Genomic DNA, 202,927 nt, shown 5'->3' on the forward strand with positions numbered 1-202,927 from the left:
TTAACAATATCTAGCATAATTAAAATAATTCTTAAAATAATAATAAAAATAAAAAAAATAATAATAATATAAAAAAAAATAAATAAATAAAAGTTAAAAAAAAAACAATAATAAAAAAAAGAAAAAAAAAGAAAATAAGAAGAGATAAAGTATATAAAAAGAAAAAGGACGGTAATAAAAGAAGTTGCAAGAAAAGTTAATAAAAAGAATAAGAAATAATAAAAAGAAAAGAGAAAGGGAAGAGCCAAAAATAGAGTATAAGAATAGAATTGAGAAAGCACTAACACAACATTAGCAGCAAAAACGTATGCCAATGCTTATGCCTGGGCATTGTGAGTGATTTCCCTAAGATAAGCTGATAGTACACTTTTTATTTTAGGAGGAGAGAGCTCTAAGGAAAAAACGTGATAATATTTATTAAAATTAACACAAAGAACATGAAACGCACTGTGCAAAGAATAATCCCTAGTGCACACAGGTAAATGAAGCGGACGATAGTGTCTAGTTGCTCGGGACGGAACCAAAAAATTTAGACGACCCAACAAAGAGGACGAATCAATATCACCACTAATCAATTTATGCAAAAAAACAATTCCTAAAATTGTTCTGCGATTGGTTAGCGATGGAAGATCAATTAGCTGGAGCCTACTATGATAAGACGGTAATCGTAAATTACTGTCCCATCTAAGGTCTCTTAAGGCAAAGAGATGAAACTGTTTTTGGACCGATTCGATACGATCCTGATACAGTTTATGTTCCGGAGACCATACGACAGAGCAATACTCTAGAATAGGACGCACAAGCGAAGTAAATAAGCGCTTGGTAATAAAAGGATCTTTAAATTCCTTAGACCAACGTTTAATAAAGCCAAGCACACTTTTGGCTTCATTAATGATGGTAGAAATATGAAGATTAAAGTTAAGTTTACAGTCAAAGAACACACCAAGATCTTTGACTGTAAAGATGCGTCGTAAGGAAATATTGCTAATTTTATAATCAACAATTAGAGGAACGGTACGACTGAAGGTCATTGTCATACACTTTGAGCAATTTAGGTCAAGCTGGTTTGCCACACACCAAAGTTGAAATGCATTTAGGTCATCTTGAAGGTGAAGATGTCCATTTGCCCTGGAGTATGGAAGGCAAAGTTTTACATCATCAGCATACATAAATATAGTGGAGTACGAGATACAACTAGGAAGGTCGTTTATAAAAAGGGAAAAGAGCAATGGGCCCAAATGGCTACCCTGAGGTACACCAGACGAAACAAAGATAAGTTTAGACATAGCTGTTCTCAGCAAGACTCTTTGGGTTCTACCCGTTAAATAGGATGAAATCCAAGAGACAAGACTGGGTGAAAATCCTAAGCGTTCAAGCTTAAGAATTAGTATGTGATGATGTACTGAGTCAAATGCTTTACTGAAGTCCGTATAAATAACATCGGTTTGCATTTTTTTGGAAAAGCTGTCATTAACAAGCGAAGTGAACTCAAGTAAATTAGAGGATGTTGATCGATTTTGAACAAAACCATGTTGAGATGGTTGAATAATCGATTTGCAAAAATGCTGCAAGGCCGATGTTATGATTTTCTCAAATAACTTCGGAATAGCAGATAATTTCGCGATGCCTCTATAATTGGAAATATCAGATCTTCCACCTTTTTTATATAAGGGAATGATAAAAGATTCTTTCCAAATTGAAGGGAACACAGAAGTATCCAAGGACAAGTTAAACAATTTTAGTAATTGTGACTGAAGAGAAACACTGCACTCTTTAATCACACAACTAGGAATATTATCAGCACCAGGAGAGAAAGATGATTTCAATGTCCTAATGGCTGCAGCCAGAGAGGATGCAGTAACTTTGGGAGTATTTATAGATCCATATTCAGGAAGAGAATAAGGATATGAGTTGCTGTAGAGATCAGCAGAAGAATAAGTGGATTGAAAAAAATCAGCAAATAGATCAGAGGAATCCTGATCATTGCATGTTTTTTCACCTCCAAGGACAAATGAGGACGGCAAACCAGAGGATTTACGCTTCGAGTTTACAAATGAGAAAAATTGTTTGGGATCTCGAGTAAACTGACGTTTGCAACGTGTAAGATAATTCTCATAACAGCTAGAATTTAAAAGATTGAAGTTTGACTTGGCAATGGAATATTTGGACCAGTCAATACTTGAACCAGACTATTTGTAATTTTTAAAACATTTAGTTTTAATGTTTCTCAAGTTCGAAAGAGTTTTGGTGAACCAAGGTGGCTTATTTGAAACTGGCGAAATACGGCGGAGAGGGACACAAACATCCAGAATAGAGTTTAAGGTAGAATAAAAAAACGATGCTGCTAAATTAATATCAACCGATTCATATAAAATAGACCAGTCTGTTGAATTAATTAGTTCGTTAAGCAAAACGAAATTGCATTTACGATAACAGCGACTAAGTTTAGAAGGCATTGGTGTAGTAGAGGGAGGATTATCGATAGTTAATAAAACCTCTAAAGTGGGGTGATATATATCCTCAGGTAAGGAGAAAGGAGTTGATCTCGCGACATTAATGAGCGAATCATGATTAACAAACACAAGATCAAGAGTGCGATTAAGATGGTTTGAAATAGAGTTCATCTGAAACATAGACAGGTTAAACAATTCATCAAAAAGATAGTGATCAATTGTCGGAATAAAGTAATTTGCATTACAAGTTGAAGACCAAGAAGTGTTCGGAATATTAAAATCACCCAACACAAGAAGACAATCTCTATCATTTACATGTTCATTAACTTGTTTAATACAATTTATGTGGTGAGCATAAACTTGTACATCAGAAGAGGGAGGGATATAAGAACATGTGATGTATAATGAGCACGATGGGAAAGTTAATTTAACCGCTATAATCTCCACATCATGAAGGGACGAAAAGGTAAACAATTCAGAGTGGATAATGGACTTAACCGCAATTAACACCCCACCACCTCTGCGCGACGAACGGTCGAGTCTATAAATAGTGAAATTACTTGAAAGAATTTCACTATTATGAATATTACTACTTAGCCATGTTTCAGTGAAAGCGATAATATCATATTGTACACTGAAACTATGCAAGAAAAGACTTTTAAGTTTTGAGTTTATGCCACGTACATTTTGATAAATCAGGGACAGCTGAGAAGAGGTTTGTAAGTAATTTAGTTTTTTGGTACAACGTTTGATGAAGATTGCACCGAAGGTAAATTTACTGAAATGGGCATCGATCTGTTACGATTTTTGGGTTTAAATTCATGAACAACTACATGAGGTGGCCAGAAATTAGGATCACAAAGGGTTTTAAAGTATTCTACAGGCACATTGATTTTGAACGAAGCAATTTCACGCGGTGTCGCAAAACTAAACTTCGATATAAAAACATTAGCCGGAATCTTATTTGAGATAAAAGCCGATACTGCCTCAATGGTAGTGTCAGATGAAAGCCTAGATAAGAAAACTTGCTTTCTAGGAGAGACAACAGATAAGGTAATGCTCTGAGAGGCTGACTTATTGTCACTCTTTGTTTGAGCAACAATAGAAGTAACATCCAAATTTGGGACAGGGGCTTGAATTTCAATAGAAGCCTCAATAGGAGAAACAGATATGGGACAAGGTGAAGGAGGATCTAGAGAATTGGGAGCCGACGACAAAACAGAAGCGCAAGGTGAGGGAGGAGCAAGGGAATTAGGTGACGGTACTATTACAGAAGGAGTTACCGACAACAAAGGAGTATCCAATTGAGAGAGAGGACTTTCAAAGCCGTACTGATTTAAGATTTCCTCAGCAGCAGCCATGTCACTGGTCAACTGCACAGAAATCTTCTTCAGTTTTAAAAATTGAGCCCTCACAGCACTATACATTTTAGAAAAGTTTATTTGTTTTTCCGAGCAAATCGGACAAGACCAGCGTATGCCTCCACTACCAGCTTTAGAAGTAGACATAATCTTGTCATATTCACGCCCAGTAAGACCTGCACACTTAGTATGCATCATGTTATCACACAGCCAGCAACTTATAAATTGCGCTTGTGCAGAATCAACTGTTTGCCTGAAAGTGCAAGCTTTTTTGCAGCAACTCATATTGGCAATTGGGATAGATCACAAAATTACTGAATGTAAACAGAAATGTAAAAACCAAGAGAGGTATAAATGTGTTGAGAGCGAGTCCGACAACAAACAGCCGTTACAGAGCGCAACGAAAATATATGTTGAGAGAGCGAGTCAACAACAAAAACAGCCGTTACAGAGCAGATCAAAAGTCCTCAGCGAGAGAGTATACTTGCACACCACAAAAATCAAAGATTCAAGAGAGGCAAATACAACAACCGTAGATAGTGAGAGCAACTTATGTACACACTCACACAAACTTAGAAAGAGTGAACTGGGGAGAGCGCCAACAAATAGAAACACTAAAGCAGAAATGCAAATAATGAAACTAATGAACCGACACTGCACACAAAGCTTCACAAATTAAAAAAGCAAATTATTAAATACACAGTGAACAACGGATCAAACCTTGCACAGGAAAATATAGATATTTGCTATATACAACCGAACCGCAATTATGTGAAATTTAATAAGAATAATTAACTAAGAAAACAAGAATAATTGAAGAGCACAATAGTAAACACGTCTGTTAACTCTCACTGAGAACTCTCTCCGGATGCAGAGGCTACATTTTGGTGGCTTGGTGCATGCTTTTGCACTGTGACCCATCTCTCCACGCTTGAAACAGGCGCCATTTAGGTCACAGTCGCTGCGACAGTTTGCTGCCATATGACCATAATCGAGGCACTTGAAACAGCGTTTAGGCTGTTCCACGGGTCGGATACGGCATACTACCCATCCTATTCTAATTTTGTACAGCTCGAGCAGAGTTTTAGCTTTCCCAATTGGAAGAGCAACCGTAGCTCTTTGCTGTCCACCAAAAGCTGGCCAAAGCGATTTGATAGCCTCAATGGGGAGTGAGATATCCTTCAACTCCACCCTAATTGCCTCCAAAATCTCCTCTTTGCTTGCTAACTCATCTAGGTCATGAATCTCAATTTGAGCCGATTCGGTAAGTGTTTTAATTACCGCTCGGTCACCCAAGGCTTTGCCTACAGCTTCATGCAGAGCCCCAGCGCTATGCTCCGGCTTCCTACTCAGTTACAACAAAAGGTCCCCCTTAGCTGTCTTCCTAATACCTTGCACGTCGCCGCTCAGATGCTTTAAATTTGTGTCGCTCTTGACTACGAGAAGCATGTCCGCATAGCTGCAACCACCTACACCTGAAACCGCGATGGCGTCACTTCTGGGAGCAGCGGCTGGCGTCCCTTAGCAAGCGTCCACCTGTTCGAACTTGTCTGTCAACCTGACTGGTTGTTTTTATCGGCTGCAGCCCGTAGAGCCATTGGCTCTATTGGATTTGCTGCGCTTTTATTGTGCCTCGGTTTTTTCGAGGGAGTTTTCCTCTGCTCAGTGGCAACTTCCCTCGACCGCTTGGGCGTATTACTACCTGCTATAGCACTAACGCTCGCTGATTTAGCCTTCTCAGCTACGTTCTTGACCAGCGTGGTCTGCACCTCGCAGTTTTTGACCGGTCGGTTGCAGAACGCTTCGGCCGTCTTGTGGAGACTGACCACCTTAGCCAGCTCCTCTCTCATTAGTGCATTTATATGCCGCTGCCCCCCAAATAGGGCAGACAAACCCTCTAGCGTAACTCCTATTTGAGCTAACGCTTCTTTTAAAGACTTGGGTGCCTGGCACTCAGCCACTGAAAACTGATCACAAGTCAACTTAAACTCAACTTAACTACAGCGAGAGCCCGAAAGTATGCACTACTTTTAATACCTGCTACCTCACACCAGCAGCTGGGTTGCTGTCTTTTCTGAGACTTAGCAACTCACCAAAGTTAGTGAGCAGCTGATTGTCCGCTGCAATTTCCAGCACTACCGACCGCTGTTAGAGTGAATGCACCTGATTTTTTATTATTTGCACAAATGTGACGCCTAATGTGACAAATCTTTTCGCGCTTAAAAAAATAAAGGGAAAGAGGAAAGCTCTGACGCCAAAAACAGTGACGCTATTGCCCCCCTCTCTTGCACCACCGGATTGTACCACTGGGGTACTCCGCGAGACCGCCGCGAAGTAAGTCTTTGATAGTTTTTGCCGTCGCTGGGTGCGTCGCGCCCACATTAACCACGTTGTCTACAGTTCTTCCCACTTTTACAGGGAAAAACACAGATCAGGCTATTGTCCACGATGGATCACGATGACGTCGACCGTACTCCACGAACACGCAACTCGAACTCTATATGCCTGTGTGTGTGTGAGCGTGTGTACGTGTGTGTGTCTTGTGTAAGCAGAAAGACGCGAAAAATTATTGAAACAGCTATTGCTCGAGGGGTTCAGGGGATCTCGTAGTCGGGCACTCTCGACTAGAGTTTTCTTACTTGTTGTTTCTACCTAATGTAAAATATTGTCAACAAACATTTTTTATTGGTCCCATTTTGTTTCTACATTAAGTCTGTTAGATATTAACCCATCTATAGAAGAGTGCGAGCAGGAAAACTAAAAGAAAAAAAAAAATCTAATTTCTAAGAAATAATTGTTAACCTAGTCATATTTCAGAAATATAATTTTAAAAAATTATTTTCAATCAAAAAGTTTACTTTTTCATAAAAAAAAAATGTGTATTTTTCGACTTAAATCACTTTTTATACCCTGAACCCATTGAAAATGGGAAATCAGGGTATAATGGTTTTGTTAAAAGTATGTAACAGGCAGAAGGAGGCGTGGCAGACCCCACAAAGTATATATATTCTTGATCAGGGCGACGAGCTGAGTCGATTTGGCCCTGTCCGTCTGTCTGTCCGTCCGTCCGTCCGTCCGTCCGTCCGTCCGTCCGTCCGTATGTATGAACGCGTCGATTTCAGAAGATATAAGAGCTAGAGACTTCAAATTTTTTTTTAAATGTTCGTAATTACAGCGCGCATATCAAGTTTATCATTAAAAATCGATAACTCATTCCGATCTTTTTTTATCGATAAAAAACCTTATCGAAAACCAGTTATAAAATTATATCTTCTACACCCTTATTGCTAGAGTCTCCAAATTTTTAATGTATGCTTATATGCAATTTATACAATTTCGGTTTTTGTTAAAATTTACCCCCCACCCTTAAATTCACCCCCTCACCCTCACTTTTGTAAAAATCGTATTTCAAATACTAGAGACTTGGGCTTTGGAATATACACACATATTCACCATATGATTACGCTCTAAAAGTTTCATTAAGATCGTATGTCTACAAAAGAAATTATTTAACAAATAAATTCTCATAATATTGCCCACACTGCAGCGCAGCCCAAGCGCAGTCGCTGCTTACTGCGCAGTTAGCAGAGCGCAGGCTTATGCGTGCGTGTGGATGCATGTGTATGTATGTGTGCATAAAAGAAGTGCAGAATGATTAGAATATCAGCTTGGAGGGTTCAGGGTATCTCCTAGTCGAGCAGTCTCGACTGGAGCTTTCTTACTTGTTTTTGTTTGAGGTAATACTGTGAAGCCACATATTCACACATCACCTTATGCTTTAGCTCAGCTCAAGCTTGCAGAATTCTCTGTCGAATGCTTTTTAAATTTTCGAAATACCTTGCTTGGTTCAAAAGTTATGATTTTTGCAGCGCAAAATGAGCAAAGATCCCACTGTGCGTCGTAGCAGCAGAGCGGCAACGGCCGCTGCCGCTGCCGAGACATGTTGGAAAGCAGAGGCGCCAAGTTGGTGGTTGGGGAGAAGAGGAAGTGCTATGCATTCACTGGTGTTAACTCCTCCCCCCTTAAGTATCTGCGTCCCGCAGATCAGACCAGCACAAGGTTCCGTGCCACCGGTGATTGCTGCAGGCGTTTGGCGGCATGTGGTTCTGGGAAATAGAACGTCAAGACTCGGAATTGCCCTGCGTTTAGTTCTCGTGCTTCATTTCTCGTAAATAATACGTGAAGAGATCGCGTTGATATTAAGCATATTAATGAAGTTAATGGGATGCCAGAATAAATGTTAGTTGATGTTCTCAATGTATTAAATACATTAATCAAATATTAAATAAATGTTGCAATTAAGAGAAAAAGAAAATAACAAATTTGTTCCTTTTTATACCCTGAACCCGTTTTCAATGGAAAATCAGGGTATAATGGTTTTGTTAATAAGTATGTAACAGGCGGAAAGAGGCGTGGCAGACCTCATAAAGTATATATATTCTTGATCAGGGTGACGAGCTGAGTTGATTTAGCCCTGTACGTCTGTCCGTCTTTCCATATGTTTGAACGCGTGGATCTCAGAAGATTTAAGAGCTAGAGACTTGAAATTTTTTTTTCTAGGTCCGTGTATAGCACGCGCATATCGAGTTTTGCTTTAAATATCGATGAATTGCCCCGTTATTTTGTTATCGATTGAAAACGTTATCGAAAAGCTTAAAGCTAGACTCTCCAAACAGTTTGTGTATACTTATATGCATTTTATACAATTTCGGTTTTTGTCAAAATTCACCCCCCCCCACCCCCCCCCCCCCCCACCACTAATGCACCCCCTCAACATCACATTTGTAAAAGGCGTATTTCAAATACTAGAGACTTGTACTTTGACAAATACATACATATTCATAATTTAATCATAATCTAAAATTTTCATGAAGAAACTACATCCACAAGAAAAGTTATTGAACAATTAAGTTCCCTTAGTAAGCCACCACTGCAGCCAATGCGTGTTTATGCGTGCGTGCGTTTTTTTTTTTATACATATATATATATATTCGGTTATTTACAATCTTATTATACTACAAGTTGCAAGTTGAGTGGTGGCTAGAATAGTGCGCGATGCTTGCGGGACGGCCGTAAAGCATTGCTTCGCAAGCACTATTCGCTTACTATGCGCTATGCGCTGGTACAGCTCGTCTTCTTATTCGCTCGACTCTGCGCAGCTCCATCATCACTGTGGCCGCGAAGGTGCTTGTTAGTTCCCAAGCTTCCTCCGATTCCAGCATGGCGTTGACTATGTTGTCCGCTCTGATGGAGCGGCCCAGTGCCTATTCTAGGCGACGCCTCTCCTCCAGGAACCGTCCACATACGAAAAGGATGTTGTTGGCGTCTTCTACATGCCCTCGCTCGCACCAGGGGCACTCGTCAGTTTCCTCGTGACCAAAGCTCTTCAAATAGCTCCGAAAGCATCCATGGCCCGAGAGGATCTGCGTAAGGTAGAAGTTTACCTCGCCGTATTTGCGGTTGACCCATGGTTCAATTTCCGGGATGAGCTTGTGCGTCCACCGCCCTTTAGCTGAGCTATTCCACTTCCTTTGCCATCGTGCAATGCTGTTCGTCCTGATAGCTTTATGTCGCACAGGCTCGAGCGAATTCCGCTCCACAACTTCGGCGACCAGGCGAACAAGCGCCGCAGATAGTCCTGAAAGCTCAGTTGACTCTGATTGCGCTCAGTCTGTAGATCGCGTAAATGTCCCGGCTGTAGCTCGGCGTTGCCATCGCTCTTGCCCATATTGGCCCAGCATAGAGGATGACGGACCTAATGACGCTCATTAGAAGGAGACGTCGTTGCTGTTTAGTGTTGAGCATAATTCTTGAGAGAGCTCTACAAGAATCAGCTGCCTTTTTATGCACATATTCTAAGTGCTCGCGGAAAGTTAATCTTGTGTCTAACATGACGCCAAGATACTTTGACGCAATGCTGACGCTGCCTATCCTTATATTGGCAGTCTCCACTTTTTTGCGACTGCTTACTAGGACGACCTCCGTCTTGTGCGCCGCTAGCTCGAGCCCAGCTCCTGTCAACCAGCTTCGTATGCGATTGATACTTTCGCTGCACATATCCTCTGTATCTTTGAGCTCCTTTCCTATGGCTACGACAGCTACATCATCAGCAAAGCCAATGGTGTGCGCGCCTGCTGGTAGTTCCAAGCGCAGTACTCCGCCGTACATGATATTCCATAGGAGAGGCCCCAGCACTGAGTCTTGGGGTACTCCAGCTGACACTGTATGAGTTTGGGGACCCTCACTCGTGTTGTATACCAGTGTTCTTCCTCTGAAGTAGCTCTTTATTATCTCTCTTAGATATTTAGGGATATTATATTGTGACAGCGCATTCAGTATCATATCCCAACTAGCTGTGTTGAAGGCATTCCTGACATCCAGGGTCGCGATGATGCAGTATTCCTTCGTCCCGTGCCTCCATCTGGTGCCTTGAATAGCGGAAGTGGCCAGACCAACAACTTTTTCTAGAGCATCTGTTGTTGACCGGGCCTTCCGGAATCCAAATTGATTTGGTGACAGGCCTCCGGCGCTAGCAATAGCAGTTTCCAGTCTAGAGCAGATCAATTTCTCAAACACCTTTCCCATGATGTCTAAGAGACAGATCGGTCTGTATGAAGATGGCTCATCTAGTGGTTTGCCAGCCTTGGATAGCAACACCAGGTTCTGGGCTTTCCATTTTGCCGGGAACGTCTCTTGAATTAGACATTCGTTGAATAATTCAGCGAACGTACTAGGGTGCAAGGCGAGGGCTAGCTTTAGCGCACGAAGCAGTGTTGGTTCTAAGGCCCCGGAGAGTTACTATGATTTCTTCCTCTGTGACTAAAACAATTTCAGTGCTCGTTGAGCCCTGATCAGCAGACTCGAACCCTGGGGCGTGAATGGAGCTTAAACTTTCTGGCGTTTCCACAATCGATTTAAGCTCCAGACGATCCGTAGGCTGCACCTGTCTACCTGCGTATAGTCCTTTAACTACTATCTTATATGCCCTGCCCCAAGGCTCATATTCGGCTGAGTCGCACAACTCTAAAAAGCATTCTCTTTTGCTTGCCCGAATGGCCTTCTTCAGCTGTCTTCTGGCTGCCTGGTAAGCAAATTGTTTTTCGAAAAACGTAGACCTACCCTGAGCCCGTTGATAGCTTCTTCTCGCTTGGATGCATTTGAGTCGAATTCCATCAATACGTAGGCTCTTGTTGTCGCGTGAACTGCTTGCGGCGTAACATGCTGCTATTGCAGGCACTCTGTATTTGGGCCACCATTTGGCATGCTCTGGCCTCACCATTGCCAATTGTGCCCAGAGACTGAACGACCTCTGAAAAAGCCGCGGAATCATAAGTATCCAGCCGATACGATTCCCTCCACAAGGTTGACGCCCTGGCAGGTGGCTCACCTATTGTGAATAGAAGTGCCGTATGATCGCTGCCCGTATAGCTATCGCAGTGGCTCCATGTTGCTCCCCGAAAGAGGGATGAAGTGACAGAAGCAATGTCGATAACAGATCCGTATCCCGCCCGACTGAAGGTGTACTCGTGGCCAGTATTGAGCAGAGCAACATCTAGTGTCGCGAAGATCTCCAGTAGGATACGACATTTGTTGTGAGGCTACCCCATTCTAACGCCCAAGAGTTAAAATCTCCAGATATAATGGCCTTCCGACCCCTAGCATCCTCGGCAAGCTCGTCGAGCACCGTCGTGAATTCACTGAGCTGCATGCTGGGGGCCAGGTAGCAACTGTAAAGCCATAAGTTACCATATCGGCCGCGTACGAACCCATTGAATGACTTAACATTCGAAAGTACGTTCGTTGAGTTGTCGCATACCCACAACGCAGCTTTGCCATTAACGTCTGTTGACCATGTCCTAGGGCAGCTGGTTATACAGTGGTGGGGCTCATTGTGAAAAGCTACGTCTATACATTTTTCCTCTAGAAGATCTTGGGCAGCAATACAATGATTTAAGCTAAGCTGCAAGAACCTTAACATTTCATTTTACGAGCAGCTTCACGGTAGGATGGGCACTTGAAGCTGCCTGCTGAATGGTCCGTCTGCTTTTCACCTTTCCGGATGCAGAGGCTACATTTTAGTGGATGGGTGCATGCTTTTGCACTGTGACCCATCTCTCCACACCTGAAACAGGCGCCCTTTAGGTCACCGTCGCTGCGACAGTTTGCTGCCATATGACCGTAATCGAGGCACTTGAAACAGCGTTTAGGCTGTTCCACGACTCGGATACGGCATACTACCCATCCTATTCTGCTCGAGCAGAGTTTAAGCTTTCCCAATTGGAAGAGCAACCGTACCTCTTTGCTGTCCACCAAAAGCTGGCCGAAGCGCTTTGATAGCCTCAATGGGGAGTGAGCTATCCTTCAACTCCACCCTAATTGCCTCCAAAATCTCCTCTTTGCTTGTTAACTTATCTAGGTCGCGAATCTCAATTTGAGCCGATTCGGTAAGTGTTTTAACTACCGCTCGGTCACCCAAGGCTTTGCCAACAGCTTCGTGCAGAGCCTCAGCGCTATGCTTTGGCTTCCTACTAAGTTGCAACAAAAGGTCCCCCTTAGCTGTCTTCCTAATACCTTGCACGTCGCCGCTCAGATGCTTTAAATTTGTGTCGCCCTTGGCTACGCGAAGCATGTCCGCATAGCTGCAACCACCTACACCTGAAACCGCGATGGCGTCACTTCTGGAACGTTTTTGCAGCGGCTTGCGTCCCTTAACAACCGTCCACCTGTTCGAACTCGTCTGTCGACCTGCCTGGTTGTTTTTATCAGCTGCAGCCCGTAGAGCCATTGGCTCTATTGGATTTGCTGCGCTTTTATTGTGCCTCGGTTTTTTCGAGGGAGTTTTCCTCTGCTCAGTGGCAACTTCCCTCGACCGCTTGGGCGTATTACTACCTGCTATAGCACTAACGCTCGCTTTTTTAGCCTTTAGCGTGGTGTGCACCTCGCAGTCTTTGACCGGTCGGTTGCAGAACGCTTCGGCCGTCTTGTGGAGACTGACCAGCCTAGCCAGCTCCTCTCTCATTAGTGCATTTATATGCCGCTGCCCCCCAAATAGGGCAGACAAACCCTCTAGCTATTTGAGCTAACGCTTCTTTTAAAGACTTGGGTGCCTGGAACTCAGCCGCTGAAGACTGATTACAAGTCGACGGCTGCGGAAACGCCCTCTGTTGTTGCTGCGGCGATCGCTGCAATGAGGAACGGCGCGCGAAAGCTTGCAGCTCCTCCTCCATCATGACCTCCATATTGCTCCGACTACCACGGCGTGAAGCCTGTAGTGGGCACTGCCTACTAATATAATTTGAGTTTAGAGACCGCAGTAACTTAAACTCAACTTAACTACAGCGAGAGCCCGAAAGTATGCACTACTTTTAATGCCTGCTACCCATAGCTCGCAAATAACTGTTAACACTTTTTCGTTCGGGCACACGCAGAGATACTGCCACAAAGCACCTAGGTGTGTGAAATGCGCAGGGGATCACGACTCCAAAAGCTGCAATAAAGAAAAGTCACAGCCACCCACATGCGTACACTGCGATGAACAACACCCTGCCAACTACAAAGGCTGCCTCGTCTACAAGCGCCTTCTCAAGATGCAATCTCCAGCAGAAAAAAGGAACCCTGCATTAGACCGTAATGGCCCAACAGGTCACCATTCAAGACCTGCTGCAGCTCTACATAGCAGCTCTTTTAGCAGAAGTGCCCTTCCTGTTGGTGGCGTATCATATGCTCAAGCCCTGCGCGGAGAGGGTAGAAATCAAATCCAGCCAACAAATGAGAATTTCTTCGCTGAACTTCTCCAAAAGCAACAGGCTCAGTTTGATGAAATCCGGTCAGATCTCAAAAGGATGAATGAGATGTATGTTCAGCAGCAAACAATTCTACAGAGCCTAATGGTTATTGTTTCGAATTTAACATCGAAATAATGGCTTTACGAGTGGGCATTTGGAATGCAAATGGCCTCAGAAGCAAAACTGAGGAGCTAGCAGTATTTCTGACAAGCAAGCAAATAGACATAATGCTAATTGCAGAAACTCATGAATGCCCTCACGTCAAATTACACGGATATGAGCACTATCAGGCCTACGGTGGAGGAGCAAACAGGTTCGGTGGATCTTCGGTCCTCGTACGCTCTTCCCTCACACATTCACCTCTACTCCCAATATCCAACCCAACGATGCAAGTTGCACCCATTCGACTATATACGTCTATCGGAGAGCTAGAGATCGCATCGCTCTATTGCCCACCGGACGCTAGACTGTGTGAAAATGATGTAAAAGAGCTCCTTGAACAGAGACAGGACAAAACTCTCATCGGAGGAGATTGGAATAGCTGGCATCCATTCTGGGGAAGCAACAGCACAAACCCACGAGGCGAAGCTACCTTCGAGGCTATACATACAATGCAGTACAAAATACTTGCTACTGGAGCCCCTACGCGGTATCCATTAAATGGACATAACCCATCAGCAATTGATTTTGCTGTTTACAAAGGCATCGCTGACCGTCAGATTGACATAGAAGAGTGCTTCGATCTATCTTCAGATCACCTTCCCCTCATAGTGACAGTGCATGCACAGCCTCAGCCTTTCCCAAGCAAAAAACGACTTCTGCCGCCAGGATCTGATCTAGGAGCCTTCAGACGCCATCTGAACTCTTCGCTACACCCGGAAATGGAGCTGAACACACCCGAAGATATAGACTATGCAGCAAACAGGCTGCAAGAAACAATAGTTGAAGCTGCACACCTGGCTATACCGCACCCCCCTCGCAGACTAGAACGCTCTCAGCACAACATCGCTCTTCCGCTGGAAATTCAAAATCTCCTCACCTACAAAAGGTGGGCAAGGCGACGTTGGATGATCTCAAGGACGTCAAGAGATAAAGGGAGATACAATGAAGCCACCAGGCAACTCAAAACTGCCCTCAGTGCGCTTCAACAGAAGCGAATAAGCGATGCCCTGGAACGACGCTGAATTTCAACTGTGGAAGTACACCAGAAGCATCAAAAGGCAGCCAATGCGTCGTCACCCTATCCGCAGCACATCTGGTGCTTGGTTAACGGGTGATGAGCAACAAGCCGAAGCTTTTGCCCTCCATCTGCAGCAGCAGTTTACGCCCCTGATCAGAGCTGAGCCAAACGAGGTAGAAGAGACAGTAAACAACTTACTCTCTCCACTCCCAGCAGATGACGGGATTAGGAATTGCACTAAGGAGGAAGTCGTAGACGGAATCAGCCGGATCAAGAAGAATAAAGCGCCCGGACATGATCTAATAGACAGCAGAGTCCTAAGATCGCTGCCCGACTCGACTCTGGACTACATCGTCATGCTGTACAACGCCATTTTTCGCATCCGGCACTTTCCAGCTTGCTGGAAACGGGCTGTGATTGTGATGATCCCCAAACCAGGCAAACCAGTAGGCGAAATTGGCTCGTACAGGCCAATTAGTCTGTTGCCTGTACTTGCTAAAATATTCGAAAGAATATTCTTAGCTAGAGTACAGCCGCATCTGGAATGCAGGGGGATTGTACCAAATCATCAATTTGGCTTCCGGAGGCAGCACGGAACACCGGAATAGGTACACAGAGTTGTACACCATATCCTTGGCGCCTTCGAGCAGAAGATGTATTGCTCTGCAGCATTTCTAGATGTCAAGCAAGCCTTCGATCGTGTATGGCACTTAGGTCTGTTGCAAAAAGCAAGGGCAGCCCTCCCGGTATCTATCTTTATGCTGCTGTCATCATACATCGCTAACAGAAGCTTCCAAGTGGCTAAGGGTCAGGCTATATCAACAGAAAGATCTATCAAGGCTGGAGTCCCTCAGGGCAGTGTACTGGGGCCAACACTGTACACACTATTCACAGCTGATATGCCACTTCCACTGGACAACGACGGAGCTGCAGTCTCGGAAGTGCTGATAGCAACGTATGCAGATGACACTGCCATCCTGTCGAGATCTCACTCTGCGCAAGGAGCTAGCGAAAGCCTCCAGAGGTACCTGGACGCATTTGGGTGCTGGGCAAAACGGTGGTGCATAACCATCAATGCACAGAAGTCAGCCCACGTAAGCTTCACAACGCGAAGAGGAGACTGCCCTGGTGTAGCTCTGGGAGTGCAAATACCGAAGGTCAACAAAGTTAAATATCTCGGTGTAACACAAGATAAAAAGCTGACCTATAGTGCGCACATTACGCAGGCAGTTAACACAGCCAAGATGAGAATCAAAAAACTGGATTGGATGCTGAGGCCCTCTAGCAAGCTGTCGCTACAGAGCAAAATAAAAATCTATAATGCCATCGTTGTTCCAACTCTAACATAAGCTATCCCCATTTGGGGTACCGCAGCGAGGACTCACATAAATAAAGTGCAAACCCTGCAAAACAAGGCGCTTCGGCGACTCACAGGCGCTAGCTGGTACGTCCGCAACTCTGTGCTGCACAGCGACCTAAGCGTACCAACAATCGCTGAACTGATTGGACGTCACTCCTCGAGGTACGCGGACAGGCTCTTAGCACACCCAAATCCTCTGGCTACTGACCTGGCAGTAAACAACAGTAGGCGAAGGCTTAAAAGATCTCATCCCTTAGACCACAGACCTTAAATGTTGTTAAAAATTGTAAATATGTAAATACTGGCTTCTAGCCCATAATCTAAGTTAAGGTTTAAGTCAATAATGCGCTAAATAGTCTCAGACAATAAGCTGCAATAAATGAATTTAAAAAAAAAAAAAAAAAAAAAAAAAAAAAAAAAAAAAACTTTTTCGTTGTCTGCAAAAAAGTGTCTTTCAGTGACACAGTCAAAAAAACTCAGACAGAAACTGTTTTTGTCGCGTCTGGCTTAGCTCTCTCGCGCTCTGAGGGAGATAGTTGTTTCTGTTTTCGTTTCCTCAAGTCAAACACTGATCGTTTGCTTGAGTTAAATGAAGTAACGGTAAGTTGCGTTTGTATGGGTAATCACGCGCAATTGCTGCGTTCTTTTTGTATGTATGTATGCGTGTATTTACATGCACACAAAGGCAAAAACATTTTCTGCTGAGTTTGTTAGTCAAAGTGTTTTTTGCTGAGAGGCGTTGTGTGAGGGAAAATCGTGTTAGTTTTACGCGACACTCATGTGAGCGAAACAGATGCTAAAGAAAACAGAGAGTGACGCTCAGAGAGAGACGTGTCTGCACAATTTTTTTTGGTTATGATGCGAGAAAGAGAATAAACGAAAAAACGCTCAACTCTCATTTGCAAGCTCTGCTGCTACCTCACACCAGCAGCTAGGTTGCTGTCTTTGCTGAGACTTAGCAACTCACCAAAGCTAGTGAGCAGCTGATTGTCCGCTGCAATTTCCAGCACTACTAACAGCTGTTAGAGTGAATGCACCTGATTTTTTATTATTTGCACAAATGTGACGCCTAATGTGACAAATCTTTTCGCGCTTAAAAAAATAAAGGGAAAGAGGAAAGCCCTGACGCCAAAAACAGTGACGCTATTGCCCCCCTCTCTTGCACCACCGGATTGTACCACTGGGGTACTGTGTGTGTGTGTTTTTTTTTTATATTCTTTTATTGACAATCTTTATAATACAAGTTGCAAGTTGCGTGGTGGCTAGGATAGCGCGATGCTTGCGGGACGGCCGTAAAGCATTGCTTCGCAAGCACTGTGCGCTACCTTAGCCTGGGACAGCTCGTCTTCTCATTCGCTCGACTCTGCTGAGCTCCATCATCACTGTGGCCGCGAAGGCGCTTGTAAGTTCACAAGCCTCCTCCGATTCCAGCATGGCGTTGACTATGTTGTCCGCTCTGATGGAGCGGCCCACTGCCTCTTCCAGACGACGCCTCTCCTCCAGGAACCGAAAAGAATGTGGTTGGCGTCTTCCACATGCCCTCGCTCGCACCAGGGACACTCGTCAGATTCCTCGTGGCCAAAGCGCTTCAAATAGCTCAGAAAGCATCCATGTCCAGAGAGGATCTGCGTAAGGTAGAAGTTTACCTCGCCGTGTTTGCGGTTGACCCATGGTTCAAGCTCCGGGATGAGCTTGTGCGTCCACCGCCCTTTAGCTGAGCTATTCCACTTTCTTTGCCATCGTGCAATGCTGTTCGCCCTGATAGCGTTGAGTCGCGCATAGTCCTGAACGCAGCTGACTCTGATTGCGCTCAGTCTGTAGATCGCGCAAATGCCCCGGCTGTAGCTCGGCGTTGCCATCGCTCTTGCCCATATTGGCCCAGCATAGAGGATGACGGACCTAATGACGCTCATTAGAAGGAGACGTCGTTGCTGTTTAGGTTGTTGAATAGCGGAAGTGGCCAGACCGACAACTTTGTTAAGCGCGTCCGTTGTTGACCGGGCCTTCCGGAATCCAAATTGGTTTGGTGACAGGCCTCCGGCGCTTGCAATCGCAGTCTCCAGCCTAGAGCAGATCAGTTTCTCAAACACCTTTCCCATGGTGTCTAAGAGACAGATCGGTCTGTACGAAGATGGCTCATCTAGTGGTTTGCCAGCCTTGGGTAGCAATACCAGATTCTGGGCTTTCCATTTTGCCGGGAACGTCTCTTGGATCAGGCATTCATTAAATAATTCGGCGAACGTACTTGGGTGCAAGGCGAGGGCTAGCTTTAGCGCACGATTTGGGATCCCGTCCGGCCCTGGAGCTGTGTTGGTTCTAAGACCTCGGAGAACTACTGATATTTCTTCCTCTGTAACTAAAACAATTTCAGTGCTCGTTGAGCCCTGATCAGCAGACTCGGACTCAGGGGCGTGAATGGAGCTTAAACTTTCTGGCGTTTCCACAATCGATTTAAGCTCCAGACGATCCGTAGGCTGCACCTGTCTACCTGCGTATAGTCTTTTAACTATTATCTTATATGCCCTGCCCCAAGGGTCATATTCGGCTGAGTCGCACAACTGTAAAAAACATTCTCTTTTGCTTGCCCGAATGGCCTTCTTCAGCTGTCTTCTAGCTGCCTGGTAAGCTAACTGTTTCTCAAAAAACGTTGACCTACCGCGAGCCCGTTGGTAGCTTCTTCTCGCCTGGATGCATTTGCGACGAATGTCACCTATTTGCGTATTCCACCAATACGTAGGCTCATGTTGTCGCGTGAACTGCTTGCGACGTAACATGCTGCTATTGCAGGCACACTGTATTTGGGCGTGTGAAATGAAAATTTAAAGCGAAGAGAAATGTGCTCGACAACAATTTTCATTATAAATGCTCCCTCAATAACTGGTTTTATTTCCATTAAAATTAAAATTAAAATTAAAATTATTATGGTACCTTTCATTGTTGTTTTAAATAATGGTGTTAAGCAATACTACAAATAATTAATGCTCTTGAACCGAGACTAAGGGCTTTATTTATTTATATATATAATATATTTTTAAACATTAACTGCATTCTGCAGTGAACTTTTATCATCGACAATAATATTAGCAGCTGCTGTGGTTGTATTAGAGCTGAGCAGCTGCTTGGTTGATGAGCTCGATGAGTAGCTGTCACTAGAGCTGCGCGTAGACGCTGAATTACCACTTACTGGGCTGTCCAACATATCTGTAAATTTATACTGTATTATAGATATATGGGTAGACATGTTTTAATAGCTTACCAGGAAGTGAGCTTATATTATTGCTCTTTAAATCAACTCCAGTACTAGCAGGAGCTGCAGATTTAGGGCCAACAATATTACCCGCGGAAGTAGATTTTTTTGTTAGATTTTTATTTATTTTCACCATTGCGTTAAAACCTATCCCAGTAGCATTAAGTACATTCATATCGCAATTACCATGATTCAAAGCAGCGCAGCTACAACACAAGGAATCACCGCTCTTTACTCGCTCTGAAGAATACAACGGACTAAGTATATTGCTTTGAATGTCATCAGGTGTATAGTAATCAGAATCCTCAGCACTCAAGTTGGTTGCCAATAGACCTGGATCTTTCAGTGGCCCATTAGTATCGGTACGATCCAACCCATGTGCATTGTGCTTCGTCGAAATATCATCATCACCATCAATATTAACGCTGACTGCGGTATCATTAACAGCGTCGTTTGCTACCATATCCTCGTTATCACTATTGTCGAGACCATCCAATACTAGCTTCACCGACTTATTTGAACTATTCTTGCTATGTGTCTCTGACGATAGTAATGGTGACAGCTTTTCGCTCTCACTATCTTCATCTTCATCCTGCTTTGCAGCGTTACTCTTCTGGTAATTTAGACCATTGCGTTCGTTGATTATATGCACATCCTGTTTTTCAGAAGATGAACGAAGTGTCTTGGGAGAAGGGCAGGTAGTCGGAGATTTTTTTAAATTACTTTCTATTTCCATCACTGAAAGAATGGAGCTATCTCCAGTAGTGTTAGTAAGCGTACCCACTTCATTGGTGGTGGTGCACGTAGAAACATTCTTTTTGCTCTTTGGCCGGCGTTGACTACCTGATTTAATGGGCGAACTGGATTTTATGTCATCACTTGTCAACGTTGAAGCGGCCATCGAAATACTGTCTATAATATCATGGTCACTTTTTCTATAGAAATATTTAAAAATAAAAATTTATTAGTCGTAGCTTAAATATGTATTTGCATATACACATATCATGCATAAAGGTCTGAATAAAACGTTGAAAATGGAAATATAAAGTGGGTTTATTAGCTCGAACACAAAAGTGGGCCACATCAACAATATGTATTTTTGAACCGGAACCGACCACTATTTTACTCCTAAATTTCGCTATAGCAAATGGCGATCGTTAAAATTAACAAAGCTCTAGTATCCAAAATTTATAAATTACAAAATCTATGTATTCGTCACACACATCCACATGTCCTCCCTATGAATTCAATTACGCCACTAAATAGACAACACATAGACCGGACACACAGAACAAATTGTTATACTCATTCACGAAAGTGAAATGAGTATATTGGTTTTGTGCAATGTCCGTCATGCTGTCCGTCCGTCTGTACGTATGAACGCAGTCTATTTCGGCGCTACTGAAGCTAGAGACTTGAAATTTGGAACACATACTCGTGAATATCTCCGATTTTTAAAGTGGTAAAATTTTCCCGATCCGCCCACTAGGGGCGTGGCAAATCGGAAAATGCAATCAGAAATCATGTTAGTTGAGCTAGGAAGCTGAAATTTGGTATATAGGTCCGCGTCGACCACCCACGAGCTATGGCGGATATATCTCCGCCCATTGTGGGCGTGGCAAATCGAATAAAACTTTATCTCCTAAAGTTGTAAACCTAGAATGCTGAAATTTTGCACGTAAGCTGATGTTTCGATTCTAAAAAAAATGGGTGGAAAAATTATATATCTACGCCCATTAGGGGCGTGGCAAATCGGACCCGAAGATATAGTGATTTTTCGAATTCTTCTATATTTTAGGCACTATTGATGCTAGAGACCTGAAATTTTGTATATATACGCGGGTTGACCACCTAAGTCCAACAAGCTATGGTAGATATACACTGCGCATCATCAGGTTAGGTTACACTCACTTTCTTTTACGTTTTTCTCTTTGCTTATTGCACGCAACTTCTCAGTTTTTGTTTTGATTTCATTATCATCATGAGATGTCTCTCATACCAAAAAAAAAGCGCGAGTGAAAACCCGTTATGTTTTATTTTCTATTCTTCTTTATTTTCGCAAAGAATGCGTGCACTTATTTTGCGTCATCAGATTAGCGCCCCCAAATGCAATTGTAATTGTCTTGCTTATTTGGGCAATTACACTCACCAAATTTTCTGTGAAGCTCAAAGTATTCAATATATTTATAGTATGAGTAAAGAAACAGTTTTATCTTTGGTTGAAAATCAAAGATTGAGGCATACTTTGAATCTGGACATGCTATTGGCTATTCTGGCATCTGACTTGAACCACTAACCATAGAACACATAAACCGGACAAGTAGTGTGAAGCATTTTGCACACTTTTTTTCGAGCGTTAGCACCCCAGACAACTTCGTATTTGCTCGACTCCTCACTTTTAGGTTTGAGCTACGAAAATATACGAAAGCACAATCATTTCGCTTCATGTGCTCGGCCGAGATGGTCCACATTTCAACAAAATGCCTCTATGCTCTATTTGTATACCCTGAACCCATTGAAAATGGGAAATCAAGGTATAATGGTTTTGTTACTAGCAACTAAATTCCTTATGGGATGTGACTGAGTATTCTGTAGTTGGTACGCCCAAGTGTAACCTTCTTATTTGTTTTGGTTTAGTTTATAGAGGAGCCAAACATGAAATGAAAATTTAAAGCGAAGAGAAATGTGATCGACAACAATTTTCATTATAAATGCTCCCTCAATAACTGGTTTTATTTCCATTAAAATAAAAAATGGCCAATATAAAATGTATTTTTATAACTACATATATTATGGTACCTTTCATTGTTGTTTTAAATAATGGTGTTAAGCAATACTACAAATAATTAATGCTCTTGAACCGAGACTAAGGGCTTTATTTATTTATATATATAATATATTTTTAAACATTAACTGCATTCTGCAGTGAACTTTTATCATCGACAATAATATTAGCAGCTGCTGTGGTTGTATTAGAGCTGAGCAGCTGCTTGGTTGATGAGCTCGATGAGTAGCTGTCACTAGAGCTGCGCGTAGACGCTGAATTACCACTTACTGGGCTGTCCAACATATCTGTAAATTTATACTGTATTATAGATATATGGGTAGACATGTTTTAATAGCTTACCAGGAAGTGAGCTTATATTATTGCTCTTTAAATCAACTCCAGTACTAGCAGGAGCTGCAGATTTAGGGCCAACAATATTACCCGCGGAAGTAGATTTTTTTGTTAGATTTTTATTTATTTTCACCATTGCGTTAAAACCTATCCCAGTAGCATTAAGTACATTCATATCGCAATTACCATGATTCAAAGCAGCGCAGCTACAACACAAGGAATCACCGCTCTTTACTCGCTCTGAAGAATACAACGGACTAAGTATATTGCTTTGAATGTCATCAGGTGTATAGTAATCAGAATCCTCAGCACTCAAGTTGGTTGCCAATAGACCTGGATCTTTCAGTGGCCCATTAGTATCGGTACGATCCAACCCATGTGCATTGTGCTTCGTCGAAATATCATCATCACCATCAATATTAACGCTGACTGCGGTATCATTAACAGCGTCGTTTGCTACCATATCCTCGTTATCACTATTGTCGAGACCATCCAATACTAGCTTCACCGACTTATTTGAACTATTCTTGCTATGTGTCTCTGACGATAGTAATGGTGACAGCTTTTCGCTCTCACTATCTTCATCTTCATCCTGCTTTGCAGCGTTACTCTTCTGGTAATTTAGACCATTGCGTTCGTTGATTATATGCACATCCTGTTTTTCAGAAGATGAACGAAGTGTCTTGGGAGAAGGGCAGGTAGTCGGAGATTTTTTTAAATTACTTTCTATTTCCATCACTGAAAGAATGGAGCTATCTCCAGTAGTGTTAGTAAGCGTACCCACTTCATTGGTGGTGGTGCACGTAGAAACATTCTTTTTGCTCTTTGGCCGGCGTTGACTACCTGATTTAATGGGCGAACTGGATTTTATGTCATCACTTGTCAACGTTGAAGCGGCCATCGAAATACTGTCTATAATATCATGGTCACTTTTTCTATAGAAATATTTAAAAATAAAAATTTATTAGTCGTAGCTTAAATATGTATTTGCATATACACATATCATGCATAAAGGTCTGAATAAAACGTTGAAAATGGAAATATAAAGTGGTTTTATTAGCTCGAACACAAAAGTGGGCCACATCAACAATATGTATTTTTGAACCGGAACCGACCACTATTTTACTCCTAAATTTCGCTATAGCAAATGGCGATCGTTAAAATTAACAAAGCTCTAGTATCCAAAATTTATAAATTACAAAATCTATGTATTCGTCACACACATCCACATGTCCTCCCTATGAATTCAATTACGCCACTAAATAGACAACACATAGACCGGACACACAGAACAAATTGTTATACTCATTCACGAAAGTGAAATGAGTATATTGGTTTTGTGCAATGTCCGTCATGCTGTCCGTCCGTCTGTACGTATGAACGCAGTCTATTTCGGCGCTACTGAAGCTAGAGACTTGAAATTTGGAACACATACTCGTGAATATCTCCGATTTTTAAAGTGGTAAAATTTTCCCGATCCGCCCACTAGGGGCGTGGCAAATCGGAAAATGCAATCAGAAATCATGTTAGTTGAGCTAGGAAGCTGAAATTTGGTATATAGGTCCGCGTCGACCACCCACGAGCTATGGCGGATATATCTCCGCCCATTGTGGGCGTGGCAAATCGAATAAAACTTTATCTCCTAAAGTTGTAAACCTAGAATGCTGAAATTTTGCACGTAAGCTGATGTTTCGATTCTAAAAAAATGGGTGGAAAAATTATATATCTACGCCCATTAGGGGCGTGGCAAATCGGACCCGAAGATATAGTGATTTTTCGAATTCTTCTATATTTTAGGCACTATTGATGCTAGAGACCTGAAATTTTGTATATATACGCGGGTTGACCACCTAAGTCCAACAAGCTATGGTAGATATACACTGCGCATCATCAGGTTAGGTTACACTCACTTTCTTTTACGTTTTTCTCTTTGCTTATTGCACGCAACTTCTCAGTTTTTGTTTTGATTTCATTATCATCATGAGATGTCTCTCATACCAAAAAAAAAGCGCGAGTGAAAACCCGTTATGTTTTATTTTCTATTCTTCTTTATTTTCGCAAAGAATGCGTGCACTTATTTTGCGTCATCAGATTAGCGCCCCCAAATGCAATTGTAATTGTCTTGCTTATTTGGGCAATTACACTCACCAAATTTTCTGTGAAGCTCAAAGTATTCAATATATTTATAGTATGAGTAAAGAAACAGTTTTATCTTTGGTTGAAAATCAAAGATTGAGGCATACTTTGAATCTGGACATGCTATTGGCTATTCTGGCATCTGACTTGAACCACTAACCATAGAACACATAAACCGGACAAGTAGTGTGAAGCATTTTGCACACTTTTTTTCGAGCGTTAGCACCCCAGACAACTTCGTATTTGCTCGACTCCTCACTTTTAGGTTTGAGCTACGAAAATATACGAAAGCACAATCATTTCGCTTCATGTGCTCGGCCGAGATGGTCCACATTTCAACAAAATGCCTCTATGCTCTATTTGTATACCCTGAACCCATTGAAAATGGGAAATCAAGGTATAATGGTTTTGTTACTAGCAACTAAATTCCTTATGGGATGTGACTGAGTATTCTGTAGTTGGTACGCCCAAGTGTAACCTTCTTATTTGTTTTGGTTTAGTTTATAGAGGAGCCAAACATGAAATGAAAATTTAAAGCGAAGAGAAATGTGATCGACAACAATTTTCATTATAAATGCTCCCTCAATAACTGGTTTTATTTCCATTAAAATAAAAAATGGCCAATATAAAATGTATTTTTATAACTACATATATTATGGTACCTTTCATTGTTGTTTTAAATAATGGTGTTAAGCAATACTACAAATAATTAATGCTCTTGAACCGAGACTAAGGGCTTTATTTATTTATATATATAATATATTTTTAAACATTAACTGCATTCTGCAGTGAACTTTTATCATCGACAATAATATTAGCAGCTGCTGTGGTTGTATTAGAGCTGAGCAGCTGCTTGGTTGATGAGCTCGATGAGTAGCTGTCACTAGAGCTGCGCGTAGACGCTGAATTACCACTTACTGGGCTGTCCAACATATCTGTAAATTTATACTGTATTATAGATATATGGGTAGACATGTTTTAATAGCTTACCAGGAAGTGAGCTTATATTATTGCTCTTTAAATCAACTCCAGTACTAGCAGGAGCTGCAGATTTAGGGCCAACAATATTACCCGCGGAAGTAGATTTTTTTTTTAGATTTTGATTTATTTTCACCATTGCGTTAAAACCTATCCCAGTAGCATTAAGTACATTCATATCGCAATTACCATGATTCAAAGCAGCGCAGCTACAACACAAGGAATCACCGCTCTTTACTCGCTCTGAAGAATACAATGGACTAAGTATATTGCTTTGAATGTCATCAGGTGTATAGTAATCAGAATCCTCAGCACTCAAGTTGGTTGCCAATAGACCTGGATCTTTCAGTGGCCCATTAGTATCGGTACGATCCAACCCATGTGCATTGTGCTTCGTCGAAATATCATCATCACCATCAATATTAACGCTGACTGCGGTATCATTAACAGCGTCGTTTGCTACCATATCCTCGTTATCACTATTGTCGAGACCATCCAATACTAGCTTCACCGACTTATTTGAACTATTCTTGCTATGTGTCTCTGACGATAGTAATGGTGACAGCTTTTCGCTCTCACTATCTTCATCTTCATCCTGCTTTGCAGCGTTACTCTTCTGGTAATTTAGACCATTGCGTTCGTTGATTATATGCACATCCTGTTTTTCAGAAGATGAACGAAGTGTCTTGGGAGAAGGGCAGGTAGTCGGAGATTTTTTTAAATTACTTTCTATTTCCATCACTGAAAGAATGGAGCTATCTCCAGTAGTGTTAGTAAGCGTACCCACTTCATTGGTGGTGGTGCACGTAGAAACATTCTTTTTGCTCTTTGGCCGGCGTTGACTACCTGATTTAATGGGCGAACTGGATTTTATGTCATCACTTGTCAACGTTGAAGCGGCCATCGAAATACTGTCTATAATATCATGGTCACTTTTTCTATAGAAATATTTAAAAATAAAAATTTATTAGTCGTAGCTTAAATATGTATTTGCATATACACATATCATGCATAAAGGTCTGAATAAAACGTTGAAAATGGAAATATAAAGTGGTTTTATTAGCTCGAACACAAAAGTGGGCCACATCAACAATATGTATTTTTGAACCGGAACCGACCACTATTTTACTCCTAAATTTCGCTATAGCAAATGGCGATCGTTAAAATTAACAAAGCTCTAGTATCCAAAATTTATAAATTACAAAATCTATGTATTCGTCACACACATCCACATGTCCTCCCTATGAATTCAATTACGCCACTAAATAGACAACACATAGACCGGACACACAGAACAAATTGTTATACTCATTCACGAAAGTGAAATGAGTATATTGGTTTTGTGCAATGTCCGTCATGCTGTCCGTCCGTCTGTACGTATGAACGCAGTCTATTTCGGCGCTACTGAAGCTAGAGACTTGAAATTTGGAACACATACTCGTGAATATCTCCGATTTTTAAAGTGGTAAAATTTTCCCGATCCGCCCACTAGGGACGTGGCAAATCGGAAAATGCAATCAGAAATCATGTTAGTTGAGCTAGGAAGCTGAAATTTGGTATATAGGTCCGCGTCGACCACCCACGAGGTATGGCGGATATATCTCCGCCCATTGTGGGCGTGGCAAATCGAATAAAACTTTATCTCCTAAAGTTGTAAACCTAGAATGCTGAAATTTTGCACGTAAGCTGATGTTTCGATTCTAAAAAAATGGGTGGAAAAATTATATATCTACGCCCATTAGGGGCGTGGCAAATCGGACCCGAAGATATAGTGATTTTTCGAATTCTTCTATATTTTAGGCACTATTGATGCTAGAGACCTGAAATTTTGTATATATACGCGGGTTGACCACCTAAGTCCAACAAGCTATGGTAGATATACACTGCGCATCATCAGGTTAGGTTACACTCACTTTCTTTTACGTTTTTCTCTTTGCTTATTGCACGCAACTTCTCAGTTTTTGTTTTGATTTCATTATCATCATGGGATGTCTCTCATACCAAAAAAAAAAAGCGCGAGTGAAAACCCGTTATGTTTTATTTTCTATTCTTCTTTATTTTCGCAAAGAATGCGTGCACTTATTTTGCGTCATCAGATTAGCGCCCCCAAATGCAATTGTAATTGTCTTGCTTATTTGGGCAATTACACTCACCAAATTTTCTGTGAAGCTCAAAGTATTCAATATATTTATAGTATGAGTAAAGAAACAGTTTTATCTTTGGTTGAAAATCAAAGATTGAGGCATACTTTGAATCTGGACATGCTACCATAAAATTGTTGAAAAAACAGGAAAAAACAGAAAACTAATTGGCAATAGCTAAGACGAGCTTATCAACGATCCAAAGAGTAATTAAGAAAGTTAATTACTTAAAGAGACAGAATTAAAAAAAATACACCAGTGACAAAAGAAATACGCATTAATTTTGCCCGGGCGAACATGACGTGGTCTACCCAATGGCTGCCAAGCCGTGGCGGCGGCGTGGTGGTGTGGCATTGGTGGTAGGTAGCTACGGCACTTACAAGCTTCAATTATTGACATCGCGCATAGGACTCATAGTCCGTGTTTAAAACTGCTGTTCCGCATTTTTATAACCTGTCTGAAAACCGGCATTAGATTTTCCAGCATGATAAAGCTCTAATTTAGATCGCCTGATCCGTGAAGTCCTGGATTCAGGGCCAAAAACTTGACCTCATGGAATGGCCACCATACTCACTCGACCTTAATATCATTGAAAACGTCTGGGGGTGGCTGGTCAGGAAAGTATATGAGTCCGGAAAGCATTATAGTACAAAGACAGAGTTAATCGAAAGTATTGAACACGCTTGGTCAACCATGTCCTTGAATTATATTGAACAGCTTTATAATTCCATTCCTAATCGATTTTTTGAAGTAATTTCAAATACAAAACGGCACTACGCACTACAAATATTACTTAAAAATAATAATAACTTCAAATACAGGTGTTATTTTTGGTCGTTAACTTAAATAAATTGAATTTATCGCAGGGGGCGATATATATATATATACATAAATTCAATTTATTTAAGTTAATATATACATATATACACTTCGCGTCATCAGGTTAGCGCCCCCGCTTACACTCATTTTCTTTTACGATTTTCTCTTTCCCTATTGCACGCAACTTCTTGGTTTTCTTTTATTTCATTATCATCATATGAGATGTCTCTCATACCAAAAAAAAAGCGCGAGTGAAAACCCGTTATGTTTTTTTTCTATTCTTCTCCATTTTCGCAAAAAAATGTGTGCACTTATTTTGCGTCATCAGATTAGCGCCCCCAAATGCAATTGTAATTATCTTGCTTATTTTGGCAATTACACTCACCAAATTTTTTGTGGAGCTCAAAGTATTCAATATATTTATAGTATGAGTAAAGAAACAGTTTTATCTTTGGTTGAAAGTCAAAGATTGAGGCATACTTTGAATCTAGACTATGCAACCATAAAATTGCTGAAAAAACAGGATAAAACAGAAAATTAAGTGGCAATTTTCTTACAAATAGGGAAAACTATGGAAAAAAAACTATATAAGCGGCAATAATCAAGCGATCTCAGAAGGAAATAGAAGAGAATTAGTTCGGGAAGCTTCCAATTCCCACGAATCGACCACCAAGATTAGGTGTAAAATCAGTGTTAAGACGAGCTTATCAACGGTCCAAAGAGCAATTAAGAAAGTTAATTACTTAAAAAAACAGAATGTAAAACAAGTAAGAAAGCTCTAGTCGAGACTGCTCGACTACGAGATCCCCTGAACCCTTGGAGCAATAGATATTTCAATAATTTTTCGCGACTTTTAGCTTACACAAGAAACACGCACACACACACACAGACAGGCACGTACGCACACACAGGCACACATACACACACACGCATACAGACACACATACACAAACACACACGCATACTCACACAAACGCATACTCACACAAACGCATACACACACACACATACACACACATACACAAACACATACACACACAAGCACCCACGCATAAACACGCATGGGCTGCAGTGTGCGCTTACTATGAGAACTTAATTGTTTAATAACTTTTTTTATGGACGTACGATCTTCATGAAACTTTCAGATTATGATTATAACATGAATATGCATGTAATTGCCAAAGCACAAGTCTCTAGTATTTGAAATACGCTTTTTACAAAAGTGAGGGTGAGGGGGTGAATTTAAGGGTGGGGGGTACATTTTAACAAAAACCGAAATTGTATAAATTGCATATAAGCATACATTAAAAATTTGGAGACTCTAGCAATAAAGGTGTAGAAGATATAATTTTATAACTGGTTTTCGATAAGGTTTTTTATCGATAAAAAAAGATCGGGATGAGTTATCGATTTTTAATGATAAACTTGATATGCGCGCTGTAATTACGGACATTTTAAAAGAAATTTGAAGTCTCTAGCTCTTATATCTTCTGAAATCGACGCGTTCATACATACGGACAGACGGACAGACGGACAGACGGACAGACGGACGGACGGACAGACGGACAGACGGACAGACGGACAGACAGACGGACAGGGCCAAATCAACTCAGCTCGTCACCCTGATCAAGAATATATATACTTTGTGGGGTCTGCCACGCCTCCTTCTCCCTGTTACATACATTTCAACAAAACCATTATACCCTGATTTCCCATTTTCAATGGGTTCAGGGTATAAAAAAAGACACCAGTCGATATGCTGAGAAAAGAAATACGCATTAATTTTGTCCGGGCGAACATGACGTGGTCTACCCAATGGCAGCATGTTGTCTTTTCTGATGAGAAAAATTGAATTTGGAAGGAACTGATGGCTATAATTATTATATCCATGATCTACTCATAGAAGAACATTATTTGGAACGGTTTCCAAGCCGTTGCGGCGGGGGGGTGGTGTGGCATTGATGTAGGGTGCAATATCTCACTACAGCGCTTGTAAGCTTCAATTTTTGACATCGCGCATGAACACATAGGACTATAACACCGTGTTTAAAACTGCTGTTCCGCATTTCTATAACCTGTCTGAAAACCGGCATTAGATTTTCCAGCATGATAAAGCTCTAATTTAGATCGCCTGATCCGTGAAGTCCTGGATTCAGGGCCAAAAACTTGACCTCATGGAATGGCCACCATACTCACTCGACCTTAATATCATTGGAAACGTCTGGGTATGGTTGGTCAGGAAAGTATATGAGTCCGGAAAGCATTATAGTACAAAGACAGAGTTAATCGAAGGTACTGAACACGCTTGGTCAACCATATCCTTGAATAATATTGAACAACTTTATAATTCCATTTCTAATCGAATTTTTGAAGTAATTTCAAACAAAAAACGGCACTACGCACTACTAATATTACTTAAAAATAATAATAGCTAAAAAACAGGTGTTATTTTTGGTCATTAACTTAAATAAATTGAACTTAGCGCAGGGGCCGCTAATCTGATGACCAAATTTTTGTTACATTTTTTTTGTACATTTTACAACAAAAATTATTTAAAAATAATCTTTATTGTTACAGTAGCCATTCTTTTTGTATTTTAAAGATAAATAAATGGAGTATAATGTAAAAAAAATTCAAAGATGGAGCTCTGATGGTTTAGATTTTATTTAGCTTTGAGGTTGAGTGTAAAGGGGGGCGCTAACCTAATGACGCGTAGTGTATATATATATATATATATATATATATATATATATATATATATATATATATATATATATATATATATATATATATATCGCAGCGATCTGCAAAGCGATAACATGACAGAGTGAAAGCTATCCGCAAAGAGAGAAACATTGCGAGTATTCAAATAAGCAACGGGATCCATCCAATGCTATCAATTCTTTTAATTATTGACAGTTCAAGTAATTGAGAGCAAATATAGTCGAGTCTCGATAATTCGTAATGGCAAAGGAATCGAATTTTTTACGAATTATAGAGGTTTTCGGTTTACCGAGGTTTTCATTTAACGGGGTGTAAGAAATCAAAATACGAATTGAAGGGGTTTTTATATTTAACTTCATTTCAACAATTTTAACTTATTAAAAACTAGCTGGCCCGGCAAACGTTGCATTGCCCTCTATATTATTTCTAGGTAAAAAATTGTTGAAAGCTATGTTGTTCAGGTTGGGATACACTCTGATTAATTTATTAATCGGATTTTCATTCAAGCACCTTGTGGTAAACGACATTCTTCGTTTTTTGGTCGGGTGCAAGAACAAATAATGCGGATAGTTTGCCAACACGTGAGCATGCCACGTACAATTGACCATGAGAAAAACACGCATTTTCTAGATTGAGGCCACGAATTAAGCCCCTTCTTTGCTGGGTACTAACGCGGCGCCTTTCTCGGGCGATTTCTCGCTCTTCGTCAGATAATTGACTCGCGATATTCCGTTGCCTAATTGCATTATGGGTCCGCCGGGAAAGATTAGATCTTCTAGGACGCGGCATTTTTATTAATAGTAATACTGCCCTCGCACAAAACCATATAAAACAAGTAAAAAAGCTCTAGTCGAGACTGCTCGACTACGAGATCCCCTGAACCCTTGGAGCAATAGATATTTCAATAATTTTTCGCGTCTTTCAGCTTACACAAGAAACACGCACACACACACACACACACGCACGTACGCACACACAGGTATACATACACACACACGCATACAGACACACATACACACACACACGCATACACACACACACATACACATACACATACACAAATACATACACACACATACACAAACACATACACACATAAGCACCCACGCATAAACACACATGGGCTGCAGTGTGCGCTTACTATGAGAACTTAATTGTTTAATAACTTTTTTTATGGACGTACGATCTTCACTTTCAGATTATGATTATAACATGAATATGCATGTAATTGCCAAAGCACAAGTCTCTAGTATTTGAAATACGCTTTTTACAAAAGTGAGGGTGAGGAGTGAATTTTGAGGTGGGGGTACATTTTAACAAAAACCGAAATTGTATAAATTGCATATAAGCATACATTAAAAATTTGGAGACTCTAGCAATAAAGGTGTAGAAGATATAATTTTATAACTGGTTTTCGAGTTATCGATTTTTAATGATAAACTTGATATGCGCGCTGTAATTACGGACATTTTAAAAAAAAATTTGAAGTCTCTAGCTCTTATATCTTCTGAAATCGACGTGTTCATACAGACGGACAGACGGACAGACGGACAGGGCCAAATCAACTCAGCTCGTCGCCCTGATCAAGAATATATATACTTTGTGGGGTCTGCCACGCCTCCTTCTGCCTGTTACATACATTTCAACAAAACCATTATACCCTGATTTCCCATTGAAAATGGGTTCAGGGTATAACAAGTAAGAAAGCTCTAGTCGAGACTGCTCGATTACGAGATCCCCTGAACCCTTGGAGTGTTAGCTATTTCAATAATTTTTTGCGTCTTTCAGCTTACACAAGAAACACGCACACACACACACACGCAGGCACACACAGGCATACATACACACACACACACACACAAAGCAAAGCTGCGTTGTGGGTATGCGGCAACTCAACGAACGTACTTTCGAATGTTAAGTCATTCAATGGGTTCGTACGTGGCCGATATGGTAGCTTATGGCTTTACAGTTGCTATCTGGCCCCCAGCATGCAGCTCAGTGAATTCACGACGGTGCTCGACGAGCTTGCCGAGGATGCTAGGGGTCGGAAGGCCATCATAGCTGGAGATTTTAACTCCTGGGCGCTAGAATGGGGTAGTCCCTCAACAAATGCCAGAGGTCGTATACTACTGGAGATCTTCGCGACACTAGATGTTGCACTGCTCAACACTGGCCATGAGTACACCTTCAGTCGGGCGGGATACGGGTCTGTTATCGACATTACTTTTGTCACTTCATCCCTCTTTCGGGGAGCAACATGGAGCCATTGCGATAGCTATACAGGCAGCGATCATACGGCACTTCTGTTCACAATAGGTGAGCCACCTGCCAGGGCGTCAACATTGTGGAGGGAGTCGTATCGGCTAGATACTTTTGATCCCGCGGTCTTTTCAGAGGCCATTCAGTCTCCGGGTACAATTGGTAATGCTGAGGCCAGAGCATGCCAAATGGTAGCCCAAATACAGAGTGCCTGCAATAGCAGCATGTTACGTCGCAAGCAGTTCACGCGACAACATGAGCCTACGTATTGGTGGAATACGCAAATGCATCCAGGCGAGAAGAAGCTACCAACGGGCTCGCGGTAGGTCAACGTTTTTTGAGAAACAGTTAGCTTACCAGGCAGCTAGAAGACAGCTGAAGAAGGCCATTCGAGAATGTTTTTTACAGTTGTGCGACTCAGCCGAATATGACCCTTGGGGCAGGGCATATAAGATAGTAGTTAAAAGACTATACGCAGGTAGACAGGTGCAGCCTACGGATCGTCTGGAGCTTAAATCGATTGTGGAAACACTCTTTCCAGAAAGTTTAAGCTCCATTCACGCCCCTGATTCCGAGTCTGCTGATCAGGGCTCAACGAGCACTGAAATTGTTTTAGTTACAGAGGAAGAAATATCAGTAGTTCTCCGAGGCCTTAGAACCAACACAGCTCCAGGGCCGGACGGGATCCCAAATCGTGCGCTAAAGCTAGCCCTCGCCTTGCACCCAAGTACGTTCGCCGAATTATTTAATGAATGCCTGATCCAAGAGACGTTCCCGGCAAAATGGAAAGCCCAGAATCTGGTATTGCTACCCAAGGCTGGCAAACCACTAGATGAGCCATCTTCGTACAGACCGATCTGTCTCTTAGACACCATGGGAAAGGTGTTTGAGAAACTGATCTGCTCTAGGCTGGAGACTGCGATTGCAAGCGCCGGAGGCCTGTCACCAAACCAATTTGGATTCCGGAAGGCCCGGTCAACAACGGACGCGCTTAACAAAGTTGTCGGTCTGGCCACTTCCGCTATTCAAGGCACCAGATGGAGGCACGGGACGAAGGAATACTGCATCATCGCGACCCTGGATGTAAGGAATGCCTTCAACACAGCTAGTTGGGATATGATACTGAATGCGCTGTCCCAATATAATATCCCTAAATATCTAAGAGAGATAATAAAGAGCTACTTCAGAGGAAGAACACTGGTATACAACACGAGTGAGGGTCCCCAAACTCATACAGTGTCAGCTGGAGTACCCCAAGGCTCAGTGCTGGGGCCTCTCCTATGGAACATCATGTACGACGGCGTACTGCGCTTGGAACTACCAGCAGGCGCGCACACCATTGGCTTTGCTGATGATGTAGCTGTCGTAGCCATAGGAAAGGAGCTCAAAGATACAGAGGATATGTGCAGCGAAAGTATCAATCGCATACGAAGCTGGTTGACAGGAGCTGGGCTCGAGCTTGCGGCACACAAGACCGAAGTTGTACTAGTCAGCAGTCGCAAAAGAGTGGAAACTGCCAATATAAAAATCGGCAGCGTCACCATTGCGTCCAAGAGGGCGATAAGATATCTTGGTGTCATGATAGACACAAGATTAACTTTCCGCGAGCACTTAGAATATGTGCATAAAAAGGCAGCTGATTCTTGTAGAGCTCTCTCGAGAATCATGCTTAACACGCGGGGACCTAAACAGCAACGACGTCTCCTCCTAATGAGCGTCATTAGGTCTGTCATCCTCTATGCTGGGCCAATATGGGCAAGAGCGATGGCAACGCCGAGCTACAGACGAGGCATTTGCGCGATCTACAGGCTGAGCGCAATCAGAGTCAGCTGCGCTTTCAGGACTATCTCCGATGACGCGGCGCTCGTCATAGCCGGTATGGTGCCACTGGAGTATTTGGTCGCCGAAGCCGTGGAGCGGAATTCGCACGGGCCTACGCGACTCAACGCTGTCAGGGCGAACAGCATCGCACGATGGCAAAGAAGGTGGAATAGCTCAGCTAAAGGGCGGTGGACGCACAAGCTCATCCCGGAGCTTGAACCATGGGTTAACCGCAAACATGGCGAGGTTAACTTCTACCTTACGCAGATCCTCTCGGGTCATGGATGCTTTCGGAGCTATTTGAAGCGCTTTGGCCACGAGGAATCTGACGAGTGCCCCTGGTGCGAGCGAGGGCATGTGGAAGACGCCAACCACATTCTTTTCGAATGTGGACGGTTCCTGGAGGAGAGGCGTCGTCTGGAAGAGGCAGTGGGCCGCTCCATCAGAGCGGACAACTTAGTCAACGCCATGCTGGAATCGGAGGAAGCTTGGAAGCACCTTCGCGGCCACGGTGATGATGGAGCTCCGCAGAGTCGAGCGATCGAGAAGACGAGCTGTCCCAGGCTAAGGTAGCGCATAGTGCTTGCGAAGCAATGCTTTACGGCCGTCCCGCAAGCACCGCGCGCTATCCTAGCCACCACGCAACTTGCAATTTGTTATAATTTTGTCAATAAATGAATATAAAAAAAAAACAAGTAAGAACGTTGCAGTCGGGCGTTACCGACTGCGGAATACTCATTCACATCCCATCAACAATTTAGTAGTTAAGTTTCGTTCTAATACTGTAGAATATACAGGTTTTTCCGATTTGCCACGCCCCAACTGGGCGTAGACACCTCATTTTTGGTCAGTTTTTAGAAAGAGATAACGTTACCCTAACTGCAAAGTTTGAATGCTTACCCTAAAAAAATGTGAAAATTACAGGGTATTTTTCGATATGCCACGCCCCTAAAGAGGCGTAAAAATTATTTTTGGGGAATCGATAGAGGAGGCTACCAGTAAGTCAACTATCCAAATTTGAAGCTTTTAGCTATTATACTTTAGGAGATATAAACTTTTGCGGTTTGCCACGCCCCCTGTGGGCGGACATACATCCGACAAAACTTTTTGGTCTTGGGTGATCAGTCCGAGTATATATACAAAATTTGAGGTCTCTGCCATCAATAGTGTCCAAAATATAGGAGAATTTAAAAAATCACTATATCTTCAGGTCCGATTTGCCACGCCCCCAACGGGCGTAGACTTATAATTTATCTTCAGACTTTATAGAATCATACCATTAGCTGACGTGCGAAATTTCAGCATTCTAGGTTTACAACTTTAGGAGATACAGTTTTATCCGATTTGCCACGCCCCCAATGGGCGTAGATATATCCGCCATAGCTCGTGATCTTGGGTGGTCAACGCGGACCTACATACCAAGTTTCAGCTTTCTAGCTCTTCAACAAACATGATTTCTGGTATATCGGAAAATGCATTTTCCGATTTGCCACGCCCCTAGAGGACGGATCGGGAAAATTTTAACACTTTATAAATCAGAGATATACACGAGTATGTGTTCCAAATTTCAAGTCTCTAGCTTCAATAGCGCCGAAATAGATTGCGTTCATACGGACAGACGGACAGACGGACGGACGGACAGACGGACAGACGGACGGACAGCAAGACGGACATTGCACAAAACCAATATACTGATTCACTTTCGTGAATGAGTATAAAAAAAAAAAAAAAACAAGTAAGAAAGCTCTAGTCGAGACTGCTCGACTACGAGATCCCCTGAACCCTTGGAGTAATAGCTACTTCAATAATTTTTCGCGTCTATCAGCTTACACAAGAAACACGCACACACACACACACACACACACACACACACACACACACACACACACACACATACACAAACAATTACATACATATACACACACAAGCATAAACACGCATGGGTGGCAGTGAGCGCTTACTATGAGAACTTAATTGATTAATAACTTTTTTTGTGGACGTACGATCTTCATGAAACTTTCAGATTATGATTATAACATGGATTTGCATGTAATTGCCAAAGCACATGTCTCTAGTATTTGAAATACGCTTTTTACAAAAGTGAGGGTGAGGGGGTGAATTAAGAGGTGGGGGGTTAATTTTAACAAAAACCGAAATTGTATAAATTGTATATAAGCATACTTTAAAAATTTGAAGACTCTAGCAATAAAGGTGTAGAAGATATAATTTTATAACTGGTTTTCGATAAGGGTTTTTATCGATAAAAAAAGATCGGGATGAGTTATCGATTTTTAATAATAAACTTGATATGCGCGCTGTAATAACGGACATTTTAAAAAAAATTTGAAGTCTCTAGCTCTTATATCTTCTGAAATCGACGCGTTCATACATACGGACAGACGGACAGACGGACAGACGGACGGACGGACAGACGGACAGACGGACAGACAGACGGACAGGGCCAAATCAACTCAGCTCGTCACCCTGATCAAGAATATATATACTTTGTGGGGTCTGCCACGCCTCCTTCTCCCTGTTACATACATTTCAACAAAACCATTATACCCTGATTTCCCATTGAAAATGGGTTCAGGGTATAAAAAACATACGCACACACACATACGCACACACACACACACACATACAAACACACACATACACACACACATACACACACACAAACACACACACACACATACACACACACACATACACACACACACATTCACACACACACACACACACACACATACACACACACACATACACACACACACATACACACACACATACACACACACATACACACACACACATACACACACACACATACACACACACACACATACACACACACACATACACACACACATACACACACACACATACACACACACACATACACACACACACACATACACACACACACACATACACACACACACACATACACACACAAGCATAAACACGCATGGGCGGCAGTGAGCACTTACTATGAGAACTTAATTGTTTAATACCTCTTTATTTGGACGTACGATCTTCATGAAACTTTCAGATTATAATTATAACATGGATATGCATGTAATTGTCACAGCACAAGTCTGTAGTATTTGAAATACGCTTTTTACAAAAGTGAGGGTGAGGGGGTGAATTTAAGGGTAGGGGGTAAATTTTAACAAAAACCGAAATTGTATAAATTGCATATAAGCATACATTAAAAATTTGGAGACTCTAGCAATAAAGATGTAGAGATATAATTTTATAACTGGTTTTCGATAAAGTTTTTATCGATAAAAAAAAGATCGGGATGAGTTATCGATTTTTAATGATAAACTCGATATCTGCGCTGTAATTACGAACATTTTACAAAAAATTTGAAGTCTCTAGCTCTTATATCTTCGGAAATCGACGCGTTCAAATATACGGACAGACGGACAGACAGACAGACGGACAGACGGACGGACGGACAGACGGACAGACGGACAGACGGACAGACAGACGGACAGGGCCAAATCAACTCAGCTCGTCGCCCTGATCGAGAATATATATACTTTGTGGGGTCTGCCACGCCTCCTTCTGCCTGTTACATACATTTCAACAAAACCAATTTACCCTGATTTCCCATTTTCAATGGGTTCAGGGTATAAAAAATTTTTCCAAATCAAAAAAAAAACAAGTAAGAAAGCTCTAGTCGAGACTGCTCGACTACGAGATCCCCTGAACCCTTGGAGCAATAGATATTTCAATAATTTTTCGCGTCTTTCAGCTTACACAAGAAACACGCACACACACACACACACACGCATACAGACACACATACCCACACACACACGCATACACACACACACGCATACACACACAAACGCATACACACACACATACACACACACATACACAAACACATACACACACAAGCACCCACGCATAAACACGCATGGGCTGCAGTGTGCGCTTACTATGAGAACTTAATTGTTTAATAACTTTTTTTATGGACGTACGATCTTCATGAAACTTTCAGAATATGATTATAACATTAATATGCATGTAATTGCCAAAGCACAAGTCTCTAGTATTTGAAATACGCTTTTTACAAAAGTGAGGGTGAGGGGGTGAATTTAAGGGTGAGGGGTAAATTTTAACAAAAACCGAAATTGTATAAATTGCATATAAGTATACATTAAAAATTTGGAGACTCTAGCAATAAAGGTGTAGAAGATATAATTTTATAACTGGTTTTCGATAATGTTTTTTATCGATAAAAAAAGATCGGGATGAGTTATCGATTTTTAATGATAAACTTGATATGCGCGCTGTAATTACGGACATTTAAAAAAAATTGAAGTCTCTAGCTCTTATATCTTCTGAAATCGACGCGTTCATACATACGGACAGACGGACAGACGGACAGACAGACGGACAGGGATAAATCAACTCAGCTCGTCACCCTGATCAAGAATATATATACTTTGTGGGGTCTGCCACGCCTCCTTCTCCCTGTTACATACATTTCAACAAAACCATTATACCCTGATTTCCCATTGAAAATGGGTTCAGGGTATAAAAAACAAGTAAGAAAGCTCTAGTCGAGACTGCTCGACTACGAGATCCCCTGAACCCTTGGAGCAATAGATATTTCAATAACTTTTCGCGTCTTTCAGCTTACACAAGAAACACGCACACACACACGCGCGTACGCACACACAGGCATACATACACACACACGCATACACACACAAACGCATACTTTATGCTTTAGCAATTACATGCATATCCATGTTATAATCATAATCTGAAAGTTTCGTGAAGATCGTACGTCCACAAAAAAAGTTATTAAACAATTAAGTTCTCATAGTAAGCGCACACTGCAGCCAATGCGTGTTTATGCGTGGGTGCTTGTGTGTGTATGTGTTTGTGTATGTGTGTGTGTATGAAAGTGTGTGTATGCGTTTGTGTCTGTATGCGTGTGTGTGTATGTATGCCTGTGTGTGCGTACGTGCGTGTGAAAGACGCGAAAAATTATTGAAATAGCTAACACTCCAAGGGTTCAGGGGATCTCGTAGTCGAGCAGTCTCGACTAGAGCTTTCTTACTTGTTTTTTTTTTGTTGAATAGTCAGGTCTGCTTGAGGCTGTGCCGTAGACTGACTGACTACATTTGTTTATTTACTTCTATACAGGACCGAAACTGTCACTGTTGTCAAGGCTACTGAGTATAAATGGAAATTTGAATCTTTAGGGAAAAAAACGCGTTTTTCAAGTATTCGTCAAATTTTTTTAGTATTTTAAAGATCTACTGACCTACTCGTGGCGGAGACAAATCCAACAAATCAAAAACCATGAAAATTGGTCCAGCACATATCAAGTTATAAGTGTTGGAGCACTTTTACACAACTCTCTTTTATATATATAGATAATTAAAATATACATTCATATCAATATTATGTAATTAAAAAGAAAATTAAACATAAACAAAATCATATAACGAAAAATTTATAAAGATTTAAAAAAGCTTGTAATTTATACGAATCATCTGCACGCTTCAAATAAAGTGAGGAAACTAATGTAAATCCAATAGAGAGATAAACGAAATTTCGCACATGAAGCAACATAAAGGCGCCATGCGTAATAGTCTGCGAGATCTACATATGCAAGGCTGCAAGCATAGTGCGCGCTGAGACGAAGACGAAGACAAAGCTGAAGACAAGACAAGTTGCATAGTGCAAAAAAAATTGGTTGTCCAAACAGCAGCGGTTGAAGCTTGCGTTTCATCTTCATCTTTGTCTCAGCGCGCACTGTTTCCAGCCTAACGGTAGCTTAACAGAAAAATCAAGAATTACGAATTACAAGAGGTTACGAAAGGAAATTATGAATTATAAGAGGTTTCGAAACGATTCATAAGAGGCAAGATCATGGCCGAGTAGACAGAAAAATTACGAATTAACGAGGGGACCAAAATATATGGGATTTTTACGAATTAACGAAGTTTTTTCAAGGGACCAACAGTTTCTTACGAATTATTGAGGTTTTCGATTTAGCGGGGTACGAATTATCGAGACTCGACTTCACATATATAAAAATATAAATAGTTTTGAATTAAACTGTTATTAAAGCTTGAATTGCGAAAAAGAGCATGCTTCACCGACTAACCAACGGTTATTTAAGCTCAGAACGCAAAAAAAAAACACGTAAAATTGAAAATGGGAAATCAGGGTATAATGGTTTTGTTAAATGTATGTGATAGGCAGAAGGAGGCGTGGTAGACCCCACAAAGTTTATATATTCTTGGTCACGGCGACAAGCTGAGTCGATTTAGCTCTGTCCGTCCAGCTGTCCATATGTTTGAAGGCGTCGATCTCAGAAGATATGAGAGTTAGAGAAATTTTTTTCTAGGTTCGTGTATAGCGTAAATATAATATATATAGAGGTTTGCTTTAAATGTCGATAACTTGCCCCGTTGTTTTGTTATCGATTAAAACATCATCGAAAACCAGTAATAAATTTATATATGTTACATTAAAGCTAGAGTCATATATGTATACTTGTATGGATTTTATACAATTTCGGATTTTGTCAAAATTTACTCCACCTCTAGTTCACCCCCTCACCATCACATTTGTAAAAGGCGTATTTCAAATACTAGGGACTTGTGCTTTGGCAAGTACATGCATATCTATGTTATATTCATAGTATGAATAGTTTCATGAAGATAGTCTATTCACAAGAAAAGTTATTAAACAATTAAATTCCCATAGTAAGCCCAAACTGCAGCCAATGCGTGTTTATGCGTGCGTACGTATGTCTGTGTGTGTGCGTGTATGTGTGCATATGCGAATAATTATTGAAATATCAGTTGCTCGAAGGGTTCAGGGGATTTCTTAGTCGAGCAGTCTCGACTAGAGATTTCTTACTTGTTATACCCTGAGCCCATTGAAAATCGGAAATCAGGGTATAATGGTTTTGTGAAAAGTATGTAACAGGCAGAAGGAATCATCGCAGACCCCATAAAATATATACATGTATATCATGATATATGTATATCATCAGGACGACGAGCTGAGTCGATATAGCCCTGTCCGTGTGTCCGTATGAGCAAACCGATCTCAGAAGATATAAGAGCTAGAGCTAGAGAGAAATTCGGCATACATACTCATGTATACCATACGCAGTACAAGTTTATCTTAATTTTTCGATGTGTTTACGCATGTGCGCATAAAAGAAGTGCAGAATGAGTAGAATATAAGCTTAGAGGGTTCAGGCTGTCTCCTAGTCGAGCAGTCTCGACTGGAGCCTTCTTACATGTTTCATGAAAACATTGCGACTGAAAGTAAAATTTGAACACTCGCAGTGTTTCTCTCTTTGCGGATAGTTATCACTCTGTCATGGCATCGCTTTGCAGACCGCTGCGATAATTATCGCATCGCATCGCTTATCGCGGCCACTCTGACATCGGCCTTATCTAGGGTGATCATCTGGGCTGGAGCTCATTCTGGGACTGTCAGCAACTACCAATCCCTCCATTTTAAATTAATCATTTGTCACCATAGCTTGCAAACAACTGCTAACACTTTTCCGTTGTTTGCAAATAAGTGTCTTTCACTGACACAATCAAAAAAAACTCAGAAACTGTTTTTGTCTCGTCTGGCTTAGCTCGCTCGCGCTCTGAGCGAGACAGTTATTTCTGTTTTCGTTTCAATCAAGTCAAACACTGATCATTTGCTTGAGTTAAATCACTAACCAGAGAACACATAGACCGGACAAGTAGTGTAAAGCGTTTTGCACACTTTTTTTCGGGAGTTATCTCCCAGACACTTCGCATTTGCTCGGCTCCTCACTTTTTGGGTTCGGGCTACGAAAAAATACGAAAGCACAATCATTTCGCTTCAGGCACTCGACCAAGATGGTCGACTGTTGAACAAAAGATCCCTCTGCGCTGAATGTTTTCCTTGCCTGACTTATACTTTTCCACACTGCCTATTTTTCCCAACATATGTATATAACATTTCTTTCATCAATATTTAATGTTTTTATGTCCACAAAATTACATTGAACTATATGGATGTTTTTAACATTCTCCACCAGTAACTTATTTCTTTCATCTGACCAGTGTTTTAGTAAGAAAAAAAACCTCTCGAAATTTGTGCATTGTGCGCTGGAATCGCATGCAGAATCTGAGCTATTTTTAATAAAATTTTTCCGAGTAACAGCACGAGTGTACGTTTGTTGCAAAAAACTGTATTACTCTGAGTTGTTTTTCTAAACAAAATTCTTGATTTGTCTCCACACAAACTTCTTCAAGTTTTCAAACCGGGACAATTTTGTATCAGGACACCGGGACATTACCTCCAAAAGCGGAACATGTCCCGGAATTTCAGGACGGATGGTCACCCTACCTTATCATTTGCAGTTTAGGAAATCTCGGAGCAAAGGCTCTCTATAGCAACTCAGGTCATCAAATTGATCAATGGGGTCCACTATGCCCCCCTCCTTGATTTCCCATATTCAATGGGCTCCATGTTTTTTTTATACCCTGAACCAATTGAAAATGGGAAATCAGGGTATAATGGTTTTGTTGAAATGTATGTAACAGGCAGAAGGAGGCGTGGCAGACCCCACAAAGTATATATATTCTTGATCAGGGCGACGAGCTGAGTCGATTTGGCCCTGTCCGTCTGTCCGTATGTTTGAACGCGTCGATTTCCGAAGATATAAGAGCTAGAGACTTGAATTTTAAATGACCGTTTATACAGCGCGGACGTCGAGTTTGCTTTTAAAATTCGATAAATCATCCCATTATGTTTTTATCGAGTAAAAACATTCAAGTTCAAATCAGATGCCACTATAGCTAATTGTGAATGATTTTTCTTTTTTTTTTAATTTCTCAAATATTCAATATAATATGTAGATCATATGCTGAAAGTTTCATTAAATTCCGTTCAGTCAAAAATTAATTTAAAAAAATCAAATATTTGGCCAATTAACAAACGCACGTGCAGCAGCTACAACAAAAACATTCGTTGAATCACATCAGCTGTTAGTTTCATTTAGTTTTGGTAGATGGCGCAGCAGCAGTGAATCTATTTGAGTTTTGCCAGCGCCACTAGCAGGAGTGGGGTGGCCTAGTGTGTTAGCTGCATGACGCTCGATCGAAAAGTCGCGGTTCGAATCCCGATCGATGCAACTGGTGTTAATTTTTTTTAATTGTTTCAAAATATTTTTATATATTATTAAATGAGTTTGGTATTTGATTTATATTTTTAAATACACCGAAATTAAAATTTTAACTTTACTTTATGTGCGATTTTAATAGTTTGGTTATTCTAGCAGATTCTTAGAATCACATCAGCAGTTAGTTTCGTTTAGTTTTGGTAGATGGCGCTGCAGCAGTGAATCTATTTGAGTTTTGCTAGCACCACTAGCAGGAGTGAGGTGGCCTAGTGTGTTAGCTGCATGACGCTCGATCGAAAAGTCGCGGTTCGAATCCCGATCGATGCAACTGATGTTAATTTTTTTTTAATTGTTTCAAAATATTTTTATATTTTATTAAATGAGTTTGGTATTTGATTTATATTTTTAAATACATCGAAATTGAAATTTCAGCCATACTAAATGAGCATTTTTATTTGTTGGGTTCAGGGTAGTATCTAGTCGAGCACTCTCGACTAGAATTTTCTTACTTGTTTTTCTTTTTTTTTTTTTTAATATGTTTCATGTTAAAACTGGAAGAACATAGACGTGCTTCGTGAAAATACTCTACTTCAATAATTCTTTGCTTATTTCCACACATGAACAACACACACATACCTGGGACGAGACACATACTGTGGAGGACCATTCAAGGCTTCTATAAGTGAGACGGGTATATATCCAGCAGGAACATCTGGAGGAGTTGGCTCGCCAGACACTGTCGCTGGGGCATTCTGGTGCAGCATCTGCGTGCTAATTCCCTTTTGAACGGCTCGTATTTGTAAGAGTGCACGAAACGGCGCTCGACAGATTGGACAGTTATTGGCTTGGTAACGCAGAGAATCGGCACAAGAGTTACAGAGACAAAGATGTCGACAAGGCAAAATAAGTGTGTCACGGGTTTCGCTCATGCAAATAACGCACTCACTGCCATGATCGTCAATTTCTTCATCCATGGACGTTTTGTTTACTGCTTTGTTTTCAATGCCGTATATCTCTTGCAGTAAGTAGCATAGACCGTCCACAAAAATTTTTTGCTTAAGTGCCCGTAGCACATAACTGCATGTTTCTGGGTGGTGGTCTATTACGCAAATTGTAGTATGCGACTGACGGCATTCTTCATTACCTTCTTCGATGACACAATGTATAGCAACTGGGTATTGCTCGCGACCAGCATTGTATATAAGATCATCTTCGGGTATTACGTGTGGGTTGAATACATGACTGGGTTGTGAAAAACATTGATTGATACCTTTTTCGTAATAGTACGTATCAGATGTCAGAGAATATCCATCGCGTGGCGTTAGTTTAATGCCATTGGAACCCACATCTTCTGTACAAAAGTAATATATAGTTATAGCACATTTTGCGTCGGAATCGAATGTAAACTCAACATTGTAGTTTGGTGGCACTATCTCTGTCCCTTTATCAACTCCACCCATATTACAAAGAACGCTGCCGTCCAGTTCCTCAATAGATGCAGTTTCCGTTAGTTTCTTATTTTTTTCATTTTGTTGCAAGGTCTCAACATCAGCACAGCTTGACCTTTTCTCATTTGGTACTCTCACAAAACGCACAGATTCTTTTCTTATGTTGACGAGGCTCTTAAGAGTTTTCGTAGGTTCGTTAGCCTGTGGTGGCGGATATGGAAATGCTGTGGGGCGACTACCCAGGAAATTAAGATCCGCATTCTCACCAAATAAATATGACTCTGGTTGGGGCGTGTCAAATCGCTCACCACCCATTATAAAGTGGGTGCCAAAGAAATTTCCAATACGTGGTGGATATTTATAGGCATGATTGGTAATATGGTCAGCTTCCTCGACAGCTGCGTTTTGTCTACTTACAAAATTACCCATTTCTGCAGATATTTATTACTTTCTAGCTTTTGCCCTGCACTGTTTTCTATTTTATCCCTAACTTACTATTTCCGTAGTGATGATAAATCGGAACATCGATGTTTTCTTTATCGATATTAGTCGCTTGCTTGCAAATATAAAAACACGATTGTGTGATAGTAGGTTAACAAAGCGAGCAGCTGATTTGACAGCGTGACGTCATTCTTTCAGAAAATGGTGTGAGCGCGTTTAACTTTGTATGAAAATCAAACAATTTTGACAATGTTTTTCTTAAAACTAATATAGTATATAAAACGAGCTGTGCGGTTAATCACAAATTCTATATATGTGGATTCATTAATCAGGCAATGTAAGGGTTCTTGCTAATTCTATAAGTCGTTTTAGGCATTTTAGGCAGTTACTGAACGTGTTATCACTTGAATACTTATACTTTTGCATAGAACGGCTTAAACCTTACTATCTAAGGCTTTAGTTTGTAAAAATGAATATTTCTTAGTAGTAAATAAGTAGTAGTAAATTTCTTAGTATAAATATTTTATGAATTCCCATCAATCCGTATTATACATTTGTACTAATTTCATATAAATATAAATATGCATAATATTACGAATCTGATGGCGATAGATTATTTAGGCAGATTACATGTTTCCGGAAATTTCTGACATGATACAGGTGTGAGCGGCACCTTTATTGATGCAGCTACAACGTATACTATATTTAAATGTGCAAGTAAATTGGCATAAATAAACATTACCGATGGCGAAAACTCAGATAACATTCAAACATTCCTGCTGACATATTGGACATTTTGCAGTAGGCCTCTGAGTTCATTCCATTATATACCAAGTTTCTTTATTGTGAGGTAATAAAATTAGTAACTGACCATTTTTATGGTATTTACTATTTAAAAGTGAGGAGCCGAGCAAATACGAATTTGTGTGGCACGCAATGCTCGAAAACGAGTTTGGCAAACGGTTTGAAGAGTTCGGAATACTCTTCACACAGAATTCTGTGGCGGAAATGCCCATTATTTTGTCCATTACTCATGGATTACTTGTCGCCTGTGTGCATGAAAAGATCGATTACAAGCTGCATTGCTTTTTTAAGGAATGGCCGCTTTTTCTCTCGGGTGCATGAAATTATTGAATTTTGTAATGCAGAAAGTAATGTGGTGACGAAGTTTCCTTCGGCTCTCCATTACCCATGCGTATACTTTTTAAATATTGTAATGTAGAAATTCCGCAACCTGAAGAAAAAGCCCTATACATTTTTAAAATCGCTTATGGGTTAGTAATGTGCGTACATTACAACACAATATACCTGCAACCCATTTTCCCACTATATAAAATGGCTTACTTCTTAATGCAATGTAATTGGAGAAATAATTGATTACTAATTGAAAGATAGAAACGCTTAAGTACTGTAGTATTTTTCGTTTTAATTTTTAAAAATTATTATTTATTATTTCTTAATATCTATAAATAAATGTATAGTCTATGTCTTATTACTATTTTATTATATCTATCTACTTCTAAATCTTAAGCTATGTCTTATTATCTAGTTTGTCCTTATTATCGAACTTCTCCTTTGCCAGTCGACCATTCTGGACCCGAAAGCAGTTTCTTATTGTACTTATATAGGTCTTCTTAGTGGACCCTTTGGTTGTTATAGCATCTGTAAATTAAACATTATTAATTTTTTTGTCATTAAAAATACATGTAAGATGATTTATACATACCAGGTACTTCCCTTTAAATTTACGTCCGCACGGCTCAACAATATCAGAAAAGTGACGCGCCGCGGCGGGTGAAACGAAAACAGAAATCATCACACATATGCATTTTTGCACTTGTATTTACACTCATTAACACTATACACACAAAAAGAATAGGCATAGACAAAGAAATCAAACGAAAGAAGGCACGCCTTCCATGCAAAAAACGGTAAAGTCCAAAACGAAATTCGGTGATTTCGTCACGACGCGTCGCGACGCAACGAAACACGAAAATCGTTTGTTGGTTAGCGGGGAAGGGGCATACAAAAACGAAGTTAAGTCATTCAGGTCGTCGCCACTGGGAATTTCAATTGCTGCTTGTGCTCACATGCATACATATGTATATGCATATACACATTTGAGCACTGCTGCCAATTTAGCTTTTTTGCCGTCAAATCTGGCTGTTTCGAAGACCAATTGCGGGAAATATTTTGGAATTGCGGGAAGCGGGAATTCTGGCTTTTTTTTTAAATGAATTAGGCTTTTTTCGCTTTTTTTAATACTGCCACCAATAAAAAAAATGTAGCAGCGCGGTTGCGACTTGTAAAAAAAGTTTGGTATTAAAATCTTCCATTTTCGATAAACCTGTGAAGAAGTTTGGTAAAAATATACCAAATGTGTGAAAGAGTGGCAGCTTTATCATACGTTTATATCGATATTCGCCAATATCACCACCACTACTTTACACAAACTGTGATCACAATAAGTGGGATTTTTTCGGCATGTAGAATCCGATATGTACAAAGGGTATGATTTTGGAAAGAAAATCAAATCTTTGAATATCGATGCAAGCCTCGAACAAGAAATTCGTGCTCGCTGCTCTTATTTTGTGATTGAACTTATCAAGCAGCTAAAGCAGAGGTAACCAATTTATCTGATTCTTCTACCGACCATTAAATAATTTTAATTTTATCTGCAGGCTAACCGACAATTTTAAAATTTTAAAAAACATTGACGCTTTTTCCGTTTTCAAAATTCTGTCAACTAAAAAAAAAAAGGAATCACAGAATTGTTAGAACACCTCCAAGTAGACAGAATAGCCGACATTGAGCGGCAATACTATGACATTAATCTAGTTAAGTGGGAGAACGTCAATGACAGCTCCAAATTTTGGAATGAAGTCTCAAAAAAAAAAAAAAAAACATAAAAATAATCAAGCCATAAAAACCGCTTTTTTTAGACTGTTTTGTTAAAATTTTCAGCTTTTTTTCCCGTTTCTTCCATCTAAAAACAGCTTTTTTTCTGGTAAAAAGTTGGCAGCACTGCATTTGTGAGAGCAGAGAGCATCCAGAGAGAGGAGAGAGCAAGGGAAACATTAAGCATAAAGAGATCTTTTGTTTAACATTTGACCATCTCGGTCGAACGCATGAAGCGAAATGATTGTGCTTTCGTATATTTTCGTAACCCGAACCTAAAAGTGAGAAGCCGAGCGAATGCGAAATTGTCTGGGGTGCTAACGCTCGAAAAAAAAGTGTGTAAAAATCTTTACTCTACTTGTCTGGCCTATGTGCTCTAGAGCTGGAGAGTAGGGCTGCAAATTAGTGCTGCAAAAATATCGGATCGGAATCGTTATAATCGATATTTTCGAATTTTGGCAAAAGATCGATATGGGTTTCTTAGTATCGATATATCGAAGAAAAAAAATGGTTATTCTTGGCGTTGGTTTTAACTGTGTAAGAAGCGTATTTATTTAATTTTGCTAAATTGTATACAAATTGATTGATTTAATTTAATTGCAATAGAAAGAAAAAAATGGATCAGTTTTTGGAAAGAAAACGTAAGTACAATTGATATATCCTATTGGAAAAGCTTGGAGTCATAGCTTGTGTGTTTTAAGCGCGGCGAGGGTGGACTCCGATGAAGAAAATAAGACCGTGGGAGCCCCAAAAAAATCCGAAGTGTGGAAATATTTTGAAAAAGGAAAGGATGGTTGTGCGGTGTGCAGAAATTGCTTTAAGGTCTGCAAAACAAGTGGAAATACCAAAAGCCTTAAAAATCACTTAACACGCATGCATCCATCGCTGCAAGAGAGTGAATTGGCACCCAAGTCCGGTAGCATTTTGCACTTCGTAAATAAAAAATATGAGGCAACGTCCTCTGAGAGCGAGAGGATGTTTAGCAAAGCGGGAATGATTGCTAATTCCAGAAGGGCGTCATTAAAACCGGAAACAGTAAACAAACTATTTTTTTTTTTTTTTAATAAAAACCAATGGGTTTTGTCTTAATTTCTTTTTTTTTTCAAACTGCCATGGAGGCAATTGTTTTTGTTATTATTATAATATAATTTTAAGGAGCATAGTGAATTTGAGCTTTAATGAATTGCTGTTTTAGGTTTAAGTTAATGAAAAATAATTTGGTTTGGTTGAATAAATTTGTTTTTGTTTGATGCTGTTGCTTTTATTTTAATCTTGAAATGGTTGCCATTTTATCCATTAAGAAGTCATAATTAATATAAATATTATAATAGCTTCTAAGCAAGAAAATTAACATTTAAAAGAAGTGTTCGATATATCGTTTTTATCGATCTTTTTCTCTGAAAATATCGTGGATATCGATATTACGGAATATCGATTCTTTTGCAGCACTACTGCAAATCCATCGATGGGGTCTATCGATAGTATCGATGGATTTGGGCTTTCATGATATATCGATGGTTTTTTTCATCCATCGATAATTTACTACTTGGTGGCGCCACTGACCAAACAACACATAGACTAGACATGTAGAGCAACGTTTTTCCACGCTTCAAAATCTGTCTAGCAGGTCCCAGCCAACTTCGTATTCGCTCGGCTTGGTATTGGCTGGCTCGGGTAATGAAAGATAGCACGACGAAATCAGTGCGCTCTAAGCACGCAAACGAAATGGTCATGTATGCGCTTTGCGTTTTTTGTCTTACTCTCCCTCTCTCTCTCTCTCTCTCTCTCTCTCTCTCTCTCTCTCTCTCTCTCTCCCTCTCTCTCTCTCTCTCTCTCTCTAACTCACTCTCTCTCTCTGTGGGCTCTCAAATCATGAGGCTCAGCAGCGCACAAAAATTGAAATTTCTTCACGACGGTCCCAGCTCTTTCCTTTTGAGTGAAGAGTATACTGAAATCTTAAAATCGTTTGGACATTCATGCAAACAAAATGTTAGTGTTTCGATATATATTTATGGGAAGGGTATGAATGCGCGAAGCGCATAAAGAATGTCATCTCGCGACGGGCATGCACACACACACTTGTAGTCCCTTGCTACATGTATGAGCATTTGTGACCTGCGTGTGTTACCCTTGCTGCTTGTAGCAATTTTAAAGCCCAGCATTTGCATTTGGTCGGTCTTACGGACTATCATAACCACTTTACACAGATGTACTATGTATGAACATACATATGTACATAAGTACATTTATATACATATTATTATTGCTAATCATGTTTATAAATGTGTTTATACACGTAAATAATTATATATAATTAAAATTATTTTATACACATTTTCAACCGAAACAAGTAAGCTCTAGTCGAGACTGCTCGACTACGAGATCCCCTGAACCCTTGGAGCAATAGATATTTCAATAATTTTTCGCGTCTTTCAGCTTACACAAGAAACACGCACACACACACACACACACACACACACACGCACGTACGCACACACAGGCATACATACACACACACGCATACAGACACAAATGCATACACACTCACATACACACCCACATACATACACATACACAAACACATACACACACAAGCACCCACGCATAAACACGCATGGGCTGCAGTGTGCGCTTACTATGAGAACTTAATTGTTTAAAAACTTTTTTTGTGGACGTACGATCGTCATGAAAGTTTCAGATTATGATTATAACATGGAAATGCATGTAATTGCCAAAGCACAAGTCTCTAGTATTTGAAATACGCTTTTTACGAAAGTGAGGGTGGGGGGGGGGGTGAATTTAAGGATGGGGGGTAAATTTTAACAAAAACCGAAATTGTATAAATTGCATATAAGCATACATTAACAAGTAAGAACGTTGCAGTCGGGCGTTACCGACTGCGGAATACTCATTCACATCCCATCAACAATTTAGTAGTTAAGTTTCGTTCTAATACTGTAGAATATACAGGTTTTTCCGATTTGCCACGCCCCAACTGGGCGTAGACACCTCATTTTTGGTCAGTTTTTAGAATGAGATAACGTTACCCTAACTGCAAAGTTTGAATGCTTACCCTAAAAAAATGTGAAAATTACAGGGTATTTTTCGATATGCCACGCCCCTAAAGAGGCGTAAAAATTATTTTTGGGGAATCGATAGAGGAGGCTACCAGTAACTCAACTATCCAAATTTGAAGCTTCTAGCTATTATACTTTAGGAGATATAAACTTTTGCGGTTTGCCACGCCCCCTGTGGGCGGACATATATCCGACAAAACTTTTTGGTCTTGGGTGATCAGTCCGAGTATATATACAAAATTTGAGGTCTCTGCCATCAATAGTGTCCAAAATATAGGAGAATTTAAAAAATCACTATATCTTCAGGTCCGATTTGCCACGCCCCCAACGGGCGTAGACTTATAATTTATCTTCAGACTTTATAGAATCATACCATTAGCTGACGTGCAAAATTTCAGCATTCTAGGTTTACAACTTTAGGAGATACAGTTTTATCCGATTTGCCACGCCCCCAATGGGCGTAGATATATCCGCCATAGCTCGTGATCTTGGGTGGTCAACGCGGACCTACATACCAAGTTTCAGCTTTCTAGCTCTTCAACAAACATGATTTCTGGTATATCGGAAAATGCATTTTCCGATTTACCACGCCCCTAGTGGGCGGATCGGGAAAATTTTAACACTTTATAAATCGGAGATATACACGAGTATGTGTTCCAAATTTCAAGTCTCTAGCTTCAATAGCGCCGAAATAGATTGCGTTCATACGGACAGACGGACGGACGGACAGACGGACAGACGGACAGACGGACGGACAGCAAGACGGACATTGCACAAAACCAATATACTGATTCACTTTCGTGAATGAGTATAAAAATTTGGAGACTCTAGCAATAAAGGTGTAGAAGATATAATTTTATAACTGGGTTTCGATAAGGTTTTTTATCATTTTTTTTTAAAAGATCGGGATGAGCTATCGATTTTTAATGATAAACTTGATATGCGCGCTGTAATTACGGACATTTAAAAAAAAATTTGAAGTCTCTAGCTCTTATATCTTCTGAAATCGACGCGTTCATACATACGGACAGACGGACAGACGGACGGACGGACAGACGTACAGACGGACAGACAGACAGACAGACAGACAGACGGACAGGGCCAAATCAACTCAGCTCGTCGCCCTGATCAAGAATATATATACTTTGTGGGGTTCTGCCACGCCTCCTTCTGCCTGTTACATACATTTCAACAAAACCATTATACCCTGATTTCCCATTGAAAATGGGTTCAGGGTATAAAAATGATTGTAAAACACTACAAACTTTATTAAATGGTTTGGAATATATGATGAAATGCACATGTTATATTATACTCAAGCTTTACTCATTATTGTCAAAAATTTCTAATTAAGTCATAATGGCCCATTTGATAGTCACCCTACGATTCAAATCATACAAAATTTACAAACTACTAAATCCAGAGACAATTAGCTTGCCATCCCATACAAGCATACACATACACAAATGTATGTATTAGAGCTGTAAAACTATCGATGGTTGCAACATTCAATAGTTTCGATGGTTTTACAACAAATATTCAATAGTATCGATAGTACTATCGAAAATATTTTCAAGTTCAAAAATAACTAAATAAATGCATATTTAACAATAAAAAAAATACAAATTTTAATAAACAATTCATTTGTTTACATATGAAATCCTTTTTGGTGTATAACAAAATGAAACAAGTTGAATAAAATTAAAATTGAATGTATGGCTTTTAGTTTTCTGCTAAGATCCAAGAGTTGTGGTGAAGAAAAAGAAGCATGTCCATATGCTTAGCTTTTAAGGCAGCTCGTCGTTCCGTTATAATCTGTCCAGCTTTGCTAAACAATCGCTCAGACTCCGTGGATGAAGCAGGAATGCACAAAAATTTCGATGATCTTCCGACTCGTGGTCTTTTAACTAGTTGCTTGTCCTCAATAGCCTCAATGCTGCTGTCTTCTCCAACTTAACAAAGCACATACATATGTACATACAAAACTTAAATTAGTTACTTGCGTTGCTAGTTGGGAAATGGTACTTACCCTGTGGATTTTTCAAAAGATATTTATCCATCCTTCCTCCGCCACCAACACCAACGAAAATTTACCTACAAATAAATACTTATTTTTATACTTAATTGCTTCTTATATATAAATAAATTTCTTACCAAAAAGAACCGCCGACTTGCGAAGTTGCGCCAAAGTAATTGATGTGCAACGCTCGATATCACCTCTATCGATAGTATACAAAAACGATCGATATGGACGCATAAATATGAAAATTCGATAGATCGATAGTTCAATCGATAGCTTTACAGCACTAGTATGTATGCATGTGCTCACTTCACATGGCAGAACAACGGCAAATTTTGGGCTTTACAATTTGCACAGGCTGATGATTGACGAAAATACTGAGAAAGAATTGAATTTCGCGACGCACGCACACAAAAGCACATACACGTAGCAAGGATGTATATGTGTGTGTGCATGCTCGTCGCGAAAATGTATTCTTTCTGTGGACAACAACAAGTTCACTTCCCATTGCTTTTATACGTATTTTTTAATTGCATGATTTTTATGACATCCAACAGATGCACCCTTTAAAATGTGTCCATTTGGCCACTATATGTATGTATGTACATATGTACATATGCTTCTTATTAAAAAGATAAATTTCACTTGATTAATTCCAATTTGACCACTGGGATTAATCAAGTACTACATTATGTTTGCACGCGTCGATCTCATATGATATAAGAGCTAGAGACTTGAAATTTTTTTCTAGGTCCGTGTATAGATAACTTGCCCCGTTATTTTGTTATGGATTAAAAACATTATCGAAAACCAGTAATAAATTTATATCTCCTACATCTTTAAAGCTGGACTCTCAAATTGTATATGTATACTTATATGCATTTCATACAATTTCGGTTTTTGTTTAAATTTACCCCCTAACCACAATTCACCAATTCACATTTCAAATACTAGAGACTTGTGCTTTGGCAAATACATACATGCATATTTATGTTATATTCATAATCTGAAAGTTTCCTGAAGATAGTCCATCCAAAAGATCAGGTATTTATCAATTAAGTTCCCATAGTAAGCCGACACTACAGCCAATGCGTGTTTATGCGTGCGTACGTATGTTTGTGTGCGTGTATGTATGCATATGCGAATAATTATTGAAATATCAGTTGCTCGAAGGGTTCAGGGGATCTCGTAGTCGAGCAGTCTCGAGTAGAGCTTTCTTACTTGTTCTCTTTTAACTTTAAGGGCAGGCAAAAGCTCGTCAAAGAGAAAAGCCATAGCAGAAAGTTTACCATTGAAGAAATGAAAACACTATTCTACAAAATCAATAATAAAATTAAATAGTTACATACATACATATGTATGTACGTAGTTATATATAAGTATATACATATATATACTATATATGTATATAGCATATATTATATATGCATGTATATTTATTATAGTATGCTCATACTTGTATGTGAAAGAGCCTCCGCTTAATACATACGTCTTCGCTTTTAAAGACATTCGGCATTTACGACATGCCGAGAAAAATACATGCCGAAAAAAATACACACATTGTATGTAATGACAACACATTTAAGCATCAAAAGCATAGCTCGCAAATAACTGTTAACACTTTTTCGTTGTCTGCAAAAAAGTGTCTTTCACTGACACAGTCAAAAAAACTCAGACAGAAACTGTTTTTGTCGCGTTTTAGCTCTCTCGCGCTCTGAGGGAGACAGTTGTTTCTTTTTTCGTTTCCTCAAGTCAAACACTGATAGTTTGCTTGAGTTAAATGAAGCAAACGGTAAGTTGCGTTTGTATGGGTAATCACGCGCGATTGCTGCGTTCTTTTTGTATGTACATATGTATGCGTGTATTTACATGCACACGAAGGCAAAAACATTTTCTGCTGAGTTTTTTAGTTAAAGTGTTTTTTGCTGAGAGGCTTTGTGTGAGGGAAAATCGTGTTAGTTTTACGCGACACTCATGTGAGAGCGTCTCACGAATGAGTCATTGCATTGCGTCTGAGCGAAACAGATGCTAAAGAAAACAGAGAGTGACGCTCAGAGTGAGACGTGTCTGCACAATTTTTTTGGTTATGATGCGAGAAAGAGAATAAACGAAAAAACGCTCAACTCTCATTTGCAAGCTCTGATCAAAAGACATTGTTAGAGAGAGAGTATAGAGAAAGAGAGAGAGACGAACTGCAATGCTGACGTCACACAAATGTTTCTATGTACATATGTACTACATGCATACATACATACATATGTATGTTTCCATGTATTGTAATAAATTTTCAACATTTTTTTGTTTTATCAAAAAGTTAATTAATTTTATTTTACAACCCATTAAAAAGTCAGTAAAATCACCATAAAAATATATAAAAATCAGAAATAAGACTGTGCTCTAATTTGTTTACTTTTTTGTGTTGCAGAGTGTAATCAACCTTTATGTGGAAACAGGGTGTAAAAGCTATAGCAGCAGCGCGACAGCAGTAGGCCGCAGCGATAGCAGTAGTATCACCAGTAACGACGGTGGCAGCGACGCAACTTCTGGCGCTTTGCAAACATTCATACATACATGCATACATATGTATAAATACTCAGAGCCCAACGCGGATGCTTTCATTCTCCTGTAGTGTTTAAAGTGACATGAAAGTGACGACATTGGTGCACTACATCAAGTCATGTATCAGCATGTCCAACCAAGCAACACAAATCATATTTATGCCGATGGTGAGTGGACTCATTACGCCTTCAAATGGCAAATCAGCTACCAGTATGGAAAATATTACGTATCATGTATGTACATACATATGTATTTATGTATTGTATATTTTTTGGCAAGTGTGAATCTTTTGTGTTCAATATTTGTTGAGTTAAGTGGCAGATCATACAGTGACATTGTATGTACATACATACATACATATGTAGACATACATAGAGTGTGGTGCAGCATGTGACGCCGTTCCGGATGCGCTTAAAAAATAACTTACTAATCATTAATGGATAATATCAATGCATACATACACATATGTACATATGTGCTTAAAAAAACAATAATGTGGGCGTCACTGAGACATGAAAGTTGAAACCTCAATAATACTCAGGTTTTACTATGCACTCATACGCATGCGCTAAAAATAAAAACCAACCTAAATATTTGGCGGGGAAACGCACACCATGCTGGGCTACATATGTATGTACGTACAAATGTGGATAATTACTTGCGAAACACCAGCTAGCCTAACCTAATGAAAATACGCTTCACATGGGCAAAAGATCCTAATAGTGTGACAAAGAAACAAACATACTCTCCCAAGCCTAATAAAACTGTTTCAACATATGTACATATGTATGTACATACAAGTGTGTATGTATGTACATATTATTACTGCCCTCTTAAAAGCTTGTCAATTACTTAAGATACCGTTGGAGAAATATACGTGATTGACTACCTATGAAAATGACTGATTACGCCTTTTGTGCCAATAATTTGTGCCTATATTTATATTTTAGTTCTGCGCAAGTGAACCAAACTAGAAATTAATTTTTTTTGTTAAATAATATTAGAAAACATGGTTTTAACAAATACCGTTTTTCATTTATTTATAGCTGTGTTCAAAAAAAAGTTACGTCTCTTAGAAGTTTGATTTTTCAAGTGTGCCAATACTTTTTTGACCCACTGTATATACATACATCCATATCTGTATATGAAATGCATACATATGTATACGTCCATGCATACATGCATACATACAAACACAGCTGGAAATTAATTTAGAGCAAATTAAAACTCATTTTGTCGCGACTGGCTTAAGCTAGGTACACACGATGCAAACAATTTGCAGCAACCTGAAAATAATTTGCAGCAAAAGTTTGCACACATGCTTACACCAATGCAAATATTGCATGCAAATTACTTGCTGCAATCAATTTTCGCTTTGCACGCAAACTTTTGCATGGCTATTTCGTGCAATATATTGCATTAATGTCTACACGTGTTTTCATTTTTTGTTTTTGTTTGCACTGCTTGCAAGTGACATTCATTTGGTAGTTCAGTTGAATTGAAAAATTCAAGGAATAACGACGTGTTTATATTATGTACATACATATATACATGGTTCATACATACATATTGACATAATTTTTTTTTTTTGTAAATTAAGATTAATATATAAGATAATAAGACTGCATCAAAATTTTTATTAGTTTTTTACTATTTATATGGTTTTTTCGTTCCCAAAGAAAAAAGTTGCTGCTGTACGAAGACATTATTGGTTCACTGTATGTACATATGTCGGCACAACAATCGAGAGTTGCTGCTGTTGCTATATTAGCAATTTTGATGAAACGAAAAAAAAAAAAAAGAAAAATGAGATCAAAGTCTGCCAAAAAAAAAAAAAAAAAGTGTTGGGTGAAAGAGTGAATTTCTAAAAGAGATGAAAAAGGAGTGCATCAGAACCTTTTAAAAGAGCTAGAATATGGCGATGATATTCGCATGTCACTCAATGATTTCAATTTTTGATTAGAAAAAGTAATTTTTTTCAGCAATTTCGCGATAAGCATTTTGTTTTTTATACATATGTATTTTTAAAGTCTGCTGACGAAACATCCCATAAAACTAAAAAATTCTTGTATAATTCAATTAATTCAATCGTTTTCCCACATTTTGCTTTGCTTGCTGCAATACTGCGGCTGAAAGCAAACAGCACATGCAAACAAGCAAGCAACTGACGCAACCAAGTTAACGGCAAAATTCTGTGTTCAGACTACAAGCAAAAAAAGTTGCCGCAAACAGTTATTGCAAATTTTTTGTTTGCAGTAAAATGTTTGCACTCGTGTTCAAACGTGCAAATTTGATTGCAGCAATCAACTTGCTGCAAATTATTTGCATCGTGTGTACCTAGCTTTAGATCTGCTCACGCTCTGAGTGAGACTGTAATTTCTGTTTTCGTTTCGCTCAAGTCAAACACTGATCGTTTGCTTGAGTTAAATGAAGCAAACGGTAAGTTGCGTTTGTATGGGTAATCACGCGCGATTGCTGCGTTCTTTTTGTATGTATGTATGCGTGTATTTACATGCACACGAAGGCAAAAACATTTTCTGCTGAGTTTGTTAGTCAAAGTGTTTTTTGCTGAGAGATAGTTGTTTCTGTTTTCGTTTCCTCAAGTCAAACACTGATCGTTTGATTGAGTTAAATGAAGCAAACAGTCTTTTGCGTATGTATGGGTAATAACACGCGATTGTTGCGTTCTTTTACATACATATGTACAGTGACGAACTAAATGATTGGCACAGCAAGCTTTTTAAACTTTAAAGCAATGTTGTAATAGTTTTTTAACGTTTTTTTAGTGAAACAAAAAATGTACTAAATAGACTTGGGGTTTTTTTTTTTTTTTTTTTTTAAATTATACAGTAAAAATATTGCGAAAAACATTACCATACTTTTTTTTTTTTTTTTAATTTAATAACCAAAAATAAACCTCGATTTTGCTGAACAAAATTATTGGCATACCAAAAAAAAAAAAAAAAAAAAAAAAAAAAAAAAAAAAAAAAAAAATTTAAAAACAAAAATTTTATGAACAAATTTGATAATAACTATAATTAACATTGGGTATGTATCCTTAAAACTTTAATAATGGCTAATAATAGGTTTGGCATCGAAAAAAAATTTTTTTGAGTGACGTCTTTAATAATTTTTTGCCATTTCTCAATAAGAGCTTGTTTTGTTATTACCCGATTTGAGATGCGCCTATCCAATTCTTTCTACAAGCGTTCAATTCTATTTAGGTCTGGAGATAGTGGTGGGTGCGGTAACACATGGGCGGTAGCTATATTTTGACATATAATGTTGAAATGTGAACGAGCTTGGTAGTTGTAGCTTTTCAGAATTTTTTCAAAGGTTGTCACTCAAAACATTTAGATACAAATGTTTGTCCATTATCCCGTCTACAAATACCAGTTCGGGCACACCTGCAGTAGATATGCAACCCCAGACCATCACCCCACAACCACCATGCTTAATGCTTGGCGTAATATTGTTTTTGTGAAACGAAGTATTCGGCATCCGATCGAAATATATTGAATTTTCACTCATTACAGAACAAGACTTGACTCCAAAATATTCCGCAGCGTAGTCCAAACGCTTAATTTTATAAGTACCTTTGATGCACGGTTTTCGTCTAGCCACACGCACTTTGTATTTGGCCATGTGCAGTACTCTTCGTATCGTAATCGGGTGCATATTCTTCCCCATTTCTTTTGTAACTTCAGCAACAATCTGTGTAGATGTTATTTCGGGATTCACTTGCACCTTTCGAACGATTTTCCTGCATTCATGGCTGTTCACCAACTTAAGGCGACGTGTATGTTTATGAACTTTGCAGATTTGCGGCTTCCTTGGAGCGCTGCACGTTCGAATAGAAAATCGGTTTCTTTCTATTATCTCTCTGGTTTATGCATAAAATTTGCCTTGATAGTTCAAATGCAGGATAATTTTCCTCTGAGTTATCGATGTCTCTTTTAGCTTAGGTGCCATTATTAAGAAAAGTACAAAAATATGCTGAATTCTTACAACATTTTCTATATTAAAATTGAAGTTTGCGAAGCTTTAAATAAAGAAACATAACATATAGTAAAATTGCCTAATGATTTTGCCCAATTTTGTTCAGTAAAATTTAGGTATATTTTTGGTTATTTAATTTAAAAAAAAATGTACGATGAAGTTTTTCGTAATATTTTTTTTTGTATAATTTAAAAAATTACCTTTTCTATTTTTCAGTTCATTTTTTGTTTCATAAAAAAAACGTTGCAAAACATTTGAAAAATTGCTTTAAAGTTTAAAAACCTTGCTGTGCCAATAATTTAGTTCGTCACTGTATGTATGTATGCATGTATTTACATGCACACGAAGGCAAAGATCATTTCTGTTGAGTGTTTTAGTCAAACAGTCTTTTGCTGCGAGTCTTTGTGTGAGCGAAAATCGTATTAGTCCTTACGCGATTGTTATTTGAGAGCGTCACACGAATGAGTCATTGCAATGCGTCTGACCGAAACCGATTCTAAACAAAACAAAGAGTGCCGCTCAGAACGAGATCGTGTGTACAATTTTTTCGGTTATGATACGAAGCAGAGCATATACGAAAAAACAATCAACTCTCATTTGCGAGCTCTTTATGGTTAGTAGATTTATATGTATATGTAATTACCATTGAACATAACAGGAGTATGTTATAACATGAATGTGAAATGTTGTTGACGTAGTAGTGCTGCAAAAGAATCGATATTCCGTAATATCGATATTCACGATATTTTCAGAGAAAAAGATCGATAAAAACGATATATCGAACACTTCTTTTAAATGTTAATTTTCTTGCTTATAATCTTTTATAATATTTATATTAATTATTAATGGATAAAATGGCAACCATTTCAAGATTAAAATAAAAGCAACAGCATCAAACAAAAACAAATTTATTTAACCGAACAAAGTCGTATAACAAATTATTTTTCATTAACTTAAACCTAAAACAGCAATTCATTAAAGCTCAAATTCACTATGCTCCTTAAAATTATATTATAATAATAACAAAAACAATTGCCTCCATGGCAGTTTGAAAAAAAAAAAAAGAAATTAAGACAAAACCCATTGGTTTTTATTACGATTTGTATAATAATTCCGGATGTGAACTATGGAGTCAGCTCTGTCGTTTTGAAATTTTTGCTCTATATTTCTTTTTACTCTTTTAAAAAATCGTTGGCTTGGTTCGGTTGCCTCATTCGGTTTTGGAGAGATCTCTTTTGGCGGCTGCAAATCTTTATTTAAAAGTATTAGCTCAATTCCCAGAAATTTCATAGCCTCTTTCGTGTGGAATGGTGACGAAAATCCTTCTCTTTTGAACCTTGGATCCAGCAGTGTTCCCAATCTCGTTGGTATTCGTATTCGTATTTGCTCGGCTCAGTCTCTTGAGGCTCAAGCAGTGAAAATATTGCACGACAAAATCAGTGTGCTGCAAGCGCTCCAACGAAATGGTGCCATTCTTATATGAAGCACGGCTATGCGCTATTTGTCCTACTCTCTCTCTCTCACTCTATCTCTCTCTCTCTATGGCCTCTCAAATAGCAGCTGCGCACAGAAATTGAAAATTGTTCGCGACGATCCCAGCTCTTTCCTTTTGAGTGAAGGGTATACCGAAATCATAAAAGCGTTTGTCACGCTCATGCAAGCAACATGTAAGCGTTTCGATGGTTATTCGTGGGAAGGGTATGAAAGCGTTGATACGCATAAAGAATATGATTTCGCGATGGGCAAGCACACAACACCTGCAGTCTCTGGAAACATGTGCGCTGCCTGAGCAAATTGCGGCATACTGATTTTGTCGTGCAATATTTTCACTGCTTGAGCCTCAAGAAACTGAGCCGAGCAAATACGAAGTTGTGTAGTCTCAGCGCATTTTTTCGTCGGTGAAAAAATTTGTTCTAGATGTCTAGTCTATGTGTTCTCTGGTTGGTGGTATTAGATACATATGCTAAATTCTGTACCGATATTTGGCTAAGAACCGTGCTAAACTGAATTGTGAAAAATTGAACTGTGTAGGTGCTTTGCACAGTGGTTTTTTTTAAGTTTTTTTTGGCATAAACTCTAAATTGAAAGCTATTATATTGAAATTTGGATAGTATGAATATTTTACGCTCCTTAGATGACCTACCAAGTTTTATATGATTTGGGGCATTATTTCATATAGCTGCCATATAACCGATCTGGCCGATATTGGTGAATGTTGCATAAAATACTTTTTTTTATTTTTTATTTTAAAAAAGAAAAAAATAATTATAAAGAAATGAAATTTAAGTAAATATATTTAAAAGAATAGATCAATTTAACAAATTTTTAATTAGGTTTACTTTATTCTAGCTCAAAATATTCATCTTCTGAAGCAATGATCTCAAGTTCACCCTCATCTTCCTCGTCTGACGAATCCACTTCATTATTTTCCGAAGGTATTTCTATAAGTGGTTCTTGTAGTAGGGATATCACTTCTGCTGGTATTACTTTTAACTTGATTCGCTGCGATCCTTTTTTAAAAAAGGTGCTAGACAGCAATGGATCCGAACTATCCATTGATCTATTAAAAACATCAGTGATGTTGTCTAGTCGACTGCATTTTCTTGCGTGGCCTCTTCTATCGCTTTTGTATAGTTTATTTCTTGATTCAGATGCATGTTCCCCAAGGCAGCCTACAGGAACTAAACATGTATCTATTATTTGGTGCCCATGTACTAAGATTTTGTGAACTGTGGGCGACATGGGATACCAAGGATATTTATCGTGATATGCCACAAAAACTTTCACACAGAAGGCTTTAAACTTTTCCGAGTTTATGCTGTATTCGCAGTTAATTGTCGTTAAAATAGTATGAAAACTTTGCAGAATGTCAAAATCAAAATGTAGAATTGATGACAGTAAAGCTGGATTTGAAAACGCCCTTCTCGCTGTGTTGCCATCATTTGAGTTGCCACTGCCATTTGGAAGAGGCTTGTCTACATTTAGGCCCATTTCTTTCATCATTTTTGATTGCAACAGTCTTTTTCGTGCTTCCAGGTCAAACTTATATCTATATATCACAAACTATATATCACAACCGTAAATCTTTGAATTTCTTTGGATACTTATGTACTGGCTTTTTGTGAATCCGTTTTCCAATATAAAAGCAAGAGCACTGTCGGGTGACATTTGTTTTGGTTCATCCGTAAAAAGTTTTTTTTTTATATCATCAATACTCTCACAATTCCCAGCTGCTTTTAAAACAATAGCCAAATTCTTTTCATTTGATTTTTTAGCTGAAACTGTGGCTGCATGTATGAGTAAGGGAGATGAATTGTTATTCTCTTTAGAAATTTCGGCGGCTAATTTTCTTTTTAGACGTGGACCAGCGCTTTCGTAATCACATTTTGGGCGACCCATTTTATTTGTTAAGGCATATTGACCAGTGATGTCAATGAATAAGCTTTTGCCAAGCCATTCCGAGTGTTTTATCTTAAATCTTTCAAGAGTTGAATTACACTTCGGCAGGTGCTTACGAATGTAATTTACAAAGCCTTTAACTTTTTGATTTATTAAGCTTATGTTCTCCTCATCTAAGTGTTTTTCTGCAATATTTGCCAATATATGTTGTTGTACTGCGTCGACTGAGCGATTGTTTTTGCTCCAAATGTCAACCAGATTAGCACGACTAAACTCATATTGTACTAGAAAAATTAAATTTGATCGAAAACGTGTGGATTCGGACAAAAAAGATTAGTTTCATATTAATCTGTACAAATTTGTTAATAACTCTGCATATAAAACCTTTTGCAACGCTTTGCCATACAAAAGTACTGATCCACGAAACACAACTACGCTTGTTAAGTTCATTCTGAAAATACACATTTACAAAACACGGTACAACTAAACAGAAACACATAAAAACGATACAATTAAAAATAAACTATTGTTTTCAATACCTGGACAACCGTTTTCCATATTAAATCTTTTCACTTTTGTGTAAACTTTCGCCAAAACAAACAATTAAAGTTGCTAAACTTTTGCCGCCAATTTCCTACAAAACATATGGTATATAAACAACTGACTTTAACAGCGCTCTAACAGAAAACTATTGCGTCAAATGTTAAAGTTAAATATTTTTTTGTCTAACTAGAATGTTTAAAAAATAAAAATTAACAAAATTCTGAAATACCTAAAAAAAAAAAAAATTGACTTTATGCCAAAAAAAACTTAAAAAAACCACTGTGCTTTGTAGGTATTATTGATATCGTTTGTAATTGTGTTCAATGCGAATAGAGTGATAAAATGCCCAAGGAGGCTTATAGGCAAAAATTTCTCCATTGCTGGCTAGAGCAGCCAGATTTCATGTCGTGGATAACCCGAGATGAAGACGACAACAATAAGGCGTACTGAAGAATCTGCAAATGTAGTATAAATGGGAAGTTCATACAAAAAATTGTTTGTCCTGTCTTCTGTCGTTTTTTCGGATATTTTTGCCTTTTCTTTCCAAATAAAATTGACATCACTGAGAATCACTAACCAGCGAACACATAGACTAGACATGTATTACCATTTTTTTCACTGACGAAAAAATGTGCTGAAGAGACCAGACAACTTCGTATTTGCTCGGGTCGGTCCTTTGAGGCTCAAGCAGTAAAAATAAGGCACGACAAAATCAGTGCGCTGCGACCGCTGCCACGAAATGCACACGATACAAAATTAAATACGGTTATGCGCGCTTTTTCCCTAACTCTCTATCTCCCTCTCTTTATGCTCTCTATTTATGGTCTCTCAAATAGCAGAAACGCACAAAAATTGAAAATTATTCGCGAGGTTCCCAGCTCTTCCTTTGAGTGAAGGATACACCGAAATCTTAAAAGAGTTTGCTACGCTCATGTAAACGAATTGTAAGCGTTTCGATGATTATTTGTGGGAAGGGTATGAAAGTGCTATATATATATACGGATATAAAAAAAATCAAGTCTCTAGCTCTTATATCTTCTGAGATCAACACGGTCATACATACGGACAGACAGACAGACGGACAGGCCAAATCGACTCAGCTCGTCGCCCTGATCAAGAATATATAGTCCTGTCCGTCTGTCCGTCCGTCCGTCCGTCCGTCCGTATGAGGGCGTCGATCTCAGAGGATACAATAGCTAGAGAGCTGAAATTTGGCATGCCTACTCGTGTGTACTATACGTAGTACAATTTTATCATATTTGTTCGATAACTTTTTATTGAGAATAATCGAAAAATTTATTTTTTTTTGCCTAATTTGAACACTTTTAGACCTAGAGACTTCAGATTTACTGTGTATATACAGTTGATCGATACAAAGAATGTACACACATTAACACTTTTTTAACCGTATAATCGCGCTCAGAAAGTTTCATTAAGATTGTCCGTCTACAAGAGAAATTATTCAACAAGTAAATTCTCATAATATTGCCCACACTGCAGCGTAGCCCAAGCGCAGTCGCTGCTTACTGCACAGTTAGCAGAGCATGTGCTTGTGGATGCATGTGTATGTATGTGTGCGTGAAAGAAGTGCAGAATGATTGAAATATCACCTTGGAGGGTTCTGGGTATCTCCTAGTCGAGCAGTCCCAACTAGATCCTTCTTACTTGTTATGCATGAATAAGCTCATTCGCAGGGTAGAATAAATGCAACAGACGTATATTCAGCGTGAAATAAAGAATATTTGGAGGTGGAGCACTTCTAGGTTTTTTTTGATTTATTTATCAAGGTATTGAATCGTGTGTACTCGTGTTCCGATAAAAAATACGATACCTATGCAACGCTAGTTATTTTTAGACTCATTCACGAAAGTGAAATGAGTATATTGGTTTTGTGCAATGTCCGTCTTGCTGTCCGTCCGTCTGTCCGTCTGTCCGTCTGTCCGTATGAACGCAATCTATTTCGGCGCTATTGAAGCTAGAGACTTGAAATTTGGAACACATACTCGTGTATATCTCCGATTTATAAAGTGTTAAAATTTTCCCGATCCGCCCACTAGGGGCGTGGCAAATCGGAAAATGCATTTTCCGATATACCAGAAATCATGTTTGTTGAAGAGCTAGAAAGCTGAAATTTGGTATGTAGGTCCGCGCCGATCACCCAAGATCACAAACTATGGCGGATATATCTCCGCCCATTAGGGGCGTGGCAAATCGGATAAAACTGTATCTCCTAAAGTTATAAACCTAGAATGCTGAAATTTTGCATGTAAGCTGATGTTTTAATTCTATGAAGATTGGTGAAAAAATTATATATCTACGCCCACTAGGGGCGTGGCAAATCGGACCTGAAGATATAATGATTTTTCGAATTCTGCTATATTTTAAGCACTATTGATGCTAGAGACCTGAAATTTAGTATATATACGCGGGTTGACCACCCACGTCCAACGAGGTATGGTAGATATATGTCCGCCTATAGGGGGCGTGGCAAACCGCAAAAGTTTATATCTCCTACAGTTTAAGAGCTAGAAGCTTCAAATTTGAATAGTTAAGTTACTGGTGGCCTCCTCTATCGATGCCCCAAAAATAATTTTTAAGCCTCTTTAGGGGCGTGGCATATCGAAAAATACCCTGTAATTTTCACATTTTTTGAGCGTAAGAATTCAAATTTTGCATTTAGGTAACCGGTTGCTCGTTCTAAAAACTGGCTAAAATTGAGGAGTCTACGGCCACTAGGGGCGTGGCAATCGGCATTTACAGTGCGCGAATTGCGACATTTATATGCGTCAGCCATCTATTTATGTATATGTACACATAAGTAGGCTTAATAGGCATTGATAGCACGGAAGGAAACATTTTTATAAAATTAATAAAATATAAAAAAGCTAAAATAACAAAAATTTGCAATGTACAAAAAAGTGTTTTCAGCGGGATTTGAACTCACACCCAAGCCGAATAGCATGTTTGTCAAAATAGCTAAAATAAAGATCGTCGGCGCTTCAGCCTACAGCACCACCGCGTCGTTTCGATCAAGAGTAGTTAAAACGAAATCACATTATTGTTATGACGCCGCATAGCAAAGAAAAGCCAGTGTAGCGGCTGGAAATTCAAAAACAATGCAACGGGATTCTTAGAATATGCTAGAGCACGCATTTATGTGTACATACATACACACATACAAATGAGCGCGTGTATAAGGCTGGAATGCTTGATGCTATGCGTGCAGGCTTATGTATATAATTATATATACATATGTATGTATTTGCGTATATGTATTTGAGGGCTATTTAAGAAGAAACAAATTTAAACTTATAAAATTATTCGACTAAGAAAATGAAAAGTATTAAGTGCCATTCAGTCAAGCTCGCACCTTCCCAATAAAATATCTATTTTATAAAAAACGAAATATATATGAAAAAATAAAAAAAATAACACTTTACTGTGGTTCGAGCCTCCGCTACTCTAACATTACTTGCGTCGCCCTTAGCACCCGCTCCACTGCTTTGCTCGAGCAATCAGTTGCTAAAATAATAAGAGAGCGTCATCAGACAAAACTACAGTAACGGCTAGAAAGTCCAGAAATCAATCGAAATTCTAAGAATGTGAGAAAAGGCGCGCTTCTGTCTGTACGCATAGAATAGACGATGAGTGTGTGCACAAGCATAGGAAAATCGCGCTGATCTGCTGTTAGCTTGAAGCCGGTATCCAATGTATGGATATAAATATATAATAAAAATCAGAGTTGTATAAATTATATATGTATGTAATTTGAATGCAATAGCTATCGATGATTTTCCAATTTTAATGGCATCATGCCGTGTCTTTTGCTGCGCACTAGACTTGAAAATTGCACTATATACTCTGGTTGACAGCGTTTGGGCTGTGAATGAGTCTTCTGCTTTCGGTATCGCCCGATTGCAACGTTCTTACTTGTTTTTATTATATATGTATACATATGTATATGCAAATAGACGTTGAGGCATCCCCTTTTAGCTATAACAGCTACCGCAGCGTGTGTTTACAATACCTTCTTTTATACATAAGCTTGAAGATACTTTAAAAATGCAGTCGATATGGCGTGGGACCTCCATTTTTGTAATGTATGGGCTATACATTACAAAAATTGAGGTCCCATGCCATATCGCTTTAGTATACTAAATGTTTTACTGATCCTGGAAAGTTGGGGCGGGCTATGACCTGGACAGGAGATGTCCGTTGTACAGCTTCCTTATATTATTATACATACTTACGAATCGTACATGATGTCATGGTAAGGACAAACAAATGGGCGCATGCGTCAAACGAATGGTTTTGTCCTGGAATATTAAAACTAATCTGTCGGCACTTTTGACGTGTTGTTTAAAACATATTTATTTATTGTTCTGTTTAGATGCTTTTTCAATCTACCTTTAGCTTCACTTTTATAAGTAGTTAAGTAATCTGATGGTAATATATAGTTTGGGAGAATTCGGTTTCGACGTATACACTTGGCTCTCGCTTAACATGGCCTCTTTTAGCACGTACTCGGTCTTACACGGTTACAAATTTGCTCCCATCCCCCTTTTAACACGCTAAAGCCCTCGTTCTTACGCGAATGCAGTGCTATAAAGAAGCTTTAAAGGCCACCAAACACGAGCCAGCAAAAAAGAAAACATGTTGAAACAAACTGACTTAAACTATAAATGCGACCAAATTCATTTCAAATTTGTAATGAATTGAAACATATGATCTCTTTACATTTTAACATTTTAAAGTTTCTATAACGTTTAACATGTTAATTAAGTATATGAAGCACCTTTTTTTTATTGAATACCAACTTTTAATTTGGAAGATATGAATGTTATGCATTTATTAAAGGCATATATGTACATAATAACTTTTGGTTAATTTTGAGCAAATGTATGAAACTTTAATAAAAACGGACCAAACTTGAATAATAAAAGATTTTTTTTCTGCCAATTTTGAATTTTGAGAACGTAACCCCTTATTAAACTCATTCACGAAGTGAAAGAGTATATTGGGCTTGTGCAATGTACGTCTTGCTGTCCGTCCGTCTGTCCGTATGAACGCAATCTATTTCGGCGCTATTGAAGCTAGACACTTGAAATTTGGAACACATACTCGTGTATATCTCCGATTCATAAATTGGTAAAATTTTCCCGATCCGCCCACTAGGGGCGTGGCAAATCGGAAAATGCATTTTCCGATATACCAGAAATCATGTTTGTTGATGAGCTAGAAAGCTGAAATTTGGTATGTAGGTCCGCGTCGACCACCCAAGATCACGAGTTATGGCGGATATATCTCCGCCCATTGGGGGCGTGGTAAATCGGACAAAACTGTATCTCCTAAAGTTATAAACCTAGAATGCTGAAATTTTGCACGTAAACTGATGTTTTAATTCTATAAAGATGGGTGTTATTATTTTTTATTACGCCTACTAGGGACGTGGAAAATCGGACATGAAGATATAGTGATTTTTCGAATTCGGCTATAATATGGACACTATTGAGGCTATAGACCTGAAATTTGGTGTATATATATGCGGGTTGACCACCCAAGTCCAACGAGCTGTGGTAGATATATTTCCGCCCATATGGGGCGTGGCAAACCGCAAAAGTTTATATCTCCTGCAGTTTAGTTACTGGTAGCCTCCTCTATCGATGCCCCAAAAATAATTTTTACGCCTTTTTAAGGGCGTTTCATATCGAAAAATACCCTGTAATTTTCACATTTTTTGAGCGTAAGCATTCAAATTTTGCATTTAGGTTACCGGTTGCTCGTTCAAAGAGCTGGCCAAAAATGGGGAGTCTACGGCTACTAGGGGCGTGGTAATGCCCATATTGTGGCATTTATATGCGTCAGCCATCTATTTATGTATTTGTACACATAAATAGGCTTAATAGGCATTGATTACACGGAAGGAAACATTTTTATAAAATTAATAAAATATAAAAAAGCTAAAATAACAAAAAAATTTGCAATTTACAAAAAAGTGTTTTCCGCGGATTTGAACTCGCACCCAAGCCGAATAGCATGTTTGTCAAAATAACTAAAATAAAGATCGTCGGCGCTTCTGCCTACAGCGCCACCGCGTCGTTTCGAACAGCATTAATTAAAACGAAATCACATTATTGTTATGACGCCACATAGCAAAGAAAAGCCAGTGTAGCGGCTGGAAACTCAAAAACAATGCAAAGACAAATCAATCGCAACTGAGATTCTTAGAATATGCAAGAGTACGCATTTATGTGTGCATACATACACACATACAAATAAGCGCGTGTTTAAGGCTGGAATGCCTGGTGATATGCGTGCAGACTTACATATACACATATATACATATGTATGTATTTGAGGGCTATTTAAGCAGAAACAAATTTAAACTTATAAAATTATTCGACTAAGAAAAAGAAGAGTATTAAGTGCCATTCGTTCAAGCTCGCACCTTCCCAATAGAATATATATTTTATAAAAAACGAAATATGTATGAAAAAAAAAAAAAAATAATAATAATAATAATAATAATAATAACACCGAAGAGGTTCGAACCTACTCTAACATTACTTGCGTCCCCTTTAGCACCCGCACCACTGCTCTTGACCAGCAAGTTGCTAAAATAGAATAGCTTAATAAGAGAGCGTCATCAGACAAAACTACAGTAACGGCAGAAAGTCCAATCAATCGAAATTCTAAGAATGTGAGAAAAGGGTCGTTTCTGTCTGTACGCATAGAATAGACGATGAGTGTGTGCACATGTATAGGAAAAACGCGCTGATCTGCTGCTAGCTTGAAGCCGGTATTTAATATATGGATATAAATATATATTATTAAAAGTCAAAATTGTATAAATTATATATGTATCTAATTTGAATGCAATGATGCAATGATCATAGCAATAGCTATCGATGATTTTCCAATTTTAATGGGATCATGCCCTGTTTTTATACCCTGAACCCATTTTCAATGGGAAATCAGGGTATAATGGTTTTGTTGAAATGTATGTAACAGGCAGAAGGAGGCGTGGCAGACCCCACAAAGTATATATATTCTTGATCAGGGCGACGAGCTGAGTTGATTTGGCCCTGTCCGTCTGTCTGTCCGTCCGTCCGTCTGTCCGTCTGTCCGTATGTATGAACGCGTCGATTTCAGAAGATGTAAGAGCTAGAGACTTCAAATTTTTTTTTTAAATGTCCGTAATTACAGCGCGCATATCAAGTTTATCATTAAAAATCGATAACTCATCCCGATCTTTTTTATCGATAAAAACCCTTATCGAAAACCAGTTCTAAAATTATATCTTCTACACCTTTATTGCTAGAGTCTCCAAATTTTGAATGTATGCTTATATGCAATTTATACAATTTCGATTTTTGTTAAAATTTACCCCCCACCCTTAAATTCATCCCCTCACCCTCACTTTTGTAAAAAGCGTATTTCAAATACTAGAGACTTGTGCTTTGGCATTTACATGCATATCCATGTTATAATCATAATCTTAAAATTTCATGAAAAGTTATTAAACAATTAAGTTCTCATAGTAAGCGCACACTGCAGCCCATGCGTGTTTATGCTTGTGTGTGTATATGTATGTAAATGTTTGTGTATGTGTGTGTGTGTATGTGTGTGTGTGTGCGTGTTTCTTGTGTAAGCTGAAAGACGCGAAAAATTATTAAAATATCTATTGCTCCAAGGGTTCAGGGGATCTCGTAGTCGAGCAGTCTCGACTAGAGCTTTCTTACTTGTTTGTTGTGCACTAGAGTTGAAAATTGCACAATATACTATACTCTGGTTGACTGCGTTTTTGCTGTGAATGACTCTTCTGAAATCGGTATCGCCCGACTGCAAGGTCCTTAGTTGTTTTGTATTGAATCCATGTTTCGCTTAACACGATTTCGTTGAACACGAGGATTTCTAGGAACGAAACCCCCGTGTTAAGCGGGGGCCAAGTGTACATGCTAAATCACCTGCTAGCCTACTGTTTCACACGTTTCCAAGGTCTACATCATACATATATTTAAGTGACGAAACAAACTCTCGGAAAAAATGTATTTATGTATTAGACATTAAGATGAATATATAATTGAAACTGACAACATCGAGTTGATGTTGTCACCAACTAAAATCTTGTTTGTAACTATTACCAATCTCCTACTATTCAAATCAGATTCGTCTCTCTTTCAGTGTCAAATAAGTAAGTAATATAAGAAGTATATGCTTTATTGATTTAGGAAAAGTAAAAGTAAAAGAAAAAAGAAGCCCATTAAAACTGTGCTTGTCAATTATGTTAATAATTTCCTTCAGTTTTTTGCAACTTATTATAAGATTAATTGACATTTGGTTTCGTTTCACGACTGTTGCACTGCTTTTGGCTGTCGGTGCGCATTTCAATTTAACTCAATTGATTCTTGTTTAGCTCGTGAAACGTAAACTTTGTAGCACTTCGTTGATACCCCACATTTTTCCATTTAATTGGTGATGATGGTGCTAATGATCAGAAATAATAATTACAAAATGATCAATTTATTTGCTGGGCTATGGCAACGCAATATACGGTCTGGCAAAAACAGCACAAATTAAAAATGTATTGATATAAGGGCAAAGTACTCAAGAAAAAAAAAAAAATAATAATAATAATAATTAAATAAATAAATAAAACAAATAAATAACAAGTAAGAAAGCTCTAGTCGAGACTGCCCGACTACGAGATCCCCTGAACACTTGGAGTAATAGCTATTTCAATAATTTTTCGCGTCTTTCAGCTTTCACAAAGTATATATTCTTGATCAGGGCGACGAGCTGAGTCGATTTGGCCCTGTCCGCCTGTTTGTCCGTCCGTCCGTCTGTCCGTATGTTTGAACGCGTCGATCTCAGAAGAAGTTGTTTCCTAGGTTTCCTATCGATAACTTGCCCCGATATTTTGTTATCGATTAAAAACATGAACGAAAACCATTAATTAATTTATATCTGCAACATCTCTTAAGCAAAATTTACCAAATTTACCTCACCATCACATAATTTATAAAAGACGTATTTCAAATACTAGGGACTTGTGCTTTGGCAAATACATGCATATCTATATTATATTCATAATCTAAAAGTTTCATGAAGATAGTCCATCCACAAGAAAAGTTATTAAACAATTAAGTTCTCATAGTAGGCCAACACTGCAGCCAATGCGTGTTTATGCGTGCGTACGTATGTCTGTGTGTGTGCGTTTATGTGTGCATATGCAAATAATTATTGAAATATCAGTTGCTCGAAGGGTTCAGGGGATCTCGTAGTCGAGCAGTCTCGATTAGAGCTTTCTTACTTGCTATACCCTGAACCTATTTTCAATGGGAAATCAGGGTATAATGGTTTTGTTAAATGTATGTAACAGGCAGAAGGAGGCGTGGCAGACCCCATAAAGTATATATATTCTTTATCAGGGTGGCGAGCTGAGTCGATTTGACCCTGTCCGTCTGTCTGTCCGTCCGTCTGTCCGTATGTATGAACGCGTCGATTTCAGTTAAATGTCCGTAATTACAGTGCGGATATCAAGTTTATCATTGAAAATCAATAACTCATCCCGATTTTTTTTGGATCGATAAAAAACCTTATCGAAAACCAGTTATAAAATTGTATCTTCCACACCTTTATTGCTAGAGTCTCCAAATTTTGAATGTATGCTTATATGCAATTTATACAATTTCGGGTTTTGTTAAAATTTACCTCCCACCCCTATATTCACCCCCTCACCATCACTTTTGTAAAAAGCGCATTTCAAATACTAGAGACTTGTGCTTTGGCAAATGCATGCATATACATGTTATAATCATAATCTGAAGATCGTATGTCCACAAAAAAAGTTATTAAACAATTAAGTTCTCATAGTAAGCGCACACTGCGCCCATGCGTGTTTATGCTTGTGTTTGTGTATGTGTGTGTAAATGTTTGTGTGTGTGTGTGTGTGTGTGTATATGTATTCCTGTGTGTGCGTGCGTGCGTGTGTGTGTGTGTGTGCGTGTTTCTTGTGTAAGCGGAAAGACGCGAAAAATGATTGAAATAGCTATTGCTCCAAGGGTTCAGGGGATTTCGTATACGAGTAGTCTCGACTACAGCTTTCTTACTTGTTTTTTTGTAATACATTTTTTTGTAAAATGTAAAAAAAAAAACAAGTAAGAAGACTTGTCGAGACTGCTCGACTAGGAGATACCCTGAACCCTCTAATCTGATATTCTAATCAGTCTGCACTTTTTTTCGACACATATACATACACACGCACGTATTAGAACGCGCTCTGGTAACTGCACAGTAAGCAGCGACTGCGCTTGGGCTGCGCTGTAGTGTGGGCAACATTAGAAGAATTTATTTGTTGAATAATTTAATTTCTAGACGTACAATCTTAATTAAACTTTCAGAGCGTAATCATATGGTGAAAATGTATGTAAATGTAATACGACTTTTACAAAGGTGTGGGTGAGGGGGTGGAAATAGGGGTGGGGGGTAAATTACAACAAAAATGAAAATTATATAAAATATATACAGTACCGAGCAAAAATGAGTGAATGTTACAGAACTTTGACTTTCATCACGCATAAAAATTAAACCATACCAGCAAATTTTTTTGTGTGTTTGTTTATTAGCGTATTCTTAACAAATACAAAAAAGTTGCAAAGCTAAATTAGCAAAATTCAAAAAATTAGAAATAAAAAACCGAAAAAATCCACATAAACTCAATTTTGCACGTTAAAAAAAAAATACTAAAAACTAAAAAAAACTATACATATTTAATATTTAGTCCAAAACCCTTATTAGCAATAATTTTGTTGACAATTTTTGGCATGCTCTCAGCCAAACTTTGAATCATTTCTTTCGGAAATTGGCTCCACTCCGCTTCTACGCGCTCCCATAAGCTGTCAATGTTCGTTGGGGCTGCGTCATACTGTCCCAGCCGTCTTTTCACTATTGAACACAGATTTTCAATAGGATTGAAGTCGGGATAGGATTTATATATAGACTCTATATGTATGGAGCGAAAATTAGCTTAAAATTCTGCTTTCCTATCCATTCCTAAATAATCTTTACAGTATGTTTTGGATCGCCATCTTGTTGAAAACCCTTTCTCTGTGTTGACACGCACATTTATCAGTGAATTTGGGAAGATGGGTTTGAAGAATATTCATATAATCCTTCCTCTATGTAGAGGATCAACGTTCTACCAAGAGAAGCATCCCCAAACCATAATGCTGCCGCAGCCATGTTTGACGATTTCCTTTACATGATGTCGTTGAATGCGTTCCCCAGGTCTGCACCAGCAATATTGCTTTCCATATGATTGGAAACAGTTAAATTTTAATTCATCTGACCAGACAACTCGTTTCCAATCATCAATGCTCCAGTTTTTGTGATCCCTTGCAAATTTCAAACGCGCCTTCAAATTTTTTTCGGACAATGCAGGTTTGTTTTTTAACGAATGATACATATCCGAAGCCACGAATTTCTCTTCTAGCAGTCCATTTGCTAACATTTTTATTAATTACTAGAGAAACACCCTTTGGTGCTAGCAGCTTGTTTTTCTTAATTTTCGACATCATTAGGCGAGCATCAGAGCCCGAGAACAGTTTTTTGCAACCTTTGACTTGAGTTTTCGGAGTCAAATTTCGGCTGATTCAAAGCTTTTCGGCAATAATAAGCGAAGGAAATCCCTTCCCGGTCAGGCACACACCACTATTTTCAATGTCGACTGAAATTTTCCACATTTTAAAATTATATTTCACCAATTATTTTAAATTTGTTGCGAAAAGAAAATGTGCTTCAAATCGCTTTACAAATAAGAATATTAAAAGGACTAAGATAACGGTAAATCTACATGCTCAATCTACGACTAAGAAGAATACCCAAGGAGCTAAGTTATGGGGAAATCTGGATGATTTCGGCTGAGAAGAGAAGTAGAAGAGCCAAAGTATTGGCAATTATGAAACGTGCAAAATTGAGTTTATGTGGATTGTTTTGGTTTTTTATTTTTCATTAATTGAGTTTAGCTTATTTAGCGTTGCAACTTTTTCTATTTGTGAAGAACAAACTAATAAACAAGTATAAAAAACAAAATCTTAATTTGCTTGTATGGTTTAATTTTTATGCGTGATGAAAGTCAAAGTTGTGAAACATTCACTCATTTTTGCTCGGTACTGTATATGTATATAAGTCTACATTTAAAATTTGCAAGCTCTAGCTCAAAAGGTGTAGGAGATATAATTAAATAACGATAAGGTTTTTGATCGATAATAAAATATCGAGAGTAGTTATCGATATAAAAAGAATATATATATATGATATGCGCGTTATATACACGGACCTAGGAAATGAAAGTGAAATGCGAAAGTGATTTTGTGCAATGTCCGTCTTGCTTTCCGTCCGTCTGTCCATATGAACGCAAACTATTTCGGCGCCATTGAAGCTAGAGACTTGAAATTTGGAACACATACTCGTATATCCCCGATTTATAAAGTGTTAACATTTTTCCGATCCACCCACTAGGGACGTGGCAAATCGGATATGCTAGAAATCATGTTAGTTGAAGAGCTAGAAAGCTGAAATTTGGATTTGCCATTGGAGCGTGGCAAATCCGATAAAATCCTAATCTCCTAAAGTTGTAAACCTACAATGCTGAAATGCACGTAAGCTAATGTTTCGATTCTATAAAAATGGGTGAAAAATTATAAATCTACGCCTACTAGGGGCGTGGCAAATCGGACCTGAAGATAGAGTGATTTTTCGAATTCTGCTATATTTTAGGCACTATTGATGCTAGAGACCTGAAATTTGGTATATATATGTGGGTTGACCACCCAAGTCCAACGATCTATGGTAGATATATGTCCGCCCATAAGGGCGTTGCAAACCGCAACAGTTTATATCTTCCTTAAAGAGCTAGAAGCATCAAATTTGGATATTTGAGTTACTGGTAGACTCCTCTATCGATGCGCCAAAAATAATTTTTACGCCTCTTGAGGGTCGTGGCATATCTTATTTTCACATTGTTTGAGCGTAAGCATTCAAATTTTGCATTTAGGTTACCGGTTGCTCCAAGAACTGGCCAAAAATGGGGAGTCTACGGCTACTAGGGGCGTGGCAATTGGCATTTATAATGCCCATATTGTGACATTTATATGCGTAAGCCATCTATTTATGTATTTGTGCACATAAATAGGCTTAAAATGGCATTGATAACACGGAAGGAAACATTTTTATAAAATTAATAAAATATAAAAAAGCTAAAATAACAAAAATTTGCAATTAACAAAAACAAGTTTTCCGCGGGGTTTGAATTCGCACCCAAGCGCACCGTGCTTATCTCTGTGTGTGTGCGTGTGGGTAAATGATGTGTGTATATACGTGTATGTGTATGCGTGTGTATGTGTATGCGTGTGTGTGTATGCACCGTGTCCGTGTGTGTGTGTGTGTTTTGTGTAATTAGAAAGACGCGATAAATGATTGAAACAGCTATTGCTCGAAGGGTTCAGGGGATCTCGTAGTCGAGCAGTCTCGACTAGAGCTTTCTTACTTGTTATACCCTGAACCCATTTTCAATGGGAAATCAGGGTATATTGTTTTGTTGAATTGTATGTAACAGGCAGAAGGAGGCGTGGCAGACCCCACAAAGTGTATATATTCTTGATCAGGGCGATGAGCTGAGTTGATTTAGCCCTGTCCGTCTGTCTGTCTGTCCGTCCGTCCGTCTGTCTGTCCGTATGTTTGAACGCGTCGATTTCAGAAAATATAAGAGCTAGAGACCTCAACTTTTTTGTAAAATGTTCGTGTATACCGGACATCGCATTTTGCTTTAAAAATTCGATAACTTTCCTCGTTATTTTTTATCGATAAAAGCCTTATCGAAAATCAGTAAGTAAATTATATCTCCTATATCGTTAAATCTAGAGTCTCCAAATTTTTAATGTATGCTTATATGCACTTAATACAATTTTGGGTTTTGTTAAAATTTACCCCCCACCCCTATATCCAACCTGATGACGCGTAGTGTATATTCTAATTATTTGAGGTGAATAAAAATTTCCCGATCAGCAGCATCAGAAATGACAATAAAATAAATATATATCTGTATGAGTATATTTACATGTGAATTGTAAAATCAAATTAAACTTACAGTAAAGACTCAAATTTGATAGAATCGACTAAATTAAATATAAATAAGCCAACTCACTAAGGGGTCGATTATACAAATGTAAAAATTCTCAAAACTGATTCCATTCTATGTTAGTTTCATTAAATTTCCATTTATTATGTAGGTCCTAAAAATCCCAAACTTTCAGAACCAGATTAAAATTAAGATTGATTTTGCAGTCTATGCGGTCACACACAAAAACTCAAATTGGATTTCAATAAATTCAATAGCAATGATGTTTGAGTATCACAGAGCTTATTACATACAATTTTTGTCCAATTGGCAAAGGTCACGCAGCAGTGTCAAGCACACTCATTTCTCTCTAAATGAGATATACACAAAAACTATTCTAAGAACGGAAGTGTCAATTGAATTATTTTTCAGCTGTCATTTTTGTTTAAACACTACTTCGCGTTCGAACAGAGAAGTAGCGGTGTTGGTTGAGGTGATACTCGTTGATGAGGTGATGTTGGACTAGGTGCTTATGTATAATAACCATAACCCCAAAGCCATTGAAAATGGGAAATCTGGTTTGTTGAAATGTATGTAACAAGCAAAAGGAGCAGTGACGGGCCTCATACAGTATAAATATTCTTGATCAGGGCTACGAATTGAGTCGATTTAGTCCTGTCTACATCTATCCATCGGGCTGCATGTACATACGTCTATCTGAGAAATCGCTAGAGATCTGAAACTTTATTTGTGAAATATCATCATTCATCGAAAGGTTCAGATCTCGAGCTGTCTCGACTAGACCTTTCTTCCTTGTTCTTTTTATATGTTCAGGATATAGAACCATTGAAAATGGGAAATCAGGGTATAATGGTTTTGTGAAAAGTATGTAACAGGCAGAAGGAGGCGTGTCAGACCCCACAAAGTATATATATTCTTGATCAGGGCGACGAGCTGAGTCGATTTGGCCTGTCCGTCTGTCTGTCTGTCCGTATGCTTGAACGCGTTGATTTCCGAAGATATAAGAGCTAGAGACTTGATTTTTTTGTTTAAATTACCGTATATATATCGCGGATGTCGAGTTTGCTTTTAAAATTCGATAAATCATCTCGTTATGTTTTTATCGAATAAAAACATTCAAGTTCAAGTCAGATGCCACTATAGCTAATTGTGAATGATTTTTAGTTTTTTTAAATTTCTCAAATATTCAATATAATATGTAGATCATATGCTGAAAGTTTCATTAAATTCCGTTCAGTCAAAAATTAATTAAAAAGAATCAAATATTTGGCCAATTAACAAACGCACGTGCAGCAGCTACAACAGCATCGAACTTCTTCTGGAACATTCTTTGAATCACATCAGCTGTTAGTTTGGTTTAGTTTTGGTAGATGGCGCTGCAGCAGTGAATCTATTTGAGTTTTGCCAGCGCAGCTTTCAGAAGTGACGTGGCATAGTGTGTTAGCGACATAACGCTCGATCGAGAAGTCGCGGTTCGAATCCCGATCGGTGCAGCTGATGTTAATTTTTTTAATTGGTTCAAAATATTTTTATATTTTATTGAGTTTTGTATTTCATTTATATTTTTAAATACATCGAAATTGAAATTTTAGCCATACTAAATGGGCATTTTTATTAGTTGGCTTCAAGGTAGTATCTAGTCGAGCACTCTCGACTAGAGTTTTCTTACTTGTTTTTTTTTTGTTTTCAGATGTTATTTTATTGTGTTAGTGCGAGTTTAAAAATGTATGCGTTGTATAAGCCATGGAGTATATTTAAAATTCCAAATGTAGCGGGGTTCAGTGTATAAGTTTTAGGGAATCGCTGTCTAGTGCATTGTTACTTTACTTACAAGCTACAGTGCTTATCATCATTATAGCCCACTTTTAATCCTTTTAAACGAATCGGTTAAAAAATTTTCGCAAATGGCATATTTCTTCAAAGTCTTCGAAAATGATTAGTTCAATATTTCAACTCGTCGCCCTGATCAAGAATATATACACTTTGTGGGGTCTGCCACGCCTCCTTCTGCCTGTTACATACATTTCAACAAAACCATTATACCCTGATTTCCAATTTTCAATGTGTTCAGGGTATAAAAATTGCATGAAGATAGTCCACAAGAAAAGTTATTGTTAAAGCACTTGCATATATTTGAATTTAAATGTATTGAAATCTAATATAAAAAATTGAAGTAGTGAATTATTAATTATGAGCCTCATTAAAATATTTGCTGTTGTGTGCACAGGAGTGCGCTCTAATGGTGTCGCTCTCTGTTCGCGCATAGATGCGCTTTCACTGTGCAAGCTGCGCTTGCGTTATTTGATCTAATAAACAGTACAAATTGAAACACTGGTGCTAGCACTTCGTTCTGTGTTAATTCTTAAGAGGCCGCAAGTTGCAGTCTATATATATGATAATATATTACACACTGGCCCATCGAAGGACCAGACTACTTTTGGAAGGACATTTTTGGCGCCCCCCGGGTGGACTCTCTGGAATTAAAGGAAGCTGGATTATGGACTTTGTGAATGATCAGGGAAGTACATAAATATACATAGAGCATATAGATAATCAAGTAATGCAAGCGATAAATAATTAAATGCATTACTTTGGACATACAGATTATTATTGGATATATGTACAAATTGATCTATGCCTATGTAAATTGAGTTGAGCTTATTTAAAGAGAAAAAAAAAAGAAAAAAAAAAAGAAAAAAAAATATGGTGCATATTGTAATTGATCTTTGATCTGCAAATAATGCAATCTCTGTTGCCTCGCATAATCCAAGCTTTCTTTGGCGCCGTTAGTGTGTTACAGTTTTTTGCTCATTTTCGTCTCGCACTTTCGCTTTGCGCTCATCGCTTGCGCTCTCGCTCGCATATAAAAGTTCGGTCTTGCTTATGCAGATAATTTCGCTCTTGCCTTCCGCTCTTCATTTGCATGCGCGCTTGCACAGTAAATTGCGCTCTTATTTTACGCTCATCATTTGTTAGCTCGCTTGCAATATCGTTTGCACTCGCGCTTGCATATATGGTTGCGCTCTAGTTTTACTGTCTCGTTTGCACATATTAGTGCGCGCTCACTTTGCGCTCATTGCATGATTACTTGCAATGTCGCTTGCACCTTCGCTTGCACACACAGTAGCGCTCTTGCTTTGTGCTCACTAATTGCGCTCGCCAATTGGACTTATTGTCGCTCAAAGCTTGCACTCTCGATTTGCGCTCATCATATGAGCTCGATCTGCACTAATCTTTGGCATTCTAGCTTGCAATATCGTTGCGTTCTCACTTGCACATACCGGCACGCTCTCGCTTGTGCATGTGTATGTGTGAATGCATTGCACTCAATTGCTCTACACAGTTAGGTTTCACTCAATAGACCAATGTCAATCAATGTTACAAACGATTTAACTCGCATAAACAAATCATTGAAAGATTACACTAAACCAGTAGAGCCATTTGAAATTGAATGTCGACTTGAGATATTGAACCGCTACATAGAAAAGGCCTTTAAGATACAACAAGAATTGGTCGACATTAACGCAGATTTAGTGCCTCGGTCAACGTTAAAGGATTTGTGTGTGTCAACAAAGGCACTTCAAATGAAGCGAGGTAGTGATAGCCAACCTAAAAGTGTGAGTCCCGCTAACTTTACAATGATTAGCCCAGTATCACACTCTAGGAATCTACTGAATATAAAGTTGCCAAGGTTTAGCGGAGAATATTCGGAATATAAGAATTTCATCGGACTTTTTGAGAGTTTAGTAGACAACGAGGCAGGGCTATCAAATATAGAAAAGTTCAATCACTTGTCATGCTTGGACAAGGAAGCATTAGGTACTGTCAAGGCATATCAGGTGACAGATGCTAATTACCCAAAAGCGTTAGCTGCTTTAAAAAATGTGTACGACGATCTATGTCTCATATTTTTTAACAGCATTTCGAAACTATTTGACCTCCCACACATGTCTGAACCATCAGCATCATCTTTGCGCATGCTGATTGACTCAGTACGTGCCATTTACGAGTCTCTATTATCGCTAGGATCTGATAAGCAGATTTCGAATGCCATGCTCATCCATTTAGTAATGATGAAAGCGGACGCTGGCACACGCTCTAGGTGGGTAGAGAATCTTGACTACAATAAACTTCCATTGTGGCAAGATTGTGAAGCTGCCTTAAACAGACGGTATCAGCATTTAAGTGCTGAAGAATCATCTGGTCCAAGTCGTAAGGTAGCTCAGAATAATAAGAAAAGAAATGGGAAAACTTCACTGGCTGTCGCTCTGCCAGGTCAGTTAAAGAGTTCTAAATGCGTGTTTTATAAAAAGAATGATCACTTCATTCACTCGTGCTCGTCATTCGCAGCAATACCCTGTCAGAAACGTTCGCAAACAGCTATCCGCTCTGTATAAATTGTTTGCGAATAGGACACTCAGTGGCCGCACCAAACCATACTGGATAGATACAGCTAGGAGGCGGCTCAAAGTAGCTCAGCCGTATTATCAGCAGTCCCTCGTGTTACTTTGTTACAGATTTCATCTGTAAATCACGCACGGATAGCCTCTGATCAAGTTCTTTTGGCAACTGCACTTGTGAAGATAAAACATCAATCTGGATCTTATCACTTAGCTAGAGCGTTATAAGATTCCGGCTCGCAAGTTAATTTCATAACTGAAGAGCTTGTAGAACAGTTGAAATTAAAAAGGCAAAGATCTGGGATTCAGTCAGTTATCTGTGAACTTGAAGAGTCCCACCGCAATTTTCAACTCATGTATGGAGGGAAACGCCCACTGATCCGTTACAAATTTTTCGTTTAAATACAGTAACGTGTGGGACAGCGACTGCTCCGTTCTTAGCCAATTGCCTGTCCAAATGAGGCAAACTTAAGCTCGTTGCATATACCTCGTTACATTGGCATACTCAAATCAAAGGGATGCCAAATCCATGAATTTGCAGATGCCTCAATGAGAGCTTACGGTTGTTGTTTATACGTAAGAATGCAAACAAATGAGGGTGTCATTACCAGGCTGCTAGTCACCAAATCCAAGGTAGCGCCCTTGAAAACTAAATCTGTTCCGCGGTTGGAGTTGTGTGCTGCAGAATTGTTAGCTACCTTTGGGAAGCGGCAGTGAGATCTGCGAAGGGATTGCTGCTGAAGGCAATGGGCAGCGCAATCCTACGGCAGGACGAGGTGGCCACCGTGCTGGTCGAGATCGAGGCCGTGCTCAATTTGCGGCCAATGGTCGCTCCCAGCAGCAACCCAAACGACGGCGAAGTGCTCACGCCAGGGCACTTTCTAATAGGAGCAACGCTCGTGCCGCTGCCAATCACGTCCACAGAGCCAGTCGACGACATCAAGCTGACATGCTTTAAAAAATGGACAGCTGACATAAAGCGTCGATTTTGGATCGACTGGTCTAGGGACTACCTGCTCAGCCTCCAGCAGAAGTCAAAGTGGACGAAGGAGAGGCAGAACATAGAGGTCGGAGCAGTCGTGCTCGTGGGAGAGCACGACGCTCCTCCACAACAGTGGATGCTAGGCGTGGTAACAGAAGCCATAGTCGGCGGAGATGGTAGGGTGCGCGTAGTTGTCATTAAGACAAAATCTGGCACCTACAACAGGGCAATTCATCGTTTTGCCCCGCTACCAGTCAACTAACTTATACTTAATTATTTTATTAAAGCCCTACGGCCTTTCAACGCGGCCGCTGTTAAGGCATTTGCTTATAGTTGAATTAAAATGTATTGAAATCCAATGTAAGAAATTTAAGTAGTGAATTATTAATTATGAGCCACTGTTAAATATTTGTTGTTGTGAGCGCGAGCACGGGAGTGCGCTCTAATGGTGTCGCTCTCTGTTCGCGCATAGATGCGCTCTCACTGTGCAAGCTGCGCTTGCGTTATTTTATCTAATAAACAGTACAAATTGAAACACTGGTGCTAGCACTTAGCTCTGTGTTAATTCCAAAGAGGCCGCAAGTTGCAGTCTAAATATTTGATAATATATTATACACTGGCCCATCGAAGGACCAGACACCTTTTAGAAGGACAGTTATTAAATAATCAAGTTCCCATAGTAGGCTCTCACTGCAGGCCATGCGTGTTTATGCGTGCATGTCTGTGTTTGTGAGTCATTTTCTTGGCTACTTGTTGCTAGATTAGCCGACACAGAAAAGCTATTTATATACTCATAACAACTCGTACAATAGCTACTTATTTCTGAATATTTCTTGCCTTTACTCGTATTAATATAAATGAGATATGGGCATTTCTCCAGAAAGGTCAACCACAGCCAAAACATTCGAAGTCAATGATTGCATGTTCTGCTAAGATATTTTTTATACTCATTCACGAAAGTGAATAAGTATATTGGTTTTGTGCAATGTCCGTCTTGCTGTCCGTCCGTCTGTCCGTCTGTCCGTATGAACGCAATCTATTTCGGCGCTATTGAAGCTAGACTCTTGAAATTTTGAACACATACTCGTGTATATCTTCGATTTATAAAGTGTTCAAATTTTCCCGATCCGCCCACTAGGGGCGTGGCAAATCGGAAAATGCATTTTCCGATATACCAGAAATCATGTTTGCTGAAGAGCTAGAAAGCTGAAATTTGGTATGTAGGTCCGCGTCGACCACCCAAGATCACGAGCTACTAGGGACGTGGAAAATCGGACATGAAGATATAGTGATTTTTCGAATTCGGCTATAATTTGGACACTATTGAGGCTATAGACCTGAAATTTGGTGTATATATATGCGGGTTGACCACCCAAGTCCAACGAGCTGTGGTAGATATATTTCCGCCCATATGGGGCGTGGCAAACCGCAAAAGTTTATATCTCCTGCAGTTTAGTTACTGGTAGCCTCCTCTATCGATGCCCCAAAAATAATTTTTACGCCTTTTTAAGGGCGTTTCATATCGAAAAATACCCTGTAATTTTCACATTTTTTGAGCGTAAGCATTCAAATTTTGCATTTAGGTTACCGGTTGCTCGTTCAAAGAGCTGGCCAAAAATGGGGAGTCTACGGCTACTAGGGGCGTGGTAATGCCCATATTGTGGCATTTATATGCGTCAGCCATCTATTTATGTATTTGTACACATAAATAGGCTTAATAGGCATTGATTACACGGAAGGAAACATTTTTATAAAATTAATAAAATATAAAAAAGCTAAAATAACAAAAAAATTTGCAATTTACAAAAAAGTGTTTTCCGCGGATTTGAACTCGCACCCAAGCCGAATAGCATATTTGTCAAAATAACTAAAATAAAGATCGTCGGCGCTTCTGCCTACAGCGCCACCGCGTCGTTTCGAACAGCATTAATTAAAACGAAATCACATTATTGTTATGACGCCACATAGCAAAGAAAAGACAGTGTAGCGGCTGGAAATTCAAAAACAATGCAAAGACAAATCAATCGCAGCTGAGATTCTTAGAAAATGCAAGAGTACGCATTTATGTGTGCATACATACACACATACAAATGAGCGCGTGTATAAGGCTGGAATGCCTAATGCTATGCGTGCAGACTTACATATACACATATGTATGTATTTGCGTATATGTATTTGAGGGCTATTTGAGGTGAAACAAATTGAAACCTATAAAATTATTCGACTAAGAAAAAAAAAAAGTAATAAGTGCCATTCATTCAAGCTCGCACCTTCCCAATAAAATATCTATTTTATAAAAAACGAAATATGTATGAAAAAAAAAAAAAAAAAAAAAATTAACATCGAAGAGGTTTTGAACCTCCCCTAGAAAAGGCATAAAAGGCACGCTTCTGTCTGTACGCATGGAATAGACGATGAGTGTGTGCACATGTATAGGAAAATCGCGCTGATCTCTTGCTAGCTTGAAGCCGGTATCCAATACATATATGGATATAAATATATATTATTAAGAGTCAAAATTGTATAAATTATATATGTATGTAATTTTAATGCAATGATGATAGCAATAGCTATCGATGATTTTCCAATTTTAATGGGATAATGCCCTGTTTTTTGTTGCGCACTAGAGTTGAAAATTGCACTACATACTCTGGTTGCCAGCGTTTGGGCAGTGAATGAGTCTTTTGCAATCGGTATCGCCCGACTGCAACGTTCTTACTTGTTTTTTATACCCTGAACCCATATTCAATGGGAAATCAGAGTATAATGGTTTTCTTGAAATGTATGTAACAGGCAGAAGGAGGCGTGGCAGACCCCATAAAGTATATATATTCTTGATCAGGGCGACGAGCTGAGTTGATTTGGCCCTGTCCGTCTGTTTGTCCATCTGTCCGTATGTGTGTGTGTGGGTGTGTGTGTTTTTTTTATATTCATTTATTGACAAAATTATATAACAAATTGCAAGTTGCGTGGTGGCTAGGATAGCGCGCGGTGCTTGCGGGACGGCCGAGAGAGCTCTACAAGAATCAGCTGCCTTTTTATGCACATATTCTAAGTGCTCGCGGAAAGTTAATCTTGTGTCTATCATAACACCAAGATATCTTATCGCCCTCTTTGACGCAATGGTGACGCTGCCGGTCTTTATATTGGCAGTTTCCACTCTTTTGCGACTGCTGACTAGTACAACTTCGGTCTTGTGTGCCGCTAGCTCGAGCCCAGCTCCTTTCAACCAGCTTCGTATGCGATTGATACTTTCGCTGCACATATCCTCTGTATCTTTGAGCTCCGTTCCTATGGCTACGACAGCTACATCATCAGCAAAGCCAATGGTGTGCGCGCCTGCTGGTAGTTCCAAGCACAGTACGCCGTCGTACATGATATTCCATAGGAGAGGCCCCAGCACTGAGCCTTGGGGTACTCCAGCTGACACTGTATGAGTTTGGGGACCCTCACTCGTGTTGTATACCAGTGTTCTTCCTCTGAAGTAGCTCTTTATTATCTCTCTTAGGTATTTAGGGATATTATATTGTGGCAGCGCATTCAGTATCATATCCCAACTAGCTGTGTTGAAGGCATTCCTTACATCCAGGGTCGCGGTGATGCAGTATTCCTTCGTCCCGTGCCTCCATCTGGTGCCTTGAATCACATCAGCTGTCAGTTTGTTTTAGTTTTGCTAGATGGCGCTGAATCTATTTCAGTTTTGCCAAAGCGGCTTCCGAAACTGAGGTGGCGTAGTGAGTAGCTGCGTGACGCTCGATCGAGAAGTTGCGGGTTCGAATCCCAATCGGTGCAGCTGATGTTAATTTTTTCAATTGGTTCAAAATATTTTAATAATTTATTAAGTGAGTTTTGTATTTCATTTATATTTTTAAATACATCGAAATTGAAATTTTAGGCATTTTTATTAGTTGGGTTCAGGGTAGTATCCAGTCGAGCACTCTCGACTAGAGTTTTCTTACTTGTTTTTACTTAACATACATACAAATGTCACTTTCGACACTAGAGAATTGCCCATATAACATTGATTTTCGGTTTTTTTTTTTTATTTTTCAACTCTCCGGTTTATGTATAATTTTTGTTAGGTATGTTAAATTTCAGCGTTGCCAACTTTTGTTGAGCAAAAAAAGCTGAAATTTTGTGAAAAAAAAATCGGACAAAAGAGCTGACGGGTTTTGCTTTGATTTGATTGATATTTAAATATATTTTTAGTAACTAGAAGACATTGCAGCATTTCTTCATCCGTGGCAATCCGTATTTGTAAAGTTTTACACTATATAGGTTTTACCTGACGCTTAAAATTGTGTAAGCATATCAATATTCATTTTATTGCGTAGTTTTGTTTTTACAGTATTGACCTGACTAAAACTTCTTACAACTTGCGTGGTCAACCATGGCAAGGAAAGTGATGCTATTGCAAAAGTTGCCAAGTCCCTACATTTTTTATTTCCTTCCGAATACTTATAAGCACACCTCTCACCCTAAACTAGTTAGAGTCTTTAGAATTTCTCCTCTGAATCGGGTGAATATTCTTATATTGCTGTTCAATACTTTTAATGTTCTTTGAATAGAATAACTCTAGTATTGCCACGATACTATTTTTTTTTAACGCAAAATATATACATATGCAATTTTAAAATTTGCCGGCAAACTATTAAATAAAAAATATTTCGTTAACACAAATTTTTGTACTACATGTTATCAAATGAGCTGCATACATTCTTATTAATTGATTTATAAGCTCTGTTAGAGAATTTTTACTTTTTATTTACATAGAATCAAGAAGTTCGATTGCTCACAATAAGTTATATTGAATAAAATATAAATAATATTTTAGTTTAGTTAGTCCCACTCAATTGGCTCATTCATTGAAAATTTACCTAATGAACTGTTTAGTTTTTATTCAACTGTAATGACAAACACTTCTACATACGATTAATCGCTACAAATTATGATAAATTGATCAGTAAAGAAAAAAGCGGAAAAAAGCAAATTAGTTTTAATAAAATTCAGAATTCCCGCTGTCCGCTGTTTTGTTTTCCCGCAATTGGATTTTCAAATAAGTAAGAAAATTCTAGTCGAGAGTGCTCGACTAGATACTACCCTGAACCCAACAAATAAAAATGCTCATTTAGTATGTCTGAAATTTCAATTTCGATGTATTTAACCCTTTATACGGCCTTGTTGCATATCTGCAACATACCGTTTAAATTGAGTTATTTCGCAATGGGTATCGAGAAAGTGGTATGGCAAATTTTTTTGTAAGTCAGAAATATGTGTTTTTTCGATTTTTGTAGCTGGTCGCACTTGTCCACATGTCCCTCCAATTTAGTGAATTGTGTATATGGTGTCCAAATCAATTTTATATTTGCAAATTTTTCTAATAACAAAAATTTTTAATTTGCGAACAACTACTTTTTAAATAAGGTAACTATATTAATAATGCGTTTGTAATCAAGTTTTTGGGTTTGTTGTGTATTGTGAGTAACTCTTGAATATCGGTATGTTGCAGATATACAACAAAGTACTATTAGGACTTCTTTTTTGCACTCAATTTTGTTGCATTTATGCAACATACCATTTATTGTGCTTATTTTTTATATGTCACTATATACTTCTTTTGTTGTTTTGTGTCATTATGTGTTGCTATGAATTTATTTTGGATTGTCTTATGTGTTTTATGTTCTTCTTTGAGGCCGACCTACATATATTTATATTTTTGTAGACAGTATTTCTTACTTAGGAATAATGTCCGCAAGGGGATTGACACCTTCGCAAATCGCAAGACTTTTTAATAGTTTGGAGAGCGAGGACGAATGCGATTTTTCTGCCAATGAAGAAAGTGATTTCGAGCCAGACAAAGAAGAATTGGATGGTACGGATGAGGACATTGATGAGCAAGATGAACGTGCTGACGTTGATGTAACCATTGCTTCAAATAGCACTGGTTCGCCCAAGAACAACCAAAAAAGATCTCTGCTATGGAGACAACGCAACTTATTATCGAATGAGTGTCAACTGCGGCTGCTCGCGAAGCCGCCTCCTGAAGTAATGGAGCTTTCGGAGCCCATACAATTCTTTTCATATCTGTTTCCAAACCACCTTTTTCATTCAGGCTTCTGCTATAAGTTTGAGATAGATTCATGAAATGAAAACAAAGTTTTGCCTAACGAACCAGATCTAGGTGCGGCATCAAACTGTGTTGTTAGAATGGTCAGAGAAGTGCCCAGGCATCAGAACTTTCGAATTTATTTTGACAATTTTTTCAATTCATTGCCCCTTTTGAAATACTTAGCGGATGAAGGAATTTTAGCTTTGGGTACTATTCGAAGAAACAGAATTCCAAATAACAAAACAATTGATAATATTAATTTGAAGAAGCATCCAAGGGGTACGTCTGTAGAATATGTCGCTGATTTTGACGGAGTTGACATATCAGTAACATCATGGGTGGATAATAAAGTCGTATCATTGGCATCCAACTATGCTGGAATACTACCAGAGCACAAAGCACGTCGATTCAACAAAGCCAAAAAGGAATACGTAGAGATTGACCGACCTTTTGCAGTAGCACAATACAATAGCTATATGGGAGGTGTTGATCTGATCGACAGCATTATTGGAAGATATAAAATTTTACTAAGAAGTAGACGCCGGCAGGTTCGCATTTTTTACCATCTACTCGACTTGACAGTGAGTAATGCTTGGCTTTTGTACAAACGCGTTCATAAGGCGAATGCATCAAGCACTAAACTCTTAGGATCTCCCGAGTTTCGGATAAATATTGCAGAGGTGCTAACAAAAATTGATACCAAATCAATAATGGGAAATAGAAGGTCTATGCTCGAGAACGAATTGCAGCAAAAAAAAAACAAAGAGGTCCTACCCAACGCGTGCCAAATCGAATGGTACGGCAGGATGAATTTGGACATTGGTCTTTGTGGGGTGAAAAACGAATAAGGTGCAAGTACCCGAAGTGTACGGGATTCTCGCTAGTAATGTGTGGGAAATGTGAAGTGGCCTTATGTTTCAACAAGAGAAACAATTATTTTAAAAATTTTCACTTAAATTAAAATTTAATAAATATATTATTAAGATAAATAGTCGTATAGTCATTAAATAAATATAATAATATGTTAAATAGTTTAAGAATATCCAAATTAAATATTACGTTCTTCCTATCAAGAGAGTTCTCAGTGAGAGTTAACAGACGTGTTTACTATTGTGCTCTTCAATTATTCTTGTTTTCTTAGTTAATTATTCTTATTAAATTTCACATAATTGCGGTTCGGTTGTATATAGCAAATATCTATATTTTCCTGTGCAAGGTTTGATCCGTTGTTCACTGTGTTTTTAATAATTTGCTTTTTTAATTTGTGAAGCTTTGTGTGCAGTGTCGGTTCATTAGTTTCATTATTTGCATTTCTGCTTTAGTGTTTCTATTTGTTGGCGCTCTCCCCAGTTCACTCTTTCTAAGTTTGTGTGAGTGTGTACATAAGTTGCTCTCACTATCTACGGTTGTTGTATTTGCCTCTCTTGAATCTTTGATTTTTGTGGTGTGCAAGTATACTCTCTCGCTGAGGACTTTTGATCTGCTCTGTAACGGCTGTTTTTGTTGTTGACTCGCTCTCTCAACATATATTTTCGTTGCGCTCTGTAACGGCTGTTTGTTGTCGGACTCGCTCTCAACACATTTATACCTCTCTTGGTTTTTACATTTCTGTTTACATTCAGTAATTTTGTGATCTATCCCAATTGCCAATATGAGTTGCTGCAAAAAAGCTTGCACTTTCAGGCAAACAGTTGATTCTGCACAAGCGCAATTTATAAGTTGCTGGCTGTGTGATAACATGATGCATACTAAGTGTGCAGGTCTTACTGGGCGTGAATATGACAAGATTATGTCTACTTCTAAAGCTGGTAGTGGAGGCATACGCTGGTCTTGTCCGATTTGCTTGGAAAAACAAATAAACTTTTCTAAAATGTATAGTGCTGTGAGGGCTCAATTTTTAAAACTGAAGAAGATTTCTATGCAGTTGACCAGTGACATGGCTGCTGCTGAGGAAATCTTAAATCAGTACGGCTTTGAAAGTCCTCTCTCTCAATTGGATACTCCTTTGTTGTCGGTAACTCCTTCTGTAATAGTACCGTCACCTAATTCCCTTGCTCCTCCCTCACCTTGCGCTTCTGTTTTGTCGTCGGCTCCCAATTCTCTAGATCCTCCTTCACCTTGTCCCATATCTGTTTCTCCTATTGAGGCTTCTATTGAAATTCAAGCACCTGTCCCAAATTTGGATGTTACTTCTATTGTTGCTCAAACAAAGAGTGACAATAAGTCAGCCTCTCAGAGCATTACCTTATCTGTTGTCTCTCCTAGAAAGCAAGTTTTCTTATCTAGGCTTTCATCTGACACTACCATTGAGGCAGTATCGGCTTTTATCTCAAATAAGATTCCGGCTAATGTTTTTATATCGAAGTTTAGTTTTGCGACACCGCGTGAAATTGCTTCGTTCAAAATCAATGTGCCTGTAGAATACTTTAAAACCCTTTGTGATCCTAATTTCTGGCCACCTCATGTAGTTGTTCATGAATTTAAACCCAAAAATCGTAACAGATCGATGCCCATTTCAGTAAATTTACCTTCGGTGCAATCTTCATCAAACGTTGTACCAAAAAACTAAATTACTTACAAACCTCTTCTCAGCTGTCCCTGATTTATCAAAATGTACGTGGCTTAAACTCAAAACTTAAAAGTCTTTTCTTGCATAGTTTCAGTGTACAATATGATATTATCGCTTTCACTGAAACATGGCTAAGTAGTAATATTCATAATAGTGAAATTCTTTCAAGTAATTTCACTATTTATAGACTCGACCGTTCGTCGCGCAGAGGTGGTGGGGTGTTAATTGCGGTTAAGTCCATTATCCACTCTGAATTGTTTACCTTTTCGTCCCTTCATGATGTGGAGATTATAGCGGTTAAATTAACTTTCCCATCGTGCTCATTATACATCACATGTTCTTATATCCCTCCCTCTTCTGATGTACAAGTTTATGCTCACCACATAAATTGTATTAAACAAGTTAATGAACATGTAAGTGATAGAGATTGTCTTCTTGTGTTGGGTGATTTTAATATTCCGAACACTTCTTGGTCTTCAACTTGTAATGCAAATTACTTTATTCCGACAATTGATCACTATCTTTTTGATGAATTGTTTAACCTGTCTATGTTTCAGATGAACTCTATTTCAAACCATCTTAATCGCACTCTTGATCTTGTGTTTGTTAATCATGATTCGCTCATTAATGTCGCGAGATCAACTCCTTTCTCCTTACCTGAGGATATATATCACCCCACTTTAGAGGTTTTATTAACTATCGATAATCCTCCCTCTACTACACCAATGCCTTCTAAACTTAGTCGCTGTTATCGTAAATGCAATTTCGTTTTGCTTAACGAACTAATTAATTCAACAGACTGGTCTATTTTATATGAATCGGTTGATATTAATTTAGCAGCATCGTTTTTATACCCTGAACCCATTGAAAATGGGAAATCAGGGTATAATGGTTTTGTGAAAAGTATGTAACAGGCAGAAGGAATCATCGCAGACCCCATAAAGTATATATATTCTTGATCAGGACGACGAGCTGAGTCGATATAGCCCTGTCCGTCTGTCCGTCCGTCCGTCCGTCCGTCCGTCCGTATGAGCAAAAGGATCTCAGAAGATATAAGAGCTAGAGAGCTGAAATTTGGCAAGCATACTCGTGTATACCATAGGCAGTACAAGTTTGCTTTATTTTTTCGATAACTCATCCGATAACTTTTTTATCGAGAATAATCGAAAAATCGACAATGTTTTTTCAGCTTATTTTGAACACTTTTAGACCTGGAGACTTCAAATTTGCGTTGTATATAAAGTTAATGGATACAAAGATTTTGTAATTTACAGATTTTGGATACCACGCCCCCTTCGCCCCCAATTTGTAAAAAACGCATTTCAAGTACTAGAGACTTGTGCTTTGAAATGTACACACATTTAAGCCATATGATTACGCTCTAAAAGTTTCATTAAGATCGTATGTCTACAAAAGAAATTATTCAACAAATAAATTCTCGTTATATTGCCCACACTGCAGTGCAGCCCAAGCGCAGCCGCTGCTAGCTGCGCAGTTTGCAAAGCGCGTGCTTATACGTGCATGTGTATGTATGTGTGCATAAAAGAAGTCCAGAATGATTAGAATATCAGTTTGGAGGGTTCAGGGTATCTCCTAGTCGAGCAGTCTCGACTGGAGCCTTCTTACTTGTTTTATTCTACCTTAAACTCTATTCTGGATGTTTGTGTCCCTCTCCGCCGTATTTCGCCAGTTTCAAATAAGCCACCTTGGTTCACCAAAACTCTTTCGAACTTGAGAAACATTAAAACTAAATGTTTTAAAAATTACAAAAAGTCTGGTTCAAGTATTGACTGGTCCAAATATTCCATTGCCAAGTCAAACTTCAATCTTTTAAATTCTAGCTGTTATGAGAATTATCTTACACGTTGCAAACGTCAGTTTACTCGAGATCCCAAACAATTTTTCTCATTTGTAAACTCGAAGCGTAAATCCTCTGGTTTGCCGTCCTCATTTGTCCTTGGAGGTGAAAAAACATGCAATGATCAGGATTCCTCTGATCTATTTGCTGATTTTTTTCAATCCACTTATTCTTCTGCTGATCTCTACAGCAACTCATATCCTTATTCTCTTCCTGAATATGGATCTATAAATACTCCCAAAGTTACTGCATCCTCTCTGGCTGCAGCCATTAGGACATTGAAATCATCTTTCTCTCCTGGTGCTGATAATATTCCTAGTTGTGTGATTAAAGAGTGCAGTGTTTCTCTTCAGTCACAATTACTAAAATTGTTTAACTTGTCCTTGGATACTTCTGTGTTCCCTTCAATTTGGAAAGAATCTTTTATCATTCCCTTATATAAAAAAGGTGGAAGATCTGATATTTCCAATTATAGAGGCATCGCGAAATTATCTGCTATTCCGAAGTTATTTGAGAAAATCATAACATCGGCCTTGCAGCATTTTTGCAAATCGATTATTCAACCATCTCAACATGGTTTTGTTCAAAATCGATCAACATCCTCTAATTTACTTGAGTTCACTTCGCTTGTTAATGACAGCTTTTCCAAAAAAATGCAAACCGATGTTATTTATACGGACTTCAGTAAAGCATTTGACTCAGTACATCATCACATACTAATTCTTAAGCTTGAACGCTTAGGATTTTCACCCAGTCTTGTCTCTTGGATTTCATCCTATTTAACGGGTAGAACCCAAAGAGTCTTGCTGAGAACAGCTATGTCTAAACTTATCTTTGTTTCGTCTGGTGTACCATTTGGGCCCATTGCTCTTTTCCCTTTTTATAAACGACCTTCCTAGTTGTATCTCGTACTCCACTATATTTATGTATGCTGATGATGTAAAACTTTGCCTTCCATACTCCAGGGCAAATGGACATCTTCACCTTCAAGATGACCTAAATGCATTTCAACTTTGGTGTGTGGCAAACCAGCTTGACCTAAATTGCTCAAAGTGTATGACAATGACCTTCAGTCGTACCGTTCCTCTAATTGTTGATTATAAAATTAGCAATATTTCCTTACGACGCATCTTTACAGTCAAAGATCTTGGTGTGTTCTTTGACTGTAAACTTAACTTTAATCTTCATATTTCTACCATCATTAATGAAGCCAAAAGTGTGCTTGGCTTTATTAAACGTTGGTCTAAGGAATTTAAAGATCCTTTTATTACCAAGCGCTTATTTACTTCGCTTGTTCGTCCTATTCTAGAGTATTGCTCTGTCGTATGGTCTCCGCAACATAAACTGTATCAGGATCGTATCGAATCGGTCCAAAAACAGTTTCTTCTCTTTGCCTTAAGAGACCTTAGATGGGACAGTAATTTACGATTACCGTCTTATCATAGTAGGCTCCAGCTAATTGATCTTCCATCGCTAACCCATTGCAGAACAATTTTAGGAATTGTTTTTCTGCATAAATTGATTAGTGGTGATATTGATTCGTCCTCTTTGTTGGGTCGTCTAAATTTTTTGGTTCCGTCCCGAGCAACTAGACACTATCGTCCGCTTCATTTACCTGTGTGCACTAGGGATTATTCTTTGCACAGTGCGTTTCATGTTCTTTGTGTTAATTTTAATAAATATTATCACGTTTTTTCCTTAGAGCTCTCTCCTCCTAAAATAAAAAGTGTACTATCAGCTTATCTTAGGGAAATCACTCACAATGCCCAGGCATAAGCATTGGCATGCGTTTTTGCTGCTAATGTTGTGTTAGTGCTTTCTCAATTCTATTCTTATACTCTATTTTTGGCTCTTCCCTTTCTCTTTTCTTTTTATTATTTCTTATTCTTTTTATTAACTTTTCTTGCAATTTCTTTTATTACCGTCCTTTTTCTTTTTCTATACTTTATCTCTTCTTATTTTCTTTTTTTTTCTTTTTTTTTATTATTGTTTTTTTTTTTTTAACTTTTATTTATTTATTTTTTTTTATATTATTATTATTTTTTTTTATTTTTATTATTATTTTAAGAATTATTTTAATTATGCTAGATATTGTTAATAACCAACATTTTAATATTTTATTTTTTTAAGTTTCTTACTAACACTTTCTTTTCATAGCTTCAATAGTATCACTGACCATATTTGGCTGTGAGACGTGGGCATAGCCGGCCGGACTGGCAAATAAAATACCCCCATCGGGTTGGTGTTACTATTTGAAATTATATCGTGTACTTTGTATAGGCTTTTTTAAATTAAAATTGACTCTCGTTTTTGTCAATAGCTTTAAGAAATAAATAAATAAAAAATAAATAAATACCCAGAGAACTATCAGTAATTTTTTTCCCCGTAAGCACATCTGTTGCATATCTGCAACAAATCCTTTTTCCTTTATAAAATCGTACTGAATCAAAATTTTGAAAAACGAAAAAAAAAGTGTATTTTTTATTTTAAGTTTTCTATCTAATAAAACAAACCGCATCAAAATCGGACGTGGTGCCATATAAAGGGTTAAAAATATAAATAAAATACCAAACTCATTTAATAAAATATAAAAATATTTTGAAACAATTATAAAAAATTAACATCAGTTGCATCGATCGGGATTCGAACCGCGACTTCTCGATCGAGCGTCATGCAGCTAACACACTAGGCCACCTCACTCCTGCTAGTGGCGCTGGCAAAACTCAAATAGATTCACTGCTGCTGCGCCATCTACCAAAACTAAACGAAACTAACAGCTGATGTGATTCAACGAATGTTTTTGTTGTAGCTGCTGCACGTGCGTTTGTTAATTGGCCAAATAATTGATTATTTTTTATTAATTTTTGACTGAACGGAATTTAGTGAAACTTTCAGCATATGATCTACATATTATATTGAATATTTGAGAAATTAAAAAACAAGAAAAATCATTCACAATTAGCTATAGTGGCATCTGATTTGAACTTGAATGTTTTTACTCGATAAAAACATAACGGGACGATTTATCGAATTTTTAAAGCAAACTCGACGTCCGCGCTGTATATACGGTCATTTAAAAAAAAAAATTCAAGTCTCTAGCTCTTATATCTTCGGAAATCGACGCGTTCAAACATACGGACAGACGGACATACTGTTACATACATTTCAACAAAACCATTATACCCTGATTTCCCATTTTCAATGGGTTCAGGGTATAAAAAGCCAGATTTGACGCAAAAAAACTGATTTGGCAACACTGTTAAATATACTATGTACAATGGAGGACAAAAGTATTTTGACAACGCATTGCAAACACTCTAACCGCTTATTTATGCGTGCTGAGAGAGGTAACGGTACCCATTATATTTTTCAGAGAGAGCAAACATAAAAAGCTATAAATGACCAAAATATTGCAGTGATAACATAACTCATTATTTTTCTATAATTATATGCATGGCAGATTGTCATTATTTGGGTGGACAAAAGTATTTTGACATTAATATTTATTAAATAAAGTGAGACAAAAACTTAACAATGGTAATAGTAACTAAAATATTAATTAGAATTAAACCCTCCTTTACTATCTGCAAGCGTCTAGGGATCGATCTAACCAAATTTTGTAATGTTTCTATTGAAAAATCCTGCTAAGGTCCTCAAACCTCAGCAATCCGTCTCCTTGGGCGTTCTTGATAAGTCTAAGCTACGTTTTACTTTTGCGTAAGCCTACACATTCTCTATAATATTGAGATCAGAGCGCTGAGGTGGCCAATCATATGTATTGACTTCAATATTCCCAGAAAATTCAGTTAAAATATGGACCTTGTGGCATGGAGCATTGTCCTGCTGCAGTATACATGATTTTCCAATGAGCCGGTAACCGGAATTCGATGAGTGGTCATTCAGGACACGTAAATAATTATCCCTCTTCATTTTTTCATTAATTAATATCAAATTGGAGAGGCTATTGACACATGCGAGCCCCCAGAGCATTACCGATTCTTCAGCACGTGGGTACATACGCCTCTTTTTTTGCGAATATTCTTTGGCAACCTGTTATAAATCGCTTTTTTTAAATCCAGAATACCCAAAGGAACTATCGTCCATCCATAATACTTTTCCCCAGAAGAATTGCGGCTTGCCTATGAAGGTTTTAGCAAATCGATACCTTTTTAGTTTATTTTATAGTGATATTAAGAGTATTGGAACATCTATAACGTAGAAAAATTTGCCTTCTTTCGCCGACTTGTGATAGTATTTCTGCTTATTGATAATTTATGATTATTTTTGGGCTTAATCGACATGACTTTTATGAAAATGCGCACATTTTCTTTAAGATTTGTTAATATGATGCGACCTTCTACAGGTTTTTTTGAATGAATTTTCCGATCTGGCCTTCTTGTTTGAGTGAATCAGTTTTTTATTTTTTGTTAATTTAGTTGTAAATTGCGCATAGAGGTGCATTTTATAAGGCTGTAAGGTTTTCCACGGAAATACCTGCACAATTCTTCGTTTGCGACTTATTTTTTAATGATTTCACTTAATCACGTTGTTTGCCCATAAGTTACCGAAAACTATTATCAAATAATGGCTATTATTAAAGAGGACACCAAAAATAACTTAAAAGGAAAAAATATGTATTTTTGAATCCAAGCAAATTACCGAAAATGAATTTGAAAGGGAATGTCAAAATACTTTTGTCCACCTAAATAATGATAATCCGCCATGCAAATAATTATAGAAAAATAATGAGTCATGTCATCAATGCAATATTATGGTCACTTAAAGCCTAGTATGTTTGCTCTCTCTAAAAAATATAATGGGTACCGTTACTTCTCTCAGCACGCAGAAATAAGCGGTTAAAGTTTTTGCAATGCGTTGTCAAAATACTTTTGTCCTCCATTGTATATATGTACATATGCAAAAGAACACGTAAGAAAATTTCTGTTCACTTGCTCAGGTATTGTTTCATCGCTAAAAATAGTTTATTTTATTAAAAGTCTTTACCAATTTACCATTAATATCTAATAGGATTTACAAATTGTCCATTAGTATAAATGTGTGAAGATATAGTACTTCCAGTTTACTCTGCTTTAAAATGGTGAGCAGTTTAGACGTCTTTTAGTTTATAGATCACTGGAAGCTATACCACCTCTAATATTGGAAGCTCAAAGTTTTCCCAAGCTGCTTATACTTAAGTATATATATTTAAGAATATACATAGTTTTTCCCGATTCAGGACACCCTCTAAGGCTTAGGCTAAATACTTTAATTGTTCAACTTTAATATCCATAAAATATATTCATACTCGATATTGCGCCAAATACAAATACTCTTTTCACCTCATGAACAAAAATATAAATTTGTAATTCTTATTTTCGTTAACATGCACGCAGATCGCTCTTATTAATAGCATCAAAATATAGACACAAAATATATTTAAAGAGTATGTTAATTTTTGCTTTAATGGATATGTGGCTGCAGAATATTTCTGTATAGCGACAAGAAATTCTATAAAGAATATGAAGCTCTTTGCAAACGCTGTCGAAAACGGCAAGCATAGCGAAAAATCACAAGATTTTTTTATTTTAGACACAAAATGAAATAAATAAACGAAAGAGAACTCGGACTTCGGAACATTGTAAATATAGCTCAAGTAAAACTAAACAGGAGAGCGTACGGTGTACCCGAGAGATCTCCACATTGCGACATTCGACGCAATCACATCGTGAGTTTATTGTATGGTATTTGATGAGACGCCAGAAAACGATTCCAGTAGTTGCCATTGATTAATCGACCATATAGCACGCGTTCTGGCCGTTTGAAACAATTTGCTCGAAATATTCTTTGCTCAGAGCAAAAATTCGTGACGAAATAATTTTGGCTATTTTTTACCCGTCCATGCCATGCGCGATAAAATTTTGCAACTATTTTGCTTGCAAAAAAACGCAATCAACACTATTTCAACTGACAGTAGAGGTAGGTAAGCGAAAGGGTTAAGTGAAATTTCTGAAATTTAATGATACACACAGTTCGTGATATATATATATATATATATATATATATATATATATGTCGTGTCAGTGCGATATTACACTGTTGAAATTGCAATTAGATATCTTGATATCGTGTTAATCGATTGATTTAGTATTGTGGTGCATTAAAGGATGCACTGTCACTAAGAGAGAGACAACAATAGCTGTTGCTGAACGTAGTCCCGGGTGTCGCTGGGTGAGAGCGACAGCAGGGTCGCTGTGCTTTCGATGAACAAGAATATGCGACCATGATTAGAACTTTCGAGAGTAGAAGCACTAACCAGAGAACACATAGACTAGACATATAGAACAAACTTTTTCAACACCGGAAAAATGCGCTTCTGAGGCTCAAGCAGTGAAACTAAGGCAAGACAAAATCAGTGTGCTGCGACTGCTGCCACGAAATGCACGCATTACTAAATGAAGCACGGCTATGTGCTCTTTTTCCCTTACTCACTCTCTCCCTCTCTTTATGGTCTCTCTCTATGGTCTCTCGAATAGCAGCAGCGCACAAAAATTGAAAATTGTTCGCGACGATCTCAGCTCGTTCCTTATGAGTGAAGGGTATACCGAAATTTATAAAGCGTTCGCCACGTTCATACAAAATGTTAGCGTTTTCATGATTATTTCTAAGAAGGGTATGAAATCGTTGGTGACCATACAAATATGATTTTGCGACGGGCATGCACACACGCACTCTCCCTTGCTACATGTACTATGAGCATTATATATATATATATATATATATATATATATATATATATATATATATATATATATATATATATATATATATATATATATATATATATATATATATATATATACAGCTGCGAAAAATAAAATAGCACCACTTGCAAACGCAAAGTTTAAGAAGTTCTCCTAGGTGCATTTATCAATGTATTGATCTAATTTTTTCTTGTATATAAGCAGAAAACAATTAATAATCGCAACAAGCAAGAATTATCCCAAAAATATTAATCGTTTTTATATAATTCAAAAAATTCTCAAAAAAGTCGTAAAAATGCCGAAAAAAATAATAGCACCACTAACCCTTTTCGAGTGAAAATCTATATTTTTCGCAGATTTGAATATCTTCAAAAGCACTAATTGATGAGATTTGTTGTTTATATATCTATTTTGATTAAAAAATTTTCAGAATTTGTGAAAATTTTCAAAAAAAATGGGTCGTGAAGAGCATTACACCACCGAACAACCCAATCTCATCAAAAAGTTGATTTCGGCTCAAAATTTTCACAGGAAAGTTGGTCATTTGATGGGTTCTTCAAAAAAAATGATCCACAATGCATTATTCCATAAAAAAAATTAATGAAAAGCGCGGATTTCGTTGAGTTCTGACCCAAAATCATGTCACTCGTCTCATTTACGAGAGTAAAAGGATCCTTTTAAGCCGGCTACTCAACTGAAAAAGGACCTAAACATATCAGCAATGGACCAAACAGTACGGAAATATTTAAGACATCTCGATTTGAACACTTTCCGTTCAAGAAAAGTACCATATTTGAATATAAAACACATTTCCAAACGGATGGCGTTTGCAAAAAAGCAGTCTCATACTAATACACTTGATCCGCTATGTTTAAGGGTTTTTTTTGTATATCTAGGACCGAATTCTAAGTTCTGTGGATGTCTCACGTAGGACCGCGATCCTTTTCCACTAAAAATTAGCATCTTACTTTCATTATTCAAAAGTATGTTTCTCCATTCCTGCGTAGACCAATTTTTGTGTTTCCCTTGCAAACGCCATCCGTTTGGAAATGTGTTTTATATTCAAATATGGTACTTTTCTTGAACGGAAAGTGTTCAAATCGAGATGTCTTAAATATTTCCGTACTGTTTGGTCCATTGCTGATATGTTTAGGTCCTTTTTCAGTTGAGTAGCCGGCTTAAAAGGATCCTTTTACTCTCGTAAATGAGACGAGTGACATGATTTTGGGTCAGAACTCAACGAAATCCGCGCTTTTCATTAATTTTTTTTATGGAATAATGCATTGTGGATCATTTTTTTTGAAGAACCCATCAAATGACCAACTTTCCTGTGAAAATTTTGAGCCGAAATCAACTTTTTGATGAGATTGGGTTGTTCGGTGGTGTAATGCTCTTCACGACCCATTTTTTTTGAAAATTTTCACAAATTCTGAAAATTTTTTAATCAAAATAGATATATAAACAACAAATCTCATCAATTAGTGCTTTTGAAGATATTCAAATCTGCGAAAAATATAGATTTTCACTCGAAAAGGGTTAGTGGTGCTATTATTTTTTTCGGCATTTTTACGACTTTTTTGAGAATTTTTTTAATTATATAAAAACGATTAATATTTTTGGGATAATTCTTGCTTGTTGCGATTATTAATTGTTTTCTGCTTATATACAAGAAAAAATTAGATCAATACATTGATAAATGCACCTAGGAGAACTTCTTAAACTTTGCGTTTGCAAGTGGTGCTATTTTATTTTTCGCAACTGTATATATATATATATGTATATATATATATATATATATGTATATATATAGGAATGAATTTGCAGTCAAAGCGCAATCATTGCGTCAACTGCACAATATAAGGCGCGTGGTTATACGTGCGTGTACTTATGAAACGAATAATTATTAGATTTATTATCTGTTGTCATACAAACATATTTAATATACAGTGGTTCACAGCTTATTTCAACCAGTACCTAAAAAAAATGTTTGCTGATCTATAAAATCTAAACTATTGGGGATATTGAAAAAATTAAAACGCAGGTTGTTAGTGTGATGTTTAACCCTCTAATGCTGTTTTCTTAACTATTGGAGGAAAATAATTGGAACAATTTTTTTTAAGTAAATTTAGGCTTCTAAACTCAAAAATGAACTCAGAAAAAATATAGAAGTTTTTGTTTAGCCGTCAGGTGCAAAAAAGGTAATAAGTGTCTCAAGACACTCTTGGGCATCTAAGAGTAAAAAAAAAAACGTATTTAATAGAAATGTTAATTTTTATTATTCATATGATATGTTTTAAAACAATTTTTTGTTGATGTGCAGCATAGATGTAAATTACATTTTTCACAAATGCATTGCGTTTGTGATGATTTACAGAGCTTGCACCGTCTCTTATTGTCCCGATCCAACCAATTTGGGAAGTGGTTGACTTGGTCAAAACGTAATTCCGCTATTGGGTGTAAAGTTTTTTTTTCCAAGTTTAAGCTCAAGCTGTGATGGTCGGGCCCGTGGGGATTGTGAAAAAGGTGACCGATCTGTTCGCAAAGATGGTGACTGCATCTGGTCTTGTAGAGATACGGTACTGACTGGACGACCTGCGTGGGCTTTATTTCTAAAAGCCACCAATCCTTCAGCGATTAACTCGCGAAAATCGGGAAGTTCCATCAATTTGTCACTGATTGCGTTTTGTTTTTGAATTCGCCTATAAAGAATATAAGCATTTGTTGCTGCCATATCAATACAATGATAAAAAATTCGAGTAGCAGCATCTTTGGTTTTAGCTTTGATGTGATAACGGCCCATAAGTCCATCCATAAGATCAACGCCGCCCATATGTGAGTTATATTCCCGAATTATTTGCGGACAGTCAATTTCAATATGTTGCTTTTTCTTCCTGTCATAACGGTCAATCTTAAGTGTTCTTTCACTTAAACTTTCCGTAGCAAACGGTTTAACACCTACGTAAGTTGACAATAAGCGAACGGCCTTGTTATCCTTCCAAAGTACATTACTGACTTCTACCCCGTGTGACGTGCCTACGAACTCAGTCGAAAACCCTCTCGGCTTTTTGTTAATGATTGTATCGTCAGGTAGCTTGCAATTGGGGATTCGATTCGCACGTACTGTGCCAAGGCTATAAATACCCTTTGCTCGCAAATATACCATTAGAGGCAAAGAGGTATAAAAATTATCAAAGTAGACGATGTGGTGCTTAAAGCTTTGTACTGTTTTGGTCAAACGTACTACTATGTTGGCCGAAGCACCAAGATCTGGGTGACCAGGTAAGACAATGTTATCGCCTGCTCCACTATAAATTTCGAATCGGTATGCATAGCCATATGAATCACACAAAACGAACAGCTTAATACCCCATTTGTATGTCTTATTGGGCATATATTGTCGTAAGTGATGTTTCATCTTTGTGCTACACATTTGTTCGTCAACACAGAGGCGTGGTTGCTTTGGCACTGAGTCAAATCTTGTATTAAGATAATCGACAAGTCTTCTAGTGCGAAATAATGGATCGTAGCCTGGTTGTCCCTTTTTGATCCGCTGGCTTTCATCACGTAATGACAGGTGCTGTTTAATTGTCTCAAATTTTGTGCGGTTCATACTGGATGCAATGGGTAAAAAGGCATTTCTTCCCCAGTAGCTTCTCATACTCGGGTAGCGATATATTGACATATATATCAAAATTCCTATATAATGATGAACATCTTCAATGTTCATTTGGAATCTTGACTGACCATTATCAGGCACATTCTCTTCATCATTACAAGCAAATGATATTGTGCTAGTATCCTCCACAGCAGCTATTAGAGTTTCTGCCACATTTAAGTCATCTTCCTCGTCGTCACTTGACTCGGATAACTCTGCATCGGAAGGGACATTCTCAAACAATTCCAACAACTGTTCATCAGTTAAATCGGATAATTTGAATCGTACCCGGTTTGCCATCTTTATATGGTTAATATGTCAGTTTCTAGTAAAACAATCCATATAATGAATAAGTGTACACACAAAATTGCAAGCAGTTGTGAAATAGCTGCTGGTAAAAAAAGTTGCTTGCAGCCCCAAAAGTGTCTCAAGACACTTATCACTGTTTTTAAGCTACAACGCACATTTTTTATTTATTTTTATTTTTGTAAACTAGTTTTAATTGTAAATAAACATACCTTCCAATAAAAAATTATTTTAAATGGATTGCTTTCACAGATTTTGTAAAATAATTGTTGCACAACAGCACATGCAGCAGATCAATTTACACGCGCGAAAAAACATATGTTTTGTGTTTATGAAAATAAAAAGTACCGTTTAAAGCACTGGAGAGCTTTTAAAGCTTTTTTCTCAGTAAATTTGAATGTTTTATTAACGATCAAGCAATATTTGAAAGACAAAAAAGCTCCCTTTTTTTTTTTAAATTTAAAAATAAAATAAGTGTCTCAAGACACTTATGAGCGTTAGAGGGTTAAACTAATACAAAATCAATTTATTTATTTTTTAAATATTTTTTAAAGATTTAAAATTGCTTAAAAAATAAAAAATGAGACCAAAACAATTCCACAGCTTATTTCAACCACAAGCTTTGCAGCTGATTAAAGTCCGTTATTTAGCAATGCAGATGTAGATTCTTGTTATATGCTTAATTCAATGGTTTCGCAATGTGATGATATAAGTTTGTGTTGAATTTGGAGAGCTCAACTTGCAGAAAAGTGAATTAGCAAAGTGGGACCACGCACAACTATTGAGCAGCGGGAACTTGTTCTCAAACTCTATGAAAATGACCATTCCCGTACAAAAATCGATGAGGTGGTTGGATCTAGTGATACTACAGTTAAAAGCATCATATACCGATTTTTCCGTGAAAATAGAACCCACAATAAAGGTAGAAATGCTCCGAACAAAATTTTGAATCCCATGGATGAGCGCTGTATTGTGATAAAAATCCGAGACTACCCAAGGCTATCGGTACGACAAGTGGCCAATGATGTTAAGGAAGAGTTGGCAAGTCATGCCACCCAGAAACTATTCGCCGTACGCTTCGGGAACATGACTTTAATGACAGAGTACCACGCAAGAAGGCCTTTAATAACGACAAAATAATGAAGTGTCACCAAAAATTTGCCGAGGAGCACTTGCACAAGGACATTCGATTCTGGAACAGTGTCATAGTTTGCGATGAGTCCAAATTCAATTTATTTGGCTTGAAATGGCTCTCATATTGTTGGCATAAGCCTAATACAGAGCTTGACGCAAATAATTTGATGGCTATAGTAAAGCATGGCTGAGGTAACGTTATGGTTTGGGCCTGTATGTCAGCCGCCGGCGTTGGGAACTTGGAGTTTATAGAGACTACGATGGATAAAGGCAAATATCTTGATATTGTGAAGTCTAATTTAATTCAATGTGCTCAGAAACTTGGCATAAAGGATGACTTCAGATTTTACCAAGATAATGATCCGAAATGCACTGCGGAAATTGTCCAAACTTGGCTGATCTAGAAATGTTCCAACATTATGAGCCACTAGCCCAGTCATCAGAAATAAATGTAGTCGAAAATTGGTAGTGGATTTTGGAAAAAAACATTCGCAAACACAAAATATCAAAGAAATCGGACCCAAAATCTGCATTGGTTGAGGAATGGGATAAAATTACTGCAGAAGTCACTTAAAAGTTGGTGGAATCTATCCCAAAATGGTTTAAAATGGTAGTTAACTAAAAGGGCAGTCACACAAAATATTAATTTTCTGTTATTTACAAAAACACATAGTTTTAATAATTTTATTTCATAAGTGGTTGAAATAAGCTGTGGAACTGTTTTGGTGTCATTTTTTAGATTTTAATCAATTTGAAATATTAAAAAAATATTCAAAAAAATAAATAAATTGATTTTGTATTAGTTTAAACATCACACTAACAACCTGCGTTTTAATTTTTTCAATACCCCCAATAGTTTAGATTTTATAGATCAGCAAACTTTTTTTGAGGTGCTGGTTGAAATAAGCTGTGAACCACTGTATGTACATACACTCGGGACTCGATAATTTGTATCCCGCTAATTCAAAAATCGAAAAAAAAAGGTTTAAAAATTCGTTCATTTGTAAAAATTCCATACATTTTGGTCACCTCCTTAATTCGTAGTCGTTTTCATAGCTCATAGAATATTAAACCTCTTATAAATTGAAATTTTGTTTTCGTATCTCTTTATAATTCGTACTACAATTCGAAACATTTTGTTGTTAAATAACCGTTGCATTTTTAAAACGGCTATGCTGCCTTAATGTCGCTGTGCATATCGAAATTGGCGCTTCTCTCACCATTTTCGTTACGTGTGACGAGTTTTATTCGAAGCGGCAATATCATTTCTTAGAAGTGGCATACGCATAAGACCTTATCAATCGCTCAAAAGCAAGACATTATTTCAACTATTAACAATGGAAAACAGCAACAATTTTTTTTTACGTGGCAAAACAATTTTATTTCGCTCCATGAACAATCACGTCACTTTTATTAAAAGAGAGTTTATTGTATTAAAATCATCTAATAGCAGAGCTTGCAAATGAGAGTTGAGCGTTTTTTCGTTTATTCTCTTCCTCGCATCATAACCAAAAAAATTGTGCAGACACGTCTCACTCTGAGCGTCACTCTCTGTTTTCTTTAGAATCTGTTTCGCTCAGACGCAAGGCGATGACTCATTCGTGTGACGCTCTCACATGAGTGTCGCGTAAAACTAACACGATTTTCCCTCACACAAAGCCTCTCAGCAAAAAACTTTTTGACTAAAAACTCAGCAGAAAATGTTTTTGCCTTTGTGTGCATGTAAATACACGCATGCATACATACAAAAAGAACGCAGCAATCGCGCGTGATTACCCATACAAACGCAACTTACCGTTTGCTTCATTTAACTCAAGCAAACGATCAGTGTTTGACTTGAGGAAACGAAAAAAGAAACAACTGTCTCCCTCAGAGCGCGAGAGAGCTAAGCCAGACGCGACAAAAAACAGTTTCTGTCTGAGTTTTTTTGACTGTGTCCGTGAAAGACACTTTTTTGCAACGAAAAAGTGTTAACAGTTATTTGCGAGCTATGTCTAATAGTAAACTGAAGCGCCAGAAACATGCTGAAAACCCAAATGTAGAAATATGTTCCCATTGGCGGCAAAATTTTAAAAGAAAAAGCTTTGTTTTTGTCCAAAGCTATGCACATAATATAACATAACAAGTAAGAAAGCTCGAGTCGACACTGCTCGACTACAAGATCCTGAACCCTTCGAGCAACTGACATTTCCAAATTTTGACAAAAATCGAGATCCTATAAAGTAAATATATACATTATCTACATAATCTACATTAAAAATTTGACGACTTTAGCTTTAAAGATGTAGCAGATATAAATTTATTACTGGTTTTCTATAATGTTTTTAATCGATAACAAAATAACGGAGCAAGTTATCGATTTTTAAAGCAAAACTCGATATCCGCGTGGTATACACGGACATTTAGAAAAAAATTGAGCTCTCTAGCTTTTATATCTTCTGAAATCGAGCGTTCAAACATACAGACAGACGGACAGGTCTAAATCAACTCAGCTCGTTTAGAGCTCATTAAGATACTACAAGAGAAATTATTCAACAAGTAAATTCTCATAATATTGCCCACACTGCAGCGCACTCTAAGCGCAGTCTCTGTTTACTGCGCAGTTAGTAGAGTGCCTGCTTAGGTGCATGTGCAAGTGTATGAATGTGTTAGAGGGCTGCATGTGTATACCTGCTTGCGGTCGTCTTCCAAATATACTGATATTTGCAAGTGTTTAACTCAAAGTCGCCAAGTATTCTGTTTTACTTTACTGCTTACGCTAGACAAACGAAACGAAACGAAAAGCGAGTAACGCCCAAAAAAATTGTACGATACTTTTATTGCGCGTTGAGCACCATTGCTGAGCAAAAATCAGGCCTGAATGGGCTCGACTATAGCACAATTGATTGTTTACTTTTTGTATAAATCTAAAAAGAAAACTGATCCCCTTGCCATTTTTAATTATCGGGACTCGCCTGTACCTCATATATAGGTTTCTTTTTTTCAAAATATGTGATACTACTATATATAACTGTTTCATATACAAATATTTATGTAAGAAAAACTGTTAGTTACCTAAGATTTTTTAAAGAACATCTCTTGTTTTTTTATATGTGCGGCTAACGGAATAATGTAGGACATAATGTGTCATCAAAAGCAACGAGTAATGGGACAATGTGTGCCAATGGGTCTATTGGGACAGAGGGGCCCGAAGCGACAGAGACCGACTCATCAGGGACCGGGCGGATGCGGAAGCCGTTGGAGAGGAATGGCTCAACGCAGAACGACACTGTTCACCTCGAGAGAAGGTAAAAATTAGCATTGGTAACAAAAAGTATAATAAGACCCAGACAGACGATTTCATGCACTTACGATTTGAATAAATATATATGTATATTATTTATTATACCCTGAACCCTTTGAAAATGGGAAATCTGGATACTCTGATTTCCCATTTTCAATGGGTTCAGGGTATAGCAAGTAAGAAAACTCAATTCGAGACTGCTCGACTACGAAATCCTCTGAATCCTTCGAAGAATTGATGTTTCACAATAACTCTTTCTGCTTTCTGCTTATACAAGACACAGCACACACACACGCACACAGAAATCATAGGGATGCAAGCATAAACAAGCATTGGCTGCAGTACACTATGGGCAAAAATACTGATAGTGCGGCATTAACTGTAAATTTCAAGATAGAGCCTTGAAATTTTACGCACACGTTAGTAATATTAATACAAAATTTCGTTTTTATACCCTGAACCCATTTTCAATGGGAAATCAGAGTATAATGGTTTTGTTGAAATGTATGTAACAGGGAGAAGGAGGCGTGGCAGACCCCACAAAGTATATATATTCTTGATCAGGGCGACGAGCTGAGTTGATTTGGCCCTGTCCGTCTGTCTGTCCGTCTGTCCGTATGTATGAACGCGTCGATTTCAGAAGATTAAGAGCTAGAGACTTCAAATTTTTAAAATGTCCGTAATTACAGCGCGCATATAAAGTTCATCATTAAAAATCGATAGTTCATCCCGATCTTTTTTTATCGATAAAAAAACCTTATCGAAAACCAGTTATAAAATTATATCTTCTACACCTTTATTACTAGAGTCTCCAAATTTTTAATGTATGCTTATATGCAATTTATACAATTTCGGTTTTTGTTAAAATTTACCCCCCACCCTTAAATTCACCCCCTCACCCTCACTTTTGTAAAAAGCGTATTTCAAATACTAGAGACTGAAAGTTTCATGAAGATCGTACGTCCACAAAAAAAGTTATTAAGCAATTAAGTTCTCATAGTAAGCGCTCACTGCCGCCCATGCGTGTTTATGCTTGTGTGTGTATATGTATATAAATGTTTGTGTATGTGTGTGTGTATGCGTGTGTGTGTGTATGCGTGTGTGTGTGTATGTGTGTCTGTATGCGTGTGTGTGTATGTATGCCTGTGTGTGCGTACGTGCGTGTGTGTGTGCGTGTTTCTTGTGTAAGCTGAAAGACGCGAAAAATTATTGAAATATCTATTGCTCCAAGGGTTCAGGGGATCTCGTAGTCGAGCAGTCTCGACTAGAGCTTTCTTACTTGTTTTTTTTTTTTATTGATTTATTTTTTATTGTGATTTATTGACCGATGAATATTGGTACGATTGCAAGCAATTTCATAAATATTATAAGTTTTAAATTTAATATACACTTCGTTTGCATTTTAGTTGGCTGATTTCTGAGTAGGGAGGATAAATGTCACATCCATTTTATTTAATGCTTTTATGTTGAGATATTGTTACTTAGATAGCCCGTTTTCAATTAAAAACGCTAATGCCACCTTCAGCAGTTATGGGTACTGAGCCTGTTCATGCACATGCATGAAAATAGAAATATGATAAGTAGGGGAACGTACGCGCTATGAACTCGACAACATAGCATAAAATAAATGACATATGTTTCAAGTGTGAACTGTCAAACTGGGCACAAATTATGACCCTGACCCTTAGCGATTGGAATACGTAGGAGGCGAGCGCTGAGCATTACAAACTCAGCGATAGCATAATAATAGCTAATAAACCAATGCGGAGTCTTACAAACTACGCGATAAGTTAAGAATATGTAATAGACCAATGCTGAGCCTTACACACTCAGCAATAGACGCACTAGATTTAAGGGTTGAAATTATGCATGAGTCTGGGTATATAAACCCAGGCTCAGAAGAATAAAGAATTAATACGAAACTAAACACCATCAAAGTAAAGTGTATTCGTTCAGAGCCATTCAATGATAGCTTATTTTCCATATCCCATAAATTGTCACTGCTCATAGTTTTTTGTAACATATAAGTTTTATTGGTTTCCTTTAATTTCTTTGATGAAACCAAATCAGCATGTAGCAATATGAGTTTTGAATTATTGCTAATTTCCTCTTTAATCGGGGTCCTGCTTCGTTATAGCTTAAGGTCTTCCGACCCTCCATATTCATATTGTAGCCAAGGCGTATGTTTTTGCTTAAATCAATTCAGATTGCGATTACATTTGTGCAAAGTATATTTAATAAATGATTTAAAATTTTAGACTTTAGAATAATGTCCAGTTGCACATAAGATATAATTTCGCTGTATACATTTTCCGAAATAAAATTTCTGACTGCGCTTTCTTGCCCATTGTTGCAGTTCCAAACTTCTAGCAAAATCACGTATGTATCTGCAACATACGATATTTGGCCAAATGGAGCAAAAAGGAGCAAAAACCCTTTATAGCATTTGATTAAGGAACGTTTAGTGTATACCTAGCCACTTAAACATGTCACAACAGACTCTAACATTATAAGATATCTTCCACGAAACACACAAATATTTTTAAGGTTACGGTTGAAAATTCATTTAGAAACACATTGGAGTATTTCACTCTAAATCACTAGGCACAGTAAATCTTTTGAAACATATTATTTAGCATAACTTTGGACAAACTTTCCGTAATTAAACTTTTTCGTAAATATTAATTGTAATGGTCTTTTTTTACGCCGAAAGATGGGATTTATTTCTCAAACTTTTTGCAATTCACAATGCAATCCTGAATCAGCTGACTTTGACAAAGCTGAAAACATTATAGGCAGTCCCCAAAATTTTATAAAAATTGATTTTACATCTATTGGAATCTCCTTAATGAGATAAAAAAAAATTGTGGATTTAAGACAAACAAAAATTTAGATTTATGCCGCACTATCGGTATTTTTGCCCATAGTGCAGTGTTGACTTCTCTTGCTGATGGACCCATGAAACATCCCATCAGCAATTTAGTAGCCAAGTTTAGCTCTAATATTGTAGAAAATGCAGTTTTTCTCGATTTGTCACGTCCCTACTGGACATAGACACCTCATCTTTGGTCAGTTCATAGAACTAGCTAAGGGTAACCTAACGTCAAAATTTGGATGCTTGCGCCGCCGAAATGTGAAAATTACAGTGTATTTTTCGATATGCCTCGCCCCTAAAAAGGCGTAACAATTATTTTTGGCTTATTGATAGAGGAGGTTACTAGTAACTATCCAAATTTGAAGCTTCTAGCTTTTATAGTTCCGGAGATATAAGCTTTTGTGGTTTGTCACGCCCCCTTTGGGCGGACATATATCCGCCTTAACTTTTTGGTCTTTGGTTGTCAGTCCGAGTATATATATCATATTTCAGGTCTCTAGCATCAATATTGCCCAAAATATAGTAGAATTTGAAGAATCACTATAACTTCGGTTTGCCACGCACCTAGTAGGCGTAGACAATTCATTAATATTTTCGGAATCATAACTTTACCTCACGTGCAAAATTTTAACGTTCTAGCTTTAAAACTCTAGGAGGTACATTTTTATCCGATTTCCACGCCCCCAATGGGCGTAGAAATATCCGCCGTAGCTCATGATCTTGGGTGGTCGACGCGGATTTCAGCTTTCTAACTCTACAGCTAATATGATTTCCGCATATTGGAAAATGCATTTTCCGATTTGCCACGCTTCTAGTGGGCGGATCGGGAAAATTTTAGCACTTTATAAATCGGAGATATACCCGAGTATGTGTTCCAAATTTCAAGGGTCTAGCTTCATAGTGCTGAAATAAACTGCGTTCATACGGACAGACAGATGGACAGCAAGACGGACATTGCACAAAACCAATATACTCAGCTTTTAGCTTACTAGTAACTTCCTCTATCGATAAGCCAAAAATAATTGTTACGCCTTTTTAGGGGCGCGGCACATCGAAAAATACCGTGTAATTTTCACATTTTTGCAGCGTAAGCATCCAATTTGCAGTTAGGTTACCGTTACCTAGCTTTATGCACTGACCAAAAATGAGGTATCGACGTCGAGTAGGGGCGTGGCAAATCGAGAAAAACTGCATTTTCTACTATTAGAGCTAAGCTTAGATAATAATTTGGTGATGGAATGTGAATGAGTATTCCGCAGTCGGTGACGTCCGACTGCAACGTTCTTACTTGTTATACCCTGAACCCATTGAAAATGGGAAATCAGGATATAATGGTTTTGTTGAAATGTATGCAACAGGCAGAAGAAAGCGTGGCAGACCCCATAAAGTATATGTATATATTCTTGATCAGGGCGACGAGCTGAGCTGATTTAACCCTGCCCGTCTGTCCGTCCGTCCGTATGCTTGAGCGCGTCGATCTCAGAAGATATAAGAGCTAGAGACTTAAAAGGTCCGTCCGTGAATACCACATCGCATATCGAGTTTTTCTTCAAAAATCGATAACTGGCCCGGTTACTTTGTTATCGATTGAAAACATTATCGAAAATCAGTAATTAATTTATATCATCTACATCTTAAGGGATAGAGTCGCTAAATTTTAAATGTAGATATCGTACTTATGGAATTTCGAATTTCATTAAAATTTACCCTTATATCCACCCCCTCACCCCTAAATTTGGAAAATACTTATTTCAAATACTAGAGACTTATGCTTTGGCATATGCCAAATGCATATTCACGTAATCATAATTTGAAAGCTTTATGAAGATAATCTATCCACAAGAAAAGTTATAAAACAACTAAATTAAACTATACAATTTTGGTTTTTGTCAAAGCTACCCCTCACCTCTAATACACCCCTCACCCTCACATTTGCAAAAGGCGTATTTCAAATACTAGAGACTTGTGCTTTGGCAAATACATGCATATTTATGTGATATTCATTTTTCGAAAGTTTCATGAAGATAGTCCATCCCCAAGAAAAGTTATTTAACAATTAAATTCTCTAAATAGTAAGCCAGCAATGCAGCCAATGCGTGTTTATGCGTGCGTACGTATGTCTGTGTGCATATGCGAATAATTATTTAAATATCATGTCTTTCTCTCTCTCTCTCTATCTGTCTTAACAGCATCTGTGTCGCTGCTACGCGCACAAAGGAGAGTACTGATCACTGATAAATACATATGTACATAGATACCTTTCTAACAGATTTTTTTTTTTCGTTTTCTTTCGACACGTCGTAATAACCGGTGAACGACTCAAAAATATGAAAACAATCGTCGGGATAAGCGGATTGTTGTTAAAAGCGGAGACGTACTAGGCGAAGGCTTTTTCATATAAGTTTGTATGGGGACCAACCAAGTCATCGAATTTTCGTCGACATAACCGATTGGACGCTTTAAGCGGAATCGTTATAACCGGATTCCACTGTATTTATATTAAAATATTGACACTAAAACTACATACATATACATCGCTGTTAAGCTATCGAGATTTTTCGAATAGCTTTAAATTATCAAACGATTGAATTTACTTAATGATTAGTTTATTAGCGATTATTAGAGTTTACAGAGTTTATGTGATAGACGCGAGAAAGCGACTAGGCTGTCGTGCTGTCCGCCACTATATATCTAATAGTCAATCTAACACTGCATCTGCTCTAAACAAGAGTTAATTGCATACTAATTTCAATGTACGCGAGCCGGCTGATTAAGCTGAGCCGCTGCGTGGGAGAAAGAGACAACGCAAAAGGGAGAGTGCGATCTCCGTTACAAATTCTCTTAAATGCTAACATATTCTATGAACTGCCGCTCTTAATTACAATGAAGCGATGATTGCTGAGCCCAACACTCACTAAAATATAATTGTAATTGATCAGCCCTTTTAATCAATATAATAAGGGCTTAGTAATAATTATTTTCATGAAAGTACAAAAAATCATAATTAACAAAAATAGAGAGGTTTCAATAGAGAATGAATGGGTGATAGGCAAACAACTTTAAAGTGCGCTCAAGGCGTCATAGCTTACGGCCTTCAGAAAAAAGAGGGAAAATAAATGAAGCCTCAGAGCGGAGAGAAAAAGATGCTAAAACATCGAGTTACTCGACTTTTTACATGCATTTTCTTCTCGTATTTGCTCGGCTCGTTCGCTTGTGACCCGAGCAATGAAAATAAGGCAAGACACAATCCGTATATTTTCATATATTATGCACAATTTTTGCGTTACTCTCTCGCACTTACATTTTCTGTCTTCCTATGTTCTCATCATCTATGTGCGCACAAGCAATTGCGCAGAAAAATTGTAACCGAGCTACATGTATGATAATTTTTGTGTCTGTATGCGAACTTATCAACTCATGTACTCCCCCTCCCACTCCTTAAATTTTTATTTGCTCGACTGAATACCTACCTCTACTATATTTCGCATTCTTTCACTCAACCCGAATTCGGTTTAGCTTCTATGTTGCTCAACATATGTACATATATTGTGCATTATTAATTTGAACGCCGTTTTTCTCTTATTCATGCAGCACTTTAGTGCATATAAACATATGCTACAAAAACAAATGACATGACGGGCTTTTAGTAGTTGCATTTGGGGAAATTGAACATTTTGAAGCAATTAAAATAACTATAAATTGTGCGCTTTAGAGTCGAGTGTATGTGTGCACACGTATAGGAAAACTGTTGTGGCTGCTATATGTTTATGCGTTTGTTCATTGGCCAAACATTTTGTTAATTTATTAACGTCGATGGACTGAACGAAATTTAAAGAAAATTTCAGAATAGTCTACATACATATTCTATTGAATATTTGATATATTTAAAAAAAAGTTATTCACAATTGTATAAAATCAATCTGAGTCTATATTTAAAATTTAGATACAATTTATTTGTAATAAGCAGAAGCAGGCGTGGCAGACCCCATAAAGATTACATTTCTTGATTCGATTTAGCCTTGTCGTCCGATTTAAGAAGACAGAAGATCTAGGGACTTGAAATTTTTTTTAAATGTCCGTATATATAGCGCGGATATCGAGTTTAAATTGATAACTTGTCCCGTTACTTTTTTATGTCGACTTAAAACCTTATCGAAAATCGGTTATAAAATTTTATCTCCTATATCTTTAGAGCTAGAGTAGCCAAATTTTAAATGTAGGTTCATATATATTTTATAGAATATCGATTTTTGTTATAATTCACCCCCACCCTTAACCTCGCGTCCCTAAACTTGTAAGAGACATATTTCAAATTCTAGAGACATGGGCTTAGGCACATGTATTTTCATTTCGTTAAACGGTTTATCGCGATGCACCTATTGATAAATGACAGTAATTGCTTAAAAGAATAGAATACAACAATACAAGCACCAGTCTCATGGCAAAGACTTGGGTATACTCTTCCATTTGTTAGCTTCTGTTTGTACCTATATACATGAACAGGGAGAGAATGAGTGAACAAGAAAAACATTGACTATAGTGGGATTTTGTTCGAAAGTTGACCATTTCGGACATGCGCTGGAAGTGAAGTGATTTTGCGTTCCCAAAGTTTTGTAGCCCGAACTTTAAAGTAAGGGCCCGAGCAAATAATTAAATTTTACTGTGAAAAAATCTTCGAGATATTCAGTCTATGTGTTGTATGGTTTGTGATCATACCTAGTAGAGGGGTGTATGAGTATACTCGCTTGCGGCAGGTGTTAATGCATCGTAAGCATTACTGCAACACGAAATGAACGGTACTCAAAGTCGCTAAGTATTCTGACATTACATTGCTTCTTACGCTTTGAGCAGAATGATGCAAAAATGTAGCCAAAAGAAACGCAACGAAGAGCGACTAACGAAATAAAAATTGTACGGTATTTTGTTGCTGAGCTAAAGTTAGGCTAGAATTGGCAAAAAATTGAAAATAAATGCTGGAATACGAGATAGATTATAAAAACTAACTGAAATGTTTAGAAATTGACATTTTTTTATAACCTGAAGCCATAGAAAATGGGAAATCAGCGTATAATGGCTTTGTTGAAATGACCCCACAAAGTATATATATTCTTGATTAGGGTGACGAGCTGAGTCGATTTGGCCCTGTCCGTCCGTCCGTATGAGTGCGTCGATCACAGAAGTTATAAGAGCTAGAGACTTGAAATTTTGCATGCATACTCGTGTTTACCATACGCAGGACAAGTTTATCATACTTTTTCGATATTTCATCCGATACCTTTTTTATCGAGAATAATCGAAAAATTGATATTGTTTTTTCTTCGCCTAATTTGAATACTTTTAGACCTGGACACTTCAGATTTACTTTCTATATACATTTGATGAATACCAAGATTTTGTAATTTACAGATTTTGGATACCACGTCCCCTTCGTCCAAATTTGTACAAGCCTCATTTCAAGTACTACAGACTTGTGCTTTGGAATGTACACACATTTTAACCATATCATGATCACGCTCTGAAAGTTTTATTAACGGGCAGAAGGAGGCGTGGCAGACCCCATTAAGTATATATGTATATTCTTATCGAAAAAATATGATAAACTTGTACTGCGTACGGTACACACGAGTATCCATGCCAAATTTCAGCTCTCTAGCTCTTGTAACTTCTGAGATCGACGGTCATACGGACGGAAGGACGGACACAGCTAAATCGACTCAGCTCGTCACCCTGATCTAGAATATATATACTTTATGGGGTCTGCCACGCCTCCTTCTGCCTGTTACATACATTAAACAAAACCATTATACCCTGATTTCCCATTGAAAATGGGCTTGATTGGGCTTTCGTATATTTTCTTAGCCCGAACCTAAAAGTGAAGAGCCTAGCAAATGCGAAATTTATAGGCCCTACGAGACAGATTTTTCGGTTTTGAAAAACTTTGTACTACATGTCTAGTCTATGGGTTCTCTGGTCAGTGATTCTACTCAGTAATATGCGGCTTTGTCTGAAATGACTTTCTCTCAGGCCTCGTTATTAATTTCAGAAAAAAAGAAGCAATATTGCCACAAACAGCGCCATGATTAATAAAATTTGGTTTTAAATTTCAACTTGAAAAAAAAAAAACAAAATATATTTTCATATATTAATATCTTTTAATGGTTGGCCATTGTTGTATGCTATTGTTGAAGTTTATAAAATGACGTTTATATGAAAAAAATCTTGTTATTAGTTTTATTTCTACATAAAAATTTGTGTTGTTTGTGTATTCAATAGTAATATGCTAGATCTACCCTGAGCCAGCCTGATATCAAAAGCGAAAAAAATAATTGAATTTTAATTTGATCAAATCTTTCGCTCTTTATTTCTTATTATGCAAGCTTTTGCCTACCGAATTTTTCGATATATGCTTTTAGCTCGCGCTGTTTCGTTCGTACGCAAAGCTTGGGCTTACTCCAATAAAAACAAGTAAGAAAGCTGTAGTTGACACTGTGCGACTACGAGATCCCCTGAATCCGAGCAACTGATATTTCAATAATTATTCGCACACACACAGGCATACGAACGCACGTATAAACCCGCATTGGTGGTGGCATACTATGCAAACTTAATTGTTTAATATCTTTACTTGTGGATGGACCATATTCATGAAACTTTCAGATTATGAATATAACATAGATATGCATGTATTTGCAAAGCACAAATCTCTAGTGTTTGAAATACGGCTTTTAGATATATGTTGGTGAGGGGGTCAACTATGGGTGGGGGTAAATTTTGAAAAAATCGAAATTCTATAAAGTACATATAAATCTTAATTAAAAATTTGGTGACTCTAACATTAAAGTTGTAGGAGATATAATTTTATAACTGATTTTCGATAAGGTTTTTTATCGATAAAAAAATAACGGGGCAAGAAATCGACGCGTTCAAGCATACTGACAGACGGACAGATGGACGGACGGACAGACAGACGGACACGGCTAAATCAACTCAGCCCATCGCCCTGATCAAGAATATATATATACTTTGTGGGGTCTGCCACGCCTCCTTCTGCCTGTTACATACATTTCAACAAAACCATTATACCCTGATTTCCCATTGAAAATGGGTTCAGGGTATAAAATCGAGTGAGTGAGTGAGCAGTGAGACAGCGAGCAGCGCCAAAGTATGAGTGCCTCTTTTAGCGTTGCTATTTGTTACTTTTAGTGTAAACTGTCTATAACTTTAGATTATATTTTATTCATTTACTTTTACAGGCTGGGCCTCTTCAGTGGGGTGGCTTTAATTGTCGGAACTATGATAGGTAAGTAACTAAAATTTGAAATTTTTGTCTATAGGTTCGACAACGTTTTATGATAAAACAAGTAAGAAAGCTCCAGTCGAGACTGCTCGACTAGGAGATACCCTGAACCCTCTAAGCTGATATTCTAATTATTCTGCACCTCTTTTATGCACACATACATACACATGCATCCACACGCACGGATAAGCCTGCGCTCTGCTAACTGCGCAGTAAGCAGCGACTGCGGTTGGGCTGCGCTGCAGTGTGGGCAATGTTATAAGAATTTATTTGTCAAATAATTTCTTTTGTAGACATACGATCTTAATGAAACTTTCAGAGTGTAATCATATGATTCACCATATGTGTGTACATTCCAAAGCACAAGTCTCTAGTACTTTATATACAACACAATTTTGAAGACTCCAGGTCTAAAAATGTTCAAATCAGGCTAAAAAAACAAAATCAACTTTTCGATTATTCGCGATAAAAAAGTTATCGGACAATTTATCGAAAAAATAAAGCAAACTCGTACTGCGTATGGTACTCACGAGTATGCATGCCAAATTTCAGCTCTCTAGCTCTTATAACTTCTGAGATCGACGCACTCATACGGACGGACGGACGGACGGACGGACAGACGGACAGGGCTATATCGACTCAGCTCGTCACGCTGATCAAGAATATATATACTTTGTGGGGTCTGCCACGCCTCCTTCTGCCCGTTACATACTTTTTCACAAAACCATTATACCCTGATTTCCCATTTTCAATGGGTGCAGGGTATAAAAAAATTACTTATTACTTATTACCACACAGCAGCCCATGAGTGTTTATGCATGCGTACGTATGCGAGTGTGCGTGCGTGTCTGTGTACATGTGTTGTTTCTTCTGTGAGCAGAAAATAATCGAAGAAATATTGAAATATCTGTTTCTCGACTGGAGCTTTCATACTTGGTCATTTTGCAAACAATTCGTGTACAATGCGTAGCGGCTTGTTATATTCTTCAGAAGAAATAAGAACATAGACTTGAATTTTTTGTGGTTTCATTACATACATTAGCCCGATTCATGCGGTATATTCTATTTTAACTATTTTACATATAACATTTTAAGATATATTTATATATATAAATAAAAATTGTTTCAATTTGAAATAATTGCAGGGTCTGGAATATTTGTGTCACCCTCTGGCTTACTGGTTCGTACCGGTTCCGTCGGGGTTAGTTTCATAATCTGGCTTGCCTGTGGTCTGCTCTCGCTGTTGGGTAAGTATCTCATCCAACCATACAACAGAAACGATGGAGTAATAGAACAAACTTGCAATGCACGAAATATGTGCATTTGTATTTGTTGGACACTGTCCCGTTAACCCATTAGTATTGCAATGTTAGTATGTTGCGAGCGATCAAATGAAATGGTCAGATTTGAATATGAACATGATTTCGATTCTTCTTCATATACACTGCGCGTCATCAGGTTAGCGCTAAGCTAAATAAAAGCTAAACCATCAGAGCTTCATCTTTAAATTTTTTGTATACCCTGAACCCATTGAAAATGGGAAATCAGGGAATACTGGTTTTGTTGAAATGTATGTAACAGGCAGAAGGGGGCGTGCAGACCCCACAAAGTATATATATTCTTGATCAGCGCGACGAGCTGAGTTGATTTGGCCCTGTCCGTCTGTCTGTCTGTCCGAATGTTTTAACGCGTCGATCTCAGAAGATATAAGAGCTAGAGACTTGAAATTTGTTTTCCTAGGTCCGTGTATAGCACACGCATATCGCTTTAAATATCGATAACTTGCCCCGTTATTTTTTTATCGATTAAGAACGACATCGAAAACCAATAATAAATTTATATCTGCCACATCTTTAAAGCTAGACAAATTTTATATGTATACTTATATTCATTTTATACAATTTGGTTTTTTGTCAAAATTTACCCCCCACCCCTAATTCCCACCCTCACTTACCCCTTTGTAAAAGGCGTAAATACTAGGGACTTGTGCTTTGGCAAGTACATGCATATCTATGTTATATTCATAATCTAAAAGTTTCATGACGATAGTCCATCCACAAAAAAAGTTATTAAACAATTAAATTCCGCTAGTAAGCAACCACTGCAGCCAATGCGTGTTTATGCGTGCGTACGTATGTCTGCGTGTGTGCGTGTATGTGTGCATATGCGAAAATATTGAAATATCAGTTGCTCGAAGGGTTCAGGGGATCTCGTAGTCGGCAGTCTCGACTAGAGCTTTCTTACTTGTTATTTCTGTCGTTTTACGTAGGAGCTCTGGCATATGCTGAACTTGGCACAATGAATACCTCGTCTGGTGCGGAATGGGCATATTTTATGGATGCATATGGACCTGCTCCGGCTTTCTTATTTTCATGGGTATCGACATTGGTGTTGAAGCCATCTCAAATGGCTATAATATGCTTATCATTTGCACAGTACGCTGTTGAGGCTTTTGTGACAGAATGTGATCCACCTGGAGGCGTTGTAAAGATGGTTGCACTAGTGGCAATAGGTAAGCTTTGCATGCAAAGTACAATACACATTTGAAAGTCTACAAAATTATTTTCTTGTACTGTTATTGCCAGTGATGATATTGTTTGTGAACTGCTACAGTGTTAATTTGGGGATGGCCGTGCAGAATGTCTTTACGGCAGCAAAATTGGTAGCTGTTATTATTGTGATATGTGGTGGCACTTGGAAACTATTTGAAGGAAATACGCAACATCTATCGAATGCATTTAATGGGCCAATGCCAAATATTGGCGCCATCGCAACCGCATTTTACACGGGCCTTTGGGCATATGATGGTTGGAATAATTTGAACTATGTTACCGAGGAGATTAAGAATCCCAGTAAAAACTTACCGCGATCTATTATTATTGGCATACCACTGGTTACTCTGTGCTACGCGCTAATCAACATCTCCTATCTGGCAGCTATGTCGGCGCAAGAAATGATCGAATCCGAAGCGGTTGCTGTGACCTTTGGCAATCGCATCCTTGGCGCCCTTGCCTGGCTAATGCCACTCAGTGTCACTGTCAGCACATTTGGAAGTGCTAATGGTACGCTCTTTGCCGCAGGACGGTATGTTACAAATGTGACCCCGCGACGTTTCACTGTGTCTTACTTCTTAACTATTTTATTTGCAGTCTTTGCTTTGCAGCAAGTCGAGAGGGTCATTTGCTTGACATACTATCATATGTACATGTACGACGCTTGACTCCTGCTCCTGGCCTTATATTCCACGTAAGAGCACAAGCTATTTCTTTGAATTTAATCCATATTATTTCTTTTCTTACTTTTTTTTGTTGTTGTTCCAGTCGTTAATTGCATCAGCAATGGTGCTTCATGGTACAATTGATTCTCTGATTGACTTCTTCAGTTTTACCGCATGGATATTCTATGGTGGCGCCATGTTGGCACTAATCGTAATGCGTTACACCAAACCCAATCATCCTCGGCCATATAAAGTACCAATCATCATTCCCGTTGTGGTTTTGGTAATATCGGTGTACCTTGTAGCGGCGCCAATTTTCGAAACTCCCCGTATTGAATATTTATATGCTTTACTCTTCATTTTTGCGGGACTGATATTTTACGTCCCTTTTGTCAAGTTAGGAATGACTCCACGTTTTATGAGTAAGTATATGTAAGTTCAAGTTACCGAAAGCATAAAGCTATATTCAAATTGTCTTCCTTCCTACTTTATTGCAGATAAGGTAACTCTTTTCTTTCAGCTGCTACTGGAAGTTGTTCCAACGTCATCAATGGCCATGTTTGAATAATTTAATTCAATGTGCGCAATAAACATAAAAACAAACAAAATGCAAAAAACTCTGAATGAAACGGAAATTCTAAGATTCTTATAAGTAATTATAAAAAATACAACAATTATATATATACAGTAGAATCCGGTTATAACGACTCCGCTTAAAGCGTCACACCGGTTATGTCGACGAAAATTCGATGTCTTGGTTGGTCCCCATACAAACTTATATGAAAGATCCTCCGCTTAGTACGTCTCCGCTTTTAACGACAATCCGCTTTTGCCGACGATTTTTTTCATATTTTTGAGTCAATCACCGATTATTACGACGTGATAAAAAAAAAATCGCGAAATAATGACAACAAATTTCAGCATAAAAAACTCTGTTAGAAATGTATACACGTATGTATTGATCAGTGATCAGTACCCTTGCTTGTGTGCGTAGCAACGCCACAAATGCTGCTAAGACAGAGAGAGGGAGAAAGACAAAGTACAATGCCGACGTTACAAAAATGTTTCTAAACCATATTATTGAAATAAGTTTATAAAAAATGGTTGTTTTGATTAAAAATTTAATTGGTTTTATAGTAAAAGCTATTACGAACATGGCAACCGTAAAAAAATGAAAAACAAATATTTTTTACTCTTTCTGGTTAAAACGTCCTCCGGGTATAGGACGTAAAATCGACGGTCCCATGAGTGTAGCTATAACCGGATTCTACTGTATATATCTTTTCTTTTTTTTTTGAATCATTGCAATCTTTCTAGCCAAAGAAAAAACTTAAGATTAACTATGAAAACATTGTATAAAAGATACTACAAATTATAAATGTTGCATTTTATATGATTTAATGTGTATTTATAGTTCCTAGTATGCCATTAAATCAAATCGGAGTGTTGTGCTTTATTTTACCAACTAGAAATGTTAAATGTGAGTACGCACACTTGCGACCTTAGGACGGGATAATTGAATGAAATAAAGATTCAGATTGAAGGTTTGCTTATGGTTTTATTATTTTTAGAAACTAAGGCTCACGGTCGGACGGATAAACAGACGGACAGGGCTAAATCGACATCTAGTCGCCCTGATCAAGAATATACTCTAAATACTGTGAATAAGTAAGTAATTTTCTGCTGGGGCAGACTCAGTCTGCCCAAGGTACTCTCACTAACCTCAACGTCCGATCTGCACGCTCTCCTATTAACTCATTCCATGCGTCTGACCTCCCACGACGTAATCCTGGTTTGCCATTGATCCTCCCGCGACTTCTTTCGCAAGGATGGCTGACCTCCACCGCTTGCGGCGCTCTAGTGGTTGCCGGGTGAGTACGTCGGCCACCACATCCAATTTCCCTCGACGGTAAAGATCCCGATACCGCTGCGGTTTAAGCGATTCGAAGTCCGCTACGAATCGCCTATACCAGGGCGGCAAATTTGAACATGAGAATCTTGAATCTTGAGGTTGACTTCTCTCAGCCTGCGAAAGACCTCCCTTAGATTTGCCACATGTTGCTCCTTCGTGGCACCAATCACCACAATGCCATCCAATGCTCTCTAGAACGCTGCGCCTGCAGAAAGTGGCCCAAACGGCATCTTGGCGCTGTGAACGTTGGGCACTCTCTGTTGTCTGTCGACATTAGGATCTGCCAGTGCTTGCTTTCTAGATCCATGGTGGAGCCGAACTGGGCGTGTCGTAGCTACGACAAGAATGTGATTGGTCATTGGAACAGGATAGCCGTTCGGAATCGAGTGTGTAGCGAGCTACCGGTAATCCACGCACATGCGCCATTCTCCTGTCTCCTCATCTAACAAGACGAAGTACGCGTTGCGTTTGTCCTGCGGTGGCTCTATGGTCCCACACGAATCGATTCAACTACCTGCTCGTCAATCACTTTTCGCTTAGCCGGATTCTTGAATCGCTGGGCCTCGGGCTCGAATCCAGAGCGCGCAATTGATATTAATTTTTTAAATTTAAAAATATTTATATATTTAATTAAATGTGCTTTCTATTTCTCTTATATTTTTAAATATATCGAAATTAAATTATTAGTTTGGTTCAGGGTAGTTTCTAGTCTGGCACTCTCGACTAATTTTCTTACTAGTTTAAATTCTGCTATATTTTGGACACTATTGATGCTAGAGACAAATTTTGTATATATACTCGGCTGGCCACCCGGCCAAAAAGCTTCGACGGATATATGTCAAATTTGACCTCTTTAGAGGCGTGGCATATCGAAAAATACCCTGTAATTTTACATTTCTAGAGCGTAAGCATGAGGTGTCTACGCGTGGGGCGTGGCAAATCGGTAAAAACTGAATATTTTGCAATACTTAGCTACCAAATTGTTGATGGGATGTGAACGTTCTTACTTGTTCTTTGCATATTTTTTTTAATGTTAATTCATCTTTTTTTAAAAGAGCTTTTAACTATGATCATCTATATTGAATAGAGATTGGCGCAAGAATGATTAGTTGCCTTATGTTGCTTCATTCGCATCAGTTTCATCAAAAAAATTCTACTTTATTATACAGGTATACAGGTATACATTATTTAATGTATTTTGAGTTTTTTGTACAGTTTTCGGATTTTAGTTTTGAGTAATATTAAATTTTTGTTTATTTTTAAAGAAATTTAACATGCGTTCTCTGTGTTTCGTAGAATATAACTAATACGCTGTTCCATGTTGAAAGCAACTAACTGGTCGAAATTGTACTTGTGAGTCTTGTCTTTCACAGGATACCAAAAACTCGAGTGTTTGCTTAAAAGAAAGAAAAGGAAAAATAAAATAACAAGTAACCCTTCGAGCGACTGATATTTCATTAATTATTCGCATATGCACACATGCACGCACACACACAACCATACGTACGCACGCATAAACACGTATTGGCTGCAGCGTGGGATTACTATGGGAAGTTAATTGTTTAATAACTTTCCTTGTGGATGGACTATCTTCATATAAGCACAAGCACAAGTCCCTAGTATTTGAAATACGCCTTTTACAAATGTGAGGGTGAAGGGATGAATTAGAGGTTAGGGGCAAATTTTGACAAAAAAGGAAATTGTATAAAATGCATATAAGTATACATATACAATTTAATTTGAATGTTGAGTTCTCACTACTTATGTGATTTTATTTTTTGAGTCTCTGTTGTAATTGTACATATTTTTATGCTGCTGCCGCTGTTGCCGCTGCTGTTGCTGCTGCTGCCCCTGGCGTCATGAGGAAAAGTAGGGTGGTATATTGGTAACTCGCGTGTTATACACGGACTTAGGAAAAAAATTCAAGTCTCTAGCTCTTATATCTTCTTAGATCGACGCGTTTAAACATACGGACAGACGGACAGAGCTAAATCAACTCAGCTCATCACCCTGATCAAGAATATATATGTCGCAGCATGAACATACAATTGTAGCTTGGCCACTGTGCGTGTGCTTGCATGTCGCTGCTGGGCAATAGATTTGGTCTATTGTGAAATTATTTAGAAATTCCAAGAATTATGAATATCGGTGGCGACGGCGGTATCGCGCTGTCGCTGAGTGTAGTCCAACTTGCGTTTGAAAAGCAACAGAAGCAGGTACTGAGGCGAGAATAAGAGTTCAGTTGAGTTCAGACAGTGTTACGCGCAAGTTGGAATTCGCTACGCTCTTAGTGTGTGTCATCATGACAGATCGGTCGAACGAAATAAACGTGTCTCCGACATCAAAAGTGGGATTCGCCGTGCCTACAAATAATATTAACGATGCATACGTGGCAGCTTTACAAGTGCAAAATCAAAATCGTTTAGAAATAATCAAAAATATGCAGACCCAAGATCTGCAGTTAATGAAAAGACAACACACGTAACCCTGCCAAAATTTAATCCTGACGGAGTTGGCGCAGATGCCTCAGCTTGGTGTACAACAGTGGATCTTATTTTTGCTGATAGTATGCCCGAACGGAGCGGACTGATGATAACTTTAAGCGAGGCGCTAGAGGGAAGTGCATCACTATGGTTGTCCCAGATATGCTATGCCGGCATCACATGGGCACAATTGAAAGATCTCTTCATTCATTGAAACGTCTGCAGCCGTACTGATGAAAATTTTAAATGGACGACCCAAGTCTATAGAATGCTTCAGCGAATATGGCAGTCGAATTGTCACCTTATTAATGACAAAATTTAAATCCAAGGACCTGAAAGAAATCGCCGTATCACTAGCCCTGGCTCACATGGCACAAGCTGATAATAAATTGACGCGCTGGGTTTTTACTAGCAATATAAACACCCGAAATGAAATGCAACCACAACTACAAGCGCACACATTTGGGAAACGCCACCTGGATGATGACGCATTTATAGCAGGCTCCAAACGTAAGAAGTTTAAGCACCCCTTTCAAGTAAAATATAACTACTGTGGAAAGCCTGGACATAAATATGCCGAATGTCGTGCTAGGCAGACGACGCCCATCCAAGGGAAATGTCACATCGAGGGTACAACGCAAGGGCCAAATGACCGGTCAAAGGTTACATACTTCAAATGCAACGAAATCGGGCACTTCGCATCCGCTTGCCCAAAAGGACGATCCCGAGGGAACGACCGTGTAATCGAGAAACGTGTAGACATCTGTTCCGTAGCTGCACCATCGGGAACCATAACAAGTGCAACCGGTGAGTCTGTTCCATTTTGCTTTGACTCAGGAGCTGAGTGTTCCTTGGTCAAGGAAAGCGTTGCCCATAAATTTAGTGGTAAACGAATTCATAATATTGTTAAGTTAAACGGCATAAGTAATGATTCAATATGTAGCACTTAACAAATATTATGTAATATAAATATTGACCAATACTATTTAGAGATTTTAAGTTTCTGAAACATGATAATATTAATTGGACGTGAAATTTTTAGCCAAGGTTTTGACGTAACTATGGACGCTGATACATTCCAGATTTATGAAACCAAAAGAGTAGATTCGCTTATAATAACCAATTATGAAGATGTTATTGCATTGAATAGTGAATAAGATGATTCAGATAAACTAGCCTTGAGAAATATTTTGAAATGCTATTCTGACCGGTTTATTGATGGAATACCAAAGACTAGAGTCACCACAGGGCAGTTGGAAATCAGACTAATAGATCAGCAAAAGACAGTACAGCGGCGGCCATATACATAGACTTAGTGAGGACGAAAAAAGCAGAGTTCGTTGTAAAATTGAAGAATTACTTAAAACTAAGATTATTCGTCCAAGCTGTTCACCCTTTGCTAGCCCCATGATGTTAGTCAAAAAGAAGAATGGTACTGATCGACTTTGTGTAGATTATCGTATGTTAAACGAAAATACAGTTGCTGATAAGTACCCATTGCCCCTCATCTCAGACCAAATTGCCAGACTTCGTGGTGGCAAATATTTTTCATGCTTAGATATGGCAAGCAGGTTTTACCAAATTCCAGTGCATGAAGATTCGATTGAACGAACGGCATTCGTAACGCCTGAAGGCCAATACGAGTTTTTGACAATGCCATTTGGTTTGAAAAATGCACCATCTGTGTTTCAGCGTGCTTAGCTTATACTTAGCTTATACTTATGCAATTGTGTATATCGATGATGTTCTCGTAATAGCCGAAAGCAAAGAAGATGCGTTAGTTAGACTTCAGACAGTGCTAGACGTTTTAAAAAAGGCTGGATTTTCTTTTAATGTCACCAAATGTTCATTTCTCACAACTAGAATAGAGTATCTAGGATTTGAAGTGAGCAATGGAGAAATCAGGCCAAATACACGAAAAATTCTGTAGCATGTTCTGTATTATCAAGTGAACACTGTACTCAGTGAAACACTTTAAAATATTATGAATATATTGTATTACTTTGTTACAATATTTATGCACATAACATTCGAGTGCAAAGGCCTTTAAGTACATTGCTGACTAGGCAGATCTTACAGCGCAAGACTCTGTCGCAATAAGTAATATGATACATCCTCGCTCACCCGCTGCGGCGGCATACATATAAACATATTTTTATGTAAACATTATATACATACATACATATACACTTTTATATGCATATACATTTATGCATTTATACATTAATACACATAAACACTTTTACACATGTAAACATACATATATACATAAGCGGACCGCTGCTCTGCCGGCTTCACTGGCAGCGCAGCCAACCGATTTTAGCTGTACGTGACAATTGTCTTAGAATTAAGAATTCATTCAATAAAGGAACTCGAAACTTAATGGTTGAGCTTTTATTTCGTCCCTTCAATATCACAATTCAAGCTTTGACTGAATTACCACCTCCACAAAATGTGTCACAGCTGAGACAGTTCATTAGGTTGGCCTCTTACTTTCGTCAATTTGTGTTAAACTTCTCACAGACACTTAAGCCACTTTATTATCTTACATCTATGAAAAGCACTGATTTTGTCTGGCTATCGGAACATGAGCAGATACGTGTAAGAATAATAAATGTGCTGACGCAGACGCCAGTATTAATCATAATCGATCCAAAATACCCGATAGAGCTGCATACAGACGCAAGTTGTGTTGGCTATGGAGCGATACTGTTGCATAAAATTGACAACAAACCTCATGTAGTAGAGTATTACAGTAGGTGTACGTCTTCCTTAAAGGCCATCCGTACGAAAACAGATTGACACCGAGGGTTCATAGATGGTGGGCATTTTTACAGGCATTTGATTTCGAAATAGAGTATAGAAAGGGTGAGCGAATGGCGCATGTTGACTTTCTTTCTCGGAATCCAGTGCACAAAGAACAAAAACAGATCAATAAAATACCTGAATTGAGGATTCATTTAACTGAAGTTTCAAACAATTGGTTGATTTCAGAACAACAGCGAGATTCTGAAATACAAACTATAATACAGAATAAATAGTAATGAGTCACTAGGAAATTTGGATAATACATATGAATTGCGAAAAGGAATACTGCATAGAAAAATAGTAAGACCAAATGTTTACCGGTAATCCTAAGAGGGCAGTCATAATTCACGTTCATGAAGCAATTATGCATCTTGGATGGGAAAAGACGCTAGACAAAGTTTTTGGGTATTATTGGTTTGAAAACATGTCAAAATATGTGCGTAGGTTTGTAGAAAATTGTATTACATGCAAAGTATCTAAGCCACCTGTGGGAAAAGTGCAGGCAGAGCTGCATCCTATTCCTAAAATAGATATTCCTTGGCATACGGTGCATATTGACATAACAGGCAAACTGAGTGGTAAAAATGACTTGAAAGAATACGTTATTGTCCTTATAGATGCCTTTACAAAGTTTGTTTACTTTTATCATGCACTAAATGTGGATTCAGAAAGTTGTATTAAGGCTGTCAAATCAGCCTTGTCCTTATTTGGGCTACCTACTCGAATTATAGCAGACCAAGGACGCAGTTTCGCAAGTAAAAGTTTTCGCGAATTCTGCTCCTCACAAGGAATAAATTTGCATTTAATTGCTACTGGTACCAGTAGAGCAAACGGTCAGGTAGAACGCGTCATGAGTACTCTGAAAAGTATGTTAACTGCAGTCGAACTGCAGTCAGAGATCATGGCAAGATGCGCTGGCCGAAGTGCTGCTAGCTATGAACTGTACGATTAATCGAGTGACCAAGTATAGTCCACTAGAATTATTAATTGGAAAAGAAGCCCGTCCTTTTGGATTGTTGCCAATAAACGGGGAAGGTGATGAGGAAGTAGATAAAGAGAAGTTAAGAAAGGAGGCTAAGAAGAATATGAAATTTCAAGCAAGATGCGACAAAAATAGGTTTGACAAAAATAAAGCTAAAATTGTAAATTTCAACGTGGGTGACCACGTTTTGCTGAAAAACGAAGAGCGTCATCAAACTAAACTTGATCCAAAATTCAAAGGCCCGTTCAAAGTAGTTGAGGTGTTGCCGGGAGATAGATATTTCAAATGCAATCGAAAAATCGAAAAATATTCTCATGAATATCTAAGGGCAATGCCAAATAACCAAATTGATAAGTTAAGTAAAGAAAGGAACAGTTCAATTGAAGTTGAGTCTGAGAGTCAACAGAAAAGTTGAAGACCGCACCATAACAAAAGGACTTGTTATGGCGGGGGTCGTATGTGTGAAAGGATCAACACAAAAATTAAATTGATAGTCAAATAGTTAAAAGAATGGAGTTTAAAATGTGGAAAGGTATCACAAATGTTAAGATACATAAATTGATTTAAATCGTAAAAAAAAAAAATAATAAAAATAATGAATTTGGAACTGATTGAATGATTTGTTTGGTATAATAAAAATAATAGCTAATGTTCATATCTGTTTTTGGAATATGATGGATTTCTGTTGCAGAGTTAAAACACGAGGACGTGTGATTTGTCAGGAAGGCCGTGTCGCAGCATGAACATACAATTGTAGCTTGTGTAATGGTTGCCAATTTGTAATATTGCAAATTGCAGCGCATGTCATTTGCGACAACATTGTCGCCTGCGCTGCAATGCAGAAAAAAAGTTTGGGACAAGCAAAGCTTTCAAGATCGAGCTTTCGCTAAGCTTACGCTTTGCTCGCTCGTCGGAGACAGTGGGAGAAATACGCTCACTAGCATCCCGCTGTCCGAAGCTTCGCTGAGAGCGAAACGCCGAAACTAAGAACACTGGAATGTGGGCGTATAAAAAGCGGCCACATTGCCAGCTCCATCTTTTTCCGGTCCACATTTCCCATAAGACACCCTCAGCGTAGAATTCTGCCCAACTCAAATTTTTGTTAATCTATATATATATATATAGTTAACAAAAAAAGGCTACAAAAAAAGATTATTTATTCAATAAAAGAATCTGGCCCACCGTAACCAGCTGAGCTGGTCAGTCAATGACTTTGGTGTGCGCAGCCGCACGCGTTTTATTCGTGGGAAATAACAAGTGTGCAAGCAGATAACAAAAGCCAGGTATTTTAAGCAAAATTAATTTAAATTAAGACTTAGTTTGCAGAGACTAGGTTCGGTTTTTTATATTTTGCAGCCTATATTATAGCCCTAACCTCTCGGCCAGCAGAAGGCCACATGCACATATGCGCTGTGCAGAGGTTAGGGCTATATAAAAAATAGCCACCGAAGAAAAAATAGTCCCCAAAAAAAAATGTATAGCAGATCGCAGAACGGCGAGAGATTATCGACGACATAATAGTGGGAAAATAAAATAAACTAAAACTTATTATCTGTGCGGTTTAAAGAAGAAAAAAATAGAGAAAGATATATATATATTTGCATGTGTGCGCAATGTGTATGTGCGCAATGTGTATGTGAAGAAAAAACATAAAAAACAAGTAAGAAAGCTCTAGTCGAGACTGCTCGACTACGAGATTCCCTGAACCCTTGGAGCAATAGATATTTCAATAATTTTTCGCGTCTTTCAGCTTACACAAGAAACACGCACACACACACAGGCATACATACACACACACGCATACAGACACAAACGCATACACACACTCACATGCACACACACATACAAAAATACATACATACACATACACAAACATATACACACACATACACAAACACATACACACACAAGCACCCACGCATAAACACGCATGGGCTGCAGTGTGCGCTTACTATGAGAACTTAATTGCTTAATAACTTTTATTATGGACGTACGATATTCATGAAACTTTCAGATTATGATTATAACATGGATATGCATGTAATTGTCAAAGCACAAGTCTCTAGTATTTGAAATACGCTTTCTACAAAAGTGAGGGTGAGGGGGTGAATTTAGAGGTGGGGGTACATTTTAACAAAAACCGAAATTGTATAAATTGCATATAAGCATACATTAAAAATTTGGAGACTAGCAATAAAGGTGTAGAAGATATAATTTTATAACTGGTTTTCGATAAGGTTTTTTATCGATAAAAAACATCGGGATGAGTTATCGATTTTGAATGATAAACTTGATATGCGCGCTGTAATTACGGACATTTTAAAAAAAATTTGAAGTCTCTAGCTCTTATATCTTCTGAAATCGACGCGTTCATACATACGGACAGACGGACAGACAGACAGACAGACGGACAGGACCAAATCAACTCAGCTCGTCGCCCTGATCAAGAATATATATACTTTGTGGGGTCTGCCACGCCTCCTTCTCCCTCTTACATACATTTTCAACAAAACCATTATACCCTGATTTTCCATTGAAAATGGGTTCAGGGTAAAAAAAACCTACAAAGACAATTTGATCAAAGTGAACGTGCTGCATAAAACTGTAAGTACACGGGAAAAAAAACTCTAGATGAATAGTGCTTAAATGAATACTTGTTTTTTATAAGAGCTAATAATGATAATTATGCATGTATAAAAGAATTATATATATATACATATATATATAAGTTGAAAAATAAAAAAGAAAAAGTTTTTGAATAAAGAATGAAATACAAACTATGAATTGAAAACTATGAAATAAAAACTATGAATTAAAACTAAATTTGTAAATTTAAACTTTAACTAATATTCCCCAAATGCCTAAAATATGATTTAACATTTTTTATTATATTCCTATACTATTATATTATTATATTATTATGTTATTACTATATTGTTAACCTTTTTATTCACTTATGGTTTCTTTTATATTATGTAATTTTTTTTTTCATTTTTAACACACGCAAACTAAATACCATACACATGCACAGACATATATATAAACACAAGTAAACACGTAAGAGAAAATAAAAAAAAAACATGAAGCGACAGTAATTAAGAATAAATGAAAATGTAATAGACTAGTTAGAGTTAATTTAACGAATAAATGTATCTTTTAGAATTTTTTGAGTTTCCTCGATGGATTAATATGGTAGGCTAGGAGCATAGCGTTGGCATAGAAGAGAGAGAGAGTCGAGGCAATCCTTACTTGGGGATCTTCATAAACAAGTTAAAGCTGAAGATCATGGTTGGGTTTGGGTAAAGACAGCGAGAAGCCAACACCACCTCGGCTTCCGCGTCTTTCTAACTGTCCGTGTTTGTTTCGTTTTTTCTTGTTGTCCGAATGTTTGTGTTGCATAGGAATCCTAAAAATTTTAAAGTTTGTGTGTATTGGTGACGGTTTGGCAAGACCCACCCCACCGCCGACAGAGCTAAGGGAACCAGAGGATTCCGCCCGGCATTACCCGATCCACGTCTTGTGTATGTTTGGTTATGTATGTATGTATGTATACATGTATGTAACTAGATATATGTGTATATATGTATATATGTATATATTTTATGTAAACATTCAAATGCACGAAGATCGCCTTCATACCCGAGTATGAACATTACATAAATTTTGTGGCGCCCAACGACGGCCTGAAATTCGAAGAGTGAAGTTAACGCCCGCTGCATTTATACACAAGATCGATACCTTACATACATTTTATGGCGCCCAACGTGGGGCACTGTGAGTTGATACGCTTTCAGTGAACCGAATTTTTGTGAGGCACTGTTAGTTGATACGCTTTCAGTGAACCAAAATTTTCTTGTATGGCCACTTCTTCTATATGGAGTAGTAGTCATACAAAACACCCCTTTTGTGAGAATATTAGTTGTCTCAGTAGCCTGTATTGCTGAAATAGACTTAGACTTGGTTGGTCTAGCTATCGCAACAGTGACTGCTGAGAGGAATAGATTTGTTTTCATAGGTACTACGAAGCTGCTGGATTCAAGCCTGGATCGCAGACCGAGACACCTTGAAGAATCTTTCAACTTTAAATGAATTAAAGCATCTCTGCTTTGGAAAAGAACATCTTCCCTCACAATTGTAGCTCGTTTCTGTTTGCTGTGGATGAAGCCATAATTCAATCTAGTTCTAGAAAAACTTCTCTAAATAATTCCAGAATATTGTGTATTCGGCTAGGATACCAATACTGATTATCCTTGGAGGGTATTCTTTACTTAAATGAAGAATGGTAGAAGCCTTAAGCAATGCTAGTTGTGTGTTGATAAGTTGTTGTCGTTGCGTCTTTAAGTGTACTATTGTCTGGAACTCGGAGATATGCTGCCTGTGCATTCCCTTGCCGAATAGTATAGTTTTTGATGGTAGCGATAGTCAATTTGTAAGTACCTGCTAGATTTAGTTTCAATAGCCCAAAATGAAACAATTCGGAACAGTTAGAACTAATAAGAATACCTCGATTTTCTCTCTCTATGCCTTAATAGTCAAATTTAACAATTTAATATTTTATTAACTATGCCGCACGTCGCATCTGTCGGTACTTACCATGCCAAAGATATTAGAAGCTGATTCCCGCTAATATACTGTCTAACGGGGTATATTATCTGGTGGTGTAATGGTTGCCAATTTGTAATATTGCAAATTGCAGCGCATGTCGTTTGCGACAACATTGTCGCCTGCGCTGCAATGCAGAAAAAAAGTTTGGGATAAGCGAAGCTTTCAAGATCGAGCTTTCGCTAAGCTTACGCTTTGCTCGCTCGTCGGAGACAGTGGGAGAAATACGCTCACTAGCATCCCGCTGTCCGAAGCTTCGCTGAGAGCCCAATAGCAAGGAGTGGCCGGCCGAGTTAGAGAAAGAATTGCAAGAATTCCTTGAGGCAGAGTTGGCATTGTTCGAGGACCTCAGAGGCGTGACGCACATCGCTGAGCATAGCATCCGGATGAAGGACGACAAGCCTTTGAAGCAAAGGTACTACCCTAAAAATCCGGCTATGCAAAAGGTGATCGACGAACAGGTGGACGAGCTGCTTCAAGCTGGAGCGATTGAACCGTCGAAGAGCCCACACAGCGCACCCATAGTCTTGGTCAAGAAAAAGACTGGGGATTGGCGCATGTGCGTAGATTATCGACAGCTCAACGCTCACTCAGTCCCGGATGCGTTCCCTGTTCCGCGGATTCTTCACATTTTGGAAAAGTTGAGACACGCACGATTCATATCCACGCTGGATCTAAAGAGCGGCTACTGGCAGATCCCAATGGCGGCGGATAGCAGGGAATACACGGCGTTCATCGTGCCAGGCAGAGGATTGTTCCAATGGCGAGTGATGCCATTCGGTTTCATTCGGCGGGGGCGACATTCCAGAGGGCATTGGATACGGTCATCGGGCCCGACATGGAGCCTCACGCGTTTGCGTATCTAGACGACATAGTGGTCATCGGAGAGACGAAGGAGCAACACGTGGCCAACCTGAAGGAAGTTTTCCGGCGGTTGCGAAAGGCCAATCTCAGACTCAACAGAAAGAAATGTAGCTTCTTTCGGGAGAAGTTGGCATACCTTGGCCACGTGATAAGCGGAGAGGGGATTTGCACTGATCCCGCGAAGGTCGAGGCGATCCAGAGCCTCCCATCGCCTTCGAATCTCAAGGAGCTGCGGCAGTGCCTAGGGATGGCATCGTGGTATCGACGCTTTGTACCAAACTTCGCGTCACTGGTACAACCTATGACGAAGCTGCTAAAGAAGGGCCAGAAGTGGATCTGGAGCGAGGAGCAGGAGGAGGCGTTGCAGAAACTCAAGGAGAGTTTGACAACCGCACCTATTCTGGCCTGTCCCGACTTCTCGGCCAAGTTCGTGCTGCAAACCGACGCCAGCGACTACGGCCTCGGCGCAGTGCTGACGCAAGAAGTCGAGGGGCAGGAGCGAGTGATAGCGTACGCCAGCCGGAAGTTACTGAAGGCGGAGCTAAACTACTCGGCCACGGAGAAGGAGTGCCTCGCGATCGTCTGGGCGATCCGAAAGATGCGATGCTACCTGGAAGGCTACAGATTCGACGTGGTTACGGATCACCTAGCGCTGAAATGGCTCAACTCTATAGAAAGTCCCACGGGCAGGATCGCTCGGTGGGCGCTAGAGTTGCAGCAATACCAGTTCGACATACGCTATCGTCGAGGAAGCTTAAACGTAGTGGCAGACGCATTGTCCCGGCAGCCCATAGACAGTTGCGAGCAGGCCGTGGAAGAAAATCCCCCTTGCGGGTGGATAAAGAGGATGCGTGAGAGGATCGTAAAGGAGCCCGAGAAGTTCCAGGATTACGTGGAGGAGAACGGGCAGTTATACCGGAATTCAGGCCATAGGATAGACGAGGAGGACTTTATCCCATGGAAGCTCTGCGTCCCAAGCAGTTTGAGGGGCAGAGTGATGAGGGAGTGTCACGACGCTCCCACGGCCGGACATCAAGGAGTGAGGAAGACGGCAGCACGACTTGCGCAAAGGTACTATTGGCCGGGCATGTTCCGAGATGCCGCCAAGTACGTGAGGTGTTGCGAAACGTGCCAAAGATTCAAATGCGAGCAACAAAAGCCGGCCGGGCATATGCTCACCAGGCAGGTGGCGGAGCCAATGGCGGTCTTGTGCGCAGACTTCGTGGGACCGTTGCCTCGTTCCAAGCGTGGGAATACGATGTTGTTGGTGTTCCACGACGCTTTCGCTAAATGGGTGGAGCTGGTGCCATTGAGGAGAGCTACTACCGCTCTGTTGCAACTGGCGTTCCGGGAACGTATACTCAGCAGATTTGGAATACCCAGGACATTCGTTTGCGACAACGGTGTACAATTTGCGAGCAGAAGTTTCAAGGCGTTCATGGAATCCCTGGGGGTGACACTCCAGTACACAGCGCCTTATTCACCACAGGAGAACCCGACGGAGAGAACGAATCGCACAGTGAAGACTATGATCGCCCAATACATCGAAGGCCACCAGAGCTCGTGGGACGAGCTGTTGCCGGAGATAACGCTGGCGGTCAATTCGAGCGTGGCCGACTCCACGGGCTTCACTCCAGCTTTTCTGATGTTAGGGCGGGAGCCACGCCTACCCGCCGCTTTGTACGATGAAGTCACTCCCGGTTCGGCGACTAGAGAGACCCAGCCCGAGGCCAAAGGAGTCAAAATGAAGGAAATTTTCGACATAGTGCGTAGTAACTTGCAGCGAGCATCAAAGGATCAAGGCAGGCACTACAACTTGAGACGGCGTGACTGGAGACCAGCGTTGGGTTCGGCGGTGCTGTTACGGCAACATCAACTGTCGAACGCGGGGGAAGGATTCGCGGCGAAACTGGCGCCCAAATTCGACGGCCCATACAAGGTCGTTAAGTTCCTGTCCCCTAACGTGGTGCGCCTGACGAAGGAGGGCGAACGCAAGAGGAGGGTGGCCAACATTGCGCAGTTGAAGCCATTCCATCAAGAGGATGAAGAGAGCGACACGATCCCGGGAACCGAGACCGAGGAAACGGGGAACGAGGAGCAAACCCCGCTGTCCCCGGCGAAGACAACCAAAGGCCTTGACAGATCTACACGTCTCATCAACCACTAACTTCCCCGTAGAGCCCCTATTAATGCTAACACTAACGCAGTAGTTAGAGGGCCATTTCGGTCATTAACAAAAAGAATAAACAGAAGACTAAAGAATCTGAACTTGCAGGGAAGTAGCGGTATGGAAGACGTCATCGAAATCAGCAGTGACGACGAAGGCTCAGTCCGAGTCGAGGACGCGAGCAGCGACAGTACGGAGCCGTTCTCCAGAGAAGAGGCGAGGAGTCGGCAAAGGGACCCGAGGCTCGGTAGGGAGTGCTAACATCGCCGAGAGGAGCGGGCGCCACCCCGGCGTGTACACACGGTCCTCCGCTCGACGGTGAACGTAGCGACTCGGATGGACGGCCTCATACAACTTGTACAGGCCAGGTACACAACGGTGTACATCCAGGTGCCTAGGGGGGGCACCACGCCACCACTCGTGGAGGAGCCGCCATCTCCGCCCCGCCCACCGGGCAGCCCGAAGCCGGAAGACGGAGCCCCGTCAACGTGGGCGACTCCGACGCCGTGGACGGCAAGCGAGGACGAAGAAGCTCCGGCGGTAGAAATGGACGACAGATCCCCGTCACGGGGGTGGGAAGGCGGCAGGGAGCATTGTCCCTCCGTCGATGACCCCGCTCCGGAGACCGCGGCGCGGGATGGAGTGGAGGAAGGGCGCAGTGATGTGTCGAGAAGTTCCGGCGAAGAGTTCCAGGCCGAGGATGCGAGCCCCGAGGAAGGCGGCATTGCAAGCCGCATTCCCCGAGGGCTAGACGATGGATCCCCGTCACGGGGACGGGACGGCGGCAGGGAATGTTACCCCTCTGTCGACGACCCCGCCCCGAAGACCGCGGCGCGGGACGGAGCAGAAGTGGAGCAGTTGAGCATGTCGAGGAGTTCCGATGAGGAATTCCAAGTGGAGGACGCGAACCCTGAGGAGGATGCTACCGCAGACCAGGGACCAGCAGCCGGAATCCGTCAGGATCTCGTTGCGATATACGCCGGGCACGGTTGAAAACCGACGCCTATCGCGCAAACCCTGTACCCCCGCCGGTCAAGGTAAACCGACGGATGGCGCCGAGGTTCCGTTTGCGCATCGGCATAGCAGGAAGTGGAGCCGGTCTGGGAGCGGCCAAGAACGTGACGGGCGTAGAGATGAGTCGACGGAGACTCGCTCGAGCGAGGAGAGGCGCCTACTGGCAGACATGGCCGAGCTGTTGGACGGATGGGAGGTGAGCCTCGAGGACGCGCTGGGCGCGGAGGACGTGGAGGCGACAAGGATGTTACCGCTGATCCCCGTCAACTGGAGGGTACGCCCTGCTGGCACCGAGCTGAGTGCGGAGATGATCCAGCTCCTGAGGCGGGAGGTGGAGACGCATGGACGGCAGCACAGGAGAACCCGCTTCCGGGTCGCGGCGGGGGGACGTTCCTTAACGGTGACCGTCAACTCGTCGGGGGGCGCGACGGTTGTTTTGTCGAAGTAAGGGGGGGGTGTAAGGTGGCCTTTTTGCCCACCTTACATGTTGAATCATAGTTGTTAAGTTATATGATATTTGTAGCAAGTAAGTTAATGAATTGAATTGAAGAGAATTATAGTCGTTAAGTTATATTATATTTGTAGCGACTAAGTTAGTGAATTGAATTGAATTGCTTTGATTGATCTTTATAGTTGTTGAATTTGCATTATACTCGTAGCGATTAAGTTGGATTAGATTGATTTTTGTAGCCATTAAGTTTACATCTTGTAGTTGCTGTATATTTTTGGTAGATGGTAAGGTAGATAGTAAGCAGACTAAGCGTTAGTTCGTAAGATAGTTAAGTAGATATAGGTGCCATAGCTATTAACTCTAGACAGTAAGCAAAATTCAAATTAGTGGGCGGGCACGCGATCAGCAATGCAACCGTGCAGTTTGAAAGCTCGCGGTGGTGGATTGCATTGCTGGTCGCGTGGTTAAATCTGCAGAGCGGGAGGAGAAGCTTGAAAGCTGCACGCAGATTTCAGTCAGTTTTTAGCTCTCGGTTTGAGCAGTTGGTTTTAGCTCTCGATTTGAGCAGTCGGAAAAAAAAAATAAAAAAAAGGAGAATAGAGAACCGATAGGCAAAGGGTAGAAGGTGTAAGGTAATATATAAAATAAAAATAAGAAAAGTATATAGAAACAGTTGCGCGTTTATTTGTAGTTAGTCTGCTAACAATAATTCACTAACAATTATAACCATACTAACAGGTAGTTAGAACGAGGGTAAATCCCGTTCGCCAGACGGTCAAAACTCTGGCATGCAAAAACCGCGTGGTCTTGAGCGAACGTCGACGGCAACGCTGGCCGTTCCTCGATCTGCGGTCTACCAATCGTAGTAGCCCCACTAATACCCCGCAATACGCCTTTGCAACCCCGACCCCAGCAAGCTAGAGTGCGCTTGATCGCGCCACTCGATCGCTGCAGCCTTCCCACGTGCAAACGTGTGGGCGTGGTCGGCGAGTTCAGGCTGCGTGGCCGTCTAATACATGATAACTCCCCCACCCTCTCCTGTTTCTCTAACCACGTAGAGTCCCGTAACTAGTTATTTCTTGTGAGTTATGGCCCTGGGCAGACTGAGACTCTGACCCCGGCTGGAAAGTAATGTAACCTTACAAGTGGCGCCCGAGCAGGGACCCGGGGCTAGAGAGAGTGTGGTATACGGGCGGCGTAAAAACCCGCCGGCATACCCAAATAGAGGTGACGGGCAATAGAGACGATTGATTTGAATATAGGCAGTGTGCGCATAAAAGCAGCAAAAGGCAAGAACATTCATGGTAAAGTGCGAAAATTAAAAAGTGAAGACACCCTACGACGGCCGCGGGGTCGGGGGGTCAGAAATTTCGGGAAGCGTCGAGCGAAAAACGAGACTAGAAAGCCGTTGCGGCGCCGAAAAGTACAGTGCGTGCGAAAATATTACGCAGAAGCGTAAAACCGAAAACGCATGTGCATGAGCATGTGCACGCGCGGGGGCAGCGTAGCGAACGTCGCCGAAATGCAGCAACGAGAAGTGGTAAGAGTAGAGTGTGTCTATATGTGTATGCACACATCAAAAGTAAGTAACAGAGGACAAAGAGAAAAGAAAAAAAAACAGTCAAGAAAACGCGCATACTCATAGATATATACACTCCGCCGCTCACCCTTTCTTAACTAATTGTCGCACAAGCACATATATATATGTATATATATATACATACGCGCACTCGTCTATGCGTACATACATATATACACTTCACTATTTCATTTTTTGCTCTCTCCCCTGCTAATTCTTACATTCACTCATGTGCACACTTGCGCATATGACACTGGGCGATTTTTTTTTTTTGGTATGCTTGCGCATGCGGTTGCGTGTATGTGTAAAATTATGCGCATGTGACACTAGGCGATTTTTCTGATGCGCATATGACACGAGGCGATTTTGATCGAGAGAGTGGACAGTGGGCCGAGACCAGTGAAAATAAAATAAAATAAAATAAAATAAAATAAAATAAAATAAAATAAAATAAAATAAAATAAAATAAAATAAAATAAAATAAAATAAAATAAAATAAAATAAAATAAAATAAAATAAAATAAAATAAAATAAAACAAAAACGCACTGGAACGGAGCGAAGCGGGACATAGCAAGGTTAAGCAGGATAAAGTGAAGCGAAGGAAAAGCAAAGAAGATAAAGCGAAGCCAAGTCAAGTGAAGATGAAGTGAGGCGACATGAGATAAAGTGAAGAGAAAATGCAGCAAGGAGAGCTGAAGCGGAGTGAAACAGAATAAAAGCGTAATAAAGAGTAATAAAGAGTAATAAAGACAAGAGTAAAGAGATAAAATAAGGCGGAATAAGTAGAGACGGGAAAGTCAAGTAAAGTAACTAGAGTAAAGAGAAGAGGAGTAAGTCAAGTAAACGGTAGTGAAAGCAAAGCAAGTTGAAGCGAACAAACAAGGATAAAGGGATTGTTGGAGTGGTGGCGTCGCCGATAAGCAAAAAGACCGGGTTGTAATTTCCTCGTCTTTATTTCTTAGATTAAAGCTGTGTTGCTCGTATAGCATTAGTAATAAGATGTACATATGTCTCGTCAGTACCAGGAGTGGCAAGTGACAAGTACTCGCGAGACGAAGTAGCGGGCGCTAAGTACCGCGAACCAGTAGGAGAACTGGGTGATGTTATTAACAGAATGCTGTTAACAACATAACAGTGTGCGGTGCGGGAGGAGCAATTCTTGTTAATGGGATCTGGCATTAACATACTCCCCCCCCCTTGCAAGGATTGCAAATTAAGACGTCGTGTCCAAGCTGGAGACCTCTTGCTGTGCGGATCAAGGTCGTCAGCGGAGCTGTGACCGCCTGTTTAGGAGTCGAGGCGGAGAGACGTGCTGATCCCTGGAGATGCAGGAGCGTGTGGTGATTCTGGCCACACGTTTTGCAACGTCCCTTGCTTCGGCAGGATTGCCCGGAGTGCTCGTGAGCCAAGCAGTTCGTACAGTACTTATGTGTAAGTACCGCACGCATCCGCTTCTCCCCTGAAAGGCCCAGAAAACGCTGGCAATCCCGGAGACCGTGGGCTCCTGGGCACACGCGGCACTGGAAGGAATTGGTACCGCGTGGCTTGCTGCTTTCTGATGACGGCGTCTTTATCTGGAAGATCGAATGAGTTGGAGGTAGAATTACTTGCTCGTTAGGACACAACATGGAGGTTAGTTTGACAGCACAAGGAGGACGAGGATCGGGTTGGAATGATGGGCCTGAATGAAGAATATCATTCAGTGCTGGACGAAGAGCCTTGAAACCGACCCTCACTTTCGGAGTGGTGCTGTTTGGAGCTCGGAATGGAAGAGCTTCGTCAGATGATACGGTTGGCGGAGACTCAAGTTTCGCCTCTTCCGAAACGGAAACCTGAGTTGTGAAGGAGGAGACCGTTCCTGGTATCATCTGTGAATGTGGGCCTGTCAGTACCCAACCGAAAACAGTCTCCAGACCTATAAGAGGCCCACAAATATTAGGGTGATAACCTCCCTGAATGATAGTCGGAAGGATATCCGCGCCTATCAGGACATCAATTTCCGCACTCTTGTAGAACTCGGGGTCAGCTAGCTGAATTTTCGGAAGTTTGTTTAACAAGAGTTGCGGAACTGGGGACGAAGGGATGTTAACAGCCAGATTTGGAACAACGAGAGCAGAAGCCTTGATTCGCATTCTCGGTTTCAACGGAGAGCCAATATCAAAGTTGCATACCTTGTGTGCCTCAGCTGTCACTGCTTGGTTCAGGCCGGAGACCTGAGTATGCACGGACTTGAATGGCAACTTGATTTTTCGGAACAGTCGCTCAGAAATGAAAGTCGCTTCGGACCCTGAGTCGACTAAAGCACGGGCGGGATAAGTTGCGCCGAAATGGCATATATTAATCACCGCCGTGCCGAGGAGGACACCTCGTGTGTTGGCAGCCAGATACGTTTGGACGTTGGACATAACTGGAGTACGAGTCGGAGCTATAGCTGTTGTGGAGGCAGCAGCGGTCCGAAGAGTATTGTCCCTATGGAGTAGGGTGTTATGTCGACCATTGCACGTGAAACAGTTGTGAGTACTGGTACACTCTCGTAACTGGTGACCTTTAGCGAAACAGTTTAGACAAAGCTTCTTCGATTTTATGTAAGTTTCTCGTTCATGAATGGATAGTTGGAGAAACTGATGGCAGAATCGGATTGGATGATTCTCTCTTGAACACAGATCGCACCTTGTGCCGATTGTGTCCACTTGCGTTCTGAACGAGTTCAGTCGTTCGGGAAGGGCAGGGTTCGCAGATCTCGGAATTGAGTTCGGAACTTTTGGAACAGAACGGTCACCTTCCATAGCTTCAAGAGCACGAGCGCGCTCGCTAAGGAAGTGACTGACGTCCTGCCAGGCTGGGATTTCTGTTTTTCGTTTCAATGAATGCTCCCAGAGAGATCGAGTTTGTTCCGGCAAATTTGAAGTGCACAGGAACACAAGAATGCAATCCCAACTTTCAGTGGATATCTGAGCATGCTCGATTGCCGTGACACATCTGTGCATAGTGCTATGCAACTCTCTGAGAGCCGAGCCTGACTCCTTGGTGATCTTGGAAAGGTTGAGAAGAGTTTTAAGCTGGCTGTTGACTAACAGCCGCTTATTCTCAAACCGATCACACAAAGAGACCCAAGCCGATGCAAAGCCGTCGTTTGTGAGAGGATACTCTGCGACTAGTGCGTTTGCATCGCCTGCTGTTTTTGAATTAAGGTGGAACAGCTTTTCCACCGGAGTTAAACACGGATTGTTTATGTAGATCGCAGTAAAAAGATCGCGGAATGTTGGCCAGCGCAAGTAATCGCCGTGGAACACTTCCATGTCAACGGGTGGAAGGCGACAGCCTTCAGACGTGGCGAAAGGAGCGGACATAGGAGCGGGCGGTGTACTCGATGCGGAAAGTGCGTCGATCTGTACACCCAGATGGGTCGTACACCGCTCGTAGACAGTGTAGCAGTTGTCGAATTTGGCCTCCGTGGCTTCAACTTCGCCACTGCTCGCCCCTTGGCTCAATGCTCTGGCACAGACCTTATATTGCTGCTCAGCATCATCCCACAATGCCTTGACCCGATCTCGACGGATCTCGAAGGCCCGGAGCTGAGCCGCCTGGGTGGCATTAGAGTCTCCGGGACTGTCAATGCGCGACTCAAACTTGATGAGCCTATCCGCAGCCGAGATGAAGTCAGACAACGACATTTTAGACGGACTGGCGGGCTTTATACTGGATCGGGTGACGACCGGACTACGCTTGAAAGTGCTGCTTGTCTGCGGTTTCCCGGACGGAATGGGTGATGCAGAGGCACTGCGCTTGATCAGACGCGAAGCTGGTACACTAAGTTGCGCTCGACCCGAACGATCAGACATGGATGCTAACTAGAAGTTAGCTGCTGGAAATTTCTGATATGGAGACAGAAATTCACTCAAAGAGCAAAGTAATTCAGTTGACAAGAGCAAGAAAGTTGTAAACTGAACGTAGAGCAAATTAGAAAAGAATTATTGCCTTTTAAGCAAGTAAAGCGAAAACAAAGAAGAAGAAGAGGCAAAAAAGTTTAATTTATTTAATTAGGATAAATTAAATAACCAAATTCTTAATTTGAAAGTCGACTTTGTAATTAATTATTGTAATTAGGATAAATTTAATAATTAAGAGGGTGGCTTTATATTTTGCTTTACAATGGCTCTTTGAAATACGATAAATACTGATCGTGACACAACTATCGTCAGAAATTGTGGCGGCCGGTGATAGTTATTGAAAATTCTATCGATACTAGTGACGATCTCAGCTGCTTGGACACAAAACAAAACAACCAATTTAACAATTTAAGTTTATTATTCTGTAAATGTGTCGTGTATATGTATGTGGAAGTTGCAATTGTGAATTTACATATATGTTAATTGTGTTGCTGGGCTGTTTGTACGCGAGTGAAATATAAAGTTACAAGATGCTCATATGTGCATACATGGATGTATGTATGTATGTATGAGCGTATTTGCGTACAAACAGAAGAAAGCGGACACACAATTAGCAAATAGATAACCAAAACAAGTAGAAATAATTATGCTTGGAGGATTAATTATTAAATTGCAAAATAAAACTATTAAAAATAACAAAGGATATTGTGTTTTATTTAATAGTTAAGCGAGAAGCATGTACATATATATGTATGTATACATATATACATATGTCTCTCTGCAGCCGGCGACTAGTTATATACTATATGAGTATGTGCGGATGTGTGAAAAGGCAGAATATGTAAATAAATTTATTAAACGATCAACAAAGGATATTGTTCTTTTCGTGTTAATAAATATTAATCGGATTTAAACACAGCTTAATACATATCTATATATATAAGAAGGTATACATATAGGCATGTAGTCGAAATATTGCTAGATTAGTACATATATATGTATATACAAGGGAAGGCGGATGAGAGGTGCCAGTGTATTTATGCATATATATATGTATGTACTACTCTAGACAAGAATGGGGTACTTATCTCGACGGCCGATGGAATGCTGGTGTGAAGGTGGATGAAGATCCGGCTCGAAGGACCAAATGTTGGAGTGGTGGCGTCGCCGATAAGCAAAAAGACCGGGTTGTAATTTCCTCGTCTTTATTTCTTAGATTAAAGCTGTGTTGCTCGTATAGCATTAGTAATAAGATGTACATATGTCTCGTCAGTACCAGGAGTGGCAAGTGGCAAGTACTCGCGAGACGAAGTAGCGGGCGCTAAGTACCGCGAACCAGTAGGAGAACTGGGTGATGTTATTAACAGAATGCTGTTAACAACATAACAGTGTGCGGTGCGGGAGGAGCAATTCTTGTTAATGGGATCTGGCATTAACAGGGATAAAGTTGAGTTGGATGAGCGAACGGAAAGTGAAAAGGGAAGGGGAATAAGGTCAATTAAGAAGTAAAACTGAAAGAAAAAAAAAAGAGAAATGAAAGAAAGTAAAATAGTCTAAACTAGATTAAGAAAGAATAAAGAAAACGAAATAAAACAAAATACTAAGAGAAATAAAGAAAACGAAATAAAGCAAGATAGAAAAAACAAGTAAGAAAGCTCTAGTCGAGACTGCTCGACTACGAGATCCCCTGAACCCTTGGAGCATTAGATATTTCAATAATTTTTCGCGTATTTCAGCTTACATAGGAAACACAACACGAACTGCGAGCTGCGACACACATACACTCACACATGCATATACACACAAACGCACACACAGGCACACATACACACACACGCATACAGACACGCATACACACACAAACGCATACACACACACACACACACACACACACACACATACATACACACACACATACACAAACACATACACACACAAGCACCCACGCATAAACACGCATGGGCTGCAGTGTGCGCTTACTATGAGAACTTAATTGTTTAATAACTTTTTTTATGGACGTACGATCTTCATGAAACTTTCAGATTATGATTATAACATGAATATGCATGTAATTGTCAAAGCACAAGTCTCTAGTATTTGAAATACGCTTTCTACAAAAGTGAGGGTGAGGGGGTGAATTTAAGGGTGGGGGGTAAATTTTAACAAAAACCGAAATTGTATAAATTGCATATAAGCATACATTAAAAATTTGGAGACTCTAGCAATAAAGATGTAGAAGATATAATTTTATAACTGGTTTTCGATAAGGTTTTTTATCGATAAAAAAAGATCGGGATGAGTTATCGATTTTTAATGATAAACTTGATATGCGCGCTGTAATTACGGACATTTTAAAAAAAATTTGAAGTCTCTAGCTCTTATATCTTCTGAAATCGACGCGTTCATACATACGGACAGACGGACAGACGGACGGACGGACAGACGGACAGACAGACGGACAGGGCCAAATCAACTCAGCTCGTCACTCTGATCAAGAATATATATACTTTGTGGGGTCTGCCACGCCTCCTTCTCCCTGTTACATACATTTCAACAAAACCATTATACCCTGATTTCCCATTGAAAATGGGTTCAGGGTATAAACAAGTAAGAAAGCTCTAGTCGAGACTGCTCGACTACGAGATCCCCTGAACCCTTGGAGCAATAGATATTTCAATAATTTTTCGCGTCTTTCAGCTTACGCACACACAGGCATACACATGCACGCATACAGACACACATACACACACACACACACGTATACACCCACAAACGCATACACACACACACATACACACACACATACACATACACACACATACACAAACACATACACACACAAGCACCCACGCATAAACACGCATGGGCTGCAGTGTGCGCTTACTATGAGAACTTAATTGTTTAATAACTTTTTTATGGACGTACGATCTTCATGAAACTTTCAGATTATGATTATAACATGAATATGCATGTAATTGTCAAAGCACAAGTCTCTAGTATTTGAAATACGCTTTTTACAAAAGTGAGGGTGAGGGGGTGAATTTAGAGGTGGGGGGTTAATTTTAACAAAAACCGAAATTGTATAAATTGCATGTAAACATACATTAAAAATTTGGAGACTCTAGCAATAAAGGTGTAGAAGATATAATTTAATAACTGGTTTTCGATAAGGTTTTTTATCGATAAAAAACATCGGGATGAGTTATCGATTTTGAATGATAAACTTGATATGCGCGCTGTAATTACGGACATTTTAAAAAAAATTTGAAGTCTCTAGCTCTTATATCTTCTGAAATCGACGCGTTCATACATACGGACAGACGGACAGACGGACGGACGGACAGACGGACAGACGGACAGACAGACGGACAGGGCCAAATCAACTCAGCTCGTCGCCCTGATCAAGAATATATATACTTTGTGGGGTCTGCCACGCCTCCTTCTCCCTGTTACATACATTTCAACAAAACCATTATACCCTGATTTCCCATTGAAAATGGGTTCAGGGTATAAAAATTAACATCAGTTGCATCGACCGGGATTCGAACCGCGACTTCTCGATCGAGCGTCATGCTGCTAACACACTAGGCCACCTCACTCCTGCTAGTGGCGCTGGCAAAACTCAAATAGATTCACTGCTGCTGCGCCATCTACCAAAACTAAACGAAACTAACTGCTGATGTGATTCTAAGAATCTGCTAGAATAACCAAACTATTAAAAACGCACATAAAGTATAGTTAAAATTTCAATTTCAGTGTATTTAAAAATATAAATTAAATAGAAAACTCATTTATGAAAATATAAAAATATTTTGAAACAATTAAAAAAAATTAACATCAGTGTTGCACCGATCGGGGTTCGAACCGCGACTTCTTGATCGAGCCTCATGCAGCTAACACACTAGACCACCCCACTCCTGCTAGTGGCGCTGGCAAAACTCAAATAGATTCACTGTTGCTGCGCCATCTACCAAAACTAAACGAAACTAACAGCTGATGTGATTCAACGAATGTTTGTGTTGTAGCTGCTGCACGTGCGTTTGTTAATTGGCCAAATATTTGATTTTTATACCCTGAACCCATTTTCAATGGGAAATCAGGGTATAATGGTTTTGTTGAAATGTATGTAACAGGCAGAAGGAGGCGTGGCAGACCCCACAAAGTATATATATTCTTGATCAGGGTGACGAGCTGAGTTGATTTGGCCCTGTCCGTCTGTCTGTCTGTCCGTCTGTCCGTCTGTCCGTATGTTTGAACGCGTCGATTTCCGAAGATATAAGAGCTAGAGACTTCAAATTTTTTGTAAAATGTTCGTAATTACAGCGCGGATATCGAGTTTATCATTAAAATTCGATAACTCATCCCGATCTTTTTTTATCGATGAAAAACCTTATCGAAAACCAGTTATAAAATTATATCTTCTACATCTTTATTGCTAGAGTCTCCAAATTTTGAATGTATGCTTATATGCAATTTATACAATTTCGGTTTTTGTTAAAATTTACCCCCCACCTCTAAATTCACCCCCTCACCCTCACTTTTGTAAAAAGTGTATTTCAAATACTAGAGACTTGTGCTTTGGCAATTACATGCATATTCATGTTATAATCATAATCTGAAAGTTTCATGAAGATCGTACGTCCACAAAAAAAGTTATTAAACAATTAAGTTCTCATAGTAAGCGCACACTGCAGCCCATGCGTGTTTATGCGTGGGTGCTTGTATGTGTATGTGTTTGTGTATGTTTGTGTGTTTCTTGTGTAAGCTGAAAGACGCGAAAAATTATTGAAATAGCTAGCACTCCAAGGGTTCAGGGGATCTCGTAGTCGAGCAGTCTCGACTAGAGCTTTCTTACTTGTTTTTATTAATTTTTGACTGAACGGAATTTAATGAAACTTTCGGCATATGATCTACATATTATATTGAATATTTGAGAAATTAAAAAAAAAGAAAAATCATTCACAATTAGCTATAGTGGCATCTGATTTGAACTTGAATGTTTTTACTCGATAAAAACATAACGGGATGATTTATCGAATTTTAAAAGCAAACTCGACGTCCGCGCTGTATAAACGGTCATTTAAAAAAAAAATTCAAGTCTCTAGCTCTTATATCTTCGGAAATCGACGCGTTCAAACATACGGACAGACGGACAGACGGACAGACGGACGGACGGACAGACGGACAGACAGACAGACGGACAGGGCCAAATCGACTCAGCTCGTCGCCCTGATCAAGAATATATATACTTTGTGGGGTCTGCCACGCCTCCTTCTGCCTGTTACATACATTTCAACAAAACCATTATACCCTGATTTCCTATTTTCAATGGGTTCAGGGTATAAAAAACATGAAGCGACAGTAATTAAGAATAAATGAAAATGTAATAGACTAGTTAGAGTTAATTTAACGAATAAATGTATCTTTTAGAATTTTTTGAGTTTCCTCGATGGATTAATATGGTAGGCTAGGAGCATAGCGTTGGCATAGAAGAGAGAGAGAGTCGAGGCAATCCTTACTTGGGGATCTTCATAAACAAGTTAAAGCTGAAGATCATGGTTGGGTTTGGGTAAAGACAGCGAGAAGCCAACACCACCTCGGCTTCCGCGTCTTTCTAACTGTCCGTGTTTGTTTCGTTTTTTCTTGTTGTCCGAATGTTTGTGTTGCATAGGAATCCTAAAAATTTTAAAGTTTGTGTGTATTGGTGACGGTTTGGCAAGACCCACCCCACCGCCGACAGAGCTAAGGGAACCAGAGGATTCCGCCCGGCATTACCCGATCCACGTCTTGTGTATGTTTGGTTATGTATGTATGTATGTATACATGTATGTAACTAGATATATGTGTATATATGTATATATGTATATATTTTATGTAAACATTCAAATGCACGAAGATCGCCTTCATACCCGAGTATGAACATTACATAAATTTTGTGGCGCCCAACGACGGCCTGAAATTCGAAGAGTGAAGTTAACGCCCGCTGCATTTATACACAAGATCGATACCTTACATACATTTTATGGCGCCCAACGTGGGGCACTGTGAGTTGATACGCTTTCAGTGAACCGAATTTTTGTGAGGCACTGTTAGTTGATACGCTTTCAGTGAACCAAAATTTTCTTGTATGGCCACTTCTTCTATATGGAGTAGTAGTCATACAAAACACCCCTTTTGTGAGAATATTAGTTGTCTCAGTAGCCTGTATTGCTGAAATAGACTTAGACTTGGTTGGTCTAGCTATCGCAACAGTGACTGCTGAGAGGAATAGATTTGTTTTCATAGGTACTACGAAGCTGCTGGATTCAAGCCTGGATCGCAGACCGAGACACCTTGAAGAATCTTTCAACTTTAAATGAATTAAAGCATCTCTGCTTTGGAAAAGAACATCTTCCCTCACAATTGTAGCTCGTTTTTGTTTGCTGTGGATGAAGCCATAATTCAATCTAGTTCTAGAAAAACTTCTCTAAATAATTCCAGAATATTGTGTATTCGGCTAGGATACCAATACTGATTATCCTTGGAGGGTATTCTTTACTTAAATGAAGAATGGTAGAAGCCTTAAGCAATGCTAGTTGTGTGTTGATAAGTTGTTGTCGTTGCGTCTTTAAGTGTACTATTGTCTGGAACTCGGAGATATGCTGCCTGTGCATTCCCTTGCCGAATAGTATAGTTTTTGATGGTAGCGATAGTCAATTTGTAAGTACCTGCTAGATTTAGTTTCAATAGCCCAAAATGAAACAATTCGGAACAGTTAGAACTAATAAGAATACCTCGATTTTCTTTCTCTATGCCTTAATAGTCAAATTTAACAATTTAATATTTTATTAACTATGCCGCACGTCGCATCTGTCGGTACTTACCATGCCAAAGATATTAGAAGCTGATTCCCGCTAATATACTGTCTAACGGGGTATATTATCTGGTGGTGTAATGGTTGCCAATTTGTAATATTGCAAATTGCAGCGCATGTCGTTTGCGACAACATTGTCGCCTGCGCTCGAGCTTTCGCTAAGCTTACGCTTTGCTCGCTCGTCGGAGACAGTGGGAGAAATACGCTCACTAGCATCCCGCTGTCCGAAGCTTCGCTGAGAGCGAAACGCCGACTCAAATATTTGTTAATCTATATATATATATATATATATATATATATATATATATATATATATATATATATATATATATATATGTTCATATATATAGTTAACAAAAAAAAGCCTACAAAAAAAGATTATTTATTAGCATTAATAAAAGAATCTGGCCCACCGTAACCAGCTGAGCTGGTCAGTCAATGACTTTGGTGTGCGCAGCCGCACGCGTTTTATTCGTGGGAAATTACAAGTGTGCAAGCAGATAACAAAAGCCAGGTATTTTAAGCAAATTAAATTAATTAAGAGCTAGAGACTTCAAATTTTTTTTTAAATGTCCGTAATTACAGCGCGCATATCAAGATTATCATTAAAAATCGATAACTCATCCCGATCTTTTTTATCGATAAAAAACCTTATCGAAAACCAGTTATAAAATTATATCTTCTACACCTTTATTGCTAGAGTCTCCAAATTTTTAATGTATGCTTACATGCAATTTATACAATTTCGGTTTTTGTTAAAATTTACCCCCCACCTCTAAATTCACCCCCTCACCCTCACTTTTGTAAAAAGCGTATTTCAAATACTAGAGATTTGTGCTTTGGCAATTACATGCATATTCATGTTATAATCATAATCTGAAAGTTTCATGAAGATCGTACGTCCATAAAAAAAGTTATTAAACAATTAAGTTCTCATAGTAAGCGCACACTGTAGCCCATGCGTGTTTATGCGTGGGTGCTTGTGTGTGTATGTGTGTGAGTATGTGTGTGTGTGTGTGTATGTGTGTGTATGCGTTTGTGTGTGTATGCGTGTGTGTGTGTATGTGTGTCTGTATGCGTGTGTGTGTATGTGTGCCTGTGTGTGCGTTTGTGTGTGTATGCATGTGTGAGTGTATGTGTGTCGCAGTTCGCAGTTCGTGTCGTGTTTCTTATGTAAGCTGAAAGACGCGAAAAATTATTGAAATATCTAATGCTCCAAGGGCCGCTGAAAGGCCTTTCTTTTGGTGACTGCTGCTGCTGCTATATGGAGGATGTGTATATTATTGTGTATTATTTTAAGTGGTGAATCATTGGGATTTTAGTTATTTTTATACCCTGAACCCATTTTCAATGGAAAACCAGGGTATAATGGTTTTGTTGAAATGTATGTAACAGGGAGAAGGAGGCGTGGCAGACCCCACAAAGTATATATATTATTGATCAGGGTGACGAGCTGAGTTGATTTGGCCCTGTCCGTCTGTCCGTCTGTCCGTATGTATGAACGCGTCGTACGTCCATAAAAAAAGTTATTAAACAATTAAGTTCTCATAGTAAGCGCACACTGCAGCCCATGCGTGTTTATGCGTGGGTGCTTGTGTGTGTATGTGTGTGTATGCGTTTGTGTGTGTATGCGTGTGTGTGTGTATGTGTGTCTGTATGCGTGTGTGTGTATGTGTGCCTGTGTGTGCGTTTGTGTGTGTATGCATGTGTGAGTGTATGTGTGTCGCAGTTCGCAGTTCGTGTCGTGTTTCTTATGTAAGCTGAAAGACGCGAAAAATGATTAAAATATCTAATGCTCCAAGGGTTCAGACTAGAGCTTTCTTACTTCTTGCAAAATATAAACAAGTAAGAAAGCTCTAGTCGAGACTGCTCGACTACGAGATCCCCTGAACCCTTGGAGCAATAGATATTTCAATCATTTTTCGCGTCTTTCAGCTTACACAAGAAACACGCACACACACACAGGAACGTACGCACACACAGGAATACATACACACACACACACGCATACTCACACAAACGCATACACACACACACATACAAACACACATACACACACACATACAGAAACGCATACACACACAAGCATCCACGCATAAATACGCATGGGCTGCAGTGTGCGCTTACTATGAGAACTTAATTGATTAATAACTTTTTTATGGACGTACGATCTTCATGAAACTTTCAGATTATGATTATAACATGAATATGCATGTAATTGCCAAAGCACAAGTCTCTAGTATTTGAAATACACTTTTTACAAAAGTGAGGGTGAGGGGGTGAATTTAGAGGTGGGGGGTAAATTTTAACAAAAACCGAAATTGTATAAATTGCATGTAAGCATACATTAAAAATTTGGAGACTCTAGTAATAAAGGTGTAGAAAATATAATTTTATAACTGGTTTTCGATAAGGTTTTTTATCGACAAAAAAAGATCGGGATGAGTAATCGATTTTTAATGATAAACTTGATATGCGCGCTGTAATTGCGGACATTTTGAAAAAAATTTGAAGTCTCTAGCTCTTATATCTTCTGAAATCGACGCGTTCATACATACGGACAGACGGACAGACGAACGGATGGACAGACGGACAGACAGACGGACAGACAGACGGACAGGGCCAAATCAACTCAGCTCGTCGCCCTGATCAAGAATATATATACTTTGTGGGGTCTGCCACGCCTCCTTCTGCCTGTTACATACATTTCAACAAAACCATTATACCCTGATTTCTCATTTTCAATGGGTTCAGGGTAAAAAAACCTACAAAGACAATTTGATCAAAGTGAACGTGCTGCATAAAACTGCAAGTACACGGAAAAAAAACTATAGATGAATAGTGCTTAAATAAATACTTGTTTTTTATAAGAGCTAATAATGATAATTATGCATATATAAAAGAATAGAATATAGAAAAAAAAATAAATAAATTTAAAAGAAACAAGTAAGAAAGCTCTAGTCGAGACTGCTCGACTACGAGATCCCCTGAACCCTTGGAGCAATAGATATTTCAATAATTTTTCGCGTCTTTCAGCTTACACAAGAAACACGCACACACACACACACAGACACGTACGCACACACAGGCATACATACACACACACGCATACAGACACACATACACACACACACACACACACACGCATATATACACAAACGCATACACACATACACACACATACACAAACACATACACACACAAGCACCCACGCATAAACACGCATGGGCTGCAGTGTGCGCTTACTATGAGAACTTAATTGTTTAATAACTTTTTTTATGGACGTACGATCTTCATGAAACAGATTATGATTATAACATGGATATGCATGTAATTGCCAAAGCACAAGTCTCTAGTATTTGAAATACGCTCTTTACAAAAGTGAGGGTGAGGGGGTGAATTTAAGGGTGGGGGGTAAATTTTAACAAAAACCAAAATTGTATAAATTGCATATAAGCATACATTAAAAATTTGGAGACTCTAGCAATAAAGGTGTAGAAGATATAATTTTATAACTGGTTTTCGATAAGGGTTTTTATCGATAAAAAAAAGATCGGGATGAGTTATCGAATTTTAATGATAAACTTGATATGCGCGCTGTAATTACGGACATTTTAAAAAAAATTTGAAGTCTCTAGCTCTTATATCTTCTGAAATCGACGCGTTCATACATACGGACAGACGGACAGACGGACAGACAGACGGACAGGGCCAAATCAACTCAGCTCGTCACCCTGATCAAGAATATATATACTTTGTGGGGTCTGCCACGCCTCCTTCTCCCTGTTACATACATTTCAACAAAACCATTATACCCTGATTTCCCATTGAAAATGGGTTCAGAGTATAAAAAGAAAAAGTTTTTGAATAAAGAATGAAATACAAACTATGAATTGAAAACTATGAAATAAAAACTATGAATTAAAACTAAATTTGTAAATTTAAACTTTAACTAATATTCCCCAAATGCCTAAAATATGATTTAACATTTTTTATTATATTCCTATACTATTATATTATTATATTATTATGTTATAACTATATTGTTAACCTTTTTATTCACTTATGGTTTCTTTTATATTATGTAATTTTTTTTTTTCATTTTTAACACACGCAAACTAAATACCATACACATGCACAGACATATATATAAACACAAGTAAACACGTAAGAGAAAATAAAAAAAAAACATGAAGCGACAGTAATTAAGAATAAATGAAAATGTAATAGACTAGTTAGAGTTAATTTAACGAATAAATGTATCTTTTAGAATTTTTTGAGTTTCCTCGATGGATTAATATGGTAGGCTAGGAGCATAGCGTTGGCATAGAAGAGAGAGAGAGTCGAGGCAATCCTTACTTGGGGATCTTCATAAACAAGTTAAAGCTGAAGATCATGGTTGGGTTTGGGTAAAGACAGCGAGAAGCCAACACCACCATTTAGAAATTCCAAGAATTATGAATATCAGTGGCGCCCTTTGAGTGAGGCGACGGCGGTGTCGAGCCGTCGCTGAGTGTAGTCACTGACCAGAGAACACATAGACTAGACATGTAGAACAAATTTTTCTACAGCAGAAAATGTTAAGTTGGTCGACCACTTTACTTCGTATTTGCTCGGCTCGGTCGCTGAAGGTTCGAGCAGTGAAAATATTGGACGACAAAAACAGTGCGCTGTGAGCGCTCAGACGAAATGGTCGTGATTATGTATGAAGCACACTTATGTGCCATTTGTCCTACTCTCTCTCTCTCTCTCAGTTCCTCTCTCTCGCTCTCTATGGTCGCTGAAATCATCACTCTCAGCGGCGCACAAAAATTGAAATTTTTGTTCGCGACGATCCCAGCTTTTTCCTTTTCAGCGAAGGGTATACCTAAATCACAAAAGCGTTTGTCAGGCTCATGCAAACAAAATGTAGCGTTTCGATGGATATTCGTGGGAAGGGTATGAAAGCGTTGATACGCATAAAGAATATGAATTCGCGACGGGCAAGCATACACACACTTGCAGTCTCTGGAAACATGTGTGAGCATTTGTGGCCTGTGTGCGTAACTCTTGCTGCCTGAGCAAATTGTAATGCCCAAGATTTACCGTTGATTGGCCTTTGAGGGAGCACATACATTTGCATACATATGTGTATGTATGTATGAGATGGGATAATAATAGTCTGGCGATTCAGTAGTTTGTCAATTTTGTATTGTTTGAATTGTAGAGTGACTGCCAAATGAGCCTTTATGACTTAACTTAGTATATAACTTAGTATATAAGAAGCTAAAATAACATAAATTTGCCGTTTACAAAAAAGTTTTCCCCAAATAGCATGTTTGTCAAAATAACTAAATAAAGATCGCCAGCGCTTCTGACTACAGCGCCACCGCGTTGTTTCGAACAGCATTAATTAAAACGAAATCACATTATTGTTATGACGCCACATAGCAAAGAAAAGACAGTGTAGCGGCTGGAAATTCAAAAACAATGCAAAGACAAATCAATCGCAACTGAGATTCTTAGAAAATGCAAGAGTACGCATTTATGTGTGCATACATACACACATACAAATGAGCGCGTGTATAAGGCTGGACTTACATATATACATATATACATATGTATGTATTTGCGTATATGAATTTGAGGGCTATTTAAGGAGAAACAAATTTAAACTTATAAAATTGTTCGATTAAGTAAAAGAAGAATATTAAGTGCCATTCATTCAAGCTCGCTCCTTCCCAATAAAAAAACTTTCTTATTTAAGAAAACGAAATATGTTTGAAAAAAATATGTTTGAAAAAAAAAAAAAAACATCGAAGAGGTTTCGAATGCAATGATGCAATGATGATAGCAATAGCTATCGATGATTTTCCAATTTTAATGCGATCATGCCCTGTTTTTTTGTTGCGCACTAGACTGGAAAATTGCACTATATACTCTAGTTGACAGCGTTTGGGCTGTGTATTCTGCAATCGGTATCGCCCGACTGCAACGTTCTTACTTGTTAATCCCGATCTTTTTTATCGATAAAACCCTTATCGAAGATCAGTTATAAAATTATATCTCCTACACCTTTATTGCTAGAGTCTCCAAATTTTTTATGTATGCTTATATGCAATTTATGCAATTTCGGCTTTTGTTAAAATTTACCCCCACCCCCATATCCACCCCCTCACCACCACTTTTGTAATACATTATGGGTTTAGGTGGCTAAGGGTAGCGCACGATGCTTGCGGGACGGCCGTAAAGCATTGCTTCGCAAGCACTTTACACTCCCTTAGCCTGGGACAGCTCATCTTCGCTCGATTATGCGAAGCTTCCTCCACCAGACCTCGTCCGCAACAAGAGCATTCGTTGGTTTCTTCGTGGCCAAAGCGCTTTAAGTAGCTCTGAAAGCACCCATGTCCCGAAAGAATCTGTGAAAGATAAAAATTAACCTCGCCGTGTTTGCGGTTTACCCATGGCTCAAGCCATGGTTGAGCTGCTCACCTTCTTTGCCAATGTGCAATGCTGTTCGCTCTAATATCGTTGCGTCGTACAGGCTCGTGTAAATTCCGTAAACGCGCAGCAGATTCTGATTGCGCACAAGAATCAGCTGCCTTTTTATGCACATATTCTAGGAGCTCGCGGAAAGTTAATCTTGTGTCTATCATTACGCCAAGTTACTTTATCGACCTCTTTGACGTAATGGCGACGCTGCCGATCTTTACATTGGCAGTTTCCACTTTTTTGCGACTGCTGACTAAGACGACTTCGGTTTTGTGTGCCGCTAACTCGAGCCCAGCTCCTGTCAACCAGTTTCGTATCCGATTGATACTTTCGCTGCACATATCCTCTGTATCTTTAAGCTTCTTTCCAATGGCGACGACAGCTACATCATCAGCAAAGCCAATGGTGTGCGCACCTGCTGGTAGTTCCAAGCGCAGTACGCCGTCGTACATGATATTCCATAGGAGAGGTCCCAGCACTGAGCCATGGGGTACTCCAGCTGACACTGTATGAGTTTGGGGACCCTCACTCGTGTTGTATACCAGTGTTCTTCCACTGAAGTAGCTCTTTATTATCTCTCTTAGATATTTAGGGATATTATATTGTGACAGCGCATTCAGTATCATATCCCAACTAGCTGTGTTGAAGGCATTCCTTACATCCAGGGTCGCGATGATGCAGTATTCCTTCGTCCCGTGCCTCCATCTGGTGCCTTGAATAGCGGAAGTGGCCAGACCAAAAACTTTGTTAAGCGCGTCCGTTGTTGACCGGGCCTTCCGGAATCCAAATTGGTTTGGTGACAGGCCTCCTGCGCTTGCAATCGCAGTCTCCAGCCTAGAGCAGATCAGTTTCTCAAACACCTTTCCCATGGTGTCTAAGAGACAGATTGGTCTATACGAAGATGGCTCCTCTGGTGGTTTGCCAGCCTTGGGTAGCAATACCAAGTTCTGGATTTTCCAGGCGGCAGGGAACGTCTCCTGAATTAAACATTCATTGTATAATTCGGCAAACGTACTAGGGTGCAAGGCGAGGGCTAGCATTAGCGCACGATTTGGGATCCCGCCCGGCCCTGGAGCTGTGTTAGATCTAAGACCTCTGAGAGCTACTAAGATTTCTTTGTCTGTAACTAAAACAATTTCAGTGTTCGTTGAGCCCCGAGCAGCAGACTCGGACTCAGGGGCATGAATGGAGCTTAATGTTTCTGGGAAGAGCGTTTCCACAATTTTAGCTATAAGCGATCCGTAGGCTGCACCTGTTTACCTGCGTATAGTTTTTTAACTACTATCTTGTATGCTCTGCGCCAGGAGTCATATTCGGCTGAGTCACACAACTCTAGAAAGCTTTCTCGTTTGCTTGCCCAAATGGCCTTCTTAAACTGTCTTCTAGCTGCCTGGTAAGCTAATTGTTTCTTAAAAAAACGTAGACCTACCCTGAGACAGTTGATAGCTTCTTCTCGCCTGGATGCATTTGCGACGAATGTCACCTATTTGTGCATTTCACTAATACGTAGGCTTTTGTTGTCGCGTGAACTGTTTGCGACGGAACATGCTGCTAATGCAGGCACTCTGTTTTTGGGCCACCATTTGGCATGCTCTGGCCTCAGCATTACCAATTGTGCCCAGAGACTGAATAGCCTCTGAAAAGACCGCGGGATCAAAAGAATCTAGCCGATAGGATGATCGCTGCCCGTATAGCTATGGCAATGGCTCCATGTTGCTTCCCGGAAGAGGGATGAAGAGACAAAAGTAATGTCAATGACAGATCCGTATCCAGCACGACTGAAGGTATGGTCGCTGCCCGTATAGCTATCGCAATGGCTCCATGTTGCTTCCCGGAAGAGGGATGAAGTGACAAAAGTAATGTCAATAACAGATCCGTATCCAGCCCGACTGAAGGTGAACTCGTGACCAGTGTTGAGCAGTGCAACATCTAGTGTCGCGAAGATCTCCAGTAGGATATGACCTCTGGCATTTGTTATGTGTCTACCCCATTCTAACGCCTATGAGTTGAAATCTCCTACTATAATAGCCTTCCGACCCCTACCATCCTCGGCAAGCTCATCAAGCACCGTTGTGAATTCACTGAGCTGCATGCTGGGGGCCAGGTAGCAACTGTAAGCCATAAGTTACCATATCGGCTACGTACGAACCCATTGAATGACTTAACATTCGAAAGTACGTTCGTTGAGTTGCCTCATACCCACAGCACAGCTTTGCCATTGGCGTCTGTTGACCATGTCCTATGGCAGGTGGTCCTACAGTGATGAGGCTCACTGAGAAATGCTACGTCAATGCATTTTTCGCTTATGGTCTGGTCTTATAGATCTTGGGTAGCAACACAGTGATTTAAGTTAAGCTGGGGGAACCTTAACATTTCATTTTACGCGTAGCTTCACGGTAGGACGGACCCTTAAAGCTGCCTACTGAGTTGTCCGTCTGCTTTTCACCTTTCGGTACGCAGAGGCTACATTAGGGTAGCTTGTTGCATGCTTTTGCAATGTGGCCATCTCTCCATACCTGAAACAGGCACCCTTGAGATCATAGTCGCTCCATAATCGAGGCGCTTGAAACAGCGTTTACACCAGCCTAAACGCTGTTTCAAGCGAATACGGCATACTACCCAGCCTATTCTGATTTTGGACAGCTCGAGCAGAGTTTTGGCTTTCCCAATTGGGAGAGCAACCGTAGCTCTTTGTTGTCCACCAAAGGATGGACGAAGCGATTTGATAACCTCAATGGGGAGTGAGCTATCCTTCAACTTCACCCTAATGGCCTCCAAGATCTCTTCTTTGCTTGCTAGCTCATCTAGGTCGCGAATCTCAATTTGAGCCGATTCGGTAAGTGTTTTATCTACCGCTCGGTCACCTAAGGCCTTGCCTACAGGGCCTCAAATCTATGCTCCGGCTTCTCACTCAGTTGCAACAGAAGATCCCCCCTTAGCTGTCTTTCTAATGCCTTGAACGTCGCCGTTCAGATGCTTTGAATTTGGGTCGCTCTTGACTACACGAAGCATATCGGCATAGCTGCAACCACCCACGCCTGAAATCGCGATTGCGTCACTTCTGGGTCGTTTTTGTATAGGCTTGCGTCCTTTAACGACTGTCCAGCTGTTCGGGTTTGTTTGTTGACCTGCCTGATTTAAATTTTCAGCTGTAGCCCGTAGTTCTTTGGTTCCATTGGTTCTTTTGGGCTCGCTGCGCTTTTATTGGGTCTCGGCTTTTTTGAGGGTGTTTTCCTCTTATCGGTGGCCACTTCCCTCGACTGCTTGGGCGCATTGCTACCTGAGATCGCTCGCTGAGCGGCATGGTCTGTACCTCGCAGTTTTTAACCGGTCGGTTGCAGAGCTTTCCGGCCGTCTTATGGAGATTGACCAGCCTAGCCAGCTCTTCTCTCAATAGGGCATTAATATGCCGCTGACCCCCAAATAAGGCAGTCAAGCCCTCTAGAGTAACTCCTATTTGGGCTAACACTTCTTTTAGTGAGTTGATTAAAGGTCGACGGCTGCGGCAGCACCCTCTGTTGTTGCTGCGGTGATTGCTGCAAAGAGGAACGACGCGCGAAAGCTTGCAGCTCGTCCTCCACCCTGGCATCCAATTTTTTCCTCCGACTACAACGACGTGAAGTCTGTAGTGGGCAATGGCTACTAATATAATTTGAGTTTAGGGACCGCAATATCTTAAACTCAGCTTAACTACATCAAGAGCCCGAAAGTATGCACCAGTCTTAGTAACTGCGTCTTCACGCCAGATGTTAGGTTGTTGTCTTTGTTAAGACTTAGCAATTCACCAAAGCTAGTGAGCAGCTGATTGTCCGTTGCAGTTTCCAGCACTACTAACAGCTGTTAGAGTGAATGCACCTGATTTTTATTATTTGCGCAAGTGTGACGCCTAGTGACAAAACTTTTCGCGCTTGAAAAAGAAAAGGAAAGAGAAAAGGCCTGACGCCAAAACAATGACGCTATTGCCCCCCTCTGTTGCACCACTGGATTCTACCACGAACCGCCGCGCAGTAAGTCTGGTAGTTTTCGAGGGAAAAACTCAGCATACACGTTTTCTTTAGATATTTCCCCTTTGGAAGGAAAAACTAGTAACAAGCTATAGTCAACGATGGATCACAATAACATCGACCGCACTCCACGAAAACGCAACTCGAACTCCTGCGTGTTTGTGTATGTGTATGTGTGTGTGTGTGCGTGCATGTGTCTTGTGTAAGTAAAAATACGCGAAAAATGATTGAAATAGCTATTGCTCGAAGGGTTCAGGGGATCTCGTAGTCGAGCAGTCTCGACTAGAGCTTTCTTACTTGTTTTTGTTTTCATGCAGATTTCGTTTTTATACCCTGAACCCATTTTCAATGGGAAATCAGGGTACAATGGTTTTGTTGAAATGTATGTAACAGGGAGAAGGAGGCGTGGCAGACCCAACAAAGTATATACATATATTCTTGATCAGGACGACGAGCTGAGTTGATTTGGCCCTGTCCGTCTGTCTGTCCGTCTGTCCGTCCGTCCGTCTGTCCGTATTTATGAACGCGTCGATTTCAGAAGATATAAGAGCTAGAGACTTCAAATTTTTTTCAAAATGTCCGTAATTACAGCGCGCATATCAAGTTTATCATTAAAAATCGATAACTCATCCCGATCTTTTTTATCGATAAAAAACCTTATCGAAAACCAGTTAAAAAATTATATCTTCTACACCTTTCTTCTAGTCTCCAAATTTTTAATGTATGCTTATATGCAATTTAAATTTTAACAAAAACCGAAATTGTATAAATTGCATATAAGTATACATTAAAAATTTGGACACTCTAGCAATAAAGGTGTAGAAGATATAATTTTATAACCGGTTTTCGATAAGGATTTTTATCGATAAAAAAAGATCGGGATGAGTTATCAATTTTTAATGATAAACTTGATATGCGCGCTGTAATTACGGACATTTTAAAAAAATTTGAAGTCTCTAGCTCTTATATCTTCTGAAATCGACGCGTTCATACATACGGACAGACGGACAGACAGACGGACAGGGCCAAATCAACTCAGCTCGTCGCCCTGATCAAGAATATATATACTTTGTGGGGTCTGCCACGTCTCCTTCTCCCTGTTACATACATTTCAACAAAACCATTATACCCTGATTTCCCATTGAAAATGGGTTCAGGGTATAAAAATGTAACAAAAATTTGGTCATCAGATTAGCGCCACCTGCGATAAATTCAATTTATTTAAGTTAATGACCAACAAGTAAGAAAGCTCTAGTCCAGACTGCTCGACTACGAGATCCCCTGAACCCTTGGAGCAATAGATATTTCAATAATTTTTCGCGTCTTTCAGCTTACACAAGAAACACGCACACACACACACACGCACGTACGCACACACAGGCATACATACACACACACGCATACAGACACACATACACACACACACACGCATACACACACACACACACATACACACACACATACACAAACACATACACACACATACACAATCATTTACATACACAAGCATAAACACGCATGGGCTGCAGTGAGCGCTTACTATGAGAACTTAATTGCTTAATAACTTTTTTGTGGACGTACGATCTTCATGAAACTTTCAGATTATGATTATAGCATGGATATGCATATAATTGCCAAAGCACAAGTCTCTAGTATTTGAAATACGCTTTTTACAAAAGTGAGGGTGAGGGGGTGAATTTAAGGGTGGGGGTAAATTTTAACAAAAACCGAAATTGTATAAATTGCATGTAAGCATACATTAAAAATTTGGAGACTCTAGCAATAAAGGTGTAGAAGATATAATTTTATAACCGGTTTTCGATAAGGATTTTTATCGATAAAAAAAGATCGGGATGAGTTATCGAATTTTAATGATAAACTTGATATGCGCGCTGTAATTAAGGACATTTTAAAAAAAATTTGAAGTCTCTAGCTGTTATATCTTCTGAAATCGACGCGTTCATACATACGGACAGACGGACAGACAGACGGACAGGGCCAAACCTGCCACGCCTCCTTCTCCCTGTTACATACATTTCAACAAAAATATCTTTTCATAGCATATCGACTGGTGTCTTTTTCGACTCATTCACGAAGTGAAAGAGTATATTGGTTTTGTGCAATGTCCGTCTTGCTGTCCGTCCGTCTGTCCGTATGAACGCAATCTATTTCGGCGCTATTGAAGCTAGAGATTTGAAATTTGGAACACATACTCGTGTATATCTCCGATTTATAAAGTGTTAAAATTTTTCTGATCCGCCCACTAGGGGCGTGGCAAATCGGAAAATGCATTTTCCGATATACCAGAAATCATGTTTGTTGAAGAGCTAGAAAGCTGAAATTTGGTATGTAGATCCGCGTCGACCACACAAGATCACGAGCTATAGCGGATATATCTCCGCCCATTGAGGGCGTGGCAAATCGGACAAAACTGTATCTCCTAAAAATGAAAACCTAGAATGCTGAAATTGCACGTAAGCTGATGTTTTAATTCTATAAAGATGGGTGAAAAAATTATATAGGGGCGTGGCAAATCGGACCTGAAGATATAGAGATTTTTCGACTATATTTTTCACTTGTTTCAATCGCAGTGTGTTTGGCAATATGTAGGCATAAAGCTGCTTCCTGTTCCTCCGTTTTGGTCGACTTACGAACGAAACTGGGTAACTGCGCCCATCACAGCCACATGTTGTTTGGAGGCACCGTGCTGGCGGATGTCAAAAAGCTTTGCGCCAATTGAGGATTTGCAATATGCACAAAAAGCTCGCGTTGAATCGGTGACATACGAATCCTTAGCTTAAATTCGTCATCCTGCAGCACTGACCAGAGAACACATAGACTAGACATGTAGAACAAACTTTTTCAACACCGAAAAAATGCGCTGAACAGACCGGACAACTTCGTATTTGGTCGGCTCGGTCTTCTGAGGCTCTTGCCTTATTTTCACCGACTGAGCCTCAGCACTAACCAGAGTGGCCTCAGAAGACCGAGCCGACCAAATACGAAGTTGTCCGGTCTGTTCAGCGCATTTTTTCGGTGTTGAAAAAGTTTGTTCTACATGTCTAGTCTATGTGTTCTCTGGTCAGTGCCTGCAGCCAGGCATCTTGAAAATGTTGTTTATAAATTTTCGACATCTTGTTTCAATCACCGTCACTTTTCAAATGTAAAGCGCAGTCGTTGTATACAGTGCTGCCATTTTAGCCATTAAGTTGCTAGATCTAGCAATTTTGAATTTGAGCTTGCAATTTTTTTTTTAAATTGCTATTAGCCACAAATATAGCTATTTTAAAAAAAATTATGCAACTTTTAGCAATTTTGTGATTTTTGTGATCTCACAATAATATCATCTTAAAAAGAACTCAACTTGTTCAAAAACATAACAATATCGATAAATGCACAAACTTGTGAACAATAAGTAGTTCACAAATTCATCGAAAGTGATCGAGTGTCATTTGTGCGCTGAGCTTTAAATTGTATGCTGTTTTGTTAGATCACTGACCAGAGAACACATAGACTAGACATGTAGTACAAAGTTTTTCAACACCGAAAAATCTGACTCATAGGGCCTATCAATTTCGTATTTGCTCGGCTCTTCACTTTTTAGGTTCGGGCTACGAAAATATGCGAAGGTACAATCATTCCGCTTCATGCGCTCGACCGAGATGGTCAAATGTTGAATAAAAGATGCCTCTATGCTCAATTTTTGTTCTTGCTCTCTCGCTCTCTCTGCTCTCTGCTCTCTCAATATGTATATGTATGTATGCATGTGAGCACAAGCAGCAGCTCACGAAAATTGAAATTTCTTCGCGTTAGACTGCCGTTTCTTCCCTTACGTGAAGTGTATTCCGAACTCTTCAAGCCGTTTGCCATGCGTTTTCGTTATTATTTGTGGGAAGGGTATGAAAGCGTTGGTGCGCATAATGAAAATGTTTTCGCGATTAGCATGCATACACACTCTCGCTTGCTACATGTACTATGAGCATTTGTATGCCTGTGTGCGAAGCTCTTGCCGCCTGTAGCAATTTTACAGCCCAGCATTTGCATTTGGTCGATCTTGTGAAGTCCTCACATACATATGTATGTATGTATGTATATACATTTGACTGTGTGTACGCATGGGATGTGCTGTTCACAATTATGGGATATCACTTGTAGAAGCATTTGTATGCCTATGTGCCTTTACATGTGCGTGTGTGTATATCTTTGTTTGTATGCTTGGGAGATGAACATTGGCGTGTGCCTACCTCAACTTTTAATGGTGTGAACGATTTTGGGTTTTAATTGAAGATGCGCGCTTATATTTAAATAGCGGACTAACTAAAGTGACAGGTGCACTTCCCATTACTTTTGATACGTTTTTTTACTTGCGTGCACCTGTATATGTATGTACATATATGAAGAGGCGCGCTTGTATTTAAGTACCTTTTATTTTCTATTAACAATTCATAAAAACAATTGTTTTAAATAGGAATCTGGGTAATATTATATCACTAATTTAATAAATATAAAAATAGAAAACATTAAATTTAATATAAAGAAATCAATAAAAACAAGGATAATTTAATAAAATTAACAAGATAATTCAATAAATTTATAATTCAATAAATTTTCGATCCCCTGCACCCTTTCAAAGTTGTTGGTCTGGCCACTTCCGCTATTCAAGGCACCAGATGGAGGCACGGGACGAAGGAATACTGCATCATCGCGACCCTGGATGTAAGGAATGCCTTCAACACAGCTAGTTGGGATATGATACTGAATGCGCTGTCACAATATAATATCCCTAAATATCTAAGAGAGATAATAAAGAGCTACTTCAGAGGAAGAACACTGGTATACAACACGAGTGAGGGTCCCCAAACTCATACAGTGTCAGCTGGAGTACCCCAAGGCTCAGTGCTGGGGCCTCTCCTATGGAACATCATGTACGACGGCGTACTGCGCTTGGAACTACCAGCAGGCGCGCACACCATTGGCTTTGCTGATGATGTAGCTGTCGTAGCCATAGGAAAGGAGCTAAAAGATACAGAGGATATGTGCAGCGAAAGTATCAATCGCATACGAAGCTGGTTGACAGGAGCTGGGCTCGAGCTTGCGGCACACAAGACCGAAGTTGTACTAGTCAGCAGTCGCAAAAGAGTGGAAACTGCCAATATAAAGATCGGCAGCGTCAGCGGAATTCGTACGGGCCTACGCGACTCAACGCTGTCAGGGCAAACAGCATCGCACGATGGCAAAGAAGGTGGAATAGCTCAGCTAAAGGGCGGTGGACGCACAAGCTCATCCCGGAGATTGAGCCATGGGTTAACCGCAAACATGGCGAGGTTAACTTCTACCTTACGCAGATCCTCTCGGGTCATGGATGCTTTCGGAGCTATTTGAAGCGCTTTGGCCACGAGGAATCTGACGAGTGCCCCTGGTGCGAGCGAGGGCATGTGGAAGACGCCAACCACATTCTTTTCGAATGTGGACGGTTCCTGGAGGAGAGGCGTCGTCTGGAAGAGGCAGTGGGCCGCTCCATCAGAGCGGACAACTTAGTCAACGCCATGCTGGAATCGGAGGAAGCTTGGGAACTAACAAGCACCTTCGCGGCCACGGTGATGATGGAGCTCCGCAGAGTCGAGCGATCGAGAAGACGAGCTGTCCCAGGCTAAGGTAGCGCATAGTGCTTGCGAAGCAATGCTTTACGGCCGTCCCGCAAGCACCGCTCGCTATCCTAGCCACCACGCAACTTGCCATTTGTTAATTTATATAATTTTGTCAATAAATGAATATAAAAAAAAAAAAAAAAAAACACATACACACACACACACATACACAAACAATTACATACATATACACACACAAGCATAAACACGCATGGGCGGCAGTGAGCGCTTACTATGAGAACTTAATTGCTTAATAACTTTTTTTGTGGAAGTACGATCTTCATGAAACTTTCAGATTATGATTATAACATGGATATGCATGTAATTGCCAAAGCAAAGCAGCACAAGTCTCTAGTATTTGAAATACGCTTTTTACAAAAGTGAGGGTGAGGGGGTGAATTTAAGGGTGGGGGGTAAATTTTAACAAAAACCGAAATTGTATAAATTGCATATAAGCATACATTAAAAATTTGGAGACTCTAGCAACAAAGGTGTAGAAGATATAATTTTATAACTGGTTTTCGATAAGGGTTTTTATCGATAAAAAAAGATCGGGATGAGTTATCGAATTTTAATGATAAACTTGATATGCGCGCTGTAATTACGAACATTTTACAAAAAATTTGAAGTCTCTAGCTCGTATATCTTATGAAATCGACGCGTTCATACATACGGACAGACGGACAGACAGACGGACAGGGCCAAACCTGCCACGCCTCCTTCTCCCTGTTACATACATTTCAACAAAAATATCTTTTCATAGCATATCGACTGGTGTCTTTTTCGACTCATTCACGAAGTGAAAGAGTATATTGGTTTTGTGCAATGTCCGTCTTGCTGTCCGTCCGTCTGTCCGTATGAACGCAATCTATTTCGGCGCTATTGAAGCTAGAGATTTGAAATTTGGAACACATACTCGTGTATATCTCCGATTTATAAAGTGTTAAAATTTTTCTGATCCGCCCACTAGGGGCGTGGCAAATCGGAAAATGCATTTTCCGATATACCAGAAATCATGTTTGTTGAAGAGCTAGAAAGCTGAAATTTGGTATGTAGATCCGCGTCGACCACACAAGATCACGAGCTATAGCGGATATATCTCCGCCCATTGAGGGCGTGGCAAATCGGACAAAACTGTATCTCCTAAAAATGAAAACCTAGAATGCTGAAATTGCACGTAAGCTGATGTTTTAATTCTATAAAGATGGGTGAAAAAATTATATAGGGGCGTGGCAAATCGGACCTGAAGATATAGAGATTTTTCGACTATATTTTTCACTTGTTTCAATCGCAGTGTGTTTGGCAATATGTAGGCATAAAGCTGCTTCCTGTTCTTCCGTTTTGGTCGACTTACGAACGAAACTGGGTAACTGCGCCCATCACAGCCACATGTTGTTTGGAGGCACCGTGCTGGCGGATGTCAAAAAGCTTTGCGCCAATTGAGGATTTGCAATATGCACAAAAAGCTCGCGTTGAATCGGTGACATACGAATCCTTAGCTTAAATTCGTCATCCTGCAGCACTGACCAGAGAACACATAGACTAGACATGTAGAACAAATTTTTCTACAGCAGTAAATGTTAAGTTGGTCAACCACTATACTTCGTATTTGCTCGGCTCGGTCGCTGGTGGTTCGAGCAGTGAAAATATTGCACGACAAAGTCAGTGCGCTGCAACCGCTCAAACGAAATGGTCCCATTCTTATACAAAGCACCACTAACCAGAGAACACATAGACTAGACATCTAGAACAAATTTTTTCACCGACGAAAAAATGCGCTGAGGAGCAGTGTTGCCAATTTTTGTTGAGCAAAAAAAGCTGTTTTTAGTGGGAAGATACTTTTTAAAAAACCGAAATTTGGTGAAAAAATCGGAAAAAAAGCTGATGGTTTTTGCTTTGATTTGATTGATATTTAAATATATTTTTAACAATTTATAATCATGGCATCATTTCTTCAACCCCCGCAAGCCGTATCTGTGAAGTTTTATAATATATATGTTTTACCTGATGCTTGAAATTGAGTTAAGCATCACAGTATTGATCTGACGAAAAATGTTACCCACTTGGGCATTGGCAAAGAAAGTAATGCAAAAGTGGCCAAGTTCCTAAATTTCATATATCCTTTCAAACCCTTAGAACACGCTTCTCAGCTCAAAACTTTGTAGCGTCTTGAGTAGTTTCCTACTGAATTGAGTGGATTTTCTTATATTGGGGTTCAATACTATCAATGTTCTCCAAAAATATATATGCATGAAAAGGAATCAACATTTTTCACTATTTAAAAATTTGTCGGCAACTTTAAACACATAAATTCTTGTACAAAAAGAGTTGCATACATTTTTTAGTCTTTTCGTTTCATTTACATAGAATCAAAAAGTTCGATATTGTTGTTCACAATAAGTTGTTCTGAATTAAATATAAATCATATCCTAGTTTAGTTAGCTCCATATTATTACCGCTTGGTTCGTTCATTGAAAATTGAATTACTGAACTATTTGGTTTTAATTTAACTACAATGAAGAAAACTTAATTCTTCATACAAATTATCCATACAATATACGAAAATTTCTTCAATAAATAAATAAAAGCGGAAATAAAGCAAATTATTCTTCAAAAAATCCAGAATTCCCGCTGCCCGCTGTTTTGGAGTTTTTCCCGCGATCGGCTTTTCAAAAAAGCCAGATTTGACGGAAAAAAAGCTGATTTGGCAACACTGCTGAGGAGACTACACAACTTCGTATTTGCTCGGCTCAGTCTCTTGAGGCTCAAGCAGTGAAAATATTGCACGACAAAATCAGTGTGCTGCAAGCGCTCAAACGAAATGGTGCTATTCTTATATGAAGCACGGTTATGCGCTATTTGTCCTACTCTCTCTCTCACACTCTATCTCTCTCTATAGTCTCTCAAATAGCAGCAGCGCACAGAAATTGAAAATTGTTCGCGACGATCCCAGCTCTTTCCTTTTGAGTGAAGGGTATACCGAAATCATAAAAGCGTTTGTCACGCTCATGCAAACAAAATGTAAGCGTTTCGATGGTTATTCGTGGGAAGGGTAGGAAAGCGTTGATACGCATAAAGAATATGATTTCGCGACGGGCAAGCACACACACACTTGCAGTCTCTGGAAACATGAGTGAGCATTTGTGGCCTGTGTGCGTAACTCTTGCTGCCTGAGCAAATTGTAATGCCCAAAATTTACCGTTGATTGGCATACACATACATTTGCATACATACATACATATGTGTATAATATAATTGTCTGTATGGGATAATAATTGTCTGGCGATTCAGTAGTTTGTCAATTTTGTATTGTTTGAATTGTAGAGTGACTGTCAAATGAGCTTTTACTTAGACTCCCGTTTCTTCCCTTCTGTGTAAGAGTATATCGAACTCTTCAACCCGTTTGCCAAGCTCGTACAAAATATTTGCGTTTTCGTTATTATTTGTGGGAAGGTGTAAGGTTACATTAGTTTTCCAGCCGGGGTCAGAGTCTCAGTCTGCCCAGTGCCATAACTTACAAGAAATTTATTAGTTACTTCGGGACGTACAGTGCCGGAGAAATGGGAGAGGGGAAGGGTACCATTTGAGGTTAAGTGACCACGTGGCCTGATCAAGCGCACTCTAGATTGCTGGGGTCGGGGTTGCGAAGGCGTGCTGTGGGGAGTTAGTGGGCCCACTACGAATGGTAGATCGCGGGTCGAGGAGCACCCAGCGTTGCCGCCGGCGCTCACTTCCAGACCACGCGATCTTCACTGCCAGAGATTTACCCTTCTGGCGAACGGGTCGTAGCCACGTTTAAACTACCAGTTAGTGTTGTTATAGTTAATTGTAGTTAGTGTTAAAAGTCAATACGTTAGATGAACTAACTACAAATAAATACACAACCATTTCTACATATGCATGCTTACAACTCCCAAGCTTAACCTAAATTCTAATACCTTTTCACTGATCCGATTTTTATTAACGTCCGCTCACTCCAAGAGCTCAAAACTAACTCCCGCTCACTCCGAGAGCTCGAAAGTAACTAACTCATGCACGCATCTTTCAATCCTCTTCGGCTGCTGTGCAGATTTCACCACGCGACCAGCAATGCAATTCACCCCCGCGAGCTTTCGAGCCGCACGGTTGTATTGCTGATCGTGCGCCCGCCCACTAATTTGAATTTCTGCTTATGTCCTAAGACTAACTGCTATACCACTTACGGCTACTTAATAACTACTTAACGCTATTTTACAAACGAATGCTTCCACTTATAGCCTAACTTACTCTCTACCAAAATATGAATTCATAATTCAACTCATTATTTATGAAGCAAAAATATAAATCGACGAGTCGTTTGCGTTTGCAAAAACTACTCTGTAGCAGCAATAGCAATAAAAATTGTGCTATGCTCTCGCTACCGCTCTCGTTTTTGACGAGAGCCGTAGCCTAACAAAAAAAAGTTTGTCCTCTGCTCTGCTCTCGTAGTTTGTTGTGTTAAAATCTGTAGCGATAGCAATAGCACAAAACGAAATGATGTGCTACGCTCTGCCGTAGCGGTAGCTGAAAACGGATAGCGAAAGCGATAGCTGAAAACAGAGAACGAGATGAAATCATAGCAAGATGAGAACAGAGCCAGATGAGAACATAGCGAGATGATAACAGAGCGAGATGAGAGTAAAACAAATGTGCTAGAGCCGTATGAGCAGCAGCAGATCTTCCAGGCATTGAAGCCACCAATTTTGTTGTTGTTTCGGACAGGATTTTCTCCCATTCCTCGACTAATGTCGTTTTTAAATCTTTTTTGTTGAAAATATTTCGAGACCTGATACTAGTGTCTAAAATGAACCACAAATTTTTATTACATTACATTTACATTAAGATCCGGGGACTGTGCTTAAGGTTTGAGGTTATGCGGCCAGTTCCATACCCGCCAAGACTGAACGACAACCGATGTGTGCTTTGGGTCGTTCTCCTGATAAAATGTAAAGTCCTCTTTCAGGGCAAGATATTCAGCACTTTGCATAAGATTTTGTGTTAAAATGCTTAAGTACATATTCTTATCCATGGTGCTTTCAATAAAAGTTAGTTTTCCAACTTCAGAGACAGACATACAGGCCCAAACCCTCACAGACCTTCCATCATGCTTTACTGTGGGTTTCAGGTGCTTCTCTTGCAGCTCGGTATTCGCTTGTCGCAAGACGTAGGGCCTCCCATCCAAACCAAATATGTTAAACTTGGACTCGTCAACGAAAATGACTTTGTTCCAGTAGCTGGTGTCCTTGTTTATGTACTCTTTAGCGAGTAGGAGCCGGCTTTCCTTATTTTTCTTACTAATGAAAATCTTCTTGCGAGCAATTCTACCATGTAAATCATGGTCTCGGAGTATACGACGAATTGTTTCTGCACCACACGACTTCCCCAGCTGTTGCTCCATCTGACTAGCCAGTTTTGGAGCGGATACTTGGGGTTTTCCTTCATTTGGCGCACAATGTATCGCTCATCGGTGTCATTGAAAATTTTGTTGGCAGCCGTTCTACCCCTATTAACCACTCTGTTTTCAAAAACAAATAGGTTTATTATGTTTTTTACTGTAGATTCGGGTAAATTAACGAACTCTGCAATTTTTCGCCGCAAAATTCCATTTTAAAAATGGTGTAGCACCAATTCCCGCTGCTGTATTGTTGTGCGCTTTCCCATTTTTGCAAACACGTGTTTCCTTAACAAAATCTCACTTTGAATGGTAAAAATACTTCAGCTTCACATTGCGAATTCAATAATCAAACCAAAAACTGAAATAGTACCTTTAATTTCCATTTTACGCGAATATACCTGTTCTTAAAAAAGTGTGGGTCAAATAAGCTGTGACATTGAATTTATGACTTTTTTTAGTTTTTGTTATTTTCTTACTGTGTTTTTTTAAATATCAATAAAAAAGTTATGTTACGTAAGTCAGAAATCTTGTCTTCTTATTTTATTTGTTTTTAGATTTACAAAATAACTATTGCAATTCAACATTGCACTATGGGCAAAAATACCGATAGTGAGGCATTAACTGCAACTTTAAAGATAGAGCCTTGAAATTTTGCACATACGTTGCTAATATTAATACAAAATTTCGGTTTTCTTTTTTTTAAGTTTGAGCCACGCCCTCCCCTTGTCCCCATACATGTGATTAATTTACCGATGAATATCGAAACGATTGCAAGCAATTTCATAAATATTATATATTTTAAGTTAATAAACACTATAAATAAATTCAAAAATAAGTAAATAAATAATTTACTACATATATATTCGCGATTCGCAAATCTGAAAGCAAAACATAGGATATGATATTATTCGTAGGATTCATTTTCTAATTGTCACATAATACCTGTTAATTAGTTTCTAATAGTCTTCATTTTCTTCTTCCAATTCGATGCCGTCCAGTTCAGAAGAGATTACATTCTGTTCTTCTTCCTCTTCTTCATTCTCAGATTGATCATCTTTGTTATCTAATGATTGTGAAGCATAAACATCGGGTTCTTCGAGAAGGGCGATAACTTCTCGTGGGAGCATATTTTTCTTGTTGCTATTTTTTCTTTCCTTTAAGTTAAGCGATGAGAGTAGCGGATCTGAAGAATCTAATGCTCTATTGAATACGTCAGTTATAGTATCCAATCGGCTGCATTTTCTGGCATGCGATAATCTGTCTTTTTTATATAATTTATTGCGTGCTTCGGATGCATTTTCTCCTAAAACTCCAACTGGAAGAATACACTATCCATTATTTGGTGACCGTGCACTAAAACTTTGTGAACTGTTGGAGACATTGGATACCAGGAGTATGTAGATATATACATTTTAAATGTTTCATTACAAAAAGCTTTGAATTTGACAGAGTCCACTTTATGCTCACAAGAGATTGTAATCAAAATAATATAAAAGTTCTTAAGTATTTCAGCATTGAAATTTAAAATGGAAGAAAAAAGTTCGAATTCGGCAAATGCTCTCCTTGCAGTATTGCCGTCATTACTGTTGCCACTTCCATTTTGCTTGGGTTTGTCAACATTTAAACCCATTTCATTCCACATTCGTTTTTGTATATAATTTTTACGTAATGACACCTTTTCGTTGTCAGATCCCTTGACGCGCCATATTTTTACATCAATTCTATAAGATATTCTCAGAACAAACTCCAGAAAACGAATCCACGCGTGTAAAGGGCTTACTCCATATTTAAGATTTTTAGAACTAACATTGAATATACTTGAGTTAAAGTCAGTAGTATTAAGCAATTGTGTTGGCTTAGCACCGCATAGCGGGCATGATTGACATGAATTGGTTTTAGTCAAAACATTCAAGACTTTTCCGTCTATTAGCGTATGATCTAACAAATTTTGTAATGAAACTTCCACTTTGGTTTCAGAATAGGAGATTTCTTTTGGTCTACATTTCAATTTAAGTTCGCTAAGCTCTGAATAGGGAGGATAAATGTCACATCCATGCATTTTATTTAATGTTTTTATGTTGATATATTGTTGTTTGAACAACCCATTTTCCATTAAAAATGCTAATGCCGCCTCAGCAGTTATAGGTACTACTGCAATGGATGATTGCTTATTTTCTGCTTCCCACACATTCTCATTGCTCATAGCTTTTTGTAACAGATAAGTTTTTTCGGTCTCTTTTGATTTTTTTGATGAAATCAAAGCAGCATGTACCAAAAGGGGTGTTGCGTTTTTGCTCTCTTCGGCAAGCTCAGAAGCTAATTTCCTCCTTAATCGGGATCCCGCTTCATTATAGTTTAAGCTCTTCCGACCTCCCATATTATTATTGTTGTCATGACGGTGTATTTTAAACTTAGCACTAGAAGCTAGCCAAAGAGAATGTTTTTGTTTAAATCGATTCATATTTCGATTACATTTTTTCAAATTATATTTCATATACGACGTCAAATTATGGACTTTCTCTTTAATAATGTCAAGTTGCACTTCAGATATATATTCGCTGTTTAAATTTTCCAAAATGTAGTTTCTGACAGCGCTTTCTTGCCTATTGTTGCTGCTCCAAACTTCTAGCAACATTGAATTGCTAATCTCGTATGTATCTGCAACATACGATATTTCGCCAAATGGAGCAAAAAGGAGCAAAAACCCTTTATAGCATTTGATTAAGGAATGTTTACTGAATACCTTGCTACTTAAACATTGAACAACAAACTCTAACATTATAAGTTATCTTCCACGAAACACACAAATATTTTTAAGGTTACGGCTGAAAATACAACTAGCAACACATTGGACGATTACACAATAAATCACAAGTAGCACAAAATCTTTTAATACATTCTGTTAAGCATACCTTTAAGAAGATTTTCCATAGTTAAATTGGTTTGTAAATTTTAATTGCAATAGTTTTTTTACGTCGACAGCTGAGAATAATTTGGCGCACTTTTTGCCATTCACCATGCAACCCTGAATCAGCTGACTTTGACGAAGCTTAAAACATTAGGGGAAGTCCCCAAAATTTTATAAAAATTGTTTTTATGTCTATTGGAATATCCTTAATGAGATAAAAAAAAAAAAATTGCGGATTCGAGATATAAAAAAAATTAGGTTTATGCCGCACTATCGGTATTTTTGCCCATAGTGCATTGTAGCGAACCAAATCAATCTATTTCCTATCAACTGGCAGTTCCTCATTTAATATGGACAAATTTGTCGCTACGTCGAGTAAGTTTGTACAAAATCATTTGTAGTCTATTTTAATGTATTCTGTAATTTCTTAGAAAAAGATGTTGTTGCCCCTACGCCTTCAACAACTTCAAGTCCACCTAACGCCGCTGCTCCCATCGACCGCAAACGAAAAAAATGCGTTTCGGAAGTTTGGTCCCATTTTGACCGCTTAAATAATAAAGTCTTTGCCAGATCTCGACATTGCGGCAAAGAATACCGCACAAGTGGGAACACATCTAATTTGATGGAGCTCTTAAGACAAGTCCACCTATTTGAGCAAAATACTGAAAAGACCAAAAGTACAACCGACTTAAAATCATTTTTTCTTCGTAGCCAGTGCTACCAGGAAGGCGCGAATTGACGAGTCCCTTGCTCGCATGATGGTACTTGATTTGCAGCCAAATAATTTTTCTGAACAAAATTCAATGGTTGGAGAATGAAGTTGATCTAGAAAATGAAGCTTTATTATAGTAGTAAGATTTGAAAGTCAAATGATCTCTTATACTTTTTTTTTTTTATTATTTTTATTAAGCAACTGAAATGGAGAATGAAGTTGATCTAGAAATTTAAGCTTTATTATAGTAGTAAGATTTGAAATTGAAATTATCTTTTATATTTTTTGTATTTTTTTATTTTTATTATAATTTTTTTTGTTAAGCAACTGAAAGAAACCCGTTGTATATTTTTAAGAAAACTGGACTGAATAAACCTTGTTTGTTGAACCTTTGCATTCATAGTATGTAAATATGTATTTAATTTGCAACATTTTTGATTTTAATATATAAAGAATTTTCGATGGAACCATCGATAATGTCGATGGTTTGAACCATCGTTGGGAAATCCATCGAGTACCGTCTCTATCGATGGTTCTCCAGCTCTAGTAGGCACACGCCAATGTTCATCTCCCAAGCATACAAACACTAACCAGAGAACACATAGACTAGACATCTAGAACAAATTTTTTCACCGACGAAAAAATGCGCTGAGGAGACTACACAACTTCGTATTTGCTCGGCTCAGTCTCTTGAGGCTCAAGCAGTGAAAATATTGCACGACAAAATCAGTGTGCTGCAAGCGCTCAAACGAAATGGTGCCATTCTTATATGAAGCACGGCTATGCGCTATTTGTCCTACTCTCTCTCTCTCACTCTATCTCTCTCTCTCTCTATGGCCTCTCAAATAGCAGCAGCGCACAGAAATTGAATATTGTTCGCGACGATCCCAGCTCTTTCCTCTCGAGTGAAGGGTATACCGAAATCATAAAAGCATTTGTCACGCTCATGCAAGCAACATGTAAGCGTTTCGATGGTTATTCGTGGGAAGGGTATGAAAGCGTTGATACGCATAAAGAATATGATTTCGCGACGGGCAAGTACACACACACTTGTAGTCCCTTGCTACATGTATGAGCATACACATACACAAATGTATGTATGCATGTGCTCACTTCACAAGGCAGACCAACGGTAAATTTTGGGCTTTACAATTTGCACAGGCTGTTGTGCACAGAAAGAATACATTTTCGCGACGAGCATGCACACACACACTTACATCCTTGCTACGTGTATGTGCTTTTGTGTGCGTGCGTCGCGAAACTCAATTCTTTCTCAGTATTTTCGTCTAGCATCAGCCCAAAAGTGAGCACATGCATACATACATTTGTGTATGTGTATGCTTGTATGGGATGGCAAGCTAATTGTCTCTGGATTTAGTAGTTTGTAAATTTTGTATGATTTGAATCGTAGGGTGACTATCAAATGGGCCATTATGACTTAATTAGAAATTTTTGACAATAATGAGTAAAGCTTGAGTGTAATATGACATATGTATTTCATATATTGCATAGCATTTAATAAAGTTAGTAGTGTTTTACGATAATTTTTTCGGTTAAAAATGTGTATAAAATAATTTTAATTATATATAATTATTTACGGATATAAACACATTTATAAACATGATTAGCAATAATAATATATAAATGTACTTATGTACATATGTATGTATGTTCATACATAGTACATCTGTTTAAAGTGGTTATGACAGTCCGTAAGACCGACCAAATGCAAATGCTGGGCTTTAAAATTGCTACAAGCAGCAAGAGTAACGCACGCAGGTCACAAATGCTCATACATGTAGCAAGGGACTACAAGTGTGTGTGTACTTGCCCGTCGCGAAATCATATTCTTTATGCGTATCAACGCTTTCATACCCTTCCCACGAATAACCATCGAAACGCTTACATGTTGCTTGCATGAGCGTGACAAATGCTTTTATGATTTCGGTATACCCTTCACTCAAGAGGAAAGAGCTGGGATCGTCGCGAACAATATTCAATTTCTGTGCGCTGCTGCTATTTGAGAGGCCATAGAGAGAGAGAGAGATAGAGTGAGAGAGAGAGAGTAGGACAAATAGCGCATAGCCGTGCTTCATATAAGAATGGCACCATTTCGTTTGAGCGCTTGCAGCACACTGATTTTGTCGTGCAATATTTTCACTGCTTGAGCCTCAAGAGACTGAACCGAGCAAATACGAAGTTGTGTAGTCTCCTCAGCGCATTTTTTCGTCGGTGAAAAAATTTGTTCTAGATGTCTAGTCTATGTGTTCTCTGGTTAGTGATACAAACAAAGGGTAGCTCATGAGTGAGTGAGCTAAAATGAAAGGCTCACTGAACTGAGCCAGTGAGCCAGTTCCTTCTATATGGCTCATTTTGGCTCACTAGCTCATTTTGGTTGACATTTTTGCTCACTCGCTCATTTTGCGTTCTTCTCAATCACAAAGTTAACGTTTTTTCCCGCGAATCGTGTATTTCATCAAACTTTCAATGTCGGTAATTAGAATGCACAGCGAAATTTGGACTCATTTTGAGGACATGGGAACGCAACAGGCTAAATGCAAGATTTGCAAAAGTGTCTTAAGCTGCAAGTCACAAGGCAATTTGAATAGACATTTAAAAACCAAGCATCCAGCAACTCTTGAGACCGGTATACGACAAATCGTGGAAGGCTCAGTTGTTCTGGAAAAAACAACAAAAAATCACTTCATTTGTCCGCAAGCCCATTCCGGCGAGCAAATCTTCGCAGATTGACAGGCAATTGTCAAAATGCCGAGGAATACATTCATTGAAAAGACGACCCCTTAATATGGTGGAACCAGCGAAAATCGCAGTACCCATTACTATACGCATATATGTTAAAACGGCTCTGCATAGTCACTACATCTGTGCCCTGTGAGCGCAGGTGAAACAGTGCGAAAAAAAATGTCTTTACTGAAACCGAAGAACGTCGAAAGCCTGATGTTGTTGCATAACAACATGTAAATTTTGAGTAAGTATTTTTTTAATTCACAAACCGTATACTTAATCGATTCCTTTTTTTATAGTATATATAATCTCTCATACTTCCCAATGTATGGATCTCGAATGCGTATAATGTCTCATACTTCCCAATGCATGGATCTCGAATGCGTATTTTTTTGTTTTAATTTTCTGTTATATTTTATCTCAAAATTTTGTTATTTTTGTATTTGTATTATTTTCTGTTATATTTTATCTCATAATTTTGTTACATTCCCAATGAAGGGAGCTAAAAAATATATACTTTATTAAGTTTGTTCTGTTAGTTTTAAGAAACAAATTTTAAATGTGTCATTTTTTTTTAAGTTTAAATGTAACGTATTTTGACAGTTTTTTTTTTTCAAGTTGCTTGCGATCACTATCAGCTCACGAGCAATCAGCAGGTGAGCCAGTGAGCCATATGAGTGAGTTGGCTCACTTCACAAAAAAGAGCGAGTGAGCTGGTTCACCTCAATGAGCTGCTTTTACCCAAGTATACATCCCATGCGTACACACAATCAAATGTATATACATACATACATATGTATGTGAGGACTTCACAAGATCGACCAAATGCAAATGCTGGACTGTAAAATCAGTGTTGCCGAATAGGCTATTTTGTAGCTAGATCCGGCTACTTTTTAAGGCCGATTGCTACACAAATTTTCAAACAGCTATTAGCTACAAATCTGGCTATTTTCAAATGCAAGCGAACTTATAAAAAATTTGGATTCGATACTTTTTAAATGTAAATGATTTAAATGTACTGAGTTTTGTCACTAACCAGAGAACACATAGACTAGACATCTAGAACAAATTTTTTCACCGACGAAAAAATGCGCTGAGGAGACTACATAACTTCGTATTTGCTCGGCTCAGTCTCTTGAGGCTCAAGCAGTGAAAATATTGCACGACAAAATCAGTGTGCTGCAAGCGCTCAAACGAAATGGTGCCATTCTTATATGAAGCACGGCTATGCGCTATTTGTCCTACTCTCTCTCTCTCACTCTATCTCTCTCTCTCTATGGCCTCTCAAATAGCAGCAGCGCACAGAAATTGAAAATTGTTCGCGACGATCCCAGCTCTTTCCTTTTGAGTGAAGGGTATACCGAAATCATAAAAGCGTTTGTCACGCTCATGCAAGCAACATGTAAGCGTTTCGATGGTTATTCGTGGGAAGGGTATGAAAGCGTTGATACGCATAAAGAATATGATTTCGCGACGGGCATGCACACACACACTTGTAGTCCCTTGCCACATGTATGAGCATTTGTGACCTGCGTGCGTTACTCTTGCTGCTTGTAGCAATTTTAAAGCCCAGCATTTGCATTTGGTCGGTCTTACGGACTGTCATAACCACTTTAAACAGATGTACTATGTATGAACATACACACATATGTACATAAGTACATTTATATATTATTATTGCTAATCATGTTTATAAATGTGTTTATATCCGTAAATAATTATATATAATTAAAATTATTTTATACACATTTTCAACCGAAAAAATTATTGTAAAACACTACTAACTTTATTAAATGCTTTGCAATATATGAAATACACATGTCATATTATACTCAAGCTTTACTCATTATTGTCAAAAATTTCTAATTAAGTCATAATGGCCCATTTGATAGTCACCCTACGATTCAAATCATACAAAATTTACAAACTACTAAATCCAGAGACAATTAGCTTGCTGTATAAACCCGTGTTTGCCCGGGCTTAAATAAACACCGTTCGGTTAGATAATTTGAGAAAGTAATATTTATTTATTCACGCGTCGTTTACAATGATCAGCCACGCTCGCTGGCAAGAAGAATAGAAGTAGTAAAAAGGAACCAAAGTAACAACAATAATAAAGCTCGCATACGAAAGCTCATTCCGTGGCTTGTGCCGCGGAGCTTTCTGTGAGTGGATCGTCTTCCACAGAAAGCTCTCTTGGTACGGGTCTCCACACTTGCCATCCCATACAAGCATACACATACACAAATGTATGTATGCATGTGCTCACTTCACAAGGCAGACCAACGGCAAATTTTGGGCTTTACAATTTGCACAGGCTGTTGTGCACAGAAAGAATACATTTTCGCGACGAGCATGCACACACCCATTTACATCCTTGCTACGTGTATGTGCTTTTGTGTGCGTGCGTCGCGAAACTCAATTCTTTCTCAGTATTTTCGTCTATCATCAGCCCAAAATTTACCGTTGGTCTGCCTTGTGAAGTGAGCACATGCATACATACATTTGTGTATGTGTATGCTTGTATAGGATGGCAAGCTAATTATCTCTGGATTTAGTAGTTTGTAAATTTTGTATGATTTGAATCGTAGGGTGACTATCAAATGGACTATTATGACTTAATTAGAAATTTTTGACAATAATGAGTAAAGCTTGAGTATAATATGACATGTGTATTTCATATATTGCAAAGCATTTAATAAAGTTAGTAGTGTTTTACGTTAATTTTTTCGGTTGAAAATGTGTATAAAATAATTTTAATTATATATAATTATTTACGGATATAAACACATTTATAAACATGATTAGCAATAATAATATATAAATGTACTTATGTACATATGTGTGTATGTTCATACATAGTACATCTGTTTAAAGTGGTTATGACAGTCCGTAAGACCGACCAAATGCAAATGCTGGGCTTTAAAATTGCTACAAGCAGCAAGAGTAACGCACGCAGGTCACAAATGCTCATACATGTGACAAGGGACTACAAGTGTGTGTGTGCATGCCCGTCGCGAAATCATATTCTTTATGCGTATCAACGCTTTCATACCCTTCCCACGAATAACCATCGAAACGCTTACATGTTGCTTGCATGAGCGTGACAAACGCTTTTATGATTTCGGTATACCCTTCACTCAAAAGGAAAGAGCTGGGATCGTCGCGAACAATTTTCAATTTCTGTGCGCTGCTGCTATTTGAGAGGCCATAGAGAGAGAGAGAGAGAGTAGGACAAATAGCGCATAGCCGTGCTTCATATAAGAATAGCACCATTTCGTTTGAGCGCTTGCAGCATACTGATTTTGTCGTGCAATATTTTCACTGCTTGAGCCTCAAGAGACTGAGCCGAGCAAATACGAAGTTGTGTAGTCTCCTCAGCGCATTTTTTCGTCGGTGAAAAAATTTGTTCTAGATGTCTAGTCTATGTGTTCTCTGGTCAGTGCTATTATCTATACGTGCTCGCTGCTGTATGTCAGACTGCAAAAATATTTAAATATTGACTGTGATATAATTTGTTACAGACTATATAAAGTACATATTAACAACTTAATTATGCTTTCTTTATATGTACACATTTATTAATTACTTTGGATGAACTATTGACACGGCTTATATCGAATTCTGGAAATATTATGCCAATCTCTCGCAGCGCCGAAACTGTGCTATCTGATCCATGACAGGCATTGCGAGTGTCTGATAGACCGTAAAGAGCGCGTATGCAGTTGGGATCGGTATACACCGCTTTAAACACTTTGGTGGGGCCCATAAGCTGACGCCATTTTTGTATACATGACTCGGATTGCAGTATAAAAGCGGAGCAGAAACCGCTAAAACGAAAATCTGTAGAAATATTTAGATTTCAATGGAATTACTATACCTTTGCATGAAACTAGTTAAACGATAATAAAAAAATTTGTCTTTGTGTTCCACGTAAAAACACTCCGATAGCTCCTTAGTAACACGCAAATCCTTAGCTGCTAAGATATTAAAATTGCTTTCCATTTGGGCTTTTAGCTGCTGTACCGCATATGTGTTACGTACAATATGCGGTTTCAATAGTGCCAAAGTAATTTCCATGTTATACATTTAAAGAAACTGGTAAGTCTACTTTTTCGACAACATAAGTAAAAAAATACATTCGAAGGAAACAGAGTTTATCTACTTAGTTTTTTACGATTTAAATTTCGTAACTTTACAGCGCAGAAATTGTAAGCAACTTAATTACACTTTTGGCTTAAGCTTTCGATGTCATTATCGATATATCAAATATCTTTCTGCGTTTTTATCGATTGTCATTAAGACTAGAAGAATAATATCAGTACCACCACTAGCCATACAACACATTTATACACAAATATTATTGTGCGAAAATCTTTGCACTAGTACTGGAGAAAATCTGATGTTTAACGACATCGATGTTTCGATGTTTCGATGTTTTTCAATCAAAAACATCAATGTATCGATGAAACATCGGAATTTTTTTTAATAACTGTATTTAATGTTTATATTCTTAACAAAATTAAATTATATATATATATATATATATATATATATATATATTTGATTGAAATTCATACCTCATTTAAAATTAAAAAATAAAAAAGAAACAAAAACAAAATTAAAAATTAAATAGAAAATAAAAATTTATGGGCATTTCTCCAGAAAGGTCATCAGCAGCCAAAACATTCACTCAATGAAAGCATGCTCTGCTAACATATTTTTTTTATAACTAATCCATCAAATTTAACTAATATAAACCAATTATAAATTTTATCATATTACATCTCGAAATATTGAGACACAAAGCCGAATAAGTGCAAAAGTTCTGTTTTGAGGATTTTTAATGCACATTTTGTTCTTATTATTGAGACACTATGCAATGAAATATACTTCGAATTTTCTCTATTTTACTATAATTAAAAAATTGAATGTACTGAAAATAATTTTTAATACTTTTATTTATGTAAAATTACTAAAATATTAAAAAAAAAAAAGAAGCTGGAAAAATGTCTCATTCGACACATCACCTTCGACCCTGAATAAAACTAAAAACTAAAAAAACTACTCAATATTTTTGAATCGAATAAAAAACATTGTAAAGATGTGCCATTTTCTAACAATTTAAAATTATTCGTAATAAATTGTCACTTAAGGTTTCGCTAAAATCTCAGGTTGAACTGTTCATTTAAAAAGCGACTTACGTTTTTTGTAGCCTGCGAACCTCTTGTTTTTTTGTGATTATCTTAAAAACTAACATTTGCCTAAAATCAGATTTACCACCAACTCTAGAGCTAATCAAGAGCTAAAGGATTCACTATTCGTCAAAATAGGAAAATGTTTTGACATTCGTTTTTTTTAACTCAAAAACGTAGGAGTGTCACATTCGCTACTAGAAAATTGCCCATATGTATCACTCCATCAGTGTTAACTGTTAATAACTTTTTTAAAATACTCGTATTTTACGATCTGCAATTGAATTGTTATTAATATCATTGTTTAAAATTAATCTAAGTATGAGAAACTTTATAGGGTTTTTATATGAATTTTTCCCCATATGTATGTTACACACTAAAGAATCAATTTCCATATTATAAGAATATAATTATATTTAAATAGAAAAGGACAATGTGTCCTGTACTCTTAAATTTAAAAGATGTTAAACACAACACTTTTGTATGCAGTGAATTGATTAAAAATAAAGTGTCCCCTATAAAATGAAAATAAAAAGTATTGGAAACTTTACCATGCAATATCCTAAGAGGTCTCATTTGAGACTCAAACTTTTTTTGTTTATAATACTAGCATGCCAACATTTTTGGATTTTTGCGAGCTTCGTGTTTCGCCAACACGAAGTCCAGCTTTGTTGAACATCCTCTCACTCTCAGTAGAGGTTGCTGACACGCATACATATTATCACTGACCAGACAACACATAGAACATGTAGAACAAATTTTTCTACAGCAGAAAATGTTAAGTTGGTCGACCACTTTACTTCGTATTTGCTCGGCTCGGTCGCTGGAGGTTCGAGCAGTGAAAATATTGCATGACAAAGTCAGTGCGCTGCAAGCGCTCAAACGAAATGGTCCCATTCTTATACGAAGCACATCTATGCGCTTTTGTCCTACTCTCTCTCTCTCTCTCTCTCTCTCTCTCTATGGTCGCTCAAATCACCGAACTCAGCAGCGCACAAAAATTAAAAATTGAAATTGAAATTTTCGACGATCCCAGCTCTTTCCTTTTGAACGAAGGGTATACCTAAATCATAAAAGCGTTTGTCAAGCTCATGCAAAAAAAAATGTAGCGTTTCGATGGATATTTTTGGGAAGGGTATGAAAGCGCTGATACGCATAAAGAATATGAACTCGCGACGGGCAAGCACACACACACTTGCAGTCTCTGGAAACATGTGTGACTATTTGTGGCCTGTGCAAATTGTAAAGCCGAAAATTGGTCGTTGGTCGGTCTTACAGACTGTCATATCCACTTCATACAGATGTACATATGTACATACATATGTATATTATTATACAAATTCATGTTTATAAATGCATATATCGATAAAATACAGTAATTATATATAATTAAAATTAGTTTTAACACATTTTCAACCGAAGAGATGATCGATTATGCTAACATCACTGACCAGAGAACACATAGACTAGACATGTAGAACAAATTTTTCTACAGCAGAAAATGTTAAGTTGGTCGACCACTTTACTTCGTATTTGCTCGGCTCGGTCGCTGGAGGTTCGAGCAGTGAAAATATTGGACGACAAAAACAGTGCGCTGTGAGCGCTCAGACGAAATGGTCGTGATTATGTATGAAGCACACTTATGTGCCATTTGTCCTACTCTCTCTCTCAGTTCCTCTCTCTCGCTCTCTATGGTCGCTGAAATCATCACTCTCAGCGGCGCACAAAAATTGAAATTTTTGTTCGCGACGATCCCAGCTTTTTCCTTTTCAGCGAAGGGTATACCTAAATCATAAAAGCGTTTGTCAGGCTCATGCAAACAAAATGTAGCGTTTCGATGGATATTCGTGGGAAGGGTATGAAAGCGTTGATACGCATAAAGAATATGAATTCGCGACGGGCAAGCATACACACACTTGCAGTCTCTGGAAACATGTGTGAGCATTTGTGGCCTGTGTGCGTAACTCTTGCTGCCTGAGCAAATTGTAATGCCCAAGATTTACCGTTGATTGGCCTTTGAGGGAGCACATACATTTGCATACATATGTGTATGTATGTATGAGATGGGATAATAATAGTCTGGCGATTCAGTAGTTTGTCAATTTTGTATTGTTTGAATTGTAGAGTGACTGCCAAATGAGCCTTTATGACTTAATCAGTAATTTTGGCAGTAAAGATCATTGTGCCACTGGTTGGTTGGTGTTACGGATATCCACTTCACGCAAATGTATATGTACATATTTACGTACATTTATATACTAATTTATCTAATCATATATATATATACATATATATAATTATAATTAAATATTTTATTCAAATTTCAACCGAAAAAATTTTATCGGGGTACACTTATATGTTTATTAAATGCTTTACAATATATTGGCTAGTGGACTATAAAAACTTGAAATGATATACGCAATTTAAAAAAAAAAGTTGCTAAAATTGCTAAAAAATTTATTAAAATTGCTAAAAGAAATTGCCAAATTTTATATGTTAAATTTATTACTTTTATTTATGATTAAGTTTTTAAATGATTGTTAAAATGTCGTCCAATCGTTCCAATATACTTTCTTCATCATTGATAGCATATTTGGAGCTGTCGCTTATTTTTGCCAAACATTTTTTTGGCAGCACATAATTATGGCAGCATTTATCATGCCTTTGTAATCCATATCTTTAATATTTTTCTAAGTTTGTATAAAGAGTTTTTATTAATTTTATGTATAGGCCCAGTGCAGCCTCATGCTCCTCCGTCTTGTCAAATTTTACAACAAAAGGCAACTTGTTTTTTTGTGTACACGCACCCATCGCACTTATGTATATGTTTTTTGTGGCAGCGTGGTGGCGCACATCATAAAGCTTCGCGCCAATAGTGCACTTGCAATAGGCGCAATAGGCCCTTGTTGAGTCTGTGTCATCCTTGCGAATCCACTCTTTAAACTCGCCACTCAACCACACATCGCGAAATTTTTGGGTATACGTTTTTGGCATATTTTATAAAACTTTTAATGAATCTAACAAAACAGCATACAATTTAAAGCTCAGCGCACAAATGACACTCGATCACTTTCGATGAATTTGTGAACTACTTATTGTTCACAAGTTTGTGCATTTATCGATATTGTTATGTTTTTGAACAAGTTGAGTTCTTTTTAAGATGATATTATTGTGAGATCACAAAAATCACAAAATTGCTAAAAGTTGCATAATTTTTTTTAAAAATGGCTATATTTGTGGCTAATAGCAATTTAAAAAAAAAATTGCAAACTCAAATTCAAAATTGCTAGATCTAGCAACTTAATGGCTAAAATGGCAGCACTGGCCTGAACCCTAAAAGCGAAGAGCCGAGCAAATACGAAGTGTCTGGGAGATTACGCTCGAAAATAAGTGTGCAAAACGCTTTACACTAGTTGTCTCATCTATGTGCTCTCTGGTTAGTGGCGCCACCAAGACTTGGTGACCAAGTAGTAAATTATCGATGGATGAAAAAACCAATCGATATATCATGAGAGCCCAAATCCATCGACACTATCAATAGTCTCCATCAATGGATTTGCAGCCCTAATGTCTAGTCTATGAGTTCTTAGGTTAGTGCGTATCCCAAAAACTCTTTCCAATCTCTGTTTTAATTTACATTACCAACGATATCTGAAACACGGATATACTTAGTGAAGAGTCAAGTATCTATCGGAATGCATTGTGTTTAGATATATCGATATTTGGTAGACTAGATTACACAAGCGGCCAATTCGTTCTTCATTTATTAATCAAAAATAATAATCCCCTTATAAAATGCCATTTATGAAAGGAAGAGAGCCTTTACGACGCACATTAAAATATTTAAATGCTGGCAAATTAGTTCTAAAGGAAAGGGTGCGTATATTCAGCGTTAGTTACAATACATATGGTAATCACCATGCGGGTGCCAGGTAAGAAGACATAATAGGGTGATGATGATGATAAAAATGTTTATCTTCTTACAGGGATTTCGTGTTTTGGAACATTCCACAGATTCAATTCAGAAATCCAGATGTGCAGGTGGTCACTTTTAAGAATATGACACCATCGCCCTTTGTACGCTGTTTCTTTGAGGATGGACGGGACATGATGATCGATGTTGATTCTAAAAGTCGAGAGGAAATCATTGAACATCTTGTCAACGTTGTTGGAAAAACTCGGTAAAACTCGGACAAACTATATCATCAGTACCTTTAATTATTATCATAAATTTTAGTGAGGAACTTGTCGCCGAGGCGCGTTTGGCAGAGAGTAAAGACAACCCGGCGAATTTTGGATACAGTTGCGAACGCCACTGCATATGTGAAATCGCCGGTCAAGTGTACTGCCCTGGAACAGAGCCACTACCAAAAGAAATGCGAGGAAAATTTAAATTTGCGCAAAAATAAAAGAATAATTTCGTTATATCTTAATAGCGAGCAAATAATATATTCAATTTAAAAGTGAGTTATGTAAGTAGTAGGGTATGTGATGTAGTTCCATGCTAGCGTCGGTTGGGAAGTTGACGCAGATATGATGCCGATGGCTTAGGTTTATTATATTTGCCGTGTGGTCTAGTATGTGGTGTGTCATCACGACTTTTGTTGAATTGGTAACGGTAGATAAAGGGAATATTTTCCTCTCGTGCGATGTTGAGTTCCAAATTGTTATCTGTCTGTCGCTCTAGAGTCCTAAGTTTGGCTTCTATGGCACGAATTGCGTCCGACTTGCTAATTTTATCTTCGCGCTTGCCTCGGCCCAGCGCGGGTATTTCAAGTCGAGGCTTGGGCCTTTGTAGATCATCCTATAAATGACAAGTAAAAAATAAGCTGAACCAGTTTTCCAGCAAGATGAGAAATTTATTTACATATTTTATGTTCTTAGCAAGACGAACAGCTATAGAACGACTACCAATATTTGATCCATCTAGTTTTATAAGTGCATTTGTGGCACCTTCATTTTTTTTAAATGTGATAAAGGCATACCCTCGCGACTGTCCTACCATTGGGCCACCCTTGTGAAATAACATGTCGAACTTTTCAACGGCACCGCATTTTTGCATTAGTTTGAGAAGTTGAAACCGATTGTTATCAAAGAAAAAGTATATATTAGCACAATTCAAAGAAATGAAAGCAAATCATATACAAATGCACAGCTCACAACTTACTCGGTAATGCGTGAATCAAGATTACCAACCCAGATACGCCGTTGTTCCTCAGAAATATCAGCGCTGTTTACATTCGCATTAACTTTACAATTTTTAGTTGGGATTTTCTACAAAAATGCATAATTAAATATTGTAAAATACTAGTTTAAATTAATTTATTTTAACTTACATCATTTGCCATTTTCGCTAGAGATGTTTTATTGAAATATCGATAGATGAGCTGAGAGGTACACTTGGTATCGCTTATTATTCTCGAACATTCATTCACTTAAACCACCACTTAAATTAATATTTTTTTTCGCCCAATTTTTCAAAGGATGGCGTCTTTTATTGAATATTTAAAGTTGTCGATAATGCTGTTGCAGCATAGCATCATAGTACTCCGCTGTTAAAAGACACAGTAGGCAGTGTTGCCAAATTAGCTTTTTTTCGTCAAATCTGTTTTTTTTTTTTTTTCAAAATCCAATTGTGGGAAAAATTCCAAATCAGTGGGCAGCGGGAATTCAGGATTGAATCACTAACCCAACAACACATAGACTAGACATGTAGAACAAACTTTTTCAACACCGAAAAATCTGTCTAGTAGCTACCAACACTTCGTATTCGCTCGGCTCGGTATTTGCTTGCTAGGGTAATGAAAGAAAGCACGACGAAATCAGTGCGCACAAATAATAACGAAAACGCATATATTTTGATGCTTGGCAAACGGTTTGAAGAGTTCGGCATACTCTTCACGCAGAAGGGAGGAAACGGCAGTCTAACGCAAAGAAATTTCAATTTTCGTGAGCTGCTGCTTATGCTCACATCCATACATACATATACATATTTGAGAGAGCAGAGAGAGCGAGAGAGCAAGAACAAAAATTGAGCGTAGATGCATCTTTTATTCAACATTTGACCATCTCGGTCGAGCGCATGAAGCGAAATGATTGTGTTTTCGTATATTTTAGTAGCCTGAACCACTAACCAGCAGTGTTGCCGAAACTTTTTCAGCAAAAGTAGCAAAATCGAAGGCTGAAAGTAGCTAAAAGTAGCCAACTTTCTTCTAAAATAGCTGAAAAAGTAGCAAAAAAGAAAACAGTGCCGTTTTTTTTTTATAAAAAGTCAACTTTATTAATTTAATTATTATAATATCTCATCTATGACCACCAACTCGTCATTTTCACCATTGTCGCTTTTATAATTTGCCTTTTTAAGGTAGTTGGGTGGAACGCTATACTCATAGCATAAATAATAAAATCAAATTTTCGATAATTCTAGATAAAAAAGTTATCGGATGAGTTATCGAAAAAATATGATGCATGCCAAATTTCAGCTACGATGATTCCTTCTGCCCGTTACATATTTTTTCACAAAACCATTATACCCTGATTTCCCATTTTCAATGGGTTCAGGGTATAAAAACTGATAAGAAATGAATTTTGCATAACATTTCAGAAAGCTTACCTATTATATATATATATTTGAAAATAGCCAGATTTGTAGCTAATAGCTGCTTGAAAATTTGTGTAGCAATCGGACTCAAGAAGTAGCCAGATCTAGCTACAAAATAGCTGATTCGGCAACACTGCTAACCAGAGAACACATAGACTAGACATCTAGAACAAATTTTTTCACCGACGAAAAAATGCGCTGAGGAGACTACACAACTTCGTATTTGCTCGGCTCAGTCTCTTGAGGCTCAAGCAGTGAAAATATTGCACGACATAATCAGTGTGCTGCAAGCGCTCAAACGAAATGGTGCTATTCTTATATGAAGCACGGTTATGCGCTATTTGTCCTACTCTCTCTCTCACTCTATCTCTCTCTATAGTCTCTCAAATACAGGGTCGTCATTTCAGCTTTTTTCCCGTCAGATCTGGCTTTATTTAAAGTCCCATTGCGGGAAAAATTCGAAAACGGCGGGCTGCGGGAATTCTGGCTTTCAATAAAATAATTTAGCTTTATTTAATATTCATTTATTTATTTTGATTTCTTTTGTTTTTATCGCTGTCAACAGTAAAAATCATGAATACAAGTGTCGATACATGATTTTATATCATACAATCTATCGAAATCATTTCGTGATATGAGCAACAGGTCTTGTTTGTCAACAAAAAAAAACACTAACGTGCACGAATTGGATGGGCACAGAAAGAAAAAATTGATTTTGGGAAAACTCCAACAAAAACCATAGCAACAACCAACAGAACATTTCCTCTATGTGGCAAATCACACATCATCATCAACAACCTAGGTATTCTCTGCCAAAAAAAAACAAAAATATATGCGACAGCATGAGCGTTTAGCGATTTAAACTATGCCGTATTAAATGTACAACATAATTAAACATTCGTTGGCTCCTCATTTTCTGGAGGATCTTAGAAATAAGATTGGAAGCGTTAAATTTATTTTGGTTTTGGACAAATCAAGTGACAAAGCGGCTCGGTAAATAACAATTATTTATTAAACACCTGACCTCTCAGGTTGTATTGCTGATTGTGCGCCCGCCCACTAATTTGAATTTCTGCTTATGTCCTAAGACTAACTGCTATACCACTTACGGCTACTTAATAACTACTTAACGCTATTTTACAAACGAATGCTTATTCCACTTATAGCCTAACTTACTCTCTACCAAAATATGAATTCATAATTCAACTCATTATCTATGAAGCAAAAATATTAATCGACGACCAGCGTTTGCAAAAACTACTCTGTAGCAGCAATAGCAATAAAAATTGTGCTATGCTCTCGCTACCGCTCTCGTTTTGACGAGTATTGATTCAATGTGCAAACATGCCACCGCAAAATAGGATTTTGCTATTAATAAATATTTCGATGCAAGTGATGACGATTACATTAACTGCAAAAAATGCGAAAGACTTTAAAAAAAGATCGCGTTTTTATTAAAAAAAGCATTTATTGTTGCACGAAATTCAAATCGATGATAAAAGAAGTGAGATTAGTGATTCTGTTGCCACTTCTAAAAATTTAAAGCATTAACTAGTAAAAGTGAAAATCAACAGAAAAACATTAATTCGGTCATATATTGGTCTTGTAACTGAAGAAAGCGTTCCATTCCATGTGCTTAATTCAATTAATATTGTGTGTGCGTGCACTAGTGCTGCAAAAGAATCGATATTCCGTAATATCGATATCCACGATATTTTCAGAGAAAAAGATCGATAAAAACGATATATCGAACACTTCTTTTAAATGTTAATTTTCTTGCTTAGAAGCTATTATAATATTTATATTAATTATGACTTCTTAATGGATAAAATGGCAACCATTTCAAGATTAAAATAAAAGCAACAGCATCAAACAAAAACAAATTTATTCAACCAAACCAAATTATTTTTCATTAACTTAAACCTAAAACAGCAATTCATTAAAGCTCAAATTCACTATGCTCCTTAAAATTATATTATAATAATAACAAAAACAATTGCCTCCATGGCAGTTTGAAAAAAAAAGAAATTAAGACAAAACCCATTGGTTTTTATTAAAAAAAAAAAAAAATAGTTTGTTTACTGTTTCCGGTTTTAATGACGCCCTTCTGGAATTAGCAATCATTCCCGCTTTGCTAAACATCCTCTCGCTCTCAGAGGACGTTGCCTCATATTTTTTATTTACGAAGTGCAAAATGCTACCGGACTTGGGTGCCAATTCACTCTCTTGCAGCGATGGATGCATGCGTGTTAAGTGATTTTTAAGGCTTTTGGTATTTCCACTTGTTTTGCAGACCTTAAAGCAATTTCTGCACACCGCACAACCATCCTTTCCTTTTTCAAAATATTTCCACACTTCGGATTTTTTTGGGGCTCCCACGGTCTTATTTTCTTCATCGGAGTCCACCCTCGCCGCGCTTAAAACACACAAGCTATGACTCCAAGCTTTTCCAATAGGATATATCAATTGTACTTACGTTTTCTTTCCAAAAACTGATCCATTTTTTTCTTTCTATTGCAATTAAATTAAATCAATCAATTTGTATACAATTTAGCAAAATTAAATAAATACGCTTCTTACACAGTTAAAACCAACGCCAAGAATAACCATTTTTTTTCTTCGATATATCGATACTAAGAAACCCATATCGATCTTTTGCCAAAATTCGAAAATATCGATTATAACGATTCCGATCCAATATTTTTGCAGCACTACATACAACCCATCCGATTCTAATTTTGGACAGCTCGAGCAGAGTTTTGGCTTTCCCAACTGAAAGAGCAACCGTAGCTCTTTGCTGTCCACCAAACTCAGGCCGTAGCGATTTGATAGCCTCAATGGGGAGTGAGCTATCCTTCAAGTCAACCCTGATTGCCTCCACGATCTCCTCCTTGCTAGCTAACTTATCTAGATCACGTGTCTTCGGTAAGTGTTTTAACTACCGCTCAGTCGCCCAAGGCCTTGCCTACAGCTTTGTGCAGTGCCTCACACTATGCTCCGGCTTCCTACTCAATTGCAACAAAAGGTCCGTCTTAGCTGTCTTCCTAATGCCTTGAACGTCGCAGTTTAGATGTTTTAGATTTGGGTTGCTCTTGACTACCCTAAGCATGTCCGCATAGCTGCAACCACCTACGCCTGAGATCGCGATTGCATCACTTCTGCGTCGTTTTTATAAAGGCTTGCGTGCTTTAACGACTGTCCAGCTGTTCGGGTTTGTCTATCGACCTGCCTGGTTTGGCTTATCAGCTGCAGCCCGTAGAGCCAAAAAAAAAAACAAGTAAGAAAGCTCTAGTCGAGACTACTCGACTACGAGATCCCCTGAACCCTTGGAGTAATAGCTATTTCAATAATTTTTCGCGTCTATCAGCTTACACAAGAAACACGCGCACACACACACACACACACACACACACGCACGCACGCACGCACACGCACGCACGCACGCACACACAGGCATACATACACACACATACACACACATACACACACACAGGAGTTGCGTTTTCACGGAGTGCGGTCGATGTCATCGTGGTCCATCGTAGACAATAGCTTGAACTGTGTTTTCCCCTGTGAAAGTGGAAAGAACTGAAGTCAACGTGTTTGCTGTGGGCGCGGCGTACCCAGCGACCTCAAAAAACTACCAGAGACTTACTGCGCGGCGGTTCGTGGAATTCCCAAGCGGTATAATTCGGTGGTGCAAGAGAGGGGGGGCGATAGCGTCAGTGTTTTGGCGTCAGGGCTTCTTTCCTTTCCTTGTCTTTTGTGGGCGCGTAAATTTTTGTTACTTTAGGCGTCACACTTGCGCAATAAGAAAAATCAGGTGCATTCACTCTAACAGCTGTTAGTAGTGCTGGAAATTGCATCGGGCAATCAGCTGCTCACTAACGTTGGTGAGTTGCTAAGCCTTAGCAAAGACAGCAACCTAGCTGCTGGAGTGAAGTAGCAGTTATTAAAAGTAGTGCATACTTTCGGGCGCTGGCTGTAGTCAAGTTGAGTTTAAGTTACTGCGGGCTGTAAACTCAGATCATATTAGTAGCCATTGCCCACTACAGGCTTCACGCCGTGGTAGTCGGAGCAGAAATGGATGCCATGATGGAGGACGAGCTGCAAGCTTTTGCGCGTCGTTCCTCGTTGCAGCGATCGCCGCAGCAACAACAGAGGGTGTTGGCGCAGCCGTCGACTTCTAACCAGGCTCCAGTGGCTGAGTGCCAGGCACCCAAGTCACTAAAAGAAGCGTTAGCTCAAATAGGAGCTACACTAGAGGGTTTGTCTGCCTTATTTGGGGGTCAGCGGCATATAAATGCCTTAATGAGAGAGGAGCTGGCTAGGCTGGTCAGCCTTCACAAGACGGCCGAAGCGTTCTGCAACCGTTCGGTTAAAAACTGTGAGGTGCAGACCACGCCACTCAAAAAAGTAGGCGAAAACGTTAAGGCAGCGAGCATTAGTGCTACAGTAGGTAGCAATACTCCCAAGCGGTCGAGGGAAGTTGCCTCCGAACAGAGGAAAACTCCCTCAAAAAAGCCGAGGCCCAATAGAAGTGCAGCGAACCCAAAAGAACCAATGGCTCTACGGGCTACAGCTGAATCTGAAACTTCAAACCAGGCCGCCCGACAGACAAACCAGAGCAGCTGGACAGTCGTCAAAGGGCGAAAGCCTATGCAAAAACGTCCCAGGACTGACGCGATTGCGATTTCAGGCGTAGGGGGTTGCAGCTATGCGGACATGCTTCGTGTAGTTAAAAACGACCCAAATTTGAAGCATCTGAGCAGCGACGTTCAAGGAATTAGGGAGACAGCTAAGGGGGACCTTTTACTGCAACTGAGTAGGAAGCCGGAACATAGCGCTGAGGCTCTGCACGAAGCTGTAGGCAAGGCCTTGGGAGACCGAGCGGTAGTTAAAACACTTACCGAATCGGCGCAAGTTGAGATTCGCGATCTAGATGAGTTAGCGACCAAAGAGGAGATCTTAGAGTCAATTAGGGTGGAGTTGAAGGATAGCTCACTCCCCATTGAGGCTATCAAATCGCTTCGGCCAGCTTTTGGTGGACAGCAAAGAGCTACGGTTGCTCTTCCAATTGGGAAAGCTAAAACTCTGCTCGAGCTGTCCAAAATTAGAATAGGATGGGTAGTTTGCCGTATCCGAGCCGTGGAGCAGCCTAAACGCTGTTTCAAGTGCCTCGATTACGGTCATATGGCAGCAAACTGCGGCAGCGACTGTGACTTAAAGGGCGCCTGTTTCAGGTGTGGAGAGATGGGTCACAGTGCCAAAGCATGCACCAAGCCACCAAAATGTAGCCTCTGCATCCGGAAAGGTGAAAAGCAGACGGACCATTCCGCAGGCAGCTTCAAGTGCCCATCTTACCGTGAAGCTGCTCGTAAAATGAAATGTTAAGGTTTTTGCAGCTTAACTTAAATCATTGTGTTGCTGCCCAAGATCTTCTAGAGCAGACCATTAGGGAAAAATGTATAGATGTAGCTTTTCTCAGTGAGCCTCACCACTGTAGAACCAGCTGCCCTAGGACATGGTCAACAGACGTTAATGGCAAAGCTGCGTTGTGGGTATGCGGCAACTCAACGAACGTACTTTCGAATGTTAAGTCATTCAATGGGTTCGTACGTGGTCGATATGGTAGCTTGTGGCTTTACAGTTGCTATCTGGCACCCAGCATGCAGCTCAGTGAATTCACGACGGTGCTCGACGAGCTTGCCGAGGATGCTAGGGGTCGGAAGGCCATTATAGCTGGAGATTTTAACTCCTGGGCGCTAGAATGGGGTAGCCCAACAACAAATGCCAGAGGTCGTATCCTACTGGAGATCTTCGCGACACTAGATGTTGCACTGCTCAACACTGGCCATGAGTACACCTTCAGTCGGGCGGGATACGGGTCTGTTATCGACATTACTTTTGTCACTTCATCCCTCTTTCGGGGAGCAACATGGAGCCATTGCGATAGCTATACAGGCAGCGATCATACGGCACTTCTGTTCACAATAGGTGAGCCACCTGCCAGGGCGTCAACATTGTGGAGGGAGTCGTATCGGCTAGATACTTTTGATCCCGCGGTCTTTTCAGAGGCCATTCAGTCTCTAGGTACAATTGGTAATGCTGAGGCCAGAGCATGCCAAATGGTAGCCCAAATACAGTGTGCCTGCAATAGCAGCATGTTACGTCGCAAGCAGTTCACGCGACAACATGATCCTACGTATTGGTGGAATACGCAAATAGGTGACATTCGTCGCAAATGCATCCAGGCGAGAAGAAGCTACCAACGGGCTCGCGGTAGGTCAACGTTTTTTGAGAAACAGTTAGCTTACCAGGCAGCTAGAAGACAGCTGAAGAAGGCCATTAGGGCAAGCAAAAGAGAATGTTTTTTACAGTTGTGCGACTCAGCCGAATATGACCCTTGGGGCAGGGCATATAAGATAGTAGTTAAAAGACTATACGCAGGTAGACAGGTGCAGCCTACGGATCGTCTGGAGCTTAAATCGATTGTGGAAACACTCTTTCCAGAAAGTTTAAGCTCCATTCACGCCCCTGAGTCCGAGTCTGCTGATCAGGGCTCAACGAGCACTGAAATTGTTTTAGTTACAGAGGAAGAAATATCAGTAGTTCTCCGAGGTCTTAGAACCAACACAGCTCCAGGGCCGGACGGGATCCCAAATCGTGCGCTAAAGCTAGCCCTCGCCTTGCACCCAAGTACGTTCGCCGAATTATTTAACGAATGCCTGATCCAAGAGACGTTCCCGGCAAAATGGAAAGCCCAGAATCTGGTATTGCTACCCAAGGCTGGCAAACCACCAGATGAGCCATCTTCGTACAGACCGATCTGTCTCTTAGACACCATGGGAAAGGTGTTTGAGAAACTGATCTGCTCTAGGCTGGAGACTGCGATTGCAAGCGCCGGAGGCCTGTCACCAAACCAATTTGGATTCCGGAAGGCCCGGTCAACAACGGACGCGCTTAACAAAGTTGTTGGTCTGGCCACTTCCGCTATTCAAGGCACCAGATGGAGGCACGGGACGAAGGAATACTGCATCATCGCGACCCTGGATGTAAGGAATGCCTTCAACACAGCTAGTTGGGATATGATACTGAATGCGCTGTCACAATATAATATCCCTAAATATCTAAGAGAGATAATAAAGAGCTACTTCAGTGGAAGAACACTGGTATACAACACGAGTGAGGGTCCCCAAACTCATACAGTGTCAGCTGGAGTACCCCATGGCTCAGTGCTGGGACCTCTCCTATGGAATATCATGTACGACGGCGTACTGCGCTTGGAACTACCAGCAGGTGCGCACACCATTGGCTTTGCTGATGATGTAGCTGTCGTCGCCATTGGAAAGAAGCTTAAAGATACAGAGGATATGTGCAGCGAAAGTATCAATCGGATACGAAACTGGTTGACAGGAGCTGGGCTCGAGTTAGCGGCACACAAAACCGAAGTCGTCTTAGTCAGCAGTCGCAAAAAAGTGGAAACTGCCAATATAAAGATCGGCAGCGTCAGCGGAATTCGCACGGGCCTACGCGACTCAACGCTGTCAGGGCAAACAGCATCGCACGATGGCAAAGAAGGTGGAATAGCTCAGCTAAAGGGCGGTGGACGCACAAGCTCATCCCGGAGATTGAGCCATGGGTTAACCGCAAACATGGCGAGGTTAACTTCTACCTTACGCAGATCCTCTCGGGTCATGGATGCTTTCGGAGCTATTTGAAGCGCTTTGGCCACGAGGAATCTGACGAGTGCCCCTGGTGCGAGCGAGGGCATGTGGAAGACGCCAACCACATTCTTTTCGAATGTGGACGGTTCCTGGAGGAGAGGCGTCGTCTGGAAGAGGCAGTGGGCCGCTCCGTCAGAGCGGACAACTTAGTCAACGCCATGCTGGAATCGGAGGAAGCTTGGGAACTAACAAGCACCTTCGCGGCCACGGTGATGATGGAGCTCCGCAGAGTCGAGCGATCGAGAAGACGAGCTGTCCCAGGCTAAGGTAGCGCATAGTGCTTGCGAAGCAATGCTTTACGGCCGTCCCGCAAGCACCGCTCGCTATCCTAGCCACCACGCAACTTGCCATTTGTTAATTTATATAATTTTGTCAATAAATGAATATAAAAAAAAAAAAAAACACATACACACACACACACATACACAACCAATTACATACATATACACACACAAGCATAAACACGCATGGGCGGCAGTGAGCGCTTACTATGAGAACTTAATTGCTTAATAACTTTTTTTGTGGAAGTACGATCTTCATGAAACTTTCAGATTATGATTATAACATGGATATGCATGTAATTGCCAAAGCAAAGCAGCACAAGTCTCTAGTATTTGAAATACGCTTTTTACAAAAGTGAGGGTGAGGGGGTGAATTTAAGGGTGGGGGGTAAATTTTAACAAAAACCGAAATTGTATAAATTGCATGTAAGCATACATTACAAAATTGGAGACTCTAGCAACAAAGGTGTAGAAGATATCATTTTATAACTGGTTTTCGATAAGGGTTTTTATCGATAAAAAAAGATCGGGATGAGTTATCGATTTTTAATGATAGACTTGATATGCGCGCTGTAATTACGAACATTTTACAAAAAATTTGAAGTCTCTAGCTCGTATATCTTATGAAATCGACGCGTTCATACATACGGACGGACGGACGGACAGACAGACGGACAGGGCCAAATCGACTCAGCTCGTCACCCTGATCAAGAATATATATACTTTGTGGGGTCTGCCACGCCTCCTTCTGCCTGTTACATACTTTTAACAAAACCATTATACCCTGATTTCCCATTTTCAATGGGTTCAGGGTATAACAAATGAGAAAGCTCTAGTCGAGACTGCTCGACTACGAGATCCCCTGAAACCTTGGAGCATTAGATATTTCAATAATTTTTCGCGTATTTCAGCTTACATAAGAAACACAACACGAACTGCGAGCTGCGACACACATACACTCACACATGCATATACACACAAACGCACACACAGGCACACATACACACACACGCATACAGACACGCATACACACACAAACGCATACACACACACACACACACACACACACATACATACACACACACATACACAAACACATACACACAGAAGCACCCACGCATAAACACGCATGGGCTGCAGTGTGCGCTTACTATGAGAACTTAATTGTTTAATAACTTTTTTATGGACGTACGATCTTCATGAAACTTTCAGATTATGATTATAACATGAATATGCATGTAATTGCCAAAGCACAAGTCTCTAGTATTTGAAATACGCTTTTTACAAAAGTGAGGGTGAGGGGGTGAATTTAGAGGTGGGGGGTTAATTTTAACAAAAACCGAAATTGTATAAATTGCATGTAAACATACATTAACAAGTAAGAACGTTGCAGTCGGGCGTTACCGACTGCGGAATACTCATTCACATCCCATCAACAATTTAGTAGTTAAGTTTCGTTCTAATACTGTAGAATATACAGGTTTTTCCGATTTGCCACGCCCCAACTAGGCGTAGACACCTCATTTTTGGTCAGTTTTTAGAAAGAGATAACGTTACCCTAACTGCAAAGTTTGAATGCTTACCCTAAAAAAATGTGAAAATTACAGGGTATTTTTCGATATGCCACGCCCCTAAAGAGGCCTAAAAATTATTTTTGGGGAATCGATAGAGGAGGCTACCAGTAACTCAACTATCCAAATTTGAAGCTTCTAGCTATTATACTTTAGGAGATATAAACTTTTGCGGTTTGCCACGCCCCCTGTGGGCGGACATATATCCGCGAAAACTTTTTGGTCTTGGGTGATCAGTCCGAGTATATATACAAAATTTGAGGTCTCTGCCATCAATAGTGTCCAAAATATAGGAGAATTTAAAAAATCACTATATCTTCAGGTCCGATTTGCCACGCCCCCAACGGGCGTAGACTTATAATTTATCTTCAGACTTTATAGAATCATACCATTAGCTGACGTGCAAAATTTCAGCATTCTAGGTTTACAACTTTAGGAGATACAGTTTTATCCGATTTGCCACGCCCCCAATGGGCGTAGATATATCCGCCATAGCTCGTAATCTTGGGTGGTCAACGCGGACCTACATACCA

The 202,927-nt window shown here is 39.1% G+C and overlaps 8 protein-coding genes and 6 long non-coding RNA genes across 31 annotated transcripts; 6 read left to right on the plus strand and 8 right to left on the minus strand.

Annotated features, from left to right (window-relative positions):
• Positions 1 to 19,114: 19,114 nt before the first annotated feature.
• Positions 19,115 to 22,326, minus strand: LOC149268201 (uncharacterized). Of its 2 annotated transcripts, none has more exons than XM_089474094.1 (3): positions 22,186 to 22,326; positions 19,396 to 20,321; positions 19,115 to 19,340 (listed from the first exon to the last, which is right to left on the minus strand). In XM_089474094.1, the coding sequence occupies exons 2-3, from the start codon at positions 20,285 to 20,287 to the stop codon at positions 19,171 to 19,173; spliced, it is 1,062 nt and encodes a 353-aa protein (XP_089330220.1). In that variant the 5' UTR covers positions 20,288 to 20,321; positions 22,186 to 22,326; the 3' UTR covers positions 19,115 to 19,170. The 2 variants fall into 2 exon arrangements, with proteins under 2 accessions (XP_089330220.1, XP_089330221.1); XM_089474095.1 differs by lacking the exon at positions 22,186 to 22,326 and adding an exon at positions 21,536 to 22,129.
• LOC149268202 (uncharacterized) lies at positions 22,186 to 25,443 on the minus strand. 2 transcript variants are annotated; one of them, XM_089474091.1, is made up of 3 exons: positions 25,303 to 25,443; positions 22,514 to 23,439; positions 22,186 to 22,458 (listed from the first exon to the last, which is right to left on the minus strand). In XM_089474091.1, the coding sequence occupies exons 2-3, from the start codon at positions 23,403 to 23,405 to the stop codon at positions 22,289 to 22,291; spliced, it is 1,062 nt and encodes a 353-aa protein (XP_089330217.1). In that variant the 5' UTR covers positions 23,406 to 23,439; positions 25,303 to 25,443; the 3' UTR covers positions 22,186 to 22,288. The 2 variants fall into 2 exon arrangements, with proteins under 2 accessions (XP_089330217.1, XP_089330219.1); XM_089474093.1 differs by lacking the exon at positions 25,303 to 25,443 and adding an exon at positions 24,653 to 25,246.
• Positions 25,350 to 55,910, minus strand: Mrgn1 (Mahogunin ring finger 1). Of its 5 annotated transcripts, none has more exons than XM_089474081.1 (3): positions 55,886 to 55,910; positions 25,631 to 26,556; positions 25,350 to 25,575 (listed from the first exon to the last, which is right to left on the minus strand). In XM_089474081.1, the coding sequence occupies exons 2-3, from the start codon at positions 26,520 to 26,522 to the stop codon at positions 25,406 to 25,408; spliced, it is 1,062 nt and encodes a 353-aa protein (XP_089330207.1). In that variant the 5' UTR covers positions 26,523 to 26,556; positions 55,886 to 55,910; the 3' UTR covers positions 25,350 to 25,405. The 5 variants fall into 5 exon arrangements, with proteins under 5 accessions (XP_089330207.1, XP_089330208.1, XP_089330206.1 ...); XM_089474082.1 differs by lacking the exon at positions 55,886 to 55,910 and adding an exon at positions 46,411 to 46,529; XM_089474080.1 differs by lacking the exon at positions 55,886 to 55,910 and adding an exon at positions 45,200 to 46,524.
• Positions 46,778 to 50,582, plus strand: LOC149268203 (uncharacterized). 3 transcript variants are annotated; one of them, XR_016271025.1, is made up of 4 exons: positions 46,778 to 49,057; positions 49,116 to 49,869; positions 49,939 to 49,973; positions 50,034 to 50,582. It is a non-coding gene; the product is annotated as an uncharacterized LOC149268203 (long non-coding RNA). The 3 variants fall into 3 exon arrangements; XR_016271026.1 differs by having other exon boundaries at positions 49,116 to 49,271; positions 49,431 to 49,973; XR_016271024.1 differs by having other exon boundaries at positions 49,116 to 49,973.
• A 950-nt stretch (positions 55,911 to 56,860) lies between the features above and the next one.
• Positions 56,861 to 125,062, plus strand: sbm (L-type amino acid transporter sobremesa). 6 transcript variants are annotated; one of them, XM_089474090.1, is made up of 9 exons: positions 56,865 to 57,221; positions 109,959 to 110,130; positions 120,255 to 120,301; positions 121,444 to 121,545; positions 122,568 to 122,810; positions 122,884 to 123,382; positions 123,448 to 123,544; positions 123,619 to 123,937; positions 124,013 to 125,062. In XM_089474090.1, exons 2-9 carry the CDS (start codon positions 109,997 to 109,999, stop codon positions 124,081 to 124,083), a joined length of 1,512 nt encoding a protein of 503 aa, XP_089330216.1. In that variant the 5' UTR covers positions 56,865 to 57,221; positions 109,959 to 109,996; the 3' UTR covers positions 124,084 to 125,062. The 6 variants fall into 6 exon arrangements, with proteins under 6 accessions (XP_089330215.1, XP_089330211.1, XP_089330216.1 ...); XM_089474088.1 differs by having other exon boundaries at positions 56,866 to 57,155; XM_089474086.1 differs by lacking the exon at positions 56,865 to 57,221 and adding an exon at positions 100,513 to 100,967.
• LOC149268205 (uncharacterized) lies at positions 58,963 to 81,150 on the plus strand. Its single transcript, XR_016271027.1, has 2 exons — positions 58,963 to 72,574; positions 73,692 to 81,150. It is a non-coding gene; the product is annotated as an uncharacterized LOC149268205 (long non-coding RNA).
• LOC149268206 (uncharacterized) lies at positions 84,123 to 90,166 on the plus strand (the record flags this gene model as incomplete). Its single annotated transcript, XM_089474096.1, has 1 exon — positions 84,123 to 90,166. A coding segment is annotated over one exon (591 nt), but the record flags the coding sequence as incomplete, so codon positions are not given.
• Positions 125,063 to 159,305: 34,243 nt separating the features above from the next.
• On the minus strand, positions 159,306 to 166,526 carry LOC149268207 (uncharacterized). Its single transcript, XR_016270892.1, has 3 exons — positions 166,248 to 166,526; positions 159,593 to 160,569; positions 159,306 to 159,519 (listed from the first exon to the last, which is right to left on the minus strand). It is a non-coding gene; the product is annotated as an uncharacterized LOC149268207 (long non-coding RNA).
• Positions 166,527 to 173,739: 7,213 nt separating this feature from the next.
• On the minus strand, positions 173,740 to 177,745 carry LOC149268208 (uncharacterized). 2 transcript variants are annotated; one of them, XR_016270890.1, is made up of 4 exons: positions 177,570 to 177,745; positions 175,600 to 177,494; positions 174,841 to 175,535; positions 173,740 to 174,777 (listed from the first exon to the last, which is right to left on the minus strand). It is a non-coding gene; the product is annotated as an uncharacterized LOC149268208 (long non-coding RNA). The 2 variants fall into 2 exon arrangements; XR_016270889.1 differs by having other exon boundaries at positions 173,740 to 174,957; positions 175,028 to 175,535; positions 177,570 to 177,739.
• Positions 177,746 to 177,782: 37 nt separating this feature from the next.
• Positions 177,783 to 178,682, plus strand: LOC149268209 (uncharacterized). Its single transcript, XR_016270891.1, has 2 exons — positions 177,783 to 177,940; positions 177,997 to 178,682. It is a non-coding gene; the product is annotated as an uncharacterized LOC149268209 (long non-coding RNA).
• Positions 178,683 to 184,552: 5,870 nt separating this feature from the next.
• Positions 184,553 to 185,406, minus strand: nmdyn-D6 (nucleoside diphosphate kinase 6). Its single transcript, XM_018017530.2, has 2 exons — positions 184,903 to 185,406; positions 184,553 to 184,852 (listed from the first exon to the last, which is right to left on the minus strand). The coding sequence occupies exons 1-2, from the start codon at positions 185,109 to 185,111 to the stop codon at positions 184,576 to 184,578; spliced, it is 486 nt and encodes a 161-aa protein (XP_017873019.1). The 5' UTR covers positions 185,112 to 185,406; the 3' UTR covers positions 184,553 to 184,575.
• A 4,338-nt stretch (positions 185,407 to 189,744) lies between these two features.
• mRpS25 (mitochondrial ribosomal protein S25) lies at positions 189,745 to 190,650 on the plus strand. Its single transcript, XM_089473199.1, has 3 exons — positions 189,745 to 190,149; positions 190,204 to 190,398; positions 190,455 to 190,650. Exons 1-3 carry the CDS (start codon positions 190,013 to 190,015, stop codon positions 190,624 to 190,626), a joined length of 504 nt encoding a protein of 167 aa, XP_089329325.1. The 5' UTR covers positions 189,745 to 190,012; the 3' UTR covers positions 190,627 to 190,650.
• Positions 190,635 to 191,929, minus strand: LOC108617797 (putative RNA-binding protein 18). Of its 3 annotated transcripts, XM_089473197.1 has the most exons (5): positions 191,907 to 191,929; positions 191,554 to 191,769; positions 191,383 to 191,491; positions 191,085 to 191,296; positions 190,635 to 191,021 (listed from the first exon to the last, which is right to left on the minus strand). In XM_089473197.1, exons 2-5 carry the CDS (start codon positions 191,563 to 191,565, stop codon positions 190,722 to 190,724), a joined length of 633 nt encoding a protein of 210 aa, XP_089329323.1. In that variant the 5' UTR covers positions 191,566 to 191,769; positions 191,907 to 191,929; the 3' UTR covers positions 190,635 to 190,721. The 3 variants fall into 3 exon arrangements, with proteins under 3 accessions (XP_089329323.1, XP_089329322.1, XP_089329324.1); XM_089473196.1 differs by lacking the exon at positions 191,907 to 191,929 and having other exon boundaries at positions 191,554 to 191,899; XM_089473198.1 differs by lacking the exons at positions 191,085 to 191,296; positions 191,907 to 191,929 and having other exon boundaries at positions 190,787 to 191,021; positions 191,385 to 191,491; positions 191,554 to 191,900.
• Positions 191,930 to 194,686: 2,757 nt separating this feature from the next.
• On the minus strand, positions 194,687 to 197,230 carry LOC149268211 (uncharacterized). Of its 2 annotated transcripts, XR_016270862.1 has the most exons (4): positions 196,471 to 197,230; positions 195,399 to 196,385; positions 195,295 to 195,329; positions 194,687 to 195,234 (listed from the first exon to the last, which is right to left on the minus strand). It is a non-coding gene; the product is annotated as an uncharacterized LOC149268211 (long non-coding RNA). The 2 variants fall into 2 exon arrangements; XR_016270861.1 differs by having other exon boundaries at positions 195,295 to 196,385; positions 196,471 to 197,229.
• Between the last annotated feature and the right edge of the window lie 5,697 nt (positions 197,231 to 202,927).

This window comes from Drosophila arizonae, chromosome X (assembly GCF_054131065.1).
Source record: "Drosophila arizonae isolate 15081-1271.41 chromosome X, UAZ_ARI_1.0, whole genome shotgun sequence".
Lineage (NCBI taxonomy): Eukaryota > Metazoa > Arthropoda > Insecta > Diptera > Drosophilidae > Drosophila > Drosophila arizonae.

What these genes read in the sequence shown, in the direction of transcription:
- LOC149268201 (XM_089474094.1), bottom strand. Translation starts at nt 20,287, where the DNA reads ATGGCCGCTTCAACGTTGACAAGTGATGACATAAAATCCAGTTCGCCC. An exon ending in TAATATAAGCTCACTTCCTG is followed by an intron (nt 19,341 to 19,395) that starts GTAAGCTATTAA and finishes ATAAATTTACAG; the next exon opens with ATATGTTGGACAGCCCAGTA.
- LOC149268202 (XM_089474091.1), bottom strand. Translation starts at nt 23,405, where the DNA reads ATGGCCGCTTCAACGTTGACAAGTGATGACATAAAATCCAGTTCGCCC. An exon ending in TAATATAAGCTCACTTCCTG is followed by an intron (nt 22,459 to 22,513) that starts GTAAGCTATTAA and finishes ATAAATTTACAG; the next exon opens with ATATGTTGGACAGCCCAGTA.
- Mrgn1 (XM_089474079.1), bottom strand. Translation starts at nt 46,422, where the DNA reads ATGGGTAATTTTGTAAGTAGACAAAACGCAGCTGTCGAGGAAGCTGAC. An exon ending in CAGTATGTGTCTCGTCCCAG is followed by an intron (nt 26,557 to 45,181) that starts GTATGTGTGTGT and finishes ATATTTCTATAG; the next exon opens with AAAAAGTGACCATGATATTA. An exon ending in TAATATAAGCTCACTTCCTG is followed by an intron (nt 25,576 to 25,630) that starts GTAAGCTATTAA and finishes ATAAATTTACAG; the next exon opens with ATATGTTGGACAGCCCAGTA.
- nmdyn-D6 (XM_018017530.2), bottom strand. Translation starts at nt 185,111, where the DNA reads ATGTATAACATGGAAATTACTTTGGCACTATTGAAACCGCATATTGTA. An exon ending in TTAACTAGTTTCATGCAAAG is followed by an intron (nt 184,853 to 184,902) that starts GTATAGTAATTC and finishes TTTTCGTTTTAG; the next exon opens with CGGTTTCTGCTCCGCTTTTA.
- LOC108617797 (XM_089473197.1), bottom strand. An exon ending in TGATTCACGCATTACCGAGT is followed by an intron (nt 191,297 to 191,382) that starts AAGTTGTGAGCT and finishes ATAACAATCGGT; the next exon opens with TTCAACTTCTCAAACTAATG. An exon ending in TTGCTAAGAACATAAAATAT is followed by an intron (nt 191,022 to 191,084) that starts GTAAATAAATTT and finishes TGTCATTTATAG; the next exon opens with GATGATCTACAAAGGCCCAA.
- sbm (XM_089474085.1), top strand. Translation starts at nt 57,072, where the DNA reads ATGAAAGTGACGACATTGGTGCACTACATCAAGTCATGTATCAGCATG. An exon ending in TGGAAAATATTACGTATCAT is followed by an intron (nt 57,222 to 109,958) that starts GTATGTACATAC and finishes GGAATAATGTAG; the next exon opens with GACATAATGTGTCATCAAAA. An exon ending in ACTGTTCACCTCGAGAGAAG is followed by an intron (nt 110,131 to 121,443) that starts GTAAAAATTAGC and finishes AAATAATTGCAG; the next exon opens with GGTCTGGAATATTTGTGTCA.
- mRpS25 (XM_089473199.1), top strand. Translation starts at nt 190,013, where the DNA reads ATGCCATTTATGAAAGGAAGAGAGCCTTTACGACGCACATTAAAATAT. An exon ending in AATCACCATGCGGGTGCCAG is followed by an intron (nt 190,150 to 190,203) that starts GTAAGAAGACAT and finishes ATCTTCTTACAG; the next exon opens with GGATTTCGTGTTTTGGAACA. An exon ending in AACGTTGTTGGAAAAACTCG is followed by an intron (nt 190,399 to 190,454) that starts GTAAAACTCGGA and finishes CATAAATTTTAG; the next exon opens with TGAGGAACTTGTCGCCGAGG.